The sequence below is a fragment of the Chlorocebus sabaeus genome, chromosome 17, assembly GCF_047675955.1.
Source record: "Chlorocebus sabaeus isolate Y175 chromosome 17, mChlSab1.0.hap1, whole genome shotgun sequence".
In the NCBI taxonomy this organism is placed as follows: Eukaryota; Metazoa; Chordata; class Mammalia; order Primates; family Cercopithecidae; genus Chlorocebus; species Chlorocebus sabaeus.
Genome location: NC_132920.1, coordinates 58,699,325 through 58,987,682, shown reverse-complemented (window position 1 = coordinate 58,987,682; position 288,358 = coordinate 58,699,325). Strand labels below are relative to the sequence as shown.

Here is a 288,358-nt window from a genome sequence, read left to right as displayed (position 1 = left end):
AACCACCAAAGAAATTACATTTAAGATTAACAATCTGTGTTACATTGATTTTCATTTTTGCTGTTAGGATTTATTTACATTCATCCCATCCCATTTAAATGTAATTCGTTCACTTATCCATTCAATTGATTCAATAAATATTTGTTGTGTGATAAATACATGCTAAGTTTAGGATCGAAAGATACATAAATTGTACCATCCTGCTGCAAGGAATTTATAGACCATTGAGACAGTCTTTGAGGAGCTGCTCCCTCTCTTCACCCCTCCTTTTACTTCATAGGAGTAGTAGAGGAAAATAATGATGAAATAGGATTTAATGCTATTTTGAAATTAAAAGATATATATCTAGAGTATGATACACTCATATGATCATATTAGTTAATATTCTCAAAATCATCTAATTTCGTATTTATTAATTTGGGTTGTATACCTCCCATTTGTCCTTCCAAATCCAGTCCTCACATCAAATGGTGTTCTTGACTTCTGGCTTCTTCAAGCTGGGTTTTACCAATGAGAAGCCCTAGTAGATTAGATGGAGGCTGGAGAGTAAGGTCAGGGTATTGATCCCTTCCTCCATATTTGTAAATAAAATTCTCCTAGACTGTTTCTATTTTGAATTTTGGGAACCTGATTATTGCAATGTCCTTTCAGTTATGGTATCATGTTCTATTCATTTATTTGCTTTCTGACTTGTTCTGAAAAGATCTAAGAAAATTCATGTAGTATATTTTTGTTATTAAATATAAAATTTTAATTTTAAACTATATAAATCTAATTAAATATTTAAAAACCAGAAAATATTTTTTCTTAAACCAGTAGATATTTTCTCACCTGTTTTCATATGCTTTATGATGATTATCAGTATAAATTACAAAAATACAGATCAAAATGGGATTAATAAAATTGTGTTCTGAGTAGAAATAATTTACTCTTTAGCTTCTTTGGTACTTCTTGTTCTTGGTTTGGTTGTTTTGTTTTTGTTTTTTGCCATTCATCAAAACAGAAATGAAATATTTTTATTTTTTTATTTCATTATTATCATGGTCTTCTCTTTTAATGGAGCATGTGTAGTCTCACAGCATGACAAATTTGGCAAGATTCCTTAAAAGATGCAGAAGTAACATTGCTTGATCAACAGGTGTTCTGTTATTCTCAGAGGCTCAATCAAGTGACTGACTTAAAAGTTCAAATGAAGTTTAGCAAACTTGCTTTAGACGAAAGAACATTTCTTTTTGTTAAGACGATTCAATGAATATTTCTGAAAGTGAAGAATAATGGTAGATTAAAAAACTTTTTAATTATTATGTATCACAAATGTTTAATATATTCCTTTATATTTAGTCCATGGAATATTTTGATCTGTGTACAAACAGATTATGATTTATAGTCAGCAGGATTATATTCTGGCTTTCTCAAAATACCACCTTTCAATTTCACAAAATATTATTAACACTTGTCTAAAAATTTCTCCAGGTCCGAAACTATAAAACATCAAAACTATTTAATCAGGGGTTCTTAACCTAGAGCCAATTGCCTTTGGCTCTTGGGTAGATTACAGGGGTTTCACAAAGCCCAGGATATTATGTGTGAAATATTTACATTTGTTACGTATTTGGACTTTTCTGAAAAGGGAGTCCAAACCTCCCTAAGAATCCAAAAGAGGGTAAGAAACACTAGTTTAATTTTTACTGAGCATGGTAGATTTTATTATTGTTCTCAATATTCAGAAACCTTACGTATGGGGCCCTCCTTGCAGAAACCTCCCCAGATGACGATAAGTACGTCATTAGTTTTGGTTAATAAAAGATGGGTGAACACGATTTGTTTCCTGTTTGAGCAGAAGCTGTAAGACATTTTGTAGTTTCAGCACTTTCTGATTTATCTCTGCCATCAAACTAGTTATATTCCAGAGAGAGGCCGCTCCATCATCCTGGGTCCTATGATGAAGCAATAAATAAACTTTTGAGGGATTGCTTTGTGTCTGCAGCAAAAAATTACCCTAAGCTTACTGATAAGTAAGGTGGTCAGTTTCCACATATTTTCTAAGTAGGTTAAACCAATCTCCTTGTGTCTGGGTTAAATAATAAATCAGTTAAATTTTCATTCTTATTTTCTGTGCTATATCATAATGACTAGTACGTCATCATGCATGATTTCGTCTCAACGCTTTCCCTCTTTCAAAAACTTTTCATGAATCCCTTCTTGTTAAAATGTGTTTAAATACTTCATCTTCCAGCCTAGAAGTTGTAACAGAGTCTGAAACTACCTCCCCTCCTGGAACAATAGCAAGAAAAAGAAAAATACAGACAGAATTTATGAAACAAATGTTTTCAAGATACTGGACATTAGGCGACAAAGGAGAGTGGGCCCTGAGAGACAGGAAACAAACGATGTGAATCCTACCTAACAAAAATCCGTCAACTTATTTATTAACCTACTAATATTTAAAGTTGAAAATTAGCCCATTAAATAGTAAGTTTAAACCCAGAAACATTTTTTTTCTTTAACATTGAAGGTATTTTCATTGCTTGGCTAGCCTCACCAACAGAAACAAGAATGCCATTTAGACATATGTAGATTTAATGCTAAAATAGCTGAAGTCATCTATTCTGCAGCCAAACAATTTGTGGTTTATTAAACTGTAGGAAAAATTATAGTCAGATGACAATTAAACAGCTTCTGAGTGTGAGTTGTCTTTGAGGGTTTTAAAAAACTATAAATAGAATTGCCATATGATCCAGCAGTCCCACTCCTGGATATACAGTAATGCACTACATAACAATGTTTGGTGTTGTGGACTTACATATATGATGATGGTCTCCTAAGATTATAATACCATATTTTTACTGCACTTTTCCTATGTTTAAATATGTTTAGATATGCAATACTTACCTTTGTCTTACAATTGCTTATAGTATTCAGTACAGTAACTGCTATAAAAGTTTGTAATCTAGGACCATAGGTTATACTATATAACCTAGGTGTGTAGTAGGCTATGCCATCTAGGTTTGTGTAAGTACAGTCTATGGTTGCACAATGGTGAAATGGCCTAACAAAATGTTTCTCAGAATGTATCCCCATTGTTAAGTGATGTACGACTGTTTATTGAAAGGATTTTAAATTAGTATTTTGAAGAGATATCTGCACTCCCATTTTCATTTTAGCTTTATTCACAATAGCCCAGATATGAAAGCCACCAAAGTGTCCATCAGTAGATGAATGGATAGATAAAATTGAATATAAACACACAATGGAATACTATGCAGCCTTAAAAAAGGGAGAAATGTTGTCATCTGGGATATGGATGGAGCTGGAGGACATTATACTAAGAAAAACTAGGCATAGAAAGACAAATACTGTATGATGTCACTTATGTGTGGAATCTAAAAAGTTGATCACATGGAAACAGAGTAGGAAGGTCATTACTAGAGGATGAGGGAAAGGGTTGGGAAAGGGAAAATGTTGATAAAAGGTGCAACATTTAAGTTAGACTACTGAGGAATAAGTTTTAGTGGTGTATTGCACTGCATGGTGACTATAGTTAATAATGCATTTCTTATTTCAAAATTGCTGAGACAGATTTTTAACATTCTTACCATTAAAAAAAATGATAAATTGGTGAAGTGATGGATATGTTAATTAGCTTGAGTCTTTGTATAATGTATACATAGATCAAAACATGACATTGTACCCCATAAATATACATCGTTATTTTTTGTCAATTAAAATTTAAAAATATGTTTAAAAACTTGAGACTTTCTTATCTAAAAGAACTTCCACATGAGTTGGCTTACAAAATTCAACTTGTTTCTTGTTGCTTTTGGAAATTCAAATTTCATCCTAATGTTAAAGTATGACACTTTTGCTATAAAAGATTAAGAACAACTGAAAATTCCTTCATTGAAATTAAAGATTTTATGACCCTGGGATTCCATTAGGAAATAATAGTCATAGCTTTCTGTAGGCATATGTTTGAGGAAATTTTTAGTTGGTAATTTTATTTAGAAAAGTCACAAAGGTAAAAAATACATGACATTGTGAATGTGGAAAGTTGCTCTCAAATATTAATATTATGTATATGAAAGTTTTAAAAAGTAGAATATAAGATGATTTTGAAGCTTTTGAGATTTATTTTGGAATAGTAGGATCTCTCTAATAAGACATAAAGCAGGAGGGAACTGGGAAGCAAGACACGAGATTTTATAGGCAGATCTGACACTAGCAGCTATCTCTACGACTTCGAGCAAGGTAATTAAGCTTTGCCTTTCTTTCTTCATTTTTTTTTAAACTTTTAGGTTCAAGGGTACATGTGCAGGTTTCTTAAATAGGTAAACTGTGTGTCATTAAGGTTTGGTTTACAGGTTATTTCATCACCCAGGTATAAGCATAGTATCGAATAGGATTTTTTTTTTTTTGAGACGCAGTCTCACTCTGTCACCCAGGCTGGAGTGCAGTGGCGCGATCTTGGCTCACTGCAAACTCTGCTTCCCAGGTTAATGCCATTCTCCTGCCTCAGCCTCCCGAGTAGCTGGGACTACAGGCGCCTGCCATCACACCCAGCTAATTGTTTGGGTTTATTAATTGAGACTGGGTTTCACCGTGTTAGCCAGGATGGTCTCAATCTCCTGACCTCATGATCCACCTGCCTTGGCCTCCCAAAGTGCTGGGATTATAGGTGTGAGCCACCACACCTGGCTTCCAATGGGTATTTTCTTTGATCCCCTCCCTCCTCTCACGCTCTTCCCTCAAGTAGGCCCCAGTGTCTGTTCCCCTTTTTGTGTTCTTGTGTTCTTATTGCTTAGCTGTCACTTATAAGTGAGAACGTGTGTTATTTGATTTTTCTGTTCCTATATTAGTTTGCATAGGACAGTAGCTTCTAGCTCCATCCATGTTGTTGGAAAGGACATAATCTCATTCATTTTTATGACTACGTGCATGGTATTCTAAGGGTGTATGTGTACCACATTTTCTTTATCTAGTTTTCTATTGATGGGCATTCAGGTTGATTCCATGTCTTTGATATTGTGAATAGTGCTGCAATAAACTTACGCATGCATGTATTTTTGTGGTAGAACAATTTATACTCTGGGTGTATACTCAATAATGGGACTGCTGGGTCTAACGGTAATTCTGCTTTAAGTTCTTTGAGGAATTGCCACATTGCTTTCCACAATGGCTGACCTAATTTACAGTCCCACCAGCAGTGTATAAGCATTCTGTTTTCTCCTCAACCTTGCCAGCATTTGTTATTTTTTGATTTAGTAACCATTCTGATTGGTGTGAGATGGTATCTCCTTGTTGTTTCCCCATTCTTAAAGTGAAAATTTTGGAAGTCTTGCCCCACTATAAAATTCTCTAATGTTGTGAAACAAAAGATAGCTTTCCAAAGAAATAAAATATAGCTGCCATCAATTTCAAAATGTTACAAAGCTTTCAAACAATTGCCATGATACAGTGAAATGTGAGAAAAACAAAATAAATCTGTAGTTTTCATTTTGAATTCAAACTCTTACTTATCCAGGAACAGATTTTTCTGGAGCTAGTCAATTTAAGCTATTGTAATATATGAAAATGCTACTAAGTTCAGTTTTAAACATTTTGCTTTTTATTAAAAATACATATGTAGACACACATGCACAGACAAACATTAGTTAGAAACATTAGTTGGATAAAGAATTAATCTGTATGCATTTGATGGTATTTGTGTTCTTTCTTCTCTAGAGAATACACAGAGAGGTATCCACACATCTGTGTATCTTGGCCAGCTTGTAATCCAGCTTGGTGCTGGGAATGGGTGAGGATTTACTTCTATGCTTTTTCTGACATCAACTCAAGATTTTTGTCATTTACTTCAGATTCCAAGAAGTCATCAATTTTATTTTAAATCAGTGAAGATATTTTGGATTGCTACTGCACGAATATACAGCTGCTAGAAATGTTGTAATCAATATTTAAGGCAAAAATAAATGGATAAGGGCACTTGAAATTTTGATGTCTTACTTGGAATACACATTCAATAGACAATTATTGATACATAAACTTACAAATGAGATTCTACATAGGCATTTTTAAGTAAAATTATGAACATATCTGACTCCAGATGGGGTCACTTATTTTATTTACCATATATTTGAGCATCTCAGCTTAAAACTATGATTTTCATATAGCTGTAGTAGGAATATTTTCATCTGGATAATTAATGCCAGCAACTCCGAAAATTCAGTGGCTAAGCACAATAAGAATTAATTCATCAATGACATCATACCCAGTTGTAGAATGGGTCAATGTGTTAGTCCATTCTCACAATGCTATAAAGAACTACCTGAGACTGAGTACTTATAAAGAGAAGAGATTAATTGGCACATGATTCCACAGCCTGTGTAGGAAGTACCACTGGGGAGGCCTCAGGAAACTTACAATCATGGTGGAGGGTGAAGGGGAAGTCAGCATGTCCAACATGGCAGGAGCAGAAGAAAAAGAGAGTGAAGGGGGAGGTGCTGCATACGTTTAAAAAACCAGATCTCGTGAGAATTCTATCATGAGACAGCACTAGGGCGATGGTGCTAAGTCATGAGAAACCACCCCCATGATCCAATCACCTTTCACCAGGCCCGACCTCTAACACTGGAGATTACAATTCAACATGCGATTGGGGTGACTATGCAGAGCCAAACTGTATCGGTCAGGCAGCTCCTTTGTTGGCTGCCCTTGGTCAGTAATTCAGGGGTCAAAGCTTCTTCCAAAGAAAGAGTATGGTGGCTGTCACATTTGAGAAAAAGGAGAGAGAGTGTATGGAGGATATCACTGGAGGTTTTTGGGCCAGACCTGAAAGTGCAGCATCCTCCTCCTTTCACACCCCATTGGTTGGAATCAACTCTGATGGCTTCAGCCTAATGGAAAGGATGGCTGGGAAATACCATTTTCCTGACTGCCCAGGAAAAGGAAACCCGATTGGAAGATCTAATCAGTCTCTGTTACAAGGAAAAAATGTTAACATTTTTCATCAATATGTTTTCATTCTTCTCTCTCCAAATTCATGTTTCCCACCAACTATTCTGCCCTTCTCCAGGCAAGGAAAAACAAAACTATGGCCTGAGTAAAAGTGAATAAGACATGAGAAATGCTCTGAACAAATAAAAAGAGGAAGTAGTAATGTGTTTGCAGGGACTCAGTGGATGATAGGAAAAAGGAAAACAGAAATGACAAGGGGGTTTCTTACAAGTTTCTAAATTTAAAAACCCTGATAATCCTTCTGGTAAAACGCGGAAACGCTAGAGACACAGTATTCCTTAAAATAGACAGAAGAGCTCAAAAGAAAGTTAGGGAAATACTTAGCAGCAAGAAAATGAAGTTTTGATGGTCTGCATGGAATGCTCCAAGTACTCCGGCCATGGGTAGTGGTGTGCTGTCTTAATATTCCAGGGACTTGGGTTGTTATATCTATGTGGTGGTAGGAGATTGGGTCCATGTAGATTATGGAGTTGAAACTGAAGTCTCAGTATAAAGTCAGATCCTTTGGAAGGCTAAAAGAAATGCACCTGCTGGGAAAGGAAGATGATAAAGAAGTTTTTCTATATTGGTCTAAATTCTAGGTATCTAATTTAAAAAATAGCTTCCTTTTGAATGTTTGAAGACTTTCTACTGATTTTATCACTTATATTTATTACCCCTGTTTGCTATTACAGGAGGTGAGAAGTGCTATGGTAGCAAAGGGCAGAAAGAAAAAGAGAAAAGCAAATGTTACTAGTAAATGAATATTAGTAAGAAAGTTGTGTTCAAATTTAGTTCCATTTTGTATTAGAAAAATGTGATTTCAGGCAAGCTAAGTCACTCAGTTTCTACTTTTGTAAAATGGGATAATATCTCCTCTGTTTGAGAGTCAAGCAAATGCAAAGTGGTTAGAACTATGGTATAGTGAAAATGTTAGCTACAAATATTAACACACAATGTACTTTATAAACATCTAATGGATGTTATTAAGATAATACATTTAAAATATTGGAATAGTTTAAAGCCAGATTGCCATTTTATTAGATTCAATTATGCATGAATTCATCTAAGATATTCATGTGGTCACAAGTAAACTGAATACTTTTGTTTCTCATTACCCACACATTTCCAGTGCCAGATGCCACAGAACATTTTTGAATCATGACTTTTATGTCTTACGTCATCGTGCCTTGATGCTGGATAAGTTGGCGTAGTATGATAGTTCCTGAACATCATGTGTACACTGAGGTGGTTAACGAGTATTTAACCATACCTGAGAATGACTTTGAACTGCATGAATATATCCCACCAAATCAAAACTAAAGGAATTCACCCACTGAAAATACCCTTAGCCAGATCCCCTGAATGCTCATGGTCACTTCAGCACTACCCAACATGAGGAAAAGTATGATGGAGAAAAGGTCCTTGTGGAAAGAAACGGGAGTTTCACCTGGTTGCAGTTAAATGATCAAAAACATATCACCATGTAAATACACTGCTAGGGGTCCCTTCGAGGGCCTTGAATGAAATCCATACCCATGAAAGATTCTGAAGTTCAAGTTTTGCTAGTGTTACAGTAAATATAATTTGGGTAGAAGACAATAGAATTTGATGATTGCAGTTGCAAAATCCAAATTAACCTGAACTGCCCAGAGTGTAAGCTCCTGAAGAGCAAGGCCAGGACAATTTAATGTGTTTTTCACAGTGCCAGGAATGATACTCATCTTTGTGGATACTAAGCAGTTAATTACTTGATTGTTAATTAGTTCCTTCTACATTTTTATCTTAAATAATTTATTTTTATAAAGTCATACAATTATCCACCGTGTATTTTGTCTAATAGCATATTCTGTTACAGCAGTAGAAGGACAATATGTGATTTCTGACTGCCAGAATAGACTTTTTTTCAGTTTTAATTACCATTTGTACACTGTCATTTGTATTAGGCATCAGAACATCTTCTTGGGCTTCTGCTGAGTGGGTTTCTTAATATTGAATCATGAATGTCAGCTGAGTATTTCTATGTTTAACCACTGGATTAAATGGTTGGATGTTATTGTTAGAATGTTTTGCAGAACATTTAAAAATTACACTTAAGACTTTTTGACTGCTATTGTTCTATGGACCTTGATTCTGGACTGTGTCTTTAAAAAATTTTTTTAAAAAGGCTATGTGTTCTCCAATTCTTGAGATTATAGATTATTAAAAGTTTCACATTGACCAGGCATGGTGGCTCATGCCTGTAATCCCAGCACTTTGGGAGACCAAGGTGGGCGGATCACCTGAGGTCTGGAGTTCAAGACCAGCCTGGCCAACATGAAGAACCCCTGCCTCTACTAAAAATACAAAATTAGCCGGGTGTGGTGGTGCATGCCTGTAATCCCAGCTATTTGGGAGGCTGAGGCAGGAGAATCGCTTGAACCCGGGAGGTGGAGGTTGTGGTGAGCCGAGATCCTGCCAGTGTACTCTAGCTGGGGCAACAGAGTGAGACTCTGCCTCAATTTAAAAAAAAAAAAAAGTTTCACATGTCTGAGAAATTCATAAAAATATTGATAATAAAATTTATAAACAATCTAGTTAATAATTATTTTAATCTACTTATCCCTTATCCCTGATCTTATTTCTAATTACCTTTTTTTTTTTAAATTTATTTATTATTATTAAACTTTAAGTTGTAGGGTACATGTGCACAACGTGCAGGTTTGCTACATATGTATACTTGTGCCATGTTGGTGTGCTGCACCCATCAACTCGTCATTTACATCTGGTATAACTCCCAATGCAATCCCTCCCCCCTCCCCCCTCCCCATGATAGGCCCCAGTGTGTGATGTTCCCCTTCCCGAGTCCAAGTGATCTCATTGTTCAGTTCCCGCCTATGAGTGAGAACATGCGGTGTTTGGTTTTCTGTTCTTGTGATAGTTTGCTAAGAATGATGGTTTCCAGCTGCATCCATGTCCCTACAAAGGACACAAACTCATCCTTTTTTATGGCTGCATAGTATTCCATGGTGTATATGTGCCACATTTTCTTAATCCAATCTGTCACTGATGGACATTTGGGTTGATTCCAAGTCTTTGCTATTGTGAATAGTGCTGCAATAAACATACGTGTGCATGTGTCTTTATAGCAGCATAATTTATAATCCTTTGGGTATATACCCAGTAATGGGATGGCTGGGTCATATGGTACATCTAGTTCTAGATCCTTGAGGAATCGCCATACTGTTTTCCATAATGGTTGAACTAGTTTACAATGCCACCAACAGTGTAAAAGTGTTCCTATTTCTCCACATCCTCTCCAGCACCTGTTGTTTCCTGACTTTTGAATGATCGCCATTCTAACTGGTGTGAGATGGTATCTCATTGTGGTTTTGATTTGCATTTCTCTGATGGCCAGTGATGATGAGCATTTTTTCATGTGTCTGTTGGCTGTATGAATGTCGTCTTTTGAGAAATGTCTGTTCATATCCTTTGCCCACTTTTTGATGGGGTTGTTTGTTTTTTTCTTGTAAATTTGTTTGAGTTCTTTGTAGGTTCTGGATATTAGCCCTTTGTCAGATGAGTAGATTGCAAAAATTTTCTCCCATTCTGTAGGTTGCCTGTTCACTCTGATGGTAGTTTCTTTTGCTGTGCAGAAGCTCTTTAGTTTAATTAGATCCCATTTGTCAATTTTGGCTTTTGTTGCCATTGCTTTTGGTGTTTTAGACATGAAGTCCTTGCCCATACCTGTGTCCTGAATGGTATTACCTAGATTTTCTTCTAGGATTCTTATGGTATTAGGTCTAACATTTAAGTCTCTAATCCATCTTGAATTAATTTTCATATAAGGAGTAAGGAAAGGATCCAGTTTCAGCTTTCTGCTTATGGCTAGCCAATTTTCCCAGCACCATTTATTAAATAGGGAATCCTTTCCCCATTTCTTGTTTCTCTCAGGTTTGTCAAAGATCAGATGGCTGTAGATGTGTGGTATTATTTCTGAGGACTCTGTTCCGTTCCATTGGTCTATATCTCTGTTTTGGTACCAGTACCATGCTGTTTTGGTTACTGTAGCCTTGTAGTATAGTTTGAAGTCAGGTAGCGTGATGCCTCCAGCTTTGTTCTTTTGACTTAGGATTGTCTTGGAGATGCGGGCTCTTTTTTGGTTCCATATGAACTTTAAAGCAGTTTTTTCCAATTCTGTGAAGAAGCTCATTGGTAGCTTGATGGGGATGGCATTGAATCTATAAATTACCTTGGGCAGTATGGCCATTTTCACGATATTGATTCTTCCTATCCATGAGCATGGTATGTTCTTCCATTTGTTTGTGTCCTCTTTGATTTCACTGAGCAGTGGTTTGTAGTTCTCCTTGAAGAGGTCCTTTACATCCCTTGTAAGTTGGATTCCTAGGTATTTTATTCTCTTTGAAGCAATTGTGAATGGAAGTTCATTCATGATTTGACTCTCTGTTTGATTGTTACTGGTGTATAAGAATGCTTGTGATTTTTGCACATTAATTTTGTATCCTGAGACTTTGCTGAAGTTGCTTATCAGCTTAAGGAGATTTTGGGCTGAGACAATGGGGTTTTCTAAATATACAATCATGTCATCTGCAAACAGGGACAATTTGACTTCTTCTTTTCCTAACTGAATCCCCTTGATTTCTTTCTCTTGACTCACGGCCCTAGCCAGAACTTCCAACACTATGTTGAATAGGAGTGGTGAGAGAGGGCATCCCTGTCTTGTGCCAGTTTTCAAAGGGAATTTTTCCAGTTTTTGCCCATTCAGTATGATATTGGCTGTGGGTTTGTCATAAATAGCTCTTATGATTTTGAGGTACGTTCCATCAATACCGAATTTATTGAGCGTTTTTAGCATGAAGGGCTGTTGAATTTTGTCAAAAGCCTTTTCTGCATCTATTGAGATAATGATGTGGTTCTTGTCTTTGGTTCTGTTTATATGCTGGATTATGTTTATTGATTTGCGAATGTTGAACCAGCCTTGCATCCCAGGGATGAAACCCACTTGATCATGGTGGATAAGCTTTTTGATGTGTTGCTGAATCCGGTTTGCCAGTATTTTATTGAGGATTTTTGCATCGATGTTCATCAGGGATATTGGTCTAAAATTCTCTTTTTTTGTTGTGTCTCTGCCAGGCTTTGGTATCAGGATGATGTTGGCCTCATAAAATGAGTTAGGGAGGATTCCCTCTTTTTCTATTGATTGGAATAGTTTCAGAAGGAATGGTACCAGCTCCTCCTTGTACCTCTGGTAGAATTCAGCTGTGAATCCATCTGGTCCTGGACTTTTTTTGGTTGGTAGGCTATTAATTATTGCCTCAATTTCAGAGCCTGCTATTGGTCTATTCAGGGATTCAACTTCTTCCTGGTTTAGTCTTGGAAGAGTGTAAGGGTCCAGGAAATTATCCATTTCTTCTAGATTTTCTAGTTTATTTGCGTAAAGGTGTTTATAGTATTCTCTGATGGTAGTTTGTATTTCTGTGGGGTCGGTGGTGATATCCCCTTTATCATTTTTAATTGCGTCGATTTGATTCTTCTCTCTTTTCTTCTTTATTAGTCTTGCTAGTGGTCTGTCAATTTTGTTGATCTTTTCAAAAAACCAACTCCTGGATTCATTGATTTTTTGGAGGGTTTTTTGTGTCTCTATCTCCTTCAGTTCTGCTCTGATCTTAGTTATTTCTTGCCTCCTGCTAGCTTTCGAATGTGTTTGCTCTTGCTTCTCTAGTTCTTTTAATTGCGATGTTAGAGTGTCAATTTTAGATCTTTCCTGCTTTCTCTTGTGGGCATTTAGTGCTATAAATTTCCCTCTACACACTGCTTTAAATGTGTCCCAGAGATTCTGGTATGTTGTATCTTTGTTCTCATTGGTTTCAAAGAACATCTTTATTTCTGCCTTCATTTCGTTATGTACCCAGTAGTCATTCAGGAGCAGGTTGTTCAGTTTCCATGTAGTTGAGCGGTTTTGATTGAGTTTCTTAGTCCTGAGTTCTAGTTTGATTGCACTGTGGTCTGAGAGACAGTTTGTTATAATTTCTGTTCTTGTACATTTGCTGAGGAGTGCTTTACTTCCAATTACGTGGTCAATTTTGGAGTAAGTACGATGTGGTGCTGAGAAGAATGTATATTCTGTTGATTTGGGGTGGAGAGTTCTATAGATGTCTATTAGGTCTGCTTGCTGCAGAGATGAGTTCAATTCCTGGATATCCTTGTTAACTTTCTGTCTCGTTGATCTGTCTAATGTTGACAGTGGAGTGTTGAAGTCTCCCATTATTATTGTATGGGAGTCTAAGTCTCTTTGTAAGTCTCTAAGGACTTGCTTTATGAATCTGGGTGCTCCTGTATTGGGTGCATATATATTTAGGATAGTTAGCTCTTCCTGTTGAATTGATCCCTTTACCATTATGTAGTGGCCTTCTTTGTCTCTTTTGATCTTTGATGGTTTAAAGTCTGTTTTATCAGAGACTAGTATTGCAACCCCCGCTTTTTTTTGTTCTCCATTTGCTTGGTAAATCTTCCTCCATCCCTTTATTTTGAGCCTATGTATGTCTCTGCGTGTGAGATGGGTCTCCTGAATACAGCAGACTGATGGGTCTTGACTCTTTATCCATTTTGCCAGTCTGTGTCTTTTAATTGGAGCATTTAGTCCATTTACATTTAAGGTTAAGATTGTTATGTGTGAACTTGATCCTGCCATTATGATATTAACTGGTTATTTTGCTCGTTAGTTGATGCAGTTTCTTCCTAGCCTTGATGGTCTTTACATTTTGGCATGTTTTTGCAATGGCTGGTACCGGTTGTTCCTTTCCATGTTTAGTGCTTCCTTCAGGGTCTCTTGTAAGGCAGGCCTAGTGGTGACAAAATCTCTAAGCATTTGCTTATCTGTAAAGGATTTTATTTCTCCTTCACTTATGAAACTTAGTTTGGCTGGATATAAAATTCTGGGTTTAAAATTCTTTTCTTTAAGAATGTTGAATATTGGCCCCCACTCTCTTCTGGCTTGAAGAGTTTCTGCCGAGAGATCTGCTGTTAGTCTGATGGGCTTCCCTTTGTGGGTAACCCGACCTTTCTCTCTGGCTGCCCTTAAGATTTTTTCCTTCATTTCAACTTTGGTGAATCTGGCAATTATGTGTCTTGGAGTTGCTCTTCTCGAGGAGTATCTTTGTGGCGTTCTCTGTATTTCCTGGATTTGAATGTTGGCCTGCCCTACTAGGTTGGGGAAGTTCTCCTGGATGATATCCTGAAGAGTGTTTTCCAACTTGGTTCCATTTTCCCCCTCACTTTCAGGTACCCCAATCAGACGTAGATTTGGTCTTTTTACATAATCCCATACTTCTTGCAGGCTTTGTTCATTTCTTTTTCTTCTTTTTTCTTTTGGTTTCTCTTCTCGCTTCATTTCATTCATTTGATCCTCAATCGCTGACATTCTTTCTTCCAGTTGATCGAGTCGGTTACTGAAGCTTGTGCATTTGTCATGTATTTCTCGTGTCATGGTTTTCGTCTCTTTCATTTCGTTTATGAGCTTCTCTGCATTAATTACTCTAGCCATCAATTCTCCCACTTTTTTTTCAAGATTTTTAGTTTCTTTGCACTGGGTATGTAATTCCTCCTTTAGCTCTGAGAAATTTGATGGACTGAAGCCTCCTTCTCTCATCTCGTCGAAGTCATTCTCCGTCCAGCTTTGATCCGTTGCTGGCGATGAGCTGCGCTCCTTTGCCGGGGGGGATGTGCTCTTATTTTTTGAATTTCCAGCTTTTCTGCCCTGCTTTTTCCCCATCTTTGTGGTTTTATCTGCCTCTGGTCTTTGATGATGGTGATGTACTGATGGGGTTTTGGTGTAGGTGTCCTTCCTGTTTGATAGTTTTCCTTCTAACAGTCAGGACCCTCAGCTGTAGGTCTGTTGGAGATTGCTTGAGGTCCACTCCAGACCCTGTTTGCCTGGGTATCAGCAGCAGAGGCTGCAGAAGATAGAATATTTCTGAACAGCGAGTGTACCTGTCTGATTCTTGCTTTGGAAGCTTCCTCTCAGGGGTGTACTCCACCCTGTGAGGTGTGGGTTGTCAGACTGCCCCTAGTGGGGGATGTCTCCCAGTTAGGCTACTCAGGGGTCAGGGACCCACTTGAGCAGGGAGTCTGTCCCTTCTCAGATCTCAACCTCCGTGTTGGGAGATCCACTGCTCTCTTCAAAGCTGTCAGACAGAGTCGTTTGCGTCTGCAGAGCTGCTGCGTTTGTTATTGTTTACTGTGCCCTGTCCCCAGAGGTGGAGTCTACAGAGACAGGCAGGTTTCTTTGAGCTGCTGTGAGCTCCACCCAGTTCGAGCTTCCCAGCAGCTTTGTTTACCTACTTAAGCCTCAGCAATGGCAGGCGCCCCTCCCCCAGCCTGGCTGCTGCCTTGCCGGTAGATCACAGACTGCTGTGCTAGCAATGAGGGAGGCTCCGTGGGTGTGGGACCCTCCCGGCCAGGTGTGGGATATGATCTCCTGCTGTGCCTGTTTGCTTAAAGCGCAGTATTGGGGTGGGAGTTACCCGATTTTCCAGGTGTTGTATGTCTCAGTTCCCCTGGCTAGGAAAAGGGATTCCCTTCCCCCTTGCGCTTTCCAGGTGAGGCAATGCCTCGCCCTGCTTCAGCTCTCGCTGGTCGGGCTGCAGCAGCTGACCAGCACCGATCATCTGGCACTCCCCAGTGAGATGAACCCAGTACCTCAGTTGAAAATGCAGAAATCGCCGGTCTTCTGTGTTGCTCGCGCTGGGAGTTGGAGACTGGAGCTGTTCCTATTCGGCCATCTTGCTCCGCCCCCGTCTAATTACCTTTTTGCAGAAAAGATCTATTAAGTAGATATGGGCTTGTCATTGGCCTTTGTTACTTCATAGTTTCATACTTCAGAGGAAGTTAAATCTCTTATGGAAAGCCTAGACTGCCTTCATTTGTTTTATAAATGGGTGCTTCACTACTCTGGAAACGATTGTTTCATTCCACATATTTTGAACAGTCCCCCATACTAAATGATTATGGATCTGTTATATAGTGGAAATCTGTTATTACCCAATATCTGCAAACATATTTTGAATTAATACTTGTATAACTTCACTGGGCATCCTGTTCATGAAAATAACTGAGGCACCTGATATTTATTACTGATGAATCAAGATTCTTTAGATGGTGTCCAAAAAATAACCAAAAAAGTGTCAGAAGATCAAGTGAGCCTATTCTTGTTTCTTCCTGGGATAAACCTGAGGCCAGCTTTGCAACAGAATCTTCTGGGAATTAGGAGGGAGTCATTAATCTTTGAAACTAGGATGTCAGAATGTTCAGAAAACACCTCACATGCATAAGACCTTTCTAAATTTTCCAGATTATAAAAGGCTTTCAGAGATTTTTGTTCAATATGTGATGGAATAGAAACTTAGTCGTAATGCTCCTGGGAATAAATATGGAGTCACTCATCACTCATTCAACAAATTCCAAGAATCTTTATGGTCTTATATGACCGATTGTTCAACCCCAAGAGGTCAAAGTTCATCAAATTCAGTTTAATATATAATTTGATCTGTGTATAGGAATTAATTCCACAGGACAAGCTTTCTTTAAAAACTTTAGCCCATACATGCAAAGGAAGTTTTTACCATTGATGATGGTAGTGAGTATTTAACTCAGAAAAGTTTGGTCATTTGAGTGAATGTCTCATTTTTTCATATTATTAAAAGTCAGATGCTTTGTTTTCTCATGGGAAATTTCTTTAAAAAATCTCTACTCTGGGAATGGCTTTGGAATTTACACACCAAGGTTAATACAAAATGTCTTGGACAGTATGAGAATCATTTTTAATCTATGACAGAAGTCATGCTGTGGGAATTCTGTAATATGAAATTATAATTCTGCAATCATGTCTTAGATAATAAAAATAGGTAATGTCCATTCCTTGCATCCAATTTTAGCTTCTCTCAGATCTAAAAATAGCAATTCTCTCATAGAATATAAATTTATCATTTACTAAAATGAATGAGGTTTGATATAAGAAGTGTTTGATTTGAGCAAATTAGGTAGAATTAGTTCTCAGTATAGAATAATAGGATTCAACATCCTCTCTTCTCCCATTTTCCTCACTTAACCCCAAAGTATGTAAGAATGAAAAGAAAAAAAGTAAGCACGTAGCAGGTGTTCTACAAATGGCAAGATATCAGCAGAAGTTAATATGTACTCTTTAAAAAAATAACACACTTGGCTGGGCGCGGTGGCTCATGCCTGTAATCCCAGCACTTTGGGAGGCCGAGGCAGGTGGATCATGAGGTCAGGAGATCGAGACCATCCTAACAGGATGAAACCCCTTCTGTACTAAAAATACAAAAAATTAGCTGGGCGTGGTGGCGGGCACCTGTAGTCCCAGCTACTCTGGAGGCTGAGACAGGAGAATGGCATGAACCTGGGAGACGGAGCTTGCAGTGAGCACAGATAGCGCCACTGCACTCTCCAGCCTGGGCAACGGAGTGAGACTCTGTCTCAAAAAAAAAAACAAAAAACAAAACACTTATTTATTTTCTGATTTAAAAGGAAGTACTGTACATTTTTATGTTAGATAATTTGGAAAATAAAGAACCAAACAGAAAAAACAAATCTCATTTAAAGCACAAGCCAGAGAAAGCTACTCCTAACATTGATGTACAACTTTGTAAATATTTGTGTGTGAAAGCATAATTTGCAGATATTCATGTGTGCATGTGACTGAGAATCTTGTTTTTTTAAAAAAAGTCATGCTCTTTGTAATATTAATTTTTTATTTAAATTCAAGAGAGAAGACATCTTTTTCTCTTGTGTTCATTGATGTATCCCAGTAGACCATCAATACTCACTTGTTGAACTTGCTAGTACAGAATGATCTTTATTTACTAGTAAATAGTCTCTTAAAACATCACATTTACCAGATGCATGATAGTCCATTGAGCAATGCATTATAACTCATGTAACAAACATACTGTAGCTGACCATTTAGTTTATTTCAGAATTTACATGTATAAAATTACCAGAACATCTCCTGTGCATGTTTTCTTTCTTTGTACAGCTTTGATTACTTGAGATAAATGCAAATGCTGGAAATGTTTGAAATTCATGATTTTTAAAAGGCTTCCATAAAAGTTACATTGTATTATAGCATTCCTTCAAGGAACTATTAATAGTGTTCTCCACCTCCTTTATCCTTCAATGGACCTTCCCTCTCATAGTATCATCTAGAGGGTGTTAGAAGGATTGACCCCTGTGAAGTTACCCTTCAGGCCAGAGTGAATGGCTCAGGGATATGGACCCATAACTTAAGCCATTGAGGTGAGAAACGTTTTCTTTTTCAGAACTGTTAGAAAAATCATTCTCTTGGCTTCCTGGTGCAAAGAGGAAAATTACAGCTGTGGGAATTGCTACAGTCCCATGCACATGTGGAGATAACATTAGGGTCAAGCAGTCAGGAGAGACAAAAAGAACCTCAATTTTTATATACCAGGCCAGTTCTTACTTGAAACTTTACTACTTTAAACTTTTCAGATTCTTGAGCCACAGAATTCCTTCCTATTCCAATGTGGGGCAAGTTTTCTATTAGCTTAAATATGAAGATACTGACATGATAAATATCTCCTGCAATGTATAAAGGGATCTTTTCCCCAAACTCTACTCAGTGTTGGTTATCATTATATATTGGGTGATTTTATAAGAAGCACATTCTATCTCATGTTGATTTGTGTTTCTTCCGTTGCTATCAAAGGCGGATATTCTGCATATGATTATCAGCACTATTTAATTCTTCTTTCTTGGTTCTAGTTCCTTGTGAGGTACTTCAACCATTTTGGTTACATGACATATATCAGTATCCTTTTGTTTGTTTTTATATAACCTCTTATTTTGGAAGAATTTTAGATTTGCACAAAAGTTGCAAAGATACGTTACAGAGAGTTCATGTATATCTTTACTCTCCTTTCCTTAATATGAACATCCCGCAGAACCATAATACAGTCATCCAAACTAAGAACATTGGTACAGTAAATACTACTAACTAAACTATAGACTCTATTTGGATTTCAACAGATTTTCAGTAATGTCCTTTTTATGTACTGGAAGCCAATTCAATTATATTTAGAACATTTATCCTTGTTAGTTAACTCCTCTCTGAAGACAAACTCTTAGAATCAAGTTTCACCTAACTAAATCACCCATGAACATAAAAAGTGCTAAGTGATTCTTAAGCAAACTGGAGGAAGATCTCTGTATGGTAACACTTTCATTATTTTTGTTATTACTGTCTATAATAATGCTCAGCAAGGATGCAGAATGATACATACAAGGTTAACTCTGTTTGATCAGTAAGTAGGCTAGTTCTGTGCTGTGAATGCAAGATGAATAAGATAATTTCTGTGGTCCTTTCTAAAGTTGGATTCACTTTGGAATAAGGACTGAACTTTAAATGCTAGAACATGTAATTGTTTTTGGGTTCCTTGTCTGTAAACTTATCACTTTACTAGGCATTCCAAATTTAATATGCTTAACAAGGAACACTTGATTGCTTCTTCCTCCCTCCTCCCTGTGCTCCAAACTGTTTCCCCCCTTTCTTAATAGGTATTATCATCTTCCACCCTATTGGAAGTGTGGTGTAAAACATTGTTGTTACCCCTCATTTGTCTCTTCCTCATCCCCTTCATTGAATCCATCCACAGGTCCTCTCAGCTGACTTCCCAAATTAAATTTAATTCCTCTTCAACTGTTAGAATCCTTGATCAGGCCATAATAACCTCTTATTTAGATTACTGTAATAACTTCCTAATTTTCCTCTCTGTGTCTACTTTGAACAGTATAATCTATTAACCACATTGTAGCTGGAATACTATTTCAAAAAAGTAAATTATGGCTTAATTCCACTTTCTGACTTAAAAATCTCCAATAGTTTTTCGTTTTCATTGGAGTAAAACCTGATCATCATCTTTATTGCTGCCTGAAAACTGCTACAAGTTCTGGGTCCTGACTACCTCCTAGCTTGATCTTTTATTGTCGTTCTCACTCAGGATGCTCCATCTACACTGGGTTTTGGTTTGTTTCTCAAACATACGCAGCTTGCTGCAGTCTTGGGGCCTTGCCCTTGCAAATCTCTCCACCTGGAATACATTTTCTTTACGATGTCTCAAGGCTGAATTTTTCCTTGTTGTTTAACACTCATGTTCAACTTAGTGAGGCCTTTCTCATTTAAACTCCAACTGATGTATACTTGTGTATTTATTTGTCTTCTGCCTCTGTAATTCCATGAGAGCAAGAAATGTGACTGTCCTTGGTGCTGGTATGTGAGCAGGACATAACAGGCATTCAATCAATGTTTGTTGACTGACTAAGGGATAAAAGATAAAATAATGTCAGTTTAGCTAATTGAGAACAATTCTGGTGAACTGGAGAAGAGAACAAAGAAAATAGAACTTTTATTAATGAGTAGAAAAGAGAACTGCTTTGTGAATTTTTCATGACAAATCTGAAATTATCTGAATTGTTACTTTATGGCTAATTTATGGGCTTCCATTCTATAGGTAGAATCACATTTTCCAAGATTATCAGCTGTATACAAAAAAGCAATTGCTAAGTGATTCAGTTCCAGAAACCACTCTTTGTTTTTCTGGGATTAGGGAGATGTGTATGTGTAGGAAACATTGCGTGCTTTTGAGGTAGTGGATTTTCGGTTAACTCAGGCAACTGGAATTAGGTCCGGTGTTTCAAAAATATAATTAGAATATGTAGTCCTTACATTAGCATTTATTCTAGGCAGAAATCATAATGGAATGTATAGTTATAGTGTTTCATCTATAATATATTTTGGAGGATTCCAGTAGAGCAAGATGGCCTAACAGAAGACTTCACCAATCAGCCTCCTTGCAGGAACACCAAAATGATCAACTGTCCACACAGAAAAGTACCTTCATAAGAGCCAAAAAATAAGGTGAGCAATCGCAGAACTTGGTTTTAACTAGCCAGGCAGTGCCTGTGTGGGTCTGAGGCAGTGGTGGCCATAGGAGGAAACACCTCTGTTTGGGAAGAGTAAGAACTTTGCAGAGAGTAGGAAAGATGGTCTTGAATTGCCAATACCACCCCTCCTGCACCCCCTGGCAGCAGCTGCGTGGCATGGAGAAAGAATCTGTATGCTTAGGGGAGGGAGAATGCAGCGTTTGTGGAACTTTATGTTGAACTCAGTGCTTCCTTGACAAGGCAGAAAGTAGCAGTGGACAGAACTCAGCTGGTGCCCATAGAGGGAGCATTTAGACCAGCTCTAGCCAGAGAGGAATCGTCCATTCTAGTAGTTGCAACTTGAGTTTCAGCTACCTCTGCCACCATGGATCAAAGTGCTCTGGGGTCCTAAATAAACTTGAAAGGTAATGTAGGTCACAATGACTGAAGTTCCTGGGCAAGTCCTGGTCCTGTTCTGGGCTCAGAGCCAGTGAACCCTGGGGGCATGCAACCTAGTCAAACACCAGCCAGGGTTGCCAAGGTAGTGCTTACACCAACCCACCCACCTAACCCCAGTCAGCACAACTCATAGCTCCAGGAGAGATTTCCTCTTTCTGCTTGAAAAGAAGAGAGGGAAGATAAAGGAGAGCTTTGTCGGTTGGGCACAGACACTGGTGGCATTTTTCCCCTGCCCAGATCTGTGGAACTTTTAATTTGCAGGAGATGATTAGGGTATCTGGCAGAAGATACTTTTAAGCAGCAAAGCATTCAAGATATAACCTGGCTGTTTCTACAGGCGGTGGCTCATGCCTGTAATCCCAGCACTTAGGGAGGCCAAGGCGGGCAGATCATCTGAGGTCAGGAGTTCGAGATCAGCCTGGCCAACATGGTGAAACCTCATCTCTACTAAAAATACAAAAATTAGCTGGTTGTGGTGGCACTCACCTGTAATCCCAGCTACTTGGGAGGCTGAGGTGGGAGGATTGCTGGAACTCGGGAGGTAGAGGTTGCAGTGAGCCAAGATTGTGCCACTGCACTCCAGCCTGGGCAACAGAGTAAGACTCCGTCTCAAAAAAAAGAAAAGAGCTTTGTTTTGCAACTTGTATACTAGCTTAGTCACAATAGGATAGGGTACCAGGCAGAGTCGTGAGACTCCCATTCTAGGCCCTAGCTACTGGATGACATTTCTAGATACACCATGGGCCAGAAGGAAACATGCTGTCTTAAAGGGAAGGACCCAGTCTTAGGAGGATTCATTATCTCCTGACTAAAGAGCCCTTGGGCCCTGAATAATCGGTAGCATATCCATGCAATACTTATAGTGGGCCTTTGAGGCTCTGAGACATGCTGGCTTCAAGTGTGACCCAGCACATTCCAAGTTGTGGTGGCTACAGGGAGGGACTCCTTATGCTTCAGGAAAGGAGATGAAAGAATAAAGGGAGCCTTGTCTTGCAGCTTAGGTACCAGCTTGGCCGCAGTAGGGTAGAGCAGCAAGCGGGCTCTGGGGGTTCCTGATTCCAGGCCTCGGCTCTTAAATGGAATTTCTGGACCTTTTCTGGGCCAAAGGGGAGCTCACTTTCCTTAAAGGAGAGTCCAAGGCCTGGGGGCATTCATCACAAGCTGATTTAGGAGCCTTTAGACGTTGAATGAACATTGGTAGTAATCAGGCAGTGCTCATTATGGGCCTGGGCTGGTGGGGTCCACAGGGAGAGATGCCTCTCTTTGTAAAAAGGGCAGGGAAGAGTAAGAACTTGTGGCTTGGGTGCCAACTCAGCTGCAGTAGAGGTGAGCACCATGGAGATTCCTAAGGTTTCTGACTTTGCACTCTGGCTTCCAGATGCATCTCTGCACCTCCCTGGCATTGAGGGGAGCTTGTCACCCTGAAGTGAAGGACATAAGCCTGGCTGGCTTTACCACCTGCTGATGATAGAGCCCTAGGGCCTTCAGTGAACATAGGCAGTAGCCAGGCAGTGGTTATCATGGGCCTTCTGTAAGGCCCAGGTCTGACACAGCACAGTCCCAGTGGTGGTGGCCACAGGAGTCCATATGTCACCCCCCTCCCAGCTCCAGCAGCTCAGCACAGAGAGAGAGACTCCATTATTTTGGGGAGAAAGTAAGGGAAGAGAACAAGAGTCTCTGCCAAGTAATACAGATAATTCTTCTGGATCTTATCCAAGACCACCAAGGCAGTACCTCTATGAGTCTGCAAGACCCACAATATTACTAGAGTGAAGTGTCTCATACTGCAGATAACAACTGCAGTGACCAAAAACATGGAGCACAACACTTAAGTATCTTTGAATACCTGTAAAGCCTGCCCTAGAAGGACAAGTAAAAACTAACCCAGACTGTGAAGATGATAATAAATGCCTAACTTTTCTATGCCCAGACCTCCAGAATATCCACAATCATCAAGACCATCCAGAAAAAACATGACCTCACTAAACACACTAAATAAAGCATCAGGATCCACTCCTGGAGAGACAGATATATGTGACCTTTTGGACACAGAATTAAAAAAAAACAAACTGTTTTGAAGAAACTCAATAAAATTCCATAAGGTATTCAGAATCCTATGAGATACATTTGACAAAGAGATTCAAATAATTAAAAAGAATCAGTCAGAAATTCTGGAGTTAATAAATGCAATTAATATACTGAAGAATGCCCAGGAATGTCTTAAGAGCAGAATGAATCAAGCAGAAAAAAGAATTAGTGAGCTTTGAAGCAAGCTGTTTGAAAATATGCAGAGGAGAGAAAAGAAGAAAATGGAAAAGAATGAAACACACCTACAGGATGTAGAAAACAATGTCTCAAAAGGGCAAACGGAAGAGTTACTGGCTTTGAAGAGGAGGTCGAGAGAGAGAGAGGGGTAGAATGTTTATTCAAAAGAAAAATAACAGAGAACTTCCCAAATCTAGAGGAACATATACATTTTCAAATACAAGAAGGTTAAAGAACAGTGACATAGTTTGTCTCTGTGTCTCTACCCAAATCTCATGTTGAATTGTAATTCCCAATGTTGTGGGGGGGACCTGGTGTGAGGTGATTGGATCATGGAGGCAGATCTCTCCCCCTTGCTGTTCTTGTGATAGTGAGTTCTCATGAGATTTGATGGTTTAAAAGTGTGTGACACTTCCCCTTTAGCTCTTTTTCTCTCTCCTGCTGTAACATGGTAAGATGTGATAGCTTCCCCTTCACCTTCTGCCATAATTGTAGCCATACTTCCTGTACAGCCATACTTCCTGTACAGAACTGGGAGCCAATTTAAACCTCTTTTCTTCATAAATCACCCAGTCACAGGTAGTTCTTTATAGCAGTGTAAGAATTAAATAATACAGAAAATTGGTACCAGGAGTGAGGAACTGATATAAAGTTACGTGAAAAATGTGAAAGCAGATTTGGAACTGCATAATGGGTGAGGTTGGAACAGTTTGTAGGGCTCTGAAGAAAACAGGAAGATGAGGAAAAGTTTAGAATATCCTAGAGAATTATTGAACTGTTTTGACTTAAATACTGATCGTAATATGGACAATGAAGTCAAGGCAGAGGGAGGGTCTCAGATGGAAACGAGGAACTTATTGGGAACTAGAGTAAAGATCACTCTTGTTATGCTTTAGCAAAGAGACTCGTGGCCTTTTCCCCCTGCCCTAGAGATCTGTGGAACTGTTAATTTGAGGGAGATGATTTAGGGTATCTTGCAGAAGATATTTTTAAGCAGCAAAGCATTCAAGATTTAACCTGGCTGTTTCTAAAAGTGTATACTCATATGCATGAAAAAGAGATTATCCAAAACTGAAACATATCTAAAAGGGAAGCGGAGCATGAAAGTTCGGAAAATTTGTAGCCTGGTGGTGTAATATAAAAGAAAACCCCATTTTCTGAGGAGAAATTCAAGCCAGCTGCAGAAATTTGCATAAGTAAAGAGGAGCCAAATGTTAATAGCCCAGGCGAAGGGGAAAATGTCTCCAGGGCATTTCAGAGACCTTCACAGCAGCTCCTCCTATCACACGCCCAGATGCTTTGGAGGGAAAAATGATTTTATAGGCCATGCTCAGGTTTCCTCTGCTCTTTTCAGCCTTGGGACATGGTACCTTGTGTCCTAGTCTCTCCAGCTCCAGCTGTGGCTAAAAGGGGCCAAGATATAGCTCAGGTTGTGACTTCAGAGGGTGCAAACTGCAAGTGTCAGTGGCTTCCATGTAGTGTTGGGTCTGCGGGTGCATAGAAGGGAAGAGTTGAGACTTTGGAACCTCTGCCTTGATTTCACAAGATGTATGGAAATGTGTGGATGTTTAGGCAGAAGTCTGCTGCAGGAGTGGAGCCCTCATGGTGTACCTCTAGTAGGGCAGTGTGGAGGAAAAAATGTGGGGCTGGAGCCTACACACAGGGTCTTCACTGGGGCACTGCCTAGTGGGGCTGTGAGAAGAGCCCCATTGTGCTCCAGATTCCAGAATGGTAGATCCACTGACAGCTTGCACCATGTACCTGGAAAAGCCACAGGCACTCAATGCCAGCCTGTGGAAGTCACCATGGGGGCTGTACTCTGTGAGGCAGAACTACCCAAGGCCTTGGGAGCCTACCTTTTACATTGGTGTGCCCTGGATGTGAGATAATGGGGTCAAAGGAGATTTCAGAGCTTTAAGATTTAATGATTGCCCAGTTGGATTTCAGACTTGCATGGGGCCTGCGACTCCTTTGTTTTGGCCAATTTCTCCCTTTTGGAATGGGGGCATTTACCTGATGCCTGTACCTCCATTGTATCTTGGAAGTAATGAGCTTATTTTTTATTTCACCGGCTTTTAGGCAGAAGGGACTTGCCTTGTTTCAGATGAGACTTTGGACTTGGACTTTTGGGTTAATGCTGGAATGAGTTAAGACTTTGAGGGACTGTTGGGAAAGCATGATTGTGTTTTGAAATGTGAGAAAAACATGAGATTTGGGAGGGGCCAGGGGAGAAATGACAGGGTTTGTCTCTGTGTCCCCACCTAAATCTCATGTTGAATTGTAATTCCAAATGTTGGGGGAGGGACCTGGTGGGAGGTGGTTGGATTATGGGGGTGAATTTCCCCTTTGCTGTTCTTATGATAGTCAGTGAATTCTCATGAGATCTGATGGTTTAAAAGTGTGTGGCGCTTCCCTCTTCACTCTCTCTGGCTCTCCCATGGTAAGATGTGATTGCTTCCCTCTCACTTTCCACCATGATTATGTCTCCTGAGGCCTCCCAACCAGGCTTTCTGTATAGCCTGCAGATCTGTAAGTCAATTAAACATCTTTTTCTCACAAGTTACCCAGTCTATGGTAGTTCTTTATAGCAATATGATAATGGACTAATACAAACAGCAAGCAGATTTAACCCAAAGAAGAATACCTCAAGACATTTAATAATCAAGCTGCCAAAGGTCAAGATAAGGAAAGCATCCTAAAAGCAGCAAGATAAAAGAAGCAAATAACAAAAAATGGAGCTTCAACACACTTGGCAGCAGACTTTTCAGTGGAAACCTCAAAGGCCAGGAGAGAGTGGCATGTCATACTCAAAGTGTTGATGAAAAAAGCCCCTTTAATCCTAGAATAGTATATCCAGGGACAGTATCCTTCAAATGTGAAGGAAAAATGAAGACTTCCCAGACAAGCAAAAGCTAAGGGATTTCATGAACACTAGACCAATTCTACAAGAAATGCTAAATGGATTTCTTCAATCTGAACAGAAAGGATATTAACAAAAAGAAATCACATGAGAAACTCAGTTAATAATGTGTACACAGATAAACAGAGTATTATAACCCTGTAATTGTGGTGTGCAAACTACTCATATCTTGAGTAGAAAGACTAAAAGATAAGTTCAAAAATAACTACAACAACTTTTCAAGTCAGTACAAGATACAAATAGAAACAATAAAAAGCTGAAAAGCAGGGGGACAAAGTTAAAGTGTAGTTTTTATTATTTTTCTCCTTGATTGTTAGTTTGTTTATGCCATCAATATTAAGTTGTCCTCAGCTTAAAATAATTGGTCATAATAATTGCTGTTGTTTGCAAGCCTCAATCAATACACAAAAAATAGAAAACATGCCACCAGAGGAAAACACCTTCACTAGAAAGTAGACATGAAGGAAAGAAATAAGAGAGAGAAGACCACGAAACAACCTCCCCACAGAAAAAAACCCACAAAGTGATGGGAGCAAGTCTTTACTTACCAATAATAACATTGAATATAAATGGACTAAACTCTCCCATCAAAAGAAAAAGAGTGGCTGACTGAATAAACAAGACCTAGTGATCTGTTGCCTACAAAAATCACACTTTCTATCCTTTTATTTTCAGCCTAGGTGTACCTACAAAGATACACCTAGGCTGAAAATAAAAGGATAAAAAAAGATATGTCATGTCAATGGAAACCAAAAAAGAGAAGGAACAGTTATACTTATCAGACAAAATAGATTTCAAGAAAAAAAACTATAAGAAGAAACAAAGAATGTCATTATATAGTGAAAAAGGGTCAATTCGTCAACAGAATATAACAATTTTAAAATAGATATGCGCCCAACACTAGGGCATCCTGATATATAAAGTAAATATTATTAGAGCTAATGAGAGAGATGGACTCTAATACAATCATAGTTAGAAACCTCAAGATGCATTTTCGGTGTTAGATCATCTGGATGTAAAATCAACAAAGAAACATCAGACTTAACCTGCACTATAGACCAAATGGACCTAAGACATATTTACAGTACATTCATCCAATGCCTGCAGAATACATCATCTTCTCCCCAGCATGCTGATCATTCTCAAGGTAGACCATATATTAAGCCATAAAATAAATCTTAAAACATTTTTAAAAATTGAAATTATATCAAGTATCTTCTCTGACAACAACAGAATACAACTAGAAATCGATGAAAGAAAAATTTTAGAAACTATACAAACATGGAAATTAAACAGTATCCTCCTAAATGACCAGTGGGTCAATGAAGATATTAAGAAGGAACTTTAAAAATTTTCTGAAACAAATGATAATGGAAACACAACCTACCAAAACCTATGGGAAACATCAAAAGCATTACCAAAGGAAATTGTATAGCTATGAGCACCTACAGCAAAAGAGTAGAAAAACTTCAAATACTTCAAAAAATAGTTTTGAAGTTTTGAAGAAAAACTTCAAAAACTTCTTCTTCTTAAAGGAATAGAAAATCAAGAGCAAACTGAGCCTCAAATTAGTAGAAGAAAATAAATAATAAAGATCAGACCAGAAATAAATGAAATTGAGGAAAACAATACAAATCATCAATGAAATAAAGTTTTTGAAAAGCTAAACAAAGTTACAAACCTTTAGCTAGACTAATTAAGACAAAAAGAGAATACCTAAATAAATAAAATCAGAGATGAAAAAGAAGACATGACAACTCATGCCACAGGAATGCAAAGGATCATTAAAGGCTACTATAAACAACTATATGACAACAACTGGGGAATCTAGAAGAAATAGAAAAATTCCTGGACACATACAACCTGCCACGATTGAATCATGAAGAAATCCAGAAGCTGAACAGACCAATAATACATAATGAGATTAAAGCGATAATAAAAAGTCTCCCTGGGGAGTGGGGGTGAAGCCCAAGACCTGATGTCTTCACTGCTGAATTCTACCAAACATTTGAAGAAGAACTAATACCAATCCTACTCAAACTCTTCTGAAAAATAGAGGAGGGACTACTTTTAAACTCTTTCTATGAAGTCAGTATTATCCTGATGCCAAAACCAGACAAAGACATATCAAAAACAAACAAACAAACCTAGTGTTCTCTGATGAACATTGATGTAGCAACCCTCAACAAAACATTCGCAAACCAAATTCAACAACACATTAAAAAGAACATTCATCATGACCAAGTAGGCTTTATCCCAGGTATTCAAGCATGACTCGACATATGCAAATCAAATAATGCAACACATCCTATCAACGTAATGAAGGACAAAATCCATGTGATCCAATTGATGCTGAGAAATATTTGCTAAAATTCAACATTCCTTTGTGATAAAACCCTCAAAAAAAAAAAAAACAAAAACTGGATATAGAAGGAACATGCCTCAGCATAATAAAAGCCACATATGACAGACCAACAGCTAGTATCATAGTGGACAGAGGAAAATGGAAAGCCTTTCCTCTAAGATTTGAAATATGGGAGGGATGCCCACTTTTAGCAATATTATTCAACACAGTACTGAAGTGTTAGCTAGAGCAGTCAGTCAAGAGAAAGAAATAAAGGGCATCCAAATTGGAAAGGAATAATTCAAATCACCTTTGTAGATGATATAATCTTGTATTTGGAAAAACTTAAAGACTCCATGAAAAAACTATTAGAATCGATAAACAAATTCAGTAAAATTGTCGAATACAAAATCAACATACAAAAATCCATAACATTTCTAAATGCCAACAGCAATCTGAAAAAGAAATCAAGAATATAATTGTTTTTACAACAGCTACAAATAAAATTAAATACCTAGAAATTAACCAAAATTAACCAAATAAGTAAAGGATCTCTACAGTGAATATTATGAAACATTGATTAAAGAAAGTGAAGAGCACATGCAAAAAAATGAAAAGATATTCCATGTTCATGGGTTTGGAAGAATAAATATTGTTAAAATGCTCATACTATCCCAGACGATCTACAGATTCAATGCAATCTCTATCAAAATACCAATGACCTCCTTCACAGAAATAGAAAAAAAGCTATCCCAAAATTTCTATGGAACCACAAAAGGCCCAGAATAGCCAAAGCTATCCTGAGCAAAAAGATGGAAAGTGGAGAAATCACATCGATTGACTTCAAGTTATACTGTAGAGTGAAAGTAACCAAAACAGCATGATACTGTCATAGAAACAGACACATGGACTAAAAAACCAGAACAGAGAACCCAGAAACAAATCCATCTACAATGACCTCATTTTCAAGAATGGTGCCAATAACATACGTCGGGGAAAGAACAGTCTCTTCAAGAAATGGTGCTGGGAAAACCGGATATCCATATCCAGAGGAATGAAACTAGAACCCTGTCTCTTGCCATATACAAGAATTGAAACTAAATGGACTAAGGACTTAAATCTAAGTCCTCAAACTATGAGAGTACTAGAAGATTTTGCGGGGTGCGGGGGCGGGAACTCTCCAGGATATTGGAGTGGGCAAAGATTTCTTGAGTAATATCCCACAAGCATAGGCACTCAAAGAGAAAATAGACAAATGGGATCATGTAAAGCTTAAAATCTTCTGCACAGCAAAAGAAACAATCAACAAAGTTAAGAGACAACCCATGGAATGGGAGATAATATTTGCAGACTGTCCAGCTGACAAGAGATTAATAACCAGATATATAAGAAGCTCAAAAAACCCAATTAAACAAATCCAATCCAATTTAAAAAATGGGCAAAATGTTTGAATAGACATTTCTCAAAAGAAGACATACAGATGCAAAGAGGTATATGAAAAGGTGCTAAACATCATTGATCATCAAAGAAATGTAAATAACAACTACAATGATACATCATCTCACCCCAGTCAAAATGGCTTTTATCCAAAGACAGGCAATAACAAATACTGGTGAGATGTGGAGAAAAGGGGACCCTTGTACACTGTTCAGGGGAAAGTAAATTAGTATAACCACTATAGAGAATAGCTTGGATGTTTCTCAAAAAAACTAAAAGTGTAACTGCCATATGATCTACCAATCCCACTGCTAGGTATGTATCCAAAACTAAGCACATCAGTATATTGAAGACCTAACTGTACTTCCATATTTACTGTTTTGCTATTCACAATAACTAAGATTTGGAAGCAAGCTAAATGTCCATTAGCAGAAAAATGGATAAAGAAAATGTGGTACATACACACAAGGGAGTACTATTCAGCCATAAAGAGAATGCAATCCTGTTATTTGCAACAACATGGAAGGAACTGGAGGTCATTATGTCAAGTGAAATAAGCCAGGCACAGAAAAACAAACATTGCATCTTCTCACTCAGTTACAGGAGCTAAAAATTCAAACAACTGAGTTCACGGAGATAGAAAGTAGAATGATAGTTACCAGAGGCTGGAAAAGACTTGGGGTTTGGGGAAGTGGGGTGATCAACGGGTACAAAAATATGAATGACTAAGGCCTAGTATTTGATAACAGGGTGACTATAGTCAATAATAAAAATATACATTTAAAAATAGAGTATATTTGGAATGTTTCTAACACAAAGAAATGATAAATGTTTGAGGGGATGGATACCCTAATTACCTTGATGTGATTATTAGACAAAGTATTCCTGTGTCAAAATTTCCCATATACCTCATAAATATATATACCTCTTAAGTACCCACAAAATTAAAAACAAAAAACCATTTTGGATGTTATTCATTTCTTTCTGAGTAGTATTGTTTATGTTTTATTACTTGTTGAGCATTTTAATACATAAAAATGATTTATATTCCCCACTATTTAAATATTTACTTTTATCGTTTAAGATTCCAAAAAAGGATTTAATGCTGGTTCCTCTGCTGCTTTATATATATATGTGTGTGTGTGTGTGTGTGTAAATTTGTGACTTTCAGTGGAAGGTCAATTTGGAAGTTACTGGCTATAGGCAGAGTTGTTCTAATGGCCTCTGATAATCAGAACATGTTACTCACCACAATGGACATCTTTAATGTGTTTTAATTTCCATGAATCCTGAGAGGTAACTCCTAGCGTTTGACATAGTTTAAGATATAGAGCTGATGTTAGTGTGAGGATGTCCTGTGTCTCATAAGGTGGAATGGCATGCGCTAATGCAAAAACATTTTCTAATTACTACAGGTGTTATCACCCCATATTTTGTTTCATAGGGTGGTAACTTTGCGCTTGTAAAGCATTCCCTTCATACTCTACCTTGGAATGCTTCTTACCATGCTCACAGAAAACTGAAGTTACACTGCCACAGTCTTCAAGATCCCAGAACGCAGATTAATCAAGTCAGAGAACCAAGCTGGTGTTTTCTATTGTCTTCATCTCTCCTTTCCTCCCCCTAACAGATATGCAGTGCATGTCTAATGGCTGTCAGGCCTTGTGCAAGGCACCGACAATATTGTGTTGGAGAAAATAGATATATTTTCTGCTCTCATTCAGCTTACAAATAATAGGAGAAAGTAGGCATTAATCACAGAATCACATGAGCATCTGATCACAACCTGAGACAAATACTATGAAAATACAGCTCAAGCTTCCCTAGAAGTAGAAGGATCTGACTTTCCAAGAGGCAAGGTGTGGCCAAGGGATAGATGGTCTTCCTCAAGAAGGTGATATTTGTCTGAGACAGGAAGTATGAAAGGGAGGTCAATGGGGTGTAGAATGGAATGGGGTGGCCATTTAGAGGTGTAGGTAATATTCTGGAGAAATTTCTGGGTAGAGAGTAGCATGTGCAATAGCTCTGGGGATTGTGGAAGGCATAATATAGGCTCTTAAGTGAGCTAGTGAGCCCTAATGCAGACAGTGAGGGAAAGGTAGAGGAAGCATTCTTTGGGGAAGAACCTGAGCGGCGTGGAGAAATGGACAAGAGATAGCACTGCGTGTTGGGGGCTGGGGAAGTGGAGAGAAAGTGTGCATGGATGTAGTGGGGAAATGGTTGTCTAGTGGGAACTGTACCCACTTTTCAGTTTTGCCTAAGGAAATTCTTCCCTTACACCCATGCAGTTTTCTGCTTAAGAGTTTATATATCCTCGCACAAGCCCATCACCTCAGTCTAATCATGAGAAAAACATCAGACAAACCCAATCTGTGGCAGATTTTACAAAATAACTGACAACTACTTCTCAAAACTGTCGAGGTCATCAAAACCATGCAAAATCTGAGACAAGAGACCAGAAGCACATGACAAATAAATGTAATGTGGTATCCTGGACAAGATCCTGGAACAGAAAAAGGACCTCAGATAAAAACTAAGGAAATCTGAATAAAGTATGGAGTTTACTTAGTAATATCAATTTGGGATCTTTAATTGTAACAAATGTATGATACTACTGCAAGGTGTTGATAGGGAAAACTGAGTGTAGCATATGTGAGAACTCTCTACAATCTTGCGCTTTTCTGTAAATCTACAACTATTCTAAAAATGTTTATAAAGAAAAGTTTTCATAATTCAGAAAATGTATTTTGAGGGTTTCTGAGTGCCAGTAGCCAAAATCGCCAGACTATATGATACGGTTTGGTTCTGTGTCCCCACCCAAATCTCATCTTGAATTGTAATCTCCATAATCCCCATGTGTTCAGGGAAGGACCTGGTGGGAAATGATTGGATCATAGGAGCGGTTTTCCCCCTGCTGTTCTCATGATAGTGAGTTCTCATGAGATCTGATGGTTTTATAAGTGTTTGACAGTTCCTCCTTGACATTCTCTCTTGCCTGCTGCCATGTAAGATGTGCCTGCTTTCTCTTCCTCCATGATTGTAAGTTTCCTGAGACCTCACCAGCCATGTGGAACTGTGAGTCAACTAAATCTCTTCTCTTTATAAATTACCCAGTCTTGGGTAGTGTCTTTATAGCAGTGTGAAAACAAATACACTATATATGCTAAAATTTCTGAACTTAACAGATCAAATACAATAATTCTATTGAAGATTCCATCACTGACTTTCTTCCTTGAACAAAATAAAAATCTCTGCCACACATTCTGAATTTGTTCGATGAAAGTAAAATTGCTTACGTTAAACTTTGCATTCTAGTCATTATAAGCCTTTTTAAATTCTCTAACCGGGTTATCTGAGGCTTTTATCTTATGTGGCTGATCCCACTACCAGAATATACTTTTGTTTTTTCTGGGCTACAATAATGCTTACTCCTTTTTGTTATGCCTGCCCAGCTTTAGTGATTATTCCTCCTAGAAGCTATCTCTGATTTCTTCAAGTGTGTTTCTTTTCTTTCCCCATCGCTCCTTTTGCCTCATTCCATCACAGCACTAGTCACACTATTTTGGGGCTAATGGTTTACTTTCTGTAAGCTCCTAGGCAGGAACCCATGTCTTATTCAACGTGATATTCCCAATATCAGTCACAATTCCCACAACTACAGCAAGACAGTCAAATAGTTTGGTTAAATGAATAACTGAACAAGTGTTGGTAATCCCTTTAGGATACCTTGAATCATTTCACAGGTGCTGTATAAATGCACAAAGATAACATCTAAAAACTTGCTCACCATAGGATGCTGTGATGAGAAGATTTTGGCTACAACTAAAGCAGATGGCTCATCAAGACTGTCAAATGGGTCATTTGGTATCCTGGGCATCACATGACAATGAATTTTGGATTTTCTTCCTAAATGAAATAAGCAGAAGTCAGTGGAGCATAAACCACCCCCTTCTGCCCCACCCCCCACCGATGGAAATTGAGAACAAGGGCATTTGGCAAAGAAGTTTATTAAGGACTTGGTAGAACAATTATCTCCAAACTTCTTTTTTCTTAAGGGATCCACCCTTGAGAAGTACAATTACTGCTCTATTTAATCTTGTGACTCACTGTATCAGAGGAAGCAGAGGTGCCTCCCAAATTACGAAGCAGCTTGGAGGCAGCTGGGAAACTATATCATGTTTTCTTAAGGGTTCAAGCTATACTGTCTGACCATTTTTATTTGTCCTCTAGAGGTGTGTCCTTTGAGGTCTTCCTGCAGCTGGGCACCCAAAGCCTTCTAAGGGCCCTGCGAGGCTTGTAGTACCCACTTGCCTCTTCCCCAACTCACATAGTATTTCTTTTGAGAAAGGAGGGTCATGTTCCTCATTAGTCATATTGCTGACTGTCCCGTGGTCCCCAGTCCCAGAGTATTAAATGGATGGAATGAATCCGATTTAGGGCACTGTGCTAGAAGGATGGGAGTGGGTAGAGAGGGTGGTTGAATATCATGAGAAGCACATGGAGTTTCAAAAAGTAGGATGGAGAGTCTCACAGAAGAGCTCAGAAGGCATTGTTTTGGAGAGTGCTTGAAACACTTAAGGAGAGAATGGGATTCAATTTCTTAGGGTTCCTTTCTTGGGCTCTAAAATGTATCAGATTTAGTTCACAGTTTCCTGTGCTCATCTACATAAAGACAGCAGTGTCCGCTCAGTGGCAGTATGTAGACTGCTCAATTAGTAATGGCTGATGGTTCAAGCTGGCTGTGAGAGGAGAACAATGAGGAGCAGGGCAGGTGAAGTTTGCAGTATATGCCAGAGGAAAGTGACTCTGGTAAGAGGTAAGAAGTGGTGTATGCATTAGACCAATAATAAATCCATGAAAAGCCATGCTGGCACAAATCAATACTAAATCTTCATTACTTACAAATTTAGTTGTAAGAAGAGAAGTTAAAGCCAAGATGAAAATGCCAAAGGAAACTAAAACACTTTGGTCAGCCTAAATGTTTTTTTGACTTCCTTAAGGATTCTTATACTAGCTTCTGATTCTGCATTAGCAAATTTGCCTATCAATTTACTCCTTACTGCTTAGAACCCTGTTGTCTATTGTCTTGTTAATAGAGATTTCAGTTATCAGAGTTACATTCCAAGAAAATGATCAAAAGATGACGAATAAAAGCCCAACGTTATTGTTAATCTTCATGGAAGAGAAACTCTACCTTGTTGACGGGAAGTAGTTCTTTGATTTAATGTTTGATTTCTAATTGATACCACTTGATGATGGATGTTGGTGGGTGGGAGTCAAGAAGGAACAGAAAAAGAGCAGAGATAGAGGTTGCATTTGTGTTTCCAATGTGAGCAGTTTTTCGGGTGACATTTTTTTGAGATTTGCTTATTATTAACCTACAGCTTCTTCTGAAAGTAGCCTCTCCCATCAAGCTGGAAGGTGTTGCACTCTTTCTCTCCTTATCATCTCCAGGGAAGAAGTCTTGAAAAGGTAGACACTGCCATTAGCTTTATTTCTTTATCTCTCTTTCCTTTTTCTGCCTGCAGCTCTCTGACCTCACTCTGACAGCTTACCAACATGACTGTCTCCAAGGTCACATGTGGCCTCCTGATGATCAAATCCAGACAGTGCTTGAAAGAATGTATTGTGTATGATTTTTCTGTTCCATTTGACATCAAGAAGTCTTTATATTTGTTGAAACTTTTCCTTGGTTTCTGCTTTTCTGATCCTTCTCCTGAGTAATGACTCTCTGTCATTTTCTTCTCTCTTATTCTAACATGTCATTTTCTTCTCTCTGTAAAATGGTACTGACTTTGGTCTTATTCTTTTTGTATGTTCTATACTTTTCCTCAGTAGACTCTTTGCTTGTATTGTTAGCTATGCTTAGACACCTCTCAAAAATGCATGATCTAGTCAAAACCTTCCTCTTGAGATCTCCACACACATTTCTGACTGCTTTCTAGATAGTTGCACATAGATATTACACAAGTCTTCAATACAACTTGTTCTTCACAGAATTTAGTATTCTTATGCCATATGCATAAACCCATTCCTTTTCTAGAATTCCAGATTTCATTTGATGATAGTGCTGTTTAACCAGTCCTCATGCCAGAAAGATATACAAGGTCAGTTGTCCCATTATTCTGTAGATCCAATCTGTCCCCAAGTGAAGTGGGTTTTACTTCCATATCTTTCCCTCTGTGTTTTAAAAACAATACAAGTAATATGTAATTATTGTTAAAAATTATATGACCCAGAAACATAAGGAAGAAAGAGAAAAAAATTCTCCTTGAATCTGTCTGGTCCATAAATCCCAGACTGCACAATAAAATTCTGTCTTCAGTCCAAAGAAATAGCACCCCTTCAGTCACTCTTTGGGTCTTGCACATCCATTACATAATCTGCTCTGGGTAAGATGGGCCTAGAGAAGTAGAGCTACACAGGGCCTTCAGTGAATCTGTGTCTGAGACACCCAGAGTATGATGGGAAAGGTAGCCCTATTGCACTGTCCAGGGGAAGGAGAGTAATCCTGGCCAGAGGGAGAATGGTTGTTTCTGGAAGAGGCCCAGATGAAGTGCAGGGCTCAGGGCAGAGAACCCACTTGCCTAAGGGTAGCAATAGCTCATAGTGCAATGCAGGTTTCATTTGAATTAATGCAAAAATTGAGTAGGGCTGAGACTACAAATCATTTCTTTTGTTTTTTATTCATTAGATATTGAGTTTTTACAATAAACTGAGTTCTGTCTATGTAGAGAAGAAACAACTGGTGAGAAAGCACAATTCCTGTTTTCAAGGAGTTCTCATTCATACAGAACACCTTAAGGTTTTATGTAGATCTTTAGCAATGTGGTTGGGCAGGCAGAGACTATAATATTAATATGGAAAAATTCAGTGGTGACTATATTTCTGTGTATATTCTCTAAGTATTATAAATGTCATATTGCTAATATCAGATTTAAGGATTGTAATTATTTCAGAGTTTAAAATGAACTTAGAGTCTATTGTTAACGTAAATTTTATCTTCAAGAGAAGGGAAACTTTAGGCTTTAGCTCATGATAGCCGATATCCATTATTTTGAGCGCACTGCCCTCTGGTGGTTTAAAAAGCACTGTTTTCATTTGTGTTAGTTTTCCCCAAGGCTCCCTAGAAAGAAAAGACCTAGGGGTCTTTGTTGACAAGATTGTTGACATTGTGAATTTTCTCATTCAGATTTGTTTTTCTACTTATTCCTTTTTGTCTTGCAAAGACTTCCATACTTATTCAAATTACGTTAAAATTGAGCAAAATAACTACCTCATGGAGAATTTTAAACAATATTCTGAGAATTCCAGAAACAATTCTAATAAGATTTGGAGAGAAATACCTTGTTAAAAAATTTTAAGATTTATCAGAATAAATAAACATGAAAGAATGGTCCGGAAACTCTGGAATGCTCACCTGAAAAAGAGGAGGCTTTCAACAAAATACAAATATAAAAGGTATTGTAATACAAAAGATATTATAAAGATAGTGTAATCTGAAAAATGTGGTACTATTGTCAAAATAGACATGATAAATAACATAGAACTAAAAAAACTACAGTTACGATTTTTTTTTTGTCTTACAAATGTAGCATTTCAAGGCTATTAGCCTATTTATCAAATGACATTGGAATAACTGTGCTGCTTGGAAACAAATTTGAATTGATAATCCAAGCTTACATTAAAACACTTGAAATGTTGAAGTTTAAAGAAAAAAATGAAACTAGGAATATTATGGAGAAATAATTGTTATTTTGGATTGTTAATGTCCTTTGAAATGACATCAAAGTCACAAACTAAGAGGAAAATTTTTGTTAGTTTCTTACATAAATAATAAAATATATTGATAATCAGTAACATAGTGTATGGCATTAAAAGCAGATGTACAAAACAGAAAACATTGCAATATATGATGGAAAAGGTACTCTATAATAGTGCTGTATAAAGAACTTACATATTCATGAGAGAAGGTTCAAGAAGAGCCAATTCATAAAGAAGTATTAAAGGAAAATGAACAAAAAATGCTTTCTTTTGTAATCACAGGAATGCAAGTGAAAACAGCAATGCAAGATTATTTGTCACGTATCAGGTTGACCTAAAAGGAAGCATTGACAAAGTTCTGGGTCATTTTGGGGAAATAGGAATTTCATATACTTTTGAATGATGTGTAAAGCAACGTCAGCTTTTTTGAGAGTAGTATTGCAATGCAACATGTAAATATACTTCAAACGTAGCAATTCCAATTACAATAATTTTCTAAGAATGCCATCACAAATCTGAGCAAAACTATGTACTTTTAGATTGTTTACAAAGCTGGTAGAATTTTGTGTCTTTATTTTCTATTTCATGCTTTTATGCATTAGTCTGAATTTTAGAAATTATTTCCACTAATCTTTTAAAATTTTCATCGAATTGACAAATAATAATTTTAGTCATGTGTCACCTAATGACAGGGATTTCTTCTAAGAAAATGTAACCTTAGGTGGTTATGTATCTTTAGGCATAGTATGTAACTAAGTATGGTGTACTAACTACTGTAAACTATAAGTACACGCTGTAGTAGGCTATGTAAGTACAGTGTATTTACATAAACTTTAGGGCACTATGTACTAGGCTGTGCCATCTAGGCTTTATGTAACTACTTTATAAACCTAGATGGCATAGACACAACCAGATTATATGCTATAGCCTGTTACTTCTAGGCTACAAACCTGTTCAGTATGTTACTGAATACTGTAGGCAATTACTACACAATTTGCGTACCTACACATATCTAAACTTAGTAAAGGTCATGCTCTATGATGTTACAATAACTAGCCCACTAGGCGATAATAATTTTTCAGCCTCATTATAATGTCATGAGACCACTGTTGCATATGTGGTTCATTGTTGACCAAAACATTGTTATGTGGTACATTACTGTATATATTTATATATTTATGAGGAAAAGTGAATACTTATTATAACAAGCGTTGTGATAAATGCTGGAGGTACAGTGAACAAGATGGATCCACTTAAGCTCAGTTGGAAGACTTTACTACTTTAAAAATTAAATAAAGCAATGTAATTACTTACACTTTGACAAATAGCTTTAAAGGGTTAATTACAGCTTTATATTGTTTATTGTTTAGATATTTTATTAAATGTATAATGCACGAAAAATCTCTGTAAACAATGATTTGTAGACTTTTATAGGATCTTGTGTTGTATCTATGTATCTGCATGCCTATCTCTCCAACTGTACGATAAACTTCTTTAAGGCAACCATGTATCATTGTTTTGTCCAGAACTCATAATGCAATGGCTTCCATATGGAAATCGTTTAGCAGTTATGTGCTTTGGAGCTGAGATGAAAGCTAAAAACACGTTTTGGATTAAGAACAAAGAAATCTTGACAAATTGTAAGCAATTCAGATTTTACTCTAGTGTTAATTTAGCCCCAAATACATACGTTTCAACTAGAAATCCTGTGCCTTGAATTCTACTTTTAGTTATTTCTCAATAAAAACAAAATCACTGATAAACCTGAATCTGGTGGCGAAGGTTCTAAGTTCTGAGCTAGGATGGTTTGCATTTCTCATTTTCTAGTGTCGTCTTACGTGGGGTTCAGTTCACTTCTTGCTTCTTACTAATAAGGCAGAAAGATCTTAGTTTTTGCTAATATACTTACTCAGCATGTAGTCTTTGTTAAGTAACTCCTATCAAAACATTTTGTTCCCATTCTGTTTTTTTTTTTTTTTTTTTTTTTTTTTTCCCCTGCACAATTCTCTAAAGTATGGGAATTTGGTGAGGCAATGGAGAAGTACTTCAAAACCCTCTTTAGAGGGAGGGGTGTAAACTAACATTTCCTGGTGGGTGACACCATCATACTTTCTTTGGAATATGATTAAAATATACCTCCTTTGGCAGCAGCATGAAGATTTAACCATTTTACGCCAGAATTCACATATATGACGTATGTATCGGTTTGTAGGTATATACAAACTCGAGTAATCGTTTATTTTGAGAAGTCCTTGTTGAGTATACAGCTATACCCAGTTTGCAAGTGTTTCTGAATTCCAAACACGTACTTTATGTTTTGAGACCTAGTGAACCACATTCCCCTAAGAATCTGCTAGCAAAAGTGTCCGAAAGTTTCTCAGCATATTAGTTCCTCTCTGTTATTTCTAGTTAAAAGTGTCTGAAAAGAAAGATGCCTTCCAGCAATACTGAATATCTATACTTAACACTCTAATTTGACTATCACAGGAGAGATCTTGCTGCTTTTTTGGAGAGGACCTTTTAAACCCAGTTAAAGGACAATTATGAGGAATTGCTCCCTGTTTTGATGGTCATTCTTTTGTTTTGAGATGGAGTCGCACTTGGTTGCCCAGGCTGGAGTGCAGTGGCGCAATCTCGGCTCACTGCAAGCTCCGCCTCCCGGGTTCACGCCATTCGCCTGCCTCAGCCTCCCAAGTAGCTGGGACTACAGGTGCCCGCCACCATGCCTGGCTAATTTTTTGCATTTTTTTTTTTTTTTTTTTTTTTTTAGTAGAGACGGGGTTTCTCCATGTTGGCCAGGATGATCTCAATCTCCTGACCTTGTGATCCGCTTGCCTTGGCTTCCCAAAGTGCTGGAATTACAGGCATGAGCCACCGCGCCCGGCCTTGATGTTCATTCTTAATGAATCTATCTTGTCTTTTGATGAGAGAAAAATCTGGACTCTTTTGAGGAACAATTTTGGAATAATTGCTAAAATTTTAGATAAACGTATACTACGACCAGTCAATTCTTTTTTCAGGAGTCTGACCTATAAAACGATAAGACAAGTGAGTAGTTACAGGTATAATTAAAAATGTTTATTTTAGTTTTTTTGTGATAGCAAAATAAAAAATAAGACATCAGTATAAAGGCTTATCAATAGAAGAATGGATAAATATATTTTGTTATAATGCGAAATACCAGACAACTATTAAAATGGAAATTAAAAAGGCATATATGAACTGACTTGTAAAGATAGACATATCCATATATTGTGAAGTGAAAAAAAGGAATTTTGAAAATATATATTAATTAAAAAATTCTAGACATAATGAATTGAGCAACATTGCAGGACACAAAATTAATCAAAAATTAATCACATTTTTATACAGTCACAACTAACAATCTGAAAATAAAATTACCACAGTAATTTCATTCACAATAGCATCAAAAAGAATAAACATACTAGGGAATAAATTTACCAATAAAACTTCAAGACTTATACCATAAAAACTACAAAACACAGTTGAAAAAGAAGATCTAAATAAATGGAAAAGCATTTCAAGTTCATGAATCAGGTCAGAAGACTTAATATTGTTGAAATAGCAACATTTTTCAAATTGATCTATAGGTTCAATATAATCCCTATCAAAATACCACTTGGCTTTTTTCCCCCCAGAAATTGACAAGCTGATGCTAAAATTCATACAGAAATGTAAGGGACCCAGAATAACCAAAAAATTTTTGAAAATGGAAATAAAATTGGAGAACTCACACTTTCTTATTTTATTTTTTTGAGACAGTCTCGCTCTGTCACCCAGGCTGGAGTACAGTGACACCATCTCAGCTCACTGCAACCTCCAACTTCTAGGCTCAAGAGATTCTCCTGCCTCAGCCTCCCAAGAAGCTGGGATTACAGGCACGTGCCACCACACCTGGTTAATTTTTTTTGGTGTATTTAGTAGAGATGGGTGTTTTGTCCTGTTAGCCAGGGTGGTCTTGAACTGCTGACCTCAGGTGATCCACCTGCCTCAGCCTCCCAAAGTGCTAGGATTACAGGCATGAGCCACTGCACCCTGCCATTTAATTTTAAAACTTACTACAAAACTGTAATAAACTAGACAGTGTGGTGATGGCAAAAATATAGACATGTAGATCAACATAATATAGGGTCCAGAAATAAACCTTTACTTTAGTAGTCAATTGATTTTCATCAAGATAATAAAGCACTTCAGTGGGGGAAATATTCTTTTCCACAAATGGTGTTGGGACAACTAGATATCCACATTCAGAAGAATGAATTTGGAGCCTTATACACAAAAATATACTCACAATGAACAAAATGTAAGAGTCAAAACATAAAACTCCTAGGGAGAAAAACCAAAACAAAACATAGGAACAAATCTTCGTGACCTTGGATTAGCTAAGGATGTCTTATATATGAAACCAAAACCACAAATGATAAAAGAAAAATAAGCTGAACTTCATTACAATTAAAAATTTTTGCTTCAGACAACACTATCTACATGAAGTGAAAAGACAACCTACAGACTGGGATAAAATACTTGGAAATCATGTATCTAATATGGAATTTGTATCTGGAATACATAAAGAATTCTATAACTGAATAACTGGAAAGCAAATAATCCAATTAAAAATAGACGATTTGAAATAGATATTTCTTCAAAGAAGATAAAAGAATATTCAATATGCACACTAGTTATTCATCATCATTAGACATAAGGGAAATGCACATCAAAACCATAATGAAATACCTCTTTATAGCCAGTAAAATGGCAGTAATAATAAGTACAGATGAAGGCAAGCATTGATTAGCATATGAAAAAATTAAAACTCTTACATTTGCTGGGAATGTAAAATGGTGTAGCCACTTTAGAAAATAGTTTGGCAGTTTTTCAATGTTAAACATAAAGTTACCATATGGCCCAGCAATTCCACTTCTAGGTATCTATCCAAGAGAAATGAAAACAAATGTCCATGAAAGACTTGTGCACAAATGTTCATAGCAGCGTTATTCATACAAAACAAAAAGTGGAAACTACCCAAATGTCCATTAACTGATGAATGAATAAACAAAATATACCCATGTAATGAAATAATATTGGACAATAAAATGAAAGGAAGTAGTGATACATGCAGCAACATGGATAAACTTCCAAAACATTCTAAGTGAAAGAAGCCAGACACAAAAGACCACATATTGCATGATTCCATTTGTATAAAATGTCCAGACTAGGAAAACCTACAGAGACAGGAAATAGATTAGTGGTTGCCTGTGACTTGGGGGTGGGGGCTGGTGGAAGAGGAAATGACTGCTGAAGTTTCTTTTTCAGTGGACAAAAATGTTCTAAACTTTGAATGTGATAATGGTTGTACAAAACTGTATAATCACTAAGAACCAATGATTTTAAAAATGTGTAAATGTTATGGCATATGGATTAATTCTCAATAAAATTTAAAAAGTATTATGTGTAACAAGGTTCAATTTTTGTTTAAAAGTACATATATGTCTATGTGTTTATATTTTGTTTAAATATATGTATATGTATTTAAATAAGCATAGAAAAAGATGGGACCATATACATTCAGGAAATTGTTAATGACTCTAGGGAGGGAGGAAGAAGGATTGGGAGGGAAGTATTCAAACCCTACTTTATTCAATTCTGATTTATTTTAATATGTTTTAACACACAAATTGATTTAGTATTTCTTGGAAAGAATAAGTCTATCATAAATAAATACTCAATAGATTAGTATAATACATCATGAATGTAGCTCTTGTTAATGATGGGGATCTGTTCATTCATTTGTCAATTATTGACACTACACTACATTGTGGAGATAAAAAGGTGAATGATATAGTTCCTGATTCCAGTGAACCTGCATCTAGTTGATACAGAACTATAAAAACAAATCATATTTAATAAGTTCAACACTTTCTCTTTTAAAAAAGGCACTGTTTCTCATAATACTATTTTATAGCAAGAGGGAAAGTAATCTTTTTTACATATCGCTGTTTAAAAATCACTTTTCCTTTTAACATTAAATAAATAAATCTCAAATCTGCTTTCTCTTTTATATAAGATAAACAACTACAGTGTTTTCTTGGACACATGGACATTACGAAAACAAAACCCTAGCATACTGCGTTTACTTCTACATCCCTGTACTATAAGTATTTCCCTATCCTTTAACATTCCACCAATTTTTAGAATGAATTATGAAAATTATTTTATCTGTATAAGTTATTTTATCTCTTTATTTACCTATAGAATGAACCAATAGTTGGTTGTCAATAGCAACAGCAAGAGTTCTGAAGTAATGAAAATGTACAAACTTCAGTTAAGCTTAATTTGCAATAAATAAAGAGTATTTGTGTATTATTCACGGCTTTTTGCAGTAGCTTCCTGGGAAAATAATTCAATTACAGTTTATAATTCTAATCAGGTTCACTTCAGTCAGATGGTTTCAAATAATTCATGTATCACCCTGTTTCTCTCTTTAGTGATTTTCCATGTATCAAGTTGTTACATTTGAAAATGTAATAGTATTTTACAAAATTAAAAATACCTGATATAGGGAAAATGTGAAATCTTCTGGAATTGAGGTTTGACATATATAGCACTAGACCAAGATTTTTTTATTATGCTTTATATTTTTAAATTTCCATTAGTATAGGCATTTTCCATGCATGCATTTACTTGAGATATATTTATTGCCCTGTTACTAGATTCCACACACTTTTAGGTAATGAGGAAGGGAAAGTGAGTAGGATATAGTCTCTGCCTTAAGGACTCATGGTCTCTCTAAAATAGATAAATAATAATAATGGTAAGAAGCAAAGTGGTAGAAAGTGAAATGAGGTCCTTACAAAGGTGATAGCAAAGAAATCATCAAAGTATCTGAACATAAAAATGTATTTAATTGAAGTACATAAAAAGAAAAGGCACTAAATAATTTTATTAACCTATTAGTACAAAATTGATTATTTATTGCAGCAAGGACCTTGAAATCATTGATAAAAAATTAAAAAATTTAAATGACTTCAACTTGGATCTTAAGATGTTAATGCATTGTAAGAGGGACATCTTATTTAAAAACAACTCAAATTTAAATTATATTTAAAAAATTTAATGCTGTGGCATTGTAAGTCAAAGCAATATTGATACTTTCTATTTTTTTATTCCCCTCATTTAAAAATAATTTAAAAGTGAAAACTGAAGTTGCTTTTGGAAAAAAAATACTTTTTAAAAAGTAGTCCCTCATGTTACACAAGTGTATTAGTTGTCTGATCTCTCCACCCTTTCTACTTTCATTCAAAATAGAAAGATATGTCAGCGTTTTGCTGCTGCCAGAGTCCTTGACTCATGTGTCCTTCGAAACCCTTTATCATTTCAAGTTATAGTTATTTGTAGAGACATTTTAGCTCCTTGTCCAGACTATAAGCCCCTTGATGACAGGAGCTTTGCCTCTTTATTTTTGCATCTGCCACAAATCCAGCGTAGTTCTTGTAGAAATAGGTGCTCAGTATTTATGGCATGCATAAGTAATCTGCTACTAATCTAGAAAACTTGAACTACTGAAATTTACATCTCTCCTAAATGACAAATGTTGACTTAGAAATATTTCTCTAAAGTCCCTGGAAAAAATTCATCAGAATCTAAATCTATCATATCACTTCTTCTGTACAGTCCAGTGCAACTATTCTTCCAGGCCCATAAAAGTGTCTGGGACATTTACCACAATGTATTACTTTAAAATTTAAAGTTTCAGCACTTTTGAAATTGTTTTCCCTTTTAAATACTTTCAGAATAATTAGGATTTCCTGCCACAAGGTAGCACTAACAAGCACATTACCTTGAAAACAACAAGGATTCACTGGGATCTAGACTCTATTTCCAAAATAACCTAAAATAATCAACCAGATCTAAATAACATTAAACAGATCCACAATTAAATATTTGAAGAGACAATGACATGCTTTGGAAATTTGTTAACTTATTACAGTTCATCAAACATAGATGCCTTTCACTGTAACTGGCAATATTCTTTTTTGTATGACTAAGAAGGAAAAAATGCTTTCTTATCGCTTAGAAATTTTATTTTATACTCATTGAAAAAGTTACTTTGGGCCGGGCGCGGTGGCTCACGCCTGTAATCCCAGCACTTTGGGAGGCCGAGACGGGCGGATCACGAGGTCAGGAGATCGAGACCATCCTGGCTAACCCGGTGAAACCCCGTCTCTACCAAAAACACAAAAAAAAACTAGCCGGGCGTGGTGGCGGCGCCTGTAGTCCCAGCTACTCGGGAGGCTGAGGCAGGAGAATGGCGTGAACCCAGGAGGCGGAGCTTGCAGTGAGCTGAGATCCGGCCACTGCACTCCAGCCTGGGCGACAGAGCGAGACTCCGTCTCAAAAAAAAAAAAAAAAAAAAAAAGAAAAAGTTACTTTGTAATTATTAGACATAGATGTTTACCTTACATTACACTAGACTGTTTCCACGTTTTCCTGGGTATGTGGTAACTTTATTCGTTGTTGAATCATACAACAATCTTTTTGAGGGCATTTTGTGGCGATTACACTCAAGATACATGCCCCAAATGCACAAAACTATTAAAATTGTGACCAAAGACATAGCTATTATGAAGTTGGTACATGCTTAGGTGTAACAGTTGTATTGAGAATAACACCAGAATGACAACAAATTTAAGATGGCTGATTAAAATACCAATTTCAGAGGTTATTGACCATTTTATCACAAAACAATTTGAAGTTAGAATGAATAAAATGCAATATGTTTAACTTTTCCTGTGTTAATTCAACTCAAACTTTAGGTGATAACTGAAAGCCCTGTTCCAAGTTTTGAGCTCCTTTTCCCACAGCAATGTCTATTTCTACTGTCCTTTTGAGAAAGCTTGTGTCCAACCTAGTCAAAAAGAGGTCTTTAATTTGCTTTCTCACTGCTACTGAACAGTTAGACACACATTTTAGTGTCCAACTCATGAGACTGAAGATGAAGAGACAAGCTCACAGTCCTCTGAGGTTAAGCGTTCTATGACTAGATTCTTTCCAATCACAGAAGTAATTTTCAACTTTGATTTTTAAAGGAGTAAGATATATGCCCAACCCCAAAATCATCTTTCTAATTGTACTTAGATTTTACTTTCCGTGTCTTACCAGTATCTTAAAAGGAACTTGGCATCTGGGACTTTTCTTGTTTTGGCCAGTGCTAGAACATGGTCTCATAAGGTTGAAGACTCATTGGAATTTCAAAAAACTGTCCATAGGAGACCCCACTTTCCTTAATTCTGTATTTACTGATTTCAATTTAGCACAAACATTAGAATTCAAGAAAGGTTATATATTTTAAATATATATTATATATTTTACATATATTTATATTATATATTTTAAATATATAACATTTTAAAAATATATTTATATAAATTCTGTAAAAATATTAATATAGTTTGTATAAATTATATAAAATATTATATAATATAAAATTATACATTATATATTTAAAAACATATAAATGTATATTTTTTAAAGTTCTAAGAAAGACACTAAAATCTTAATATATTCTAAACTGAACTCTTTTTTCTTCTAGTCTCTTAAAATTCTGTGTGCTCCCTCTTGAGGGTTGATGATAATTGCCATTCACTCTGTTGTCCAAGCCAGAAACCTGAAACATTCAAAGGTTTGTCCCATGAAAGCTCTTATCTCAAGTCTTTAATTAATTGCCTATCTCCCCCTCTAGATTTTAAGCTTCGATAGAATAGAGAGATCATGGTTATCCTGTTTACTTTTGCACCCGCTTTCCCTGGTACATAGTGTATATAGTAAGGTAAAGACTCAAATGAAAATTTACTTACTTCGTGCTTTAAGCAAGTGAACTCAGTTATTTTTAGTCAAGGACTGAGGTTGGAGGGAAACAGGAATTTTAATCTCCTACATTAAAGGTTTTATTTTGTGCTTAGTTTGTACCTTAATAGGGCAAACTCATGTATGGTGTATAATAATTATGTAAGACACTCATAGATATACAATATTTTAGAATTAAAAGAGGACTTAGAGATCAGTTTATTCTAAATACCAGGCCCAAGGATGCTGTATATTATCTGAATTTTTAAAAAGCAGCAGCAATGATGCAGGGGTTGGGCAGTAGCGTTGACTTGAGTTTTCTTTGTGTTTCTCCAGAGTCAAGTGTTGCTAACAGACTGTCTTTATAAAGAAATTAAACATTGTTGGGTTCAACTTACCTTCTGATAAAAAGTTAAAGAATCATTTATATCTGGCTCAGACTTTGGCTGGTAAAGTTAATGTGTTACTGATATTTTGACATTGAAATTTGAAAAATATCTAAATGTGGATTTCTTTTCTGGGGTATAAAAAGCACTTTTAAGTATATTCAAACCTGTTATAAGTGAAATAAGAGGGAAAAGTTATGAAAGTTACGCCTTTCATTTCTTAGTTTTGACAAGCTAAATCCAAGTAGTAAGAGGCAAGGTAGTATTCTAATAAAGCATGCTTCACTGGTTATAGTTGAGTTTATCTGTTCTCATCTCTAGCGCATCCAGCTGCCAAGAATTTTAACAATCATAGGAGGATTAGGGAAGCTGTATATAGTTACGTTGGTTAATGAAGGAAAGTGTTACAAGAAGTAAAGTGTTACGAGATGAGAAAAACATTCAGCAAAAATTGACTTTGGTTTGAATATGTCATCTATTTGCTTCTTATTTTGAAATAAATTATGTAGGAAGAAATGTTATTATCCTCTATACTTTCTATTTTCTGTCTTTGCTGGCATCAATTGTTCCCTAAAAATATACTTATTAATAGAAAATATTTTGGAGAGAAAGGGAGTGAGGACTGTTTTAATACCTATGGAATCCCTTGTAAGTGCCAGATATGTTAGGCGCTTAGAGCTTATAGTAACCTTATTGGATGGTTCTTATGATTTCCATTTTAGAGATGAGGAATGTGAGGCTTATGAATGTTAAGTATCTTGCCCAGAGTAAACTGGAAACCAGGATGCCAGGTGGAAGAGTCTGGATTCAATTGCAGTTCTGTCTCAACACCAAGTTGATTTTCCTTCTACTCCCTTTTGGCCACTTCCCACTCTACTACTGCCCTGTAAAACATTTTGCATATGTTCTAACTCAGATTTTGGCTTAGCGCATGGAAAATTGCATCTACAGGACATCAGAGCATAAAGTTAGTCTTTCTTGCTATTACAAACAATTTCTACTACAATAGTAAATCAGAAAAAGAATTGATCACATTAAAATTATTCTTACTGTTTGCTCCAGAACTACAATCACATTTTATCGTATCGCAAACAAATATACAACATTTTAAAAGTGGTTAAAATAAAAACAATAACTCTCTTTGAAGGTTAAAAATAAATATGATATGCTGGTACAAGTATGCAATTGGGAATCCTAAAGCAATGTAATTTGGATTTAATACATTTTCTCATGTTCTCGTCCCCTACCATTATCCTATTTTACAAGAAAAATAAAGAGTAAAGGTAGTTTACTTTATTTCTCCTTCACCCTGAGTTTTTCCCTATTTCTATTACAACAGCTACTGTGACTGCCAACAAAACTTCCTCTGGTCCTTTGAGTTTATCAACCAGTTTCAGAAGAAGGGATCAGGCGGTGTGTGTGGAATTCTTTTCATTATTAAAGAACTAGCTATTACTTGATCAGAATGGAATTTGTTTTTCCTCTTTTAGGTCAGCAAATGGTTAAAGGATAATACAGTTTAAATCGGGGAAAATCAATAAAAATGTCATCATAAAACTTAAAAGTTAAGGCTTACATACATAATGATAAATTTGAAACCATCTATCTAAGACTGAAGTTATTAATAACATATGCTTAACCGTAATTTGAACAATTTTATTCAAAATAAATAGTTCAAGTATGTAAGGAGGCTATCCATTATAATTGATTTTTATTTTTAAAGTTTAACAACCATATTTCTAATATAGTAATTAGTTTAGAAATGTATACAACTTGGATATTATTTAAATATTCAGAGAACTCATTCTAAATCAAAGTGATATATTTGAAGCCTGTACTTCTTTGGGTCAGCATTCTTATCTGAAATGGGAATAGGAAAACCTATTTTAAAGCCACAAAATGAAATTAACCATGTTAATGGCTTATGCTTAAATAATAATCTTATAACTTGACAACAAATACAATAAATACTCATTTTCTCGCAGGTAATTTTTAACATATGTTCAGTGAGTTTGTTATTTAGTAAAATGAGTTAGAAAATAGCTCTTTCCTTAAAAAGGCAGACTGTAGCACAGGTTTGGTAATTTAATTAAATGTAGCCTTCAGTTTTCAGTCATTCATTTAAACAGTATAGATCTTAACACATCCACATCACAGCACCTTAATCAATTTAATAAAATATTAATCACAAAAACCTACTCCAGGTTCCCAAAATGTTAGGCTAATGCCTTAAAGTGATTATCTTCTAGAGTCCCTGTGAAAAGTATTCTTTTAGTTAGTTGGTTTATTAAACTGTAAGAAAGGAAGATTCTCTATATAACCTACAAAATCACATAAGACTAAAAAAAAACCTTTACAGTTCAATATATATTATGTTGTGTCCTTGATGGTTTGAGAATTGACATATGTTAAATAGAACAAAACTACACTTATATATTCTTAAGAATGGCCTAGATTCTAAGGTTATAAATTTCTCTCATGAAGTTTGTTCCTAATTCCCTACTTTTTTGTTCCACTTAAGAATCCAAGAGTAGGAACAGTTGGGAAGATTTCTATTTCACTACCTGTAAGAAAAATCAAAGGTCTGCTGTGGGCATGATCTTTTCCTTTTAATCAGTAGTGTGGGGTTTTAGAAGAGGTTAACCATGACCACATACCAAAATCTAAATTTGGAACTAACTGAAAGATAGGTATAGAAGTCAGACGTAAGAAGGGGAAAATACCAGCTTCAGAGGAGACCGAACCTGGAGAGACAGATGTGGCGCAGGCATGTGGCCACGCTGGACCTTCTAACCTTGATTGATGAAGTACATAGGCCTGTCCACCCAGTTGCTGGAATTACAGGCCCCCTGACGGGGGCAAAGTGGTTTCTCCTGATAGTGGAGAGGGCATCCGTAACTGGAAGATACGTTGCTCTAACAGAGAGCTCCAAAAGGTGAGCAGGGTGTCATAAACTCCTTTTCCCAAATTCCCCAATCCAAAAAGAAGAGTAAGAGAATGAGCAAAGAATGCACTTACTAGACAGTAGGAATTTCCTTCTCCCTAAGACAAAGATAAGAGTAGGAGATGTGTATTCTCTCTCAACTCTAAATTTGCATGTGAAATTGCTGCCTAGTCTGCCAATGTGGTGGCTCATGCCTGTAATCCTAGCACTTTGGGAGGCCAGGGTGGATGGATCACGAGGTCGGGAGATTGAGACCATTGTGGCTAACATGGTGAAACCCCGTCTCTACTAAAAACACAAAAAATCAGCTGGACATGGTGGCGGACACCTGTAGTCCCAGCTACTCGGGAGGCTGAGGCAGGAGAATGGCATGAATCCGGGAGATGGAGCTTGCAGTGAGCTGAGATCATGCCACTGCACTCCAGACTGGGCGACAGAGAGAGACACTGTCTCAGAGAAAAAAAAAAAAAATTGCTGCCTAGTCATTATGCCTTTACTAGGGCAACAGATAAAAAATGTGATGTTAAGTAATGTTGACCATTAAGAAAAAATTGGATTGTTGCAATCAAGTGGAGGCATGGAAACCAATACTGGGATGGAGGGTGGAGATGGGTGGTGGAGGGAAGGATGCCCGGGGGGTACTTCATTCTACTACTGCAGTCAATAGTAAACATTAACACAGTACTACTGCATCCTACACAGGCTTCCTTAGAACAAACGATAAAGGTTTAAATCATCCCGCCAGAGGAAAATCTTCACCAGCGGAAGGTGGCTGAAGGTGAAGGAAAACAGAGAATCAATGATGAAGGAGACAGTATCAATTACAGTTTAGAATAAGTTGCTGAAAATGAAAACTCTGGTCTCTCTCTATTATCCTTAATGTGTTTCCTCTTCCTTTTCTTTCTCTTTCTAGTGCATCTAGGGTATATTTACTGTTTTGCCCAAAGGTTGTAGAATATTGGGAAGGCACTGGCAAGAAACTGTGAGAACAAATATTTCCCCAGATTCAAGATTCAGGGAACACAGGCCCTACAGCATTACGCAAAAGATTCTCTTACTGATGATCCTTACTCTGTAAAACATTTGATAACTTCAAAGAAATATGAACTTTCTGTGTCACTAAGTATAGAAATACTCTCTTGTTACTAGCTATATCTTGTATAAAAATACAAGATCAAAAAACGAAAAGAGCTCTACATGTTGAAATAATTAATAGGACATAGAGAATTGTGAATCTCAATGATGATTTCCATCTTGTTAATGCCTGCTTGTAACAAACTGAAAAAATAAAATCAGAAACAAGTGAAGGTATGATATTTTCAGGAAATAGCAATGGATCATAGACTTTACTCCACAAAGTCCTGGTGTGTGTGTGTGTGTGTGTGTGCGCGCGTATGTATGTGTGTGTATATGTGTGTGTGTATATATATATTCCTAACCATTACTAAAAATCACATTTTTATTTTCAAAATAATTTTTGTATACAACACTAAAAGATCAGTTTTAGAGGGTGCTTCTGTGAAGCATACTTCTCAATCAGAATGCTTCCTTAATTGGGTGGATTCTCCATTTTTGGTCTTCCTCTTTTGCTGTCATTAAATATTAATTTCTAATATCCAAATACATAACTGGTACAATCCCTATGGAAGTAAGAGATAGATGTAATGCAAATGCCTATGGTAGTATTTAATAAAATATTCCTTCCTGGTATGTTCAAATTATTTTAATCTGGTGTTTTGCCTCTAATGGATCCAGTTAGATTTCATATGAATATTCCTCCCCTATAAAATGCACCTTTAAATATATATTTTTCCTTACTCTCAGCATGTTTATTTTACTATATCATTTTTTCTTTATTTTCAACTTCTCTTTTCCACCCCTTCTTAAGAAAAATCATTATTCGTATGGGGCAACAAAAAAAGCTGGTTGGAAAGAAAAATTTGATGGAGGCTAACCAAACATGAAAATTGAAAATCAAATGGGTGAACCATATTTAGAAGAAGACAAAGAACCTTTTCCTGGTGAGAGTTTCAGGACTGAAGTGGCTTTGTGAAGAAATTGGGAGAGATGGTAGATTGTTTAGAAGTGTGTAGCCCCCTTCCCCTCCTTCCTCTTTTATTGCTCCTGCTCCTACTATGTGAAATGCCTGTGCTCCCCCTTTGCCTTCCACCATGATTGGAAGTTTCCTGAGGCCTCCCCAGAAGCAGAAGCCACTATGCTTCGTCTGCAGCCTGCAGAACTGTGGGCCAATTAAAGCTCTTTTCTTATAGATTACCCAGTCTCAGGTGTTTCTTTGTAGCGATGTGAGAATGAACTAATGCAAAGATTAAGTTATAAAATGAAGGGAAGATTTTACTTTTATGATGGAGTTTTAAATAAAACTGTTCTAGTGACATCTAAAATAATTTGTTACTTACCTGAGATTCATTAACTAATACAGAGCACGAGTTTTTTTGGTGTTGTGCAATGCAGGTAACTGCAGGGTGTTATTTAAATAGTGTTCCTCTTTTAGCTAAAAATCAGTGATCAGAATTGAATGGTTCGGTTTAAAAGTATACAGGGCTAGGGTAGTGAAAAATAAGTTTGTCTGTTTCATTCAGAAGAAAAAGTAGAATTGTTAAAGTGACTTATTTGTTTTGGGGGCCAGAATTTTTACTTTTGGTGTTTTCAGAATAAAAGGGTGTCATAACAAGGGCCTCTCTGGATTTGGGCCCAGAACAGTGTGATTCTGTTCCATCCATGCTGAGAGTTACCTGCATGTGTGTGGCAGCCTATTCACGGTCTCATGTTGGCATCTCTGTAGTTCTTTTTTACACAGAGGGGAAGCTATGTATCTCAGATATCTAGAGTGGCCAACCATACCAGTTTACCTGGGAGTTTCATGGGATTTGGGACCTTCAGTGTTAAAACCAGAGCAATCTCAGATAAATCAGGGTCTCTGTACTCCGTTTTCAATAGAGGATTAGACATTTTACCAGTAACACAGAGCGATTAAAGAAACATTGTGGCCACTGTGTATCAATGAAGTGGCCTTAATGTCCTGATGGGAGCCAGATATTTTTCTTTCTCTCTCAGCTAATCCTTCAGAATCAGAAGGTGGCAGGTCTGAAATCTTCAGATAACTTCTTGCCACACCTCTTTGATCAAGGAGTCATTAGATCTTTCACCACTCTCAGAGAATGAGCAAAAATACCCCAGTTATCTTAGTCACATCTCAACAATGATCTGCAGTGCAGCTCCGATCAGAGGCAGATGTGTTTCCAGAAACCTCAGTTGATGTGCTACAACCAGGTGGGTGATTATCCAGAGGCATATACTTATTTTAGGCATTTCCCGTTGGCAAAGTTTCGGAGAGAAAGTTGTGTTAATCTTCAGGCATAAGTAGTATAATCTGTCAGCTCGGGGATGTCAATCTAAATGACAGAGAGAGACTCTCTAAAAGAAAATGACAGTTATTTGGGTATAGAGCACTGTAATGGGAATGTGCATGCCACAGTGAACTCTGCATATTCAGAGAGGTGAAGACAGGCAAAGGTTTTTAAAGGAAAAATGAGGAGCATTACATAATTATTCTTGGCTACAAGGGTCAATAACAAGAGTGGTGCCAGCTGGAGGTTAGACAGGCAGTTGCAGGGCAGATGTCCTTGCAGAAGTATTTCTTGTGTAAGTTCGTGATGGCCTTTTTGCAAAATTGTGGTTTTTGCAGTCTTTTGTGATAGTTCTTGTTATCAGTCATGTGTGCTCAAGAACTTTCCATTCTTGACCTTTCCTCGTTCTGTTTATTAGAGTTTTTAAAAAATTTTTTTCACCAAAAGTGAGTCTATATAAACTCTTAACAACTTTCACAGGGCAGCAGAACCAAGCTGTCTTTTAGATGTCTTCCTGTGAAAGGCTATAATGACCAGATATTTCTGGAATTATCTTTGCATTTATTAATCCTTGAAGCATTTTGGGGGTTCTGGTTCAGAAGGTAGCCGTTGTATTCTTGTTGCCAAAATCTCTTCAGCAGAAATAGTCATTTGACATGGATTTTCTGATTAATTATAACAATAACTTAGAGTCTCTCTTAATTCTGAAATTTATGGTTCGTTTATTGAATACTTTGTTATCCTTCACTTCCACATCTGTCAGCTTCTTGTTTCCCTCCAGCTCACAATTTTATTGAATAAACTTCTGTTGTAGAAATATAAGTTGTCTGATAGAGCTGTTGAAGGTTCTCAATTTTAAGCTTAGGGTTTTTCTGCGAACATCCATTGGAATTTTGGCCAGTTTTGTTTAAGAAGTGTCATGTTGCATTGTGTTTGTTTGTTTCTCCTTTCATTTCATTCATAGATCATTTCATTGTGAAATTCTCCATACATTTTTGTTTTTTTCTCATTTCTCATCATATATGGCTTAAAAGTAATGCTGTATCTATAAAACTTGATGACTTGACACCTAGCATCTAAACAGGACAACTTGTTTTTCAGTTTGAACTGGAAAATAGTCTCTTTATTGTCAATTTTTGTTAATATATTTCATTTTCCAGAGAGAAGGGAGAAAGGACTGGAAGGGGGTAGGGGGAAGAGAGAGAGAGAGAGAAAAGAAAGAAAATTTAAAAGAGAAGCAAAGAAGTTAAAAAAAAAAAAAAAGAGGCAGGTAGGCAGGAAGGAAGGATACAAAGATAAAAGCGTGCCAAAACATTCTTTATTTCTTTAAAGAACGTGGAAGGTCCTCTAATTAAAGTGTTGCGTGTGTACAGGGCTTTAGTATTTTGTTGAAGAAATGGCTATGTCCAGCCTGATGTTTGATGTGAACTTCCTGGACTGGCTGACAGTTGATGAGTCTCCATAGGATCCATTTCTTGGCCTGGATGACTTAGAATCTAAATTTTATCATTTTACTCAGGTATGATCAAGTTTCTAGTGAATTCAATGAATTCAATTAAAATGTTGATTGAAAGGCATGCCTGCTGTTGTACCATCTAGCTATGAAACAACATTGTAAAAGACAAGGTAATTGGAAAAGTATTAGAAAATAATTAAAATAAACCAAGATCCTACTGTCGCAGGTTCTGCGTTAATTATAATTGTGAAAGGTATCAATTTGAGTAAAATGTTTCAAAAGCAGATGGAAATGTTAAACACAACCAATTAAGTACTATGTATTGTTCTGGAAAAGTCTTTACAAAGATTTATGATACCTATGTTCTTATTAGCATCATGCCAAAAAAGTGACACTTTCACTTTTTGTTCCTAGAAAGTCTGATTTAATTAGGCCTATTAAAAGCATGTTATCAGTGATTTGTTTTCTTCTACTGGCACATTTTACTGCCTTTTTTTTTTTTTTTTTTTTTTTTTTGAGACAAAATTTCACTCTTGTTGCCCAGGCTGGAGTGCAATGGCGGGATCTCAGCTCACTGCAACCTCCACCTCCCGGGTTCAAGTGATTCTCCTGCCTCAGCCTACTGAGCAGCTGGGATTACAGGCATGCATTATCACACCTGGCTAACTTTATATTTTGAGTAGAGATGGGTTTTCTCCATGTTGGTCAGGCTGGTCTTGAACTCCTGACCTCAGATGATCCACCTACCTCGGCCTCCCAAAGTGCTTGGATTATAGGTGTGAGCCGCCGTGCCTGGCCACTGCTTTTTTATTATTTATAATTATAATTGAGGTTTATGATCTTCAAAAATAAAATCTTGAAAATATTAAAAATAAACCATAGCATTTAAAGTATACAAAAGTTCCTAAATATTGAAATTTAATTATTGTTTTCCAGCAGTCTCATGATTTTAATAAGGAGCTGAAAATAATTCCATGTACTAATATTTAGCTCTTTCTAGAAAGGATGTTTTACAACCTAGAAGAACTTATAGAGCCTGTATAAGTATGAATTATAGTAGAGAGGACAAAACCATCTATTTTATATATCATGTGATAAAATCTATTTTTATATATCATATTATAAAAATAGATCATTTCATTATGAAATTCTCTGTACATTTTTGTTTTTTCTCATTTCTCATCATATATGGCTTAAAAGTAACGCTGTATCTCTAAAACTTGATGACTTGACACCTAGCGTCTAAATAGTTATTATGTTGCACAGTAAACAAGGAAAGTCAGTTAACTTCAGCCTTTTCTATTCTTTAGAATGAAAGATAAAACCCCTCTAGCATGTGGAGTTCTTGGATGAAATGTGCTTTGAAGTAAAATGGTTCCTCTGTTTACTTAGTTTGACACTACTCAGCCTTAGGACTGTTGACTTCTGTTTATTGAAAAAGGTGTCTCAGAATGAAGAATATCTCTTACCAGAGATGCAATTCTTGTGTTTGCCTTAGAGCCGTGCTTATTGAGCACGAGGTCTTGTCATAATAGTCACTTGATTTATATTTATATTTACCCCCTTCTGGGATATTGCAAAATGAATACGTGACCTGTCATGGGAAATTTCTGCCTTCAACATCTTTCTTTTCCTAATCTAAATTTATGGGAGAATCTGTGGGATTGAAATTAATGGAAATTACTCATGTTATTAGTCCAAATTCCTGACTTTTGTTTCCCTGTCACTGGTAAAACTTCAAGACCCGTTTCTTCTGGTTATAAATAAGGTATGACTAATGTGCTTGATAAGAATAATATAATCAATTATTTTGTTAAAAAATACTATTTATCATGATATGGAACAAGTCCTGGATTCTTTTGCAGCCTAATTGTAAAAAAGACACAGCTCAATTTCAGAGCTCTGCTCCCTGTTCTCTAAGGAAGCAAGGTTGAGTATTCTTTGGCACAGCGGAACTTAGAGAAATCGAGAGGATAGTAGTGGGTTCTGCATGGTAGTTTTGATTTAGAACTAGAAGTTGACCAATGTATTGTCACTGGTTTGGATCTGGCATTGAATATTTCATAACTTGAAGTTTAAATCCTCATTTTGGTGAGACTCTTGAGATCTATAAAGAAAAAGCATATGAATTTTTTTTTTTTTTTTTTTTTTTTTTTTTGAGACAGGGTCTTGCTGTGTCACCCAGGTCAGAGTCCAGTGGTGTGATCTCAGTTCACTGCAACCTCCACCTCCCAGGTTCAGCTGATCCTCCTGCCTCAGCCTCCTGAATAGCTGGGATTACAAGTATGCATCCCCATGCCCGGCTAATTTTTGTATTTTTGGTAGAGACGGGATTTTGCCATGTTGCTCAGGTTGGTGTCTAACACCTGAGCTCAAGTGACCTGCCTGCCTCAGCTTCCCAAAGTGCTGGAATTACAGGCATGAGCCACTGCACCTGGCCAGAAATTGTTAATAAAAGTCAACAATCTTAACAAAATAGAAGTAGTAATTTAAAATTTGATAGTAAAATTTATGTTTCAAATGAAAAGTCAGCATCTTTCTCTTCAGTTGTAATGAATGGTATAAAAACTGCCATTATTACCATTATTAGTCAGGCTGTTCCAGAAATACAGGCTTATGCAATTAGGAAGGTGCACAAAATAAATGGTAGGAATGCAAACTTCAGCCTTTGCAGATGTTACAATTACACAACTGAAAAACATGAGAACATGTTTTCTGAACTGAAAAAAAAAAAAAATAACGTGATTACAAAAGTAAGTTATTCAGAAAACAAAAAATAGAATTCTTCATCCAAATAATTACTGGATAAAAATATAAATGGAACAATATATTGTAGAAACAAAAATAATTGTGCACTACCACTATCAAGATAACTATAAAAACTTTAATGAAAGGCATGAAAGAGACTGAAGTGAAAGTAAAAATGAAGACATACTTTGCTCCTGGACAAGAAGACTTTGCTCCTGGACAAGAAGACTTTGCTCCTGGATAAGAAGACTCAGTAGTATTAAGTTATTAACACTCTCTTAATTTATACTTCCTTAATAAATTTTTATAATGCAATCTCAATAAAATGAGGTTATTTTTAGTGAAAGCAAAGTGATGTTAATTTGAAATAAACTAACATTAAAATACACAGAACAATTTATTTTTTATTTTTTTTATTTTTTATTTTTTTTATTATACTTTGAGTTCTAGGGTACATGTGCATAACGTGCAGGTTTGTTACATATGTATACTTGTGCCATGTTGGTGTGCTGCAGCCATCAACTCGTCAGCACCCATCAACTCATCATTTACATCAGGTATAACTCCCAGTGCAATCCCTCCCCCCTCCCCGCCCCCCATGATAGGCCCTGGTGTGTGATGTTCCCCTTCCCGAGTCCAAGTGATCTCATTGTTCAGTTCCCACCTATGAGTGAACAGGCAACCTACAGAATGGGAGAAAATTTTTGCAATCTACTCATCTGACAAAGGGCTAATATCCAGAACCTACAAAGAACTCAAACAAATTTACAAGAAAAAAACAAACAACCCCATCAAAAAGTGGGCAAAGGATATGAACAGACATTTCTCAAAAGAAGACATTCATACAGCCAACAGACACATGAAAAAATGCTCATCATCACTGGCCATCGGAGAAATGCAAATCAAAACCACAATGAGATACCATCTCACACCAGTTAGAATGGCGATCATTAAAAAGTCAGGAAACAACAGGTGCTGGAGAGGATGTGGAGAAATACGAACACTTTTACACTGTTGGTGGGATTGTAAACTAGTTCAACCATTATGGAAAACAGTATGGCGATTCCTCAAGGATCTAGAACAATTTCTAAGAAGATGAATAATAAAGGTACAGTAGTCCCAACTCAGTGTTACAATATTTAATAATGTAGGAGACACTAAAACTGTGCTTTACTGGAGTATGAATAAGCAGATGGATCAGGAAAGAGAACAGAGAGTCCAGAAGTATTCATAGGTGTGTTTCTGGCTGAGGAACGACTTAATGAAAATAATCAGAAGAGATCTCATCACTCACTTGATGCAAATTACCATCTTCATTGCAGCAGAATAAACTGGTTCCAGTTTATTTAGGTCACTTAGGTTTGGTGATAAAAGGAAAAGCTACTACCAGACTGCCTTGCATTCCTTTGTGTAGGTATTTTCTCTTTTTCACCAAATCTAAATTTGTTTCCTCTCCCTTTCTCTCTTTTACTCCATTGCTTTCTATTTGGGACTTTTCTACCATTATCGTGGAGTTTTTAAAAAATGTAATCATTTGTGCCCCTTGTCTCCAGGACCAAATATTTATATTAAAATACATCAGATGTACTCAAAGGGTCTTTCTCTAAACTAACATGTAGGTGAAAAATGTATGGTGATAGATCTTTTTGTTTAAAATTTATAGAGAAGCAATGTATTTTCATGAAGCTTGATTTTATAGCGTTTGTCAATTAACCAAGTTACATGAACTGGAATGAAAACATGCAGGTTTCCTATGCTACTCAGCTTAAGAGCTGTGAGAAACAGTGAGACCTTGGCAAAGATTGTCTTCAGAGGACGAGCAATCTGGTTTCAGTAGGATCTCTCCATTTCCTGCAACTCATTTCCTATCTCTTAAATCCTCTGCCTTTAAGTCTGCTCTTCTCTGCACCTTACCGCCTTCCCTCCTTCCCTCCTCTTCCAGTATATAGGCTCCTTGATTTCAGAGTCATGCCTGTTTGCTCATGGATTTTCTTAAGGATCTCCACTTCCTGAGGCAAAGTTGTGCAGATATTTTTCATCAAGCTTTGGTCAACTGAAAGGAAAAAGTGACATTTGCCAAACTATTTATCTGTCTTTTAATTCATCCTTAGGTGACGGGTCATGATTCAGCATGGATTTTCAACAGTCTGTATCTTAAACTCTTTCTATTAAGTTTTTATCTATGAGATAGACATCATTTTCCATTTTCTCACACCAGTGGCTAGTACTCCATTGGTTGAATTTATTCCATCTCCATCAATTTCCTTCCTTATTACACATGCCCCTAGATTCAGAGTCAGTGGCAACCCCTATCATCAGTACACTGCAGTTATTCAGAACTTTAATTTCAATCATTTTGTAAGTGAAAACTTCTATGTCTGAGACTTCTGGGTTAATTTGGTTTGCTCACTGACCTGAGTATTATTATAGGAATTATTAAGAAATTATCTTAGGCAGATAGAAAGAATAAGGGGTCCTTTGGTAAGGTTTTTTTCTTTCAAAGAAGCTCCAGAAACATTTCTTGTCTAGCAGAAAAGCAGCTTGAAGGGCCAGGCCGGCAAGCTTTGATATGCAAATGCAGACCATTAGAAACTGGGTCCATCCAATATGGCAATTCCACCCTCTTCTCCTTGTCACCCCCTGTGCCAAGCATCATGGCTGTCCCCAGATAACCCCACATATGCAGGACATCATGGCACCCTGTATTTGCATATTTAAAGGCTAGGGTGGGAGGGACAGTTTTTTGGCTGGCTATGTGAATGACATACTTGGTCAAACCAATCCCCTGGGCTCTATGCAAATCAGACATCACCTTCTCCAGCCTCCTAATATCCTAATATAGCTGCCTGTTCCCGCTCCCCCCACCCTCCACCACCCCACGCTCGGGGTTTCTTCTCTGGGCTTGGAGCCCCCTCCCTCTGTCTCTGTACGGAGGAGTTTCTTCCTTCTTTATTTCTTGCCTATTTAACTCTCTGCTCCTTAAAACCACTCCATGTGTGTCCCATGTTGTTTTATCTAAATCGGCGTGAGGCAAAGGACCCTGGTGTTCCTCCAGTCATCGGAACCTTATCAGTATGTTGCTCAACCCAGCTGTTGATTTCTCTTCTGTGTTTCGGGGTTTCTTCTCTGGGCTTGGAGCCCCCTCCCTCTGTCTCTGTACGGAGGAGTTTCTTCCTTCTTTATTTCTTGCCTATTTAACTCTCTGCTCCTTAAAACCACTCCATGTGTGTCCCATGTTGTTTTATCTAAATCAGCGTGAGGCAAAGGACCCTGGTGTTCCTCCAGTCATCAGAACCTTATCAGTATGTTGCTCAACCCAGCTGTTGATTTCTCTTCTGTGTTCTTACATCTGATATTTTCTTCTTAAGCAAAGGATTTTTATTTGATTTTCTCTTTGTTAGCTTGGCTTCATTAAAGGAATTTGTTGTCTTTGAAAATTTTACTGACTTCCTTATAAGAGTAGGTGAGCAGAAAAAAAAATGTAATATAATATAATACCAGTTCTGTTATCTGATGTTTAAAAGACAGTCTCTAGAGAGCTAAGAGATGTTTAAAAATATTCTAGCTTCCTTCAAACTTAATGTATGTCAATTACAAATAATTCACTTGTCGATTCCAACTTGTAATTAATATCAAATGTTGTCAGTTGTTACTATGTGGCCGTTTAAGCTTTTTATTTCTTTTATTTCAAATTCCCAGCATTTATTTATTATATAAAGTGTGAATGAGATTCTTAAGAAGTAACTTAGGATGAATTTTTAACTTATTTATAGCCTATGCCAGTGGTTTGCAAACTTTAGTATTTATCGGAATCATCTGAAGGCCTTGTTCTAACCCTGACTGCTGGATCCCATCCACAGAGTTTCTATCTGGTAGATCAGGGGAGGGGTAGAATAATTTACATTTCAAATAGGTTCAGGTGATGCTGATGCTGCTGGCCTGAAGATCAGACTGATCTATGTTAATGTAAGAATTTTACAAACATTTTTGTTTGTATCTTTATTTTACTTAGTTTTAAAAATTTCACCAACATACTCCATTTCCTAAGTTCTAGAATCTGATGTTTTATATATAATGCTATATATTAAAGCTCTTTACAATACATACATACACAAAGACGTGTTCCTGATCCTCTTTACATATTCCAATTCCTTTTCCCAGAAACAAACATTTTCTACCCTCAGAACTCATGATGAACATCAGGCTGGTTTTTAATCATCTAGGGCAACAATTGGTATCTGAAAGAACTGCAATATCAAAAACTCTAATACTTGGGAATAAAAGAGGCCAACAAAGGATAAATACCAAAGTAGATGTTAGAATAAAAATGCCTAAATAGAATAATGGCATGTTTTAAGTTTCTGGGCAATTTGAACATTAGTGCCTAGAAATCCAGGAAGTCACCCAGGAGCTGAGCTGAGGAGGGTTTGGCCATAAATATAAACAAAGATAATCCTACAGATTCAAAGCAATAGCTGTAAACAAATATCTGCTTTAAAAGAGCAAAAGACTTTGGCCTCACCTAGTGAGTCAGTGTCCAACTTGACTCTGACATGTGGATTGTCTTCTCTCTGGAGAAAAATTGGACACAAGCAGCTGTCCTTGCAAGGCTCTACTGGCTCTTTGTCATCCAGGAAGCCTTTAGGCAATGGCTTGACTGTCATTCCTTGTGAAGTCTCAATTGCCGGGTGTATTTTAGTGTCTTGAGTACCTGCTGATACTTTAAAACCATGAATTCCTCCAAGTTCCCATGGTTCTCTTGGGGGAGTTCTATTATCCCAGTTTTTTTCCTGCAAGACAAAGCTCCTTTTCTTTTTAACATGTCTCTCCTCTTTCACATTATTATGAATCTCTTTACCTAAGTACTGAATCTTTTTAAAAGTTACTTTTAATTATTTTATATAATTATTTAAAATGTTCTGCCTTTTAAAAAATGCTCGAGTCTTATTTTTCTATTTCATACTGATTGGTTCTGTTTGTAACTTTTCAAGCTTTTCATTGTAAAGATTATAATAAAAGCAGTATATTTCACAGATCATATGCCTCATGATAATTGAGAAAATCAAAGCCAGCTCAGTAGCAATAGCTGAAAAGAAGAAAGCATAATTAATGTTATATGTTGATATCTAAGGAGGCTAATAATAAGTTATGCTACTTTCTTCACCTCCAAAGTTCAGAATTAATTGAGAACTAAGACACAAGTGTCAGGCCTGTCAAGATATTAGTCTTGTTACAGATAAATTCAATAAGAACTGTGGATGGGAACGGGGATCAAATGAAAATTTCTAATTTTTCCTTCTAAGTTTAAATTGCTATCCAATCATAGACAGATTGGGATGACTACAGCCTCATTCCTCAGCTGCCCGACTTCATCAGAGTGTGTGCTACGAGAAACTTGATGATTAATTCTTAAAACTTGGAGTTGCTAAAACTGTAAGAAAAATGAAAACAGTTACCTAAAAGAACAGAATTTGCTAACAGGATTTTCAAAAACCACAAAGTAGATGGGGTCTTTACTTGAACTCCATAGAATTAGCTTGGAAATAGTAAAATGAATGAGTTCAGATATATAGATGAATAAAGAGGACTTGCAAGCAATGTACATTACTAATATCAGTTGAGCTCTTAGAATGAATTTCATGAGTTTGGGCTTTCCTCCAAAATTATGATCCATAAGGCATTGGAACACTACGGAGAACAATTCCATTTGTAATCTGAAATAGTTCAGATTTATGTATTCTGCTGGTATAGCTGCTCAGAATAAAGATGTCCATAAGGCATGTTCACATTGAGAGCATTTCAGCATTTAAGTTCAGCAGATGGACCACAGAGATCTGCCAAGGGAAAGAACTTGATAAGCCTGGGAATAATGCCATTGCCTATGAGGACACATTTCAAAGGAGGATTTTTGTCTACTTACCTCCAATTAGCCTAATGAACACACATCTATATTTTAGGGCCCTCTGGGCACTTGGACAATATGTCCAGTTCTCTTCTAGGCTTCATGAAGGAAGCTGCATGTTGTGATTGCTTACTTTACATATTATTTCAACTTGAATAAAAATTAGTGAAGCTTCAAACATCTATCAATAATTCAGTTCAATCATTTTAAATCATTCATTTATTAACATTTACTGAAAACCAGTAGATACCATACATCATGAGAGTTATTGGAGATATAAAACTGAATATTACACAGTCCCTTTAATCAAGAAATTCATGAGCCCTTTGCAAAGACAGGCTTGAAAATGAGTATTTTAAATATAGTATAACACTACCATAATACTAGTGACACAGAGGTACGCTAACAGCAAAAAATGAGTGATCACCTTGGGAGAAATCAGGGAAGCTTTTATAGAACTAAGTATCAAGGAAATAAATTTGTACAAGGTACTTCCACAACATTAAAATAATATCTCTAGTGTATCATGTACAATAATTTTTCAGATAATAAATTGTTGATAATATTAAGCAATGCTCATTGGAGGAGAAAGATAATTTGCATAAAGGTATTTTATTACAGAGAAGAAAGTTGCTGACAAGTAAATGTTTTGTTTTTATGTTTTTGTTGTTTTCAATGATAAAAGGAGATGGTATAATGTAAAGGAAACTTGTGAGTTTCCCATGACTTTAAAAATATAAATTTCAAAACAAGCCCAAAGTGAAATGTGCAGTTAAAGCTGATGAACTCTATTATTTCCTCTATGTTTAGGAATTTTGTTTGTAAAATGTCATGAAAGAAGATTTTGCCAATGTATATAATGAGAAAGCATAAAATGAAGGGGTGTGTGTGTGTGTGTGTGTGTTTATTTTAAATTTGGAAGAAGCAATTTACAGGCCTGGTTGTACAAATGATTGTTGTTCACTAGATGGCAGAATACGAAAAGAATACTCTGGCAGAGTGAAATAGTACTCTGGTTTCATAAGTGTGCTAGTTAGTTTGATTTAAGGGATTTCATAGCACTGCTAAATTCCGTGATTCATTAAGTGACATTAAATATATGTGAATATTTTGAAATAGCCTCTGCCACAGATGAAGGTAGTTTCCATAAATAAACTATAGCATCTTAGATTTGTAAGGGACCTTTAAAATCATTCCCGTTTTCTCTGGCATGCTCCCAAATCTTTGCTTTTTTCTGTGTTTCCTAGGACAGTTATTTTCATTATAATCATCCTGGCTTCCCAACTCATAAACCTAGGAGGTATTCTTGAATCTTTCCTCTATCTCGCCCACCCTTAACACAATATTAAGTATCAGGAACAAAGGTCTATTGCTATACCTCCTCAAGAGCTGGATAGGGCCTCTACCATTTCTATTACCCCTAATACGTTCCAGGCACTGCCCTAGTTAAGCTGTCCTCATCTCTTACACAGTCTATTGTAATTGTCTCCTATCCATCTATTCTAATTATCTCCTATCCGTCTCTTCTGCCTTGAGTCTTGGTGTGACCAAGCTAAACTCCATATTATCTCAGCACAAGCTTTCCAAAACCCCTTTTTCATCACATCAGGCTATTTGAAAAATGCTATAAGGATCACTTTTTACTTGTCAGATGGGCAAAACATTTAAAAACAAAATTTGATGAAAACTTGACATTGCCAAGAATGTGCAGGTAATAGACACTCTCATGATGGTGAAGCTATTAAACATTTTTATTTATGATGAGCACTTTTGTGTTATTTTTCAATATTAGAAATGTTTCCTTTGAACAATTCCACTGGTATTGGCTTTGTTGCAGCATTATTTCAAAGACCCAAACCTGAAAATAACCTAAACATTTATCAATATAGAAATATCTCAGTCCAGTTTGGAATGTTCACATAATGGAATACTGTGCAGTCCCTAAGAATAAAGTGGATCAAGTTGTGTTGTTAAGAAAGTATCTTAAAGGTATATTGTTATTTGGAAGAAAAGGGTGCAGAGTAAAATGTAGAGTATGTAATTTGTTTTAGAATATTTGTTTCATATTTTTTTTACACACATAGAAACACATGTAAATATATGTAGCACTGTAGCATAGTTTTCAACAGCATAGGTCATTTTTCCACACACACATACAAAATATGTAGACATATGAAGCATTGTAGCCTAGTTGTTAAGAACATAGATCATGGAGCCATAATTGCTAGGTTGAAAGCCTAACTCCACCAGTTTAACAAACTCTAGGACCCTGTACCAGTTAGTTAGTCTTTCTGAGCTTCCATTTTCTCTTTGTTAAATGAAAACTATAATCATAACTACCTAATAGGGCTGTTGTGAGCATTAAATGTATATAACTAACTTTGAATAGCATTTGGCATATACTAAGATCTGTATTAATGTTTTCTATAAATTTGTACATTAACCAACTTGTTTCTGGAATGTGAATCAAAGAGCTAATTAATCTTTTCATTAAAAACAATGCAAAAATGCCATTTTAATAATAATAAAAAGGGGTAGCTTTTTAAAATCCTTCAGTGGTTCTCCAGTGTTTCAGGAAGAATTTCATATTAATGGGCATGTCGTTAAATGCCTTTCATGACCATAGTTGTCTCCTTGTTCAGCTTCAGCTTGCCACTCCCCCATGCTATATCACAGGACTTACTCAACATTGTTTGAATCTGTGATGTTCTTCAGACATTCTGACAACATGCCCCTCCTCCTTCAGACTTCTGAGTGACGTGCAAGGCTCTCAGGTTAGCCCCGAGGAAAGCCTTCTCTTGCACACCATGCCTCACGTGCACTCACAGCACAGTATTCCTCTGTGTAGTTGCTCCTTTAAATACTTACCTCCTCCACTTACTGTGACATTTGAAGGAACTATGCCTTTTCATCTTTAGATATTTATTGCTTGTTGCAGTAACCAAGTATTTGCCTAATAAGTGTTAAATTAATAAATAAATAGAATGTAAACAAAATTCCACCCAAATCCAGAAATGCCTTCTAAAACAGTTTATCAGATATCAGAAAGCAGAAACCTCACTAGGTATTTCAGAGTAGATTAGGGGAATTGGTGACATAGGTGTGGGAATGCTTAAAGAACGTAAAGACAATACTAAGGTATTTAAGTTGAATGACTACAAGAAGAAGCTAGAACAAAACAGGGAAGAGGCAGGTTACAGAAATGATGAGTTTGCCTGAAGGACTCCGTGAAGCTGGTGCTTCGGAGCTCTGAGGGGAGCTCTATTCAATTTGCAGTGGGATTCTGAAGGAGGAGTGTTGAGGGGGTAGGGGTCCTGGTGGGTGTTAGACCTCTCTCTGAAGGGGTTGAGACCTGGTGGGACTTAGAATGCTGAGGTGGTTTACAAGTGGGTGCTTGGATGGTCCCTGACTAAGACTCAGTTGGTGGGCACATGGCTTAACTGGTTCTTGAACTGCCAAAGTAGTGTTGCTAGTTACTGCTGGTATCTCTGAGGGGGTGTGGAGAAGCTGGTGCTAGGATTGCGGCAGGAAACTGAATGGGACAAGTCCGCAGCTACAGAGGCAATGCTGGCAGGAAGTGGAGAACAGGAAAACAGACCTTTCTCTCTTCCTCAGAGCCTTCCAGTTTTCCCCCATTGCCTACATTGGAAGATCGTAACAGGAAGCTAACTGGCAACGGAGTGTGGGAAAAGTAGTTGGCAGAGTTTTAGCTACAGCATCACAGAGTAGAATACAGAAGGTTTGAATTTTGGTAAAAGACAATAGCAAATTAACTAGCTACTAAAATAATTATACTACAGGTTTAATACCCACCCCAAAGTTGGATTTGTAGACCTCCCATATCATTAACAGCATCTCTCTCTCCTTTAACCTTCTGTCTCAGGATTTCTACAAAATATCTTGTATTTATGTAACACTTTATGATTTTTCAGTGCAGTTTCACATATGTTCTCTCCTTTTTGGCTTCACGACAAAATAATTATTTCTATGTAACCTATTTTTTCAGCTTAGGTCACCCTGTACTTCTTATAGAAATTTGGGGGTTTTATTGTTAATTTTTTTCAATTATTTGACAATATCTTTAGACTCAGAAAATTTTGAAAAAGAGTTCAGAGATGTATTACCCCAGCAATGTATGAATGTGCCTGTTTTCTCCACAGCCTTGCCAACAGGACGTGTCCTCATACTTTTAAAACTTTGCCCTTTAAAAATGGTATCTCCGTTTTTTTTTTATCTACATTTCTCTAATTATAACTGAGTTTAAACTTTTTTCATACATTGAAGGTTATCTTTATGTATCTCATGTAAATTTTCTGTTTATATCTATTTCTCATTTTTCTACCATTTTTTTTGGATCTTTGTCCTTCAATTATTAAGAGTTCTTTATATTTTGGGGATTTTATCCCTTTGTGGTGTAAGTTGCAAGTGTTTTCTACCAGTTTGTTCATTGATTTCCGAATTTATTTATTGTGTTCTTCACCATGAAAACATATATTTTCTTTTAAAATTTTTATATAGTCAAATTTATCAATTTTTTCTTTTATCGTCTCTGAATTTGGAGTTAAGGTTGGATAACCTTTTATTACCCTGAGGTTAAAGAGGAACTCTTCCATATTTTCTTATAGTATTTGTATGATTTCAATTTTCATGTTTAGATTGCTAATCTATTTGGAGTTTATTCTTGTGTATGGTGCAAAGTATGGATGTATTTTTCCCTTTTTCTAAATGACTGCCAAATTGTCCCTGCACAATTTATTAAAATGTTCATATTTTTGCTGGTGATTTAAGATGCCATCTTTATTATCTTCTAGGCTTCCATATGTATTTGGGTCTAGTCTGGGCTTTCTATTGTGTCTCACTGGTCTATTTGTCTTCATGAGCCAATACTAGGTACTGTGTTGTTTTAATTATAGAGACTATATTATGTTTTATTATTTGATTGGGCAGTCTTCTAGTCCCCACTCATAGTGGTTCTTCGTCCATGTTTTCATGAATATTTCTGCATGCTATTTTTCTATATAAATTTTAGTATTATCATCTCTAACTCCATAATATGCTTATTAGTATTTTTATTGCCGTTGCATTACATTTATAAATTAATAACAGGAGAATTACCATCTTTATAATGCTTCATTTTCCTGTCTAAGAATAGGGAATTATATCCCATTTGTACAAATCTTACTTTGTGTCCTTTTGGCATGTTAAATTTTCTTCTTTTAGGTTTTGCACATTTATTTAGTGTTTTCTAAGTATTTAATATTCTCTGTTGCTATTACAAATGTAAGTTTCTCTACCTGTATAGCTCAACTTGGTCATTATTTATTTAATTTTTAACATCAGTTTTATATCCTGCTATCTCAATTATTTTTGTTTTGAGTTAGTTATATGGTTGATTCTTAGATTTTCTAGGTATATTCTTATCTACAAATAGATAGTTTTTCTTCTTTCTAAGCCCATCATATGCCTTTGTTTCTTTTGTCTAATTTCATTAGCTAATATCTCTATTATAATGTAGAATAGTAGTGGAGAGAGTAGGCATATTTGCCTTGTTACTGATATTAGGGAAACATCTCCTATATTTCTCTACTAAACCAGACACTAGCTTTAAGATTAAGATATACATGTTTTACAATATTAAGAAATATCGCTCAACTCCTATTTTTGAGTTTTATTTTTTTTATCATTAATGGGCATTGGATTTTGTCACAGACTTTCTTAGCCTCTGTGATGACAATCATATGATTTTTTCCATAGATTTATTAATATGATGTATGATATTAATGGATTTCCTAATACTGCATTCTTAGAGTAAATCTACTTAGTCATTGTGCATTATTTTCAATATCTGGTGTTGGATTATGTTTGCTAGTATTTTACTTAGTATTTTTTACATATGACTATATGAGAGATATTGATCTGTAATTCTCTTTTTCAGTCTTTATCAGCTTTAGGTATCAGTGTAATATTTGTTTCATAAAAAGACTTTGAAATATTCCCTTCCTTTTCTCTGGAATAATTTGTAGAGCATTGGGCATTTCTGGTCTTTGAAGGTTTGGCAGAATTACCCTCTAAAACCATTTAAAGTTTTTTCGTGTGTGTGTGTGTGTGTGTGTGTGTGTCTATGTGTATGTGTGGAGAAGTTCCTGTTGTCGATTGAATAGTGACCCCCAAAAGGATATATTCAAGTCCTAATTTCTAGAATCTATGAGGATGACCTTATTTGTAAACAGAGTCTTTGGGTCTTTGCAGATATGATTAAGGTAAGGATCTTAGGACAAGATCTTGGATTAGAGTGGACCCTCAATCCAATGGCAGGTGTCCTTATAAGAGACAGAAAATGATAGAAGGCACAGACAGAGGACAAGGTAATGTGAAGATGCAGGTAAAGATTAAAGTTACGCTACCACAACCTAAGGAATGCCCAGAGCCTCCAGAAGCTAGAAGAAGCAAGAAAGCATTCTTGCCTAGAAACTTCAAAAGGAGTGTGGCCCTGCCAACCTTTGATTGTAGATTTCTATCCAGAGTGAGATAAAAAAATTTCCATTGAGGCTAGGAAGAAACTGCATCAACTAATGAGCAAAATAACCAGTTAATATCACAATGGCAGGATCAAGTTCACACATAACAATATTAACCTTAAATGTCAATGGACTAAATGCTCCAATTAAAAGACAAAGACAGGCAAACTGGATAAAGAGTCAAGACCCATCAGTTTGCTGTATTCAGGAGACCCATCTCACATGCAGAGACATACATAGGCTCAAAACAAAGAGATGGAGGAAGATCTACCAAGCAAATGGAGAACAAAAAAAAGCAGGGGTTGCAATCCTAGTCTCTGATAAAACAGACTTTAAACCATCAAAGATCAAAAGAGATAAAGAAGGTCATTACATAATGGTAAAGGGATCAATTCAACAGGGAGAGCTAACTATCCTAAATATATATGCACCCAATACAGAAGCATCCAGATTCATAAAGCCAGTCCTTAGAGACTTACAAAGAGACTTAGACTCCCATATAATAATAATGGGAGACTTCAACACCCCACTGTCAACATTAGACAGATCAACGAGACAGAAAATTAACAAGGATATCGAGGAATTGAACTCATCTCTGCAGCAAGCAGACCTAATAGACATCTACAGAACTTTCCACCCCAAATCAACAGAATATACATTCTACTCAGCACCACATCACACTTATTCCAAAATTGACCACATAATTGGAAGTAAAGCACTCCTCAGCAAATGTACAAGAACAGAAATTATAACAAACTGTCTCTCAGACCACAGTGCAATCAAACTAGAACTCAGGACTAAGAAACACAATCAAAACCACTCAACTACATGGAAACTGAATAACTTGCTCCTGAATGACTACTGGGTACATAACGAAATGAAGGCAGAAATAAAGATGTTCTTTCAAACCAATGAGAACAAAGATACAACATACCAGAATTTCTGGGACACATTTAAAGCAGTGTGTAGAGGGAAATTTATAGCACTAAATGCCCACAAGAGAAAGCTGGAAAGATCTAAAATTGACGCTAACATCACAATTAAAAGAACTAGAGAAGCAAGAGCAAACACATTCAAAAGCTAGCAGGAGGCAAGAAATAACTAAGATCAGAGCAGAACTGAAGGAGATAGAGACACAAAAAACCCTCCAAAAAATCAATGAATCCAGGAGTTGGTTTTTTGAAAAGATCAACAAAAGTGACAGACCGCTAGCAAGACTAATAAAGAAGAAAAGAGAGAAGAATCAAATAGACGCAATAAAAAATGATAAAGGGGATATCACCACCAACCCCACAGAAATACAAACTACCATCAGAGAATACTATAAACACCTCTACGCAAATAAACTAGAAAGTCTAGAAGAAATGGATAATTTCCTGGACACTTACACTTTCCCAAGACTAAACCAGGAAGAAGCTGAATTCCGGAATAGACCAATAGCAGGCTCTGAAATTGAGGCAATAATTAATAGCCTACAAACCAAAAAAAGTCCAGGACCAGATGGATTCACAGCTGAATTCTACCAGAGGTACAAGGAGGAGCTGGTACCATTCCTTCTGAAACTATTCCAATCAATAGAAAAAGAGGGAATCCTCCCTAACTCATTTTATGAGGCCAACATCATCATGATACCAAAGCCTGGCAGAGACACAACAAAAAAAGAGAATTCTAGACCAATATCCCTGATGAACATCAATGCAAAAATCCTCAATAAAATACTGGCAAACCAGATCCAGCAGCACATCAAAAAGCTTATCCACCATGATCAAGTGGGCTTCATCCCTGGAATTCAAGGCTGGTTCAACATTCGCAAATCAATAAACGTAATCCAGCATATAAACAGAACCAAAGACAAGAACCACATGATTATCTCAATAGATGCAGAAAAGGCCTTTGACAAAATTCAACAGCCCTTCATGCTAAAAACGCTCAATAAATTTGGTATTGATGGAACGTATCTCAAAATCATAAGAGCTATTTATGACAAACCCACAGCCAATATCATACTGAATGGGAAAAAACTGGTAAAATTCCCTTTGAAAACTGGCACAAGACAGGGATGCCCTCTCTCACCACTCCTATTCAACATAGTGTTGGAAGTTCTGGCTAGGGCAATCAGGCAAGAGAAAGAAATCAAGGGTATTCAGTTAGGAAAAGAAGAAGTCAAATTGTCCCTCTTTGCAGATGACATGATTGTATATTTAGAAAATCCCATTGTCTCAGCCCAAAATTTCCTTAAGCTGATAAGCAACTTCAGCAAAGTCTCAGGATACAAAATTAATGTGCAAAAATCACAAGCATTCTTATACACCAGTAACAGACAAACAGAGAGCCAAATCAGGAATGAACTTCCATTCACAATTGCTTCAAAGAGAATGAAATACCTAGGAATCCAATTTACAAGGGATGTAAAGGACCTCTTCAAAGAGAACTACAAACCACTGCTCAGTGAAATAAAAGAGGACACAAACAAATAGAAGAACATACCATGTTCATGGATAGGAAGAATCCATATCATGAAAATGGCCATACTGCCCAAGGTAATTTGTAGATTCAATGCCATCCCCATGAAGCTACCAATGACTTTCTTCACATAATTGTAAAAAACTGCTTTAAAGTTCATATGGAACCAAAAAAGAGCCCACATTGCCAAGACAATCCTAAGTCAAAAGAACAAAGCTGGAGGCATCACGCTACCTGACTTCAAACTATACTACAAGGCTACAGTAACCAAAACAGCATGGTACTGGTACCAAAACAGAGATATAGACCAATGGAACAGAACAGAGTCCTCAGAAGTAATAACACACATCTACAGCCATCTGATCTTTGACAAACCTGAGAGAAACAAGAAATGGGGAAAGGATTCCCTATTTAATAAATGGTGCTGGGAAAATTGGCTAGCCATAAGTAGAAAGCTGAAACTGGATCCTTTCCTTACTCCTTATATGAAAATTAATTCAAGATGGATTAGAGACTTAAATGTTAGACCTAATACCATAAGAATCCTAGAAGAAAATCTAGGTAATACCATTCAGGACATAGGTATGGGCAAGGACTTCATGTCTAAAACACCAAAAGCAATGGCAACAAAAGCCAAAATTGACAAATGGGATCTAATTAAACTAAAGAGCTTCCGCACAGCAAAAGAAACTACCATCAGAGTGAACAGGCAACCTACAGAATGGGAGAAAATTTTTGCAATCTACTTATCTGACAAAGGGCTAATATCCAGAACCTACAAAGAACTCAAACAAATATAGAAGAAAAAAATAAACAATCCCATCAAAAAGTGGGCAAAGGATATGAATAGACATTTCTCAAAAGAAGACATTCATACAGCCAACAGACACATGAAAAAATGCTCATCATCACCTGCCATCAGAGAAATGCAAATCAAAACCACAATGAGATGCCATCTCACACCAGTTAGAATGGCAATCATTAAAAAGTCAGGAAACAACAGGTGCTGGAGAGGATGTGGAGAAATACAAACACTTTTACACTGTTGGTGGGATTGTAAACTAGTTCAACCATTATGGAAAACAGTATGGCGAATCCTCAAGGATCTAGCACTAGAAGTACCATATGACCCAGCCATCCCATTACTGGGTATATACCCAAAGGATTATAAATCATGGTGCTATAAAGACACATGCACACGTATGTTTATTGCGGCACTATTCACAATAGCAAAGACTTGGAATCAACCCAAATGTCCATCAGTGACAGACTGGATTAAGAAAATGTGGCACATATACACCATGGAATACTATGCAGCCATAAAAAAGGATAAATTTGTGTTCTTTGTAGGGACATGGATGCAGCTGGAAACCATCCTTCTCAGCACACTATTGCAAGAACAGAAAACCAAACACCGCATATTCTCACTCATAGGTGGGAACTGAATAATGAGATCACTTGGACTTGGGAAGGGGAACATCACACACTGGGGCCTATCATGGGGAAGGAGGAGGGGGGAGGGATTGCATTGGGAGTTATACCTGATGTAAATGATGAGTTGATGGGTGCTGATGAGTTGATGGGTGCAGCACACCAACATGGCACAAATATACATATGTAACAAACCTGCACGTTATGCACATGTACCCTAGAACTTAAAGTATAGTATTAATAATTAAAAAAAAAGAAAATAGAAAAAAAATTTCTGTTTGAAGTTATTAAGTTTGTGAAAATTTCTGACAGCAGCCTTGGAAAACTTAGAGTTTCTTAATAACTGTATTCATTGTTTCGGAGATTGGTCTTTTAAAGATTTCTAATTCGAATGGGGTGAATTGTAGTAGTTGGCATTTCCCTAGAAAATTCTCTGTTTTATCCAAGTTTTAAAATGTATTTGCATAGGTGTCAGTAAGTTATTCTTTTCTGATTAGCAATTTTTTCTTGTTTGTTTTTCCATTGACTTTTCTTGTTTCTTATGATTTCTTTTGTTTCTGTTGATCAATTTAGGTAATGGTATCTATATTTTTAATTTTTTCAAAAAATCCATATTTTTGATTTATTGACTGGGTGTACTATTATTACATACCCTGCCTCATTATTTTCTTTTTTCCTTTATTATTTCCTTAGGTTTTCTTTTGGCTACTTTATTACTCTGCTGTTCATTTTTTAGTTTTTCAAAATGGGAAATACATTTATTTTAGTTATTTTTATGTTTACTGATAAAAGTATTTAGTATTATAAGTTTTTCTTTAATCACCGCTTTATATCCCATGGATTCTGGTATGTACTGTTTTCATTGTCATTGTTGTTATTTTCACTTAATGTTGTTTAACAGAAGTTTTTTTTTGTTGTCATCGTGTGTGTGTGTGTGTTTTAATTTTTGTGTGGAAAGACCTGTACTTCAAAAGGTAAATAAAATTTACCCAAGTCCGTAACCCATATCTTATCAAATGTACAGTGACTTTCCTGTGACCTCTCAGGTTCTAGGAAAGAGCTAGCCCAAGGTATCAGCAACACTCAATCTGAGAAATACAAATATTTAGGATATTTCGGACCCAACAGATGAAATATTAGGGAGTAATATTAAAACTCATCTTAAACTTTGATTTAGGGAGAAATAGAGAAGTAAAATATTAGGGAGTGAGGCAATTGTTCCCATTTCTTCTTCTTTATTTTCAGCTTTATCCAAATACACCTTTTTAATTGCCTTTCTTTTCGTACTGCCCATTGTAAAATATTTTTATTAAAACATGTAAGTAGACTATGTAAAATCTGAAACAGGCTAGACTCAAACTACAAAAACTAGCTCAGAAGCCAATTCTACAGCATAAGTTTATTAAACTGATGAAACTTTTTTTTACATTAGAAATTAGTTTTTCAGGAATCTACAGTTGAATAAAGAGTAAGAGTGTTAGAAGATATTTTGGTACGACATTTTACATATTGAAGTTTCTAACTGAGTAATTAAGTTGTATGACTGTATAGATTCACTAGTTTAGCTTTAATTTTGATATTTAGATGACATAGAATACCAATAATAGATACATTCAAGGATACAGAAGATATCTTAGGAAATTTTCACTTAAACCTGAATTTAAAATCTTTAAGTTATTTGAGAATATCGTCTGGCTTTTCTTTTGTTATCACCGTAAGAGTTACTGTTGATCTTAAATAGCACCTTTCCTGACTCCTAACATACAATATGAATGTTTGAATGTTGGTCTAATTTATTTGAGATTAGTTCTAAATTAAGTAAAAAAATTCAGGCTGATTTATTAAAGTGCTTAAAATATAGTATGAAATACATCAAGTATCTGAATTCTTATGCTTAGATAGAAAAGCAGTGTAAGTAAGAATAATATCGTAGGCCTATTAAATTATCATTACAATATTGTAGGTATTGAATGGACATAGCAAGTGGAATGAAAATAGTTCAAAATCCCCTTTGAATAAAAATAAATCAATTATATATTTAGAGACTGCAAAATTGAAAAGAATAATTAGTAATGTTGAAACTCAAAAGTTTAAGATGAGTTTTAATAGCGAGGTCATCTTTGATGGCTTAATAGGAATTTAACAGGTTAGTAGCATTCTCAGTAGTAATGTACTATTTGATAATATAATTCAAACATAAACTCTCTAAAAACATTGAACAAAATAAAAAAAATTTTATAAGTGAAATCAACTGCTGGATAATTATGCCAGATTTATAATTTAGAACATATAATTGGCCATTAATCAAGTATAGCACAACAATTATTGTGTATTTTAAAAATAAATGCTGAAAGGGAATATTTAAACAAATCATCTAAAGTTTATTTGGATGGTTCATGGGATTTGGAAACTGAGAACTGAAATTTATAATATAGGCTCTTTCAACCTAATTACTGCATTGAATTGTGTTGGTAGAAGCACGTAAGTGCAAGTTTTACTCGGAGAAGTGTGATTAAACTTCCAGTTTCTAGATGAAATTGAGAAAGGAAACAGAATGAAATCTATCTCTACATGAACACATCACACCTCTTATTAACAATACTTCCACTATACAGGATAAACTAGGAAGATTTGTAATACCTCAATCCTATTTTTCAGTAAAAACAAGGAAAATGCAAATCATAATCCAGGATTTTACTAGGATAAATGAGAGATTGTTTGGTTGAAAGGACCATTGTGTAGAAGATGAGGAGGAGAAATAATAGTTCCAAACAGGAACTCCAAGAGACGTGAAGAGGGAGTGGGGATGTTATTTTCACCTTGTCACATTCAACTCTAGGAATATATGGGGAAAATGGGGTGCAGACTAAGTGATGGTATTCTCCTTGGCAATCTGACAGACATCTCATTTACATTTCATTAGGATGAGTTTGCACATTGGTGTTTGGAAGTTTCCCAGTAGTAATTTCACTATCTTAGGGGTGTGTGTGTGTGTATAGATATATATATATTTTCATATTATTTGTGTTTATATACTTTTCTAGAAACTCCTGAAAATTACCAGGCTATCTGATATTTTGAAGAACTGAACTATTTTCTGAAATTTTCTGATGATTTATTCTCTGCTAACACAATTCTGTGACTTGAACATTAGTTCTCAGTGGTGCACAAGAATGTTAGTGAATCACTAAATTGCTCTAGAATCATTCAAGCTTGGAAGATCTTGATTCTATGAGGTCAACACTTCCCAGAACACCTAATTTTATCTAAAGTACAAACCAAATACCTCCCACATAACCATTAAGACTTTTAACAGAGATATTCTAAAATCATATAAATCCTCTCATTCTCCATTCTTTAAACTTCACTAGTCATCCACTTCTTCATCCACTTCAGAAATTGTCCACAAACTGTGCTGTCTGCTGCCAGAGAATTAAAAAAATAAGCGCAGGAGAGTCATGCCTTTAACAAATGTCTACTGGAAAACTACTGTGTGGCAGACTATAGGATGGTGTTTAAATTTTATTTTAATTCTTCATAAAACCTCCAGAATGTATGCTTCAAAGTTTTGTGACAGAGGAAAGAATCCTGTGGAAAACAAAAACAAAAACATTAAATCCATATCCAATCTGGCTAAGTCTGCTTTTGGGAAAACAGTGACAATGCATCTGAAACAAAAGTAAATTTAACAGATGCCCCAAAACAACAACAACAACAACAACAAATTTTAAAAAATCTGTTTTTGTACCTTTTAAATAAATGTGCTGTTTTCCAGTATTCCAATATTGTATTCAAACTTATTCATATTTTATATAAATTTTGAATTGTTACTTATTTTTTAAAAGGCAAAAGGCATGTTCACACTTTAAGGATTTTTATAAAATCCAGCTTCACCATAAAATAGTTCTATTTATGAATGGGATTTTGGCATATTTAATATTTCTTGCATTTTCCCTTGCTAACAACCTTTTCTTTTTACCATATTGAAAATGTTTATTTGTTATATTAGTTGACTATATTAACACTTCACGGCCATCTGACTTACAGAATCAGCAGAGTAATTTATAAATTAGTCCTTTTATATACTCTTGTCTTCTCAGTGCTATTTTAATATTCTGATGCCAGAAAACTACTAATGTGTTTGTTCATTCCTTTATTTATTCATTCTCTCATTTATAATGTAGACTTTAATGGGAATATCTGTTTATTGTTTTCTTCTAAGACTTGCAGCTGTCTCCTCTGCCTAAAACTCACTAGAGAATCTGGACTGGGGACTAATCAAAGCAGGTTTTCTACACACGGTGAAAAACTGCAGCATTTAAAACTTGGTTTTTGCTAGCAGTCATGTATTCTTTTGTACGAACTAGATAAATGGACAGAGAGGGTATAAATGAAAGAAATGTGACAAGAAGAGAGATGGAGGAAGAACCTTGACAGCATTCAGTTCCCAGGTTTCAGTTGAACCTGACACCCCACTGTATTTGTGCTCTTGGAGCTGTGAAAAGTCCCCCATTCTTTTCTATAAATTATCATGTATTGAACCTAGTCTCAATGTGGAGCCTCTTAATTGTGAGTAATTCACTTCTAACCAACATACTTTAATTTTGTTAAATGAATGTTACTGAATTTCTAATGGTAATGGGCTATGTAGTAGGCTCTGGGAAACAAAGATAAATAAGACATTACCCGGATTGCAAGCAGCCTTAACTTAGGCAAATGCTCTCAAGCGCAAGGGAATGCAGACAGTGTATCTTAAACACTGGTGGATTTCTCATACTACCTAAAAAAGTCAATAGGGGTCTCTCAAGATTCACTCAACCACTTTTCACAATGAATTTCCAAAGTAGTAAGTATTTATGAGCTTATACATTTTCTTTTCATAATATTGGTAATAGGTTACACTAAGCAATTATACGGGAGTGAATGAGGTGGATTTTGCTTTATAGTGCCAAAACATTTGTCATCCTCTGAGACGCTGAAAATATCTTCTCCATAATATAAGAGTTGAACTTTCCATTTCAAATACAGAATCATCATTAGAACAATTGTCTTAGTTGTTACTGAGGGGACTGCAGTCTACCCATGCAATACTAGAAGGCTATAAGACAAGAGACTACCACACAAGGCACTTGTGTATATATCAAGACTAAAGGACAGTTGATCTGTAAGAAATAGAGAAACCTAGATTAAAATGAAAATGTTGTCCATATTCCTGTTGACAATAGAGATCAGACATGGGAATGGTGGGGCACAGAAATGCACATATGAAATAAACTCATAATTTTAATAAAGTAAAGCACACACACACACACAGGTTAATGAGACTGGTTGTGTGATGTGTCCTAGGATAGGAATCTTGTCAACCAGACCTGTCATGTTGCTATGTTAAAGGAGGTTTGGACCACTGAGACTGTGGTTGCCCAGACCTGGATTCAGGTGCTTGGAAATACTGGTTTTTTTTTCCTAAAATCTGGTCCCATTTTAGTTCACAGTTTAAAATTTATTTCTTCATTTTTGCATGTATAAAAAAAGTATTGACAAACATAATCAGTGTCATGAATTAAAGTATGTGTGTGTATATATATAGCTATATACTCAATTTAAACATTTTGTGGATGTTCATTAGTAAGAACTCTTCCAACTTCTGCTAATAGGGAGTTGGCTTCTATAATATGAATAGGTAGCTATTGTATTTTTCTTTAAGCATGGTTCTGTAGAGTTGCAGTCCTTGCTAAGCACCAAAAACAGCCCACTCAGTAGAAGAGCTGCTAACCATCAGCTATTAAGTAGTACTGCCTCTAAAAAAGATGAAAATCAAAAGAAGAGAGCCATCTGGGATATAAGAAAACGTTTTTATGAGTCTCCACAGGCTCCTTACAAGAATACATATACAAGGAGGGAAAGAAGTCCAAATCTTTGGAAAACCAAAGGGTAATTTAGAAAAAATAAAAATAGTGTACTGAAAAGAAGGCTAACAAAATTATTTAATGCTTACCATATGACATTTAGAGTTAAAATTGATTTTGTTGTTAATCTGTTTGTATGTTTAATGTTTACTTAAGTGTGTGTTTATTTTTAAATATCTGTTTTCAGCTTTCCAATGTTTTCCCAAATAATTATTCTATGCAATACACTATGTATGATGCTACTAGAATTTTTACAGGGTCAGGGAGTTGGTAGAGTTTATACTGACTGAGCCACTAGGTTGAGTAAGAAGATTCTGGGAAACTAAGTGCTTTATGGTCTCCAAAATCTGTAGCACATCAGCAAATGTTTGAGGAATACAGTATCTTCCATTAACCATAGAAAGACTATTTAAAGGCAACTTATTAATGCAATACAGATTTTATAAATCAGCTATAAAAATGGATCATCTTCCATTTAATCAGTCATTAAATATGGGTCTGGAAAAATTGGATGAGCCTTCTTGTACTCAGAGAGGAAAAAATTGGTCAAGTGCCATTTCTTTGAAATAGTACCTCTTGATCATCTGTAGCAGCACAGAAAGAGACAAACAAGTAAAATTAATGTAGAATCTTAGACGCTGGAGTAGCTGTTAGAAAAAACTGTCTATGGTTGTTGGCTTTCTAAGAGTAATGATGTCTTATGCCTTGGCTCATAACCGGGGAAGAGCAGGGAGGCAAGCATTCTTTGAGTCCAGCTCTTGAGTAGCTCTAAATAACAATGCATATTTAGGATGTTACCTGGTAGGAAAGTAAGAGGCTCAACCCCATCTCTCAGTTGAATGCTTGGGCCATAATTCTGAGACAATCCTTATCTTAACTCCTAGCTGCTCTAAACATTAAAAATGCCTATACTGCCCCCTGAATTCTAAGCTGATTATGTGTGTGTCATTTTTTGTTTCTTCTACAAAGAGTTGCTAAATTCAGTAATGGAAAGTGGTGCAACATGAACGAATGTAATTTTAAAAGAGACATATAGGCAGTGTTGCATAATAGGAGTATGAATTGAAGCGTCAGACTGTTGGCTGGGCGTGGTGGCTCATGCCTGTGTTCCCAGCACTTTGGGACATCAAGGTGGGAGGATATCTTGGGCCCAAGAGTTTGATACCAATCTGGGCAACATAGTGAGACACTATCTCTACTATAAATCCAAATATTAGCTGACTGTGATGGCATATGCCTGTTGATCTCACCAGCTACTCAGGAGGCTAATGCGGGAGGATTGCTTGAGCATGGGAGGTTGAGACTCTAGTGAGTTGTGATAGCACTACTGCACTTCAGCCTGGGCAACAGAGTGAGATCATGTCTCAGAAAAGAAAAAAAAAAGAATCAGACTATCTAGGTTCAAACCCTTGTCCTGTCAGTGTGATCTTGGGTAGGTCATCTTATCTTGCCTCAGCTTTCTCCTCTATAAAATGGGTATAATAATAGTGTGTCTGCCTTGTATGGTTGTAAGAATTAAGTCTGAATAGTATGATATACATAAGAAATCAAATTGGAGTCATATTTATCATATATTGAACCACTTATCTTATGGTAAAAGTGATAGTCTCGTTTACCAGATAAAGTTCCTACCTATAATTAACCATCCTGGTAATTTACCAAAAATATATCAAATTTAAAAACCTACCAAACAATCCTGCTAGATGTTTTTTGTTCTATCCTAATTATTTATGGTGCCCCTTATCTTTCCTGATAATTTTGATCAAGACCTGTATAAGTATGATATGTCTGTAGGAACTATGGGGATTATCTCCATACCTCAGTTGCTCCAGAGAGCCAGCCTCCTTCCCTCCTTTGCCTTCGCCTTCCTTCCCTCCTCCTTCCATTTTCTTCTCTTTTTCCCTTTACTTGTCAAATATTTATGTACCCAATTTAAAGCATTACACTAGGGTTTTAGACATGAGTAAAGCCAAAGCTTCTAACTTCAATTAACTGACAGTTTAGGTTGACTGAGGGGACTGAGTTTGTGGCACAGTTAAGTAAACAATTTCAGTAGAGCCTGGTTACTGCTATCCCAGGATGCAGCACAGAGTTTTAGGTGAGCTATCATGAGGGACATTTAACCCAAACCGGGGCAGTGGTCTAGATAAGGATGTGGAGAGCCTTGGGCAAAGCTTCCTGAGAAGTATAAAAACTGATTCATCCTGCAGACTGAGAGATGAATTGGCCAGATTTGGATGGGAGAGATAGACTGTTAAGGGATGGAGGAGTAGGAAGACATGGTCTAGAGCAATGCCAGTTGGCATGTTGAATAATCTAGAGGTGAGGCACTTGACATATTGGGAAGACATAAACAGATCAGTGAAGCACGTGAGTCTGGTGAGATATGAAGGAGGGCCAGTTAGTAAAGGCCTTTTTAGTCCATGCTAAGGAGCTCACAATTTTCTTGGAAACTTTGAAGAGTCGTTAAAATTTAAGGCAGAAAAGTGGCATGACCTGATTTGAGTTCTAGACTGAATCTTCCTAGCACTGTGGGGAATAGACTTGAAGGATCTAAGATTGGAAGTAAGGAGGCTAGTTGAGAGGACATTGTAGCAATGTTTATGAGAAATTGAAGCCTAGGCTAAGGCAGTGTCAGTGGGGTGAGTGACGTGGACAGAATTGAGAAGTGCAGTTCTCAGAATGTGGTGGCTGTTCAGATTTGGAAAGTGAAGAAAGAGGGAGTCTATCAGGATAACGTTTGCTCATTAGACTGGGGAAACTACAGGTAGTAAACCCAGTCACTGAGATAAGTGGATAAAGGTATGAGGATGGCATCAATTCATATCTGAGACTTTGAATGTGAGCTGCCTGTAGAATATATCTATGGAGTCTGGAGCCCAAACTATGTGGAATATAGAAATAGATTAAGGGTCCATGAGGATGTAGAGTAGAGATGGAGACATGGGATTACATGTAGCATGCAGGTAAAGGGTGGGGAGTGAGATGATAACAAGCTAAAGACAAAGGGCTTTGGAGCATCTACATCTACAGTGTGGCTACACTTTCCATTTGGCAGATGAGGAGGGATACTGTGAGCTTCTGTCAAGACATTCAGTGAATATGGGAATGAACATAGTCAAGTCAGGATAACAGCCATAAAATTCAGAAGAGCAAGTTTGTACATGAACATGAAGGGGCAAAGAACTAGGGTGCCAAAGAGAAGTCACCAACTGAGAAAGCTGTGGCCTCAGCCTCCCTAGTAGCTGGGACTACAGGTGCCTGCCACTATGCCCAGCTATTTTTTTTTTTTTTTTTTTTTTTTGCATTTTTAGTAGAGACAGGGTTTCACTGTGTTAGCCAGGATGGTCTCGATCTCCTGACCTCATGATCTGCCCGCCTTGGCCTCCCAAAGTGCTGGGATTACAGGCGTGAGCCACCGCGCCAGGCCCCTATCCCCAACTCTTTAAAGATGAGTGTGTTTTCATTTATATGGTGCACCTAAAAGAAGGAAATTAACCTTTCTTCAGCATCTACTGTATTTCCAGGATTTTGAGCCTCTTATATTACCTCCATTATTTTACATATAAGGAATTAAATTAATCAGGTGTAAGTAACTTACTCAGAGCCACGTAGGTATGAGGCTACACAGCAATTCTCTCATAAAGTAGCTTTTGTAACTTTCTATCATGTTGTTATGGTTCACGCTTGATTCTTTTAGTTAAAAAATTGGCATTTGGGAAGAAGAGTCCTCTCCACTCCTACCACTGTGGCAAGTTAGTTATCATCAGAAGAAAAATAATCACAGTTATTGTAAAAATAGAAGTAAAAATTCATTGCCTTCCTGTTATGTTCAGGCAATGTGCTAATCACCTTTTATGAATTATTTAGGTTAAATCGAAAAGCAGATGTATTAGATAAGTATATTGCTATCCTAAACTTATAGAAAGAAGAAAATTGAGGCTTAGAGAGGTTACTTAACTCACCCCGTGTTATTTAACAGTAACTGCCAGAGCCAAGAGCTTGAATCACAGGCCTTCAACTTTGAAGCCTGTTCTTTTAAAAAGTGGTCCTGGGCCGGGCGCGGTGGCTCAAGCCTGTAATCCCAGCACTTTGGGAGGCCGAGACGGGCGGATCACGAGGTCAGGAGATCGAGACCATCCTGGCTAACCCGGTGAAACCCCGTCTCTACTAAAAAATACAAAAAAAAAAATCTAGCCGGGCGAGGTGGCGGGCGCCTGTAGTCCCAGCTACTCGGGAGGCTGAGGCAGGAGAATGGCGTGAACCCGGGAGGCGGAGCTTGCAGTGAGCTGAGATCCGGCCACTGCACTCCAGCCTGGGTGACAGAGCGAAACTCCGCCTCAAAAAAAAAAAAAAAAAGTGGTCCTGAATTTGGTACTACATAGAAGTATTTTTATTGAAGTCTAATTTCATGTTTTGTTTGTTGGCTTTTTTAGAGCACTGGCACTTGAAAAAGTTGCATTTGTTAAAGTCTGTTCATTAGGTGGTTCAGTGCTTTGTATGTAAAGACAGGATAGGGGAAGAAAAAAACACTAAGATAACAAATTAGAGATGAGAAAAGACAAGTAATCACTGATAAAGAGGAAATTAAGATAATAATTAAAGAATAGTAAGTAAAATTTCATGCTAACAGATTTGAAAATTTAGAAAAAATGGGTACTCTTCTAGGAAAATACAGAAAACACAGGTAAAACTAAGTTTACCAGAGTAGAAATATAAAATCTAAATAAAGAACCATGGAAGAAACTAGAAATGTTGTTAAATAATCATCACAGAAACTAGTGCCAGGTCTGGATAGTTTTAACAGGAAAACCTAGAAAGCATTTCTATGTGAAATGTAAGACCATGTAAATTCATGTAAAACCATGAAACATTTCTATGTGATTTCAACTGTTCCAGAGCCACCCCCTACAAAATTTGTCAAATATATGTATGTTTTTTTACAAATCCAACATTTGTAACACAGCACAGAAAAATAAAACCCCAGACTAATTGTAATTATCAGTATATATTACATTTATTTCAAACTGTGAAATATTAAGCAAATCAAAACATATAACAATACTAATTATAATTTGCCATAAGTATAATCTGGAGGAGGAAAAAATGATCAAGTTAATAGATATTAAAGGATTATAAAATAAATATACATTCCCAATAAAAAAACTTTTGTTAAAGTATATATACATTATTTATATTATTTTAAAAATATAAATCTTAAAGCAATCAACAGCACTATATGTGATGGTAAAAAACTTGAAGCTGTTCCAAGTACTATCAGGAACAAGATTAAAATGCTCATTTTCACTTCTATCAGTTAATATTACTCAAATGTATTTAAGCAAAAATAGCAGATTATAAATTGCAAATAATATACCAGGTTTCATTATGGGACTATATTCTATAAGAATCATAAAAAATTATTAGAATCACTACTTATTATAGGAACATTTACTGAGCACTTAAAATCACTGTGAAAATTATGCTGCATATTTTATCAAATTTAATCTTCCTAATATCCTTATGAAGTAGATTCCATTAAAATCATAATTTTATAGCTAAGAGAATTGGAACTTGAATATATACTTGAGGCTTCATGGGGAACACAAGACATTCTGTCAGAGCCAGTCTCAAGCCCGTGGTTTCTTGTTTGACTCAGCATCAGTGCTCTACCATTGGAACAAGAGAGTTCTGTAAGATGGTTAGCACGGGACAAATGCAGACGGTCTAGCTCATATATAACATCTACATCTATATCTATACTATCATGGGAAATGTAACAGGAAAAGTATCTCTTTTTACAATAGCAACAACAAAATTATAAAACAAAGTGAAACAAAACAATGACAATAAAAACCCCTTAGGATAATGTACCAAAAAATGTTACATGAAGTAAACAAGCTCCACTAAAGTGTGTAAAGGATGACTTAATAAATGGGAAGATCTATCTTGTGCTTGGCTGGAAAGCCTCTATGATATTAACACTTCCTAAATTAGTCTATAATTCAACATAATTCCATCAAAATGCTAATGTTTCCATTTGATAAAATGTTTCCATATTTTATTTGAAAGAAAAAAAATAAGACTCAAGAAAATTATTGAAAATAAATGTAATAATGGGGTACTTGCCATTCTAAGTAATGTAGGCATATGAATTTTTCACCCCTGCTGGTTTATATAATGGAGTACTATGTAACTCTTAGAAAGTATGATGTATATCTGTATTCATACACACATAACATATTGAATTGAAAAAGCAGAATAAAAATAACCTGTATAAAATAAAATTTATGTAAAATATATATCTATAATTATTTGAACATAGAATTCTGTGTGAATGTCTTTGAATAGTGATACTTTGGTAGGTAGTTGTCATTTCCTTCTACATACTTTCTGTATTGTTTACATTTTGTAAAATGGACATCTATTAACTTCATAAAGACAAAAAATATAAGTAAAAAGGTAAATCAAACATTTAGTGAATAATGTTAGATCCAAATACATGAAATCAAGGTTTGCTGTTTGGCTTGGAGGAAGAGGTTCTGAAGAAGTAGTGGGAAGTGTGCTTTTCCACCAAGTGCGTTTTATCACAGTAATTGGCACTTTGCTAAGCCCATTAAACACCTTGTTGATTAGTCTTATTGTCTCTAACTGGAATACCAGGTATTTGTTATAAAAGTAATGCTAAAAAAAAAAATCACTGTTTAATTTTCAGATCATTGCATAAATTATCTGCCTGTGAGATTGTACTGCTCATTCAACCTTTTGTAGGAACAATCCTGTATCTCTAAGGAACAACAGTCTACTTTTAAGCTTCTTGGCTTTATGGGCTCGAATTCATAGCCATAAATGATACTATAATGAACTTTACAGCTGTTAGTTAAGTATTCCTGGAAGAGGCCAGTGTGTTCAAAAGATAGAAAAACCAGAGAAAGAAAAATATTTATCTAATGTAAAATAAGAAGTGTGAAGGTGATGTGACACTGCAGAAAATTTTAGAAAAGTTATTCAAGCTTTAGGGATAGCTTCTTCCCTGGGTAGCCACATATGAAGCCAAGTAAGGTGTTTTGTCACTCTAATGTATTGTAATATCTGATTTTTTCATCTATTACTTTTTTTCAATGTGCTATAGGTCAATATCATTGCTAATATTTTGAACATTACTTTGTCATTAATTGTAAAGGTATGTTTTTGGTTTTTTTTCTGTTACATATAATCTGAAGAGATTTCTTATATTCTCCAGTGCAATTAAATTTGGAGCTGATAATATTTAGCAAAATTTGTTTCTGGCTTGCTTTCATATATTAAACATATTTTAAAGAAGTAGTTTGGAGAATATATAACCCAGAAAATAATTCAAAAGTTTATCTGACATATTAAGAAACAGAAGAAACTTGGAGGGAAGGAGATGTTAATGAAGCTCGTATCTTAATAAGTAATGCAAAATGAAAGATAATCCAACAGGTAGATAATATGGACTACTCCGAGACCTATCAGTTTAATTTATATCTTTATTATCTTTTAATTATCTTAATACTTCACATTTACCATATGTCCTTAGCCCAAATAACTTTACATTTATGCAGGATCTTCCCTTAATCAAAATCTTTACAACTTACAGAACAATTTCATGTGTATTATTTTATCCTCACAAAACACTTTTGAAGACTGGGAAAATGCCGTTAGTCCTCTAAATTATGATGCATACTATTATCATTATTAATAATTCTAATCTTTATAGTTTAAAAGGTAATGGAGGCCGGGTATGGTGGCTCACATCTGTAATCCCAGCACTTTGGGAGGCCAAGGCGGGCAGATCACAAGGTCAAGAGATCGAGACCATCCTGGCCAACATGGTGAAATCCCGTCTCTACCAATACAAAAATTAACTGGGCGTGGTGGTGCACACCTGTAACCCCAGCTACTCGGGAGGCTGAGGCAGGATAATTACTTGAACCCTGGAGGCGGAGGTTGCAGTGAGCCGAGATCACGCCACTGCCCTCCAGCCTGGGCGACAGAGCGAGACTCTGTCTCAAAAAAAAAAAAAAAAAAAAAAAAACACGAAAAAAACAACCTCAGCTATGACTTCACTTCTTAACCTAGCTCCCCACAAGGCAAATTTCAAATTTCTTGAGGGTAGGTACACAGGGACAAGGGAAGCTTTTACTACCCTAATCATTACTTTCAACTAATAGTGGTCAGGTACACTATAATTTAATCATCTTGGATAAAATATAATGTAGGTCACAGAAATATTAGCCTAATTATCTATACTGATTTTGCTGAGGTAAGAGCAAGTCCTCTTTCTATAAATCAGAGGCTATTTTTAAAAATGTCAGAATGGCGATCATAAAAAAGTCTGGAAAGAACAGATGCGAGGATGTGGAGAGATAGGAACACTTTTATACTGTTGGTGGGAGTGTGAATTAGTTCAACCATTGTGGAAGACAGTGTGGCGATTCCTCAGGGATGTAGAACCAGAAATATCATTTGACCCAGCAATCCCATTACTGGGTATATACCCAATATATTATAAATCATTCTACTATAAAGACACATGCACACATATGTTCACTGCAGCACTATTTACAATATCAAAGACTTGGAACCAACCCAAATGCCCATCAATGACAGACTGGCTAAAGAAAATGTGGCACATATAAACCATGGAATACTCTGCAGCCATAAAAAAGAATGAGTTCATGCCCTTTGCAGGGACGTGGATGAAGCTGGAAACTATCATCTGCCGCAAACTTATACAGGAACAGAAAACCAAACACTGCCTGTTCTCATTCATAAGTGGAAATTGAACAGTGTGAACACAGGACACAGGGAGGGCAACGTCACACACCAGGGCCTCTCAGGGGATAGGGGGAAGGAGAGAGAGAGCATTAGGACAAATACCTAAGGCATGCGGAGCTTAAAACCTAGATGATGGGTTGATAGGTGCAGAAAACCACCATGGCACATGTATACCTATGTAATGAAAGCATGTTCAGCACATGTATCCCAGAACTTAAAGTAAAATTTTAAAAAAAGAATAAAAAATGTCTCCAATGTTACAAAATTTACATTTGACTCAATTTTCACTTTATACACTCACTTTGCTGAATAAAATGATTTTCCTTTGAAGCTGGGTTAGATAATAATATGAATGACAAAATACACCAAGTTCTCTCTTCCTCCCTAACTTGAACCTCTTTTCCTTTACTAAATTGGTACGTCTTCATTATCTCATAAAATTTTCTTTCCTATTAAAGGAATGCAGAATGCAGTTACTCTACATGTTTTCACTTCTCTTTCCTTTCCCTCATTCTATTCAGAAGACGTGAATTATTGAACTGACGGGTAAATTTGGCCAGGAGTAACCTGGGCACGCTCAGTTCAGTTCCTCTCATTTCCCTCTTTGGGAGCAAGTGTCCCTGCAAGAGGACCCATTCATTTTGAGCTTCCCCTTCTCCCAAATTGGGGTTCTATATTACACGCGGAGTGATAGAGCTTTGTCATAGAACCAATATTCGGAGTCTTGAACTTCAGTGTATGAGCACGGCTTTTTTCTTGTTTCATTTGAGACAGAGTCTCACTCTGTCGCCCAGGCTGGATTGCAGTGGCGCAATCTTGGCTCACTACAAGCTCTGCCTCCCGGGTTCACACCATTCTCCTGCCTCAGCCTCCCGACTAGCTGGGACTACAGGCGTCCGCCACCATGCCTGGCTAATTTTTTGGATTTTTAGTAGAGACAGGTTTTCACTGTGTTAGCCAGGATAGTCTCGATCTCCTGACCTCGTGATCTGCCTGCCTCGGCCTCCCAGTGTGCCGGAATTACAGATGTGAGTCACCGTGCCCAGTATAAGCAAGGCTTTTAAAACATTAGTGGTTATAGAGCATTTATTACTCCTAAGCCTTGGGCAAAAGGCTTTAAATCCTAGGTAGCACACAGTTTTACTTTGGTTGGTATCTGTAGATGAGTGGATGTTTATAGCAATGGGATTGTTCAAGCTTCAGAAAAGGCAAAGAATCGTTGGAAGTGCAACAGGAAAGGAACCAGGCTTTTGTGGTTACAAACTAGAGTATCTATAGAAAAGAGAATCCTTACAAGTTTTTGAGGCATGGTGCATTGAGCAAAATTTGTTTTCTTTAAACTAGAAAGATCCTGACACTTGTAAAGCTCTACTTTCAGATATCCTTAATGCAATCATTAAATAGGCAGTGCTAGGTCAAATGTCCCAAATTTAATTAAGAGTCAGGAAGAAAATTTGGAGATATATACCCTGAATTCATATGACTTGTTCACAGACTTAAGAAAAATGTAAGTATTGGAGGTTGACATGCAGGCATTGCCTTCACCAGGAGGAACCAGGCCTAAGAATTGTATGCAGTTCGAAAGTGGAAGGAGAATTTTATGCCGTTTGAAGAACACATGGGTGGGATACTAAAACTCATGAGGCCCCTGGACAAGTCCAGGGTATAAGCATCAATGGTAACTTCAGTTCACATATCTGCTGAGGTTGATTCTCCAGTTGAAACAAAGGTAATGCAATGAATATATTCTTTAATCGTCAAGCTTTCGGGCCTAAGAACATTCCTAACAAGAAGTAGGCGCATTATTTTTGCGGTATGTTCCAAATGGCAATTATCCTTTTCTCCACCCTGAATTCAGTCTTTTTACAATATGACTGTGTAGCTACTCGACTGAAGAGAAGCTCACATTTAAAAATTTAATATAAAATGAAACAAACTACCATGATTAAGAGTAAGCAAAAACAACAATAATTAAGATCCTCAAAGGCTTAATAATCTAAAATGACTATTAATAAATTTTTTGGAGAAATAAAGATACACTAGAAAATCATGCTGAGAAAAAAGATGATAAAATAGCCAGCAGAATTCAAAAAGAATCAAATAAAACATCTAGAAATCAAAAATGAAATGTTGAAGCTGAATAATTAATAGGTTGAACAACACATGAGGCACAGCTAAGGAAATAACTAATAAACTAGAAGATATATTCATTAATTCAACAAATATTCACTGAACACCTACTATGTGCATATTTTAGTCCTTTGGAATATATTAATGAACAAATCCGTTAGGGAGTTTGCAGTCTTATGGGAAGTGAAAGACAAAAGATAGGAGAAATAGATATAATGTATAATATTTTAAAAGGTGGAAAATTGTATAAAAAGAAAAAATAGATCTGTGTAAAAAAGTATTAGGTGTAAAAAAGTAAAAAGGAAGAAAATTTTAAAATAGGATTAACAGGGTGAGTATCATTGGGAGGCCAATAATTTGAGCAAAAATTTGAAGGAGTTGAAGGGGTCTATCTAAGAACAGGGTCCTAATATATGGCAGAATAGTGCCATATGCCCACTAACCTGTAAAATTTCCCCATCAGCACACAGGAAGAATACTTTCCCAGACCTCTTGTATCTAGGCAAAACTGTGTGAGTAATTCTGACCAATAGAATGAATGTAGGAGAAATTGAGTCGTACATAGCATGTTCTCTGATCACAATGCAATTTAGTTTAAATCCAAGAAGCAAAAGGCAAAATTCAAAATGCATGAGTTTGGAAATTAAAACACCTTATAAGTAGCTCATGAGAAATTCTAATAGAAATTTAAAAATATTTTGAACTGAATGATAATGACAAAAGAAACAACATTGAGAGTTCTAAAGCACATGTGAAACTTTGATATATTCCCTAGTGTGACATTTCGAAACAAGGTGAGTAGGGATTCTGGGATTATTTGTATACAGATGGAAAAACAAATAAAATTAGATCCCTGCCTACAACATACTAAAGCATCAAATCCAGATTACTTAAATACTTAAATTTGACACAAAAACCTTAAACTTTTAGAATAAGGTGTAGGAAAACATCTTTCTGGCCTGAGAATAGAAAAGGATTTCCTAAAGAAGATACAAACATTGCTAATCATAAAGAAAATTATTGATATATCTTGATTTATTGAAATTAAAAACTCCACAGGAAATAATATAAGACAAACCACTAACTGGGAAATGATATTTTTAATACATGTTGCTAATAAATTATTAGTATCTGGAACATATAAAATGCTGCTACAAATCAATAAGAAAAAGACAAATGAGTAGAAACCTGGGCTAAAGACAAACATTTCATCAAATACAAAATATGTAAGACTAAGAAACACAAAATATGTGTAAGCTGCTCACTAATCAGAGAAATTAAAATTAATACCACAATAAAAGGTCATTTTTTACGAACTCTTGGTTCTTGTGTTTACTAAGTGGGAGAAGAACTGTTGCAAAGTAAGATGATACAATATATTCCTTTACACTTTATGTCTAGTAGTTACTGTTTTATGAAACCAGTTAAATAAGATTAAACATTGATTCTTTTCATTTATTTATTCAACAAATATTTATTGAATGTCTACTATGTGCCAGGAACGCTGCTAACAATGTACCATTTTGTAACACAAATCATTTATTTGTAGAAATATGATGTTTTACAGAAATACCCCTAAACATTGTCATATTTATTTATTAATTTTAAACTTTAAGTTCAGGCATACAAGTGCAGGTTTGTTATACAGGTAAACTTGTGTCATGGGGATTTGTTGTACAGATTATTTTGTCACCCAGGTATTAAGCCTAGGAACTGTTAGTGATTTTTTCATATCTTCTCCCTCCTCTCACCCTCTACCCTTCACCCTCCGATAGGCCTCAGTGTGTGTTGTTCCCCTCCGTGTGTCCATGTGTTATTATTTAACTCTCACTTTTAAGTGAGAACATATGATATTTGGTTTTCTGTTCCTGCATTGGTTTGCTAAGGAGAATGGCCTCCAGCTCCATTCATCTTCCTGCAAAAGACCTGATCTTGTTCTTTTTAATAGATGCATAGTATTCCATGGTGTATATATATCATATTTTCTTTATCCAGTCTATCACTGATGGGCATTTAGGTTGATTCCATGTTGTTTTTATTGTGAATAGTGCTGCAATGAACATACGTGTGCATGTGTCTTTATAATAGAACAACATACATTCTTTTGTGTATATACCCAGTAATGGGATTGCTAGGTGGGATGGAATCTGTTTTTAGATCTCTGAGGAAATGTTACATTGTCTTCCACAATAGTTGAACTAATTTACACCTCCACCAATAGTGTGTAAGTGTTCCTTTTTCTACACAACCTTGGCAGCATTGATTATTTTTTGACTTGTAAATAATAGTCATTCTGACTGGTGTGAGATGGTATCTCATTGTGGTTTTGATTTGCATTTATCTAGTAATCAGTGATGTTGAGCTTTTTTTCCATATGATTTTTGGCTGTATGTGTGAAAAGTGTCTGGTTGTGTTTTTTGCCCACTTTTTAAAGGGCTTGTTTGTTTTTATTTGTCATTGTCATATTTCAAAGTCACTTTATTGGTTTACATTTATTGTATTATCAAATATGTTTCCAGAATAGTTGTATCAGCTTATAATTTTACCAATAGTAGATGATGCCAGCACTGAATATTACTATTAAACATATTTAATCTATGTAGGGAAAGGATATTGATTTTTAAAAAGAAGAAATACTCATAATCACGTAACAAAGTAAAAAAAATTGCAGTCTCACTTGTATGTAAATAAATGTAAATTACGAATTAAGCAGCAGCATATTTTGTGTATTAGTTTGGCAAAGATTAAAGGATGAAACCAAGTGTTGGCATGAGTGGAGGGAAATGAAGAACTACAGACACAGATCTTAGGAGCAAATATTGGCAGTCTTTCCAGAGGAAAACGGTTTCAAAGGTTTAATGGGTGAAGTCCTTGACTCAGAAGTTTCATTTTGAAGAATTTCCCCTCAGGGAATTAATTATACAAATGCACAAAAATGTCACATAGAAAACTGTTCCATGATGAATCCTTTGCTACAGAAACAAATTGTAAACAAAACATCAAGAAAAAGGTTTGTTTAAATAACTTTTGTTATTTTTATAGTATGGGATGATAAATAGCTATTAATAATTGTGTGGGTATTTATTAACACGAAAAGATATTCATGGAATAGTAAGTGAAATAAGCAAGTTTTAGAACAATATATGTTATATGTATTTCTAAATGCATGTACAAATTTACATATGTACGTACATGGGAAACATCAGAATGCAGATACAAGAAAATTTAAACAGTGAATATCCCTGGATGTTGGTATTTTAAGTGATATTACATTATGTTTTTTTCTTTGGGACATTTTTATTTTTAATCTTTCTTTTATTAGATGAACATATATTGGGTGTATAATAATTTTTACAGAACCCAACTTTATTTTGAATGACAAAATGGTGACATCATTAACTTATATTATTTGAATCCTTTTGAAGTTGAATTTTGCCCAGTACTTATTTCCTTGTTTTTCTTTTGTGATTTGTATCCTCACAATTTTTTTTTTTTACAATTTTTTTATTAGTAGTTTGTTTCTTGTTGAATTTAGAGGTTCTTATATATTTACAGCAGTAAAGTTGGTTTCTTATTACAATCAAATTTAAATTTCATCATCTGACGACCACATGTGCATACATAGCAATACGAATCTAACTTTGTGTAAGTCTTCATAACGTAGAAAGCATTTTCTTGAACTTATCACAAACAGCCCACAACAACTATTCCAAACCATCACAGCCCAACTCGACTCAAAAGTGCCATTCCCTGTTCTCACAGTCAGCAGGTAATCTGACTTATTTCTTCATAGACTGAAACTGTTTCGAATTCCTTCCTATCCCACTTCTATGCCCTCCCCACTCACAGTCAAGCAGACATTTATCTATGTCTATATTTATGTCCCTGTCTCCATCGCATGCACTTTGATGGAGAGAGTTGCCCTTCCACCTGTGTCCTGGATCCCATTCCCTGCCCTCTCTTTAGTGAACTTCAATCCATTGGTAATCACCCTATTTCTTCTGTATGCTCCTCTTGGTTGCTTTTCTTTTCTTTGTATATAAGCAAGTTAAATTTCCATCTGACTAAAATAAAGACAAAACAAACCCACTCCCCAGTGCAAAACCCAAGTCCTTCCTTGAGGTTTCCTAACACAGCTAGTGACACAAAAGATCTGTGATCCTGTTGTGCTCCAAGCATTTATTGAGCACTCAAAAAGAGTCTGGCACTACACCAGTTTCTAGAGCTACATAGATGAATAAGTTACATACCTTTGAGAACTTTACCATTGTCCTTTGTGTACTTAGGACTTTGGGTGCGATTGTCACAACTCTTACAGTGGAGATTCGTTTGGATATGAACAGCTGTAAATTCTACAAGGAAATCCTTGAATAAAAGAGGAAGTGACTAATTAATTAAGTGAAGATACTAGACCTTGTTCAGATATGCAGAGGAGAACCGTGGATGTCAGTTGGCTAACAAACGCCATTGCTCCTTTTTCCTTCTCCATCAAGATTCTGAAAAGAAAATGATTGTTACATCCATGGAGATCCAGCTTCTTCTCTCTTTAGTTCGATAAAAGGATAACAGACAGTTTTCTAAATTTTTTCTTTTTCTTGGCTTCTCTGAGACATCTGACATTTGACTCTCTCTCCCTTTCCTAAAAACCCTTTCTCCCTCCAATTTAAGGTTGCAATGATGTCCCCTGCACCCGACCCTCCCCCACCCCGCCCCCATAATGCTGCCTGTTTCCTGACCTCATTTATGAACTCCTTGTCCTCAGTCTTTCTGTCCTGTTCTTTCTTCATATTTTTCCTGGCCTATTTTTGTCTTAATCTACAACTTCTACTCCCACATGTGTTTTAATAGTATTTAGTGAGGAATGGATTTATAATTGCTTTAATCCACCAGAAATGCTAAGCAAACTTGAGTAAAGGAGAACTTGTATCATTTCCAGTATCTAATGTCCAGTAAGCACTAGAAAAATACTGAGCTCGACCTGGATTTCCTATCCCAAATCTCATCCAGATATTTCTATGCAATTCTTCCAAAAATAATTCTGGAACCATCCTATTCCTTCATGTACTAGAACGTTATGTCAGGAATATCCGAATGGGTGCTTTCATCCTCCTCCAATGACTCTTTGTTTTCTTTTAATGTGATTTTTAAAAATTACCTATAGGAATAAAACTTCCCCTGGATGCTATGATCATTCAAAGATAAAATTATTAATGTAAGTGAGAGTAACAATGCAATGTACAATATAAGGTAACAAATATTTTTAAAAATAAGCTTATATAGTTCAATGGTACAATAAAACTTATGCATGTATATATACAGTCATGCACCACATAAGGATTTTTTGTTCAACAGTGAACTGCATAGAAGATGGTGGTCCCATAAGATTACAAAACCATTTTTCATGGTATGTTTTCCACGTTTAGCTATGTTTTAGGCACACAAGTACTTACCACTGTGTTACTGTTCCCTATTTTATTCAATACAGTAACATGCTGTACAGGTTTGTAACCTAGGAGCAATGTAGCCTAGGTGTGGAATAGGCTAAATTGTCCAAGTTTGTGTGAGTACACAGTGATGAGATTGCCTAAGCGTGATGCATCTCTGAGAACATATCTACTTTAAGTGACGCATGAAGGCGCGCGCGCGCACACACACACACACACACACACACACAGGTATACAGATGTATATCTTTTGCAGAAAGCTTTAGAGACATCACATAGCAGAGTACAGGAAAGGGCAGGTTGCTACAGCCTTGACAGTGTGTTTCAGCTGGTCCGTGTGCTGCAGGTCCGATGTCTGTCTCACAGACCAATTGTCTGCTCAGTTTACTACCGTGCCCTGCTTTTCTGATTTCTTTCTGGTTTGCTGAGGAATCTCCATGGAGCCCATGACTACTGCGTGTGTGCAAAGGGAGGAACAGCCCTTGTTCCCCAATGCCCTGTCCAGGCACTCAGGTTATCTAGGCAGGGAGGGGCTGAGGAACCTCTGATTCTGTGTCCCTTGCAGAAAGGTTGATGGAGAGATGAGGCCAGCTTTGGTCAAGTGGGCACAGCCAGTAGGGTTCTATTAGGGTCTTCCTGGTGGAGGACTCTGATTGTCTGTGATCTTCTTGTCTGCCTGCCAGACAAACCTGGGCATATTTGAACCGTATCAAGTAGGCTTTGTATTATGCATGTGGTGTGCATGTGTGTGTATGAATTTCATTCTTTGGGAATATAACTTGATATATTTACATGCAATATATAAAAATTCAATTACTTTAGGCCTGTAACTTTTAAATACATTTCCAGGAAAACAAACACATGTAAATAGAGGACTTTCTGCACATGAATATAACAAAATACCTTAAAGGAATATAATAAAAATGTAACAGTTTGTTTCTAAGCATTATGCATGCTTATTATTGTCTCTGTTTTGGAGTTTATACTTTTCCAAATTTTAAAAATAATCATCAAATATTACCTACATATTTCCTATCCCAATTCTGTGCCCTCCCCACTCAGTCACATAGGAAACATATCATGACTAAGAAACTTTAGTCTTTCTGTGTTAGGATCAGTGGCCTCTAATCTGCAATACTTAGCGATTAATTGATAGTTTAGTGTAGGTACTTATTATTAGGATTAGATTTTTTAACCCTCACTAAGAATTGTTTTGTTGATCTTCTTTAAATGGTCATTTTACTAAATTTTTGCAGGATTTGTTTTTTAAAAAAAGTTTATAGGCAAATACTTTGGGTATTGCTCAATCAGAACACTTAATTCCACCAAATTCTCAAGTTGTTAACCAAAGAAGGAAATCATGATGAGATCACTCAAAAGGCAACCTGGCACTTTAGAAACCATTCCACACACTATTTAAGAAAGACTATTTTCTATGCCAATGAAATTACGATGATTAATAGTTTTAACATTTATATTATTATGATGCATTAAAGTCCCTGTCTAATTATATCAGCATCTCAGCATGATATATAAATCCTGTTTTGTCAGAGGAGGTATTATCTTCATTTACCAGAATGAAAAATTATAGATAAAAGTTAAATGATTCACCGAAGGACACACACTATTTTAAACACCTGGAAATGGGACTCTAATCTCCAACATCTAATTAAGTGCTCTATTTATTAGAATATATTCCCATTAAGCATGTGATTTTCATTAAATAATCCTTTTAGAATTAATTTATGTAAAATATGCTTGTGATGAGTAATCAAAACTTGACTTTCTTTATACCTGTTAGTTTGGATTCTGAAAATTACTCAGATCTTCATAAAGGAGAAGAGTTAGGGTGTGGAGAGATATCATATAATACTAAGGAATACATCTGAAAATGTTTGAAATACAATTTTTGTGATAAGATTTTTTTTCTTCCAAATTTTAATTATATTTAAATTGATGACTCAAATTTTGAAGCAAGAGAGAAGTATCATGTGGAGAAGCTTATAAATGTTAAACATTTGCTTCCGATTTGAGCACCATTCTGTCAGTGTTGCAGCTTTCTTTCTTACAGTATCTTTGTTCTATTTTGTTTTAGTCCTGTTGAAGCCAGGAAAAAAGTGAAAAAGAGAATATTTTAATATTTTTAAAATCTGGGTGAAGTTTGAGATACATGAAGGTCTTACTTTATTATTTGTTTTTAGTTGCTTTGTTCACTTTTAGTTTTAATAAAATGTGAAACAAGACAAAACTCTCTGGGGTATAAGCCTGTTTATTTTATTGTGCTCTGTTTAGTTATTCAAGGGAAAAAAGTTACAGAAGTGTAATCGTTGCCATCTGTTGTATTTGAGTAAAATCTAGCCCAAAAGTCAGAAAAGTCATGGCAACAACTTATAAAAACAACGCAATAATATCAACTCACTATGGTTACTGGTGGAACTTTATTTTTCTCCCAAATGAAGTAAATTTCCTTAGAGGATTATTTTAACATTTGATTTATATCATTATTAAATTTGCCTCCAAAATCATCAAAATCTCTAATAACACTGCTATTTAACTCTGCCTGATAGGAGATTAGCAGATTTTCCTGTCACTCTGACTCAAACCTCATCAAAACTCCTTGTTTGGAGAGTGTTATTTTTAAGAACTTCTTAGGATATAATTTTAAGGAGAAATGTGTGTGTGGGTGTGTAGGTGTATACATTTTCCCATAGTGTTAAATGGCTACTGCTACTGGCAAATATGAAATGCATGCAAATTTGGTGAAGTATAGGGTTTTTATTGTGACTTAAAACATTGTTAATATAATGGTATTGCCTTAGGCCATATTTTTGTCATGTTTTCCTTTAGAAATTGTAAAACATTATGTTGTCTTTAAGATAGACATGTTTTATACCAGACTGCTGTCTCTAGAGAAAATAAAGGTATAATATGGCATCGCTTGGCTTCTTTTGAAATGAGCAGAATATTTAAAGACACTCATTGGAATTGCCTATGTTTTTACTCATTTGGATTTTTGGAAAGGGAACTCCAGTTGCCTCTACCAAAAGAAAAATGACCTGCTACATCCATATATAAACACTTAAAAATTGCAGATTTAACCCCTTCTAAATGTTTTTTAAAACATAGAGTTATTGTAGACATTCAAAAATATGGCATATTTTAGAGAAATTAGCATAAAACTTACCATGAAGTGGGATGTAATTTTTTTCTCTACTCTTATTTTGAGTGAAATAACTATACAAAGTGAAAAATTAAATTATTGATACTAAATTTTCATTTGAATATACAATTATTGTGACTACTTTTACTATCTACAAAAAGCCTTGTAATTTATAAATAAGAAAAAACATTTGAAAGTAACCTGGGGTTTTTTCAGGACAATATTTTTCTGTATACCTATTATTGTAAATTATACATTAGTGAAATTTGAATTAATATGATTTATAGTGTTTGTCAGGTTTGTGTGTGTATGTATGTGTTTTGCAGTGAAGAAAACTATGTAGAAGAAAAGTGCACTCATTTATCTAACATATAGTTCACTTATGTATGAGGCAACGTGCTAAGTATTGTGTGGGATTCATAAATTAGCTTTAAGAAGTTTACAGTCCAGATTCAGATAAGGAAAATAACATATATACATATCATTGCATACCAAGAAGTAAATGTAGAATCATATTTTTAATAACAAACATTATTTCTATTATAGTCCCCATCACGAAAACTATTTTTCAGCTATTTCTAGGAGTCCATAGATGGTGCTTATAGGTGTTTAGAGTAAGGTGATTTAGCTACAGTAGCCACATGCCATTTTTTCTTTTTCCTCTGAGACAATTTGATTATGCATGCTCAAAAATCCTGGTAGGTGACTCACCTGGGCTACTAGTTGTTATCAAAAGCTTTAATTTTGTGCGTCTCGCTTGTTGTCTCTTTTCATTCTCATAGTCCCTATGGGAATTTTATCTTGTGCCTCCAAACGTATAAGTAGCAAAGTGATTGATAACCACAGGGTTTATCTGAGTCTGCCAAATTTGCTGTTGGACCAACTACTGAAAATGTGGTGTCAGAGAAATATTGTAGCTGAAGCTGCTCTGTGAGCTGTATGAAGACCCTTTGTGAGCTGGGGAAGCTGGTGGTCTTCGGGCTCTATAGCTATGGTATGCAACCTCAAATATGGAAAATTGGTTCTACTTTTGTGGTGTGTACACCAATAATATTCAGAATTTTAGTGAAGCAGTCATTTATTATTGCTTGCCAATAGTAGCTCCCTCTCTCCCTGGGATTTAGACATAAATAAATCCTCAGAAATAGGAACGGAAAACTGTATCAAAATCACCTAGACCCTCTGATAATGACGGCATTGCTATTGAACCAGTTTTGTTTTTCTATATGTATTTATCTTTGATTAAATTCTTTCCAAGTGCTTAGTGTCTTCTTGCAGATATGTTACTTGTGCCCACCTCACCTGTCCTGCCAACCTGATGGAACTTGTCTAAATTTTAAAGTGAGACCACTTTGTACATACCTGAGCCCCGTATAAGAATTCACAGACAAGGAGGTATAGGACTTAAGGAAATAAAAGAAACATTTGTCTAAGAAGGTTTCATAACAACATAATATTTGAGCTGATATTTAAGAGAATTGAGGAGAGGACATGACCAGATATGCAGAAATTAAAAAAAAAAAAAAAAGTTGTAAATGGGTGCCAACAAAGCCAGTTGTGTAGCAAATTTTAAGCAGAAAAGGTTTAAATTAAAGGCTTAAAAAAATGCATGGAGGGCCAAAGGAGGGGATCCTATCCTGGCCCTCCAGGGAAAATTTCTAGAGCATGAAATAATTGATTCACCAAAATTTCCTCATACTTCTGTATGGTTGCTATGGGCACTACTAAGTTTAAGACTTGAAGGGAGCTGGTTTCCTAGGATTAGAAAGCTGAACCTTCCAGTACTCAGGAACCTGAAGAGGGGACAATGGAATGATTTGCAGGAACATCTCACAGCCTCACAACTTTGCCTCCTAGCAGAGGAAGTTGACCTCAGGCTCACTTGTCCCATTGTAAATATTGTGAGATACATCTAACTGTTGGTATTACGTTTGTATTCAGAATTATACCTGAAAGATATGGAAAAATTATACCATGAAATAAATATATTTACATATATTTTAATGATATATAACATATAATTTAATAATATGTTATTAATATATAACATATAACATTTATATGTAATTTATATAATTATATAATGATATTTACACCATGAAAATTGATAAATAATACTCATCAGACTCCCCCCACCACCAAAAGCCAGCCGATTTTTAAACATTTATTAGTACATCCCTGGTACATCGACTCAATCCATATTATCTTCCATATGCTGCACAGTATATATAATATGTAAATAAAATATACAATACAATTAGAATATTATAAGATTAGAATTTTGATGAATTATTTAGTGTTGACAAATATGAAGCTATTCCTTCTGTTATTTTTTGTAAATAATCTTATGAATGAAGGTACTGGACTTAAGCCCCTCTGGTGTGATATATTAAGGAACTAATATATATACATGTTTATATATAAATATACATGTTTATAAATATATGTAAACATATAAATATATGTTCCTATTAAAAAATACCACATTTATTAACAACCTGTGTCTCTGTCTTGACCCGGTTTTCCAGTTTGAAGCTGTCAAGAAATAAATATTTTATACATGGAATGTGATGCAGCAACTAATTTTTTCTACCATCCAAACATCATTGATAGTATGTTCAGTTGAAATTTAAAATATCAGTAATGGTGAGGCAGTTTATTTGCATGAAAATAAACCTTATCAGTTTACATTACAATGAAAATTCTAATATTAGCTTTAAAAGAACTTATATGTAAGCTAGGAGAAAGGATTTCAATTAGCCTTTGACTTTTTCTTTATAATTAGTTAATAATTAAATGCATTTTCATTCGAGCCAAAATCATCTTTTTTTTTCCTCTTAAATTTCAAAATGTTATTAGGTGCCGTATGGAAATAAACTGAAGAAAAGTCAAAATGGCTTGGTTGTTTTCATAGAACCAAGGTTAGACCTTGTATAGAAAGGACATTCTATCTTCTCTTAAACTGTAATTAAGGGCACTGAGGAGATAAAACTTTTAAGAATGGAATTAACTGTGTCACGTAGAAATAATGACAGAAAGCATCTGTCAGCACGTGAGCTCTTGATATTTATTGAGCACTTAGAGTCTGACACTGTACTTGACCCTAGAGATGAAAAAGTCACATAATTTTGAGTAGTTTACAGTTGCCCTTTTGTATTTTTTGGGTTCTAAAATTGATTGACACAACCAATGAAATTGGAGCTTCTCTCAGGTAAGGGCAACTTCTGTGAATTTTGAGGAAAATGTTTGAATGAAAGGAATCATGGATAATTACTCAAGTAAAGAACGAGGATAGTCTCAAGTCTGCAGGAGAGAACATTGGCTGTCAGTTAGTTGTAAGGTCAGCCTACCTGACGGGACTGTAAACAACTCAAGTAAAGCAGAGTGCAGGGTGGTGAGCTGACCCTGTGAGAAGGGGCTTACCCCTGAAAACTTTGTAAAAGGAAGTAAAGTGAGTCCTGTAAGAGGAGAGTCTATAGCCAAGGTCTGTACTTGACTTTGGGGAGGTTACCTCCGTTGTCTCTGTGAAATCAGGGAGTCTTGCCTGTCAACTATTACTACATACTTGCTTGGCTCTTTTTTGTTAGCATCATGACAAACGGGAAAGAGTCAGTTTGTTTAGATAGGCTGATTTCCCACATTTTTTGAGAAAGAACTTGAGCCAAGAGAGGGCTGATAATACTTAAAAATAACCAATTCCTAATGACATTGGCTTTTTTGATGCTAGTGTTACAAGGATGCACAAACCAATGTTAGCACCATGAAATCCCTGAAAAGTTAGCATTCCTTCCTTTCTTTTTATTTTTATTGATTGATTGATTGATTGAGATGCGGGTTTCGCTCTGTCAGGAGTGCAGTGGTGCGACCAAGGCTCACTGCGGCCCGGACTTCCTAGGTTCAAGTGATCCTCCTGCTCAACCTCCTGAGTACCTCTGGGACTACAGGCATGTGCTACCATGTCCAGGTTTTTGTTGTTGTTGTTGTTGTTGTTGTTGTTTCTTTAGAAATAGGGTCTTACTCTGTTTCCCAGACTGGTCTGGAACCCCTGGTCTCAAGTGATCCACCTCTCAAAATGCTGGGATTATAGGTGTGAGACACTATGCCTGACCACTTCCCTGATTTTTTTGTTTTGTTTTGTTTATTATTATTATACTTTAAGTTCCAGGGTACATGTGTACAACGTGCAAGTTTGTTACATATGTATACATGTGCCATGTTGGTGTGCTGTACCCATTAACTTATTATTTACATTAGGTATATCTCCGAATGCTGTCCCTCTCCCTTCCCCCCACCCCACGACAGGCCTCAGTGTGTGATGTTCCCCGCCCTGTGTCCAAGTGTTCTCATTGTTCGATTCCCACCTGTGAGTGAGAACATGCGGTGTTTGGTTTTTTATCCTTGCGATACTTTGCTGAGAATGATGGTTTCCAGCTTCATCCATGTCCCTCCAAAGGACATGAACTCATCCTTTTTTATGGCTGCATAGTATTCCATGGTGTAAATGTGCCACATTTTCTTAATCCAGTCTATCATTGATGGACATTTGGGTTGGTTCCAAGTCTTTGCTATTGTGAATAGTGCCGCAATAAACATACGTGTGCATGTGTCTTTATAGCAGCGTGATTTATAATCCTTTGGGTATATCCTTAGTAATGGATGGCTGGGTCAAATGGTATTTCTAGTTCTAGATCCTTGAGGAATCGCCACACTGTCTTCCACAATGGTTGAACTAGTTTACAGTCCCACCAACAGTGTAAAAGTGTTCCTCTTTCTCCACATCCTCTCCAGCACCTGTTGTTTCCTGACTTTTAATGATCACCATTCTGACTGGTGTGAGATGGTATCTCATTGTGGTTTTGATTTGCATTTCTCTGCTGGCAAGTGATGATGAGCATTTTTTCATGTGTCTGTTGGCTGTATGAATGTCTTCTTTTGAGAAGTGTCTGTTCATATCCTTCACCCACTTTTTGATGGGGTTGTTTGTTTTTTTTCTTGTAAATTTGTTTGAGTTCTTTGTAGATTCTGGATATTAGCCCTTTGTCAGATGAGTAGATTGCATAGTTTTTCTCTCATTCTGTAGGTTGCTTGTTCACTCTGATGGTAGTTTCTTTTGCTGTGCAGAAGCTCTTTAGTTTAATTAGATGCCATTTGTCAATTTTGGCTTTTGTTGCTGTTGCTTTTGGTGTTTTAGACATGAAGTCCTTGCCCATGCCTATGTCCTGAATGGTATTGCCTAGGTTTTCTTCTAGGGTTTTTATGGTTTTAGGGACCTAATAGACATCTACAGAACTCTCCACCCCAAATCAACAGAATATACATTATTCTCAGCACCACATCACACTTATTCTAAAATTGACCACATAGTTGGAAGTAAAGCACTCCTCAGCAAATGTGAAAGAACAGAAATTATAAGAAATTCTCTCTCAGACCACAGTGCAATCAAACTAGAACTCAGAATTAAGAAACTCACTCAAAACCACCCAACTACATGGAAACTGAGCAACCTGCTCCTGAATGACTACTGGGTACTTAACGAAATGAAGGCAGAAATAAAGATGTTCTTTGAAACCAATGAGAAGAAAGACATAACATACCAGAATCTGAGACACATTTAAAACAGTGTGTAGAGGGAAATTTATTGCACTAAGTGCCCGCAAGAGAAAGCAGGAAAGATCTAAAATGGACACCCTAACATGACAATTAAAAGAACTAGAGAAGCAAGAGCAAACACATTCAAAAGCTAGCAGAAGGCAAGAAATAACTAAGATCAGAGAAGAACTGAAGGAGATAGAGATGCAAAAAACCTTTCAAAAAGTTAACGAATCCAGGAGCTGGTTTTTTGAAAAGATCAACAAAATTGATAGACCACTAGCAAGACTAATAAAGAAGAAAAGAGAGAAGAATCAAATAGATGCAATAAAAAATGATAAAGGGGATATCACCACCTATCCCACAGAAATACAAACTACCATCAGAGAGTACTATAAACACCTCTACGCAAATAAACTAGAAAATGTAGAAGAAATGGATAAATTCCTGGACACATACACCCTCCCAAGACTAAACCAGGAAGCAATTGAATCCCTGAATAGACCAATAACAGGCTCTGAAATTGAGGCAATAATTAATAACCTACCAACCAAAAAAAGTCCAGGACCAGACGGATTCACAGCCGAATTCTACCAGAGGTAGAAGGAGGAGCTGGTACCATTCTTTCTGAAAGTATTCCAATCAATAGAAAAAGAGGGAATCCTCCCTAACTCATTTTATGAGGCCAGCATCATCATGATACCAAAGCCTGGCAGAGACACAACAAAAAAAGAGAATTCTAGACCAATATCCCTGATGAACATCAGTGCAAAAATCCTCAATAAAATACTGGCAAACCGAATCCAGCAGCACATCAAAAGGCTTATCCACCATGATCAAGTGGGTTTCATCCCTGGGACGCAAGGCTGGTTTAACATACACAAATCAGTAAGCATAATCCAGCATATAAACAGAACCAAAGACAAAAACCACATGATTATCTCAATAGATGCAGAAAAGGCCTTTGACAAAATTCAACAGCCCTTCATGCTAAAAACTCGGAATAAATTAGGTATTGATGGGACGTATCTCAAAATAATAAGAGCTGTTTATGACAAACACACAGCCAATATCATACTAAATGGGCAAACCTGGAATCATTCCCTTCAAAAACCAGCACAAGACAGGGCTGACCTCTCTCACCACTCCCATTCAACATAGTGTTGGAATTTCTGGCCAGGGCAATCGGGCAGGAGAAAGAAAGAAAGGGTTTTAGGAAAAGAGGAAGTCAAATTTTCCCTGTTTGCAGATGACATGATTGTATATTTAGAAAACCCCATCGTCTCAGCCCAAAATCTCCTTAAGCTGATAAGCAACTTCAGCAAAGTTTCAGGATACAAAATCAATGTGCAAATATCACGAGCATTCTTATACACAATTCACAATTGCTTCAAAGAGAATAAAATACCTAGGAATCCAACTTGCAAGTGATGTGAAGGTCCTCTTCAAGGAGAACTACAAACCACTGCTCAACGAAATAAGAGAGGATACAAACAAATTGAAGAACATTCCATGCTCATGGATAGGCAGAATCAATATTGTGAAAATAGTTATACTGCCCAAAGTAATTTATAGATTCAATGCTATCCCCATCAAGCTACCACTGACTTTCTTCACAGAATTAGGAAAAACTACTTTAAATTTCATATGGAACCAAAAAAGAGCCTGTATAGTCAAGACAATCCTAAGCCAAAAGAACAAAGCTGGAGGCATCACGCTATCTGACTTCAAACTATACTACAAGGCTACAGTAATAAAAACAGTATGGTACTGGTACTAAAACAGACATATAGACCAATGGAACAGAACAGAGCCCTCAGAAATAATAGCACACATCTACAACCATCTGATCTTTGACAGACTTGACAAAAACAAGAAATGGGGAAAGAATTCCTTATTTAATAAATGGTGCTGGGAAAACTGGCTAACCATATGTAGAAAGCTGAAACTGGATCCCTTCCTTACACCTTATACAAAAATTAATTCAAGATGGATTAAAGACTTAAATGTTAGACCTAAAACTTCCCTGGTTTTTAAAATGTTTACTTGAATAATCTATTCGAGGGACCGTCAGAGAAAATGATTACCTAAACAATGACTTCTAGTTCCCCCTCTTACATTGTCATCTGTAATGACAAAAATAATAGAATGAGAGGAAAATACTGTAAATTTGCCATAACATTTCAGGAATTTGTGCTTGATGGTATAGATCGATGAGAACTCTGAGAGCCAAGTTTGAAATTTTCCCTTTTGGTGAAGTAGGTTAGCATAGAGAATTCTGGAAGACTTCCACAGAAGGCAAGAGCGCCATTGGGAGAGGAGAAACCTTCCACTTGGATTCATTTACACTGTTTTAATTCAAGACATTTAAAAGAACCTGCATCCAAGGACCCAACGGCCCCAGATACCTGTCAGTAAGGTAGGAACATTATTTGGCAGTTCCATGCTTAAAAGATCATTCTAAAAGTAATGAAAGATAGAAAGTTAAGAGAACGGATAGAGAATAAATGAGAACCTGATTCAGAAACAGTTAAAAACACAAAAGGATTTAGCTGTGTGAGCTAAGAGAATTAAGCATGCAATAACATAATTAACACCTGCATTATAAGTTATCAAGAATATAATCTGGTATCAATTGCTCTGAGGCAAGAAAGTTAAATTCTCATACAAAGTCTAGAGGTTGAGGATTAATTTAGAAAACCATGAAAAACAGATAGCAGAACATGAATATAGATCATTGCTCTTAAAAAAGAAACAACAACAACAACAACAAAAACAGCTTCAACTATCAACAGAGTAAACAGACAGCCTACAGAATGGGAGAAGATATTCAGAAACTAGGCTGGGCATGGTGGCTTACGTCTGTAATCCTAGCACTTTGGGAGGCTGAAGTGGGAGGATCCCTTGGGCTCAGGAGTTCGAGACCAGCCTGTGTAACACAGTGAAACCTGTGTCTACAAAAAATACAAAAATTAGCTGATCATGGTGGTGTGTACCTGTAGTCCCAGCTACTAGAGAAGTTTAAGTGATCACTGAGCTCGGAAGGTCGAAGCTGCACTGAGCCATGATAGCACCACTGTACTTTAGCCTGTGTGACGGCTTAAAAAAGAGTTTTACCGTTCTTTTATCTAATTCCTTAAGTTACACAATTAGTACATTAGTTATCTACCTTTCTTCTTTAATAAGCATTTATACTGTACATTTCCCTTTAAATTCTCTTTTACTTATATTTAACAACTTTTGTATATAGTATGTATATGTCAATTTTAGATATATGTTTAGTTCCATTGTATTTTTAATTGACTTATCAGCTAACATGTGTCTTAAAATTTTTAAAATGAAAATATACAACATTTTATCTTATCTACAATGATTTCTAATTTACTTACATTCTGATCTGAGGATGTATTCTGTATTAAATTACATATTTTAAAAATTTGTCGAGACTAGATTATATCCTATTACATCATCAATTATCTGCATTTAACTTAATGGCATGTGTATGCCTTAATCCAGTTTAAAGTTCTATATAATCCCATTAGACCAAGCTTGTTAATTGTGCTCTTTAAATGCTCCATGTCCTTTCTGGTTTGATTGACTTATCCATCATTCAGAGATACATGTAAATACTCCTACCATGTTGGTGGTACTATGGTAAGATGCCTACTGTCTTAATGGCATAATAGATAATAAGATAGCCATCTTATTAAGTGCATAAATTTTTAAGTATTTTATTTTTCTTGTTAATAAAAACTTTTATTAGTTTATAAATATCTATGACAAATCATGCTTTTATAATAGCTTTAAGGTTCATTCAATTTTAGGATATATCTTACAAATAATAAATAGCTTGATTTTTAAAGTCCAACCAATATGGCATTTCAAAAATTTGTTTCCACTGTTGAACTCAATCCATTTAAATATATTGTAATTACTGTTGTATTTGAATTTATTTCTACTGTTATATTTTGGGTTTCCATGCTTCTTTTCTTTTTTCTTGCTTTCTTTCAGATAAAGTTTTTCTTTAGTTCACCTTTTTCCTCTCTGGTTTAGAGATGATTTGCCCACAATTATTTTAATTGGTATTCTAGAAATTGAAACATGCAACCTAAATTTAATGCATTTAAAAATGATTCAGTCTATATTTTTACTCTCATTTGGAGACTACTTTAACTGTCTTTAGCATATTCCCAGCTCACATGCTATTAATATGTAGTATTAGTTCAATCTTTTGTATTTTTATTCCTTAAACAATAGGCTTATTTGGATAAACAGGTTGAGTATCCCTTTTCCAAAATGCTTGGGACCAGAAGTGTTTCAGATTAAAATTTTTTTTTTTTGTATTTTGAAATATTTGTATACATATTACAAGCTGTCTTAGAATAGGACTCAAGCCTAAACTTGAAAATTATTTGTTTCATATATACCTTATGCACATAGCCTGAAGATAATTTTATTCAATATTTTCAATAATTTGTGCATGAAACAAAGCTTGTACACATTGAACCCAACAGAAAGCAATGGGTTCACTATCTCAGCCACCCATATGGACAACCTGGTTATTTGGTATCATCATAATGCTGAGCAAATTATTGGAAGTTGGGAACCAGTCAGGTCATTATTGCAATCATCCTGGTAAGATGTAGGGTAGATGAGTACATGATAGTGACTCATTGAGACAATGTGAATTTACAGTTAACAGTGATAGGAACAAAAGGAATATAAAATATCATTGATCAAAGACCCAAATCTCCATAAATGGGTGCATTCACTCACTGCTAGTGGAAATATAAATTAGCCAAATCTCCAGGTAGGGAATTTGGGAATGCATGCCAGAAACCATAAAAATAAAAGTATACAGTATACCTTTCACCAGCAATTCCACCTTCAGAAGTAAGAAATTATTCAGGCAAACGTGAATGTGTATGAACAAAACCTTTTCCTGAAGCTCTGTTTTTAAACTATTACTATTTTTTCTTAGAGACGTGGTCTTTCTACGTCACCCAGGGTGGGGTGCAGTGACATAATCGTAGCTCACTGTACCCTCGAACTCATGGGTTTAAGCAATCCTCCTGCCTCAGCCTCTCAAGGAGCTGGGACTGCAGATACATGCCACCATGCCCAGCTAATATTTTAAATTTTTTGTAGAGGCAAGGTCTGGCTTTGTTGCTCAGATTGGTTTTGACCTGTTCTTAAGTAATCCTCCTGCCTTGGCTTCCCAAAGTGCTGGGATTACAAATGTGAGCCACCACATCTGGCCTTGAATCTTTGTTTTTGACATAGCAAATTAGAACCAATCTATATATTTGTTCAACAAAATAGAATACAGTCATCAAAAATGAAGATATAAATCTATATATTTGGTCATAAAAAATTCACAATCTATTGCTAAGTGATTAGTATATAAAGTATATCACTAAAAATAATATGCAGGCATGTATAGAAAAGGTTTGAAAGTATATCTATAGCTGTAGCTATAATTCTAACAGTGCTTTTATTGCTGTTTTCTATTGTTTTTCCTTGTTTGATAATGTATGTGAATTACTGTGTTTTGGGAAAATGGTGATGCCATTAACAGGTACTTCAAAGAAGCCAGCATAGGATTTTGATTTAGTGTAAAATATAATGAATTTAGATGTCATTTAAAGCTCTGGCCAAAAATCCAATTGGATATGTCTGATTATCAGTTTGGAAGAGACTGATTGTAAAGAATTTGAAATGAAATAGCCGATAATGGTTACCAAAGGCTGGGAAGGACAGGGGGATTGGGTATGATAAGAGGATGGTTAATGGGCACCAAAATTCAGTTAGATAGAAGAAATAAGGTTTAGTGTTTGGTAACACAATAGGGCAACTATAGTTAATAATAATTGTGTACATCAAAATATCTACAATAGTGGAATTAGAAAGTTCCTAACATAAGTAAATGATAAATACTTGAGGTGATGAATATCCTAATTACCTTGATTTGATTTTCATATGCTTGTATCAAAATTTCACATGCACCCCAGATATATGTACAACTGTTATGTATCCATAATAGTTAAAAATTTAAAAATGGCTAATGACAAAATTTTAGAAAATTTAAGATAAAATGACTGACTTTTTTTTTTTTTTTTGAAATGGAGTCTCTGTCACCTAGGCTGCAGTGCAACTGCAGTCTCAGTTCACTGCAACCTCTGCCTCCCAGGTTCAAGCGATTCTTCCCCCTCAGCGTCTCGAGTTGCTACAGTTATAGCCACCCACCATCATGCCTGGCTAATTTTTGTATTTTTATTAGAGCCGGGACTTCACCACGTTAGCCAGGCTTGCCTTGAACTCCTGACCTCAGGTGATCAGCCCGCTTCAGCCTCCCATAGTGCTAGGATTACAGGCGTGAGCCACCATGCCTGGCCGCCAGAACTTTTTAATATTAAAAAAAAAAAACTGGCTTCCAGGAAGTATAGTGCTTATTTTTTAATGCTAAGTTTGAAGAATGATGTAAGCCCATATTTTGGTTGCATTTATCAGCCCCTTTCTTTTACAGAGCTTAACTCTCTTCTCCCTGCGTATTCTCAGTCCTATTATATACAGTTGCCTTTATCAGTTATTTGATATCTTTTATAGATTGATGGTCTATATAGTTTAAAAACATATAGTGTATAATTAAATAATGATTCTAGTGGTCATTATTCGGGACAAGCCAACAGAGAGGGCACTTTAATTAATTTCTACAATTGAATAAAAATCCTGTAGCTATCATTTCTGAGCATCTGACTTTTCCAGGAAATCTTTGAATGACACATTTTTCTATGATTATTTTGTCAATTTCAAGTTTTGATCTTTTAAAATGATAAAGATTTGATCTTTTTTTTAAAGAACAAAAAGTATTTTTATTTATTTATTTGTTTAATATAATTACAAAAGTTTTATTTTTGTAAAACACAAGAAGATATAATAATCCTAAATATACATGCACCCAACCTCAGAACACCCATATTCCCAAAACAAATATTACTACAACAAGAAAGAGATAATATAAAAATACCACAATAGTGGAGGACTTTAACATCCCACTCACAGCATTAGACAGATCACAAAGACCGAAAGTTTAAGCTAGACTTTAAACAAAATGGACTTAACAGACATTTACAGAACAATCTACCCAACATGTACAGAATATACATTCTCTTCATCAGCACACAGAACATTCTCCAAGATAGACTACATATTAGTCCACAAAACAACACTTTTATTTATTATTATTATACTTTAAGTTCTAGGGTACAGGTGCACAACGTGCAGGTTTGTTACATATGTATACATGTGCCATGTTGATGTGCTTCACCTATTAACTCATCATTTACATTAGGTATATCTCCTAATGCTGTCCCTCCCCACTACTCCCTCTCCACAATAGGACCTGGTGTGTGATGATCCCCTTCCTGTGTCCAGGTGATCTCATTGTTCAGTTCCCACCTATGAGTGAGAACATGTGGTGTTTGGTTTTCTGTTCTTGCGATAGTTTGCTGAGAATGATGGTTTCCAGCTGCATCCATGTCCCTACAAAGGACATGAATTCATCCTTTTTTTATGACTGCATAGTATTCCATGGTGTATATGTGCCACATTTTCTTAATGCAGTCTGTCACTGATGGACATTTGGGTTGGTTCCAAGTCTTTGCTATTGTGAATAGTGCCGCAATAAACATACGTGTGCATGTGTCTTTATAGCAGCGTGATTTATAATCCTTTGGGTATATCCCCAGTAATGGGATGGCTGGATCAAATGGTATTTCTAGTTCTAGATCCTTGAGGAATTGCCACACTGTTTTCCACAATGGTTGAACTAGTTTACAGTTCCACCAACAGTGTAAAAGTCTTCATATTTCTTCACATCCTCTCCAGCACCTGTTGTTGCCTGACTTTTTAATGATCGCCATTCTGACTGGTGTGAGATGGTATCTCATTGTGGTTTTGATTTGCATTTCTCTGATGGCCAGTGATGATGAGCATTTTTTCATGTGTCTGTTGGCTGTATGAATGTCTTCTTTTGAGAACTGTCTGTTCATATCCTTTGTCCACTTTTTGATGGAGTTGTTTGTTTTTTTCTTGTAAATTTGTTTGAGTTCTTTGTAGGTTCTGGATATTAGCCCTTTGTCAGATGAGTAGATTGCAAAAATTGTCTCCCATTCTGTAGGTTGTCTGTTCACTCTGATGGTAGTTTCTTTTGCTGTGCAGAAGCTCTTTAGTTAGATCCTATTTGTCAATTTTGGCTTTTGTTGCCGTTGCTTTTGGTGTTTTAGACATGATGTCCTTGTCCGTGCCTATGTCCTGAATGGTATTACCTAGGTTTTCTTCTAGGGTTTTTATTGTTTTAGGTCTAACATTTAAGTCTTTAATCCATCTTGAATTAATTTTCTTATAAGGAGTAAGGAAAGGGTCCATTTTCAGCTTTCTACTTATGGCTAGCCAATTTTCCCAGCACTATTTATTAAATAGGGAATCCTTTCCCCATTTCTTGTTTTTCTGAGGTTTGTCAAAGATCAGATGTGTGGCATTATTTCTGAGGACTCCGTTCTGTTCCATTGGTCTATATCTCTGTTTTGGTACCAGTACCATGCTGTTTTGGTTACTGTAGCCTTGTAGTATAGTTTGAAGTCAGGTAGCTTGATGCCTCCAGCTTTGTTGTTTTGGCTTAGGAATGTCTTGGCAATGCGGGCTCTTTTTTGGTTCCATGTGAACGTTAAAGCAGTTTTTTTCCAATTCTGTGAAGAAAGTCATTGGTAGCTTCATGGGGATGGCATTGAATCTATAAATTACCTTGGGCAGTATGGCCATTTTCACAATATTGATTCTTCCTATCCATGAGCATGGTATGTTCTTCCATTTGTTTGTGTCCTCTTTGATTTCACTGAGCAGTGGTTTGTAGTTCTCCTTGAAGAAGTCCTTTACATTCCTTGTAAGTTGGATTTCTAGGTATTTTATTCTCTTTAAAGCTATTGTGAATGGGAGTTCATTCCTGATTTGGCTCTCTGTCTGTCTGTTACTGGTGTATAAGAATGCTTGTGGTATTTGCACATTGATTTTGTATCCTGAGACTTTGCTGAAGTTGCTTATCAGCTTAAGGAGATTTTGGGCTGAGACAATGGAGTTTTCTAAGCATACAATCATGTCATCTGCAAACAGGGACAATTTGACTTCTTCTTTTCCTAACTGAATACGCTTTATTTCTTTCTCTTGCCTTTTTCTTTTTCTTGCTTCTTTTTTTTTTTCTTGCTTCTTTTTTTTTTTTGAGACAGAGTCTTGCTCTGTTGCCCGCGCTAGAGTGCAGTGGCACTATCTTTGCTCACTGCAAGCTCCGCCTCCCGAGTTCACACCATTCTCCTGCCTCAGCCTCCTGAGTAGCTGGGACCACAGGCTCCCGCCACCACGCCTGGCTAATTTTTTGTATTTTTAGTAGCAACGGGGTTTCATCATGTTAGCTAGGATGGTCTCGATCTCCTGACCTCATGATCTGCCTGCCTTGGCCTCCCAAAGTGCTGGGATTACAGGCATGAGCCACCACGTCCGGCATTTTATTTATTTTGAGAAGTCACTGCATGTCTTTATGGTTCAGGTAAATCTTTATTCACCAAGGTTTTTTAATTTCACTGGATGAAAAATTATTCACAAATCCTAACTTACCAAAATGCAGATAACAAAGTAAAGTTTATTTCTAAAACTGTTTGAATCTATCTGTGTGACACAGTTGAAAATGATCCACTCTCTCCATTTCTTCTGGTTCAAATCCTTTTTGCCCCGTGCATTATTGCCTCCACTTGTTCTCCCTGCTCTTAACATCTCCTCATTTTACGTCTTCTCCACATTACCACTATGGTAGTTAATTGTGTAAAATTCCTGATTGATAAATTTTTCACTCCCCATTCCTGATGGGCTAAAAACTTTCATAAGCAATGTCTGTATTTGGGTTCTGTGCTGTTTTCCTGATTCCATTTTCCTCTGCTCTTCTTCAAAATGCACTCTGCACTGTAGCTGCTCAAAGTTCCTGGGGGCATAATTTGAATTATTTTGTTTTCTGCTTTTATAAAAGTACAGAGAACTTTTTTCCCATACCTTCTGAAAATTCTATTGATCTGTGTTTTCTTTTCAGCTACTATAGATATATTTTGTTTAAAAAAATTAATTGACGTAATTGTACATATTCATGGGGCATATGTGATATGTTGATACATGTATACAAAGTGTCATTATCAAATTACAAAGTAATTATATACAAAGTGTCATTATCAAACTACAAAGTGTAATTATCATCACACTCAAACATCTATCATTTCTTTGTGTTGGTAACATTAAAAATCCTCTCTTCTAACTATTTTGAAATATATAATACATTATTAACCGTAGTCATCCTGCTGTGCTATAGAACCCTAGAACTTATTCTTCCTATCTAAATGCAATTTTTTACCCATTAACCAACCTCTTCCTATTCTTCCCTCCCTACTACCCTTCCTAGATGCTGATAACCACTATTTTACTCTCTTTCTTTGAGATAAACTTTTTTTAACTCCCACATATGAGTGAGAACATGCTGTATTTGTCTTTCTGTGCCTGGCTTATTTCACTTAGCATACAAAAAAATTGTAAAAATAGAAATACCACATGATCCAGTAATCCCACTGCTGGTTATATATACAAAGGAAAGAAATCAATACATTGAAGAGAGATTTGCACTTCCATGTTTATTGCAGCAGTATTCACAATAGCCAAACTATGAAATCAACCTAAGTGCTTAACAATAGATAAGTGGATAAAGAAAATATGGTGTATTGATCCATTTTTGACATGGAGGAAAATCAGTTGCAAAATCTGTTGTGGCAGCTCATTCATCTAATGACTATATAGATTTCTCTGTTTTCCTTCTTGTGCCAGTAAGAAGGCATTATTTATTCTGTAATAAAGAATGGTCTTCCTTGAGGACTCTGATAAAATAGTACCATGTCTGGAATGGTCATGGGTTCATTCCTTTATCCCTTGGCCCCATGAACATTTCTGTTCTTGCCCATGTGTATTTCCTTCCATTCATGTCAATGCCATTATTTGTTTGTACTGTTCATAAATTTCATCCCTACTCTTTGGTCTGGATTCTTTCTGTGCATTTTAGTGCCCATTCAAGGGAGGACAATAACTTTAAAAGTGTAATTAATGAGGAAAAAATAAATGTCTGAGCTCCTTGGGGTGGTGGAGATGAAGATTTTAAGTCAAGAAATAGAAAGTATAGTGATATCTCTTATTTTTACCCCTCTGGCATCCTGAGACTAGAAAATATTCTTAATGACACAGTTGGGTTCTAACAGTTATTGGTATGTTCCATGCACTGAATGTTTGTGTGCCCTCAAAATTCATATGTGGAAGCTTAAATACCCAGTGTGATGGTTTTGCGAGATGGGTCTTTGGGAGGTAATTAAGTCGTGAGAATGGAGCCCCCATTATAATAGAATTAGTGCCCTTAGATGAAACAGGAGAGAGATGATCTCTCTCTACTATATGAGTATGCAAGGAGAAGATGACCCTTTGCAAACCAGGAAGAGCACTCACCAGACACCTCATCTTTAAGTACCTCAGTCTTGGACTTCTAGCTTCCAGAACTGTGAGAACTGTGAGAACTAAATTTCTGTTGTTTAAGTCATCCTATCTATGGTATTCTTTTATGACAACCAAAACTGACTTTGACAGTATGTTATTGGCCTTATTAAATTAACACATGCATAAAAGAAAGTGTCACCCATCCAAATTCCACTGGCTCTCCCCACCTTGAAAAAAGTGCAGAATGGAAAAAAATAGTGCTTAGAGAAAACTTTAAATGAACCTGCTTCCTCATATTAGCTGGCTGTAACCTTGCAGGCTTGAGCTGTACCCAAGATCATTGCCCTTCATTAGTCCATGTAATAACTGGGAGTTTTTTTTTTGTTGTTGTTTTTTTTTTTTTTTTTTTTTTTTTTTTTAAGTGGGAAGGAAATGAATCAATTGTCTTGCATTGGTAAGATGCTTAAATTTTTTTTCAATAGATTGTTTCCAAGTCTGTCGGAAATGTTCTGTTTCAACTTTCAGTTGGAACAAGATTGCACTAAATAAAAGAGCCTCTTTCTTGGGTCCCTTAATAAATTGCTTTAATTAGATGCTTTGTTACATGGTAGTTTCTTACCACTAAATGCTTTAAAATGTAATAATTTTCTTTTGGGTAGAATATTTTCACTGTTTGCATTTTTAATTTTTCTTTTGAATTAGGCATCATAGTAACTTTTCCCAAAATCAGAGGTATGGGTGTTATTTCTTCTTCATTAATTATTCTTATTTTTTTCTTTCTCATTTGCTTGTTTCTCTGCTGATAGACACATAGAGAGCAGGGCCAAGCTATAGCTTTGCTTTTGTCCTTTGTTTTCAAACACTACCTGATAAAACTGCAATAATTTTTATCTTAAATGTTTAGTTTGAGCACCTCCACCTTGATATTATTTGGCAGAATATTGAATACTAAAGTTTGACTGCTATCTGGTGAGGAGGTGAGACCATACGCTTCTCTGCTTGTGTTGCTATCACCAGCTTCCTGACCAATTCTGAGTTATTTCTTGGTGTACAAGTTTTCTCTGCCCTCAAAATCTCTATTTGGCTTATTTGACCTAATAGACATGTCTCTTAAAAAAAGACCCAGCCTGGGCCTCTTCTCTGACTGCCCCAATCCTCAAGGGTGCTCCTTCCCGTTATCTCTTTGGAACTCGAACTCTTTCTCTGAACAAATGAGTCACGTTTAAACCTTACCTTTCAACTCTGTATTTTTTTTTCCTTCTTTTGCTTATGTTTGGGGCCTCTGGAAATCTGAACCTAGCGAAAGAAAAACAAATACTCTAAACTTTTCTTCCTAAGAATGCCTTGGCTCTTACCCTTTTCTGTGTCTCTGCAGCAGACACAAAGCCTCCATATCCATTTCACATAGATCCTTCTCCCCAGAGCTCTTTTATTCCTAAGCAAAGTGAAGAATTTATAGTCATCTGGTGATTCCAGCACAGTAATTCAATTTTTGTACTGGAAATTTTACTGCTTAATATTTTGACTAGACTTATCTTATTAACAAATAGTATTAATTATATTAGCAATAATGACTGTTATTAACTGTTTTTTATATGCCGTGTGCTGAGTTAAGTAGTTTACACAGCTATATAAGAAATCTAGATTTATTAAATAACAATCACCTCTTTCTTCTAGTCAACATTGTATTTTATGATCCATGCTGCAGACAGTCAATAAAACATGTTTTGGAGCATGGTCAATGGATCAGAGACCTGGGTTCAATTCTGTGTCTGCCAAGTAATATGTGTATGACCTTGTATAAGTTATTAAATGTTGTTTTATCTGACAAATATTTTTGAAAAAAAATTATGCCTTTTATTTGTACATTAATATTAAAATTTAAAATGGTGTTGACTGTATACATTTTAGAACCTGGGTTACATTATTAAAAGAAATGATATCTAACTAATGTAATTATAGTGAGGAGAAATAAAGTTATATATGCAAAACACTTAACTTAGTGCTTGGCACATAACAGGAGTCAATAAATTGTAGCTCTCCTACAGTTCTCCGCTCTCAGAATTATCAAGCTGCTGAATTCCTGGGCCAGGACCAGTATCTTATTCTTTATGTATCACAGTATTTTATAACAATTTCTAGCATTAAACTAGCTAGGACAGAACTAATGTAAGGTCATCATAAAGGAACTCCTAGTTAAAATTTTACATTTTTCCATTTTATTTTTTATGTAGGGTGAAAATTTTTATTTCATCCAGGAAATAAGTGATTAACCACAAGCCTGATTCTCTTCTTTCAGATAAATATTTAAAGGCAGAGGTACTCAAGATGTGATTTAACCATTACAAGAACTAGTTTTCTCAGAACACTACAGAATAATTTGTAAACTTAGAAAATGTTGACAAAAGTAAACAAGAAGAGTACAACACATGTTGATTCATAACAATATTAGGCAACTCTAACTAGAGTTGATGGGTGCTGACAAGTTGATGGGTGCAGCACACCAACATGGCACAAGTATACATATGTAACAAACCTGCACGTTGTGCACATGTACCCTAGAACTTAAAGTATAATAATAATAATAATAATAAAACCAATATTAGGCAGCTCTAATCTGTCAATAAAAAAAGACAATGAAACGGTTCCATTGTTTTTGACAACTTATAAATAACTTAAGTTCAGGTCCAAACACCGAAGCACTGAATTCAAGTTCCAGTCTGCTTTTCATTTTCTTCTACTTTCTTTTTATGCATTGCACCCAGACTTGAATATTTGCTCCTCCATGAACATATTACACAGTTTATGCTTTTGAAATTATGCTAATTATGCTCCTGTGATGCGTTGTGTCAGGATTTCCACCTCCTGGTCAGCCCGGGCCTGTTCTCTATCATCTTTCAAATCTTGACTTAGGGCCTACAACCTCTTCTTTTCTGTTTCTTTTTAGCTATCTTAATTTTTATATTTTGACAGCAATTACAACTATATCTGTAGTGTAGCATTTCTTTTAGTCTGTCATTTCTTATGACTTTTTAAAATAGAAAACTTGAGTTGTTAAATAACATTTAAAGACATTGAATCATTAGTCTTTCCACAAAGAAAACATCAGATCTAGGCAATTTTGTAAATGATTTCTACAAACTTTTAAAGGTATAGATGATTTTGGTCATAAAAAAATTCCTAGGCAATAGAAAACCACAGAATGTTTTATTTTGTATTACTAAAGTAACCGTCATATCAAAATTAGATGGATGCAGTAAAATAAAAACAACAGGCCCATCTACTCATGAACATAGAGGCAAAAACACTTAAGCAAAATACTAGCAAACTGAATTTAGATAACATACCAAAAATATTAAATACTTACATTCCAGTTTCAAGTTTGGCTTGATATTAGAAAATATATTAATAAATTTGCTACATTAACAGATTAAGGAATGAAGAAAATTCAGATGTTCTCAATAGAAGTACATACATCATTTGATAATAAAAATCCATTGTTGATGAAAAAACATTACAAGAATAAGATACAGCACATACTGACAATCTAGAGCAAATATTATACTTAATAGAAGAATGTCAGATATACTTTTTTGAGTCAAGCATAAGGAGGATATTCAATATTACTCTTTATATTTGACATTATTTGGGACCTCTAGGTCCAAAAGGTAAGTTTACATGATAATTACCACTGGAAGGGCTCAGAGGGACCACATGTTCCTTCCAGAATCTGGTAACTAGGGTAGCGTAGAGTAGGCAAGGTGGACGTGCCCAGCTGAACTGAGCTGAGTATCTTTTCTTTTCTCAGTCTCCACATGGATGTCAAGTATCTAGAGCTGTGCTGTACATTACGATAGTCTCTGTGTGACAAGCCTGAATTGAAATATGGCTACTCTGGATTGAAATGCACTATAAGCATAAAATACAACACTGGATTTGAAAGACAGTATAAAAATGCAAAATATATAAATTTTTGATAACATGTTAACGTGCTAATATGTTGGATATATGGGCTTAAATATTACTGACATTAAAATTAATTTCACTGGTTTCGTTATACATTTAAAAAATGTGGCTACCAGAAAATTTAAAATTACATTTGTGGCTCTGATGAGTGGAATGATTATTTCTACTGAACAGCTCTGATATGTGGTAAATCTGATTTGAAGAACATTATTAGTTCAGGGTGTAAAGGGTTGAGACAGCATAAATGCTGGCAGGGTGGAGGAGAAGGAGGAGGAGGAGGAGACGACCTGGCTTTTCCTCCGCAGTAGGCTGTAGCCATCACGCTTGGGAGGCTCAAGCTCCATAGGCTGAGGAGCCAGAGCTGAAGACCCTGGAGTTATCCAAGAGAAGATTTCCAACTCTGGTCTGTAGAGGCCGAGGCGGTGCAGACATGGCCCTCCGAGACAACAGTCAGTTCATGATGGCAGTGGGGCCGTGAGTGATTTCTGGTGGCTTCCCTGGACGTGTTAAGCTTAGGCCTGGACCTTTGAGGCTGGGAGATAATCTCAGGCTATCATCAACTTGTCTTCCTCTCCCGTTAGACTTTATGATTCTTGAGGAGGTCCTGTGGCTTACTTTTTTCCTGTCTCATACTATGTAACAACAAACTTTTGAATAGAAAAGCTCCAGACTTACTTGTTAATTCAAACTGGAATTATTTCTTAGTTCAAAAGCTTTCCATGGGACCATTATTCTTAACTTCATTCACTACTACACCCCTTCAGGATAATAAGCATGCAGGACCCATTACCTCCCTAGCACTGGCCAGAGGTAAATAATTCTTTCAAAGTGCATCGCTTCATAGTGTTTTTAATGTATGTTGGAGACTCTACTATGAGTATCATTATCATTTGTGTATAATGAATTCTTTTTTTTTTTTTTTTTTTTTGAGATGGAGTCTCACTGTCACCAGGCTGGAGTGCAGTGGCGTAGTCTCAGCTCACTGCAACCTCCAACTCCCTGGTTCAAGCAATTCTCCTGCCTCAGCCTCCTGAGTAGTTGGGACTACAGGCACGTGCCATGACGCCTGGCTAATTTTTGTATTTTTAGTAGAGATGGGGTTTCACCATGTTGGCCAGGATGGTCTCGATCTCCTGACCTCGTGATCCACCTGCCTCAGCCTCCCAAAGTGCTGGGATTACAGGCGTGAGCCACTGTGCCTGGCCATGAATTCATTTTTAAATGGATTTTTATGGCCCTGATTAAGAAGTCTTAATATGTGATCTGTGACTGTCTCAGTTCACTGAATAGATAGTAAAATAATTGTCTCACTCTTTTGCACCTGTTTTTTTTTTTTTTTTGATCTTTCTTGCACTAACATTACTAACAAACAGATTCACATATTTACTGGTGGTGTTGAACATCTACTGTGTAAAGTTTTGTGATGGCTAAAAGATACACAAGACACATTCTCTATCTTCAAGTTGTTTACTGTCTCACGGAAGATTTAAAGACACCAGTAACTTTAACACAAACAGCATAAGAGGGTGATGGAGCTGTAAAAATTCAGGACTGTCACATTGACCAGGAAAGAGGGATCTCTGTCGCCTGAGGAGATTACAGCAAATATCATTGTTGAGATGACTTCCAGAGTGAGTCTTAGATGATGAGTGGAATTTGGGTAGTGGAAAAAGTGAAGAGGGCATTATCTCTAGGCATAAGGAATAGCATGAACAATGGTAGAGTCCTATGAAAATGAGGTTTATGGCTGTTGAGCTGAGCAACAATTTGAGAATTTTTTGCTTTCTCTCCATAAATAAGAGTAGTGTTTAGTTTATCTGATAGGAAATAGGAAAGAACCAAAAGCAACGTGAAGATGTGTGACATGATCCAAGCAGTACTTTGGTAATTAAGAGTGTTGTGCGAGGTGACTTAAGGAAGTATCAAAAGACATTATACTTCATAGGAGTCATAATAGAAGCATGAAAGAAATGTAAACTTCTATCTGGTGAAAAAATTCAAAGCATTTAGAAACTGATAGGTTATGTACTGAAGAGAAGCGTATAACCAAATATCTGTTTGAGACTAGCAAACTGACTAGTGAAAAACTTATGTTTTTCAATTTTAAATGCAACCAACTATTCAAAATTTCACTCTCATTTTGTCTTTGGTAGCAAACTTATCTCTCCCTTTCCTTTTACTCTTCTAATTTTTATAAAATATTTCTTTATTATTTTCATTATTTTGCTTCCATATCCTTTGAAATCTGGCTTCCATCTACACCCCTCCACCAAAATTTTTTAGGCAAAGGTCTTTGATGATCTCTGTGTGGCTTAATAGGCTAGATAATTTCTATTCCTTATCTTAACTTTACTTCACTGACCATTTGATAATGGTAATTAATTCATCCTTTTGAACTCTCTCCTGTCTTGGTTTCTGTGACACCATTATCTCTTAGTTTCTTTTCCTACATATTTGGTTGTTTAAAGAACAATGCTTCCTTAACCCATTTCATATATGTTGGTGTTTCCTAACTTTCTATTTTCAGACTTTTCATCTTATAATTCTACACATGCATTCCCATAGTTTCAAACTTAATTTCTAATGTTTTTTAAACAAATATTTATTGAGTACCTGTCTTTGCCAGGCATTTTGTTGATGAATCCACAAATCATCATCTCTAGTTCAGCTTTTTCTCCTGAGCTCTAGATTCCAGATGTCCATCTGCCTACTTGAGTTAATCTCCTGACTGTAATGGAAGCCCTGCAAAGATAACATTCTCTGTCCTGACCCCTCCTCAGACTAATTCTTACTCTTCTATCTTTTTTCTTAGTGAACTGTAATAACATTTATCCCATTGACCCAATTAGAATCCCAAGAGCTCTGCCTGACTCTGCATTTCAGTAAATGACAGCATGAACAGTTGCCAATGGCCAGAGACCAGATGTCTTTCTTTCATGAATTACCCCCTGAAGAGAAACAGGAGTAGAAGGACAGAAAATCTTACATAGAAAGCATTTGAATTGGAAATAACTGTTTTTCCATAGGATTGGTTAAAGAATTACAATGGAGATTCAAAATTGAGATTGAAGTGCATTTCAGAAAAAGTAGGTTAAATTTTTGCTCACCTGAATGCATAGCTTAAAAATATGACTTAAATTTGTTCAATTACAGTATACTTCTAAACATTTTTCAGAAGTTCCTTATAACTTTTAGGATAAAGTCTAAAGACTATAGCATTGGATTCAAAGCTCTTTACAATCAGATTCATGCTTGCCTCTCCAGCCTCATCTCTGGCTACAACCGTCCTTGCATTCTACCTTTAAATAAGCATGGTTTTTCTGACTTGTATATTTGCTCTTACATTTTCTTAGCATATTTATTAGCCAATATTCACTTGAGTAATTCTCATTAATTAGTTCATCCATAAACATTCCAGAATGCCTGACAATGTGCCTAGTATTGTCTAGTTCTGAATCCCAAAGATGAAAAAGCCAGAATCCTTGCTCTCAAGGAACTCATTATCTATTGGAAGAGGCAGACACAAGGGATAAGCTTATTGATAGGACATCGATAGAGATGTATCACAGATAGTGTCTCTGGAATTGAGGGAAAGAGCTTGAAAGACTTCACGAAAGAAGTGAACTTATGTGCTGTGGTTTGAATGTTTGTGTCCCCTCCAAAATTTGTATTGAAACGTAATCCCCAATGCTACAATATTAAAAGGTAGGGTCTTTAGGTGATAATTAGGTAATGAGGGCCTTGCCCTCATAAATGAATTAGTGCCTTCTAAAAGGGCATGAGAGGGCAAATTTGTCCCTTCTGTCCCTTTCACCATGTGAGGACACAGTATTCATCCCTGTCTGATAATGCAATAAGGGGTTAAGCTTGGAAACTGAAAACAGCCCTCACCAGACAGAAACTGCCAGCACCTTGATCCTGGACTTCCATCTTCCAGAACTGTGAGAAATAAATCTCTATTATTTGTCAATTACTCAGCTTCAAGTATTTTGTCATAGCAGCACAAATGGACTAAGACTATGAGAGCAACCATGTACTTTCCCAAGTTTTTAATGACTAAGGAGTGCTTTCCTATGTCTAAAAGAAATCTTTCTCTGTAGTTGATTTTAGTTCTTTCCATTAGGGGACCAATCAATGATACCCTAAATCATTGCCAAAGTTTAAAGTGAGGAGCTTTGGAGCAATAAAATGGTTTTGCTCATACCCTAACCCTGCCAAAACAGGTTTTTCAGGTGAAGTCAGGCATTTCATCTTTGAAAAACAGTTCTGAAGATCACTGCAATGCACATGCAAGGTTGAATACTGTTGTTGTTAAATAATAGCTGGCGAGCAAACAAAAACAAACAAGAACTCTGTTGGTGATTTACATTTGTTCAGGACTTAGCTTAGATAGCATCGTCTCAGAAATTTGTTTGGTATTGTCATAAGTCTGGGATAAACACCTGCAGAAATCTGGGTTTAGCTCTTTTAAAATACACTAAATTCTATGTTTCTGTCTTCTCTATTAGACCTGAGGATAGAAACTGTGTTATTTGCAAAGTATAGAAACTATATCTTTTATATTGGCATTAACAAGACATAGTGTAGTACCAGAAACATAGAAAATGCTTAATTGACATTGACTGTAATGTAGGGGATATGCATTATGGAATATAGGGAACTCAGATTTTAAAGGAGAATGGATAAATTCTATTTTGTTCATATTGAGACTAAGGTGCCATTGGTTTATTTAGTTTTGAATACCCAGTGAGCAACTAGAAACGTGGGACTTGAAGTTCAGAAATAAGTCAGGACTAGAGACACTGGTTTGCTAATAATCTTCAACATAGTGTTAGCTGAAGCTATGAAAAGTAGGTATCTATCCAATCATAGTAGGATAAAGAATTAATAAAAAAGACACATCAAAGTCTTTTCTAAATATACAAAGGAAATAAGGAGAATCAGTGTCACATAACTCAAGAGAAGAAAAAAATTCACAGTGAATAATGGGTCAACATTGTTAAATATTATAACTGCCGTGTCAAGTGCTGTGGAGGGTTGGGTGTGGTGGCTTATGCCTGTAATCCCAGGGCTTTGGGAAGGTGAGGCAGGAGGATTGCTTGAGACTAGGAATTTGAGACCAACCTGGACAACATAGTGATACCCTTTCTCTACAAAACATATTTAAAACTATGGTTGGGATATACAAGAAAAGTTAAGGATAGAGAACATCTGTTTTATATTATAACTAGGAGATGAGAGTTGACATATATGGAAATAGTTTCAGCCAAGTTAGGGGCACAATAACTTAATACTAGTAGATGACCAAATACGTTGTGATAAAATGGTGGAAATTTGGACAGGTGAGAAATTGCATGATGATTTTAAGAACTGACAGGTGAACACAAAAGTTTGCATTATATTGAAATACTGGAAAAGAAGGAGCAAATGACTGATAAAGGTGGGATGGTAGAAAATATTGAAAAAGGAATGACTGGTGAAGGATAAACTTTGGCAAGGCAGTATGGTATGGAGTTGCAACCGCAGAGGGACATCATGACAATTCGGGAGGCACCTCTTTGCATGACATAGAAGGGAAAAATAAAATAGATACAGAATCATTTTGAGGTTGAAAGGGAATTAATTTTAGGTTTATTAAAACTTCCCAGGGCCAGGCGTGGTGGCTCACGCCTGTAATCCCAGCACTTTGGGAGGCTGAGGCTGGCAGATCACAAGGTCAGGAGATCGAGACCATCCTGGCTAACATGGTGAAACCCCGTCTCTACTAAAAATACAAAAAAAAAAAAAAAAAAAAAATTAGCTGGACGTGGTGACGGGCATCTGTAGTCCCAGCTACTCAGGAGGCTGAGGCAGGAGAATGGCGTGAACCTGGGAGGCGGAGCTTGCAGTGAGCCGAAATGGCGCCACTGCACTCCAGCCTGGGCAACACAGCGAGACTCTGTCTCAAATAAAACAAACAAAATCTTCTCAAGAAATTATGGCATTAGCTGAAGATATGTAAAGTATAGAATTAGTGTCAAAGTCTGAGGCAACTAAGCAAGCCTGAGGAGCTACTGTGAATTAATACAGAATTAGTACAGATGGGGATGCTAGAAATTTAAGGAGATGAGAAATGCAGAGATCTTAAGAAGAGTGACACTGAGTTAAGTGACCATTTGGAGTGTAGTCGGTTAAGGCTATAGTGAACGAATGGATTGAGAAATATGGTGTAGAGATCCAAGGAAATACAGGAAAAAAAACGGGTTTAGAAGTTCTAAGAGTAACTGAGTCAAAAACCACAGGATAACAGGCACTTATAGTTAGTGAAAGGAAAATTCTTTTTTTCAGTTGGTGGGGATTGTTTTCAAGTTTTTCCTCCTCTACTGGCCCATGTGAAAATCTTATTATTAGAGTCTCTGTGATTCCCAAATACAATTTCAAATTTTGATGACATAAAATTGCCACCTTTAGAATATTAAAATTTATTTTTGACAATTAAGGGCAATAAAAAACTTCCATCTGCTCTATGAAAAAAAGCAAGAAAGGCAATATATAAGAATTTAAAAAATGGATTTTGCAAAAGAGCACATTTTAAAATTATGTTAAAACCTGAGTTTAAATTTATATACTCATATATATGTATGATATAATAATACAGTAAAATATGTTTGTGTGTGTATATATATGTATATGTGTGTGTATGTGTGTGTGTGTGTGTATATATATCCTTATTGTATCATTATTGCCATAACTTATTTTTTGGTTTATTTGGTCATGAAAGCTTTGCTATGATCTGGTAAGAGACTGATTACTAGAATTGGGGTCCTGAAGAAGTGATATTTCTTTTGAATGCTGAAGGAATAGGCATTAGGCAAGTAGATGTTACATAGAAGAGTATTCCAGATGGAAGGAACAGCAGTGTAAAAGCCTTATAGCAAGGGAGATAGTGGCAAGTTTGAGGAACTTAAATGTGAATGTAACTGAAAGGTGGAGGATGCCATAAAATGAAGATGTATAATGTAGCTGGAAAGAGGAAAGGGTGGGGGCTGAAGGTGAAATGGTAAGTTTTTTGTTTTGTTTTGTTTTGTTTTGTTTCCCCTCACTGACTGCTCACCTCCTGCACCACTTGCTTCCTTTTCTGAGCACTTTGGGAATTTGAACTATGGGGAGGTAGGGAACTGTACTGAGTTGAATAGAGTCCTCAAAAATGCATGTCCATACAAAACCACAGTATCATTCTCATTTGGGAATGGGCCATTTCCAGATGTTATTAATTAGGATGAGGTCATACTGACGTAAGGCGAGTCCTAACTCCAGTATAACTGGTGTCATTATAAGAAGAGGAGAGATAGACACATAGGGAAGGTCATGTGAAGAGGGAGGCAGAGATTACAGTGATGCATCTGTAAATCAAGGAACACCAAAGATTCTAGCCAGCCACCAGCAGCTAAAAGAGGCAAAGGAGGAGCCCTTCCCTAGAGCCCTCGAAGAGAGCACGCCTTGTTCACACCTTGTTCATGCCTTGTTCACACCTTGATTTTGGACTTATAGTCCCCACAACTGTGAGATAATACATTTCTGTTGTTATAAACCACTGAGTTTGTAGTAATTTGTTATGGAAGCCATAGGAAACTAAAACAGAAAGATGAAAGCAGCAGATTATTTCTTATTTGCAAAATTTCCCATGCTTGTTTTATATTCTCTGGGCCTACAGGTATTCAACATTGACTCCTTTCTTTTGTAAAGTACTTATGTGAATTATTTTTTTATTTTAAAAATATTTAACAAATAAAAATTTTATATGTTCAATGTATAGAATGTGATGATTCAGTGTATATATGTGTATAATGCCTTGTATTATAATGTAATGATTATCACAAATTAATACATTCATCATTACTCATGCTATACATTAGATCCCCAGAACTTGTCATCTTATAACTGAAAGTTTTTACTCTTTGATCAATATCTTTCCCTTTCCCCCACCCCCGAGCCCTTGGCAACCACTGTTCTACTCTGATTCTGTGAGTGCAACATTTTTAGACTCCACATATGAATGAGATTATGTAATATTTGTCTTTCTGAATCTGGTTTAATTCACTCAGCATAATGTCCTCTGAGTTTATCCATGTTGTCACAATAGCAAGATTTCTTTCTTTCTTGACTGAATAATATTCCACACACATATATCATTTTCTTTATCCATTCATCCACTGATGGGCACAGGTTGTTTTCATATCTCAGTCATTATGAATAACGCACACTCAACAGGGTGGTGCAAATATGTCTTTGAGATACTGTTTTATTTTCTTTCGATATATCCTGAGAAATGGGATTACTGGATTTTATGATAGTTCTATTTTAATTTTTTGAGGAATCTCCATACTGTTTTCCATATGACTGTTTACATCCCCAGCAACAGTGTACAAGGGTTCCTTTTCCTGTATATCTTCACCAACACTTACCACCTATCTTTTTGATAATAGCCATCCAGCAGGTATGGAGTGATAGCTCATTTTGTCTTTGACCTGCATTTCTCTGATGATTAATGATGTTGGACACATTTTCATATACTTGTTGGCCATTTTTATGTCAATACAATCCACATCAAAATTCCAATGGCATTTTCACAGAAGTAGAAAAAAAAAAACCGCGTAAAATTTATATGGAACCACAAAAGACCTCAAATATCCAAAGCAATCTTGAAAAAGAAACACAAAGTTGGATGCACTGCTCTGCCTTATTTCAAACAATATTTCAAAGCTGTAGTAATCAAAACAGTATAGTACTGTCACTGAAACAGACACATAGACCAATGGAGGACAGAGTAGAGTACAGAAAAAAAAAAAAAACTATACATATATGGTCAAGGAGTCTTTGACAAGAGCTTTACAAATACACAATGAGAAAGGAAAATGTCTTCAATAAATGGTGTCAGGAAAACAATATCTCATGCTTTTGTACCTTTGTCTTACACTATATTAAAAAATTAACTCAATATAGATTAAAGAAAAACATAAGACCTGAAATTGTAAAAGTTTTAGAAGAAAAGCTAGGGAAAAAGCCCCTTGACATTGATCTTGGCAATTTTTTTTTTTTTAGAATATTACATCAAAAGCACAGGCGACAAAAGTAAAATTGAATAAGAGATACCTACATAAAACTGAAAAGCTTTTGCACAGCAAAGAAACAATCAATTACATGAAAAGGCAACCTATGGAATAAGAGAAAATAATTGCAAACTATATATCTGATAAGGGGTTACTATAGAAAATCTATGAGGAACTTGCATAATTTAATGGCAAAAAAATCACAAATAGTAAAAATTGGTCAAAGGACCTGAATAGGCATTTTTCTAAAGAAAGCATACAAATAGCTGGTGGATTTACAAAAAGTTGCTTATGTGTTTTTGTTTGTTTGTTTGTTTGTTTTGAGATGGAGTCTCGCTCTATAGCCCAGGCTGGAGTGCGGTGGCATGATCTCGGCTCACTGCAAGCTCTGCCTCCCGGGTTCATGCCATTCTCCTACCTCACCCTCCCGAGTAGCTGGGACTACAGGCGCCCACCACCATGCCTGGCTAATTTTTTGTATTTTTAGTAGAGACAGGGTTTCACTGTGTTAGGCTTATGTGGATTCTTAAGACCCACTGCTGCCCTCCAGCAGGAGAGATTTCTCACTGCCTCTTTCTTGATTTAAGTGATGTTTTGACCTGTAGTTCTTTTTTTTTTTTTGTAGTCTCTAGAAATCCAGGGTGGCTTTTAACTTCTCTCTGCTGTAACCAGTTCACTCTTTAGGTAGCCTTCATGGGATGGACCCTAATATAACTAAACACACTGAGTCACCCCTACCTGTGGCCCACATCTGGTCCATAGAAACCTTTAAGTTTGTTTTGCTTTATTGAATTCTGGGAATACAGGCTCATTCCAACTCAGCTCCCGCCCTTTGCTTCACCATCAGAGTGATTCGCCCATTGTTTACTGTCTGAACACTTCCCAGATGTGAGGCATGGCAACTTCCAACTTTAAGGTGCACATATCAAGTTCTCTGAGGAGACTCCTTGAAGCTTCTGTAATTAAGTTTGGAGTTAGAGGCAGATACCCATCCTCAGCTGTTTCCCCTGAAAAAGTAGAGGAATTCACAACCCACCAGTTTTCTACTTCTGACCCCTTTCTGCTCTGGAAGGGAGGAACTTACTGGTTGTTTAGCTGGTTTTTATATAAACCTCCTTTGAAAATACTTACTTTTGTCTTGCACCTCTCCTTGATTTCTGAATCTGCCATTTTAAGGTATTGGATAAAACTCCTACTTTATCATCTTTTTATATGTAGTCAGTTGTTTATTGTTTGCTTCTTCCTTAGAAGAATAAAGGTACTTCCATGAAAGCCGAGATATTTTATTTCTAACAAATGGATTCCTGGTACCATCTTAAATGCCTAACTTATGGTAAGACAATAAAGTATGTATTCAATAAATGTGTAAGTGAATGATAAAATTACAAAAGAAACACGTTTCCCAGGTACTAAATTTTAAAAGAAAAATTCATGTGATGCTTGCATAGGAGTTTATGTAAAGATGAACAATGTTCTCAGCATCAGTGTTATAGATGTACTAAACTAATATGGCTTATATTATACTTTATCCCTAAAATCAAATTTTCCCAAGGGGTGTATTAATGGCATGCTCATTAAGTTATCTTTTCTAAGTAACTTGTTTTCTTAGCTCACGTTAAAGAAAGTCATAAAGCAGGTTTTTATATTTATTTTATTTGATGAATATAAACATGTTAATGTCTATAAGACTGATTTATGACAGGTTCATAATCTGTAGAAAGTGGATTATCAGGTGATATTGTTTAACATTTCATTATACATATTGAGATATTAATGTTAATAATTTTTCTAAATCAAAGGATATCTTAGGTAAAGAAACTACTAGTGCTGTATAACAAATTACTCTCTGCTATGGTTTGAATGTGTTTATTGCCTCCAAAATTCATGTTGAAAACTTAATCTCCGTTGTGGTGGTATAAAGACATGGGGCCTTGGGGGAAGTAATGAGCTTATGAATGGATTAATGTCTTATAAAAGGGCCTGAGAGAACTAAGTTAGACCTTTTTTGCCCTTCTTTCTTCTGCCACGTGAGGAAATAATATGTCCCTTCTGCCATGTTAAGTACTCAGCAAGAAGGCCCTCACCAGACACAGACTGGTGGCATCTTGATCTTGAACTTCCCAGCTTCCAGAACTATAAGAAATAAATGTCTGCTCTTTATAAATGACTCAATCTCAGGCGTTTTGTTATAGCAGCAAAACAGACTAAGGCATTCCTGTACATAGAAGGTGAAAGCAATGAACATCTATCATTTTACATTTTCTGTGCATTAAGAATCTGATGAGAACATAAATAGATACCTCTGGCTTAAGGTCTCTTTTGAGACTGTGGTTAAGTCGTTAAATGTAGCTGTGGTATCCTCTAATGGTTTCATGGGGGTGGGTGGGTGGAGGGATTTGCTTCCGAGTTTATTCATGTGGCTTTTGGCAGGCCTCAGATCTGTTTCAAAGCTCATGCATGTCGTTGCTAGTAGGCCTTAGCTCCTCACCATGTGGGCCTCTTCAGAGGCTCCCTGAAAGTCTTCACCACAGGACAGCTGGTGATCCAAGAGACAGAAAACCTGAGAGTGAGAAAGAGGGGACACTCAAGTTGGAAGTTAGTCATTTTATAATCTAATAGTAGAAGTAACATTCCATTACTTCTTATATATTTTATTCATTAGAAGCAGTCAATAAGTTCAGCCCACACTTCAGGGGAGCAGTGTGTATATACTAGGGCAGGAGGACCAGGGGCCATTTTAGAGGCTGCCATTATCTGTATCAGGACCTAAACCAAAACATTTTCTTGAGGTATTCACAGTTTTACACTGAAGAACATATGAATATTCTTTAACAGTTTTGAAGACATTCTTACTATTTGGCTACTGGCACCATGGAAACTTTTTAAATGATTGTTTCAAGCAATATTTGAGAGTATTAATAGTGGTGACTATTAGGATAGTTGTTATTGAAATATCTTTGTAAATATTACATTGAGAGAAAGACACTGTTTAAGAGAAACCTGCCATGTATTGAAAAGATAGATATCCAACTCTCATTTTTATGTTTATTTCTCTATCTTTTTGCAATATATATGGGGTACATTTCCCAGATCTATCTTCATTAATTTTTTTCCCTTCAGCTGTGTGAAATCTGTTTGACCATATGTTGATTGATTTTTAAAAAAATTGGTGTTCGTAATTTTATTTCTATTAGATTTTTATTAGTTTTCAAACCCTCCTGTTCTTTTCTCAGTGTCCTCCTTTAAAAACTAATGATTTCTATTTCTTCTGTTGTGTCTTTACCATTCTAAGCATAGTTTTAAAAGTTTACTTTGGATGAGTTTTTTCCCTTCAACCTGGGGATGTGGAGTACTTCCTACTGTCTTGACAGCTTCTGCTCAGGTTAGATTGCTTCCTTATATGGTGTGTAGTTGTTGGTTTTAAACTTTTCTTTAATAAGTATTTTCTCCCTGTGCAGAATACTGTGGACTCTAGGTACCTAAAGCGAAGCTATTAATATGTATCTATGCTATGTTTGTTCTGTTGTTTTAAAACAAGTTTTTAATATTGAGGCTTGGGAATTCTACCACTGTCCTTAAGGACAGCATAGTGCCATGAACTATTTTGTTTATTATTTTATTTTATTTTATTTTAATTTTTGGAGACAGAGTCTTGCTCTGTCACCCAGGCTGGAATGCAGTGGCGCAATCTCGGCTCACTGCAACCTCTGCCTCCTGGGTGCAAGCAATTCTCTGCCTCAGCCTCCTGAGTAATTGGGATTACAGGTGCCCATCATCCCGCTCAGCTAACTTTTGTACGTTTAGTAGAGATGGTTTCACTGTCTTGCCTAGGCTGGTCTTGAACTCCTGACCTCATGATTCACCTGCCTTGGCCTCCCAAAGTGCTGGGATTACAGTTGTGAGCCACCATGCCCGGCCTTGTTTTAATTTTTAAAGGGGAATTTTATTTTATTTTTTCACTTAGATCCTTAGGCCAAATTAAATATCACTTCCCTAGGGGTTATTATTTTATCTCTCTCTTCAATTGCTCAGAGGTCCCCCTTTTATTTTCCTAGCTGTCTATAAGGATCTCAGGTTCAGCATCTATCCTCATGTAAGTCCAAGGTAATATTCATGTCTCTATATGGACAGTTAATCTGCATCCCCTAGAAATGTGGCTTTTCCTGAGCCTGATAACCCCTCTTAAACATCTATTGAGCCATTTTGCAAATTATCTGGTTTTACATTTCTTCTTTGTCGTTGGCGCCTAGGAATTTCTCTTATTTTCCTTTAAGCTCATCTGTATATTTCACTTCATTATTTTGATTACATGTTATTTACTGTTTACTTATGTAGCAAGAGGTGTGCTTTGTTGCTACAGTCAGGTTGTAAGAAGTGTACTGAAAAATAATAATATAATTTGTTGTTGAACCAATTCCTTTATTTTCTTTATTTATCAATGTTTCTCTTCCTTCCCATTCTTGATTTCCTTTATTTTGCATTGACCCCATGTAGAGACAACCTCATAATTTCAGATCCTGTCCTAAGTGAAATCTATGTCTATGTAGAGTCTTTCATTTCTTTTCACCCACCAAATTAGTCTCTAGATGTGCCTAGGTACTTACTGTATAATTTTTTACCCTATAATTTAAAACTGTATACATAAAATACTTATGGGGTGAGAAGGTATAAATTCTTCTAGCTGAAAGAAATGTAATTAGTGTTTTGGCAAATTTGAGTGTGTCATTGCAAAATTCTGTTCTGTAGGTTAGTGGTGTGGTTTGGTATAAAGAGAAGTAATAGAAATATTCACAACAGAGACCCAGGATATAAAAGTCTCTTTGTGTTTTTCATTACAAGGTCGTTACTTGCCATTCTTTACAAAATAAATGTGAAGAATTGTTTCCAGGTTCTAAAGTTCAAGAGTTTTTGGACAAGCTTAGCAAAATGGTAAGTGAAATACTTAAAGAACGGTAACTGAAAAGCAAAAATTTAAAGGTGTATATTTTCATAGCAATAGAGATAGGATTATTATTTCTAAAAGCTTAAAGTGTGTCTAAACATTTCCATTCAAAAAGACTACATTAAACTTCTGCAACTTTACAATTTATATAACCAAGAGGTGGCAGTATTCCATTTAGTTTCCTTTGGAAACTCATTCTCTAGGGGTAAAATTTTCAGATATATTCTAATTAACTTTTAAAACAAGTATTAATAAATACTATTATTATCACATGTACTTAATTATAATTGAGTAGCACTTTTTGAGAATAAGAACATTAAAGCATTACTGTATAGAATAGTTTGATCTGAACAGCCAAAAATTAGACATTTTCAACATCAGCATATGGGTGTTTTACATCTAAAATGCTTTGTTACTAGATTGTCTCTTTGGTGTTCTACTCTGTCTTAAATATTGATTAATTTATTTTATAACACTATGAAAACAGTGATTTATCTTCAGGCCTAACTAGTTAATAAGGGGAATAGTTTGGATTGAGAGTTCATAACATCATCATTATCCTTCAACATTTTCTTCAAGAAGAAAATAATAAATGTTTATGAACATTTTCATCTATTGAAAATACATACAAATACAATCTTCAGCTATTAGTATTACAATGAAAACAGCTAACATAAATAATTGAAACAGATTTCAATCCCAAATTCTAAATATGTTCCAAAAAATCTTAAATGAAAGCTTACTGGAGGCACAAATTCTCTTTTACAAGTATATCCTGGCAAGAATTGACTTAACGGTCAATTATTACAAACAAAATCCAGGTTTCTTAATTAAAATACAAAATATTGGCTCTCCTACTTAGCCTGAAATAAGTTATGGAGGAGGCTGCAATTATGCTGGCGCCTTCTAATGCCACTGATGGTCAGAGCCTGTCAGTGTTTGTATAAAAACCAGTTTCTTTAGAGCTTTGCAACAGTGCTGTGGATTGTTACTTCCTTAGCAAAAGCTTGGCATCAAAATTCTAAAACAGAAGTTTAGGGATTTTTTTTGAGTTTGGTCTGAACACCAAAAGACTTTCATTTTTACTCTCATTAACGTGGAAAAAGTAAATTCTACCATTGATTATAATTAAGTTTTTGAACTTGAGAATTTTATATTTAAATATGTATGTAAAAGTTATGAATTGGGTATATTTGGCAAATAATACTAAATATAGATTAATGAACCACTCATAGAAATTTTGAAACAAGTTTTAAACAAAATCTTTATATATTTGAATGATAGTTATTTTTATTTGGTAAGCCCAAGTAAGTTTTTATAATTGATTTTATCAAAATGAATAAAATGCATTTATTTTTCAGTTATCAGTGTTAGTGGCAAAGTCTTTTTAAATGACTTATTTATTCATGTAAGGCTCCTTAACCTTATTACTTAAGAAGGACTTCTAGGACAAAATAGGTTACACTAGTTGTAATTTTATCTTTCTTCTACTCACTTGCTTCTCAATTGGAAGAATGGAAATCACAGTCAAATTGTCTACGGCTGGTCAGTGAGACTTGGGAAGAGAAAGAGCAAAAACCATGTACTGATTTTTATACCTTGGATTCATACTATGTTTGCTTACTTCTATGTAGTGTTTCTCAAGGAATTTAGTGTTGTTATAGGTCTTATTGGCATAAGAAAATATCCTTTAGTAGATAATCTTTTTGACTGCTATGTATTAAACTGGAGAATGCATTTTTTTGAGCTGCATTATCATATAAACTGTGTAAAAGTTTATATGGACCAGTCACAATTGTGACATACATTTCTTAAACTTTGATACAGTATTAGTAAAGTAATAAACGACATGAATAATTATTAATGTTAATTTAATAGTTGTCATTGCTTATAGATGGTTTGTAAATCTTTTTAAGCAAATTTGTAAATTTCACTCTATGAATATTCATTCTATTGTACATCTATATGTCAAACACTGTTTCTACAACACTGAGCTACAATAATGCATAGGAAGAAATTTCCATCCTTCAAGAAGTAATAAAATATTATAACACTTGACACTTATTATTTATTTTGTGTCAGGCCCCATGCCAAGTCTTTTTATGTTTATTAACTTACTTAAACTTCATAAAACCCTAAGTGGTAGCACCTGCCATTATCTCCATTTGACAGATCAGGAAACTGAGGCAGAAAGTGGTTACACAATTATGAAATGGTGGAGTCGGAATACAAATTTAGTCTAGTTCCTGAGCAGAGGCTTTTAATTGTGTTATTTTGCTTCTCCTTTTATATCAAGACAGATGTACTCTTTTCCAGATGTTCTGGTTGAAAATCAGTCTTACGATATGTTTTGCATGATGGCAATCAGCTCCTTAGATAATCACCTTCTTAGCTCCTTAGATAATGTGATTCCATAGTAAAATTTGTTTGGAAAATGCTATATACTATACCTCCCTTTCACTACCATATTTTTAAAAATCTAAATGTGCAGTAGCATGCTAAATGCTTTGGGCTATCTCTTTGTAAAGGTATGAAAATTATACACTTCTCCACTGTGATCTGAATAATACATGTGACAAATGCTATGATAATGATTACATTTATGAAAGAATATTCACATGCTGCATCCTTTGACAATTATAAAAATCTTCTGAAATATAATTAATATCCCTTTTTAAGGTGAAGAAACTGAGGCAGAGGTGTTAAGTGACATTTCTTACATGTAACAAAGCAGGCAGTAGCAAAACCAGTGCTTGAAGGCTTATAGGCAATTATCTATATGTTTTAGATGATTCTTATACCAAGCTATTAGTTGGTTGTGTATTGCTTACTTCAAAGATGAACAAGCTAACTTTTTCTCTCTTCACTCATCATATTCAGAAGTTGACAGCCTCCCTTAACACTAATGGAAAACCTCAGGGTAGATGTGCATTTTAATTTTATTTCTTTGTGCAGTGGAAGAACAATTAGTCAATCAAGCCTATTTTTCTCTATTGCTACTGCACTGGGATACCATAGGAAAAGATTTGAGATGTGCTGTTAAAACAATGAGGAAATGTCACTAAGGAGAGAAATGCTGTATGTCCTCCAGGATATTAGGAGATTGTACAGTACGATAACAGAATGAAATCCCTGGCTTTGTCTAACTTTGTCTATCCATAGACATAACAATTTTATTTGGGGAAATGATCTTTTCATAGTAATTCTTAAGTCTTTTTCTCTTCATCAAGTGATGAAACAGAAATACAAGCTTTGAGTACCAGGTTGTCAGTGTGAAGTAACCAATGGAAAAGCTCACAAGAATCTCAGTTTTACTGGGCGAAGTGCCTATGATAATAAGTTATGAAACATGTTGACTTTTATGAAGCATTTTCTCATACATGTTCTCATTTAATGGGTTCAACAGCCTCATGATAAGGAGCTCTTTTTTCCTCCATTTCACAGATGAAGAAACTAAGATTCAGAAATGTGACTCTTTGCTGTTACTCTGTAGTTGTGTGATTCCACTGTGACTTTTCCAAGGTCATTCAGACAGTAAGTGACAAAACCAAGATATAAATCTTGTTTCCTGGCTTTAAGCCCTATGCACTTTCCTTGGCAAGCACCATGCTTCTTAAATATCCCTGGCATCAGTCATAGAAGTGGAAAAACTATAAGCAATGAGAACTGAAAAATTTTTACAACATTCTTTGATCACATGATAAGTGATAAGGAATAGAAACTTTCTACTAAAAAGTTTCAAGCATCCAAATGACATTTGGATAATTGCAAAGATATAGTATTCATATCATAGAATAATGAGTTTTAAGTTTATGCCCTGTAGTTACTGATTTTATCCTTCCAAGAGATTGTGATTTTATCATATATGGATGGTTTATATTTCAATTTAGTAGGAAGATCCTGCTAGCCTGTTCTTGGACTTGTAATTGTAGAGGCAAGCGCCCACTGAAATCTGTATATTTAGATTTATAGAGAAAGCTGAGAGTATTTGAACTGCTCTAGATTTCTATGGAAATAACTGGGCATCTAGAGAGCTCTTGAAAAGCTGACTAGTTGTGAGTATTGACACTTGTCTGACTCTGTTTAAGAGATGTTATTAGATTGACCTTTTTCTAATGTGCCTTTATCACTGATTTAAGAAGCATGCTTAAAATATATATATAGGTGTGTAGTATATTTACATATGTGGAGTGTCTGGATTATTGTAGAAATTGTAGATAATTTGGCTTAACTTTATTTCCGTAGAAGTGGTTGGAGGAAAACATACAAATCTTAGAAGACTTTTTAGAAGACACAGTATTAAGTGGGATTGCATATTGGATTAGAGCCTACTATTAAGAGAAAATATCTCATGCCAGAATATAAAGTTATTGGATGGTAAGAAGGTAATTTCTTAGACTCAGAGATAATTATTCATTATAAGTGTGAGCTGACAGGATATAATCTCAACAGCTACTTAGGTTATTTTCTTATATTTTTACTATAAGGCTGCATATCTCATTAAAATTCAGAGTTATTGCTAGATTCAGTGGCACATGCTTATAAGTGTTAGCTACTCAAGAGGAAAAGGTAGGAGCATTGCCTGAGCCTAGGAGTTATAGTTCATAGTGTGCTGTGATCACGCCTGTGAATAACTGTTGCACTCCAGGATGGGACACATAGTGAGACGTGTCTCTAAAAAACAAATTTAGAGTTATTATTACTGTTATTGTTATTATTATCATGGTTTGTTTTGGCCAGAAATAGTGAAAAAGTTGTGAATATTTCAAAAGAATTTCTATCTACATCTGAAAACACTGAGCTTCTTGGGTTGGGTAAATAGGGTACAATATTTGCATCTGTTTCCACAAAAGCAGTTTAAAAGTCAAATGAAGTTGTAAGATGGGGAGAATATTATTATATTGCAGATTGATGTCATCACTGCCTTGCTGATGAATGTGCAGCTATAAAAATACAACTGTTCTAGAAGAAAGAAGAACTGGAGATTAGGAGAAGAGATGGTAGGATTAAATCCCTCTCTGTAGGAAGAAAGGGGTGGTGAAAGGTGAGAGATAAAGAAAACAGTTACACACTTGAAAGAGAGTTCTAGATAAGAAAACTAGGTGGGATAAGCCTTTTAAAAATGGAGACACAAGATAAAGAGTTTCTTGTAAAATAGAGGAACAAAAGATATAAACAGAATGCAAAGTATAAGAAAATAAAATCAATACATTTTAAATGTAGGAAGTAACTGGGAAATGAAGATGGAAAGGAGATCCAGTGTAAGAGGAAACTTCAGAAACAAACATTCGCCTCTGAGGAAGATGCATGTGCATGCACACACGTGCACATGGCTCTCTCTAAAAACCAAGAAAATGGGAAAGAAGGCTCTTTTTATGTGAGTTCAAATAATGACTGAATTTTTTAAAATTAGATTTTAAAGCCTTGTAATGGAGGAGGCTTTATAATTCACTTGATGCTATAATCTAAGAAAAAAACTGTAAATAAGAGCAGAGGACTATGTAACAATTAGATACCATTTTGAAAAATATATTCTTATTCCCTCTGTGAAACAGTAGCACTTTGTGTCTAAGAAACTGCATTTTAAGCTCAGTATTCGAAAGACAAACACTTAAGGAAATTGTTCTAGAAACAACTGACCTCTAATTTGGGGAAGAGTAGGAACTGTTTTAATTACTGCCATAGTAAGTACAGAATAGCCTAGTATTTAGTCTGTAAATGGATGGAAAAGGTTTTCTTGATGCAAGCAAGCATTGTGTATCTGTTTAAAGAATAATTTATTACACATCATAGAAACTTAGCAGCAATCAGGGAAAAAATAAAAAATCTTTCTCTAATTTGAAGTTGTTATATTACTGAAATATATAGCTTATTATATGTGATTTATATGTTGCCAAGATTATTTGTTAGGCGTTCTCAACTTTGGCTACATATTAATCAGTATTGAAAAATACTAATGCTTGGGATCATTTTCAAGAGTTGTGGTATAATTGGTCTTGGGTGTGGTCCCACCCTTAGTATTTCTTAAAATGTCCTCCTGTCCCCATTTGTGATTCTAATGTGCAGCCTGGCTTGAGAACCTTTGTGTTAGAGGGATATTTACACGTACAGCTTGAATATTAATAATTATTGTTATGTTCCCCACTATTATATTTCTTTAGTGTATTATATCTTAGGAAGCAGATAGTCCATATCCTCTCCTATCACGGAATATTAATGGATCTTGGATGATATACACACAAGTTCTTTATATTCCTGATGGACGATTTCTGTCATGTATCTTGGGCCAATTTGTTAGGCTGTAAATTTATCTTAAAGGTTTTGAAGAAGACCCTATAAAATATTGTCTGATTCCTAGAAAAAAATAATGCTATAGAATAGTAGGGCCATTTAATTAAAACATTACAGATAATAGTAAGTCTGCCATCAAGTCCATTTTGCATTAGGTAATTTTTAAGTTTTCTCCAAATTGTCTCATTGTGAACATATCATGACTGTGACATTTATAGATTTTACTTTCTACTCAGGATCAAGGTGCTGTTAATGGGAATTTTGGGGTAAATTGGCAGCTGTGTCTTTCATGAACTGTCACACTACTACAGGTTTTGAATTGGTCAACTTACTGGTAAGATACTTGTAGTTAGAGTCAGCCATCTAGAAAAGTATAAATAGTGTGGGCTTATAAGCATTTACTTTGATACTCACAGACATGCCTTTAGTGCATTCTTTCATGCTCCAGATTCCACTTCATCTCAGGTCTACTGTGTGTTTCATGTCTGCATGTACCTACTGAGGCTTAGCAGGTGTGCTCTTAATTGCTAATGTTCCTTAAACAAAAATGGTCATTTTCAGTGCTTCTTACATTGTAATATGGGTCATAAAAACAGCACCAGCAAAACAAAACAAAACACATACAATAAGCAATTACAGTGCAAAGGAATGAGGTGTTAATTGACAGGAATAGAAGTTGCTCATTTGGGTCAAGGGCTACTTCAATTCAGTAGGCTGTTCTTGTAATGATAGACCAAGGTATTTTGCAAGTTATAATGTAATTCTTTACATAATGCTTTCACTTCTGAGTTATTACAATTGCCTAGTATTGACAGAAGTTTGTAGTTAGATTCATAACTCTGGGGTAAGATGTGTAATTGGCAAGTTTCTTTATGAAAGGAAACTTCAGAAGGTTAGGGGAGCCTACATACTAAGTGATGCAGCAATTCATCAACTCATCAACTTAATGAATCCTTATAACTATTACTCAGCGAGAACTGCCCTTAAAAAATTGCCTGGAATATTGTTCATCTTTGTTAAGAAGTTGGACTGTTATGCAAGTATTAACTGAACCACTAATATGTACTGCTTTATACCAGTGACCAAAATAAACTCAGCCCTTCTTTTCATGCAGTTTGCTTTACAGTTAAAGTCTCAAGAAAAAACTAGAAATCTCCCTTGATTAATAAGTACATTGAAATAATAATTTTATGTCCTTAAATATATTCATAGGATAACATTTACTCTCGAGAAATAATATAAAAACAATCTTAGGAACATGTAATAATACAAAGCATACTGAAAAATCTTCTGTTCATTTAAAAATAGTCAGTAATGTCACCATCCATGAAAAATAATACCCAACATTTCAAAAGTTTTTGGTGACTGTATTTTATTATGCATTTTCAAGTCTTCCTTAACAACTAGTAATCAAGATGGACAAAAAGCCTATGCTGCCCATGATTACAATCCCTTTCAGGTTATAACAAGCAAATCTAAGTCAGATGGTGGTGGTGTGGCACTGCTCTGCCTTCCTTTGGACCACACCATATTCTCTATTTATATGTTTTTCACTCAAAGAGAGTGAACTGAAGTAATTTAATACCATAGATGCTGCTTTGTTATGCATTTGTGCATGTAGTCACCAAAAAGGGTCTAGAAGGTGATATCTTCCGTAAATTTCCCCACTGCTTCCAGCCTCTTCAACATTCTAAGTGGCCTTATCTCCACCCTTTCCCCTTACTCCCTCCAACACAATCTAAGATAGCTTTTGCTTAAGATTTTATAATTACATTCAAAGGATTTTGAATTTTGTTTTAATTTGAGAGACAATTTAGAAAGTAAATAAGTAGATGCCATTTACATTGGGTATTTGTCTTTCACTGCAGTCATATCTTTGTATTAAGAGATTTTTCTCCTAATAGAGAGAAAGGAAAAATGTTTTCAAGGAGAAAACAACACAAAACAAAAAGCCAAAAGTGAAAAAGAAAGGTCCTTCTAGAGCAACACAGACTTAAATGCTTCAAATTTTTTTGGAGCAAGTTTCTTTTAAAAAGCTAAAAAAAAAAAAATTGGTTGATTGGACATAGTTGGTTTATATATCAATGGATGAAATATGTCAGATTTTAATGACAGAAAGTAAAAAATGAATAGAAAGAATGACAGTGGAGAAATACTTCTTACATGAATTCCATTGTCTCTATTCCTCACCAGAAATTTCCCAACATTAGGATATATCTGGGGAAATACTACATTGTGAAAAGTAGATTTTTACAAGGCTCCTTTTTTTTTTTTTTTTTTTTTTTTTGAAGTGTGCTTATCTTTAGACACAATTATTGTGATGCCCTGGTTGTTTTTCCTGTCCCCATGTCTTCTTTCTCAGCATATGCTTATTTCGTATGTTCAATGCCTTATACAACTTTAAATACTTACTCTGAAATTTGGAATGTTTATACTTTGAAGTTGCAAAATACTTTATCCTTCAAATTGCTCTCACTACAAATCTACCTGAGAATTCAAATGATGGAGTAAAATACATGTACTTTTAATTGAAAATGAATCTGATTTTTTGTTTGGTGGTTACTATTTCCTCTTTATTCCTGGAAGGCTTTTTCTTTATTTTCTTTCCCTCACTGCACAAGTTGATCTTTTTGAAAAATAAGTGTTTGCCAAATCTAGTCTGAGTTGGAAGGGAAAGTCGGCGGGGAGGGTGATTACTTAATATTCTGACTAAGAATGCTAGCAACTGATTTCCAATATAGAGGTAGGCTATATGCCTGGTGAAACAATTAAACTATAATTACACTGATTGATATTATAAATCATGCTTTGGGAAAATGAGTTTTTAGACTTGTGATGCCTAGTCTGATTTTTATTTTTCGCATGTATCTTAGAAAAAAAATCAGCACATATGGAAGATAATAAGAGTTGTTTCTTCCTCTAGTGTGGTAAATTTTTACTTTGTAATTCTGTGCTGTGCTCTAGAGACAAATGAAGCAAAATCATAACTTTGATGATTTATTTTAAAATATTGAGAACTGTAGCCTACTTTAGGATGTTTTATAAATGCAGAGAAACTTTTTGTCTTAAAGCAATTGATTTGACTTTGTTTCTTAGTTTGGTTTGGATATTAAATAAGCACTGTCAAGAATTTTAGCCATTTAAACTATTTCTGTTTGAAGTGGTGTTTCTTAACTTACTTTCAACCTGCTCTATTGCTATTCTTTGTGATACCTATTTTACAAGGGTGTTCCATGTATGTCAGCATTTGGGTCTGCTACTGTGGCATCCTACATGACTATTCATAATTAAATTTCAGTAAAGCAAATATTAAATAGCAACATCAAGTTTTTGTGCAACAACTTTGTATAAAAAAATGATGCATACAATAAGATTCTGCAAGCCCTCTCAGTATTCTGCATTCACCAATAACTGAAGACTTCTGAGAAATATGACTTTTCTTTATACACTCAGAGGAAATATTTAAAAAGAAATTAAACAAGAAACCAGGCGCCTGTAGGTAGAGTAAAGGAAAAACATTAAAATTTCATAACAGCTCTAGAATTTGCTCGATAAATTTACGTTGGTATCAGAATACTATCCCAGACAATGAAAGTAGTGTAAGCCCTAAGGTTAAGTGAGAGCCTGTAAGGAAAATTAGAGCTGCACAAAAACATTGTAGACTTCCAAATTTTAAAGGCATTAAACATTAAGGATAAACACATACTTTGCTCATTTCCTTGGATTAAATATGGTATTTTAGAAAGGTGTGCACTTTCCCCATTTTACCCATCAAATTTTAAAAACTCAAATTTCAATCTGCATGTAGCCATGAATATTTGATTTGTGTTTATTTGCATGGGTTAAAACAAATCAAAGTATTGAGTACAATTTATGGGAAATATCTAATTTGTAGGTCTGTGTATATTTCAACTGAAATAACTTAAAAGTTATGAATCATGACACTACATCTTAGGATATTTGTATTTCAACTTTCTGCTTAAAATTTTAATACTTAAAGACACTTAAAGCTAGGTTATCTAATCACTGTTATTGAATTATTACAACTACCATTTTGGCAGCTAGAATATATTTATTAGTGATTAATTCTCTGCTGTATTTTATTTTAAAAGGATTTTCTGTCATTAAGAAACAGTGAATTAACCTCAATTTACAACTCATCCTTTTATTTTTTAAGAAGTGCATTTTAATGACATACAAAAGCTAGAAATAATCTCAAATATAGAACTGAGATTCATCAAGCTAACTTAGGCACAACCTGAGACTTAATACAGAAGTGTATTAAGTACATGTCATTGAAAAAAAAGATCTAAAGAAGTACTACGTAAAATGGATGGCAAAATTTTCAGTGTACTACTTGAAAACTGCCTTTTATTTCCCCTAGAATTTGTATGCCCCATGCATCACCGTTCTATGTTAGATGTGTGGTTATAAAATTGTGAAAATGGAGACTTTTCTGGTAGCAAAAGGGTTAAGTTCTTTTTGCTTTACCAGTTTCAAATTACAATGAGAAGCCTCTTCTTTCCCAGCAGGGTTGTGCTTACATTACTCTTTAGATCTCTCTTGAAGAGGGCTGGTATATTTGTGCCTGCTGGAGGTGGAATTAACAGTAAGAAGGAGAAAGGGATTGAATGGACTTACAGGAAGGATTTCAAGTAAATTCAGGGAAACACATTTACTTGAATAGTACAACCTAGAGTATTATTTTACACTAAGACGACACAAAAGATGTTAAAGTTATCACCAAGCTGCCGGACAGATATATATTCCAACACCAAGGTGCAGATCAGCATAGATCTGTGATTGAGAAATCAGGATTTGTTTTGGAAAGAGCTCAAGGGTTGAGAAGAACTCAAGAGCAAGTGAAGATGACTTTGGGAACTACAGTTTATCAGAAGATCAACTTTTGTTAATTCAAATACCAAAGGCCTGATTATCATAAATTCATATAGGAATGCATAGGTCATCTGATCAAATAATATTAGCCGTCTTCTGCTACATCAATGCAGCAAAAACCCTTAACAACTGTGGATAATTGGAAATCTGAGTTTCAGCTTTCTTAGAAATAACTACTCTTGACACTTTCCAAAATATTTAAAATAGGAAAGGAAAATCAGTGAGGATGTTGTGCTCAGAAATGTCACTGTCATGAAAAATAGGTAAATTTGTTTTTTCAGCTACTGGGAAAGTGTACCTCCTAGAAACTTAGATTTTTTTTTTTTTTTTTTTTTAAGAGGACAAGAAGGACTAAAAATATCAACTTTTGCTTTTGGACAAAAATGCATCTGACTGTATTTTTACTTAAGGGTATTGTGGGTTTCCTCTGGAGCTGCTGGGTTCTGGTGGGTTATGCAAAAGGAGGTTTGGGAGACAATCATGTTCACTCCAGTTTTATTTATAGAAGACTACGGAACCACGAAAGACGGGAAATACAAAGGGAAATTCTCTCTATCTTGGGTTTGCCTCACAGACCCAGACCATTTTCTCCTGGAAAACAAGCGTCCTCTGCACCTCTCTTTATGCTGGACCTCTACAATGCCATGACCAATGAAGAAAATCCTGAAGAGTCGGAGTACTCAGTAAGGGCATCCCTGGCAGAAGAGACCAGAGGGGCAAGAAAGGGATACCCAGCCTCTCCCAATGGGTATCCTCGTCGCATACAGTTATCTCGGACGACTCCTCTGACCACCCAGAGTCCTCCTCTAGCCAGCCTCCATGATACCAACTTTCTGAATGATGCTGACATGGTCATGAGCTTTGTCAACTTAGGTATGTTGTTCATTTGTTTGTTAATCTATGTTATTACAAAGTGGAAGTTTTTCCTAATAGTAAAGGAGCTGCTTGGTAGGTGGTCATGTTTATATAAAGTCATTTTCTCTAACTCTCCTCTTTAGCTTCTGTTTTGTTTCTTTCATTCATGCTATGTAAGATTTTGCCTTCGGCAAAAAGTCATATATATGTATATATATTTAATATGAATAGTTAAATTTAAACACTGATAGTGTGGGTCTTTTTAGATCTTGTTAAAATTTCAGCCTCGCTTAAAGATATGAATGCAAAGACAATAGTCTAAAAACAGGGACATTTATGAGGATAGCTATGCTCTGGGTAAAAATAAAAAAAACGAGCACTTACAGATGGGAAAGTAAAAGTGACATTCTGAACCACTTTTTTTTTTAAGTGATTTAAAGCACTTATCAGTATATATTCACATACTACTTAAAAATCTCTCATCTAGGGGAAGCAACTACTGTAAAAATATAGATGTAAAATTAACCAAGATCGAATAGCACCATAAAAGATTACTATCAAGGAATCAAGGAAGGGATTCTGAAATTCTATAATAAATATTTCAGAAATAAAGTTTCAATCTAACAGTTCTTAACTGTAATGTGTAAAGTATGTTCTACCTACTTGATTTTTTTCACAGGCAAGAAAAATGTAAAACATGCTTTAGGGGTCTTTATCTATACAAAATTTTCCTTCTACATGAGATAAAATATTTAATTGTAATTTTCTGTAAACCACAACAATATCAGTGAGAACATTTTAAAATTATGTCTTAGTCATAGCTGGTATTTCATGATGGTTTTTAAATACTGATAATGTCAAATGATAATTTAGTTCCCAGTATTCCCTCTCACAATAATATTATGGATTACCAATTTCAAATGATCTTATAAGGGCTGTTGTTTTCTTTAAATGTTTTAGTAAAAGTCGAAGGTGAAATTTACTATCTTCTGGCAGGCAAAGGAAAATAACATCGAATGTATTTTATTTTTGAAGATTAAAAATTCTATCAACAAATTTAATCCACTGGGAAGAATTGAGAACTTTATGATGTTATAGCTTTTAGAACTTTGTTTTACAAATGCAATCTGCTTTGACTTAAAATTAACATGTTTTATAAAACACTTAAAAACTTCCTCATGTAACATCTCAAAGGAAATATTCTTTGAAAAGTCAGATTATCAACAAATCTTAATAACATATGAATGCCTTTATAATATGTGTTGCTTAATATACTCTGCTCATTTGCTCTTAGCAATCCTAGCATGAAGGATAAGGTACTTAATAAATCATATGTTTTATGTTACTAGAGACAAAGCTCTCATTATTAAGTGAGTAAGTCATCATTTGTTGCACTAATCAGGTGTCCTGGAGGCCTTTTCTTCTACATATAATTAACAGACTTCACATGGAACTTTTTAGCCTTTAAAATATAGCTTAATGTCAAATTAATTTGATTGCTTTTACCTAGTATAAGGGACATGCAAACGTAGCTTGTGGTACGTTTTGCTTTGTAACATTTCTAAAGTATTATTCAAGAATTTAAAGTAGTGTAAATACTTTAGTAGAAAAATTTCAATCTAGCAAAATTTATATATTCATAAACCATTGAGAAAATCAGGTCATATCATCTAAAATCTGACAAAGAAGCATATATATGTTACATATTTTAATAAAAAATAGCTCAGTCATGAATGTCATATTTTATTAGAATTGTTCTGATCATTTACAAGATAAGCGTAAGCATGATTTTTTAATTTACGTGTTTATTTTTTATAAATCTACGTAGAGTAAGAAAGTCAAAACAAATAATAGTTTTATTCATTGATTCCTAGAACTTTTTTATTATTGAGAAACACATTTAAAAATAAATGACATTTTAGTTACATTGTTCAGATTATAATAACATAGCAGTTTATTAGCTTATTGCTTATATGAAGAAATACAATTATTCATTAGACTCTAGAGAAACAATGTTAGTTATAAGCTTTAGAGAAATTGTGTATTTATTTTTATCATGCTTGAACTGCTGAGTAGTACTTTATACTCAATAACAAGCTATTGTTTCTTCTTTATTTAATAATTCCAAACTGTCTTACATGAAATTACTGACAAACTGATTCTGACACTAGGTGAGTTTTTCTTGGTAGACTTTAAGGAAAATTAAACAACAGTTTAATTATCCTTTGATCATGCCTTCTAATAAATCCAAAACTTATAGTCGATCACTACTTAGTAAAAAGCTTTAACTTTTGCATTTCTTTTATAATCAAATAAGTAAGCATACTCAGAAAAGGTGAAAGTGTAATAACATTATTAGCTGCAATAAGAGTGTCAGTGCTTTTTAAATGTAATATGCATTAGCAAATATTACCTGTAGTTTATTTCATGTTCTTATAAGACTAAAAAGGATTAGATTTTATTTTTTCAGTATCTTAAAATATATGCATATAGCTGAGACTAAGTACAAATGAGTCACGTTAGTAATAGTCAAGGGATTTGTATTGAGGAAGTCACCTGGATATTTAAATATGTGAAAAGAATCTGTTGACATTTCCCATAATTAGAAGAATTATATGAAAAGGATCTAGTAGCATCCTTTTCAAAAATGCTTGTGTGTTGTCCTTCTCAAGTCAAATGACGGATTTTCTACAGTTACCTTGTCATTCAGAAATTCTTTTTTCAACATAGTTTTGGTCATGAAGAACAATTAAACTTAACCCAAACTCAGAATCATGTTTAACAAAATACCCACTGTTTAAAATTCAGATGAGATTAGCTTTATGTTCATAAGTGAAAAATAGATTTGAATTTACTAAAAGAAAAATAAAATGTAAATAAATTGCCTAAGGCATGCAAACATCTGAATGTGAAACCAAAAACATCATTTTAACCTTCATTTTACTGACTTGTTTATTTTGAAGAAATAAATATAAATTATTAGTTGTGTGAAGAGAAATATTCCTTCTATCATATTCATTATTCTTAGGCCACTTTTATCAGTCTCATAGTATTAAATTTTACAGGTTAAATTATTTGCTTTTTCCATAAAACTGTTGAATGTCAGTGGAATTTTTGCTTAGTCAATATAACATTATTTTGTTAATAATAATGTTTTTCTGTTTAGTTTTCTTTTTTAACCATCTCTTTGTCAAAAGTGCTAAGTGTTAGTATATGTATTAAATACCAACACAAGTTAAAGACATGATTAGATAACTTGCTTACAATATTTATCTCTTGTTTGCACAAAGAAAACATGTAGTATATTTCTAAGATCTTTTAGTTAGAAGCCAATTTTGATTACTTGATGACATTGTCCCCACAATGACATAACACTAGATGTTTTAGAGGAAGTAAAAAACAGTAAAAACAGGAAAATTACTTTTATATTATTCTTTGTATCTACATATTCCTCTGGAAAAAGTTGAACTTTGAGTTTATTAATGGTTTTTCTCTTAGATATATTTCAAGAAGATGTTTTAATTCCAAGCATAAAAATATTTAAATGTGCTGTTAAATTTTTTAAATATGAGAACATACTTAGTATGTTATCATGAAAGAAAAAACGCTTTCAAAAACTTTAAACCTTTTTTGCCTACTTACCCTAATCATTAAGTTCTCTTGGTACTGGAAGGAAAAAATGCTTATGTTCTCAGCTGACAGATTTGAAAGGCATCATTGATAATTTTTTGTTGTTTTTGGCTGAATCAAGTGCCCAGTGGAAAGGAATTTATATACAAATCTGCCTAAAGATGCCTATCGATGTAGTTTCTCCAACAGTTATTAACACTTGTGCAACATAAACACACCCATAAACACATGGAAGTTTTTTTTGAAGGGGGATGGGTTGGAAGTAAAGATAATCTAAAGCCATTATAGTACATATTCATAAATTATGCCTGGAGTAACTAATGCTAATAATGGGTAAAGCAACAATCATTCTGTGAAAGTTTTAACTTTTGAAGAGAAAAATATTGCTGAGTGTGGAGACCTTTTTCTCTCTTCTTCAACAACCCTTCACATAATCGTGACCAACAGGATTCTTTTTCTCCTTTAAAGATGATTGATTATCAAGTGACTGGCATGACAGACACATGCAGGGTTGCCAGAGATAGTTATAATCATAGTTTAATTAAATGCTTTTTTTTTTTTGCAAATTGTAATGGTTACTTACAAATATCAAATTTTAAAGATTAATGAGACGTATTAGCTGGAACTAAGGGGGACTTGGGACTGCCTCAGCCGCCACTTCTGACTCCTTCCCTTTCATTCTTCCATTTTCTGTAATATCACCACTCTCCCTCCTCCCTTCTCATCCCAGCAATTTTTGGCCTTTCCTCCTTGTTCTGTGTCTCTGTAGCCCCAGGCACTCTTGGCACCCCTCTCCTTACCACTCCCACCCTTCCTGGGGTCTGCCTTTGGTCCTGGTTTGCTAGAGGCTTAAATTAGTTGAAAATCAATTAGTTACAGTTTGAGAATTGAGGTACACTCTCCTGTTTTCTCTCCAGTTGAGGAGGAAAAGGTTATGACGTGCCAATTGCAGCCTCCACCCACTGGGAGAAAAGCTCCCCAGGGCACCAGAGCTGCCCTGGCTCTTGCCATCCCCTGTAATTGTTTCTTCATCATCCCATTCTTCTTTGCCTCTTCATCTCTCCCTAAGGATCCCATTGACAGAATTTAATTGTGTTTTGCCTTTATTTTATAAAATAACATTTAAAAGGGAAAATTTCAAGAAAAGTAAAAGAAAAAGAAATCAACATCGAACAAAAATAACACTCATCAAACATGCCAGTCCTATTTAGTTTATAAAAAACTTTTGCTTATATTATCCTTAATATTCTGTCACTTCCATGAAGAAATTAATTTTGTTTTGAGAAGAGATAATGAGAAAGAATAAAGAGACAAAGAGTAGGATTTAGAGGCATATAGGAATAAGGATGAGACGGAGAAAGAAATAAAATATTTTGGAAAAAGAGCCTGAAAGAAAGAAAAGGAATGAAATGAGTCATTAAAGGCTGGTTTTTGAGTTGTACAGGTGGAGGAGGTGCTGGGAAATCCTCAGTCTACCTCATACTGAACAGCAGCTAATTCAACATCCCCAACCACATCAGCTCGAGGGGAAAACCCTTTCATCCTTACACACTAAAATACCGAAGTAGGGAAGGAGGGGGGTTGTCTCAGTATGTGTGTACAAGGAGCATACAGTCAGGCTACTCACATTTACAGTCATAAATAATGTAGTAGCTCAGCTTTAAAAAACCACAGGTTAAAGGAAGAGGCTTCCCTGACGCACAAGAGAGGGGCTGAGATCAGAGGAACCCCTGAAAGGGTTGGAGAGAAACAATGAATCCCTTGTTCTAAGTAATATTTATGAGTGCTTCTTTGCACCTTAAGTTCATATTTTATTGGCTGGGCTGTGGGGTTTCCCATTTGCTCATCTCTTAAAATAATACCCTTGGCTAAGATATCCTTTAAAACACACTAGTCAGCCCTGACAAACAGCTCATTTATTTAGGGGGAAAAGGGATCTGTTTTGGTTTTGATGTCAGATTGGGATGTTTAAGATTCAGCTCACAAAGTCTGAGAGTAAGATAAAAATAATGGTGGAGTATTCACCTGACTTTTTCAGAGATGTTTAAAACAATCTGCACAACCAAGTAGTAGTAACCCCTAGTTTGTATGAGTCTTGCCCAAGAAGTTGTGGATAAATGATAATTTTAAAAGGCAGAAACAAAATCTATTAAAATATACAGTGTTTAAAAAGAGAAAAAAGAAAGACTATTTGTAGATTAGTAAGAAAGGTCTTTAGTGGTTTGGGGAGTAAAACAACAACAATAACAAAACAAAAACCCATAAATCAAAAAGAATGCATTAACCTCAACTTGGAAGGCAGTGAATTAAATACATATTACATAACTCTTAGAAACCAAAACCTTGTACAATTCTGAATATTTGGATGTTGAAATTAAACTGGAGATTGTGCTGTTTTATGACTTCTAAGACAATGAAGATCCTTGTCTTCGATATTGTGTTTGTTCAATTTCTTTCTAGAAAATAATTTTAGCAACTTTTATTGTTCTTGTTAAACAGGTTTCCTGGAGTTGTTAGGAATAAAGAAAATAGTTTTAAAAAGTCAGGATCAACAGATGTAAATCCTGCTTAGATTTTATGCAGGACTATAAGACATGTCTAAACTAAGAAAAGATTTATTAACATGTACACAATCCTTCAGCTATTTTAATGCTCTAATGAGATGAGAAGTTCCGTGTTATTTGTTGGGCAGATTTTCTGTCTCTGTTCTGACTCTGTGATTACCCTTTCTATATAGGAGACACAGCCATCTCCAGAATCTTAAGTTCATGGCATATTACTGCTCACATGACTTTAAACTTTAATTATAAATTAAATTTAATTGCTTTCTTTTCTGTGATTCCATCGCAGAAGTAGAGTAGTATACAGGAAGCCAGAATGCTTGGATTGGAATCCCATATTACATGCTTACTAGCAGCATGAACTTGAGCAAATTATTTAAATTATTTGTGCCTCTGGTTCCTTATCTAAAGATGAAGTGTAGATAATAAGATAATAAGTGCAAATCTCAACTCGATGAATGTTGAGAGAATTTGCAGGAGCAGCTGCATAATCTGTGGACCCTGATGAAAATGAAAATGCAAGCCCCTTGTTCAAAAATTATTAAGAATTTCAAGATGGTGGCAGCAGAGCATTATACCAAGAACAGGGACCTTCTAAGCCCAGGGCCCTGTGCAACTGCACCGGTCACTTGCCCGTGAGGCTAGTCCTACATGTTTGATTACATGTTGTGGCAACAGAAACCATGTCCCATTCATCACTCCCCGCCTGCCCCACCCACTGAGATGTATCAGCGTTTCCAAAAGAAAAGAGACAGAATGTGCAAACTGAATGATTTAGGAGAGTTTAAGTAATGTTATAATGTTTATAGTGTTGTGGGCAGAGGTTTTGTTTTGTTTTGTTGTGGCAAAACAAGGGATCATATAGTATCTTGGGATGGCAGGGTAGCCTTCACTACTCCTGGGTAGGGGGCATAGTTACCAGAAAGCTCAGAGGGGAGATATGTGGGGAAGGTGCCCTGATAGAAACTGTGGCATTGGGAGAAAGATGCCATGCATCTAATCCCTAGATACTCAGCAGGGAGGGGTACAGATACCAGGGGATAAATACCCAGACCATATGTTTTGGTCTTCCCTTGGTTCACCCTCACTGAAAGCCAGAGAGCCACAGAACCCATTGGTGCGGTTCCTAAAAGTTAGTCTCTTGGTGAGAATAGCAGAATAGGGAAATGTGAAGAGTGGATCTTGAGGTACAAATGGAAGATATTCAGCACAAGTAGATAGATAAACATTGGTTGTTTAGTCAGCAAGGGTTCTAGAATTACTTCAATTTCAGTGCAAGTTACTGATATATATGTTAATCTTTGTCTTAGTTAATTTAGAATAAAATTCAAGAGAATAATAATTTAGTGTGAGAGATAACTACTTCAGGAGTTGGTGAAATAAAGTGGTAAATATAAGCATGGCATGCTGAAAAAAATCCTTCAATTGTGTTTGGGTCAATAATTTCAGCGATATATTAAAACCATTTTAGAGAAAATTGAAATTAAAAAACAAAAATTACCCAGAAAATAAAACCCCCTAAAACAAGGAAAAGTAGTGCTTTCAGATCACAATATGAACTGTGGACTGCAATTGCCAATGAAAAAATTCAGTAGGGGAATGAGCAGAATATATGCAAGTATGTAGAGCAAAATGAAGAGCAATATATTTTTCAAATCCCTGTTTATTCTCGATTGTATGTTATACCTCCTGAAATGATCCATGACTGTGTGTTAGAGCTTTTTTGAATTCTGAGTGGAATCATATGATATTCTCACATGCAGTGTTTGTATTCCATAGTTAATGTTGCAGGCAAAAATAATGTTAGAATGAGGTAGATAGGGATTATTGTCTTTCTTCTTTGCTACCTTTATTCTCCTCTGGCAGAGCTCCTGTGACTCAGAGAGGCAGAGTTTAGTAGTGGAGCAGGTATGTCAGCTATTTAGTTCTCAGAAATAATCAAGCACTAAACCTTGAGGCCAGAGCCACTCCCTGCCCTTCAATCACAGAGAAATACTGAATAGAACAACTCCTTTCCAGTACCAGTTTGTGTTTTCCATCAAAGTTGCTACAGTTGGCAATTTCACTTATGTAATTATTAAAAGAGGAAGAGAGGGTGCAACTCGGAAATTGTGTAGCCTCTTCTGCAAATAACCTTGATGCAGACACAAAATACTTATCTAGTGGGGAAGAAATGAAGGTTATTAATTAAATATGCTTTATATCAGAATTTGTGTAGATGTATTCTTCGTTCTGGTGAAGGAGGGTCACTTGGTTCTCCCTTAACTGTTTTAGTAGGGTTTCAGTGTTAGGGCTTTGGAGCCAGACTGGTTTGAATTCCAGCTGTGTATCCTTGAGCAAACCATTTCACTTTGTTGAAACTATTTCCGCATCTAAGTGGAGCTCATGATACAGAATTGGAGTTAAGATTGTGTAAGGTGAGGTCCTAGACCCTTGAGTCTACATGAGACAAATAATTAATGGTCTCACCTGCTATTACAACTATTTCTACTAGAATATACTATGGAGATCTAATGTTAGAGGAAATCTACGTTCAGCCTACCAGACTTCGTCAAATAAATGCCTTGCTGAAATTCTGAAACATTATGCACATAATTTTTCCTCTGTCTGAAAGAAAAACTTTGAATTTCATTGACCCTTTCTTCAAGTTGGACAGCTGATGGACTCTGTTCCCCCACCAGGGTGCTTTGGAAAAGGTCAGTCTGTGGCAGAGCCTTCATGAGACGGATTGTGGTGCTTTCCTCTGAGGACCCAAAAGCAACATTTTCTGTGATTAGCTGCTGAAAGGTGCTTTTCATATTACCTTTGGTCAGAGTCCTAGAACTACTCCATGGTTTTACTTTAATTTTAGATATTACCTGTTCCATTTCCTTGCTTGTTAAGGAGAAGGGGAAACTGATTAGAAGCCAAGGCAGTAATATACAATTAGAAGATATTTGGTTGTAAAGACATGGACACTCTATAAAGAACCCTTTGAAAGAATGTTAAAAAAAAGTTTTTAATGCTTATTTTCATAAGTCAACTCATTTTGAGGGTTTTAATTTTTAAGAAGTTGATTCATGATGAAAATTTAGGTGTATAAACTTTTAAACTCTAAGCAGGAAGGTCACTCTGTTCAAATAATCTTTCAATCTTGGAGCTTTTAGTATTGTCTGTAACTCAAATCATGTCTGAATTTATGATTTATAACTTGCAGCTATTCTCATTACTATTTAAATCATTATTATAATTTTGTTTCTACTTAATACCATTCAGCCTTAAGTATCGTGACTTTCCTCGACTATTTGTTTGGGGTTTTTTTATTTTCCAGATGAGGCTGTTAAATATTTTTGTTAATTTTCTTGAGTTGTTATAATAACTTAAAATGTTTTAAATGTGATGAAAATGTATTTGTTTGGTCTCCAAAGTCACACAAAAGGCCATACATAAACTGTGGACATCTTCTATTACAGGATGCACATTGTAAAATCATCACATTGATTTTTGATATTTCATAATATATTGAGTGGGAAAGCATAGATTTACTGTTTTCTCATTATTTAATAAAATGCTGAAAGATAAGCCATTAATATGATGTCTCAGTCTGTTTGTGTTGATGTAACACAATACCTGATACTGAATAATTTATAAGGACAAGTTTGTTTGGCTTATGATTCAGGAGGCTGAGGAATCTAAGATCAGGCAGCCCATCCGATGAGGGTCTCGTGCTGCTTCAACTCTTGGTGGAAAGTGGAAGGGAATGTGAGTCTGTGCAGAGACACGCAGGAGAGACTGGGCTTATAACAACCTGCTCTCAAGGGAACTAATCCATTCCCAGGTGAGCAAAAACTCACTCCCTCCCACAAGATGACATTTATCTATTCATAATGGCAGTGCCTTCATAATCCAAGCACCTTTCATGAGGTTCCAGTTCCCAACACTGCCGTATTGGGAATCAGCTTTCAACATGAGCTTAGGAGAGGACATACTCAAATCGTACTGATAATCACTGCTAGATTTTTAATTGTGATGGGTAAAGTTATTAAAATAAGTACACATTCTACCTACATATTTATTGATATATTCAAATCACAATTTAAGGTTTTTCTCTTTACACTTTACATTAAAAGTTATCATTCTTCCATAATTTACATTGAGGAATAATTTTATTTATCATAATTAAGAGAGCCCTTTTTTTGTATGTGTGATACATTTACAGTTATGCATCATTTAAAAATGGGGATGTACATTCTGAGAAACCTTTCTTTAGATGATTTCATCACTGTACCAATATCAGAGAGTGTACTTACACAGACCTAGATGGCATAGCCTACTACACACCCCAGCTAGATGGTAAAGCCTATTGCTCCTAGGCTACACACTTCTGTAGCATGTTACTGCACGGGATACTGTAGGATGTTATAACACCATGGTAAGCATTTATGGAAACATATCTGAAAAAACGTAATTGGTTGTGCTACATTATGATGGCTATGATGTCACTAGATGATAGGAATTTTTCAGCTCCGTTATAATCTTATGAGACCAGTGTTGTAAATACGATCTGTGTTGATCTAAACATTGTCATTATGTGGCTTCTTATAGTATATAAAATTTCATAGCATAATTGTAGCAGTGATAATTAAAGGAACGATAACAACAATAAATGTAGTTCCCATGACGGAGACTGGACTCTGTGATTTTTATGCATTATTTCAGTGTATCCACATCTTAATTCCATGGGTAAATATTTTTCTGTCAATGTATTGATGTAAAAATTGAGGGTATTCAGAGGGTAAATAACTTACAAAAGTCACCCAGCTAGTAAATGGTGGAATCATTACTGGAGCCATGCTCTGGTGACAGATTTTATATTCTTTGCCATTATTCTTTGCTTTGTAACCAACTTTTGGAGAAATTAAAAAGTATACAATTTTTAACAACAATAGTAATAACGGCTTACATTTTTTAAAAGCGCCTTTATGTACATTATGTGGTTTGATCTAAATTACTGCAGTATATAGCACTCAAGGAAGTAGATATGATCCCACAACACACATCTATGGAAACTGGAGTTCTGAAAGGTCATTCATTCAGTCATTTAACAAATAAAAGCTGACTACCTACTATTGGGCCAGACACTGTGCGAAAGACTGTGCCTGTTTTACTGCCAAGATCACAGGGCAAAGGAGCCAGGTCCAGGCCCAAAATCCTTCATTCTTGTGCCAGGATTTTTTTTTCCTTTGCTCAATGTCACATACTTTAAATAAATCACACCAAAAATCTAGCACCAAGTAAAATTAAAAACACTAACAAAAAATCCCTTTAAAGAATTTTTTTTTTAAAGCCTGTTACCAGCTGACAGAACCTATGGAAGCCTTTTAGTCCAAAAAGACTGGAGCAAAGGTAAAACCAAATTGCAGCAAAACTTGAAGAGTCTGTTAGAAGCCTGTTCGTATAGCTCTGGGAAATTATTAGTATGGAGGCTGCAGTGACTTTTAAGGAAATATCCGAAAAGAAGGTTTTATGTTTTACACTGGATGCTAATTGTACATTCCAAAATATAAGTGTGGCTCAAACATTCATTATTTGTGTTGTATTCAGGAAATAAGGATACAAGAGCATACAAGTTTTCAAAATTAGGTTGTTGGAGCTGTCTAAATCTTGACCCCTAGCCCTATCTTACTTCTTCAATTGTGATGGATAAAGATTTTCCTCCAGGTTTTACTGCTAACAAGAGTGTATAAAGTGTTTACTTTGTTACTTTATACATTGAACATAATGTAGTTTCAGGATATAATGAGAGTCAATGGAGATACAATTATACATTGAAATGGTATTCTGAGAATTGGTATAAGGACCACTTTCATACATTTCCTTGAATCTACTTACAGTATTGGGGATTGGGCAATGATTACTTCAAGTTGATTGTCGAGAAAAATTGACCGATATTCTGTGACTTCCTTACTCTTTCCTGACAGTTTACTGTGATTGTGAAGTAAAAATTACATCAAATTATGGGTATAAGTGTACTGGTACACCATCACAGTTGTTAGTGTTCATCTATCAATTCACATCAACAAAGCATTCTATCATAAAAGTGAAATAATAGAAGTGGAAGAAGTTAAGACTGTAATGATTTCTTCTCTAGTGGATATTCTGTTTGCTGCAGCTAGCATAGTGCTTATGATGTGCAAGAGAGCATGCAAATAGCATTTCAAGTGCTAACATTTTAAATTTTCATAAAGTCACTCAATTTTATAGATGAGGAAATAGAGACCCTGAAGTCCTTTGTCCAAAGTCCTACTTCCTGTAAGAGGAGGAACTGGATTCAGAGCTCAAGCTATTCACTGATATGCTATGCTGCCTTTGTGAGTGCTATTGAGAAGACTGCTGTTGTGGGGATATTGCTTGAATTCTTTGTAAAGTTCTATATATGTTCCAACATGTTATATATTGAATTTGCACTGTTTTCACTTCATCAGTAATGGACATAAAATGTCACAAAATGAAATAAAAATATTTTAGAAGAAAGTCTCTAATAATGAATTTACCAAGAGTCTTCTCCCTGGAGTTCAACTGTTACGGGTTTTTGATAGATGAGTTGTGTTGCTGGCCTTCCACAGGAGGCAAATACTCATGAAACAGGAAGAGAAGCACTTTGCAGACACCAAGGATACTGACCTTTGTGACGTGCAATCTAACTGGTCAGTACTAAGGAGTGGAAAGGTTGATCTGTGTTATTGATTCCCACTTTTAAAACACAGATTTGGCATAAACAAGATAAACATTTGGCAAAATAGAAAAGAGGTAAAAAATCAAAGTTGCAAACAGTAATAGGCCTTAAAAGAAGTGGTTGGAGATTGGAATAAGGTAATAGTGAGTTTATTTGGGTGCTGGATGATTTCCAACCTGCTAGCCAGTCTAGAAGGCCATATAAGCAGGGCTGCCATGCCTCTAAGTATGCCTTGCCTCCGCTTCTCTGACCCAATTGGGATTGACCAGCGAATTAGTAGAAACCTACTAAAGTGGAAGTTTGGGCTTCAGGAACATCTACAGCTTACAAGTTAGGAATCTCCTACTGCTTGCTGCAGCTAGAAACTGACAGATAACTTCTGCTTCATCCTGCTAGTCATGACTGAAACTCCTTTGTGTTATAGATAATATTTGATAACAACCTGTATTTAATACACATCCTTTGATTTGTAGCAGTTACAGCCCTAATCTCTTGCATGTGTAAAGTGAGTTTTTTTCCATAGCTCACTCACCATACCCCTGTATCACACAAAAGCTAAATATATTATTTCTGCTCCTTTTGTATCTTATGAATTAAAGGGTAAGGACTTGGGATTTTTTTTTCCAAAAGAAAATATTTCTGGGGCTACAAAATTTCTCAAAGCAAAATGCGAAGTACATGAGGACATTTCAGACCCGGCTATCCTCAGCTCTCAATACCAAACAGAGGGAACCACACAACGAATTATAAAAAGCAGGTACAGTTGTTAACATACTGACTTTTAGTTATAACACTGAAAACTAATCTCTGCTTTGAAAAGCAAGACAAGAGGTAGCTAAGAGTAAAAATGAGCATTTAAGACATCACCTGCTGCTTCTTAAAAATTCTATTTTATCTCTCTCTCTCTCTCTTTACCTTTAGCCACTCGTACCCAATCTACCAATGGCCCTATTGTAATGCTAGAAGTGTGAAGGATCTTAATATCTGATTTCTAATTATTCAGTCTGAGACATACTTAGGAAGTCAGATGAACTTATGAATAGGTCAAACATTTTATTTAATTTATATTAGACTAATTTCATTGACATATGATAAAGCAGGTGCTTAACTATAATTATATTCCACTCTCTTGTCCACTTTCAATCATTTACTCTTTTTAATCAGAGTTCTTTGTCAGGGTTTCCTAAAATGAATTTCATTGAAAACATTACTTAAAAAAATTTTTTTTTGAGATAGGATCTTCCTCTGTTACCCAGACTGGAGTTCAGTGGTGTGATCTTGGCTCACTGCAGCCTCCACCTCCTGGCCTCAAGCAATCCTCCCACCTCATTCTCCCAAGCACCTGGTACTACAGGTCCATGCCACCACGCCTGGCTAATTTTTAAAATATTTTTTAGAGATGAAGTCTCCCTGTATTGCCCAGACTGGTCTCAAATCCTGTGCTTATGCGATTTGCCTAACTCAGCTGCCCAAAGTGCTGGGATTATAGGCATGAGCCACCAAAACATTTCTCTGTCCTTTTAAGACGGGTTGTCTGAAATTATGTGGCCAAATCAATTTGAACTATGCAAAGAAACTAATTCAATAGGTTTTTATGTTTCCAGGACAGGATTCCTCAGTGTGTTCATTATGCTAATGAGCATTATGAATCTCTGCAAGGAGGATATAGGTTATAGGGTTTCACATGATTGATCATTGGTATTTGGGAGAAACATTCTTTTATGGAGAAACACTGTTTATAAAAGCCATTCTGGCAATACAGCAAACAGAAAGTTACTATACTTTAATTCGTTGACATTGTAGTCACTTTTATGTCAAATTAAAAAGGAGCAGGAAAAAGCTGCAGTTCCAATATCTAGGGCCGATTATTGTTGATGTTTTTGTACATTTCCTTTTATACTTTATACCTTTTTGTAGAGTTGACCTGTTTATGTAAGGTTGTACCCTTACTTAATTCTTGATTTTTAAGCTTTTGGGTTTTCTCATTTGTTCATTTTCTCCTTATGAATATATTTTTGATGACTGAATAATATCAGCCAGACAATTCATTGTCATTTGCATAAACAGTATTTTATTATTGGGCATGCAATCTTTTAGCTTTTACCATTGTTTGCTGTGTTGCAATAGATATCTTTACTCATGTGTTTATAAACATTCCTGACCAGTTTTTTAGAGTCTGTTCTTAGAAAACGAATTATTAGAGCAAAAGGTGTGATTTTTTTGATGCAATTACACAGAATTACATTGAGGAGTTCCTGAGGAAAATGAACCCAGAAACACTGATTATTGAAACTAAACAGTGTTTCAGTATCACTGCTAAATCACTTGCCATCCTATACCTTTTTAAATTTTTTTTTTTAATTTTACTTTAAGTTGTGGGGTACATGTGCAGAACGTGCAGGTTTGTTACATAGATATACATGTGCCATGGTGGTTTGCTGCACCTATCAACTCATCATCTAGGTTTTAAGCCCCGCATGCATTAGGCATTTGTCCTAATGCTCTCCCTCCCTTTGTCCCCCACCCCCTGACAGGCCCCAGTGTGTGATGTGCCCCTCCCTGTGTCTATGTGTTCTCATTGTTCAGTTCCCACTTCTGAGTGAGAACATGCAGTGTTTAGTTTTCTATTCCTGTGTTAGTTTCCAGCTTCATCCATGTCCCTGCAAAGGACATGAACTCATTCTTTTTTATGGTTTTATAGTATTCCATGGTGTACATGTGCCACATTTTCTTTATCCAGTCTATCAGTGATGGGCATTTAGGTTGGTTCCAAGTCTTTGCTATTGTAAATAGTGCTGCAATAAATACACATTTAAGCCTCCTGAAAAATACACTAAATTGCTTTTCAGTAAATTTGATTCAATTTCTATTTGTACTAGTAGAAACGTTAGTATTATTTTACCAGAATGAAACCTGAATTAATTTATGTATTTACATTATTGATAGTCTAAAACATATGTCTTTTATTTGCATTTCTTCCGAGATTTGTTAATCTTTTATATTTTCTCTTTGGGGAGTTTAGAGTTTACAGCTTATGCTTAGAAATTCCTCCTGTTACTAGGTATTAATAATTATTTACTCCCCCCCGATCTCTTTTCAGTCAACTCATTATTTGTAAATAACAATTATGTGAAGACATTTCCAGAAATTTAAGAATTTTAAAAACATACCATCAACATTCTATTTTGAAAATAATTGCTCAAAGTCATCCTGTAGGGAATTGCTGGAAAAAAAATGGAGAGGAATGAGGTGTTTATAATATTCAATGAATTAGAGTTTTAGAATTAAAATGAGGTAAGCAAATAGATTTGGTCTAAATAACTTTATGTTCAAATAACCTTCTATAATTTAATTATAAAATGCTCAAGTATACATGAGCAAAGAATAATTTGGATGGCAGAGATGTAATACCTCATTTATAGCACTATTTAAAGGTATTGGCCAAGTGTGGTGGCTCACGCCTGTAATCCCAGCACTTTGGGAGGCTGAGGAAGGTGGATCACCTGAGGTCAGGAGTTCAAAACTAGCCTGGCCAGCATGGTGAAACCCCGTCTCTACTGAAAATACAAAAATTAGCCAGGTGTGGTGGCGCATGCCTGTAATCCCAGCTCTTGGGAAGCTGAGGCAGGAGAATCGCTTGAGCCTGGGAGGTGGAGGTTGCAGTGAGCCAAGATTGCACCATTGTACTCCAGCCTGGACAAGAAAAGTAAAACTCTGTCTCAAAAAAATAAATAATTAAATAAATAAATAAATAAATAAATAAATAAATAAAGTTGTCATTTTGGGATTGCAGAGGACTACTAAATAAATGTATGCATTATTTTTTAATTGAGCTGTAATTGCATGCATTTACCCACAAATTATATACTTTATAGTTTAGTATCAAGTTTGACTTTTGAGCCAAAACATTTCTTTTCACAGAATCTCAAGATGTTTTGAAACTTTTTGCCATCAGCAATTATGTAAGTGATCACAGTGATATAGGATATTCATAACCCACTTTTAGCACCTTGATCTCTTTAGTATCTTCTAGATTGATAGTTACTTCTAAGGGATATGAAAGAGTACCAAAGTATGGCTGCATTTTTGTTTTGGCTAAACCTGGTCTCTAAATGATAGGTTTTCATCATACATGTTTATCATCTTACCAACCTTTCTTAGCTTTAAGCATTTTATAATCATACGTAATAACTTTTTGAGTCTCAATACTGTATAATAGCATAGTTTTTAAAATGTCATTTAAGCAACAATTAGTAATGTAAATTCAAATAACATATTGTGTTAACTGCAAAAATAATGCAACGTAAGCAGCAGTTGAGTGATTTGATAAACTGTAAATCGAAGAAGGTATATCAGAACAGCATGAGCAGAAGAAAACAGGGTTCAAAATTTTATATTAGAAAGTATAGGATTCAAAAATTGAATGACGTTGAACAAAACAAGTCACTATGATCATGAACTACATAAAACTTTACAAAGCTCCAGCAGTGCCAACTCTGTATATGGAAAGTAATAAATTAAAATGTATAAGGTCAAGATGATTAGAAATGTAACTAAAAATTGGTAGAAGCAAAATTGTAGTATGAAATCTTTCCATAAAGTTAATACTGCATAATAGCGCGCGTGCACACACACACACAAATGTAAAAATGTAAAATAATGTACTTAAATAATACAATTAATAAGATTAAATTAAATGGTACATAATGAGGATTATACTTTGAAGTATATTGATATGTATGAAATCATGTAGAGAATATAACTTTTGAGATTCCATGGAACAGTTAAACCTGATTAGGTGGTATATGAGCTTAAAAGTATAAAAAGTATAGATAATAAACACGTAAGAAAATGTTCAACACTATCAATTATTAGATAATTGCTCATTAAAACTGAGATATTCCACTACACATCATAAAAATGGCTAAAATAGAAAAAGAAATAAAAAACTCTGAATTCAGAGAACCAAGTGCGTCGATGATGCAGACCAACTAAAATGCATATAAATTGCTGGTAGGTATGCAAAATAATACAACCACGTAGAAACATCTTACAATTCTTTAAATAGTATTAAACATATGCTTGCCGTTATGACACAAATCTCACTTCTAGGTATTTACCTAGAGAAATGGAACCTTGGGTTCACACAAAAACCTGTACATGAATGTTTATAGTGATTGTATTCATAATTCTCCCAAACTGGAAACAACTTAAACATCCTTCAGTGGCTGAATAAACAGTGACACATCCATTGAATTAGACTTCTTGGCAACAATAAAAGGAGAGAACTATTGATAATGCTAAAACATAAACCTACAATACCTCTAGCTAAGTGAAAAATACCAGGCCCAAAGGGCTATATATTGTATAATTTCATTTGTATGGAATTGTGGAATAAGCAAAATTGTAGCTATAGGAACAGATCAGTGTTTGCCAGGGATTAAAGGTAGGGTGAAAGATTGACTATAAAGGAGCCATGAGCAGGTAATAGAACTATTCTGTGTCTTGACTGTGGTGGTGATCACCGATTCTGCATTTGTCAAAGGCATAGAGCTAATGGTAGATTTTATTGGTAAAAGCAAATTACAGAGGCAGATATATGCCGTATTTACAATCAAGTATTCATAAACTATATAAAATAGCTATTTAAAATAAATAGCTATATTAAGAGAGGAAATTAAATGTTTAAGGAATAACGTTTAAAAAATACATAAAAATTTATCAAAACATAAAAGTAGCAGCTAAGGCAGAACTGTATGATAAATTAATGTGTTTGGAAGCTTGGCACCAAAATAAAAAGATTAGAATACATGTATATTGATAAATTAAGCATCTGATTAAACATACTCCATGAAATCCTAGAAGGACTACATGCAGGAGTGAAAGCAAAATGTACTGAGTTAGAAAACAAAAACAATAGGATTAATTTGTGTAAGGGTTGTTACTTTGCAAGACCAAGTAATCAACAAACTTCTGGTAAGCTTAATAAAAATAGAAAAATCCCAAACAAACGAAAAGAGAAATAACATATTATATTCTCTAGTACTTTAATGATTACTACATTAATGCTATGCTAATATCTAATATTTTAAAAATCCACCTTTTTTTTTTTCTTTTGAGAGGGGGGTCTCACTCTGACAGCTAGACTGGAATGCAGTGGCACCATCCTAGCTCACTGCAGCCTTGACTACCTGGGCTCAAGTGATGCTTCTACCTTGACCTTCCACATTCTCACCCAAAATAAATAAATACAAATAAATAAATGAATACAAATAAAAATAATAAAAATTAAAAAGAAAGTGTTGAAATTACAGGTATGAGCCAGCGTGCCCCACCCACCTTATTAAAAATCTTTTTGAGATACCCCAGGAATGAGAAACATAAATAGGTACACAATATTGGTAGTTGCTGAAAATTTGATCAAAAGTTTTTTTCTGTTTTCTAAAGGAGATGAGGAAATTTGTCATTTTAGGGGAGAGAGAAAAAAAGAAACACATCAAATGCTACATCAATTGGTCCAGAATATTTTTAAAATATGAAAAACTGCATGGTAATTTTTAATAAATTAGCATAACATGCATATGAAAATATTAAGAGTATTTTTGCATGGCAGAAATCTTAAAATTATTTGCAAATCAAAATCAAAAGTACTGTGGAAAAATCTTAATTAAAATACTTGCAAATTGAAATTGAGTGCTTTTGAAAGAGTCATTTACCTTTACCAATTGATTTTAATTCTAGAAATGAAAGGATGATTTAATTTTAAGGAATCTGTCAATTCAATGAAGCATATAAGGTAAAATTGGGAAACTGGTCTGAATTTATGGCATACCTAAAACATTTGGCATTTAGAGCCAATCATTTCAACACCTTGCTCCTCTATGTGACAAAATTATCTTCAATAATAATTGTGAAATGAATCTAGTAAAATAAGGCTAAATTAAATTATTTTTATTGAATGATAAATATATATGCATATATACACACATATACATATATGTGTATGAATGCCAATAAAATAAGAAAATACAGTATAAAAAAGAGACATTAGATTAACACTTAAATTGCATTAATTTTTTTGAAATGAAAAAATATTGATCAATATCAACATCTTGGTCAATTATATAAGAAATAGTTTTCATTTCCAAGGTTTCTGCAAATTTGTCAATGACTTTATCAAAATGATCTTTATATATCTGTGTTTAGTATCAGAATGTCCAGATTTGCCTAATCTGTCTTCACTCCTACTTGATAGAATAATAATTTATATAAATCTTATTTTTGAGGTTTTTCTCATGCACACAACAATATATATAAAAGTAGAAAATGTCTTAAACACAAAGAAATTTGTTAGAAATTCATAAAAACCTTTTTCTCCATCAATTTCAGAAATTATAATGCAGTCTGTCATTGTTTCTTTGGATTTTTTATGGTTTTCTAGAGTTTTCACATTTGAAAATGTTTGCTAAAATTTCCTTACAAAAAATTAAAGGTATATTATATTTGGTAAAAACTTCTGAAGTATATAGTGGTTTTGAAATTGGTTGAACTTACTTAGGGTGCTATTTGTGTCTCTGAGTCATGTGGTACTACATATTCCTGCAAGCAAACAGTAGATTTGATATAAACAGTGATGGCCCCGTGATCATAAAGAAAAAATATAACCATACTTCAATTCTTACCCCGTGTGTATTAGGTTTGACTGTATAACCAACAGTTCTCTACATTAGCTTCCATAGAATACAGTGTTTATTAAAGGATAAATAATAAAAATGTGCTAATTGGAAACTTACATGCATATTATGAAAATACAGCAGTTACAACAGCATTTTTTTACAACTTTGCTCAACACATATTTTTTTCTGGGAGGAGTATTTTGACACTCTTTAGAATTGCTGGAGGCATGGTGATAATAAAAAGCAGAATGACTAATAGTTGGTTATATTATTGTTTTCAAATCCTCTACAGAAAGTGAATCTTTTTCTTTCCTGAACCCATAGTGGCTTGCTCTAACCACCTAATCTTGGTACACCAATGATGTTAATAGGAGATTAATGGCATATAATAAAACTTGATTCTGTTTCCCATTAAAGAAAGAGAGTCAGAGAGAGAGAGAGAGAAGGGGTCGGGTGAGAGAGAGAGAGAGAGAGAGCTAGGAATAGAAAGATAGTTTACTCATATGATAAATAATATCTATCACAAATTAACAGCAAATTAATTTAATTAATTTATTTATTTGAGATGTAGTCTCCCTCTGTAACCCAGGCTGGAGTGCAGTAGTGCGATCTCGGCTCACTGCAACCTCCACTTCCCAAGTTCAAATAATTCTCCTGCCTCAGCCTCCTGAGTAGCTGGGACTACAGGCAGGCACCACCACGCCTGGCTAATTTTTGTGTTTTTAGTAGAGACGGGGCTTCACCGTGTAAGCCAGGATGGTCTCGATCTCCTGACCTCGTGATCCGCCTGCCTCAGCCTCCCAAAGTGCTGGAATTCCAGGCGTGAGCCACCGCGCCCGGCCAGCAACACATATTTTAATAATAAAATTATGTCTAATGAAATTCCACATTAAGGCAAAACAAACAACAGAAGCATGATGGCAAAACAAACTAGTGTGCTGGTTATCACTATCAATAATTAACAGAGGTCTGGAGGTTTGAAAAATGCTACAAGTTTTCACTGTATACAGTTGATAATATTGCTTTCTTTAGGAATCAACTGAAAATATACTAAAATTAATTGGTATGACTAAGAGAGCAGAAATAAGACTAAAAAAAAAACCACAATGGATTTCTTCTATATAAAGAGCACTCAGTTAGAGACTATGATGAAAATATTACATAACAATGACAGTAGAAGTAGAAAAAAAACACCAAAATAATAATGTGAAAAGTTTAATTGGAACCCTTAACAAGAACATGTAAGATTGTCAGGACTAAATTTTATATAAATAAAAACTGGTGTAAATAAATAGTGACACACAATTTTCTGAATGAGAAAAGAGAGATGAAATATTGTCTTTCTATCTGCATATAGATTTACTATCAGTCTAAAACTCTTAACTGAATCTTTCCTGGATCTGGACAGAAATATACAAAGAAAACCCTCATCTTAAAATAAAAATCAGCTAAGAACTAGTGGGACAGCAAGTTTAGTAATCTTCCTACCAAATTTTAATGTACATTGTAAAGCCCTACTAAGTATTTTAATGTCTTATATATTGCTATAATAGAAACAGTATAGTATTTGTATACAACATATTATATATAGCATGCTTCCTGAATTGAATAGATTTTAATATTATGAGAGTAGATAGATATACTAACAGAAATAAATTAAATTCATTTTACTAGTAAGTGCTTAGCATATAAAAATATTTTGCGGGGATAGAATGGGAGGCATGAAAATTTGAGCTAATACAATTTCCTTCTGAATTTACTGAAAAATTAGTAGAATCTTCAACTTTCTTGCAGAGTCACTCACTCAAGATACCTTTGCAATAAAATAAACTTCCTAACATCTGACATGGCCCATACTTAAAAGGAGGCTTTTCATACCTTTTAAGTAATCTTTTCTGTGATTTACTAGAGGGAATTTAGATTTTTTATTATCAGATGCTTTCTATGACATGTAATCATATTATTAACACTGTGTCCATGATAAGTGTTTAAAATTTAAAAGTACTTTTGTAATACTCAATCCTCTTAAGTTGATTTTTATGTTTACCAAAGTTATACTTGCACATGGTCTAAATCATGCTATAAAGTTTTGTTAAGAAAACAGAAGTTCACTTTGTTTTCCAAGTCCACAGATTCCTTTGCAGTTCAGTGGTTCTACTGCCTCTTCTTCTCTCCAGAAATGTTCTAGTAATATTCCCTGGGGTGGAAGCCAGCTTTCCATGCTTCTTCCGGAGGTACTACCACCTGCCTTCATGGGAGAACTGGCTCTGGACGCCCGCTCTAGTCTTGCTTTGTCTACGGCTCCTGCCTATCTCCCTTAAAAGCATTAGTGTCTCTCCCTTCTCCTGTGACATACATAACATATCCCTCACTCCATGACATTGTCATAGGACTGAAAGAAGCCAGTAAGGAAGTTGTATACAAGTAAGCTGTTTTTTGTTTTAAAGCACAATCATCTACTGAAAGAAAAAGTAGCACAGAGACTTGTCTAGCTGCTTAGAATGGGGAGAAGAAAATTAAGAGGAAAAAAAAGATAAATAACTTTTCCTTATTCTATTAAAGTAACAACAACAACAACAACAAAAAAGCAAAAAAAAAAAAAAAAAAAAACCCACAACACTATTATTTTGTGCCACTATACTCTTTGCTCTAAGGAATATAAAGAAGGATACGCAAAACTACTTTTAAGAAATTCAGTCTGTTAGATCAAAGCAATAACTTTGGTAATAGCTATCTTACCATTCAACTGCTATGCAGTGCAGAAAATGCTAGGTAGTATACAAACATTTCATCATTTGAAGCATTCTACATCTTGTAAGGTAAACTGTTTATTATCTCCTGTTTTCAATGAGGAAATTGAGGTTTGGAGAGTCCCACATTTACACAACTAATGAGTTAAGAAGATGGGACTGGAACCTACTTTCCTAATCACTATGCTAAACAGCCTCCAGATATACATTTAGTGGATACTAAATAAATATTTGATGAAAGAATTTGTAATATAAGACAGACATGGCTTATGATGAATGGCAGTGCCTTTATCAAATAAGCATTACTGTGAATGCTTTGTCGGAAGAGGAAACGATTACTGTGAGGAGACAGAAGGTAGAAAATGTGCACAAAATAAGGCTTACACTGGATACAATTTGTGACAGAGAAACTTTGTGGGATAAAGTAATAACTTGAGCAGTGGTATGAATATATAAGGTCTGTGTATGTCACTGGGGACCAGCATCACTGATTAGGGATATTAAATATATCCTGGGTAGGGATCTATCTATCTACCTGTTTATCTATCTCCATCCATCTATCTATCTATCTATCTATCTATCTATCTATCTATCTATCTATCAATCAATCATCTACCTACCTACCTACCTACTTACGTAACTATGTATCTATAAATACACACATAAGCTTTTCTATCAGGTAAATATTTATGTTCTACTTGACATTTCCCAGGTACGTCTAAGCAATTTATATGTATTAGCTCAAAGAATCCTCAACAACAAAATTATAATATAAATACTATGATTAATCCCCATTTTATAGATGAATAAAAGCTAAAAGTCAAGTAACTTGGTAAAGGTTGTGCAACTTGTAGATGACACCTGAGATTTGAATCCAGATTATTCAAGGAAAGGTGATGTATTAGAGATAAACTTGAAGTGCTGTTCTTGGTCAAAAACTAAAAATGTATAGCACTGACAGACCTTGACAAATACTATGTATGCAAAGGACTTAAAAATGTTGTTTAACCACAAGTTTCAGAGGAAACAAATTGATGGGTTCATCAGAAAATATACTGTAAGTTTAGGTCTTAGTAGTAGAATAGATGATCAAGGGTAGGATGGAAATAGTCTTTGTCTACATGTTGATCAGAGAAATCTAGGATGATTTTCATTCACTTCTGGTCTCCGTGATTTAATAAATACACAGAGAAAGTTTAACATGTTCATAGGAGGTGAATGCAGGGTGTGAGGGTGTTCTAAATCATATATTAGGAATGCTTGAAGGAAATCTTTTAAAAGCTTTTCTTCTTACATAGAATAAAATTCAAACTCCTTACTCTGTTCTACAAATCCCTAAATAACATCTATTTTGACTCTCCCTTTTGTGTTTTTCCTAACTCTTCCTGTAGCTCACTCAGCTTTAGTCTTCTCCTCTTGCTCTTCCTTAAGTAAGACAGTGTCCTTCCAGGGCCTTTGCACCTGCCATTCACACTGCCTAAATATTCCTCTCCAATCTATGTATGTTGCTTATTCTCATGTTAGTAAATTTCCAGTTTTTCAGAGATTTCTTCCTCACTCATTTTATCTAAAATAGCATTCATATTAATCTCTATTCACTTATCCTGGTATATATGTGCACATGTCTGTGTATATGTATGTTCATGTGTAGGTATATACATACATAAGGCCTTTATCAGCACTTGATATTATTTATATGTTCATCGATTCTTAGCTCTTGCTATTACAGTTTCCTCCGGTAGAATATGAACTCTATAAGGACACGGACTTTGCCACTTTTCTTCACTCTTGTAGCCCCAGACCCCAGCAGTGTGCCTGAAACACAGAAGGGTCACAACAAATATTGATTGAAAGAATAAATGATGGACCATTTAGCTTCAAGAAGAAAAAAATGCAATGAGGCTGATTGTTATCTTCAAATATTTGAATTGCTTTTGCATGGAAGTGTGATTAGACATAATCTAAAATAGAGCTAAATTAATGGCAATCCCATTTTTTATAACAGTCACAGTGGTTATAAGATGAAGTGTGTTTATTCTCTGTTACTGAAGATGTTCAAGCAGTGACAGTCTAATTTCTTAGGTAAGATTTAGAGAGAATCATATTTTGACTTAATGAATTGTAAGAGCTGGTCTAATCCTGCAGTCTTTGATTTTATGACTGGGGATAAGGGAGAAATGATTCCTGCTGCATCCTTTGTCCCACCTGATACCTGGCTTGTATTTAGAATTATAGCATTTTAGGGTTGACAGAGATTAAAGTCACATAGAGAAGGAAGTTAAAAACCAGGAGATGATATTAGCTTTCTTCAACAAAACCAACTATGATCATCCACGGACCACAGCATAAACTCCCAACTCCTCAGTCATCAATAAATATTTATTAACCTCTAACTACTTGCTAGGCAATGTTTTCATCCCTGAGGTTACAGCAGGAAATGAGATAAACAAGAACTTTATTTTCATTGTGATACCATTTATCATATTGTAGCTAGACTTACATGGATGTGCATAAATGTATGTATATATTGAATATATGAACAATATGAATATATTGAATTACAAGTAATGTATCACTCACCTAGATTTTGTGTGGTATTACTAAATGGAGAAGATAGAGAATCAAGTGTAGTGACTGGGATACAGTGTTCTCTTTGTTTACAAATTTGCATTCTTTTGGCTTTTGAATGATTATACCAAAGTGACAGCTGTTGGTCAACCAGAAACCAGGAGTCGACTGAATTTTTGCAGGATATTTATTCGTACATTAGGGTGGTCTTCCAGGAAACAGAACAACAAACAGAATATTTTACAAGCAGTGATATAGAAATATACACAAAGCAGCATTCTGGTTGAAAATAGAAACTGTTGACCTCACACAGGGAAGTCTAAATGTAACTTAGGCTACACCAGCAGTTTTGACTAGGAAAGTAAATACAAGTTTTTAAAAAGTTGTTTTAAAATAATGGATTAAAGATTAACTATACAAATTAAAATCCAATTAATTATCCTTCTAAAGAAAATTAACTGAAGTGAATTAAAAGCATCGTTAACAATACTGGTGATCTGTATGAAAAAGCTATAGGAGTAGACGTGATGCTATTTTCCCTAGGAGTCCTTTTAAAAATTTTAGAGTACAATTTCTATTTTTACAATATTGAGCTATATCACTGATATTTTGATGGCTAAGATACGCTACAGTAATGGATATTCTACACAGTGAAGAATTGACTGCATTTTATAAAATTTCTGATCTCCTTCTGGACATCCCTGTAGATGAAAAAATCAAAATCTAGATTCTAAACTCACTTAACATAAAAGTAAAAAATATTACTGCATTTTTATATACATTGACTTTTTCCCATTAATGTATTTGTCTTTGAAGTCAATGAATAATAACATGTTTTTTGGGTCCAAGAATTTAATAAGCAGCATTTTCAGTTTTGATAAATAATATGACTAATGGTAATGCAATGGTATAAGTCTGCTTTTAAGGCTGTTGTATTCCTGATGATGTAAACCTATGATCACTTCTGTTGTATGCCCACATTACTTTGTAAAATTCATTTTGTATTGATGTTTTCAAGACAATGAGGGTAAATAGGACACATTATGTAAAAGTTTTGTCTCAGGATAGAAAAGGACACATTACAAACAGCATAAAATGAAGTACTGGGACAGCCCAGGTTGAGAATGACAGGACAAGACGAGAAGTCATGGATGTTTATCCTGGGTCTGGCGAAGATGACCACAGGGGCTCTACTGTATTATGGAATGCAATGACTTTGAATTTCAGCTCCACCACTTTCTAAGCTGTGCTGCCTTGGGCAAGCAAATCTTTTGGAATATTACATTTTACATCGATAAAATAGGAACTGCAATGTCTAGTCTATGAGGTAATGGAATAGAGGGTATACAATGTTTGGGACTGGTCTCAGCCCCTTGCGGTTACCCTTGCTGGTTATTTTCTTTTTTAAAAAATTTTAGAGCACTAATTTCATATTGAAGTTACTGTTTAATTATAAATATTTACTTCCCTGAAATGAAAATCATTGAAAAATATAATTTACCTATATGTGATTATAAAATATCAGCTAAGGCATATACATAAAAATAAAAAGAATAAAAATTATTAAATATTATATATTTGAATATATAAAAACTTGAGTATTACTTTGGTAGATAAAACAATAAAAATGTCAGATGTTTGCACCTACCAGTAATGAAGATATTCAAATTTAAGAGACATGATGTTAGAACCCGTCCATTCAAGAAATACATTAAAATGAAAGAGCAGATGTTCAGGGAGATTTGAGCATATAAATTAATGTCTGGATAAATAAGAAACTGGGTCTCTTGCACATGAAAGAGGATACTAGTTTGTGTGTGAATATGAGTGCAAGTTTAATTGAAGAAGAAATATATGACAAGAGAAATGATCTACTATAGAAGTTGAGAAAATGAGAGACTATTACAGTTTTTCAAATGAGGTATAAGTGATGTTACCATGAACACTTCAGGTTGCCATCTTTTCTAAACTACTTTGGGTGGTATTTCTCTCTAATAATGTAAGTGAGAACCACGCTGAACAACTACCATGTGTCTTCAATAACACCAAATAAAATATTAACCAAATGAAAATTACCAAATCAATATATTTCCCTTTTTATTTTATTTCCTATCTGGATGTAGTATTTGAGTTGTATATTTCAAGGCAGTGTCTTGGCTCCACTTACGCTTTGCTCTCCAAGTTGAACATTCACTGAATTACTGGTATTTTCATGTACATTCTTGTAAAAACTCTTCATTATTAGTGACTAAAGAATGAACAATTTATATTCATGGGAGTTTAGTCTAGTGGGCCATTCAAAGACTGTGTGGGGCCCAAGAAAATAAATTTTTCCTTATGAGGAACTTGTGTTAGAAAATAGCACTTGCTCCTCCGGCTAAATTCCAAGTCTCTACATAGTTCCAAACTCTCTCCAGGAGACAGCATTGCTGCCTCCAAGGTTTTTTGTGCCTTAGAGAGAGGAGCAGGGGTAGGAGTAGCATCAGGAGGGACAAGAAATTGGATTTGGTGTTCTTAGTCCCAAATACCTTCTCCTATAAAAGTATGGGAATAAGGAGTTAAGAATAGCTGCCTAATTGGCCAATGTATGTTTTTCAAGAAGACTGACATGAAGGAATTTGATAAACTTGAGTACAGGGGGTTCATGGTGTAACCTCCAAATCATAGAAGGGGAGAAGCATCACAACCTCTCTCCCTGTGTAAGAGGAACCAATTCTCGATTCACTGTGTTTTCCTTCAAAGGCTTCTTGCAGTGGTTTTATGGTGGTTCAACTTCATATTTTAATCAAGGTGCATATATTGGATATTAAAGTAATTTTAAATTGTCAGTACAATATTGCTATCACCCAGAGATCTGCATGGTAATTAAGAAACATCTTAAGGTAGTAGGAGACACTTAACAGTAAGTGAAGTGTTACATATTCACACAATCCTTGGAAATCCCATCACCTTCTGGTTATGTCACTACATCAAAGCATCCAGATCATTTTTTTTTCAAGAGTTGCTCCACAGACTCATTGTAGGTTCCAGGTGAATTTGCTGCAGAGTGATTTAGTTCCTTCAGGTGGCAAGTAATTTGTGTGGTAAAATCGTATCTCAGGATAATTCAGAATAAAGTTCCATGTTTATTTTTCATTGTCTCAGCATAACTGATTAGTTGTGAAACTGAAACTTTTTGGCAAAAAATATAAATCTCTTTATAAATGTCCATTGAAGTAAATATGACAGCTCTGTTTCTTATTATGCACATGTGCCATGTAAAGATATTAGCCATAAAATTCGCTGAATGTCCTTTAGGGGATTTCAAATTTTAATGTTTCAAGTAACTTGAAGAACAGCATTTGTTTATGGTTCTTCATATGTATAGACAATAATAAATATAACTGATAAGTCATGTACATGGCGAATTAAACTAAAGCTATATGATATAAACAGGGTGTCTTGTTTTGAAAATGAACTTAAAATGAATTGAACATGTCAAAGTCAATATTTCAAAATATAAAGTTTTAGCCAGACACTTAGATCTTTTGGAAAACATTTTGGTTGGTTCTAAAAAACATTATTACTTTTTTTCTAGATGTTTTATTTATTGTATATTTCATTTATATGAAATTATAAGTGTTCTTTAGAATTTCAAAACTACTTATGGCAAGAGTTAAACTGTATACTTACTATATTTTAAAGGTCAAGAAAAAAATTTTCAGAAGATAATGTAATTTATAAAAATTTTAATAAAAAGCGTTGATATTCCTATTATTGAATTCACATTGAATTTTAACAATCAGCTGTGAACTATTTTGGCATCTCAAGTTTGGAAAAGAAAGTAATCTGTTAATTTGTAGAACTCATAAAATCACTCTCAAGAAAAAAATCCATTATAAAAAGGAAATTACTTCTAAGTTAAATATATAACATTAAAAATGAGTTCACAAATATGCATAATCTGTTGTAGCTATAAAATTGTATAACTTTATGATACTATATCTTCCCTATATTGATAATTTTTGGTTTTAATTTAAAAAACTTGCTATCTTTAGATTGATGTGTTAGGAAAGAGAATCTGCCAGTGTTTTTATTTGACTATCCAAATCAAAATTAGATTAATGAGGCATGATGACAGCAGCACAGTTAAAAGAACAGATAAATCATCAGTGGACCAACTTCAAACTTCACTTGCTTTTGCTCTTCTGAATATAAAATCTTAGCAGGGGAAGTGGCTTAATCTAGAAGACAGAATAATCAACTCTTAGGCTCATGCTGTGTTAGGATAAATAATATCATAGTTTGTTGAAAGGGTGGGTGGAAAGTTTATTAAACCGAAAACAACCCTTCCTGTATTATAAATACAGATTTGTATTCAAGCTTCTCTCTAGTTCATTCACCCTTAGTGTACATGTTCATAGAGATGTGAATTGAGCTAAGTTTGACTTTTCATGAAAAACCATGACTGATACCTAGTAAAATTTCAGGACAATTTCTGTTTGAAAAAACAAGAATGTCATAATTTGTATTTTAAAATTATTTAGATAAATCATCTTTCTTTGTTCAAGGCAGGATAATAAAAGTATGAATTTTGAAGTCAGGCAAACCTGCATTTAAATCTTGGCTCATGCACTATTAAAAAACCTTGTTTACTTATTCAGCACAAATTTATTAATTCAATATTGTGTGTCAAAGATTGCATTTGATATGATATTATACCAGATAAAAGTTTCTCCTATTTCAGATTAATTTTCCCCCTTAATCTCAGATTACTCCACTGTAAAACTGGAATATTAATAGATCTATAGTTGATTTTTTGTATTGCTAAATAAATGTGCTTATAGAAAAACCGTTTGGTTCTTTAGCGATAAAGACAGCTTAATCTATATGAAACACAGCCTCAATGTGTTACATTACAGCAGAAAACAACATAACTATGAATTTGAGAAAAAAATACTACAATAAGTATGACCAAATGGCTAAGACGGTATGCAAGTATTTGAAAATTGAAACCCCAAATGTCATTATGGAGATGTATTCTTAATCTTAAATTAGTTTTTATTGACTTCAGAAATGTCTTAATTATCTAGTTTATAAAATGCTTCAATATTTAAAGGAAACTTCTAAAAATTGTATGCCTCTATGAAACAATTTAATGAAATAGCCAGGCTGCTTTAACAGCTAATTACTTATCAGTAAGTCTACAAATATATATATCCTAACTTATGATATTAGAGAAAAAGGTGTTTTACAGGGTGTGATATAGCCGTGAAAATTACTGTTATAAAAAAATTAGGCAAACTAGAAAAAAAATCTTAATGTTTTATTTTATTTACTTTTTTTTTGCTTTAAAGTTTTCATAAGAATCTGTTTCAATTATAAGGAAAAGATTTAATGTTTATACTTAGGAGGCTGCATCTGGTGTAAACAAGCAATCAGATTCTTTTCAGTCTCACAGCAAAGATGAAGCAATTAAATGGGTGAAGCAAAATAATATTTTACAGTTGATATATGTAATTTTAGCTAAACTAAGAAACGTATAAATGTGATTTGCTCTTTTGTCTATGGTAGATTAATTTTAGACTTGTACCTTCAAAGCTAAGAAATATAACACAACAAAACAAATAATTCCAATGAAATTGTGAAAAAAAATATATAAGGCAACTTTTCTAGGTATCAGACAGCAGACAATGGAGGATTATAATCTTCAACAGAATGGGTACTCACAAAAGAAGCCCCAAATTTGCCCAGGTTTTCTGTGTTGGGGCAGTTTTTTTTGAGGGGCTAGTGTAATGCAAGAAGGTGAAACCGTAGCTGAGAGCAGCAGCCAGTGAATTGAGGAGGCAGTGATTGGAGTCTGGGGTTCCTGAGGCAGTTGGAATTTTCTAGGAAAGACACTATAAATAACGGTACTATGTGGAGGCACTGAGCTTTCCTTGTAAACCTGGGGAGAATGTTGCATTCTGCATGTGTAGGCTGAGACTCTGCAGGGCCTAGCAGAGAGTAGCTGCTACAGAGATGACTTGAACAGGCACACCAGAAGCCAAGTCACGTAAACATGGACATTCTTGTCCAATCAGGGTGGAGAGAACTTGCTGACTTCTTGGACGTTCGGTTAGGACCCCAGAAAGGCCACATCTTAGGAGTAAAGATACCAAGATAGGGCCATGCCATAGAACTAAGAACAAACTGAAATAGATCTACTCTAAGAAATCACAAAATGAATTTTGACAGGACCAAGAGGATTCACCGGACAACTAAATGTCTGGTGAATCCAGACAGCAAACCTCAACAGACTAGAAAATGAAAACATACAAACTCTCTGCAACATATCATTCATAATGTCCAACTAAAATTTTAAAAAGTGTTGTAAACTCACGATCAATAGCAGTTAATAGAAATGGACTGCAAGATGATATAGATATTTGAATTGGCAGACAAGGATTTGGAAATATATAAATATGCTTAAGTATGGAAAAATCTCTCTCTCTCTTTCTCTCTCTGTTTTTCTCTCTGTTATGGGCTGAACTTTGTTCTCTCCAAATTCATATATTGAAGTTATAACTCCCAATACCTCAGGATGTGACCATATTTGGATATAAGGGCATTTAAGATGAGACTAAGTTAACACAAAGCCTTCAGGGTGAAACATAATTCAACTGAGCTAATGTCAATATAGAAAGAGGACATTTGGACCCACAGAAAGACACCAGGGGGTGTGTGTGCACAGAGAGACAGCCATCTGAAGAGGCAGCAAGAGGGTGACCATCTGCATGCTAAGAAAATGCCTACAAACAAACAACACCGCCAGACCTGTGACACCTTGAGTTTGGTCTTCTAGCCTTCAGTACTATGAAAAAATACATTTGTGTGGTTTAAGCTAACCAGTCTATGGCACTTTGTTGTGGCAGCCTTAGCAAAATAACACAATATATAGGGCCTCTGGGCCATTATACTTGAAGACAAATCAATAGAAACAATTTAAACTGAAGAAAAGAGAATCAGAGTTTTTTGGAGGAAAACGTTGTTTCAGTGACCAGTGAGATTCTGTTGAGCATATTAAAATAACTTTTAAGAAGTTCTGGAAGGAGAGAAGAGAAAATAAATGAGTAGAAAAAAATAACTGAAAATTTGGTGAAAAACATCAACACCAACCTAATGATCTAAAACAGCAGCCCCCAACCTTTTTGGCACCAGGGATTGGTTTTGAGGAGGACAATTTTTCCATGGATGCAGCGTGGGGGATGGTTTCACGATGAAGCTGTTGTTCCATCTCAGACCATCAGCCATTAGATTCTCATAAGGAACATGCAACCAAGATCCCTTGCATGTGCAGTTGACAATAGAGTTCACACTCATGTGAGAATCTAATGTCTCTGCTGATCTGACAGGAGGCAGAACTCAGGCCATAATGCTCCCTCACCCACTACTTACCTCCTCCTGCTGTGCGGCCCGGTTCCTACAGACCACCAGCCAGTAGCAGTCTGTGGCCTGGGGGTTGGATACCCCTGATCTAAAAAGCTTTAGTGAAGCCTAAGGAGAACTATACTATGAAATGTACAGCTAGTTACATCATCTTTAAGCAGCTGAAAATCAGGAAAAAATTCTTAAATGCAGCCAGAGGAAAAAAGACACATTACATGGAGTAAATCAATGATACTAATGATGTCTCATTTCTCATTTGAAACATTGGAAATCAGATGACAAAGCAATAATGCTTTAAAAAGATAAAAATCCATACTTTTACAGGAAAGCATGACTAAAGTAGGTAAAGATGTATTTTAAATGAATGAAAGTACAAATATTTCAAAGCAACGCAATCTACATTATAACAAATGCTGGAAGAAAAATGTCAGAGTACCAGACAAATAGTATCAGTATCATAAAGGAAATCTATACAAAATTTACAGTTAACATTATATTGGAAAGTAAAATACTGAGTGGATTCCCTCTCAGATAAAGAATAAAGTAAGATTATCTATGCTCACTATGTCTATTCAACATTGAATTGGAGGTCTTCACTAGGAAAATAAATCAGGAGAAATAGAAGGCATAAAGATTTAAAAAGAAGAAATAAAATCCTCTTTATTTACTGACAGCATAAGTATTTTTAAAGTCCTAAGAAAAACCTACACAGTTAATAAAAGAAAAAAAGTTAGTGGATTCAGCAAGGTCACAGAAAACAAAGTTAATATAAAATATTGTATTTTATATTATTTTAATATATATTGTATTATATTGATGTATACTGACATCAAACAATTAGAAAATAAAATTAAGAAATATTTACTATAGCATCAAAATAAATTTAACAAAAGGTGTGTAAGATTTCTATATTAAAAACTGTAAAACACAGCTGAAATAGACAAACTGTGATTTTATCAAAATAAAAAATTTCTGTTTAAAGACACCATTAAGAAAAGGAAAGTCAGAGCTTCAGACAAAATATTATCAGTATACATACCGAACCAAGGACGTGTCTAAATTATATATTGATTTCTACAAATAAGTAATTATAAATAACCTAATAGTATATAGACAAAAAATTGAACAGACACTTAACAGGAGGCAGAGCTCCTCTTATAGGTATATGAATGGCAAAAAATGTCTGAAAAGATATTTAATTATTCACTAGGGAAATGTAAGTTAAAATACTGTCTACAATAGCAAAATTTAAAAAGGATGACAGCAGCAATATTGGTAAGGAAAATTTACATATAGCCTATGGCACAACAATTGTGTTCCTATGTATTAATGTATTCAAGAGACATTAAACATCTTTGTTCACAGACCAAGCGTGGTGGCTCATGCCTATAATTCCAGCACTTTGGGAAACCAACGTGGGAGGATAGCTTGAGACCAGGAGTTCAAGACTAGCCTGAGCAACATATTGAGACCTTGTCTTTACAAAAAATTTAAAAATTAGCCTGGTGGTGGTGCATGCCTATAGTCCTCCCTGCTTGGGAGGCTGAGGTGAGATTATTCCTTGAGCTCAGGAGGCTGCAGTGAGCTATGATTGTACCACTGTACTCCAACCTGCGTGACAGAGTGAGAGCCTGCCTCGAAATAAAATAATAAATAAATGATGAATAAATAAAAACCTTATAAATAAAAGTAAATAAATAAAAGCTCTAAATAAATGAAAATGAAATAAATAAGTAGATTATTTATTGCAGATATATTCATATATAACTAAATTTGAAATGACACAATAATTCATCAATAGATTTATGCAATCTAGATATGTTATGGCATACTCACAAGATGATATAATATTAATACTTAGCACTAAAAAAATGAACATTGATAGATCTGAGAACATGAATGAATCTGCAAAATATTTTCTAGGGAGATGCAAATTATATCTTGATTGGGAATTCAGTTAGGTAAATGTATTCATTTGTTCAAACTCATCAAATTATACAATTGTACCCTTAAGATCTGTGCCTTTCACTATGTCTCAAGAAAGAGTTCTGTTAAAAAACTTAGATATATAAATTTGAGCAATTACTTCACATTTTCTTTAACACGAAAGTGAAAATAACTCTAATGCAAAAAGATTTAGCATAGACAAAATATGACAGAGAATACTTTGTGTGTATTGTGTGAGTGTTTGTGTATATCATGTGTATGTATACATATATGAACATACACGAATGCATATATACAGGTAGTCCATGCTTTTTGGACCAGTGCCTTGTTAAATTGCTCCATATCAGAATGATGTCCTTGCTTTGCATGGTCCATGGCAACTGCAATCACCACAGAGTACTGCAAAAGGAAGACACAATTTCCTTATACAAAAGTTTAAGTTAACATTCTACCATGCAAAGTGAGCCTGCATGTTAGTGTGTGCCTGTGCATGTGTGCGTGTATGTGTGTGTGAAGATTTTGTGGCTGGGAATGGCCTATAGTAGCTACTGTTGTGTTGTCATTTTGCTATATTCTGATTTTTTTTATTTCAAAAAAGCCTAATATAACAGCACTGTAACTGAAGTGAAGAATTTATTCAATTGTTTAAAATATACAGTTAAAAGACTTGTCGTCTCTGCAATTTCTGTACAACTGTTTGCTCAAGCTGTTTTTGAGGTGGATTAAATTCCAAACCAGAATTAGAATGAAAAAACCATGTGGAACATGTTATTTACATTTATAATTGTTCTAGATAAGGATGGCAGCAAAAGCATCACGAAAATAAATGATTATATAAATGATTCCAAGAGGGAGTAATAGGATAGATTTTTTTAAAGATAAAGTTTTTTTAAATGATATAAATAACCTGGAGAAGGTCCAGATCTCAGAAATATCCCCAGGGGTTTGGGATCACATCAAATTAAAAAGCTTCTGCACAGTAAAGGAAAAAATCAACAAAGTGAAGAGACATCACATGGAGTGGGAGAAAATATTTGCAAACTACCCACCTGGCAAGGGATTAAGGAGCTCAAACAACTCTACAGGAAAAAAATCTAATAATTTAATCAAAAAGTAGCCAAAAGATTTGGATAGGTATTTCTCAAAAGAAGACATACAGATGGCAAACAGGCATATGAAAAGGTGCTCAACATCATTGATCATCAGAGAAGTGCAAATCAAAACTACAATGAGATATCAGCTCACCCCAGTTAATATGGCTAATATCCAAAAGACAGGCAGTAACAAATGCTGGTGAGGATGTGGAGAAAAGGGAACCCTTGTACACTGTTGCTGGAGATCTAAATTAGTATAACCACTGTGGAGAACAGTTTGGAGGTTCCTTGAAAAACTGCAAATTGAGCTACCCAGTGATTCGGCAATCCCATTGCTGGGTATATACAAAAAAAAAAAAAAAGAAAAAAGAAAAATAAGGGAAATCAGTATGTCAAAGAGATATCTGCACTCCTGTGTTCGTTAAAGCACTGTTTACAATAGCTAAGATTTGGAAGCAGCCTAAGTGTCTACCATCAATAGATGAATGGATGAAGAAATTGTGAAACATGTACACAATGGAGTATTATTCAGTCATGAAAAAGAATGAGACCCAGTCATTTGCAACAACATGGATGAAACTAGATATCATTAGGTTAAGTAAAATGAGCCAGGCACAGAAAGGCAAACAACTCATGTTCTCACATTTGTGGGATCTAAAATTCAGAACAATTGAGCTCATGGATATAGAGAGTAGAAAGATGGTTACCAAAGACTGGGAAGGGTAGTGGGAGGCTGGCAGGGAGATGGGGATGGTTTGGTTAATGGGTACAAAAACAATAGAAAGAATGAATAAAACCTACTCTTTGGTAGCACAACAGAATGACTACAGTCAATAATAACTTAATTGTACATTTTAAAATAACTGAAAGAGTAAAATTGGACTACTTGTAACTTGGATAAATTCTTGAGGGGATGGATACCTTATTCTTCATGATGGACTTATTTCACGTTGCCCGTCTGTATTGAAACATCTCATGTATCCCATAAGTATGTACACCTACTATGTATCCACAAAACTTCAAACTAAAAAAATTTAAAAAATAAAGGAGTACTTAATGAAACACATTTAAAAGACTTGGCTGATTTAGCCCAAAGTAAACCAAAGTAAATTCCTTCTGTCCATCCATCCATCTGTCTGTCTGTCTGTCTATCTATCTAAATTAGTTATGTTTTATAAGGATATAAAGAGTCATTTTAATTAGTAGTTCCAGCTACTCAGGAAGCTGAGCGGGAAGGATGGCTTGAACCCTTGAACCGGGGAGGCAGAGGTTGCAGTGGACAGTGATCACGCCACTGCACTCCAGCCTAGAAAACAGAAGCAGACTCTTTCTCAAAAAAAAAAAAAAAAAAAAAAGAAAAAAAAGTTACTTTTTAACGTAATTTTTAGCAATTCTTCCCATACTTTCAATACCAAAAAAACACACATTTGACAGCATTACTTCTTACAAATTTGAAGAAGTTTGCTTACAATTATTTTATTTTTCTACATATTTTGCCGGATTTTAAATTTTTATATCCCTGTAGTTCAGTTTAAGAAGTGTTTTAGGTTTTAGTGTGAAACAACATTTGAGATAGATTCAAGGAACTTCCTAACACTGATTCTTTGCACTGGAATAAAAAATCACAAAAGTACAGCTGTGTGAACATAGAGTTGACAGCACTCTCTGGAATATGTTAGTTGGCACCGGTCTAAAGGCTGGGAGGGTAAACAAGATAACCTGGGAGGTCTTCCAGTAATGCCTACGTGCCTGTATGTGTTGGTAGGGTGAGGTTAGGCAGTTAAGATCTTTACAGCCTAGATGTTGTCAACTGGCAATCTACAAAGTCAGTAGACAAAAATCTCATTCTGACTATTGATTTATCACGTAACTCGGTTAACCAAGTCTTGTCGATTTAGATTTTTCATGCTAGACTTCTAGATTTAAACCTCTCTAGAGTAATAGAAAAAGGTTTCTGTTTGTTTTTACTTTTAAAATATGCTCTCTAGGCTTTGCAAAATAGTTACATACGTACATAGTATATAATTTGGTTAATATTTGCTACTTAATGTTAACAATTTTGTTGCAAAAATTCAATAATAATCACTTTCAAGATTAGTTTGAACTGTAGTTACTGATTTTTGTATAGTACTTAATAAAACAATGTGTTTTTAGTCCTCAATTTATTTCATGAAATACTTTAAGCACTCAATAAACATCATCTATAATTGAAAGAATTGTTCATCCTCTGATATTTTGTGAGTCTTTTGGATATCTTAATCAACTTTACAAATTTTTTGTTTTGTTTTGGTTGGGAAAATTGAGCCAGGTAGCTTACATTTAAATAAAACTATAGATGATGTTATAATTTTATTTAATATTTAAGAAAGAAATAAAATACTGTATTGTGTTAAATCAAAATGTATTGCAAGCATACCTTCAGTGGTATACATTACATCCCTATTCTTTAGTTCCAGTCTAATGCTGTTTAACCTTAAATTCATCTCTTAGTTTAGTTTCATGTTTAAATTGAAAACTGTTTGTAACTCTTTTCCCCAAATTGTTTCTGACAGAAAAGTCTTTTGTTAGTCTCTTGCCACTGAAGCGATTTTCAAGTGTTGCAAATTTGCTCTATTGTCTTTCCCTCTTGAACACAATGTAGGCTATAGTTGGCATTCTAGAAAGGAAAAATGGATTTCTAAAAATTGGACATAATCCAAGCCTCAGACAGAGGGAGAAGGAGAAATAGGACCATATACTCCTGAGCAATGAACGACGTAGCGTTAAACACAAAAGTACTGTCTATAATATGCTATAATATGCACTGTTAACAATGAAAGCTGCTTTTCATTCACAACTTCAAGCTGAGCAGCTTGTACCTAACAGTTGCTCAGTAAATATGAATAGAGCTAGATTTGCAGTTTGAGTTGATTTGCAAGTTAGTATGTAATGCTAAATATTAAACAGTATTGTTTAACTAAGTCAGAGTTTTCCTGTACATATGCATTTGAAATCCAAGAAATAATTTCTGCTCAGGAAGTTTTGCCCCACCCATGTTACACATTTGCATTTGTTTTCATATGCTTTTGATGTAATCTTGGGTTTTCTTATTTTTTCATTGTTGAGAATTTGATGGGAAAAATTGGGGACAAGGTCTTGGTTCTCATAAAAGTATTTTTAGAAAATATCTTGAAAAATAATGTAGATATTTTTCTGCTAATGAGGTTGTGTCAAAAGACCAATTAAGAATTGCTATTCACAATGAATTTTTCTCAAACTAACTCCACATAGAAGTTTTTTTTTTTGTTTTTTTTGTTTTTTTTGTTTTTTTTTTTTTGAGATGGAGCGCTTCACTCTTGTTGCTCAGGCTGGAGTGTAATTTCACAACCTCGGCTCTCTTCAACTTCCGCCTCCTGGGTTCAGACGATTCTCCTGCCTCAGTCTCCCAACTAGCTGGGATTACAGGCACCCGCCACCAGGCCCAGCTATTTTTTTTTTTTTTTTTTTTTTTTTAGTAGAGACATGGATTCACTGTGTTGGCCAGGCTGGTCTCAATCCCCTGACCTCAGGTGGTCCACCCGCCTCAGCTTCCCAAAGTGCTGGAATTACAGGCATGAGCCACGACACCTGGCCTCCATATGGGATTTTATGTTATTTGTTTGTTATGTAAGCACATATAGAATCTGTTTCTGTCCATTTAAACATGTTATTTTATTTATTTTTATAAATAAGTCAATGAGGGTTTGTAAATTATGAGTTTTACTTTTTTTGGGGAAAGGATGGTGTATTCCCTTGACAGCCAGTATAGTATCTGCCATATGAAAAAGTTTAATAAAATGATAGTTAAATTTTTATAGCCATAATCTAAGTGAATGTATATTAGCCTGAGAAAAACAAAACAAAAACAAAACATGAAAGCAGCTGAGTGCAAGGTTCCCTTTGAGGCAGTTCAGAATCCTCAGAAACAATGAAGATGGCCTTCTGTGTCAGAGATAAGAAGCAAGGCACGTTACATACATGAATATCTAGTTTTACTTATCAATTGAATGCAGATAATGTTAGTAACATTTACTTTTATTTTTGAATTCTTTTTTCAGAATATAACTAGGGATAATGAAAAGCAGGATTAAAGAAGCAAGGAAAGGAAGTTTCTGTTAGTAAAGTCTACCCTAAAGTGACTTCAATAGAACAAGACAATTTAAAATTTCAACAAGCAACACATTAATCACAGATGAAAAAATGCTCAATTTAACTAACACTAATTCCATGACCTATATTTCATGTAGAATCAAGTCACCTCAGAGGGTGATTAGATGATTGCTTGCAGGAAGATACCCTTCGTTCCCCAATCATGTGCCCAAAATCATAATCATTCAATAAATGAGAAAACTGTTTTCTTCTTTTTTCTTTTACTAAATACATATTGTATTAAATGGAATTATAGATTTTTGCATAATGTCTCATAACTGTATTAAAATTGTCATAGTCATCATTATTGTTAGTGGTTCTCTCTGGACATTGTGGGACTTCTGAGTATATACCAAAGCTTTATAAATTCATTAGGATTCCATGATTGAATATGGGATATCCTGCATGATTTTGGGTAAGAAGAACAGAGACACTATATCCTTTAGTTTCTGTGCCATTATTAACATAGTTAACGACACAGACTTTTATCCTTCAGAGATTGCTGTCCTGTTAACATATTGCTTGAATTTACTAGGTAATAAATATTAATGAACTCTTTTAGCCCCTCATTCTTTCAGATGCATTCAGTTTCTCTTTCAAATGAATTCACCTAATCCTTTCCATTACCCTTGTCAGGTCAGCTCTGTTCTGTGTAATGATTATTTACATGGCTTCCTAGAGTTATTTTAAGTTTTGCTGGTTTCCTTCAAAAGCAGAAAAAGAATAAAGCCTGTTATAACTGGAAATATGTAAAGCACGACTTAGGTTTGAGATAATTTTTGTTTTCACTATGTATTAAAACCAATGTGGCATAGGCTGGTTAGTGATGTTGATATGTTTTCAAAGTCATGCCTTATTTGAGGCTGTGAACACACATCAAGGGGCGAGAAAATGAAGCAGAACTTTCAGTACATTTGCCGTTTCTATACAAGAGCAATTTTTGTTGTACTTAGATGTGATTGTAGGAATAACACTTGCATTTTGCAGTCTAAACATCCTGTACTGTGGTCAATGCCATGCAGATTACTGAAAATGCTCCCTAGTGTTGGATATTCCTAATATCTCTGATTTATTTTTTATTTCTTAGAGACAGGATCTTGCTCTGTTGCACAGGCTGGAGTGCAGTGGCATGATCATAGCTCACTTTAACCTTGAACTCCTGGGCTCAAGTCATCTTCCTGCTTGAGTCTCCTGAGTAGCTAGAACTACAGGCATGTGCCACCATGCCCAACTAATTGTTTCTTTTAATTTTTGTAGAGACAGGGTCTTGCTATGTTGCACAAGCTGGTCTCAAACTCCTGGCCTCAAGCGATCCTCTTGCCTTAGTCTCTGAAAGTGCTGTGATTATAGGCATGAACCACTGCACCTGGATTATGAATTATTTTTAAAGGAACAAAACCCAAATGAAAAGTGAGACACAGAATTTTGGAATTTGCATTAACACTGTGACAGAGCAAAAAGATAAAACTCAAAAGGAAATTTAGTAACCTCCTGTAACGTTTCGTAGGAGGCATTGGTGTGGTCAGGTACAGATTTGAATGCATGCTCCATAGATTACTATACATATGAACTTGGATAAGTTAATTTTTCTTCAATTAGATATGTCATGTTTTATGAAATATATTTCACATATAAGTACACGTAAAACCAATTACTATTAAAACAGATGAGAAGCACAAAGCTTGATATTTAAATAAAGGTGCTTAGTGAATTCTTTCAGAAGACGAGATAAACCCAGCCTCTGAGTAAAATCCTGGCTTAATTTGCTTAACAGTTTTTAAAGACTCTTTTCTGGGGAGCTATTGTCCTGGGGTTTTGGGGGATCTGCCATGTGGCAAGCCCAGATACAGTCCAGCCAACTGAAACATGGTGAGGGGAGGTGAGCTTTTCTGCATTCTCAGTTTCCAGGCTCATTGTGATCAATAGACAGCTCTCAGTAGTAGGGAAAAAAAGAAAACAAAAATTCTCTAGGGAGAAGTGAGTGTTCTCAAATGACCCAAGAGGCAGCCTGTCTTTGAGGAGAGAGCAAGAACTTCATGAAGACATGTCAGGAGAGCTACTTGTGGGTACAATTCAAGTCTTGACTCACCTAGACTTTGTCAGGTCCAAAAGATGGTACAAATGGTAAATGGAATCTTTGTGATGTTAGCCCTTAATTCTGTTGAATCACACTGTTCCAATAGGGACTATTTGCCTCCTATACCTGGAGCACAGCTGTTGTCCTGAGATCTCCCTTCATAAGCATTATTTTTGTCTCTCTCTGTGCTAGACCTTCTCTTTCCTGTAACGCATGTCTTCGTCTTTTTTCTGGTTTACTTATTTCTTATATGCATGTGATTTGTATTTTGTCTCTGGAAGCCTGTAAAATCTTCTGTTTGCTTCCAGTGTTCTAAACGTTCACAATGATGTGCGTCCACTGAGCTGGGAACACTGGTTTTAAATCTTGAAATTTTTTGTACTTCAGATAAGTAAATTGAACCATTTCTTTGATGATTTCCTTTTTCTTTTTTTCTTTATCTCTCTTTCCAGAAACTATTAACTGGCTAATTCTTTACTTTAAAAAAAATTTTTTTAAGTCTTTTCTAATTTTCCACTTCTAATTGCTCTCTTTTTTTCAGAATTTCCTTGATTCAATCTTTCAAAGCAGAAAATAACTTTCTGCTTTACTTCCAATGTTTTAGCATTGACTATTTCTATTTCTATGTTACAGGATTTATATTAATACTTGTTCCATGGATGCAACAGTTTCTTTTAGCCCTCAAAGGATAATATGGTAGTTTTTTAGTAGGTTCCTTCAAGTTCCTTTCTTTAAAAAAATCAATTTTTGTGTTTATATCTCATGGTGGTGAATTTTCTCACCTATCTGGTAGTCATTGGTTGTCTGTGAGATATTAAAATGCTGATTAGAAACTTAGCATATGGGTGGAACCTGTCAGTATTATTTTCCCTTTAGGATACTGTTTCTTTGCTGTTTTGTGGAAACTTAGTCTTTTCCCTTTGGATTCATCAGATTTCAAAAAGAGGATTCCCATTCTCTTGCCTGCAAGGTATAACCCTGGCTGTCGACATCCTGGCAACCAAGTGGGAAAAGAAACCTGGGAATTTAGCATTCAGGGTGAATGTTCTTGTCTAGTTCCTCTGTCTTGAGTATGCTAACACACTTTAACTGTGCCTGGTGTTGCCAGTCAAGAACCCTCCGCTTTCCCGTCTTTAGGAAAAAGGAAATGTCTAAACTTCTCATGTAGGAAAGAACAGTCACTCAAAAGCACAGAATGTGAAGAGAGACCTAAGACTCTACCTGCTTTGTAAACATCTAATACTCAAACATGCTTATTTTAACCTCAAACTTATATCTGCCTTACACAATCATTTCTGGAAGTAGTAGATATCATCAATTCCTGACCATTTTGGAGACTATGTGGCTTACATTGTTTTAGTTCAGCCTTTTCTATTGTAAATTTAGGTTTTATGTAACAGTACATATGAGTTAGTTAGATGGATTACTAAATAACATTAAGAACAAGTCAGACTTACCAGCATAAGCATCAGAAAACAGACCATCTGATAACTAACATGACATTGGATTGGAGACTCAGGAAATTATTAAATTTGAACCTAAAATAAGATGGTCTAACATAAATCTCAAAAGACTTATTGTTGTTTCCAGGTGTGCATCTTAAGAAACTTGAAGGGTTTGTATATTTGAACTCAAAACCAGATACTGCTCAAAGATATGTAGCTGAATTTTGCTCTGAGTTTTGTGGTTGACCTGAAATCCCAATACAAAGGAAAAGCCCAAGAGTGTGAAACCAGATCAACCCAAATATGAGACTGTTCATATGAAAACTCTGTGAACTGAGACCACTAAGGATCCCTTGACTCTAATTACAGTGTGGTCTCATTCAATAAAATGTAGGAAGATCATGTGATTTCTTTATTGATTCTGGCACCTGTTACATCTTTATTAAATATACATATGTTCTGAAGTAACTCTCCAATTATACAATACATCTTTAAATACAATAAATTGATTCATGTAATTCACAGTTTTAATAATGTGCTATAAAGAGGTGTTAAGCAAGTCATGTATTATGTATTCCAGTTTCTAACTGTAAACGTAAAGACTGATAAAGTTTAATTTGTAAGGATGATGTTAGGGAAACTTAACGACATATAATAGCAGTTGTAACAATCAAATATAAAAGAAACACACAAAACAACCATACTTTTGAAGGGACCAAATGTTCGTAATACCTTAAAAAGAAGCTTACAAATTATGAATATGTTAACAAAGATTTGCTTATATTACATATACACAGTTGGGTGGAATATTTTTATATGCATAAGCAAAAAATCAATGAGAATATAAAAATTATGTTCAAAAACATCATATATTGTCTTTGCAATGCATAATTCATTCTGTGGATGACTTTAATACAATTCTGATAATAACTGTAAGATAAATGTTTGGTTTTTTTGCATTGTTATGTATTTTTTGAATTACCTTTTTTCTTCCTCAAGAGTAATATATTCATTAAAGAATTATAGAGATTCTATTACATTAGCATATGTTTTTAAGTACCAACACAGGTAGCGTGAAACTGAAAATAAATGTGTGACATTAGGATTCTGTCTAGCTATCACTATATTTTTGAATTTCTTTTGAAGAAGAAAGTAACAAATATATATATATTATTAGAACTAACATTAATACTATTTTGTGGCATGGCAGGGCTGTGCCACAGTAGATGATTGAGGGGTTCTGCTTTTGAATTCGCTGGAATGGCAAAGTCTGGATTTAACCTCCTTTATGAAACAGTAAAACAAAAAACAAAACAAAAGCTGAAAAAAAAAAACAAGAAAACCAGCATATATTCCTATATTTATTTATTATACATGTATATGAATACCTACTGTGTACTAGGGATTGAGGTAAGGAAGAGTGTACGGTAGTAAGCCAAACAAAAGTGCTGCTGTTACCAAGCTTACAATCTACTGGGGGAGACAGAAAGCAAATAATCACTTCTTAGGAAACAAACATGGGCCACTTGCAGTTCTTGCCTAAACAGATACATCAGCTACTCCTATATTAATTTTAGAGTGTATAGGTAATATATTCTTACAGTTTTATTCCTAATCTTAGAAACCTGTAAAATTAAATAATGTGTCTCTATTAATTTTATATTATTCAATATGACAATCACATTTCTTTGTGATTATACCTCCATGTACCAAACTTCACTGATGCAATCCATTTGGCAGAAAAATTTATAGTTTGTCTTTTTGCAAAATAACAGATTGAACCACAAATTGAGCTTGAGTGAACTCTATGAAAGTTATCATACCAATTTAAAATTTAAAGTGGTTGATTTGAGATATTTGTTCAGTTACAAAAATCCTCATATCCTTTAAAGTGTACCAACTGTGTCTTAAACCCACTCCATTTCCCCATAGAGAAATATTAAGCAAATGTAATATACTTGTCAACTTCTTTATTTTTTCAAGTGTTCTTTTCATTGAGTATAATTATTTTTTTCTAAATAAAATGTTCCTAAAATATACCAAGATGAACATTGAATACACTAATAATGTGATTTTTAAAAAAATCTTTCTTTATTATGTAAATAAAATATGTAAACTCCAACTATTGATATACTTAGGGTGAGTGGCTTCACTTTGACATCATATGTAAAATGACATGGAGATTACTTCTATATTATAACCTAAAGAAGTGAGAATGGATTTCAAGCTAGGCTAGGAGCTACTAAAGGGAATAATAGACTTTTGATGTCTGTCTTTTCACAGTAGCACAATAGCTAATTCATGTGACTTCTGACCTTTTAGTGTCTTGTAACCAAGTATTGGCATTAATCTACTACTTATCTGTCACCCACTACATTTGATAGTCCCAATCTCTGTTTTCAATTATCAGTCATTAGAGAAGGCACTAAGCAATTTCAGAAGAAAACTCACAAAACCTTTGACCTGTTTTTGTCATGTAACCACAAATATTCACTGTAGATAAACTATCAACTCATTGATTTCAAGATGGAAAGTCTTTTCTGTACATGGACTTACTGTAACCTCTATCACCTAAAGGTGGTTAAAAACTGTTTTATTTTACTGATAGAGCAGAAGAATTCACAAGATCATTTAGTGAAATCTGGTGAGATTAGAATGGTTGACCTCTAGCTGCCAGACAATCTATAAAAGGAACAGATTTTTCCACTAAAGAAAATGTAAGAGCTAAATATTGACCAAAAGATGACTATCACACCGTTATGCCTTTATCTTAACTCCTTACAGGTAAACACAAAACATTCTCAAATATTTGTACACAGTGTCATTGAGATACATTATTTGTATAGTAAATATACTCATTCATCATTAACCATTTTTCATTATACAGAATGAATCAGTCAAGTACCACCATTTATGGGTATTCTAATTTTTGACGTTTAATATTAACATTTCACCCACAAAAGATGCATATTTGCTTCTAACGTTCAATTAATAATTTTTCCTTCCTAAAATGCTCATAATAAAAACAATAGTAAACTATGTGTGTACTTCGGAATGCATTGTTATTCTCAGTGATAAAAATAACTAAATGACTTTAAGACTTTAAAAAAATTGTAAGAACCAGTAAATTTGATTAGACTGATATTTCTTGGCAATTTGTGAATGTTCAAATATGTGTTATGTGTTCCACCAATATATAAACAAGATGTCAAGTAAATACAATTATTTTTATCTATCCACAGTTGTAGAAACCTAGCCTGCAGTTTTTTTTAACTCCAAAATAACAAACTTTTTTTTTAAACCACAATGACATCTACCTTCTAGAAAATTTTATTAAGATACCAAATGACTAATTTACCTCTGCTTCCTAAGAGCATTCAAGCCAGAGGAAAACCCTTCCTCTTAGAACTTTCTACTATATTACTTAACACAATTCTAATGAGTCCTTTCTAACAGCCTTTTACTGAGATTTGCTGTGGCATCCATCCCATAACACAAGTTGAAACAAGTCAATACACCCAGCTTTGTTCATCTGCAAGTGTGTTCCCAGTGTTCTGTTGTCTCCACAACACTGACTTAAGGTAGAGGAAAAAGGAAGAAACTAAACGGACAAGAGGAGAGAGCATCCTAAGAATGAGCATAGGAGCTTGGGAGTAAGGCTCAAGCAGAAACATTGTTCTGGAATGGAACAGGAAAACTTTGCCCTGAGACAGAAGTGGCAGTTATTATTAGTTGAAATGTTCATGCAAAGAATATTAGGAGTAATAAGATCTAAATATTGTCTCTGGCTTTGTGATAACTAACTCTGTGACAGTGAGGAAGTTAATATTGTTTATCTGTACCATGAGGGAGATAATGGAAGTGCCACCTTGTTGGATCCAATTAGGGGGAAGAAACAAAAAATTAAAATTTATTAATTTTATTAACTCCCATTAATTTATGGCTACCATTGTTTATTTGTTATTAATTTAATTATTAAATATATAATTTTCATACTAATGCTTGGTATGTATAGCTGTTGTCATTATGGTATTCTAAATAATCACTGGAAGCTCATTGCTAGGCCTAATTTAAAGAAAACAGGAATACCTTGAGACCAACTTCATTCTAATTTTAGAACTTCCTTTATGTAAGACTTAATTCTTTCTGTTTCTAAACTATTATATTTTTAAAGTATAAAATATAAATATTTGCTCAACAATTAAATTTCTTAAATTTCAAAATTATATGCATATTTTAAATTGATTTGGAAAATCAATTTGTTCAGTTATAGTAGAGTATTACAATTATTTAACTATCTAGTAATTCTTTGAGATTTTACTTCTTTATAAAACTGTATTCATGAAGTGTTTATGAGTATGAGGATCATAATCATAGAAAATTTGAAAGTCAATTGAAATTATTCTTCGAAACAAAACATTCAGGGGGACAATTTTCTTTCATTCAAGTCACGTATTACTGTGTATTAAAAGGCTCTTAAGACTTCTGGAATCTAGAGTTTTCCACACTCTTTGGAATGGTTATCCATTCATGGAAAACATGTACATACTCTTTCACTGACCAATAAATAAGTCATTATAGAACCAGGTTTGTTTTTTGGTAGACTAGTTAGTGAAGGATATCGTGGAAAGTGATGCATCTTGGTAGTCACATGATATCTTTGCTTTTTTTTTTTTCACTTTTACAATGCAACACAGATTAGTAATAATTCTATGAGTAATCTCTTAATGATTTTTTGCACTCAGCAGCAAACAATGATCTGTATTCTTTCAACAGCTGGCTAGGCTCCTGGGAGAATGCTATCTTTGCCTTAACAGCTACTGCTGCTATTTGTGTCTTCCAAGTTACAGCTCTTGTGTGGGAGATTAAGACTGATTGCCCATGAATGCATCTCCTTAAAACTGCAGATAAATCACTACAGAGATAAAACTGTAATCCTCTGTTAATTAATTCTACCCTTCAGATAATGTAGACATGAAAATATTTAGCCCAGGACAATTTCCTCCAGTTTCTATTAGTGATAAAGTCATTCAGAGAGATATCTGCTTGGGAAGAAAAAAATAAAAACAAAACAAAACAAAAAAACCAACTTCTATCAGTCATTAACTTCTGTTAAGTTATATCTCAACAATAAAAGTCTTCAGTGTGTTTCTTAAACAGAGTTTAACCTTTGCAGAACTTTGACAATTCAGAGCACTTAGGACATAGTTTGGTGCTTATATAAAGGCAATTCTGCTTCTTTTCACTATCAGTCCATTAATCATGGGATGTGAATGATTTGATTCATATTTTACATCTTGTATGCTTTGATGTTACCACTTTTTAAACCAAAATATAATAAATTATTTCTCTTCTCCTACTAGCGTAGTTGAGTTTTCTGTTTCTCTAGATAGCTCTGTAGTTTCACATAGTTTGGAGTAGACACAAAAAAACCTGCTCCCTAGAAGCAGAAGGAAGTGTATTCACCATCATTGTTGTGTTTGTGATTTGGGTGATAAAATGTATTAAGTTTTGCTGAAGTTTTAATGGTTTATTTTCTGTGAGTTTGTGTGTGTGTATAGGAAAGCAACTTATATTAGTTTTTTAGAGAGGACTGTTGGCAACCATCAGCTCAAGTAAATAACCCTATGTTGATGGACTTATTTGAATTGAATAATTTTACATGATATTATTTGGGATGATCTACACCTCCATCCATAAAGTGTATCATTGTAAAGTTTCCTTTTTTCATTTTTATGGTGATATTAAATGGCTTACACCTGGAAATCTTCAAAACTTCTGTGTATTATAAATGACAAAGAGAGAAGAGTCTGGGATTAGTGAAGTCTATGTACGGCTGTTTGGCAAAATGCACCCCCTCTTGATCTTGTTAGATAGGTCAGCACATAGAAGAATTTGGACAGGCTGCTGTGGTCTCCTTTTAAATACAATTATTAGAAGCAAATTCATTGACGAAAGTGTTTGTTACTAAACACTCTTTCTATTCTCACATGAGACAAATGTCATTTTTGGTCTGAGATAAGGGGAGGGTACTAGGAAAAAAAGCATTAACCCCTGATCTCAGTATGTCTTTACTCTGTGTCCTTCTATACCCTTTAACAAGTCTGGGTCTGGCTTAAAGGAGCCAAACCTTCTGCTTTTTTGTCTTATTTGTTTTTATATGGTAATTAAGAGATGCTTTTTCACCACCAAAGACGGAATATGTTTAGGGCTTTTATGGAGTCTTGTATATCTATATCTGATAAAACAGATTTTGCTAGAAATACTGGTAAAGATTCTGGAAATTAATGGTATTTGGTTGATGTAAAATATACATTAAAGAGTGAATTAAAAGGGTCAAATACACGAATCTCAAAGGCAATAATAGTATACACTTCTCTGCTGTTTTTCTTCTCATTTACTTGTGTATCTTTTAACTTTCCCAAGTCATTCATCACTGCAGTAGGTTATAGCATACTGTAATATACAGAAAATCAGAGTGCTTAATATTTACCAAATTTGTCAATGTAAATAAGACAAAGATCTTTCCTATAAAAAGCTGACATTTAAGGAGTATTAAATGTATGTGTTTGTTCTTTTTCATCTACTTTGGGAGTTTTGATTTTGGTAGCAGCTCTGGTGAATAAAAGGTATGAAGGAATTCTGCCAGTGAATCACAATTATGTCAAAATTAAAAGCTATAATTACATTTCACCATATGGAAAAGCATGTTGTTACATTAACATATATAGTATATAATATTCAAATTATATAATCATTTGTTTATTCATAAAAAATCCTTAGATAAGAAATGTAATCAATATTAAATAAGTGAATAAAAACACATTTGCTAAGATAAAGATAGGAAAAGGTGTGTTCTAAAAGAATGAACTCAGTCCAGAAAAAATGGCATGTCTATATTAATAGGATCCATCATAAACGGAGGGGGAAGGGTTCCTTGGAGAGAGGATAATGAAAGCACTGAAACAAGGTCAACTTTCCCAAGAAATAATTAGATTGAAAACATAACAAAACAATATTCAGAAAAACACACTCAGGCTGTGTTCATGAGGGCTTGGAAACTGAAATACTGGGATGAAATCTGTTATCTTCCAATTACAAGTTTTGGGCTCTTTGACAAGTTATAAAACTGATAGACATAAGTAGGGTCACAAGGATTAAATGAAACTTTTTGGTGATCAAATCCCTTATTCTATAGCCTGTTCTTCACTTTTCTGTGAACTACTGAAAGACAGTGTTTAAACAAACTAACAATGAACTAGCCTCTAAGTGTAGAACAGTAGGATGTCATTATGTAGGTGGTATAGGTATTGAACGAAGATTTATAATAAACTTTAGGAGACAGACATCTGTTACCATGTAACTGTCATCACCCAATTTCTTATTCTTAAGTCAGGGATATTAATATTTGCCACCTCCCTAGCGTTACTGTTTGAGGTAACTGAGATTACCTTGTTGAATATTTGTGGGCATCATTAGGCTGTAAGTCTTATACCATTACTCACTCCAACATGTCCCATGGAATTTATTGTTGCAATTATGATTCAAAGCAGTAGGATATAAGAATTTGAGTCAGCAGACAAGTCTGTAATGCAACTTCGTTCTGTGTGGTATATTTAATACAAAATTTTATTAAACTCTTTGAAAATGAGTCCCCTTAAGGGTTTAAGTTAAATAGCCTGGATTAGAAAACTGAAATTTTATAATAATGGCTGAAATTCTAGCTTTCTACTTTATTACACTAACATCTCACAGGGGATTCCAGAACGGTAGATGACTTTACATAACATGAATTCAATACTCACCTGCATTAAGCAGGTGCACACTTTAGATTGGATCCTAACAAACTCATGTCTTAACCTTTATTTTTAGGACTATGCTTGTTGCTTTTTGGTTAAAATTTTAAATATACAACTTAGTGTTAATGAAAAAATGAATAATGGTTGTTATCACTTAGAATTATGAATATCGTCTTTCAGAATGGAGAAAATATATTTTTACATGGCTGGTTGGTGCATATATCATGAAGTATAGTATTTGTCAAGCAGGGTCTGGGACAGTGCCACCTAGGCAAACACATGACGATTTCTACAGCAAAGCACTAAATATTTATAGAAACTGGGATAAAAAGAGACTTTAAATCACTTCATATCAGTTAACTTCTGGTTCTTCTGTCAAAGGAGCTTGAAAACAAACTCGTAGTTTTCAGAATGTTTTGGATTTGGGACTTGTAAATACAAAGTTTTAGATCTGTGTTAATAAAATAGTACAAAACAATAGTGTGTAAGCAGACACAGCATATCCTGACATTTAACAACCATGGATTGGTGACACCAAATGTCTGGGTTCAAAGATTTTGGTAAGGTATTTATTTCCTATGCTTCCACAGTTGCTTCATTTCTAAAATGAGGATAATAAGAGAACGTACCTTGTATGCTGTTATGAGGCAGAATATGTTAATGTTAATAAGATGATAAAATACTGAGAATATAGTCTGGCATACAAATGCTATTTAGATATGGTCACATGATGTCATCTACTTCATTTAAATTTAAGATAAGAAAATAACAATACAGTGAGTTAGATTTAGTTCTCTGAAAGAAGAAGTTGTTGCCAGTTTTAGCATTCTTACATGCACATCAGCTACTAGCTACTTAGGTAGTAGGCATTTTCTCCCCCTAGACTTCCACTCTCACACAGCCCAGTCAAATGGACAAAAGGGAGAGGAAGGAGGTGTGTGCAGTCTGCACTATCATGGCTGTCTGCACTATCACCAGAGAAGAGTTTTAAATTATGGACCAAAATAACATCTTACAAATGGGTTTTTTGTCCTTATTTAGGAAAAGTTGATTCATAATCTCTCCAGAAATGGACCTCTCTTAGGACCAAGATAATGATATTTTAAGAAAACAATTTTATGAATCATGCGAGGTGGTGTTAGTGTAGTCAGACAGCCAAAGAGCATCATCTTTGCCAAGCTCCACAGGACAAAAATTCTTCCAACTGGGTGCGGTGGGGAACACCTATGGTAGTCCCAGCTACTCTGGAGGCTAAGGCAGGAGGATGGCTTGAGTCCAGGGTTTGAGTCCAGCCTAGCTAACATAGAGAGACCTCATCTGTAAAATAAAATTTTAAAAAATATGCCCCCAAGTGTAGCTACATTTTTCTGTATGTCTGCTTTAGAGTCTGCGATGGAGGTGAGGATCAGCTTCTTGTTCTCTCCTGAACCACCTTCTACTCTTCTGGGGAAAATAAACCAGAGATTATTTTGGAGGATGAAGGCAAAGAATTGTGGGTTCCCTTGTCAGAAGCTTCAGATGTGGCCACCCATCTGGCCTTGGAACATGATGGTCTAGTAGCCTGGGCTCCACAGTGTCGTTCCTGATGGTCATTATCGTCTTCTCGCTTCCATAATCTTAATGCTTCTAACGTAGGATCCTAAGTTACATATATGTATAGCAGTGTTGTAAATTTATTTAGTCTTCTAAAGATTTCCAATTTTTGAGCTTTGTGAATCAATTTATACCACTTGTACAATACACTATCTTACACAGTCAGATTATGTAATAATATGTCTGATACTGTCCTAAATTCTTCAGCATTTCTTAATATTCCCAAAAGGAACAGTTCTTTGACTTCATTTGTTTGGAAGGTTACTAAAGAGCGAAAATATGTTCCCGTCTCAATTCTGAATAATGACAGAGGTCTTTGGGAGACTTTATACTGTACCAGGGGTAAGAATTTATAAAAAATGCTTTAAAAACAAACAGACAACACAAGGCAGGGTAGCTCATGCAAGTAATCCCAGCACTTTGGGATGCCAGATTGGGAGGATTGCTTGAGCCCAGGATTTCGAGACCAGTCTAGATAACATAGTGAGACCCTACCTCTACAAAAAATAAAAAAAAATTAGCTGGGTGTGGTGGTGCACACCTGTAGTCCTAGCTACTCTAGAGGCTGAGGTGGGAGGATCACGTGAGCCGAGGAGGGCAAAGCGTCAGTGAGCAATGATCACACCACTGCACTTCAGTTTGGGAACAGAGTGAGACCTTTTCTCAAGAAAAAAAAAAAGTTTTTGAGAAAAAGAATATTTTATTTGCTGAAGAGAGAAAAACTTTCCCAGGGAAGACATTTTAGAAACAATCTTTCTTGTAAAAATTAGTTTGCTTTATTTACTTGAACTCTGAAAGGTCATAAACACAGTCCTTGTATACTTGGAACTCCTTAGTCCTCTTTCCCATTTCTCTCCCATGGCTGCGCTCTCTCTCCACTCATTTCACCTGGAACTCTAAAGGTTACCATAACATATTCAGAATTTCTGTGTAAAATTTTCTGTGTTCTGATACTTGATACATACTAGCAATCATTTTACAACCTTCACTTTTAAAAACATTTTTGGATAACCTTTCCATTTAGGATCCAGGAATTCGTATAAAATCATAGAGATTATATTGCCTTTGAACTAAAGGCTGTTGGTTTGTGGAATTTCCTTTAACTGGAAACACATTTCAGTTTGTGGTTTAGTGTTTTTCCAGTTTTATACTATCCTGCTTATTTGTTTTCATTTTCAAAGCTGGAGAATTTATCATTAATTTCCATATTTTATAAAGGACTAACTTTTTTCCTCCCCAACCTCCCCCTTTTTTTTCAGTTGAAAGAGACAAGGATTTTTCTCACCAGCGAAGACATTACAAAGAATTTCGATTTGATCTTACCCAAATTCCTCATGGAGAGGCAGTGACAGCAGCTGAATTCCGGATATACAAGGACCGGAGCAACAACCGATTTGAAAATGAAACAATTAAGATTAGCATATATCAAATCATCAAGGAATACACAAATAGGTATAATCTTTTTATTTAACTTATTATCCTGGCAAATATTTGTAAAATTTTAGTAAAAGCTATTGATAATTCATGTGATGTAGCAAACAAATTATCTTTTTCTGTGCAGTTTATTAACGTTTATAGTAAGTGTAGTAACATTTAGAGCCAGGTAGAGATATTGAAAGGTAACAGTAATCGATCTGAAAATTTTATCCTACATTCCATAGCTGCTACCTATTCCTGACACCAATTCGTATACTAAATAGTCACATGCTTCTCAAAATGTGCTTTCTAGGTCTGTTGTCTCATTTCATAAAATTGTCCTTCATCCCAGAAAACTTCCACTTTGTTCTACCCACATGAAATTTATAACTAAGATAATGAAATTACTTGGTGTTCTGGAAGTTAGAGAAGCACTGCTTTACTTTTCATTGACATGAGTGTAAGAATCGTGTGTTCATTTTTACGTTTATTTTGATATCCTCTGTCTGTAAGATGGTTAATTCAGAATGGTACAAAAATGGACAGATAGTCTGAAATACTAAATGCATAAAAACTTCAGTTGATAACGACTGCAAAGGAACCATTGAAAATAAATGTTAAAAAGGGACCTTAGTCATTTTCTCTGACATTTAACACAATGCAGAAATCACTTGGATGACACATTTTTTTGGGTGATGAATCACCTTTGTTGGACAGCTCAGATCTGTCTTCAGACAGACCCATCTGTCTATCTATCAATTTCAAACAGATCCATCTGTCAGTCTATTTCAAAAAGATCCATCTATCTTTATCTATCTATGCTTGTATGTATGTATGTATGTATGTATCTATCTATCTATCTATCTATCTATCTATCTATCTATCTATCATGTATATGAATCTGTTTGAAATCCTATGTTGAGGTGATACATCTCTCTCAGTAGCTTTCATTCCTCAGATCTAGATCTTCCTTTTGATGAAATAATATGTCCTTTTTTGATGAGACAAATATTTAAAGATTGTTATCCTGTCTGCTGTAAGGCCCTGTTCTCTCCTTGTTGACTATTTGTAGTTCTTGATGTTTAGATTTGTCTTGGTCTTCCAGTTTGGCAGAAATTCGCAATAGTGCCTTGCAATACTCAATGAAGAAAAAAATTAAAAAGCTTCTGAGGTCATGTATATTGGTAAAGTCTTCCTGTTAGACTATCCTCTAAGAGATTCACAATGCATATCAGAATATTAAAGTCTTAAAAAGGCTTTACAGTGACCACACACACACACACACACACACACACACACACACACGTGCGCATGCCCTATCAATTTTATTTTAGCTAGTCTTCCTCAAAATTATCTGGCTATGGATTCATTGGGTGTGTAGTACTTACTAATATCCTGTGAAACACTAGTTCAGCAGAACTCACTTTAATACATACCAACTGATATGCATTGTTATTTTTAACAGCAGTAATTTCTCTGTGGATAAGTTATGTTGTTAAAAAATCTCAATCCAATGGTTTCATTTATAAAATTAATATGCTAATATTATTTTCTCATAGGGCCAGGCATATATGGTGAATACTATAATAGGTTATTTTTATGTTAAATAATAATAATCTTTCAAAATTAGTGAGAAGAGTTGAAAATAATATTCTGAATGTTAGTTAATAATATTGCCAAAACTAACAAATTGTTTTATTATAGTTATCTTTTTCTATGTCTGTTTTCACACTTGGATTATGAGTTTTTTAAAGAAGAGATAAGGATAAGTCATTTATTTTTATCCTCAGCACTACCATTTTCCTCAACATGATTCAATGCTTTGACATCATTATTACTCAAAATTGGAATACTACTTCCATATACATATCCTAAAATGTTTGAATTATGTTTATTTTCGGTCAGTTATATATATTTTTATGTATGTTGAGTTTGTAGTTGGTTATCTATATCCTAAGTATTTTTTTCGGGAATGATTGGCATACCAGTTTTCCATCTTCTAGAATATATTTATTAGTTGTGTCTAATTGCAGAATTTTACATTGATCACAATTAAAATTCCTATCTTTTCTGTATGCCCACTATTCTGTCTGCTCAGTATATTTCTGAATGTCATGTAATGAAGCTCCCTTTGAGCTTATTTTACCTTTCTATTTTCTAAGGATGTGAATGGTATAATTTAACACATGACAAAAATGATAAAAATGAAGAACTAAGAGTCTATTAATAATTTATAGTTTATTTCTAAATAAACTCATGCTTATTTTTATTAGCAGTCCATTTTGGAATATTTATGGATATTGATGCTTAGTTCACTTGACTTTATAGTTTTGGGAAATTTTAATTCTCTTTAAAAAAATGAGACATTTGTTTATCTTGCACCTCTGGTATTTTTCTAATTATACCTAATTTAAAAAATATTACTCTTAATGTTTCTGCTACTATAGCTACATGTTCTTTCAGTATTCTTTGGTATACTTTGGCTAAGACTTTATTGTAACGTGTTTAAATCTACTCTCAGAATTAGGATTTCACTGATAGTTTTCCTAATTCCTTTGACTTAATTTGTAAAATCTAAAGTGCATGTATATCTTTGCCTGGCATTCTCTTCCATTGCCATTTGAAACTCTGGAATGATATGGATTGGATAGGCTTCTATTTAATTTACCAAATAGTATTTTAAAAATTCATTTCAATCTTAATTCCGTTCTACCAAGTTCACATTTTTGACATCTATTGAATAGTGTTACTGAATTATGATTGTTACTTTATGTTCTAGGGTTATGGTATATTTATTGTCTTCTATGATATTTGTTTTTGCTAATGTATTTGGATTTTTTTTACTAATTATTTCAATCCTGAAATATTCACACTCAGAGACTCATACTTCATATTTCAATTTTTTTTTTTTTTTTTTTTTTTTTTTGAGACGGAGTTTCGCTCTTGTTGCCAAACTGGAGGGCAATGGCACTATCTTGGCCCATGGCAACCTCTGCCTCCCGGGTTCAAGCAATTCTCCCACCTCAGCTTCCCGAGTAGCTGGGACTACCGGCACCCACCACCACAGCTGGCTAATTTTTGTGTTTTTAGTATAGAGGGGGTTTCACTATGTTGATCAGGCTGGTGGTCTTGAACTCCTGACCTCAGGTGATCCCCCTGCCTCAACCTCCCAAAATGTTGGGATTACAGGTGTGAGTCACTGCACCTGGCCATATTTCACTTTTATATACTGTTGATAAGGTAGGACAATCTCTAGCAAAACCCTTTTTTTATTTTAAAACAAGCATTTGTTCACTGTCAGGAGTTCATTATTCTGCATTGTAAGAAAATGCAATCCTGTGCCTTGTTATCACCTATAGATGCAGGATTCACTTTTTGTACTCCCCCTTTTCTTCCAAAGAAAGATGTTTAAGGGAAAGAACATATAGAAATAGCAATATGTCTTATAGAATATTTCAGGTTTCTATGAAGGACTTCAAAGTCACCATAGAAAATAATAATATAGTGCCATAAGAGCGTAGACTTTGAAATTCCCAAATAGGGAAATGTCGGTATATCTTGGAGTCCCAGTTTACAAATCTGAAAAAATAAAAAAACAAATGAAAAAGTATTTCAGATCAAGAAAAATAATTTCAGATGATGTGGGAAGGGCTAATGCATATCCCAATGCAAAGACCATAGTTGATAATAAATACATTGGTCAATATATTTTCATATAACTTCATGTGAGTGTCTCTTTTAGTTTACAGAACTATATACATAATGGGAAAAATTGGTTTTTATTATAGTAACAGTTGGTACTGTTTTCTGACACCTATCTTTTTGTAAAGATAAAGTAAGTAAAAAAAGTGTTCTAGGTGTCTTTAATAAATAATTGGTGTTATTACGTAATTTAATATATGCAAAATAAATAGGTAGGTTTTGGAGTGTAATAATAAATGCCACCCACTTTAATAGCAATATCATTGAATCTTTCTGTGAACTTAATAGCTAAAAACGCAAGTTTTAGATAAATAGTAAAACTCTTTGAAATACACTTGAAGAAATATGGGGATAGGGTAGTGTGGGATGAGAGAGCTCTTATTTATTAATGTATCTTACAGGAACATTGCAGATACAGACAGATGTAGACAAAGATTCATTTAAAAGTGTTTATCACTGTATTATTGTTTACAATTCACAAATTGAACATAATTAAACAAGAAAAAAGTTAAGGTATAATTTTTGGAAGAATAGTACAGAGCAAATACAAATTACATTTTTGAAAACTACTAACGCTGAAAAATACTCAAATAATAATGTTAATTGACTAAAACCAAGAAACATTATCATCTACATTATTCTACTATTTTAAATACATTTATATACAAAACAGATTGAAGGAACCCATCAAATATTCATTGCAGGATGTGGGTAATTTACAATTTAATTCTTCATCACTTTCAGTGTTTTTTTAAATTTTTATGATGAACATTATTTGTATAAACAGAAATGTGAATAATTATAGTTGAAAGAAAAAAGGTAATGAAATAATTTTATGCTACACACATCTTTGCAAAATAGCATTCCCAACTTCTGCCAGGTAGAGAGTAAAATATCAAAACAAAGCAAAACAAAAAACACTTATGATTTAAAAATTAGTTACTCTCATTTTTCTTAAGCTATGGAAGGTATTTTTTCCCATAGGAAATGAAGATAAATAGTATCTTTTTTATTTTTTGAAAAAATTTACCACTACTTTGGAACTTTGACTTTAATTCTCTGAGGATTCTCTGAGAAGAGTAAATATCTTGTGAAAAAAATTGCCACTACTTTGGAACTTTGACTTTAATTCTCTAGAAGAGTATTGTATTGAAAATACTTTATTTACACATCACGTGATCACGGTTAAAATGTAAAGAATTTCAATTTGAAAAGTAATTTTAAAATCCTATTAATTTTTTGAAGTATTGACTGTTTGTGGCTTCATATACTTCTTAAAGAACTAAAATGGAAGTAGATAAAGGAACTAGTACCTCTGGCTATTTTTAAAGCAGAGTCACCTCTCAAAACTTCTGTGTCAAAGTTGTGGATTTTATCTACTGCATATTTTCAATTAAACTCAGAAACAATTGAAAAGTCAGGGCAGATGGTACTCTTTAATGTAATTTATTTGACAATGCATATGTTTTCACATATGTAAAGTTTCCTTTCCCTAAGGTACTGCCTAGGAGTGGCTGGGTGAGGGAGATCTGTACAGTAATTTTGACTGATGTTTTATGGATATGTTTTATATTCAAGACACAGTCTGACCTATTAACCATCTAGTCTGTGAATTACTTGACAGTGTTATGCATTCAAATTTAAAATATGGCAGATCCATTATGTCACCTCTTTCCTTATTTATTTATCTTAGTGAGATGTATAGCTCTTAAAATTATATATTTTATTCCTACCATTTCTCCCACCTTCCCAATTTATCCCTACTCATATTTAAATGTGTGTAATTTAAAGGAGTGTTCTGATATTTATCCAAATCTATATTTTACTTGGTAAAAAGTTAACACACTTTGCATCATTTCACTTATTTAATCTTTTCATATAAGGCTGACAGCCCCAAATTCTATATAGAAGGCATTGCTCTTCAGTCACACCTCATATATCTGGCATTATTGGGAAATGAGGTTTCCACATGATTGAATTTTCCAGATAATTCAGCTGAGTTTGGCGTGCTTTTGTTGAGCGCCTACCATGTGGCAAGCACAGAGGACACATGGCCGAGTAAATAAGGCCTCAAAAGCTCATAGCCTGGAGGCCAGGGACTGTGGTGGGGCTGCCACACACAGATTTTAATAACTATAATACAATGTGCTAAGAACGATGATGTAAATATGCACTAAGTGTTGTGGAAATAGAAATGAAGAGAAAGTTAATTTTTTACTTGGAAGAGTAAGGGACCTTAGAGAAAGCCTCTGAGAGAAGTTCACTTTTGAGTTGAACTTTTCAAGAAGAGTAGGAATTTTCTACAGGCAAAACAACAAATAGGGAAAGAATAGGGAGAGAGAGAGAGAAAGGAGGGAGAGAGGGAGGGAGGGAGGAAGCGGGGGGAAGAGAAAGAGAGAAAGAGAGAGAGAGAGAGAATGAATAGAGGTGTATCGCAGAAGAAATGTTCCTAAGCACTAAAATGTTTAAGTGTATAATGAATTAAATTAATACAATAAAATGATCAATGCCAGTGTTACTACTAATAAGAATAGCAGCCAGCACTTATGCATTTAATGGACACTCACCATGTGTCTGGCACTGTGCTAAGTGCTTTACTTGAATTAATTTTTTCACAGATATATATATTTATGTATTCCCTAAAGAAAATGTGCTATATAGAATCAACCTTTTTCTAATGCTCTGCTGTGAATATAAATTTCTGTACTTCATTGTGAAAACATTTTAAGCTAGCCTGCTCGATGTCATTAGCCACCTTCAGTACTTGGATATATTTAGTTAAGCTGTCATCATTCCAGTTCACAGTCAGCTTCATATTTACATCATCTCCCCCTGCCTCCTTCTCTAAGATTTGTGATTCTTCTGTGGACATACTTCAGAAGGTACTTTGACATTTTCCACTCAGGAAGATTTGCTGGGTTCTTGAGAGCAGCGTGCCAGAGCAGGACACTCAGATGGGAGATGATGTTGTCTCTAAAGTGTCTAGAACGGTACACAAGCATAGCTTGAGTATCTTCAGTGTGCAGGGATCATGCTCTATTTTAGAGGTTCTTACCTGGGGTGATTTTGGTCCCTAGGAGACATTTAGCAACGTATGGAAACACTTTTTTTGTCATCCACAATTGGTAGGGGACAGGTATGTGTGTGTATTGTTACTAGTATTTAGTGAGTAGATATGCTGGGGTAGTAATGTAGATAGGAATGCTGCTAAACCTTCTAAAATGGACAGGACAGCTCCTCTACCTCACAAAGAGTGGTTCGATCCAAAATGTCCTTAGTACCAAGGTTGAGAAATCTTGCTCCATTTGGGGATTTAAGATATAAACCTAAAGTGGAAATAGTTTGTGCCATAAACTAATATATCAGTGAATTTTGCTTTGACTATGCAATATTTAGGATCATAAGATTCATAAGATGAAAGAGCTCTTAGGAGTTTGTACTGGGTACATTGCTCATTCACTGCATGAAAAACGGTTGGACTGTCTGTGTAATAGTCTTATGTCTTTTTTGCTTGTTGAATGAGGAGACCTCCTGGGTGTGTATACCTGGTAGCACATGTTTAAATTTCTCTGCAGGGGAAAAACAGGGGATGATGTAATGCCAGGAAATCTGCTAAATATTAAAAATGTCTTGGTAATTAAAAAAATTCTGCTCAGTGAAAAGTGATTGAATTTTCTTAGTGACAATCCAACTTGGTTTTTTCATTTCTGCCATGCTTTTCATTCAATTGCATCTAATATTACTATTTTACCAGTTTTCATCTGTACCTTTTAAATGCAGCATGGAATCAGATATTCTAAAAAGTACTGATTAGCAGCATGGAATCAGATATTCTGAAAATTAATGATTAGTAAGATTTATATAATTGTATAATTCCACATTTATTTTGGGGGAAAAAAGCGATTTACCATTTGAAAACATCAGACCCAATTCAAATTCTAGTCCATATAAGCTAAAAGCTGCTCATGAGAGAACCTTTGAACCTTTATATAAACTCTAGAATTTACCATTAATTTGTAGTATCTTGAATAATATGATGGTATTTACGACAAATACCCAGAGAGAGATGTATGCTTTCTCTTTGGGTGGCCATCATTATATTTTTACTGGACTTAATAAGCTATTCAAGGAAAAAAGGAAATGGAAGGAAGTGAAATAGTTATAATAATAGAAGCTTTGGGAAAAGTGGAGATGTCACTGTGATGAAAATAAAGTAGTGTGGCATCCTTTCCTCTAAAATTTGTCTGTGTAGCTTCTAGATAATTTCTTAAAGCTTTTCTGGACCAGGTATAAGTGCTTCATGATTAGATAGTAGAGTGGCTATCCTATTGGTGTCTCCTTTTTTTTCCTCTTTGTGTATTAAAAAAAACATGTGGTTATCCTCTTGATTAAGGATAACCTTAACCTTTTTCTCTCTCTCCCTCCATATATATATATGGATATAATATATGCATGCATACACACATATACATATATTCAAATAATTGAAACCACAACCAGGGTTAATATTTCTTTTCTTATCTCTTCTTCTTGATTATATAAATGATTTTCCTTCTTTTTGATAAGTTTTGAACCCATTTTTTTCTCCAACAGAACTGAGGGGTGAAGTTTTTTTTATGGATTATGTATTAAAAATGTTCCTAAAGTTACAGAAAATGAATAAATTTCTATTTCCAAAGTTTATAAGTACAGGTTGTTAAATAACTTTTACATTAGTAATTGTACAAATCACTTCTGACTATAATGAGTTGGATGCAAATATTTTGTTAAGAAAGTAGCAATTACAGTAATTTGTATATCATTTTTATTTGTGTATTCTTTTATCCTTGCAATAGATTTATGAGGTAGAAATTAATTTTCATTTAGAGAATATTCATTTAATCTTCTTTTAATCTTTATTTAAAGAAGAAGAAAGATAACTTTAGAAAGGTGACTTTAAAGAACATAATTATTTTTTTTCTAATATTAAGCAAAGCCTGAGTATAGCAAGTCAGTGTTGAAATTAAGCAGGCACCAATTCCATCTATGATCACGGTTCCTGGATTCATGAAGGTACATGGATAGTGTGGCTCTTTAAAGTATCTGTGGGGCGGGTCAAGATGGTTGACTAGAAGCAGTAGCGATAGGAGGCTCCCACTGAGAAGAATGATAACAGCGTGCGAATCCTACACCAGCAACTGAGGTATCCAGGTTCTGTCATCAGAACCAACTAGGCAGCTGGCATGACCCATGGAGAGGAAGGAAGAGAAATGTGGTGCAATGGTCCACCTGAGGGCCTCATGGAGCAGAGGGGCTGCCGCCCCCCAGCCAAGGGAGGTGGTGAGTGAGCGTGCTATCCAGCCTGGGAAAACATGCTTTTTCCACGGAACTGTGCAACCCACAGATTGGAAGATCCCACGCGTGAACCCACGCCACCAGTGCCTAGGGTCCCAACCATGGAACTGCGCAGGTTGTCAACAGTCAGTAAGCTAGAATCCAGTTAAGTCTGCTGAGCTCACGGAGGGAAGGGTGACCAGAACCACAGCTGTGGCTGACTGCTGTCTAAGCCATTTGAACTCCTTAGGGGAGGGTGAGAGCCAACACTGGGACCGATAACTGCCTAACACAAATTAACCTCCCAGGGCAGGAGAAGGGCATGTCTATAGCTCCAGGTTGTGTTTTTCCTTGGCTGGACCCAGGGAGGCTGGATGGCTTGGTCCCAAGAAGTATCCCTCATAGCCCAACACATCGGCTGTGACATACTGCGGACAGAGTGCCTCTTCAGGCCTGACCTTGACCCATCCCTCCTCACTGGGCAGGGCCTTCCTGCAGGAGCTTCTAAAACTCCAACCAGGTGCTCAGGGACAGAACTCTGATCTCCCTGGGCCTGAGCCCCTAGTGGGAGGGGTTGTCACAGTCTCCGAAGACCAGCAGACTTAGTCTTTCCTCCTGCTAGTTCTGAGGAAGCCAGGCAGCCCAGATGAGTGGGTCCCCTGCACCGAAGTACACCTCCTCCATTAAGGGACAGTCAAAATGCTTTGTTAAACTGGTCCTGCTCCCTGTGCCACCCAACTGGGTGAAACCCTCCAACAGGGATCGTCAGACACCCTATACAGGAGTGTTCCTACTGGCATCATATCGGTGCCCCTTGAGGTCAGAAGTTCCAGAAGAAGGAGCAGGCACCCATCTTTGCTATTTTCCAGTCTCTTTGAGTGACATCTCCAGTGGGTGATGGAGTGAACCAGATAAATAGGGCCTGAAGTGAACGCCCAGCAAACCACAGCAGCCCCACAGAAGAGGGACCTGACCATTGCAAGAAAAACAAATGAACAGAAAGCTACAATAGCATCAACAACAAAAAAAGTCCCCACAAGAACCCCATCAAAAGGTTAGAAGCCTCAAATATCGATACTAGACAAATTCATGAAGATGAGAAATAAGCAACCAAAAATCACTGAAAACCGAAAGGCCAGAGTGCCTCTTCACCTCCAAATGATTGCAGTGCCTTTCCAGCAAGGGTGCAGAACTGGACGGAGGATGAGATGGACAAATTGACGGAAGTAGGCTTCAGAAGAAGGTGGCTAGTAACAAACACCACTGAGCTAAAGGAGCATGTTGTAACCCAATGCAAAGAGGTTAAGAACCTTGATAAAAGGTTACAGGAGTTGCTAACTAGAATAACCAGTTTAGAGAGAAACATAAAGGACCTGATGGAACTAAAAAACACAGCACAAGAACTTCATGAAGCACATACAAGTATCGATAGACAAATTAACCAAGCGAAAGGAAGGATATCAGAGTTCAAAGACCATATTGCTGAAATAAGGCATGCAAACAAGATTAGAGAAAAAAGAATGAAAATGAATGAATAAAACCTCTGAGAAATAGGGGACTATGTAAAAAGACCAAACCTAGGACTGATTGGAGTACCTGAAAGAGATGGGGAGAATGGAACCAAGTTGGAAAACACACTTCAGGATATTATCCAGAACTTCCTCAACCTAGCAAGACAGGCCAACATTCAAATTCAGGAAATACAGAGACCACCACTAAGATACACCATGAAAAGATCGACCCCAAGACATAATAATCAAAATTGCCAAGGTTGAAATGGAGGAATAAATGGTAAGGACAGCCAGAGAAAGGCCAGGTAACCTACAAAGGGAAGCCCATCAGACTAACAGTGAACCTTTCAGTAGAAACCCTACAACCTAGGAGAGAGTGGGGGCCAATATTCAACATTCTTAAAGAAAAGAATTTTCAACCCAGAATTTCATGTCAAACCAAACAAAGCTTCATAAGTCAGGGGACAAGCAAATGCTGAGGCATTTCATCATCACCAGGCCTGCCTCATGAAGGAAGCACTAAATATGGAAAGGAGAAACTGGTACTGGCTACTGCAAAAACAATCCAAAATATAAAGACCAATGACACTATGAAGACACTGCATCAACTAGTGTGCAAAATAACCAGATAGCATCATGATGGCAGTATCGAATTCACACATAACAATATTAACCTTAAATGTAAATGGTTTAAATGCCCCAATTAAAAGACACAGACTGGCAAATTGGATAAAGAGTCAAGACCCATTGGTGTGCTGTATTCAGGAGACCCATCTTATGTGCAAAGACACACATAAGCTCAAAATAAAGGGATGGAGGAAAATTTACCAAGCAAATGGAAAGAAAAAAAAATGCAAGGGTTGCAATCCTAGTCTCTGACAAAACAGATTTTAAACCAACAGAGATAAAAAAAGACAAAGGATGGTATTACATAATGGTAAAGGAATCAATTCAACAAGAAGAGTTAACTATCCTAAATATATATACACCCAATACAGGAGCATTCCAATTTATAAAACAAGTTCTTAGAGACCTACAAAGAGACTTAGACTCCCACACAATAATAGTGACCCCACTGTCAATATTAGGCAGATCAGCAAGTCAGAAAATTAACAAGGATATTCAGAACTTAAACTCAGCTCTGGATCAAGTGAACCAAATAGACATTTACAGAACTCTCCACACCAAGTCAACAGAATATACATTCTTCTCAGTGCCACATGGCACTTATTCTAAAATCAACCACATAATTGGAAGTAAAACACTCCTCAGCAGCAAATGCAAAAGAAAGTGAAATCATAATAAACAGTCTCTCAGAACACAGTGCAATGAAATTAGAACTCAGGATTAAGAAACTCACTCAAAACCACACAACTACATGGAAATTGAACAACCTTCTCCTGAATGTTTCCTAGGTAAATAATGAAATTAAGGCAGAATTCAAGAAATTCCTTGAAATCGTTGAGAAAAAAACAGACAATATACCAGAATCTTGGGGAACACAGCTGAAGCAGTGTTGAGAGAAATTTATAGCACTGAATGCATATGTCAGAAAGCTAGAAAGATCTCACATTGACACCCTAATATCAAATTTAAAAGAGCTAGAGAAGCAAGAGCAAACAAATCCAAAAAACTAGCAGAATACAAAAAGTAACTAAGAGCAGAAATGAAGGAGAGGGAGACACGAAAAACCCTTCAAAAAATCAATGAATCCAGGATCTGGTTTATTCAAAAAATTAACAAACTAGATAAACAATTAGCTAGACAAAGAATAAAAAAGAGGACTCAAATAGGCACAATAAAAAATGATAAAGAGGATATCACCACTGGACCACAGAAATACAAACCACCATCAGAAAATACTATAAGCACCTCTATGCAAATAAACTGTAAAATCTAGAAGAAATGGATAAATTCCTAGACACATACACCCTCCCGAGACTTAACCAGGAAGAAGTCGAATCCTTGAATAGACCAATAACAAGTTCTGAAATTGAGCCAGTGATAAATAGCCTACCAACCAAAAAATAAATAAATAAATAAATAAATAAATAAATACAAATAAACAGAACCTGATGGATTCACAGCCAAATTCTACCAGAGGTACAAAGAGGAGCTGGTACCATTCCTTTAGATACTATTTCAAACAATTAATAAGGAAGGACTCCTCCCTAACTCATTTTATGAGGCCAGCATCATCCTGATACCAAAACCTGCCAGAGACACAACAAAAAAGAAAACTTCAGGCCAATATCCCTGATGAACATCAACGTGAAAATCCTCAATAAAATACTGGCAAACCGAATCCAGCAGCACATCAAAAGCTTATCCACCACGATCAAGTTGGCTTCATCCCTGGGATGCAAGGCTGGTTCAGCATACACAAATCAATAAATGTAATCCATCACATAAAACAGAACCAATGACAAAAATCACATGGGCATCTCAATAGATGCAGGCCTTTGATAAAGTTCAACATCCCTTCATGTTAAAAACTCTCAATAAACTAGGTATCGATGAAAAAATATCTGAAAATAATAAGAGCTATTTATGACAAACCCACAGACAATATCATACTGAATGGGCAAAAGCTGGAAGCATTCCCTTTAAAAACCGACACAAGACAAGGATGCCCCCTATCACCACTCCTATTCAACATAGTATTGGAAGTTCTGGCCAGGGCAATCAGTCAAGAGAAAGAAATAAAGGGTATTCAAATAGGAAGAGAGGAAGTCAAATTGTCTCTGTTAGCAGATGGCATGATTCTACATTTAGAAAACCCATCGTCTCAGCCCCCAAACTCCTTAAGCTGATAAGCAGCTTCCTCAAAGTCTCAGAATAGAAAATCAATGTGCAAAAATCAAATCACAAGCATTTCTATACACCAACAATAGACAAGCAGAGAGCCAAATCATGAATGAACTCCCATTCACAATTGCTACAAATAGAGTAAAATACCTAGGAATACAACTAACAAGGGTTGTGAAGGACCTCTTCAAGCAAAACTACAAATCACTACTCAAGGAAATAAGACAGAACACAAACAAATGGAAAAACATTCTATTCTTGTGGATAGGAAGAATCAGTATCATGAAAATGGCCATACTGCCCAAAGTAACTTATAGATTCGGTGCTATTCCCATCAAACTACCATTGACATTCTTCACAGAACTAGAAAAAACAACTTTAAATTTCATATGGAATCAAAAAGGAGCCTGTATAGCCAAGCAAAAAAACAAAGCTGGATGCATCATGCTACCTAACTTCAAACTATACATCAAGGATACAGTAACCAAAACAGCATGGTACTGGTACCAAAACAGACAGATAGACCAATGAAACAGAACAGAGACCTCAGAAATAACACCACACATTTACAACCATCTGATCATCAACAAACTGTACAAAAACAAGCAATGGGGAAAGGATTCCCTATTTAATAAATGGTGTTGGGAAAACTGGCTAGCCATATGCAGAAAGTTGAAACTGGACCCCTTCCTTACACCTTATACAAACATTAACTCAAGATGGACTAAAGACTTAAATGTAAAACCCTAAAAACCTAGGCATCGTAAAAATCGTAAAAACCCTAGAAGAAAACCTAGGCAACACCATTCAGGACATAGGTGTGGGCAAATACTTTATGATGAAAATGCCAAAAGCAATTGCAACAGAAGCCAAAATTAATAAATGGGATCTAATTAAACTAGAGAGCTTCTGCACAGCAAAAGAAACTACCATTAGAGTTAACAGACAACCTACAGAAGAGGGGAAATGTTTGTATTCTACTCATCTGACGACGGTCTGATACCCAGAATCTACAAGGAACTTAAACAAGTTTACAAGAAAAAAAAAAAAAAAAATCAAAAAGTGGGCAAAGGATATGAATAGACACTTGTCAAAAGAAGATATTTATACAGCCAACAAACATGAAAAAAAGCTCAACATCACTGATCGTTAGAGAAATGCAAATCAAAACAACGATGAGCTACCATCTCACACAAGTCAGAATGGTGATTATTAAAAAGTCAAGAAACAATAGATGCTGGTGAGGATGTGGAGAAATAGGAACACTTTTACACTGTTGGTGGGAATGTAAATTAGTTCAACCATTGTGGAAGACAATGTGGCGATTTCTCAAGGATCTAGAACCAGGTATACCACCTGACCCTGTAATCCCATTACTGGATATATATACCCAAGGGACTATAAGTCATTCTACTATAAAGCAAAGACATGGAACTAACCCAAATGCCCATCAATGATAGACTGGTTAAATAAAATGTGCTACATACACACCATGGAATACTATACAGTCATGAAAAGGAATGAGATCATGTCCTTTGCAGGGACATGGATGGATCTGGTCAAGGGAAGGGAGAGCATAAGAACAAATAGCTAATCATGTGGGGCTTAAAACTATGATGACGGGTTTATAGGTGCAGCAAACTACCATGGCACATGTATACCTATGTAACAAACCTATATGTTATGCACTTGTATCCCAGAACATAAAGTAAAATAAATAAATAAATAAAATCAAGTATCTGTGAGTCTTACAGCTTATTGGCACATGATACCAATGAGAAATGTTCAATTATATTTTTAAAACAAGCAAATATTTTTGTCATGTGTCTATAATATAGTACTCTTGATAAAAGAGATTTCAGCAAAAGATGAATGGGCATCCCACCCCAGTGCATATTAGTTTACAACAATGACTCTTGCTAAGAGGCAATTTCATTTATAATGAAAGTTTGCATTTGAACTCTAAGGATAATGTTGTAGAAAGGTAAATACGCATTTGCTGATTCCAGAAGATTTTCTGCACTGTCTACATACATCTCTTCTTACATTGAAATAGTGTGAGATATTCTATCTTCCACATACAAACTTAAATGCATCCTATAAGTAGCCTCATGATTCTCACATTAAAAATTCCTTTACATGACTGTTTGCACCTATTCTCCCAAATTCCACGCTAATTGTCCTATCCACATCGTAACCATATTCACAGATACAAAACTTTACTTTCAGTTCCTTCTCTTTCTCGTATTTAATTCACCCCTCAATGCACTGTAATTTGATTTTCATAACTCCACTCAACTAGTCATCTACCAACAGCCTCTCCTTTACCAGATCTTATGGATACTTTGTCTTTCTTCTTATTCTCCTCAGTATTTGATATTGTTGATCATTCCCTATGTAATATGTGAAATATCCTAACCAGGGGAATATATTAGTTTCCTAGAATTGCCATAACAGATGACTGAAAATTATGATGGCTTAATACAACAGGAAGTTGTTTTCTTACAGTTCTGAAGGCTAGGTTTCTCAAATCAAGGTATTGGTAAGGCCATGCACCCTCCAAAACCTCTAGAGGATGGTGCTTCCTTGCCTTTTTCAGCTTCTGGTAGCCCCAGAAGTTCCTTGGCTGTGTGAAGATACTGTAAATCCAATCTCCTCCTCTATCTTCATGTGGCCCTCTTCCTTCTGTGTTTCTCTATCTTTGTGTCTCTCCTCTTCTTATAAGGAGATTGTATTGTAATATGGCTTACCTCATATTAACTTTGATTACATTTGTAAGAGATATTTCCAAATAAGATCACATTCACAAGTACGAGGGACTAGTACTTCAACATATGTTTTTGAAAGACACAATTTAACCCATAACAGGGAGTAAGCTAGATAGTGATTGATAAGATAAATAAAATCATTGTGAGTCATAAGAAATAAGAGATTTATTATACGGATTTGACTTTCTGCAATCATGGGACCTGGTTAAATAGTTCATGTAAGGCTGTTGCTTCTCCATCTTGTGATAGGTCTAAAGTTTGCTTCCCATAGGCAGCTGGGAAGAAAAACAGATACAGAATTGAAGAGAACAAGGAGAACTAGAACTTTCCAGGATATGCTGGAGTCCCAGAGACAAATTGGAACCCATGTCTTTCTCATGCCTTTGGAGTTCTAACTTTAATGATGTGTGTGGCCTGCAGGGGAGATTGGTATGCTTCACCATGAATTCCACAAACTCCTTTGCTTAGGATGTAGAGAAGCTGAAGGAGGTGATCTTGCAGAAGGAATTGTGGGCCAGAATTTGGAGAAGCTGATGGAGCTGTTTTTCAGTGGAAGCTAAAAGAGCCCAGGTGCTCCCATCAGTAAGGTGAACTAGCAGATCAGTGACAATGTATGCGAGCAGCAGAAAAGCCTGGCAGTTTACCAATTATCCAATCATAAACTTGGGTGCTGCTTTCGTTCCACTACCCAATTCCTGTTCAGATTTCTCTGATGGCTACCTTCAAAGCAGCCCCAAGCAAATTCCTGAGGGAATTCTGGGACTTGTCACCTCTATTTAGGTAATATGACAATGACAATGTACATAGCCACAACAGTCCATCCTTGTCAATTTGGCACTAATATACATCCTTTATAACCATTCATAACTTCCTTTTTTTTTTTTTTTTGAGGCGGGGATTCGCTCTTGTCACATAGGCTGGATTGCAATGGCGCGATCTCAGTTCACTGCAACCTCTGCCTCCTGGGTTCAAGTGATTCTCCTGCCTCAGCCTCCCAAGTAGCTGGGATTACAGGTGCCTGCCACCATCCCAAGCTAATTTTTGCATTTTTAGTGGAGACAGGGTTTTGCCATGTTAGCCAGGCCGGTCTTGAACTCCTGACCTCGGGTAATTGACTCACCTCGGCCTCCCAAAGTGCTGGGATTACAGGCGTGAGCCACTGCGCCCAGCACTATTCATAACTTATAAAAAATGTAATAGCAAAGTAATTCTGCCTTTTAATCCATCTTTGGATGTTCATTCCTTTTCTAGCTGAGCCGTGCTCCCCCTTTGAAGTATTGTAACTTCAATACTGAAATATGTGATTAGCTACTATCAACACTACTTAGATGGGAGGTAGATAGGGAAGAAAAGGGGAAAAAAAGAATTGTTTAATATATATTAGGTAGGTGCAAACGTACTTGTGGTTTTTGCTGTTAAAAGTACTGGCAAAGATACACATATATTTAATACAAAAACCAAATATATTAATTTCAAAATAAGAAATACCATAATATCACAATACTCATTTCTGCAGTTCGTCAATGGTTGCAGTTGGTATTTATAATTTCCTTCTTTTACTATGCAATCAATTTTCTGTTTATTTTGACAAGCACCATGACTGGTCACTTTTCCTTACCGAGTAGGTAAATCACACATTTATCATTGAAGTGTCTGGGCCATTAGCAATAATGCCTGCAATGAACCGTGATTTTCCATTGAGTTTTGTCATATGACAAGGGGAGTACTAAGTGGTGTTCCAGGTGATCTCTTGTACTCAATGCATACTCCTCATTACCCATATTGTGGTAGTAGTAGTCCAATTTCCCTTTGATATTTAGAATAATTAATTCACATGGTATAGTAACCTCTTACTGGCTTCTTGATTCACTGGCATGAGGAGTCAAAGTGGCCAGGTAGCTGTTTCAAGTTCCAGTTTAATAGAACCATTGCTACAGACACTAGAGTCAGCATTGTACCATTGGGAACTAAGAGCTCTGGACCAACATAGCCCAATGTCTTGGGAGTCGGAAGCACAGATTTTGCTAGTTGAATCATGTATACTGAGTTGAGAGGAACCACTTCCATTTCCACCCATGAGACATCCGGCTATGAGAGAAACAGTCATCCTAGCTATATTAGTTACTGATTTAGATCATATAAAGCTTCCCTGAAGGATATCAGTTCATTCTTTTAAAATATTGGTGCTCAACTGGTGGCATAACTGAGTCTTCAAAAGACCATCCTTTTGATGGGCAGCATGGGAAGACTGGTGACTTCCGTAAGCATGAGCCCATTTTTTTTTTTTTTATTTATCAGAAGCTATGCAATATGGAATTCCATGAATAAGTGAATAAGGCATTCTGGAAGTTCATGTGTGTTAATTTTGGGGAGAAGCATCATGGACAAAGAAAGCAGATTCATGTCCAGAGCACCCTTTCCAGAGACAACAAAGTAGTGCCCTTCCAGTACTGAAGTAAGTGTTCCAGTATAATTAGCCAAGCGCAAAGTGGAGATTTATGCCCCTGGGAAGTGCTTCTGCAAGGATTTATGGTAGAGATTTGACCTTATGCATTCCTAGAGCTAACCAGTCTTTTTAAGTCTGTTGCTCTGCCTCTGAAGCTGGGCTTAAGGTTCACAGGTCAGAGAGTCAGAAAGGAAAGATGCACTGCCGGAAACAAGGACAAAACAGAACCTGTGAAGATAATCTGGAACCCATGAGGATAAGGTGGAACCTACCTCCAGGTCTCCAACTTCAATGATGCAGTTGACTTTCTAGCCACCAAGTCCTTCCTTTTAGGAGTGGATGCCTTGCCCTAGATTCAGAGGAACTAAATAAGGAGAATTAGTGGGATCTGAAGGAGCTGTACACCCAACACCAATAAGATGAACCAGCAGATCTCCCCAATATGTCTAAGTTGCAGTAACACTTGATCACACGGTAGTCTTCTAAGTATAAATATGGCTATTGCTTCACTGCCACCTTCTAAATGTTACCCAAATTTCCTTTGTAGCCAACCCTAATCCCAAACTATACACTGTAGTTCCAGCTTAGTTGAATTGATATAATATAAAACCACCATGGAGTGTGAAAATATGTTAAATTGAAAAAGTGAATAAATGAATTAATAGATATATGGATTTGTGAAATGACAGCCAAAGTCACTTCTTAGCTGTTTCTACCCGTCTTATTTTAGACTTGGCTCAGATCAGTCTTTTAGTGGTCCAGTCCATATTTCAGTGCTTTTGTTCATGATAAGGAAAGCAAGTGAGTTATGGTTTGGGAGTAAAGGGAGTTAATATATTAGTGTTCTGAAAGTGGAAAATCAGGTTCTGGTTCCCCTATTGGCTAAGTGAACATGGAAAATTATTTGATTTCTCTTTAAATTTCATTATGAAAAAATAGTTTGGCTAAGTAATTTATATCTCACTCAGTTCTAATATTCTGTGATTTATTTTGGTTACTTTCAGAGTTAAAATCCCAGATGCACTGATTTCACATCAGACATTCTTGGTCAATTATTTTTTCTGTCTTATAATGAGAATGCTCCATTTATTCAGCTGACTCGAAAATAGAGGACGTTAACATTTCCAATACTACATGCCTGGTGTGCTACTAGGCCTGTTCACATCCCTTATATGTCTAATTATAAGGAGAACACATTATCATGATATAATGATATAGAATGATATTCCCTTTACTCAAGTAAAATCAAACAAATTAGAGGAAGAAGTAGAATGTTTATACACTTGAATTTTTGTGTAAACATAGGTAGATAATGAATACACTTAGACAAGACTATAATAGCTTAATATTTTGCATACATATTTTAATTCCATTATATGAAATTATTAATATAGTATTCCTTGTTTCACTCTCAAAACATATATGATGACTTTTTCTTCAAACTTGTCTCATGCATCTTTGACATTATGTCTTTATCACTAGAATCACATTTTTAATTATATATCACAGTGTTAATAAGTATGTCATCTGCAGCTCCATCTATGTTGTTTGAAAAGTAGAATTTTTTTGTGTATTTGTATATGATAATGTCATTGGAAATACTATGCTATCAAAAGTGCAGGAATCCACAGGTTGTGTGTGTGTGTGTGTGTGTGTGTGTGTATGTTTGTTGTTCTTTGCTTTTTAGCATTTATTTAACTGGATAAATGTTACATCCACAGTGCAGCCTCTGACTCTATTCTTATGTAAGGAAAGGGTACTTTGATTTAGAAAGTGCTTTCTAAAGTGCTTTTTAAAAAGGTGAAGTTTCACTGTGGGGAGGTGTGTGCAAACCTACCCCAAAGTCCCAGGAATCTGACAGGCTGAAGAGAGAGGCTGACAAAACCAGTTTCCTTGGAAGAAATATTTAATAGGGACTTAGGAACAGAAGCCATGTCTGTGTCTTGGGCAGCAGCAAGTTGAGATGGTGGATTCCCACACCATTACCCCCAGAACTTGGGTTTATATATCACAGGGGAGAAGGGATGGTTCAGAAGTGAACTGTAGGACAATTGAAGCATGATATCATAAAGGTTGTTTGACCTAAAGGCAGAATTTGTGGTAAGTACCTGCTCTTACACAAGGAAAATAGATAGACAGAAAATATTAGAAGCCTTCCCAGAACAGAAATTAATCAGAAGCCAATAGAGTGAATTCGCTTTCAAGATGGAGTTGCTTTGGCCTCCACAGGTAAACTTGTAAAGACAGTCAGTAGTTGAATTTTTGAAACAGCACTCCCAGAAATACTTTCTAATTTTTTTATGCCTCTTTACCTCCTTCGTCTCCTTTTCTCCTCCTTCTGCTCCTCTCTTTTTCTTCTCTTCCCTTCTTGTAAATACCAAATTAACACTGATTGAGGTCATTTGAAGGTAATGTGCTTCCCTAAATAATACTTTCCCAAACCTCACAGGTCAAAGTGCAGCAATTTAGAGGCATTTGTATTAGGCAGACCCTATAAAAGATTGCAGATTTAAGTGTAAAAGATTTAAGATTATGGCAGACCCTATAAAAGATTGCAGATTTAAGTGTAATTTACCTCTTAACCAGATAGATATTCAAAGTATTGCACTTTGTCTTGATCAAACCTTTTCAGGCAGGGATTATCATACCATTTTTAATATACAGGGAAACTGAGGCTGAGGAATTCCTTAATTGTTCAAGATCTGTCTGATCTCCAAATCTTTATAGCACTACATTGATATTGATAAAAAGATGATAAATATTAATTTCTTAGCCACATAGCTTCAATTTTCTCATTCCACCAATTAGCATTTTTGGTTGAGTTATGCTAATGATAGTAACTTAAATTCTGCTGAATTTTGGTTTCTGCTGCTTAGTCTTTAGTGTAGTGTCCTTCCGGTATTTTAAGATTCTCAAGGTTTGTTTGCAAAACTCTTTCTTCTTTCACTAAAATAAAAGGCACTCATGCAAGTAAATATACACAAACACACCAATAGCCCATGTTTAACTAGACATGTTTAAACTTCCGGTCATGATGAGTCAGACCTGCTCAAATGTATTTGTATCGACTATAAATGTATGTATATATTAAATATTATTATTCACTTTTGAGTAGCTAAACTTAATATTCCTAAATATTTCATATCTGATAAGTTTATCTGATACTACAAATCTAACTTTATCTGTTAAACATGACTTTGTGTTTAACAATGACATGACTTTATTAACTATATAGGAAGTTATTATACTGATCTATATCATACTCAAGATGAACAATGAAATTTTACCTGAAAAAGAGAAATGCAAATTTTAGTCATGATGATTTCTATTAATATAAATTTACTTTCACATATTTGTTTTTGAAAACCTCTCAATCTTCATAAGTGCTATGTTGTCAATACAGACAGACTATTCACCTCCAGGAATATTTACATCCCTGCCTTAAAACCCACTTTATTAGTGTTATGTATTAGTATTAGTGTTATGGCTTGAATTGTGCCCTCTCCCCCATATGCTGAAATCCTAGCCTCCAGTAACTCAGCATGTGACTTTATTTGGACATAGGGTCTTTGCAAAGGCAGTTGACCTAAAGTGAGGTCAGTAGAATGAATCCTAACCCAATATGACTGGTGTCCTTATGAAAAGAGGAAATTTAGACACAAAGACATGCATAGGAGGAAAGATGATGAGAAGGGATACAATCAAGGGATACAAGGGATGATGAGAAGACAACAATCTACCAGCCAAGGAGAGAGCCTGGAATAGATCTTTTCCTCTGGTTTCAGAAAGAACCGACCCTGCTGATACCTTGATTTTGGAATTCTAGCCTCCAGAAATGGGAGAAAATCAATTGCAAACTCTAGCCTGGTATTTTGTTATAACAGCCTTAGAAAACAATCACAAACACCATTCTGAAATATTTGCTTATGTACATTCATGTAATTTGTAGGCTTTGCTACAATGTAGGCTTTAATTTTAAGTATTGTAACTGCACCTTAAAGGATTTATGGAATTATTTTTGCTATAAATAAATATGTTTTTTCTATATACATGTATTCTGTCTATTGCGCTGTTCTTAAATGCATTACTATTTAAAATGTTCTTTTATTGGATATTGTAAGAAGCTCTTTAAAAAAGTCAAGTAAAACTGGTGAGGCAGGCAACTTTAACAAGTTTATTTTATACTGTTCATGGGAAATACTTAGGATATTTTACTATTCCCGGCAGTATAACTGCCATATTTTAGTGGAGAAATTTTATACTTCAAAAGAAATCCTCTCTAACATTCTACAGAATGGGGTTAGGGGGAACTTGTTTTTAAGAAACTGCTATGAAAGGGGCTGTATGAGTAAAAATTACAGAATTATTACTGCTGCGTTTATTAGTCATAGTCTTGATTCTTGTCAAGCATATTCTGTTGTCTATAGGTAATGCAGAAGAGCTTCGTATATGTAAAGGAGAAATTAAATTGTCAGTCACAAGTAAAATACTTTTGACCATTAATATAAAACTGCACTTATGAAATCAATTGAACTTTCATAACTTTTCAGAGGTGAACTAGAAATATGTGACTCTTTTTAGACCATACCACTTCATCTTGCTAGATTTACTTTCCAATTAATTTGCAATTTGCATCACTGAAATTTAGATATTTAGGCCATACGGGATGCTTTTTCTAAATATATACATTAAAACTGGAACTGTTTCCTTCATAGACATGCTGGAAAGTTTTGGGATTTGAACATGGAGAGTTTGGGGAATTTTTTCTTTTCCTGAAGAGATAGCACAATTTAAAAATAATAGAAAATATCATTGAAATGACTACCAAAAGAAATTTGTTAATTTTGTTTCTGAAAATTTACCTCCTTGTTCTTTTTTGTTTTCAATGTTTTTATTAATATCATGCCAAGGGATGACATTATGAGCCTTGCAGAATTGATTAGGACATGTTTGCCATACTTCAAATGAAAGCAGACCTGAAATCAGTGTAGCACTCAAGTATTTCCCAAGGTACAGGGTGACTCCTCCTGTTTAAGAAGTGAACAGGGTAAATGAGTTAATTCCAAGATTAAGGTCTCAAGAGATATTTACCAAATATCTCAAAACTTTAAGATAATTCTTATTTTCTTATCTGCTTATTTGGAGGATTTTTCAATTTAGGAGGAAGAGGAAGAATTTAACTGACATGCTATCACACTGGGACTATAAAGGGTTGTACACATTCTAGTGAGAACTAAAGGAATCATTTTATTGCTTTGTACGACATGCTTGTCACATATCTGCAGTATCTAAAACTGAGTCCTATATGAAAAAAGTGTTTCAAACCTTCCTTTGGTAAACACTATGACTGTAATTGTGAAAAGATGATAAAACATTAGATTATTTAGATGATTTCATTATCATATTACATTTACCTGAATTTCTCTAGATTAACAGAAAAAAAGTAAAATCTAGTTAGGAAACAAAGATGTAGTTTCTAAGAGACTGACACATTTTTTAACTTTGTTTTTGTTAAAACAGTTCAATTTTAATTTTAGAGTTTTTTTTTTAAAGTATGATTTATTAAAAATGTGTTTTCACATTTTGTAAGCCACTCTTAAAATGACTTCTATGATGTATGTGTTTTCACATTTTGTAAGCCACCCTTAAAGTGACTTCTATGATGTATACAGACAGAAAATGCAGTGAAATAGTATTTAACGTGGCTTATTATGAATAGCTCTGTTGTTTTCTATATAAATAATATGCTCTTAAATAGATTCAATACAATATCAAAGCTCATAAAATGCCTAAGGGTGTTATTTCTACTCTACCTTGAGGGAGATACAGTGTTTTACAGTTAACCTATTTGAGCCTGAATTTTATCAATACGAAGGAGCTGTTGTAAAGATTAAATGTCACAAATAGATAATTTTAGCTCAGAGACTGCCTGTAGTAAGAGAATAATAAATTATTCATTATAATTCAACAAATGTTTATACATTTGTAAATATAGTGCTAAAATTAAGATTCAAAAATACAAGTATAAATGTTAATAACAGTAACACTGTGCAGATTATTCTAAAGTACGTAAGTTCATATTCATAGCCATTACTGTCCCAAGGGGACTTAAGCTTGCAGAAGATATTAACAAAAGTTCTCATAGATTGTACCATTCAACTCATGGGATTTATCCTTAAACCAGTGGTGCACTCTAATCCTATCTTGGTGTTTGGTATCCATAAAATAATTATATAATAAAAATAGAAAAACTATTAGAAAACTCTTTCTAAAACAGATGATTACATTACATCCTGCCTGTGTTCCATTCATTTGAGAATTCACATTCATACAAACTGGAACAGCTACTTTCATTTGTCTCTATTCAGTTTAATCCTTTGTTTTGAGGACTACTTACAGATGGTGGTTACCAGGAACACTGATGACCAGAGATCAAATTAAGAGCACTAAGTCAGTTTATAAAGGCCAGTGAAAAGCAGGAAAATGGAAATTACTTTCAGATAGAGATTATTAATCTGTATCAGGTTTGGCTGGGAGCCTAGTAACAAAGGGTTTTGTGTCTTATTACTCATCATTTGAGTCACTTGTTCTCCTTGTTCTTTAACTCGTGTTATTTTACAGACTGCTTTTGTAATGTTTTCACTTAAGTCTAGGAAATAGTGATCTTCATTTAAACCTTTAACTTTTTTTGTTGTTCTTTTTCTTTTTAGGGATGCAGATCTGTTCTTATTAGACACAAGAAAGGCCCAAGCTTTAGATGTGGGTTGGCTTGTCTTTGATATCACTGTGACCAGCAATCATTGGGTGATTAATCCACAGAACAATTTGGGCTTACAGCTCTGTGCAGAAACAGGGGATGGTAAGCACTGAATTTTATATATTTTTTGTGAAGCTTGTTTGACACATCGAGTGTTATTGTTTTTTATGTGATGTAACCAATATATGTTTTATATTTATGATGTCCAAGACAGCACATTCCATAGCGTAGTGCAAAACTATATTAGTTAGTTAATCAATTTAGAACACATTTATCCAGTACATTTATTGTCAGGCTCTGGGGTGGGAGGTAAAGAAGATGTAGGTACTGCTACTGCTCTCCAGGGATTTTTAGTCTAGTGTTGAAGACCTGTATATGTAAGTTAAGTAGCACTACTCTAATGCAACAATACCAAAAGAAAGATATATATAAAGTGATATCGATCTTTATCTTGATTGTAGTGGTGGTTACACAACTATGTAATTTGTAAAAATTTATAGAACTGTACATCAAATAAGAATAAATATTACTATATGAAAATTGTGTCTTAAAGCTTGACTAAAACAAGGATAAACATGTATCAAAAGAGACATTAGGGAAGTAAAGGAGCTACCAATAATATGAAGTGGGAGAGAGAATGGGGATGGAATGAGTCACAAAAAACTGCAGAAAAATAATACCAAGTTAGTTCCTTACCTATTGCAATGTTTGATCAAAGACTACTGCTCCAGAATTACCTGTGGAAGGGTCTGTAGGAAATCTTCACTTTTGAGAAGGTCCAGAAGTAATTCTTATGCTCACAAGTGTTTATTGGGCACCTACTATATGCTGTGCACTTGTCGAGATTCTGGAGATATAAAAGTGAGCCAATGCAGATGGCTTTATGAGACTTGCATTTGAGTGATGTACGAGTTAGTAATAACACAGTAGTATTACTGAATGCATATCACAGCACACTGAGGAGTTCAATGGATCTGTGAACATAGGATGGTGACTAGATTTGAGCTATAATCTGAAATACAAAGATATGATTGGGGAAGAAGTTGGGGGGCAGGCAATTCAGACACATGGAACAGAATTTGCAGATTGTGGCGATGGTGACACTGGCATATTTGCTCAGAAGACTCAGAAAGCCTAGGCCAATATATTCAGAACTTTGTTGCCCTTTGATCACGCAAAGTTCAAATACTCTAAACTCAAATCTAGCCTTGCAGGTCATTTAAAATTATATTTGTCATGATGGGAGGATAATACATAATTTAATGGTGTCCTATCTTTAAATACTTAATGTTTAATTTTAAATATTTATAAAAAACATCATGGAGACCTACATTGAGCTGTTATTCTCTACCCCAAAAATATTATCAACAGGGACAGGGAGGATAATTTTTAAAAAGATCATTAATAAGAGAACGTATCGTATTTAAAGTTCACTGCTTCTAGTTGTCACAGAATCAGGCAAGAAAAACATTAGGCCTACAGTCTGCCTCCCTCATTTTTCCTTGCTGTGTTACACAAAAGCCTTGTTTAATAAACCACGGAGGTAAGTAAAAGTTGTGCCTGTCTTGGACCTTTTTCAAGTAGATTTGTTGCTATAAATACTGAAGACTTCATTATGGCATTGTTTTACCTGCAGCCAGTTTCACACCTATGGGTAATACCATGGCCGATGCTGTGATTGCAAAGATTATGTATATGGAATGAAGTTCATACACAAATGGAATATATTAAAGGGTTAGTCTAGTGAATGTGTTATGGGTCTCAAATCTTGATCTAGAAAAAGAAAGTTCTTACTGAAAGTGTCATAGGCAAAGTTTCAGACCTTTCCTCTGCTGTCAAATCCAGATTTTTCCGTAGCTTTTAATTACAATGGCTGAATTTTCATAAACAATTCAAATATTCTGGATTATAGGTTAGAGTCCAATTATGGCATTAAGATTATCATTAAAGGATCCTCAGAGTTCAAGCATTATAAATGTAGACTGAGTAAAGCATAAATTTAAATAATCTTCTAAGAATTCTTCGTGTTAAGCTACTGTACATTTTTGGTTCGAAATGTGACTGGGAAATTGGCAGTGGGGAGGTAAGCCATCGTTCCTTCCCTGGTATGTGGCCCTAACAAGAAAAATGAAATTAGTGGTATGTGCTTCTCCCACTCTCCTCTTTGGAGATATGCTTGAAATGTCTAACTAAACAAATCAAGAAATCTATGAAATATGATCAGCCTGTTTCCTTTTAATTTCCATCTTCCCTCATGCCCCATATGGATTTTCAAAAGTTTCTCTTTTTTATTTTTTTTGTTATCCCCACTCTTACATTGTATTGGTTCTCTCTTTCACTATTTCCATTATTTAATGTTGTTTTCAGTTTATCTTTTTCTCTTTGAGAACTAGTTGGTATTTTGACTTTCCCTTTCTCTCTGATTAATTTTCTCTTATATTGCATGGGTAATTTGACTTTAAATTACTAGTGTGTTAGTTTTTAGCCTAGAGTAAACTAATGTTTTACTCCTTTAAAAGGTTTCCAAATTCTATATTTAAGAGTTAGGTTTGAGACATACAGCCTTTTGTTGTTGCTTTTCTTTATCTCTCTGAGATTGTCTAACTTGAAGAATTTTCAGATGGTTAAACATGCTAGGCTAGCTGGCTTTTTGCTTTTAGGCAATACTTAACACAGATTTTAACCAGAAGTGGAGCAGATAGGGCCTTGGGAAAGTAACTGATTCTCCTGGCACCTTAGTTTTGTTAACTGCAACCTCATGGAGAATATACATGTGACATTTCCTTGTAAATATGAATAACCAGATGCTTCAGCTTATTACAGCTTCACTCATTACCATGGCTGGTGTTCTCAATGTTACATTGCTTCAGAGCAGACAGACCATCTTTCATTTTCAATAATATATTCCGAATGTTTTCTTCTAAGCAAAAGGAGTTGAAAATCATGAAAGGATGATACTCACGATAGTCTGCTTTCAAATTCATTTGTAAACTGTTATTCATTTATCCATTTGTCCAACACACAATTATTGAGTATCTGTGCATGCAAGGCAGCAGGTTACAAATCATATCACCTAAGAGACAGATATAGGTAGCTAATTTTAGAAAGAACAAAGTGCCCTAATACTGAAAAACATTGATACAACAAAGACACCATGGAAAAGCAGAACATACATGGCTAAAGACATCTGGGATGGAGCCAAAGGAGCTATGGTAGAGGTGGCCTTGAAACTGGGTCAGCAGTTAGGATCCTAAGAAATACAGATGAAGAGGAAGGGAAGTCATGGAAGTATGGGAAGCGATGGTGAGGACAGGATAATTCATTCCTGGATGAAGAAACAGTAAGTAGATGCACACCATGTCAAAATGGCATGGTATATTCTGGAAAAATTTTACAGTCCAGGATTGGCTAGAACAACTTTCGTGTATAAAATGTAATTGCAGATGCTATTAGGCAAGTGATCTGTAAACAAATCATGTAAGGAATATGAAATCTAAATTAAATGTAATATCCTCTTGTAGCTTGATCGTGAACCATAAAAAAGAACTAAACTTATTACTTTAATCAATCACAGTAACACCACCATGATTACAGGTTTGAATGAATGTCAGTTTCATGAGGTCATGGGACATGTATCACTCATTCGCACTTGTACTCTCAGTGCGTGGCACAAGAGTGGCGGGTCATATATATTCAAGATGTCTTGAATGGTAATTGTGTGAGTTCGTAATTAAAAGGCTCTTGTAGTTCATTTGCCACTGAATATGTTCCTTTTAAGAAAACATTCCAAACTGAGTTTTGGATTATTAGTAACTAAACCAGTTTAATGCAACATAGGAGCAGAATTTTGTAGAGCAAACCACAGTACAGAAGTTAAATAGTTTAAATCATAAGGAAAGGAAAGTCAGTGATGTGTATTATTAAATTTTGTTTAGCCTGCCCCTGTGAAAAAAAATACCAAAAAGGTCTAAATATATTTTGGGAATCAAAAGGCTGCTGAAACCAAAAGTAGCATTTTGATTCCTCAGAGAGCCTGTGGAAATTATGTCAGTTTATGAAATACTCTTTTTAGAAATTTGACAAATGAACTGCAATGGATTTGGCAAGAGCGTTCAAGAATATTTTATTATTTTTTCATGCTGATAATTATCAGAGCTCCATATGTTTGTTTCAGCAAAATAATACAAACATACGAGTAAGCAAATGAAAAAAATATATTGCTGCTTCTTAATGGCAAAATTTAGAGATTCCAGACAAGATGTTATATCCAGTTTTACAAAATTGGTTTTAAAGTTCTCAAGCACTTTCTCATGGTGGTTAATAAACCTCTATGATAAAATAAATTCTATTTTTGTTTTTAATAGCAAATGAATAGACTTAAATCTGTCCTAAATTATTGTAAGATTTCCAGTTCTCTACATTATAATGATACATTAATTAACTGACATACTAGGTCTTTATTGACATTGCTAATAAATCTACAGTAATGATTTTTCCTACACACATATGCACATAGTTTATTACACAGATAGCAATTTAGTCTAACTTTAAAGACTTGAGTTTTCCCCCCAACCACTATAATTTTCCATTGTTTGATGCTTTATATAGTTTAAGCCTTCCAAGTAGATTAATTCTTTTTTTCAAACTTGGGTTTATAGAATAATTTAGAGATGGAAAAACAAAGATAGTATTTTTGGGTTCATTAGAATGTCTTAAAAAGCCCTATGTTTTCAGACATTTTCAGTTTGGCAATACTCGGAATGAATTTTGCCAGTGACTTTTTTTCTTTCTATTCAAACTTGCTTATATATCAAGAAAAATTCAATCCATATGTTTCTGATTCATTTGTATTCAAGTCATCAAAATGTTGTTTTGTCAGAGAGTTGTTTAATGTCCAAGAAACATTATAAGGTTATTTTTTAGAAGTAGGACTCTAAAAGCCATTTTGAAAACAGAGTCATAGCGTAATTTTCAACCACATCAAGGTAAAACTTTAGGTTTAAAGTCAGAAAGTTTAAAGTTTCACTAAATTCTGTACCCAAATCAAGAAAAAAGATTTCAGAGGTATTAAACTGTCAAATTATATTATAACTGATACTTAAATGTAAAATAAAGAAACTTACTGCTTATAGTAACTTAGAATTTAAAGTTTTGATATTTAATTTAAATGAGGATAAATGAACAGATAGCTACATTCTGGAAATAAACATTTTAAAAAGAAATCATTAGGAAAACTAGATTAAAATCTGGGCTCTGACAAAATATTTACCATTTTAGCTATTGCATCAATAAAATGAGTGTGATAGTAATTACCTTACAAGGAATGTGAAGTTGTATTAAATGATAGTAGCTGGCACATGATAGGGCACAAATAAAGGTCTGTATGATAAACTGGACTAGAGATTGTAGAGACTTTTCACTTACATTAGCTCTGGTTATCACTCCTTTAACTTGGGACTAGTTCTTTTATTGTGGAGGTTTTACAGATGATTTAAATAAATTTTAGATAAATTCACAAGTGATAGTCCACAGGAAAAAGGTCAGATTGATATATATTCTGAAACTTTGAGTTGACAGCAGAGTATATAGGCAGTAATGTTATTAAGCTCATGTTTAATAATATTGGTTGATAAAATAATTACTGGTAAGAAACTTTTAACCTGTTTCAATCTAGGGTATGAAGTCAATAGAAATGAACACTCAGACATATGTATCATGATCAATTGATGCTTATATTAGTTGGCATCAACCAATGATTGATGCTTATATTCATAGACATCACAGAATATTAAATTATTAGTACTTAATATGGTAGTTTTTTGAGACCCATTTTGTTCTTAGAAAAATAACATATTTTTGGAGATTACTAATTTCATCAATGAAAATAAGGGAAACAAGCTTCTTGTAACCCAATAGGATTATATATGGGGCTAATTTATTAAAGGCTAGCCAACATTAGCATAAAAAACTCCTGTTTAAAAATGCCTCAGGACAAATTACTAGTATTTGAGTTAGTAAACCTATTAGTAAGCATTAAACAGTAGAATGGATTCTAACAAAGATAATTGAATTTATAAGCAGGATTTTAATGTTCGTAGAACACAAGATCAAATAAATATCAGTAGTCTTTGATAAAGAGTACAGTCCAATGGTCCCTAATACCTGTTGTGCTGATGTTTATAGCAAACCACATAAAATCTCCACCATATAAATGGTATTTCCCAGAAAATGATTGGAAAGCTGAGATTTGAGATTTTGAAATTTAGACTTTAGAAAATCAGAGATTTTCTAAAAGTATCAACAGTTTAATCCTCTTTCATTTTCGCCAATATTATTCTGCAAACTTCAAATGACGTATTTTGTTATCAGGACAATTAACTTGAAAGTGGGTAATTTTACATTTCATTATGCAGGATGTTGCTGTGTTCTCTCCTTTTCAACCTGTGATAATTTTGGTTGTAGTTGTTCATTCCCAGTAATTGACAACTGTTACAGCTGTCTTAACAAAGAACAGGATTCATCTTTTAGTACAACCTTGGGTTGTTTTTCATTCCTACCTGCACAGTAATTTGACATACTGATAACATTTCTTTTCCAAATTAAAATATCCAGTAATATCTCCTAAATGTATTCTGTTAAAATAAGTTTTTCCAAAATTGCCACATCTTTTGAATTGCAGTATATTCCTAATTAGAAACGTATATTCCAGTATCTAAAGTCCACATGTGATTATATATTAAACAAAGGTATAATTTGCAACTGAATATTCTTTTATGTTTATAAAATTTAAGTGTATTTGTGGGAGAAATGCAGAGTTCTTAATATAATATCTACTTAAATTTAATAAGTCCTAGAATCTGCTATTTTTAAGTGGAAGTATCTGGCTAAGTTTGTTGTGTTATTCTTCGTATCCCTAAGAGAATTGTTTTTACCTCAGGGAAAGAACTCAAAATTAAGCCTCTGTGTTGTCAGAGGTTTAATTTATCTGTGTCAAAGGTTAGATGATCTATATGGCTGGGTAATCTGAATATCAGCTGACAGTGCTAATAAGTAGCAGAAGAAATTCCGAGACCAAGGGTGATATTTTTCTTTTTCTCCTGCTGTTTTGACTACAGTTTCTCATTATTATTTATCTAAGTTCAAAAAGTTGAATTATGTCCACTTATCTGAGGATCTTTTAAACATTCTAAGATTTGATAATATTTCCTTCTCTTATCTGAATCTTATCTTTTGAAGTAATTAAGTCATTTTTGTTCATAAAACCATATGGCTCCCCTTTTGCTGAATTTATGGTGATGACAATTGGTTTTAAATAAATAAATGAGAGAGTATCTATATCCAAGAAACTGAAAGAATCACATATCTTGCTAGAGGTTCTGAAAGGAAAAAAGAACATATACACTTATGATTTGCTCTAGATAAATATTGTTATAAATAAGTAGTTCTTTGTGTACTGTCTAATGTTTAAGGATAATTAGATATTGACTTCTGGATTAATATTTAAGAATAAATTAGGAGGACAGCAGAAGAATAGTTATCTTCCAGTACCTGAAGAAATAAAATTAATAAATAAAATTGAACTTTTACTCTACAGTCCACAAGTTAAATCAATGTGCATGAAAGGCAAACTGAGGACTCTTTACAAAAGACAAAAATCCCTGAATAATGGAAGCCAATGGCCATAGAATTGTTCGTTCCGTGAGGAATAAGCTCTATGTGACTTGAAGAATTCACTATTTAGTTGACTTCTTGTCTAGGAATTACACTGCATAATATACATTTTTAGGTAATTTCTACAGTCACTTACAACCTTGCTGCATCATATAATGGTAAACCAATTGTAATCTTTAAGCATATATTTATACTTTAAGCATTATATTCATGTATATAAAAATACTATATGTAGAGAGGGTACAGTGAATCGAAATGCATTGTCTTAGAGGAGGCTGGTATTAAATAATTATATTCAAACCCCAACTTAAGATATTGTATAAAACCAGTGATGGAGAAACTGGTAAAGAGAAACAAGAAAGCTAGGCATGTTTTTCTGTGCGCATGCGTGTGTGTGTAGACATGGAATACCCAGGCATATACACAATCTCAAGTAATTGTGTTAGGGATCAAATATAAATTCATAGTTGAAAATCTATAATTATGAAAATTTCTAGATAGTTCTTCTTACAGCATTTAGCAGGATTGTATTTTCTTTTTAAGTGCCATACTAAATGTTTTAGTATCATAGCAAAACATAGAACTCAATCTAAAGTTTTCCATAACATTTTAGAGTGGCTTCTACTTCTATCAGATTTTTTCGTGAAATTTCGAAAACATCAGAACATAAATTATCTATGGCCATGTGTTACTTTCTGAAAATCTTTTTTTTTTTTTTTTTATAAGAAATTAAGCCTTGGAGAAATATTTAAAAGATGTGGCTAAGAGAAACAACTATGTTGATCATTTTAATCTGAATGTTTAGCAAAAGTGTCCATTGAGAATTCCTGTATATTTATGGTAAAAATGACTAGATTTCTACTGAAAATAAATATGACATAGATATCCCTTGGGGTTTGAAATCAGTGTTTGTTAATTTTCCAAACCCATGTAAGCTGTGACCCATGGGTTTTCTAACTCGCGTAATGTCTTAAAGCACATTGGAGAACATAAATCTTCCCTGTATGCTTTAGTTTTTTGTCATTTTCCCACTGCATACAAATGAGCAAAATCTTTAATATGTCTTTCATGGCAGGAGAAACTGAACGTAAATAATGGATCACTGTTAAATTTCTACTTGGTTCAACCAAATATCTCGTTAATTCTCTTATTAGCCGTATAGCATTTTCATAAAATATACTCCATGTATTTCAAACTCATTCTCACAGATATCCTCTTTTTTATACGCTGATTTCAGCAATACCTTTTGCCAATATCAATTTGTTCTTTTATGCTAATATTTAGTATTTTTGAATTCTACATGGTTAATCCAGGTTTGACTTTCTAGGTATATCTTTAATTCATTTTCAGTAAGAATTTAAACCATGCATTTCCTGTGATGGACAACTGAAATCAAATAAATAACATTAGTGGAAACTAACATTGCTGAGAGCTTACTCAGTGTTAAGCATTTTGCTAAGCTCTTTAAGTGAAATATCTACTTCTTCTTAACCCATTTTATACATGAGTAAATGTAGCTTAGGAATAAATCTAAAAATGATTTGATTTCAGGGCCAGCCTCTTACAAGTTATGTTATTCTTTTATAAATTCTGAACTGAAAAATAATTGTATTGTTATAATTTCCAAATAAAACAATGTCATTAAAATGATTATTATGGGACAGATTTGAATTTTATGCTGTATCTGTTGGGAATTATTTTTGAGTTTTTATATTTTCTCTCTGGAGTTTAATTGTGATGTGGCCGACAATACGTAACAGTAATTCTGTCATATTTTTTATTTTCTAAATCAATCTCTTCAATTTTTTTGTCTCTTTATGTAATTATAGTTAATTTGATAAATTAATAAATCAGAAAGGAGAAAAAGAAACTTTTCTTCTGCCGATGATTCCCTTCAACATGTAATTTAGTCAAATTTAATCTCTTTATTTAGAACTTGATAATGAACCCTCTCTTCTTAATTTAGTCTTGTATGATGATTCGTAGGCAGAAAAGAATTTTTCTTTATAAATAGATACTGATTATAGAATATATTCAATAATAAATTGAAAGACTAAATTTTGCTGTTTAATCATGTCCATTATATAAACAATATTTTAAAACTAGTCTTTTTTTCTCTTGAAGACTTGCATCTCTTTATTATGTCCTCTTAGGATAATAACATAGTAGTAAACATTTTAAAAAGAATATTATGGGAAACATTTGGCATAGTCTAGTTAGTTCTCTTCTTCAAGTCCCAAAGAAGGTAACATTTGTAAATTGAGACTTGCAGGTTTGAGCATACTTAAGAATATCTTAACATAATTGGCAGATCACAATAACTTAATTCAGAAGTGTTAGCTTTTAGTTTAGTTTATACATATTTGAATGAGAGCCACATGGTTAACATAGTTTGCTTATCCAAAGTTTAGCATCACAACTAAAAATCATCTCTGAAAAAAGGTTTTAAAATTATTGACTTAAAGTAAGTAGTGACAAACAGGGAGTTAGTTGTGGTTCATTATCTGGCAAAATATATATTTTACTAATTTTTAAGAGTTCTTTTAATGAAAAGGGGTTCAGAAGTGCTTGGCTATGTCTGTATTTCTGTTTTTGATTTTTCCCTAATTCAGAACAGTAACTCTGGAGTACCAGTCTTACCAAACAAATGCCAAAGTCAGAAACCTATTTCAGTTTTTGTTGTTTGTTACATTTTCTCTTCTAGACTCTGTAGCTAAACTAATCATCTATGGGGTATGTTCATGTTAATATCAATTTAGGGTCATGAAAAATATAAAATATTACTTATTGTCATCATACACTGGAGTTGACCCTTTCTCTTCTTTTCTTTCTACTTAAGTTTTACTTATTGTTGACACATCTCTCTCAAAGATATATTGCAAAACTAACAGTAGTGCTGGTATTTGTATCCTGAGCAGAGAGCACAAGTGGGAAGAGGAGAGAATCTTTAATCATTACAAGGCATGAGCAACCACTGTGGCTCTATGCTGCTGAGAGTTAAAGATTGGCATGCCCTCTCTCACCACTCCTATTCAACATAGTGTTGGAAGTTCTGGCTAGCGCAATCAGGCAAGAGAAAGAAATCAAGGGGATACAGTTAGGAAAAGAAGAAGTCAAATTGTCCCTGTTTGCAGATGACATGATTGTATATTTACAAAATCCCATTGTCTTAGCCCAAAATCTCCTTAAGCTGATAAGCAACTTCAGCAAAGTCTCAGGATACAAAATTAATGTGCAAAAATCACAAGCATTCATATACACCAGTAACAGACAAACAGAGAGCCAAATCAGGAATGAACTTCCATTCACAGTTGCTTCAAAGAGAATAAAATACCTAGGAATCCAACTTACAAGGGATGTAAAGGACCTCTTCAAGGAGAACTACAAACCACTGCTCAGTGAAATAAAAGAGGACACAAACAAATGGAAGAACATACCATGCTCATGGATAGGAAGAATCAATATCGTGAAAATGGCCATACTGCCCAAGGTTATTTATAGATTCAATGCCATCCCCATCAAGCTACCAACGAGTTTCTTCACAGAATTGGAAAAAACTGCTTTAAAGTTCATATGGAACCAAAAAAGAGCCCGCACCTCCAAGACAATCCTAAGTCAAAAGAACAAAGCTGGAGGCATCACGTTACCTGACTTCAAACTATACTACAAGGCTACAGTAACCAAAACAGCATGGTACTGGTACCAAAACAGAGATATAGACCAATGGAACAGAACAGAGTCCTCAGAAATAATACCACACATCTACAGCCATCTGATCTTTGACAAACCTGAGAGAAACAAGAAATGGGGAAAGGATTCCCTATTTAATAAATGGTGCTGGGAAAATTGGCTAGCCATAAGCAGAAAGCTGAAACTGGATCCTTTCCTTACTCCTGATACGAAAATTAATTCAAGATGGATTAGAGACTTAAATGTTAGACCTAATACCATAAAAACCCTAGAGGAAAACCTAGGTAGTACCATTCAGGACATAGGCATGGGCAAAGACTTCATGTCTAAAACACCAAAAGCAACGGCAGCAAAAGCCAAAATTGACAAATGGGATCTCATTAAACTAAAGAACTTCTGCACAGCAAAAGAAACTACCATCAGAGTGAACAGGCAACCTACAGAATGGGAGAAAATTTTTGCAATCTACTCATCTGACAAAGGGCTAATATCCAGAACCTACAAAGAACTCAAACAAATTTACAAGAAAAAAACAACCCCATTAAAAAGTGGGCAAAGGATATGAACAGACATTTCTCAAGAGAAGACATTTATACAGCCAACAGACACATGAAAAAATGCTCATCATCACTGGCCATCAGAGAAATGCAAATCAAAACCACAATGAGATACCATCTCACACCAGTTAGAATGGCAATCATTAAAAAGTCAGGAAACAACAGGTGCTGGAGAGGATGTGGAGAAATAGGAACACTTTTACACTGTTGGTGGGATTATAAACTAGTTCAACCATTATGGAAAACAGTATGGCGATTCCTCAAGGATCTAGAACTAGATGTACCATATGACCCAGCCATCCCATTACTGGGGATATACCCAAAGGATTATAAATCATGCTGCTATAAAGACACATGCACACGTATGTTTATTGCAGCACTATTCACAATAGCAAAGACTTGGAATCAACCCAAATGTCCATCAGTGACAGACTGGATTAAGAAAATGTGGCACATATACACCATAGAATACTATGCAGCCATAAAAAAGGATGAGTTTGTGTCCTTTGTAGGGACATGGATGCAGCTGGAAACCATCATTCTTAGCAAACTATCACAAGAACAGAAAACCAAATACCGCATGTTCTCACTCATAGGTGGGAACTGAACAATGAGATCACTTGGACTCGGGACGGGGAACAGCACACACCGGGGCCTATCATGGGGAGGGGGGAGGAGGGAGAGATTGCATTGGGAGTTATACCAGATGTAAATGACGAGTGGATGGGTGCTGATGAGTTGATGGGTGCAGCACAGCAACATGGCACAAGTATACATATGTAACAAACCTGCACGTTATGCACATGTACCCTAGAACTTAAAGTATAATAATAAAAAAAAATAAAAATTAAAAAAAAAAAACAAAAAACAAAACAAAACAAAAAAGATTGGCATGCCGGTAATAAGATTATAAGAGAGAGAGGAAAACCAAAACAGAAACAAGCAAAAAACAAAGGCATCTAACCATCAAATCCAGTAGCATATGTTGGAAGTGGCAATCAAAATTTGGATTAGACTAAGAATACTTTGATAATTAAATTATATATCGCCACTCCTTGAAAATGTATGCTAATGTCTCTTTTTGGGGCATGTAACTGAATCTAATCTTTTTGTTACAGTAATTTGAATCTAAGTTTCAGTTAGAGTAGAATAGCAACTGGGGAAGCCACCTGCCGCCTTATGGCTGGTAAGAAGTACCGAGTCTTCATCTTCCTACTTACTTACTAAGGAAAGTCTGATCCTGAACTTAACGAAAGCAGCAGCTATAACATTGTTCTTGAAAACTATGATATGTATGCCACTGACAGGCTGTTTTTCCTCTATTCTTCTCAAGGTGAAAATATACAGAAACCCAAGATGAAAGTATCCACCAATCTCTAAAAAGTGGACTACCATGTACTTAGAGGGAAAAGCACACTACTTTAGTAGTGTGACAAGGCTGAGTCAAAAATCCGACTCTTTTTTGAGTCTTATTTTAAGAGTATAACAGTTGCTTTGCTGTGAGGACTAAATAAGATGTATACAAATCAACTGGTAAAATACTTGTCTTCAGTAGATGGCAGCTGTTGCTTCTCTCTTCATTTCAGAAATGTTGAATTGGCTTTTTCAATTCTTAATGTCCCTGATTCTTTGAGACATGCTTCTTATTACTCTCAGGTACCAGTTATGTTCATATGTAGAAGTGTTCTTCACATTATTTTTCTCTGAAGTAACACAACTGATAGAAATATGAAAGTTCTACTTATGCTATGAGGTCAGATGACACTGCTGACCTCGATTGAGCACAAAGAGAACACTCTTGGAAACCAGCTATTATTTTGCATGCAAATGGTTCAGTATGCTTTTGCTCTGGGGGCCAGCAAGGAATCATGGTGGTGTGAGATTTCACCTTGTAACTGGTCCCTTATGTGAGGCAGGCTAGATGGCATTCTGGCCGTAGCCAGATACTTGAAAAAATAGTGAAGAAAAATTCTGCTTCTTTTTACTCAGAAAAATGCTTTATGATCAGCCTTCATATGTGAAGAAAATAAGCCCCAAATACTAAAACTCCACATTTTTAAATTTATTATTTATAATTGAAACAATCATTGCACATATTTATGTGGTACAATGTGATGTTTCAAAGCATGTGTACAAAGTATAATGATCAAATCAAAGTGATTATCACATCCATCATTTTAAACATTTATTACTTCTTTGTGGTAGCAGCATTCAAAATGTGTTCCTGCAGAAGTAGTTACTATGGCATATTACATTAGGTATCTCAGTATCAGTTCTCTAGTGCATATTTTAGAAAATATATTTTACTTTTTTTTCACTTTCTTTTTTCTGGAGTACAGAATAATTTATTTTTCTTCTATGTTGCTGGTACTAGACTGAGCCAAAGATCCTGGAAGTAGCCTATGATCATTTGATAGGTTCATGTACAAATCAAAAGGGAAGGTCAAATATTTAACAAATATGATTTTCTGTATGATAGGTCAAGGTGGGAGAATCACCTGTGGTCAGGAGTTCGAGACCAGCCTGGTCAACATGGTGAAACCCTGTCTCTATTAAAAAAATACAAAAACTTCACCAGGCATGGTGGCACATGCCTCTTGTCCTAGCTACTTGGGAGACTGAAGGAGGAGAATCACTTGCACCTGGGAGGCTGAAGTTGCAGTGAGCCAAAATCACATCACTACACTGCAGCCTGGGTGACAGAATAAGACTCCATCTCAAAAAATAAAAAAAAATAAAAAAAAAATTGGAATAATATAGTAGCTGGTAAAAGAGTATCTCCTTTAGATACTCATAAGTTTCCCAAGTAACTACTCTAAGTTTCAAAGACCTCTTTAATCACTATAGGTAAAATGCAGAATACTAAAATTTCACTGCTGTGAAGCAAACTAAAATGTGTTTGACATCTAAAAGCGTTTTGTCATTGATGTTGTAACACAAAGAGTTTCATTATAGTCTTATTAAAATCCCCCAGGCTTCCGAAGGAAAAGATTCTTTCATTTAAGATATGTACAATTTTTATTTTAAAAAGTCACATACTAACTGGAGAACAAAACAAAAAATAATTCACTGTTCTCATGGTTTTGTGAAAAGAATGTTTCTGCTGTCTTAAAATCAATGAGGGCTATAAGACCAACTGCTAACCAATCTTTTTGGGGCATGTGACAGATGATGTCTGTAAAGTTCATAGGACCTCAGGGGAAAGGTGCTATATATAAAGACAAGAGCTATTAAAAAGTAAGTGCTTTTGTGGAGGTAAACTACAGTTCCTAGCGTGAGCTTCATATTTCCAGCAGCTGAAAATAGGGACCAAGTAAAACACATTTGTTGGGCTTGTCATGCCCAAGACAGTAAGCCCCTCATTTCAGAGTGATGTCCCATGGAAGGAAACTAATCATTTTCCATCACCTCAGTCCTGCCCTCCATGCAATAAAACATTTCAGCATACTGGACAGCTTCCACAACTGGGCACAGATCTCTGGCCATGCTGCTTTATGGTTCTCGGCTTCTTTGTCCTCAGGCCCTACTTTCTGGAGCCTCATGAGCTTGGGTTCTCAAGGGTTTGTGTTTCTCCCCCTGCATGACTTTAGTTACCATGCCAGTGTTTCTGACCAAATATCCTGTTTCTTTTCTAAGCCCCATCACTTTATCAAACTGTGAGGCATGACAGTATCTTCTGCAAAATTTTTAGAATGTCAACACTTCAAAAAATCTTGATCTCCTTTAAACTTCTTTATCCCTAACACACCCTGATCATATAGAAAAATGGATTTCTTCTACTGTTATATGTTACCAGGAGTTGTAACCACTTTTTTTTTTTTTTTTTTTTGAGACGGAGTCTCGCTCTGTTGCCCAGGCTGGACTGCAGTGGCACGATAGCTCACTGCAAGCTCTGCCTCCCGGGTTCACACCATTCTCCTGCCTCAGCCTCCCAAGTAGCTGGGACTACAGGTGCCCGCCACCATGCCGGGCCAATTTTTTTTTTTTTTTTAGTAGAGACGGGGTTTCACCATGTTAGGCAGAATGGTCTCGATCTCCTGACCTCGTGATCGGCCTGCCTCAGCCTCCCAAAGTGCTGGGATTACAGGCGTGAGCCACCACGCCTGGCCGTAACCACATTTCTTACCCACAGAAAACTCTCAACTCATAGTTCATATCAGTGTGTCAGGGTACTGCTACCAATAGCCTTTCCTGGATTTTATTTTTCCAGCATGTCTTTTTTTTCCCCCCTTTACTTATGAGCCACAGAATCCTATGCTTGTTTGTACATATTATTACATTTGTCCCTTCCTTTGATTTTCACACATTACCAATAATATATAATTATCAATATATAATATTGGTAAAGTGGCTTTTTTTAAAGATTACTCTTTTAAATGTCAGTAAAAAGAAGAGATGAGAAAAGTCCCGCAAAGGTATTATACACCAAACAATATTCCGGGGTTAAACAGAACCCCAGAATTACTGTGAAAAATCACTCAAAAATCTTATCCTGTTCTCTACAAAGAAAATTTTAATACTTAAAAAAGTTTAAAATCCCAACTTTTCCTCATTTTTGTTTGAATTTATAAAGCAATGTAAACCATTTGAAACCATTTGAAAAACAAGAATGTAATAAGGAGGAAGGCTGAATTTCCATTTGTGATACTTCAAGTCTATGTACTTAAGTCTGGCAACAGGTCTGCGCTTTTACAGTGAAACTAAAAAAGACGCAAAATTTTCATCAAAGTATAACAAAATTGAAATTCGTAGCTAGATTACGATATACTTAAGATTATAGAAAATTTAAGTACATATTGAATTTAAGTAGACAAATTCTATCTTCCCCACGTTCCTTAAAATCTGATATAAAAATGATCTATTCTGTATTCTGGGTGGTGAATTCTATACTTTTTAAATGATCAGTTTGTAAACAGGGTACAATTCTAGTATAATGTAGAGTCACAGAATCCATAATTTCACAGTACCAGAATCAAATTTAATCACAGGTTGAAAATAAGTAAAGATAAGATAGATGTGTGGATGTGAGACAATGCACTGATTTGACTACTGCTAAGGAGTCCATAATGGATACTGCAAGAGTCTTTTTGAAATGAAGAAAAGATAATTTGTGCACCAGTTCCATCACAGGTGTTTTGGGTTAAGCAGTCAATTACTGTGGGTTTAGAGGAGAAAAAAACAAACTGGAATGTATGCTAACATCTCAAAATGATATCAACGTTTAGACTCTGATAAATCCTCAAATGAATGTTTTTCGAACTGTGTATCCTAGAGGGAAACTCAATGATCATATTTGGAACCACTTATCCTTATAACATCAACATGTGTCTGAAGAGCTGTTTTATGTCAGAATCTCCTTTAATAACTGTGTTTAAAGAAATAAACATCTTGAAAGTCACATTTTCCAAAAGGAGTGGTCTGAAATACAAAACCAGTGAGTTTGGGATAGAGCTTTGGTTTGCCAACCTACCTTCCCTGTGACTATAAATGTGAAATAGTTTCAGTTGTGTTCTTAGGCAAATGTGACCACAATAGCCTGACCTCAGTACTTATATGAAGTCATTTGGGTTAGAGTAGCAGATCTAGAAGGACTGAATCTCCAGCCTCAATTATGGCAAAATTTAGTAGTTCAGAACTCCAGCCTCATCTACATCCTTTTTGATCTCTGTATGAATATAATAATAATTTCTTAGAAGATATAAGTCCAATCCTATCTTTGTTCACTGAGTTAATAAAACTGTAAAATAATATGCCCACATATTTGCTGCTTAAATTGTTTCACACTGAGATTTCTGTACAATAATTTTGAGAAAATAAGATGAACAAGGTATAAATAGTTCTTAAACTTTTCATGAGCAAAGATTTACTTTGTTTTGTTTTGTTTTCTTTTTTGTTTGTTTTGTTTTTGTAAATCAAAAAAGACAATATCTATGCCAATAACAAACTCTGGATGCCTACAATTATAGTCATTACCACTTTCATTTCATAATCCAAGTATTATATGACACCCAAACCTGAAATAATTGGTAATAAACAATGTTTCTTTGTGTCTAACTGCCACCAGCAAGATGACTGAAATGTTGGCACATCCTTCAAGAGCCTTTTCAGTCTCCTCTCTGCTGTCTCTTCTTCCCTCCCATTTGTGTGTTTAAGCTTGAACAGCTCTCAGCAACCAAGCTTTTTACCTCCTATTACCACCCCATCCATTTGGCAGATCACATCCCTACCCTCTTTCCAGTGTCCACATCAAGGCGTGGATATCACACAAGGGAATTTTTCTCTTGCAATTGGAGCCACTTTATCCCATCACTGGCATTTTCTCTTGCTTTGGTATAGTTATTGATGCACATTGGAACTCCCAGTGTTGTCAGATTGCTGCTCCACTCAGCTTTGAGCTGGTACTACTTTCCAAAGTCAAAGCTGATGACTAATATGGAAGATCGTTTTGGAGCTCATTCTGTTGCTGCCATCCTAACCCAATGTGGAACTGCTCAGAAGCCATTCTTCTTATATAGAGAGAATCTTTGTTCACCACTTGTGTCACAGTCTGTTAATGAAGTTCCAAAGTAGTGCTACCTTGTCTTCCCAGTATTTTAGAGACTTTGGGTACAAAGGATGTATTAGATTTTCTTTGATTCCCTTTCTTTCTAGGAGTTACACATGCATCTATTGGAGCTGTGCCAGAAGTAACTCTGAGATACAGACTTTAAAAAATCACTGTGGCTCATCTTTTTCTTAAGATGACTTCTTGCCCACGAAATTGCTCAATATTCTTTAAATATATGCTTGGTGAATCAAATCTATCACTGTTCTAGCTATGCCTGAATGTGTCTGAATCCTAAGGTGACTAAGCTTGGGCTCAAGCTGGTATCCTTACCATCCTTTATTTTAATGTTCTTTTTGTTACCTCACCCCCATTTTCATTTCAACTGTATATTCAATGCTTAATCTTTATGTATATTTTTAAAGTAGAAATTACTCTAAAACAAGAATCAGCTTTGAAAATTAAATCCATGGTGATACACACACGTAAAGGTAATGTGTTTCTAAATCAAAATGCTTTAGGTAGGCTTCTTCAGTTATATATTTGCAATATCTAAAGCATACCGTATGTTTAATCATACCATTTTAAAAGTTCAAATAAAGTTTTATAAAGAATTTACCATTTTTTAATACATGCAGTGTAGTCTAGGTTTCTATCAGTACTTTTACTAAAACAATTATTCAGTCTTTGAAAAGGTTTAGTCAGCATAATCAATATAAGTGTATTGTGTCTGAAAGACTAGGTCAAATAGTTAATGCTTCTATGGTATAGCTCAAGACCAAGGGTAACTGAGCAAGCATTAACTTATGGAATGTTAATAGTCACCCCATTGCTGAAGTAAAAAGGAAACCAAGAGGAAACTTAATAATATTAAAAGTTATTTTAAAGGGAGTTCACATTGGTTTGAAGGGTACTTTGCTTCACATACAATATCCACCTTTGTAAAACCCAAGAAACCCGTATTTGTAACATACACACATCTTTACAGTTTTTAGAACATAAATCTTCAGAGCAGTATTATTTCTCCACAGATAAAAATTAAAATATTGAAAGTCTCTGGAATAATAACAAAAGAAACCCCTTTGCAACCCAAAGGAAACTTGGAACTTCTTGTTAAGTGCTTATTTAACTATAAAAGAGTCAGTGTGTGTTGTAATGAATGGAAAATTGATTTTATTGTATTCCATTTATGAACATCTCACAGCAACCTATTTCAGTATTAGAAAGATCATATATTAAAAATGATTTCTGCAGTCATCAATGTATACAAGTTAAAATTTAGTTCCTGTTAAATTAACACTTCATTAAAATATCAAAATAAAAGCTTCGACAAATACTTTTTTATGTTGTACTCCAAGACAGAAAAAAAAATGAAAAAATTTAAAGAACAGATTGCCAGTTATTCTATTCTATAACAGTTAAGTTTCTCAGTTCTTTTTTTATTTTTTATTTTTTTTCTTTTGCTGAGCTCTCTGTCACTGGAAACATCTTAAACCAATTTCAAGTGCTACACCTGAATAAACATGTTGTAAAAGTGTTTATGTATTGAAGTGGGTCAGTTCAAGGTATGGTATTTGGCTGGAACTTCTAATTTCTCTTTTTACAGTGAAAGGGCTGCCAGAAGGAGGAAGTCTGAGCTGAATTAATACATTTGTTACAGTGGAAGTAGAATGGAAACTGCTCTGACCACAAATCAAACTGCCTCTTTCATTTATGCCAGTGATAGAGTTTTTCTAAGAAATATAGACTCTGGCATAGAGCCACTGTAAGTTTGCATTTAAAAGAGAAATCTATGTGCTTATTTGTTTAAGGTTTACTGCTTTGATTATTTGTAAGTCCCTTCTCTGGTAGGACTGAGTATAGTGACATTTGTGAGGGAGATAGCCATTTTAATACTTGTAGGAATTGAACAACTTTTCCCAGTAGGTCATAAGACAATTGTGGAGGATACCTATGCTGTCTGAATTGATGCAGCCTTTTTTTTTTAACCAATACCTCCACATTTAAAGGACCCCTGTGTCCCTCTCAACAGCTGCACAGCCTCATGCGACACAGTCTCATTTTCTGACAGTAGAAGGTCTCTGCACAATAGAAGTACACACAAAAGTTTTTATGCTGCCAAAATAAATTTCGTTAAGAGTGAGGGCTTATTTGCTAAAATGCCATCGATGTCATTTCGGGGACTTGCTTTCCTTTTCTTTCTTCTAAGGTGGGTCAGGTTTTATAATGGACTCAGGTTGCTCCATAGTCTTTACTGAATACATATTTTAAGAAAACATGCACATCTCTCATGGGGCAAGCCAGAGTCAATCATGCACATATTTCAAACCACATTATATATTATTCTTAAAAGATTGCTAACTTCTGTATCTAGAGTAGCAACTTTGCATAAGATACAAGTAATTCTTAACTAAATTTACAATTTAAGGTTTATCATCTTTGAATGATTTTCATTGAACCAGATATCAATGGTTTTCTTTTCCACATATATAGAAAATATAATTTTCAGTGATTATTTTAAATTAGAAGAGCCTAATAAAAACTATTAAAAGAGGATACTGTTAATACCTAACTCTAAGGCATTTGTGGAATCAAATTAAATAATGCATGGAAACTACTTAGAAAAATGCCTAACACAGCAACCACTCCAAAGTGATTTGACATAGTTGTATTATTATTACTACTGACCACATGGGAGAGGTACTTTATCAACTTTATCAACTTTTAACTCACTTCTATATAGGTACTGGTTGTGTCCCTTTTCATTGATATATAACCACATCAAAGAACTCATAAGGGTCTGAGGCACAGGCTAGTTTATAGGCAAATTTGAGTCTCGAAGCTCATTTGGATTGTTTTTTCTTCTTTCTGAGAGTCTCCAGGCTTGGTTTGCCTCTTCTGAATTCCTTTCAGTAAACATTTAGGTGTGTCAAAACTCAGAAGGGGAGAATTCCAAAGTCTCTGTGTTTATTTCACAATACTTCATATTGATAATTATCAGGTTGGTGCAAAGGTAATTGCAGTTTTTGCCACTACTTTTAATAGCTGCGGCTGAAAGCAGACCTCCATCCCCAGACTAGGCTTCCAGAATGACTTGTGAAGAGCTTTAAGTATAGTGCAGCTTAGTAAATGTTGCTGGGCACTGGCCAGAGGTGAAGGTGGAAAGGCTATCAGCACTAATTAACACTTGAAAGGTTTCGAATAGACTGGAGAAAGTAGAAACACCCTGCCAAGTATTTGGCTTTTATAACTTGAAGGAAAATTATAGGGCATTTAGTGCAGAAGAGCCCATAGCTAATATTTTTTAAATTGCTATTTAATGTGGACATTTCCAGGCGAATGAGTAGTCAAATCTTCCAATTTATAATATTCCTAACTTCAAGGTCTCAGAAGCTATCAGTGAGTAAAAGCAGCTGGAGGGTGTTCTGTGGTGGAAGAATGATGCAAGATGAAAAACCATGCATGGATAATGGTCTGTAATAGTAAGCCTCAATATTTATAAGAATCTTGGCCTGCAAGGAAGGCATTCTGATAATGTTTTAAAACTTTTCCCCTTTTCAAAGTACCCTTGGAATTCATTCACATCAGGTAATTGTTCTTTCTTTTTCATAAACAAAGTGCTTTTGTATTACATTCTAGGACGCAGTATCAACGTAAAATCTGCTGGACTTGTGGGAAGACAGGGACCTCAGTCAAAACAACCTTTCATGGTGGCCTTCTTCAAGGCGAGTGAGGTACTTCTTCGATCTGTGAGAGCAGCCAACAAACGAAAAACTCAAAACCGCAATAAATCCAGCTCTCATCAGGACTCCTCCAGAATGTCCAGTGTTGGAGGTAAGAATAAACCCAAGCAGCAGTTATGCACAGAGAGTTATGGGGTCGTATGTTGCAAATCAAGTAGCCACAATAAATTTACCCTCTGTATATACCTTCAGATGGTATATTAAATCTTCCAGTGATGTTTCTAGCATCCCAGAATGTTTCATCAGTGAATCACTCAGTAATTCATTTTAAAATACGTATGAGTTGCTTTCATATGTTGAAAGATTCAGTTCAAATTCAAATCAAGATGGCAGTAATAGAAATATGAAATGGCTAGATCAACAAAATCTCGCCAGAACTGAGCTACACAACTTGCTGAGCTAACTTCCTCAGGGCCTCTCAAAAATGGATGGGCAACCAGGTAAATTAAACATAAAATCCTTTCTTTAGTACTTAAGGCAATACATTTGAATTATGCCACTCAGTTTTATTTTCTGAAATTAGCAGGAGAATGACATGGAGAAGACAATGATTAAAGCGATATTTATCTTTTGATTTGGAGGACTGTTATCTAGATAATTTTCTTCAGGTGTGTCTACACACACACACACACACACAATCTTTCAACAAAATATTACAAATGCACAATTGATGTCAAAGTCCTTGCAAATTAATCTGTTAATTATAGGGGGATCAAATTTCAATTGATCAGAAAGCATCTAACTGCCAAAATTTGTAGTGGCTTAATCGTATTATTTATACCAAGAAGTACCTTGTTTAGTCCAGGATGCAAACAGTAAGCTGTTAGATGAAAATGGTGGCTATTTTAGTCCAAAAAATTGATTTTGTTTATAAAAATAAATTTGAAGGGGGAACTCATCCTGGAACATCTCCATTTAGCACCACATACTTATCTATTTGTCAAATATGCATTATTCTGTGTTAATGGCCAATTTATGCATAGTACTCTGCCAGGAACAATGGATGAACTGATAAACAAAAGAGTCATGATTCCTATATATATTATTTTAGCAAATTGAAATTCTAACTTCAAACAGTCTTTGCCATTATTCCTAAAATCTTCATTTTTTCCAGGTTACTTGAAAATGACAGATCATATAGCAGCTATTTATTACTCAAACATGCATGAGTGTTTAGATAAGAAATAGATGAAGACTTTTGTTTGTTTTTATTTGCTCAGAGATGCTCCATAAAATTACTAAGTGGAATTCACTGTACTCTTCCTAAAGGAAAGGCACTAGGAGAATCATGTTAGAAAGAAGTCCTATTTGTGTGTCAAGCAACAGAAGCAGGAAGGAAGATTTCTGTATGGAATTGTATTATACTGAATTAAATGCTACTTATAAAGTGATGTTTTAAAATAATTTTCCAACAAAGAAATTTAACCACTTTTAGTAAAGCATGACACTAGTGCCTTATTACGAAGCTATTTTTTAAAGATCTTCACAAGATATTTAGTTTGGCAAAAAGTTGTAATTACTTAATATGAAAGGTGGAGAAAAATAACTTTCTAAGACCTTTTCTTCCTGGTAAATACTAGGCTGTCAAACTTGTATATTTTTCTTTTCATGTAGAATGGTTCTAAGTTCGGTTGAAATGTTTTTAATTTAATGTAGCAGACTGTATTAAAAAAGTTTTGCTAAACCTTGAATAGAATAGTAAATAATTTTGGAGGAAATTACAAAGGGAAAAGTAGAAGTCACATACTTATTATTAGAGCTCATAATGACTCTGGCAGAGGTGTTCCAGTGACTGAAATCATCAAAGTCCTTTTCCCTATTGGTTAACTCTATTTATCTTCTCTTCCTGACCACAAGAAACAAATGTACGTCTATAACCAGAGATGAATAAAACACATGGAGCAGAAATCATGTAACTTTTCACCAGTTTCCTAACACCATTTAGAGTACAAAATTATTCTAATATAGACCAATATTTTCTTTCTGAAATTTTGTCATTGGCAACCATTTCTGTGAAATATGTGGTAGATGGTTTTGGAGTGTGTTCATATTTTGATAATAAGAAGAAAGAAAGTAGCTGGTTTGTGTCTATAAGACTTAACCTTTCAATAGGTAGTAATCAAGCAGTCTGGGAAAATCCTCATAGGATTTGGCCTAAAAGACAGGGCTTTAAGGAAAGGGAATGCTAATATAAACAGAGCATTTGACACTTTGGAGACTTGAAATGCCAGTGAAATTTAAAAATTATCCAAATATAAATAACAAGTTGTAATAGTAACAAGATTTTACAATAAAATATTGTGCAAAGGCTCTATGGATAAGAAGGGGTGGGGTGGGGATGGAGTTAGGGAGGAAAGTTGTATTGCAGGTTTGCTTGATTGCAAGTTTTTTTGCAAAGCATATTGTCAAATGTCGAAAATCTCCATTATTAGAGAAGAATTAAAACTCAAGTCATTTCTGCTATCTTTATCTCATTTCTTTTCTACTTCAACGATTCTTGCCTTCTGACTTCCCAATGTTCTTTTTTTCTTCCGTATTCCTGTGGGAGAGCATAGAACATTAACCAGAACAAAATAGGAGTTCCCAAAATACTTGTTGAGTAAATTAATGTGTTGACAACATAGGAACAACTAACTTCCTTTTTCAGGTAAAGGTATATAGAACCATTACTTCCAGGTTTCCTGCAGAAACTGCCCGGCACTGCTTGTTCCTCTTCAGGTTTTTGCAAGATGGTTGAGCAGACACATTGTGGAAGATATTTCCTGTTTCATGTTGAGGCAGCGCAAAGGGTATTTCTTTGAATTTGTGTATGAGAGGAAGAAAAATGGAGCCAATAGCTAAATTCTAAGCTAGCTATTCTTGAAGATCTAAAGGCACTAGGTTGATACGACTTTTTAAAAATACCTCCAGAACATGATGCTGTTTGAAGGAGTATATTCAGTGTTGAAAAGAATAGAGTACAGGCATACAATGTTTTATTGCATTTTGCTTTGTTGTGTTTCAAAGATAATGTTTTTTTTTTTACAAACTGAAGTTTTGTGGCAGTCCTGCATTAAGCAAGTCTATTGGTGACATTTTTTTCCAAAAGCATTTGCTCTCTCAATTTCTCTGTGTCATATTTTGGTAATACTTGCAATATTTCAAAATTTTACTATTATTATATTTGTTATGGTTTATGTTATCAGTGATCTTTGATATTTATTGGTAATTGTTTTGTGGCACCACAAACTTTACCCATACAAGATGGGAAGTAAACGTTATGTGTGTTCTGGTTCCTCCAACAATCGGTCATTACCCCATCTCTCTCCCTTTTCTTGGGTTGCCTATTCCCTGAGACACAACAATATTGAAATAAGTTCAGTTAGTACCCCACAATGGCCTAAAGGTGTTCAAAGGAAAGGAAGATTTGCATATCTCTCACTTTAAATCAAAAGCTAGTAATGATTATGCTTATTGATGAACACATGTTGAAAGTCCAGATAGACCGAAAGCTAGGCCTCTTGTGCCAAGCAGTTAGTCAAGCTGTGACTGCAAAGGAAAATTACTTGAAGAAAATTAAAAGTGTGACTTCGTCAACATAATAATGATAAGAAAGTGAAATCGTTTTCTTGCTGATGTGGAGAAAGTTTGAGTGGCCTGGATGGAAGATCCAACCAGCCACAACATTCCCTTATACTAAAGCCTAATACAGAGCAAAGCCTTGACTCGCTTCAATTCTGTGAAGGCTGAGAGAGGTAAGGAAGCTGCAGAAGAAAAGTCTGAAAGTAGCAGATGTTGGTTCATGAGGTTTAAGGAAAGAAGCTATCTCCATAGCAAAAAAGTGCAACGTGAAACAGCAAGCATTGATGAAGAAGCTATATCAAGTTATCCAGGAGATATATCTAAGTAATCACTGATGAAGATAGCTACACTGAACCACAGATTTTTAATGTAGATTAAGAAGCCTTATTGAAAGAAGATGTTATGTAGGACTTTCATAGTTAGAGAGGGGTCAATGGCTGGCTTCAAAGCTTCTGACAATCTGACTCTCTTGTTATGGGCTAATATACCTGGTGAGATTAAGTTGAAGACAATGCTTATTTACCATTCTGAAAATCCATGGACCCCTAAGTATCATGCTTAATCTACTCTTCCTGGGCTCTGCAAATGGAACAACAAAACCTGGATGAACAGTGCATCTGTTGATAGCATGGTTTACTAAATATTTTAGGCACACTGTTGAAACCTATTGTCCAGAAAAAAGATTCCTCTCAAAATATTACTGCCCATTGACAATGTGCTTGATCACCCAAGAGCTCTGATGGAGATATACGAGTAGATTAACGGTTTATATCATGCTTGCTAGCACAACATCCATTCTGCTGCCCATGGATGAAGGAGTAGTTTTGACTTTCAAGTTCTATTATTTTAAAAATTTATTGTGTAATACTGTAGCTTCCATAAATAGTGATTCCCCTTCAGGATCTAGGCAACCTTCTGGAAAGGATTCACCATTCTAGATGCCATTAAGAACATCCATGATTTATGAGGGGTTGAAATATCAACATTAACAAGGGTTTGGAAGAAGTTGATTCCTACACCTCTTGGATGAGTTTGAGGGATTCAAGACTTCAGTGGAGGAAGTCATTGCAGATGTGGTAGAAATAGCAAGAGAACTTGAATTACAAGTGGAACCTGAAGATGTGACTGGATTGCTGCAATCTCATAATAAAACTTGAATGAATGAGGCATTGCTTCTTATGGTTAAACAAAAAAAAAGTGGTTTCTGGGGATAGAATCTTCTCCTGGTGAAGATACTGTGAATACAGTTGTAATGACAACAAAGGAATTAGCATTTTAAATAAGTTTATTTACTAGAGTAGAGGCAACATTTGAGAAGATCAACTCCAATTTTAAAAGAAGACCTACACAAAGTAAAGTGCTATCAAACAGCCTTGCACACTACAAAGAATCTTTTGTGAAAGGAAGAGTCAATCAATGTGACAAATTTTATTGTTGTCTTTTAAGAAATTGCCACAGCCACATCAACCTTCAGCAATCACTAACCTCATCAGTCAGCAAGTATCAACATTGAGGCAAGACCCTTTATTAGCAAAAAGATTACAACTTGCTGAAGACTCAGATGATCACCAGCATTTTTTAATCAATAGATTATTTTTAACCAAGGAATGTACATTTTTAAACATATAATCCAATTGCACACTTAATAGACTGCAGTATAATGTAGCCATAACTTTTACATGCTCTGGGAAACCAAAAAAACTGATACTCGCTTTATTGTGATGTTCACTTCACTGCAGTGGTCTGGAACTAAATTCACAGTATCTCCCCAGTAAGTGTCTCTGACATATGCCTGTATGAAGAACCCAAAAGAACTAACAGAGCAAATGGCAAGTCCTGGATCATTACAGAACTGCTAAGAAAGGTTGCTTATTGTATGCTGGATACTGAGAATCTTTGAAAAAGAATCCAATCATGTAGTGGCCCTGCCTACATCCACGGTGATTTCGCATGGCAAGTCTTTGGCATAGAGGTGCTCTTCAACTTACCATGGGGTTATATCCCAATAAACCCAACAAAAGTTTACAGTACTATAAGCTCAAATGCCACAGCTTAGCCTAGCCTCCCTTACACATGTCCAGAACATTTACATTAGCCTACAGTTGGGCAAACTCATCTAACAAAAGGCCTATTTTACAATTAAGTTTTGAATATCTTATGTAATTTATTGGACACTCTACTGAAAGTGAAAAACAGAATGGTTGTATGGGTGCTCTCAGTATGATTTCTACTGAATGTGTATTGCTTTCAAACCCTCATCGATTTAAAAAATCGTAAGTCAAAGCATTCTAAATCAGATACAATGCATAGTTACTAAAATTGAAACATTCTCCTCTCATTCTCAACTTTGATAGGCACTATCTCTTGCCTAATGAATAAAATGTAAATGTATGCCTCTTGGAACAACAGATATTAGTCAAAACAAGAAGACAATTAATTGAAGTTATTTCCATAGAATATTTTATATAATATACATTTTTAGTATTTAGAAATAATAAAATCAAAAAGCTAAATTTCTCCCTTGTTTACCTAATCCATACATAATAGATTCCCTTAATATGCTGATATCAACAAGGTACAAACCTCTCTCTCATCTGAGAGAATACATTTTTGTTATATGCTTTTAATTACATGAGTTATATATTTTAAAGGTTTTAATAAACAATGATTAGCCATATTTCAAATAAGGTGAGCTAATTGTTTTTAACTGTTGTCACATAGTATTAGCATCAGTTTATTTAATCATGTCACTCCAAAAAGACATTTTGCTTTTTTCCAAGTTGGACTCTCAAAATAAATGCTGTACTGAAAATCCTGCAATGCTGCACAAATGAGAATATTTCTAATTCACATAATTGTGACAGTAACTAATATTAAAAATTGCTATCTGTGACCTGAATCGTGAAAAATTTTGGAAACCCCTCCTGAAACAAGTATTTTGATGCATATAATATGTTGTTAGCTAGCTCTATCTATACATTTATCTATCATCTATCCATCATTTAATATGACTTCACTACTTACTAGTTGCATACTCTTGCACAAGATATGTTACCTCTCTCTGACTGTTTCTTCATGTTTAAAGTGGGAATGTTAATTATGCCTGCCTTGCAGAGCAGGATTACGTGAGTTGTGAGGATTAAATGAGTTATTACATATAACTAATATAAAATAGTGGTACATGGTAAATACTCATTAAGAGTTGAACATTATAATGGCTTTTATAGAACTGGTATGCAAAGAGTTCAGACTTTTTTTTTTTTTTTTTTTTTTAAGTTCTAGGGTACATATGCATAACGTGCAGGTTTGTTACATATGTATACTTGTGCCATGTTGCTGTGCTGCACCCATCAACTCATCAGCACCCATCAACTCGTCATTTACATCAGGTATAACTCCCAATGCAATCCCTCCCCCCCTCCCCCCTCCCCATGATAGGCCCCGGTGTGTGCTGTTCCCCGTCCCGAGTCCAAGTGATCTCATTGTTCAGTTCCCACCTATGAGTGAGAACATGCGGTGTTTGGTTTTCTGTTCTTGTGATAGTTTGCTAAGAATGATGGTTTCCAGCTGCATCCATGTCCCTACAAAGGACACAAACTCATCCTTTTTTATGGCTGCATAGTATTCCATGGTGTATATGTGCCACATTTTCTTAATCCAGTCTGTCACTGATGGACATTTGGGTTGATTCCAAGTCTTTGCTATTGTGAATAGTGCCGCAATAAACATATGTGTGCATGTGTCTTTATAGCAGCATGATTTAGAATCCTTTGGGTATATCCCCAGTAATGGGATGGCTGGGTCATATGGTACGTCTAGTTCTAGATCCTTGAGGAATCGCCATACTGTTTTCCATAATGGTTGAACTAGTTTACAATCCCACCAACAGTGTAAAAGTGTTCCTATTTCTCCACATCCTCTCCAGCACCTGTTGTTTCCTGACTTTTTAATGATTGCCATTCTAACTGGTGTGAGATGGTATCTCATTGTGGTTTTGATTTGCATTTCTCTGATGGCCAGTGATGATGAGCATTTTTTCATGTGTCTGTTGGCTGTATGAATGTCTTCTTTTGAGAACTATCTGTTCATATCCTTTGCCCACTTTTTAATGGGGTTGTTTGTTTTTTTCTTGTAAATTTGTTTGAGTTCTTTGTAGGTTCTGGATATTAGCCCTTTGTCAGATGAGTAGATTGCAAAAATTTTCCCCCATTCTGTAGGTTGTCTGTTCACTCTGATGGTAGTTTCTTTTGCTGTGCAGAAGCTCTTTAGTTTAATGAGATCCCATTTGTCAATTTTGGCTTTTGCTGCCGTTGCTTTTGATGTTTTAGACATGAAGTCTTTGCCCATGCCTATGTCCTGAATGGTACTACCTAGGTTTTCCTCTAGGGTTTTTATGGTATTAGGTCTAACATTTAAGTCTCTAATCCATCTTGAATTAATTTTCGTATCAGGAGTAAGGAAAGGATCCAGTTTCAGCTTTCTGCTTATGGCTAGCCAATTTTCCCAGCACCATTATTAAATAGGGAATCCTTTCCCCATTTCTTGTTTCTCTCAGGTTTGTCAAAGATCAGATGGCTGTAGATGTGTGGTATTATTTCTGAGGACTCTGTTCTGTTCCATTGGTCTATATCTCTGTTTTGGTACCAGTACCATGCTGTTTTGGTTACTGTAGCCTTGTAGTATAGTTTGAAGTCAGGTAACGTGATGCCTCCAGCTTTGTTCTTTTGACTTAGGATTGTCTTGGAGATGCGGGCTCTTTTTTGGTTCCATATGAACTTTAAAGCAGTTTTTTCCAATTCTGTGAAGAAACTCCTTGGTAGCTTGATGGGGATGGCATTGAATCTATAAATAACCTTGGGCAGTATGGCCATTTTCACGATATTGATTCTTCCTATCCATGAGCATGGTATGTTCTTCCATTTGTTTGTGTCCTCTTTGATTTCACTGAGCAGTGGTTTGTAGTTCTCCTTGAAGAGGTCCTTTACATCCCTTGTAAGTTGGATTCCTAGGTATTTTATTCTCTTTGAAGCAATTGTGAATGGAAGTTCATTCATGATTTGGCTCTCTGTTTGTCTGTTACTGGTGTATACGAATGCTTGTGATTTTTGCACATTAATTTTGTATCCTGAGACTTTGCTGAAGTTGCTTATCAGCTTAAGGAGATTTTCGGCTGAGACAATGGGATTTTCTAAATATACAATCATGTCATCTGCAAACAGGGACAATTTGACTTCTTCTTTTCCTAACTGTATCCCCTTGATTTCTTTCTCTTGCCTGATTGCCCTAGCCAGAACTTCCAACACTATGTTGAATAGGAGTGGTGAGAGAGGGCATCCCTGTCTTGTGCCAGTTTTCAAAGGGAATTTTTCCAGTTTTTGCCCATTCAGTATGATATTGGCTGTGGGTTTGTCATAAATAGCTCTTATGATTTTTAGGTACGTTCCATCAATACCGAATTTATTGAGCGTTTTTAGCATGAAGGGCTGTTGAATTTTGTCAAAAGCCTTTTCTGCATCTATTGAGATAATCATGTGGTTCTTGTCTTTGGTTCTGTTTATATGCTGGATTATGTTTATTGATTTGCGAATGTTGAACCAGTCTTGCATCCCAGGGATAAAGCCCACTTGATCATGGTGGATAAGCTTTTTGATGTGTTGCTGAATCCGGTTTGCCAGTATTTTATTGAGGATTTTTGCATCAATGTTCATCAGGGATATTGGTCTAAAATTCTCTTTTTTTGTTGTCTCTCTGCCAGGCTTTAGTATCAGGATGATTTTGGCCTCATAAAATGAGTTAGGGAGGATTCCCTCTTTTTCTATTGATTGGAATAGTTTCAGAAGGAATGGTACCAGCTCCTCCTTGTACCTCTGGTAGAATTCAGCTGTGAATCCATCTGGTCCTGAACTTTTTATCGTTGGTAGGCTATTAATTATTGCCTCAATTTCAGAGCCTGCTATTGGTCTATTCAGGGATTCAACTTCTTCCTGGTTTAGTCTTGGAAGAGTGTAAGTGTCCAGGAAATTATCCATTTCTTCTAGATTTTCTAGTTTATTTGCGTAGAGGTGTTTATAGTATTCTCTGATGGTAGTTTGTATTTCTGTGGGGTCAGTGGTGATATCCCTTTATCATTTTTTATTGCGTCTATTTGATTCTTCTCTCTTTTCTTCTTTATTAGTCTTGCTAGCGGTGTATCAATTTTGTTGATCTTTTCAAAAAACCAACTCCTGGATTCATTGATTTTTTGGAGGGTTTTTTGTGTCTCTATCTCCTTCAGTTCTGCTCTGATCTTAGTTATTTCTTGCCTTCTGCTAGCTTTTGAATGCGTTTGCTCTTGCTTCTCTAGTTCTTTTAATTGTGATGTTAGAGTGTCAATTTGAGATCTTTCCTGCTTTCTCTTATGGGCATTTAGTGCTATAAATTTCCCTCTACACACTGCTTTAAATGTGTCCCAGAGATTCTGGTATGTTGTATCTTTGTTCTCATTGGTTTCAAAGAACATCTTTATTTCTGCCTTCACTTCATTTCGTTATGTACCCAGTAGTCATTCAGGAGCAGGTTGTTCAGTTTCCATGTAGTTGAGTGGTTTTGATTGAGTTTCTTAGTCCTGAGTTCTAGTTTGATTGCACTGTGGTCTGAGGGACAGTTTGTTACAATTTCTGTTCTTGTACATTTACTGAGGAGTGCTTTACTTCCAATTATGTGGTCAATTTTGGAATAAGTGCGATGTGGTGCTGAGAAGAATGTATATTCTGTTGATTTGGGGTGGAGAGTTCTGTATATTAGGTCTGCTTGCTGCAGAGATGAGTTCAATTCCTGGATATTCTTGTTAACTTTCTGTCTCGTTGATCTGTCTAATGTTGACAGTGGAGTGTTGAAGTCTCCCGTTATTATTGTATGGGAGTCTAAGTCTCTTTGTAAGTCTCTAAGGACTTGCTTTATGAATCTGGGTGCTCCTGTATTGGGTGCATATATATTTAGGATAGTTAGCTCTTCCTGTTGAATTGACCCCTTTACCATTATGTAATGGCCTTCTTTGTCTCTTTTGATCTTTGATGGTTTAAAGTCTGTTTTATCAGAGACTAGGATTGCAACCCCTGTTTTTTTTTGTTCTCCATTTGCTTGGTAAATGTTCCTCCATCCCTTTATTTTGAGCCTATGTATGTCTCTGCGTGTGAGATGGGTCTCCTGAATACAGCAGACTGATGGGTCTTGACTCTTTATCCAGTTTGCCAGTCTGTGTCTTTTAATTGGAGCATTTAGTCCATTTACATTTAAGGTTAATATTGTTATGTGTGAACTTGATCCTGCCGTTATGATATTAACTGGTTATTTTGCTCATTAGTTGACGCAGTTTCTTCCTAGCCTAAATGGTCTTTACATTTTGGTGTGTTTTTGCAATGGCTGGTACCAGTTGTTCCTTTCCATGTTTAGTGCTTCCTTCAGGGTCTCTTGTAAGGCAGGCCTAGTGGTGACAAAATCTCTAAGCATTTGCTTATCTGTAAAGGATTTTATTTCTCCTTCACTTATGAAACTTAGTTTGGCTGGATATGAAATTCTGGGTTGAAAATTCTTTTCTTTAAGAATGTTGAATATTGGCCCCCACTCTCTTCTGGCTTGTAGAGTTTCTGCCGAGAGATCTGCTGTTAGTCTGATGGGCTTCCCTTTGTGGGTAACCCAACCTTTCTCTCTGGCTGCCCTTAAGATATTTTCCTTCTTTTCAACTTTGGTGAATCTGGCAATTATGTGTCTTGGAGTTGCTCTTCTTGAGGAGTATCTTTGTGGCGTTCTTTGTATTTCCTGAATTTGAATGTTGGCCTGCCCTACTAGGTTGGGGAAGTTCTCCTGGATGATATCCTGAAGAGTGTTTTCCAACTTGGTTCCATTTTCCCCCTCACTTTCAGGCACCCCAATAAGACGTAGATTTGGTCTTTTTACATAATCCTATACTTCTTGCAGGCTTTGTTCATTTCTTTTTCTTCTTTTTTCTTTTGGTTTCTCTTCTCGCTTCATTTCATTCATTTGATCCTCAATCGCTGATACTCTTTCTTCCAGTTGATCGAGTCAGTTACTGAAGCTTGTGCATTTGTCACGTATTTCTCGTGTCATGGTTTTCATCTCTTTCATTTCGTTTATGACCTTCTCTGCATTAATTACTTTAGCCATCAATTCTTCCACTTTTTTTCCAAGATTTTTAGTTTCTTTGCGCTGGGTACGTAATTCCTCCTTTAGCTCTGAGAAGTTTGATGGACTGAAGCCTTCTTCTCTCATCTCGTCAAAGTCATTCTCCGTCAAGCTTTGATCCGTTGCTGGTGATGAGCTGCGCTCCTTTGCCGGGGGAGATGCGCTCTTATTTTTTGAATTTCCAGCTTTTCTGCCCTGCTTTTTCCCCATCTTTGTGGTTTTATCTGCCTCTGGTCTTTGATGATGATGGTGATGTACTGATGGGGTTTTGGTGTAGGTGTCCTTCCTGTTTGATAATTTTCCTTCTAACAGTCAGGACCCTCAGCTGTAGGTCTGTTGGAGATTGCTTGAGGTCCACTCCAGACCCTGTTTGCTTGGGTGTCAGCAGCAGAGGCTGCAGAAGATAGAATATTGCTGAATCGCGAGTGTACCTGTCTGATTCTTGCTTTGGAGGCTTCCTTTCAGGGGTGTACTCCACCCTGTGAGGTGTGGGGTGTCAGACTGCCGCTAGTGGGGGATGTCTCCCAGTTAGGCTACTCACGGGTCAGGGACCCACTTGAGCAGGCAGTCTGTCCCTTCTCAGATCTCAACCTCTGTGCTGGGAGATCCACTGCTCTCTTCAAAGCTGTCAGACAGAGTCGTTTGCATCTGCAGAGGTTTCTGCTGCTTTTGTTTACTGTGCCCTGTCCCCAGAGGTGGAGTCTACAGAGACAGGCAGGTTTCCTTGAGCTGCTGTGAGGTCCACCCAGTTCGAGCTTCCCAGCAGCTTTGTTTACCTACCTAAGCCTCAGCAATGGCGGGCGCCCCTCCCCCAGCCTCGCTGCTGCCTTGCCGGTAGATCACAGACTGCTGTGCTAGCAATGAGGGAGGCTCCGTGGGTGTGGGACACTCCCGGCCAGGTGTGGGATATGATCTCCTGGTGTGCCTGTTTGCTTAAAGTGCAGTATTGGGGTGGGAGTTACCCGATTTTCCAGGTGTTGTGTGTCTCAGTTCCCCTGGCTAGGAAAAGGGATTCCCTTTCCCCTTGCGCTTCCCAGGTGAGGCGATGCCTCCCCCTGCTTCAGCTCTAGCTGGTCGGGCTGCAGCAGCTGACCAGCACCAATTGTCCGGCACTCCCTAGTGAGATGAACCCAGTACCTCAGTTGAAAATGCAGAAATCACCGGCCTTCTGTGTTGCTCGCGCTGGGAGTTGGAGACTGGAGCTGTTCCTATTCGGCCATCTTGCTCCGCCCCCTGAGTTCAGACTCTTACATCAGAGAAAACTACAAGTTCACACTCTCTCTCTTATAAGTACCGATACCTGTGGTCACGGGATTTCTTATCTTTGGATACTCTAGAAACAAGAGAAATTTTAGAGTCTTTCACCTAATTTGGCTAATCTATATTAGCAATTAACTACACACCTTAAAAAAGACTTGCCAATAGACATTAAGGCATTGTGTCTGTTGTCAAGTTTCTCTCTAGGAAAAATTCACAGGGAGAATATATCTGGGTAAAATTTCTTATAAGTAATATTTATTCAGTATTAAATAAACTCCCATTATATGCCAGGCACAGCATTATAAAACTATATGCTATGTACTATATTAACTATATGGCCCAAAATACTACACGAGGGACTTATCTGAGAACAAATAGACATTTTCCAGAAATACAGACATGGATGAAAGCATTTCAGATTGTAGAAAGGAAAGGGCTCTACAGTTGTGGAGCCATGAACCATTTTCAAATGGCTGGGGGATGCATGTATTTTTATGGGAGAGGACTGTGATATCAGTTAGGAAATTATTCAGGGGCTAAATCATAAAGAGTAGGGTATGTGATGATAAGGAGCAGTGATGTCTTTGCATAGGCAATTGGACAAAGAAGAGCCGTAATCAGATATGCATGTTAAAAAGTTAATTTTGGCCACAAAGTGCAGAGTGGAATGCCAAGGGTGGAGACAGAAAACTCAAATAATGATTAGGAGTCTAGTATAATACTCCAAGCAATGAAGATCATAGATTGGAGAGAGAGATGTAGGAACCAAAACACATGGGATAGGGCCAGCAGGGGTTTGAAGAGGATGGATAACCCAGCACTCTGGAGAGGGGAGTGTTGAGAATAAGTGGAATGTGTAGGGAAAAGATGTAGCTATAAACCAAATTGTTAGATGTAGGATGAGGCTGACCAAATGCCACAGGAAACAAAGAAAGCAAAAATAATAAAATGGAGCCTCCTTGGGGAACATGAATACTGTAAGTATAGGCAAAGGAGAAAAAGGAATTCCATAAAATAAGCCAAAAGTATATCATCAGAGACGTCAAAGAGGAGCAGGGGTAAAGTGTTATTTTAGACTCTAAGGTTACCAGAAGAAGACATTGAGGAAGGATGAGGCAAGCAAGAGTGCAAAGGGCTTCCAACAGGACACCTAGATTAAGCAGTGAAATTGATCAACTAATGGGGCTTTGTGGATCCATTTAATACAGGATCTGAGGGGAAAAAAATGAAAATCAAGAAGCTTACTAAATTTTCTGTCCTGGCCACTAGGTGACTGATGGTCCTATTAACAAAAATAGTGAATACTGAGTGTGAGGTCAGAAGTAGAAATAGTGAGCAGGAGGCATCAGGAAACTGTCCTTTAGAGGTGTCTGGCAAATTCAGGTTTGTGGATAGATTTTTATATGAAGGAGCTCTAAAGTGAGGACGTTAATTACATGATCCACATGGATACTTTGCTGAGCAGAGTTATGCAAACACATTAGAGAGTTATTTTGTGGTGTTTTGTGTCACACGTTGGTACCTACAGAAACACAAAATTGTGTTAATATATCTACAAAATAAACAACAGTAATTACTACTGGCTTGTGTGTAAATTCAAGTGAATAATTCACTGGGTATAGAAGATAATGATTAAGCTAGAGCAACAATAGCATTTTAAAGCCCCTTATCTTTGGGTAGGATTGTTATTTATTTTTGGGTTTATCATGAATTTTTCTACCCCCAAGGTCATATAAAAATTCGCATTATGATAGTACCATTCCTGCTTTTTCAACTCTTGTACTTCATTCATTTGTCATTTTAAATTTTTATAAATAAATTAAGGTGTTCTGTCCTGATGCTTTAGGTGTCAACTTCCTTTTTCCCTTTTTCTCTCTGGGAAATAAGAGTGAAAAAACTAACATTTCCTCTTTTGCTTTGAAGCAGCAGCATATCATATTTGGCTCATTTAAGCTGTTGTCGTGGTTAAATGTTAAATTTTATTTCTAATTTTTATTTGCTTTTATAGCTATATCTGTGTTTCATCCCCTTAAGAAACTAATACTATGTTCTGAAGAAAAAAATGGTATATGAAGGTTTTTGGACTTGATTGTCTCTTGTCCAGTTCACAGCAAGTGTATCCCATGTTTATTTGTTTGTTTTTTTCAGTAACTATTATGCAGAGCTTTGAAAGTCCATGCAGATTTCAGGAATTTGTTTTCATTGATACATAATAATTATACATATTCATGGGGTACATGTGATATTTTGATAGATGTATACAATGTGTAATGATCAAATCAAGGTAATTAAGATATCCATCACATCAAATATTTATCATTTCTTTGCATTGGGAACATTCCTAATCTTGTCTTCTAGTTATTTTGAAATGTAGAATTAATTATTGTTAACCATTGTCACTATACTGTGCTATTGAACACCACAACTGATTTCTTCTGTACATTTTTTAAAAAGCTGTATTTTTTTATCCATTAGCCAGTTCTTGTTCCCCTCTTTCTGCTACCATCCCCAGCTTTTGGTAACCACCATTCTACTCTCTTATCTTCATGAGATCAATTTTTTTTAGCTTACACATATAACTAAGAACATGGGATATTTGTCTCTCTGTGACTGGCTTACCTCACTTAACATCTTCCAGTTTCATCCATGTTGCTCTAATTGACAGAATTTCATTCTTTTTATGGCTGAATAATAAGCCATTGTGTATATGTACCACATTTTCTTTATCCATTCATCCATTGATGGACACTTAGTTGCTTCTGTATCTTGTGAACAGTGCTGCAATCAATATGGGAGTGCAGATATATCTTCAACATATTGATTTCCTTTGTTTTGGATATATACCCAGTGGTGAGATTGCTTGATGATATGGTAGCTCTACTTTCACTTTTGGGAGGAACCTCAAATAAATGGTTGTATTAATTTACATTTCCACCAATAGTGTACTAGTGTTCTTCTTATCACATTTAGGATTTTTTGTGTGTTTTACCAATTTTTACCTCCACATATTTATTTTGTTTTTCATGATTTTATTGTAAGACAAAAAAATTAAAGAAAATCAAACTAAAGATTAAATTTATACACTATCTAGAAATTGACCATAAAGAAATTTGCACAAAGTATTTAACGATATTTTTACTATTTTGGCATTGGCTTCCTAACATTATTACCATTAAGAGACAAAACAGAAGTATTATTGATAACACCTGCACTATGGATAAGACGTGTTGGTTTACTTTTTCTAATGTTGATTGTAGAACATTTTAATGATTTATGCCATGACTTTTCATCTGTAGGCAGGTTCATTAACAACAGAATTATATCCATTTTATATTAATCTCCTAAAGGCTGCCCATCAGTATTTTAAAAGACATAAATCTAATTTCCTTGCCCTTCCGCCCACAGCTTGTTCTGCCAAGCATTTAGAGTAAACCTAACTGCAGACTTTTCTAGTTTGGGTACAACATTTACTTCACTCACTATCCATTAATTTTTATTTCTGACAGAATAAGCATATGGTCCTAATGCTCTATGAAATCAGACTCTTGGAACCAGATTCTGTTATAAATTTCATTGCTTGTTACATTTATGTGATGTTATATTATAAACATCACTTAGCCTGCATAAAAAGACATATATATGGAACAGATATATTTTGACTTTTAAGTTTTATTTTCTTCATTTTTTATAAACATCGAATTCAAATAACTATATTTGTAGTTTATGGCTTTTCATATAAACATGTATGTGTTATTGGCTACAATGTTGTTATTCATATTTAATATTTTCAATTAAGACAAAGATGAATAAATATTCCCATTATTATCTAATGCAGAGTTGGAAAAAGTAAGGCCCAATAACCAAATTAAGCCTATCATTTGTTTTGGTATGACCTACTAAGAGTGGTCTTTCCATTTTTAAATGTTTGCTTGGAAAAGAAGGACAATATTTTGTAGCATGTGGAAATCATATGAAATTCAAATTTCAGTATCCGTACGTAAATTTTTACTGGAATATAGCCACACTCATTCATTTACATATTGTCTATGGTTGCTTTTATACTACAGCAGCAAAACTGAATAGTTGAAAGGGGGACCACTTAGCCTAAAATATTTGCTATTTGTCTCTTTTTTTTAAAAAATATTTTAAGTTCTACGGTACATGTGCACAGCGTGCAGGCTTGTTACATATGTATACATGTGCCACGTTGGTGTGCTGCACCCATTAAATCGTCATTTACATTAGGTATATCTCCTAATGCTATCCCTCCCCCATCCCCCCTCCCCACCATAGGACCCAGTGTGTGATGTTCCCCTTCCTGTGTCCAAGTGATCTCATTGTTCAGTTCCGACCTGTGAGTGAGAACATGCGATATTTGGTTTTCTGTTCTTGCGATAGTTTGCTGAGAATAATGGTTTCCAGCTGCATCCATGTCCCTACAAAGGACACAAACTCATCCTTTTTTATGACTGCATAGTATTCCATGGTGTATATGTGCCACATTTTCTTAATCCAGTCTGTCACTGATGGACATTTGGGTTGATTCCAAGTCTTTGCTATTGTGAATAGTGCCGCAATAAACGTGTGTGCATGTGTCTTTATAGCAGCATGACTTATAATCCTTTGGGTATATCCCCAGTAATGGGGTGGCTGGGTCAATCTGTCTCTTTAAAGAAAAAGTTTGCTGACCCCTTTGGTCCAAGGCATAGCTAACGTTTTTTTTTTTTTTTTTCCTATTTGGTATACCAAGGAGTTTATGAAATCAAACCAATAGTAGAATCAATTATTTCTTTTCTCTAAAAAGGATCGAGGAAATTTATCCATGTCATGTTTAGTGCTAAAGTGCATTTGTCCATTACCTGAACAAAGTTAGCTCCAAGGGAGATATTTCCCTAAAGAACCAGAATGTAGAGTCTGAAATAAATCTTCTCTCCTCCATTTCCCATTATCTACTTATTTAATCTATTTTAATGAAGTTAATTGCATAGTAGGAATAAACTTAGAAGAAAAATACCTTGATTTCAAAATTTAATCATTAGCTTGTTTTCTAGATTAACATTAAACAAATAATTACTTGAAGTAACCATGAGAAGTAAGCCCCTCTGTGGTGGGCTCCTTTGATCTCTAATGTGCCTACACTTCTGTTAGAGGTTAAAGGTAATTCAACTGGAAGGTGACACTTTAACAAAAACTGTGAAACAAATTATTTTTAAATTTTATTTATTTAATATTTTATATTAGAAATAAAGTGGACTAGTTTTTCGAATGTTTGTACAAAATGTGAGCAAACTCAGATAAGACAACAATGAAAAATGTTCCATAAATCTCTGTTTCTTCAGTCTTTTACTTTATTCCAGGTGCAAGATTGAAATTCTGCATTTATATTTAATCATTTAAAACAATTATAAAAAGTTATGGGTATTTCAGATTACATTCCAAAATATGTAATGATAGTATTTCACTCGCCTCAAATCCCTTGTGGAACACTCTGAGAAATTTGTCCATTAACTCCTCAGATACTTTTTTGAATGTTTATTGTATGCCAGGCACTGTTCCTGGCACTAGGGATACATCAGTGAGCAAAACAGAGCTAAACAAGATTCTTGCCCTTGTGAAGCTTATATTTTAGTAGGAGGAAACAGACAAGAAGCCATGCATAAATTAATGAAGAAATGGCATAGTGAAAATTGAGATGGGAAAACATCAGAACAAAGTGAGAGAAATCAGGTGTATCAGGGTGAGAGTTGTAATATTAAAAGGGTAGTGCAGGCCTTGTTGAGATGTTGCTTAAGCAAGGACATGAAGATGCAGGAATTAGCCATGTAGCTATCCAGGGAGAGGGACTAGTGAGAGAAAAGCCTCTAAAGTGGGAGTAAGGCTGACTGTGAGTGAAACAGCAAGAAGGTGTGGTGGCTGGAGCAAGGTGAAGGAGAAGAAGAGTGACAGGAAATGAGTCAGAGGGATAGTGGAACCAAAATGTAGAGAGCCTTGTAACCACTCTGAGAATATTTCACTCTTAGTGATATGAGGACCATAGAGGGACTGGCAGGGAAGTGATGTAATTAGGTTTACTTGTTAAAAGGTCCACTTGACTAGTTTGCTGTAGAGGAGCAAGAGCAGAAGCCGGGAGACTAGCAATGAGGATATTGCAGTAATTCATGCTGGAGATGATGGTGGCTTGGACCAAGACCAATTATGAAGGCCGTGAGAGGAGGTGCATTTTGGACTTAGTGAAGATAGTGAGATTTCCTGACGGATTAGATGTATAAATGAAAGAAAAAAGAAACAGAAATATTTTGATTCTTGTTTTATTTTGGTTTTTACTTTTTAACCCAGGCAACTACCATCAGTCAAGAATGAAGTCTACAGGTGGACAGGATTTTGGGGGGTGATTAGAAGCTCAACTTGTGGTATCCTGAGGTTAAGATATTTATTAAAATAAAATCAGCTAAGATCCCAGTATCTGCCTCATGGAAGATGTTAAAAATTATTGCACAAATATATATGTGTGTGTGTCTGTGTGTGTGTATGTGTGTGTGTGTATATATATATGAATATATTAAGTACCCCTAGAGTATGAATGAATTAATAAGTATTCGTTGAGCAGATGGTACTCAGTGAACGACAGACACCACACTCTGCCCTGTGAAGTAGATGGCCTAACAGAATCCTTGTTAGAGCTTCATAAGGTAAATGGTATTGTCTACATCTCACAGAAGAAGAAACCCAGGACAAGTAACTTGACTGAAGTTCACATGGTTAGTAAGTAGTTCTAGCTTTAAGATTGAAATTCATGTTCCACAACTTCAAATAAAACCCCTTTAAAAAATCCTACCAGTGATCTCACTAAAGAAATATTAGTATATCTTTAAGCAACCATTTATTAAAAATGTGGTTTTTATCTTCAGATTATAACACAAGTGAGCAAAAACAAGCCTGTAAGAAGCACGAGCTCTATGTGAGCTTCCGGGATCTGGGATGGCAGGTAAGAATTTTCAGTCAACTTAGGTCCTTTTTTTCTGAATTGTCATAAATCCTTAGTAAGTCATAGTCTTTGGCAGTAAATTTCCAATATAACACCCAATGATTTTTGACATGACCAGTTAGAATATGGCTTATTCACTGTATTTTCATTTCTCAATTAACCTTTTACCATTGAAACATGATTAGTAGGTTTCACAAACAAAAAAACTATGTTGAATAAAACATAGAACACTAAGATATTTAGGAAGAAAAAAAAAAGAGTGCTGTTGTTTAAGTATTACAAACTTTTAATTTTATGATAAATAGAAGATTTGTTCATATTAGTATAAGTAACTCCACTAAGCCTCTGAGGGTCTCTAACTATTGGGCTAGGAAATAGAGCCCTCAACTATAATGTCCCTGTCATGGGGAAGATGACAGACTTTTTTTTTCTTGCACTTAAAAATGTATTGCTATCTTTAGATGGCATTTTGAAACAGGATGAGGAGGAAAATTTCACCAAAGTAATTTTTGAATGGCTCTATGTGGTGACAGTTTAAAAAGAAATTTTAAGGTTTCCCCTAATATTTTATTAAAATGGATTCTCATATATGAGTTCTTGTATTGAGAAATACTATTAAAATGTAAATACATTCAAAATTTATGATAAACTTTCAACGTGAATAACTCAAGAATTCTTACATTTGTGCCCAATTTTATTTCTCTGTGGGAAAAATATCAAGGCAACCATACATGTACCAATTATTTCGCTTCCCGAAATTTATGTTCAGTTTTTAGGAATTTGCTCCAATTCATTTTTTTCTAAAGAGACTATAAAGTTAATGCATGAATGGAAAGAAAAACAGCATGCAGAAAAGATATTAAGGCTTTAGGATGTTGTCAGACTTATAAAACTAAGAATGATTCCTTAAGAAGTAATGAGAATAATCTCAATTAACTTGATTCTCCTTTTTCTTTTGGGTTCACTTGAACTTTCCAGAGTTCATCATTTCCTGTTTAAACAATATTTAGAATGCTATTTTCTTATAATAGTTTTATTCATGCGTACATGTTTAATACATACTATGAATATCTTACATAACTACCTCTTGGGAGTAATTAGAGAGGACAATTTCTTGTGAAAATATTTATACTTTTGTCCTAAACTTCAGCTTAAAATTAAATTAAAGGGTATGGGGAAAGTCATTCCATTGGAATAATTGTTGGACCAGGAATGTAAAGCTATTCAGATACAATATATTTCAATAATTTTTAATATATTTTTTTTAATTTTTACTTTGGTGATACTATTTTTTCTTGTTTTGTGTGTGTGTCAGGACTGGATTATAGCACCAGAAGGATACGCTGCATTTTATTGTGATGGAGAATGTTCTTTTCCACTTAACGCTCATATGAATGCCACAAATCATGCTATAGTTCAGACTCTGGTAAGCTTTGTTTTGAAGGATTAAAAGTAGCTTAGAATGCAAGCATATTAAAAAGTTGTTTTAGAGGGAAGCATCTATTTACAATTTTTAATGCATTATTTTATCTTCTCAAACTCATTTGTTTCTTTTTAGAGCTGAAGTAACAACTGTGGGTATAGTCAGGAAACTCAGGCTGGTTTAGAGTAATCCCAATTACACAATGGAGAAGGATTCAGCTAGGAAAATTGGAGTAATAACATGAAATGGTCATCTTGAACTGTTTCTTCATTAACTGTATGACTAAGCACACAGGTTCCCCGGGGCTGTTTCTAACCTAGCAATTCATTGGTAATCATTGCAAAAACACTGAGTAATAGCTGTACTAAATTTCATCTGAGGGTTTTTAATTATTTAAGAATGTTCTGTAACACACTTTGGTATTATAAAAGTTCTTCAGTGTAGTACACAAATGGGAAACTAATTGACATTTCTTATTGTTCTTCTCCTTCTTCTCCTGTAATCTTTAAAGTAGAAATTGTACTTCCTTTTCTTTATTCCTTACTCTCAGAAACTTAACAGTGATTAAATCTCTAATAATCTAGGCTTACTTTTATGAATAAGGTTCTGAAGGGTTGACTTGATTAACTGATTGCATTCTACCTAATGAGCTCGTGAAACCTTTTGAGAGTCTGATGTACCTCATAGTATCTGACCTATTGATTTGGCAGAGGAACACTCTCCAGAAGACTAAATGAGAGGCTCCTAGAAGACATACCAGACTATGTGATATAATTTTAAATCAATGTTTGGGCTAATATAAAAATTTTAAATTTTGTATTTAAGAAGAATGGTAGAGAACACATTAGTTTAGAATCAAGGCTTGATGGGAGTGGAATTAATTGGTGGATGCCAGTAAGAGAAAAGTAGATAGTAGAAAAACCTATCTTTGTGGCTGAGGCATATTTATGGAAAAAGAAAGAATTACTCTTAGGATTTGTGAAGATTTAACTCTCTATAAGCTTGCTAATTTCCCCCACAATTAATTTAAAATTTAAAGCTGAATTAAGGAGTAGCCTAGTTTCCTTCTTAATAAACAATCAGCTATATGAACTGGCAAAATCAAATACTTGAATGACTTGATATTTACTGGCATCTTTATTGACTTCATAAAATACTACAGAATAGCTAGACACCAAAAAATGTAATCTATAACAACTAGAGCATGAACATTATCAAAGACTGGAAATAACCTTGGGCTAGAGGGCAACAGAAAGATAAAGCAAATATTTTTAAAGCGATTTATAAAAATTCTTCTTTTTATTGATTCATGACCAGTGAGAATGCCTACTTTAGTGCCATATACAAGGTATAGAGTAAATTTCTGGGAGGATTTTAAAGTCTGATATGACTTCACCTTTGCTATCTGTAAATATAAGCTCTCTTTATATGGAATACTGTTTCTGGGAGTATGGAGAGTAGGTCGGCTTTGCAGGGATGGATGTTTTGCATTCAAACTTCTACCACTAAAATGATTTCTAAGAAGTTAACTTTTCTCTTTGTATATGAGAATTCATGTTGACATGAAAGCATATCAGATAAAGAATGCTGTTGTTTCATCCTAGGAAGAGAACTTCAAGATCACTGTCTTTCCGTAAGGTCGTAGAATAACTCCTATCAGTTGAAGTAATGCTACTTAATTTCTCAGAAAGTTCTTTGCCTCTTTTTATCATCATTTCAATGACTATGAAAGCAGACTTTTGTTTCCTTAGATATGGATCTAATGTATCAAAGATTCACTCAGGCTATGCAGTGCCTACTTACTGAAAAATACCCTTTGTCCAATACCCCCCCTTCTCTCATTTTTTCTTTTTTAAAATAAATAAATACATATGTTCAGCTCTTATGGCTGTAGTAAAGTATCGAAAAACAAACTTAAAAAAAAGTGACACAAACTTGGAACAAGAGTCTGCTCTGTATCTCCACCCTGGGATGTAGGACATAAGTCATAGCAAAACTGGAGCATACTGGGAAGTTTGATTTTTTTTTTTCTCCTGGTGTTGTGCACACTTTATGTTTGTTCTGTGAAGGACATGAAACAAAAAGAGAGAGGAAAGTATGTCTGTGACTAATATATTGAGAAACCGTTCAAGAACAATCCATTTTTTTTTCCCGGTAGACTGCCAAGGCCATTGAAACAGCGGAATTATCAATCATGTATGCGTGGGTTATGGAAGATAAAGCTGATGAAGGACATAAGCTGCATCAGAAATTTGTAGAAAATATCCAACATTTAGTTTTGTGAGGTCTTAGGAAATTTCAATGTCAGGTCACCTCATTTTTCCTGCTGTTTCTGTCCACATGCAAGGCTCCTATATCATTTCAGCCAGGACGTTGTACAGCCAAAACCGTAAGAGGTTGTATTTGCTTTTTGTGGATCCCATAAGACTCATCAGTGGGATTTCCCATAAACTCCTCTGGGGGAAGGGCCCAGAATAGGTGGGTGGGAAAGCGGAGAACTGTGTTCTGGCTCTTTGCTCAATTATTTCAAACCATAGGCAGACTGCCAGTCTGATCAAAATTATTATCAACCTTTAAGCATTTCACTTTCCATATATACAGACACCTTTTTAGGCTTCTGGGGAGGTGGATGTTCATTTGTAAAGCATCTAGGCCCTTTGCTTCTGATTTAGCTTAGCCTGCTTTTTGGCAGTTGTCTAGGGGGCAGGCAAGGGAGAAAAAAGTAAATGGATATTAAACTCCAGCCAATGTGATAAAAAAAATTCTACAAAGAGCTGAAATCATTGCTTAAAGGCAAGTATTGGATTATATGTGGATTTTATTTTATTATGATTTTTATGCTTCTTTTACCATGGAAAATTAAGAGTTGGCATAAAATGTATGATTTATTGTTTAATTTTCCTTTTAAAAGGTAATTCTTAGATCCAAATCTTTCTGCAACTATGTGTTTTCATTGATTTGTTCTTATAACTTCCATATTCCTCAAGATAAGTATAGAAATAGTCATTTCAACTAAAACCAACAGAGTGCTAGTTGCTGTGTTCTTTCCCTAGGAAAACTTCCACTGAATATTCTATAGAGGAAGTTTTCTTTATTTGGTGAGATATTTTTCAAGGTTCAAACACATAATTGAAATGGGTGGGTTGATTCCAGGTGTTAATGCTTAAGAATACATCTTTCAGTCCCTCACCCCAGTCATGGAACATAAATGGGAGAAGGGCGATGAGCTTAATGGTGTGCCTGATTTTGAGTGATAAAACAAGCATATAATTTTGATTGTAAGAAAATGTGTATTTTATTTCTTAATAAAACAAAACTTTTTTTCCTTTCCCAGGTTCATCTGATGTTTCCTGATCACGTACCAAAGCCTTGTTGTGCTCCAACCAAATTAAACGCCATCTCTGTTCTGTACTTTGATGACAGCTCCAATGTCATTTTGAAAAAATATAGAAATATGGTAGTACGCTCATGTGGCTGCCACTAATATTAAATATTGATAATAACAAAAGATCTGTATTAAGATTTATGGCTGCAATAAAAAGCATACTTTCAGACAAACGGGGAATTTCCTAAAATTAGTCTGGCTCATTTTGACTCTTTTCCTATGTACAATATCATGTATATAGTCATTTTTATTTATTTAAAGGTATATATTCTCTTTTGTGGATGCTTTATCAGTAAAATTTATAGGCCACTACATTATACAATAGATCATCTAGTCTAATTTTCAATGGGTTATGCTGAGTCCATTCAATTCCATTTCAACATTTTTTTCAAATACAATTTTATATAATTTTCTGAGATTAGACAGAACTCCTTTGACTGTTTAATATTGTGGAAGGAAATTGAATAATTTATTTATATTGTGCCAATGAAAACCACGATAGGATATTTATTTAGAAATAAGACTTAAAAAAATAACAACCCAAACAAAAATGCTTGGATAAACACAATTTCTCTTTCAGAGTTCCTGCTTCATTAGATAAAGTGAAATGTTGAACTGGATTTGAATAAATAAACAGTAGGCAGAACATAGAAGCTGAAAGATTGCACATAATTGTTTTAACTGTTTGCTTTAATAGAACTGGTGTAACTGTAGGAGCATGTTCCTTTTTGGCTTGTGGATTGTAGATTTTGCAAAGAGCTCAAAGCTTCAGAAGACAGGCTTGAGCCTGTGTCCATAGCTTTCCAAGTTAACAGTAACTGTAGTACAACCTTCTTACCTCAAATAAATCATATCTGCCTATTATCTAGAACACTACTGCTGCAGAATTTTTTTTTTTTTTTTTTTTTTTTAGATTTAAAAACCTAGTCCAAAATAAATAAACATTTACATGGGCTCCACTTTCCTCCCCACAGGCAGGAGTCACTGCATGCATAAAATGTACAAGAGCAGAAGATGCCGACAGAACCATTTTCTTTAACTCTCCTTTATTACTGAGTTTGCTGATTGATGTGATGCAAGGGATTTTTATTTAGAAGTAAAAGCACTGAAACTAAACTGGAGGAAATTACCAAAAGTTCCAGAATGGCTTTGACAGAATTGCCATTTCTGAAGAACAGCTGAAATTCATTTTTCATATCTTTGAGAGTGAGCTCAATGAAAACCTTATTTTGTAAAGGGATTCTGTAAACCTTCTTCCAAGCACAAATAATTCCAAACAGGAAGGTTCTGGGGCGGGGGGGGTATGTGGGTGTGTGCATGTGTGTTCTTCCCTCTAAAATTAATTTATTTTCTCTATCTATTGGAATGCCCTGTAAGGCCTTTCTTTAACACACACTGACTTTTTGAAGAATGATCTTCAGAATGATAACTTGCTATTTTATGGTGACTCTGTGGTTAGGCTTATTTACAGTTAGTTAATCTAAAATATTCATAAAGCACCACTTATTAATCATCCTTTTGGATCTTTCAAACAAAACTTAAAAGTGTCTTCAAAAATGTTATGGCTTTGTTTGTAATTCAGGTATATTAAAATGTTGTTTTGAAATACAGTTTATCTTAAAGAAAATTTGACAGTAACTATATTAACGGGGACGTTAAGTAATATATTTTTGATTAATGGTGTACCATTGAGAGAATAAGAAATGGAAGTCTATTATTTTATTCTTTAAATGTGCTGTTTAAATATATTTCCATATTTTAAAATAAAACAGATGCTAATTTCTGCTGTTCTTGATTTGGTTCTTTATTTAAAAGGAATACAAAATGTAAGTATGTCATAAATTGAGACTATAAGAATATTTATCAAATACAAAGTGTTTGTGGATCACATGATTCTTTGTTGTTAATTGCTAAAATTGTTTTTTGTGTTGTTAATAATTATCTCACTATTAAATGTGCAAAGCAACAATCCATGAATTAAAGATTTTCTTAATCTGTTCAAACAACAAATTTTAAAAATAGCAAAAAAACAATTAGGATGGGGAAATACCTCATTTGTTCTTTTTCATATGAGAAGGGAGATAATTGGCATCAGTGTTTTTGCATTTTCTAGAATTACCTATGTGTATAATATGCACATATACTCAGTCACATTATTTTCTAATAACTATTACAGTAAACTCTTAGTATTAACTTGGTGATACTCAAGCTATTACCAGAAACCAGAATAATTTGGCCTATTTTAACAGATCTTCATTCAGATCTTTTTAGTTTGTTAATGATGTACTTGTTTTTTTGATTATTTTTAATTTTTCTGCTTTATACTTGTTTTTATTCTGTAAAGTGGCCATAATCCTTTTTGGAAATAGAATGGCATAAATCATAAATATTCAAATTCTTTAAAACTAAGGCAAAAATAAATAGTCTACATTAAACTAAAGAAATTAAGAAAACACAGGCAGAAAATCCAAAATTATTTTTTTCTCAACTAAGGACTGTCATTTTATAATCCTTGTATCATCATCATCAAACCCAAGCCAGAGTCTACTGGGTAGTTCACAAGCTGGCAGATACCATCTCCCAAGACATTTACGATGAATAATTAGCTTATGTTGCAGTTCCATTCAAGTCAGAAGAAATCCTCATTCCCAAACACAAGTAACCATCTCATAACTGTTCAGTCCAGTGCTCACTATTATCTAATTTCCATCTCAGATTACCTATTTTTCCTTTCACAATTTTTTTTTTTTTTTTTGGTCTGGAAGTTTATAAAGTTAGAAGTGAAGATGCCTTTGCTGATAAAGCATAAAAATTGTTGGTATACAGGTATACATCTGTGTTTTATCAAGTTTGTTTAAGATTATAATTGAAGAGAAAGTACAAAAAGTAACAATCAATGTCAATGCTTATTTAAGTAGAAAATGATGCTGTAACCAAGTTAGCAATTTTAAATAGCAAAGGCTCTGCCAGATTTTAAAAGTCTATTGTGATATTTGTTAAAGGCTGTTTTAAAGACAGATTTCAAAGGCAGGAAAAGTCACATCAGATATAGCCTTTAAAAATTACAAAGAAATTTCAAAAATCAAAAGCATGTATGTTAACTTTTGCATCCTTGTTTCAACTTCACTAAGTCAGCTAGCCTAAAATCAATTCTGGTCCAGGTGTGGTAGCTCACATTTGTAACCCCAGCACTTTGGGAGGCTGAGGTGGGTGGATCACCTGAGGTCAGGAGTTTGAGACCAGCCTGACCAACATGGTGAAACCCCATCTCCACTAAAAATAAAAAATTAGCTGATTGTGGTGGCACATGCCTGTAATCCCAGCTAGTTGGGAAGTTGACACAGGAGAATTGCTTGAAACTGGGAGGCAGAGGTTTCAGTGAGCTGAGATTGTGCCATTGCACTCCAACCTGGGCAACAGGAGCGAAACTCCGTCTCAAAAATCAAATCAAATCAAATCTGAAAGGTCAAGGTAGGGGATGGGTAGATACATTAGATCCTCAGCTTCTGCAAATTATAGAGAAGAAAATAAAGTAGATAATACTGCATAAAGAGCCTCAAGAATCAGTCAGTCTGGAAACAGGACCTAACTCAAGAGTTTAATGAGACATAAGATATATATATATATGTGTGTGTGTGTATATATATATAAACTTCATTGCGGATAATACTATATAGTTAAATATAGAACTTACTTAAAAAGCTGGACTATATTTTCTTTCAGGTATCTGCAGAAAAAAGTAGGAGAAAAATTCTCAAACTTGAGCATAAGCCCAATAAGAGAGCTTAGACTACGTATCACTTTCTCTAGCAACACACACACACGTACAGGGGAGAAATGAGTACTGCATTAGTAGCATTTTCTGATTTCTATTTGCCCGGAGCTTTGGTTTCAATTACCTTTCCATGCGGCAAGAGACAGACTAGAAGTCACACTATGTATGGCATCTACACATACACATATATTCGTGTGCAGTTATGGCATAAATGTAAGTCTTAAAAGTCTCTGATCTGATTAGTGAAGCTGAAAAAGCATTTGAGAGAAGCAAATGCAAAATTTCTCTTTTGGAACTTGACATTTAACCTGGGACCCAAGGAACTCCCACTGAAAATACACTAAGGAATACAAGCTCACACCAAAACAACCAAAGGAACAAACAAACAAAACAAAAAGTATCACAATAAATGTATAAATAAGGCACTATAAGAGGTATAAGAAAAAATGCTAACACCAAACTCATAACTGTCTTGTTTACTGAATTATTGGATATAGAATATAAGTAAGTATATTTTATGTGATTTTTTCAAAAAGAATAAAAACATAAGTATAAGAAGATTTTAAATGAATAAATAAAACGTCTATTAAGAAGAAAAATCTTTAAGCTTTATTGGATGTGATAATTAGTGGTTTTAATATCAAGAACAAAAGAGATAGTGAGCTGGCTGACAGATCTGAAGAAACTATCCAGAAGGCAGCATTGAGCCAGATAGAGATGGAAAATCTAACAGAGAACTAAAAGTACATGGGGACTAAAGGGAGATCTAACATCCATCTAATCAGTCTTCCAGAAAATTGGGGACAATTTTTGGGCTAACAGTTGGCTTCTCAATCAAACTCTTCTCAACTTCAAAGTCAGTCAACTTATAATTACTGTCTTTAAATTGATAAGGAAAAATAACTTATTTAGAATTCTATGTCCTGCAAAACTATCTTCAATAGGGCAAATTAAAACATTTTTGAGACAATAAAACGGAAACTGAAAAAGAATTTATCATTAACAGCAAAGCCACTGCTAATGGCTATACCTCAGGAAGAAAGAAAATAAAGTTCAAAAGGAAATATATGCAAAAATGATAAGTAAAAAATAGTAAACATGGGAGATAGATTAAAATAAATATCGTTTAACAACCATAGTTTAAAAAGCAGAGTAGAGTTAGAATAGTGTTAAAAGAGTTAACATAGAATTTAAAATACAGTGAAACTATGGACTGTATGCTAGAAGGTAGATGACTAAAAATACATGTTTTGCATTTTACTCGATAATGATGATTAAATTTGATTTGGCCTCAGAATTCATGGAAAAGTTTTAAGTGCAAAGATAAAAGACCAGAAAAATAATATATATCTTCTGAATAAAGGCAGCACACTTTTTCTGTAGAGACCTGACAGTAAATAGTTTAGGCTTTGTAGTTTTATTCCAACTACTCCACTCCGTGTCTGTAGTGTGAAAGTAAGATAAATAATACCTAAACGAGCGAGTGTAAGTATATTACAATAAAACTTTATTTACAAAGATGTGTTGGATTGGATCTGGGTCCTTGAATTGTAGATTTTTGACCCCTGTTCTAAACCAGTAATTGCAATGTGATAAAATGCAATTATTTCAACAAAATAAAAAAAAGGGGCCGGGCGCGGTGGCTCAAGCCTGTAATCCCAGCACTTTGGGAGGCCGAGATGGGCGGATCACGAGGTCAGGAGATCGAGACCGTCCTGGCTAACCCGGTGAAACCCCGTCTCTACTAAAAAAATACAAAAAACTAGCCGGGCGAGGTGGCGGGTGCCTGTAGTCCCAGCAGCAGGAGAATGGCGTGAACCCAGGAGGCGGAGCTTGCAGTGAGCTGAGATCCGGCCACTGCACTCCAGCCTGGGCGACTGAGCGAGACTCCATCTCAAAAAAAAAAAGGAGGAAAAGATAACAAGAGACACATTAAAAGGGAGAAATGTTGCATAGAGTAATATGATAGAAATCCAGGCCGAGTGTGGTGGCTCACATCTGTAATTCCAGCATTTGGGAGACCAAAGAGAGAGGATTATTTGGGCTCAGGAGTTTGACCAGCCTGGGCAACATAGTGAGATCTCATCTCTACTTAAAAAATGTAAAATTGCCCTGGCATTGTGGCATGTGCCTGTAGTCCCAGATACATAGGAGGCTAAGGTGGGAGAATGTCATGAGCCTAGGAGATGGAGACTGCAGTGCACTCTGATCATGCCACTCCTCCCTGGGTGACAGAGTAAGACCCTGACCCCACCACTGCCTCCCCCTACCCCCGGCCCAAAACACATCCAGATAATCTCATAAAATGTTAAATGTAAGTGGATTGAAAAGTCACTATTACCATATTAGATTTAAAAATAGTAACTTCAACCAGTAGCTACATGTTATTTAAAGACCCAAAACCACAGAAAAGTTTAAAGTAAAATGAAGGGAAATACATATCAGGACAGCAATAGTCAACAACAAACAAAAACTCTGACTTAATCATATGTATAAAGTGTGTTTACACTTTAACACAAAACAATCATTACTAGAGAACAATGAAGATCAACACATATTGATAAGGTTTTCAATCATTCTTATTTTAAGTTTAATAAGCTTAAGTGTACCTAATATTATGTTTTAGAAGTGAATAAATTATAAATTGTTACAACTATAAGGATAAATCAAAAGTGTACAATTTTAGTGAAGGATTTTTAGCAAACATTGATAGATTAACAGGAAAAAAAGATTACTAAGAATACAGCAGATGCCTTATTAACGAATATGACTTAATGGACATATATAGAACACTGCAGAATATACATTATTTTCAAGCAAATATGACAGGTGTATTAGTCCGTTCTCACTTTGCTATAAGCACATACCCAGGAGTGGGTAATTTATAAAGGAAAGAAGTTGAAGGGACTCACAGTTCTACATGGCTGGGGAGGTTTCACTATCATGGAGGAAGACGGAGGAGCAAAGACACGTGTTACATAGTGGCTGGTTATTTGACCATTACTTGTTTTAAAGGTCAAAGTCAACAATATTGTGCCAAACAATACATCTTGAGGTCAATAAGCCTTTCTAAGGTGTTCTACTTAGGACTTTAAATAGTTTGAGATGGCAAACATTTCTCCAAGGATGTCATGATAGAAAGAGGAAATAATTGAAAAATATTGACTATTGAACATAGGGGCCCAATGGATCTGATCTCACACTAACCTTCTATTATTGAGGGCTGTTATTCAGTGAAAATAAGTTTAACTACTCCGTATCCCCCAACGCACCTTGAAAACTTTTTTTTAAATTCACCAGTAATGTCCTAAGTTTTGCCTGCTGATATTCTGTTGATTCCTAGAGACTTTTCTCATTTGTGAATTCCTTCAAAATGACCAAATACACCAAACCATGTGTATTTAATCCCTCTAATAAATAACTATAGCACTCTTATTTTGATACATGCTTCACATCATCCCATCAGTTACTACAGTTATTTGGAAATATACTCCATCTACATTGAAAGATAAGGAAATCTTAGCATGTTCATTAATTTATCAATTCCTCAAAAAGTTATCACAAAGATATTCTCTGAGTTGATGCTCAATAAATGGTTTAGAAATAATTGGAAAATGGCCTAATTTATGGTTTAATGGGAAATAAATAGCACATCTAATAGAAACATCACCAAAATTGAGAAAGTGAGGGGATTTAATTTCCTTATTTTCAAACCAATAGACCCCAAGCATCTCTCACTTTTAGAGTATGCTGATCTAGATAAAACAAGAAACGCAATATAAAACCCACAGGATGATTTCATTTTTCCAAATTATAAGATGGAAAAAAAGCCTCCCATCAAGGTAGAAAGTCTTGCCTAATTCACATAGTGGTGATACAGAATTGGGCATAGAGACAAAATGAATGATTTATGTAGATATCCATGAGAAGGGCATTTCAGGCAAAGATAGCAACGATTGCAGAAATATGGTTGGCATATTAGAAACACAGCAAGGAGACCATTGTGGTCATGCAGAGCGACTGATGGGAAAAGAGGAAGAACACAAGTGTAGGCTGATAGCAGGAAGCCAGGTTGTATAGGATCTTGAAGGCCACTGGAAGGACTTTGAATTTTTACTCAGAGATGCATAGCCATTTGGAGGTTTTGAGCAGAAGAGGCCATGACTTGTATTTTAAAAGGAATCTGGCCATGTGAGGAGAATACTGGGTGTTACAGTAAAGGCAGAAAGAAAGGAGGGCAGGTTAGAAGACACTGAAATAAGCCAGGCCTAGAAAATAGGATAACTTGGACTAGCATGGTAATGGCAGAGGTGATGAGAGGTGATTGGAATCTGGAAATATTTCACAGGCAGAGTTGATAAGGTATGTTAATGGGGTGTGAGAAGAGAGTGAATGTATTATTCTACTCTGCATTGCTCTAAAGAAGTACGTGAGACTGGGTGAATTCTAAAGAAAAGAAGTTTATTTGGCTCATGGTTATTTAGGCTATACAAACATGGCACCATCTGCTTGGCTTATGGAGAAGGCTTGGGAAGCTTTTACTTATGGCAGAAGGCAAAAAGGGGAGCCAGTGTGTTACCTGGCAAGAGAGGGAGCAAGAGAGAGGAGAGAGAGGTCCCAGACTATTTCATACAGCCAGATCTTGCTTGAACTCAGAACCACCAGGAGGACATCATGCCATTCATGAGGCATCTGCCCTCATGGCACAAACACCTCCTGCTAGGCTTCACCTCTAACACTGGGGATCACATTTCAACATGAGATTTGGGGGGACAAACATCTAAAGTGAGTTAAGAATTCCTGTTAAAATGACTCAAGTAACTGGAAAGAAGGAGGAATCATTTATTAGGTTCAGTCTAGGACAGAAAGGAATTGTTCCAAAGAGTTGAGACCTTGGTTGTGGGCATGTTAATGTCAGAGTGAGATGCCCAGAAAGCAGTTAGAAATATAAGTCCTGATGTTGCAGGAGACAAACTGGCCAGAGATATAAATCTGTAAGTCATCAACATGTAATGGCATTTAAAGCCATATAATCAGTGAGATTACTACTGTAGGTGCGAAGTACTGGAAGTAAATAAGAACCCTCCTCCAACTTTTACTGCTCAGCTAAATCACACCAGGGTCTACCTGTGGAAAACAGGTATTGAGGTGAAGTCCATCAGCATAGTGCTGGGGATGTTTCTTATGCCACAGGTTTTAGGAATGAAGTTCTCTCTGTTTAATGAGAAAGGTCATTTGGAAATCTCTCTATGTTTTTCAGAAAATAAAATCTAGGTACTAGTTACTAAATGTCTTCACTTGCTGAAACTTTCAGATAGTCCAAGGAGCTTTTGGGAAAATGAATACAGCAGTGAGGGAAAAAAATATAAAAGAATGAAGCTAAACATCTGGGAACATTCGTTTAACATTTCATCGATGTAAATGCTACATGAATATGCATTTTTAATGAAAAACAAAAAAGTAATACATATTTTTCACCAATACTGTATATGTGGTGAGAAAAAAAAGAGCTTAAATTGTAGCATAAAAGGTTTAGGAGAGACATAAAGAAGGTGTCTCTGATTTAAAATACCACTGAACATTAAGATGGCTCTCCAAGAAAAGACTTTGAAAAACCCTTTGCAGAAGCGATATTCGTATTTGATCATCCTCATCTCTCACCTTTGACAAGATAGTTCTGCCTTACTTTTGATTAAGGTCCTTTATATATTCTTAAGATTTACTTGGTTTACATAGCTTTATTTTGTGCTAAAATTACATCTACTTTCTTTTTGTAAACTTGCTATATTTTTTGCATTAAGACCTAGTTATCAAGAAAGTTTGTTTTCCAAAGAATACTAAGTACTAGTCCAGAAGAATTTGTGTCATGGGGAAACAATGTTAATATTAATCCAAACACTTCTAGATGTTGCAGTATTAGTGTGATCATTCTGTAAGTGGAACATATTATTGGGATAAGATATGTTATTATTAGACATAATAATGTATTCTGTGACAATACTAATAAAATATGTAGAATTTTTGGATGCATTTTTAAAACCTGTGCTGGTTTATCTTATTTCAGCTTTACTAGTTTTAAACATCAGTACCTCAAGCCTTGTCTCTAGAGCCTGAAGAAGTCTTCTAAAATGCTTCATATTTTATCTGTTTTATTATTCAAGGTTTCTAACAGCTCTCATAGGAAATGCTACATCCTAGATAATGTTGTAGGAGCTGATTTGAAAGAGCTTATCCAAGTTGGCTGTGTGTTAAACTAGAATGAACACATTGCAGAAGTCTGTTTTCTTACTTTTGCTTTCAAGCATCTCCTCATAAGGATATAAAGAGTGCCAAACAATCAATTAGAAAGAAAAATACTTTACCTGTTTTTGAAATAATTGTTTTCAAGCCAGTTATGGCCAAGGGCTATGTAAAACAATGTTCAACTCCACTAACATTTATGAAAAGACAAAGACCAAAGTAATGTCACAATACACACTGGATTGGCAAATAATTTTTAAAGAATGTTTTAACATGGTTGAAGAGAATATTATTGTGTATTATGTTGCTGGTGGGAATATAAATTGGTAAAATAATTTTGAAAGTCATAAATATAAAAATGTTAAGAAGAACATTCACATACCTACCACCTAAGGATTCTTCTCCTAAATTTTTGCCTTGGAACACTTCTGGAGATCTGAACCTGGAAATTATGCAAGAAGGTTTATGGCAAAACTCTTTATGTTGGAGAATAAAAAATATATGTGCGTATGTTATAACTAAAAATATGGATGTCACACAGATATTTATCTGTAGAAAATGGACAAATATATCACATTATATAGCAGTGAAAATAAATTCATCACAATTCTATAGATGAATACCACAAACATAATGTTTTAGAAATAAAGTATATGATAGAAGATTACATATAGTATGATGTAATTTTTATAAATCTCAAAATACAGCAAAACTCAATATTTTAGGCAAATATGTATGTACATTAAGGAATAGCAAGGAAATGGTTTAAAAATATTAAAATTCATGATAATGGCTATCCTAAAATTCTGGCACAGTATTTAATAGGTGAGGTAGATGTTTATAATGCTACTTCTTAGTATAAATGATAGTTAAAAATCTAATCTTATAAATTTTTAAAAGTGTATATGTGATTTTTACCTCAGAGGGAGATAATTACACAAAAACACAGCTACAAGAGGCACAAACAAATTGAGGGTTATTACTGCAACAATCTATCACATTTATTTTTATATGTTACTTTGCATATGTGCAATATTCAATAATAAAAGTGCTTAAATTTTTAAAAAATCAAATGATTAACACCTATAATGTGATATATGTCAAGATCTCAAGATGCTCAATGGAAGAAGAGTTATTCTCGTTGGTGGGATCAAGTCAGACTCTGTAGCAGAGGAAACATTAAATATGGGACTAGAAGATATGCAGGCTTAGGGTTTTTGGAGATCAGAATGCATTGCAATCTAGCAGAAAATATAAGCATAAAGCAAAAAAGGGAAAGGAGGAAGGAGGGATTTGTTTATTTATTTATATATATTTACTAAAACAATAAGGTTTAAATGACAACAACAGGAAATGATACCTTGTATGTAGGAAAGAGTCAGATAAAACAGGACTTGAATAATAGGAGAAAGGGTTTAAAGTTTATTTGGGTGGCAATTAAAATAATTGAAGAATTGTATTTATGAGAATGATATAGAAAAATGTAAGGAAGACTTTTGTTATACAATTTCAGTTGCCATTTCAAATCCCTTTTTTCTCTTCATTATAGACATATAACTGCCCTATTGGAAACTAACTGCTTACCTTGCAGCTAGTTCTGGTGCCATAACTAAGTTCTCGCTAAAGAATGGGAGTGGAAGTGTTGTGTGCCACATTTTTTTTCATTTGGATAAAAAAAAAGTTGCTTGTTTCTCTTTCCCTACCCTCCTGCTGAAATGTGGCATATTTCAGTTAGTGGAGAGAGAGAAAGAAAGAAACAGAGAGGGAGAGGGGGAGAGGGGGAGATGAGGAGATGGGGATATGGGGAGAGGGAGAGAGAGGGAGGGAGGGAGAGAGAGAGAGAGGGAGGGAAGGAGGGAGGGAGGGGAGAGAGAGAAATACATAGAGTGAGAGAGATTTTTTCTGACTTTGGCTTCTCTTCATTAGAGCATTAGCCATTATAGTAGCGAATATAAGCAATCAGGCTGCAGTGTGAAAACGTGTGTATAGTAGGGAACCACAAATCTTGGCAAGAATAACAAAGATGATTTAAATGCATGTCAATTATATATTTGTAAAGGCTGCATGAAAGACCGTTGAGAAAGGTCTTATGGTAAGTTTACACATTAAAAAAATTTAAAAAGCTGAAGTTCATTAACGATGTCACTACCTTAATTCTAACCTGTATTGTTTTTCATCACCCTTACTACAGTATGATGACCTCCTAACAAGCATCCATTTTCATTCTTGCCTGTGGCAGATCACCCAAGGATTAGGTAAGTTCTGCCACCAGAATAATGTATCCAAAATGTAACTCTGATTATGTCATTCTCTTGCTTAAAATTCTTCAGTTACTTCCTAACTCCTATTTAAAAAAAAAAAAAAAAATCCTAGATCTCTAACATATCATGCAAGACTCAGCGTCTTGGAGTGTGTTTTCTCATTTTTAACTAAGGATAATAACAAAAAACTACCTGATTGTTCCTGTGAATATTTGTAATAATATTTTCAAATATAGTTCTTGGCACAAAGAGGAAAATTACTGAGTGGTAGCTATAATTCTTATAGCATGAGAATCTTGAGCAAACTCCATTAAAATTTAGCATGGGTATGACTATAAGAAGCAGAAGTATTATAGAAGTTATTAAGGCAAACATTGGCTAACAGAGTTCACTGCATACAAACCAGCCTTGAAGAAAGCCATTTTAATAATGGAATTAATAGTATAATATCTTTGAGATGATTTTTTGAATAACTAATCAAATTTCCTGATTTTCTGAATTTATCAGGGTATAATGATATTCTGAAGATAAGTCTTTCTGTAGCGTCCTGAACATGTTTGTACAACTTTCCTCCTGAATTCCTGACAGCTCAAGTTCATATTAATGAGGCCTGTGAAAAGAACATGAAGATGGTCCTTTATTACCTTCAAATAAAGCTACTTGATTCTTGAAAAATATAGATTACTTATTTTAAAGAAACTGAACATTTTCTTAGCCAAACTTTGGTTATTTGCTATTTGGTAATGGACGAGATGGGAAGTCAGAAAGCCTAATACTGTAAGATTATTCTTGATTCTTACTAGGATCCTTGTGAAAGTAATAAGCTCATTATAGAAACTCTGGAATTGGAATCTAAACAATTTCAGGGAGGAGAGATAGTTTAGATAATTGTGGATAAACATCTAAATTTGTTCAAAGTAATTGCTAAAACTATTGCGATTTGTTCATCTTCATTGTTTACCTTCTGTCACATTGCATGTATATAACCTGTAAGGAAGAATTTTAAACATGAAGTGATGTAATAAAGCCGAAAATGTAGAAAGAAAGAAAGAATGTAAATATTATCCTAGCTTTAATTAGAG

General features: G+C 35.2%; 1 protein-coding gene across 1 annotated transcript; it reads left to right on the top strand.

The window, feature by feature from the left end:
- Positions 1 to 146,646: 146,646 nt before the first annotated feature.
- BMP5 (bone morphogenetic protein 5) lies at positions 146,647 to 276,781 on the top strand. Its single transcript, XM_008013664.3, has 7 exons — positions 146,647 to 147,868; positions 202,539 to 202,731; positions 227,954 to 228,102; positions 250,102 to 250,296; positions 270,116 to 270,192; positions 271,508 to 271,618; positions 274,950 to 276,781. The coding sequence occupies exons 1-7, from the start codon at positions 147,379 to 147,381 to the stop codon at positions 275,097 to 275,099; spliced, it is 1,365 nt and encodes a 454-aa protein (XP_008011855.3). The 5' UTR covers positions 146,647 to 147,378; the 3' UTR covers positions 275,100 to 276,781.
- The last annotated feature ends 11,577 nt before the right edge of the window (positions 276,782 to 288,358 follow it).

Excerpts from the sequence above, each read along its gene's own strand:
- BMP5 (XM_008013664.3), top strand. The coding sequence starts at position 147,379 with ATGCATCTGACTGTATTTTTACTTAAGGGTATTGTGGGTTTCCTCTGG. Across the intron at positions 202,732-227,953 it reads ATCAAGGAATACACAAATAG|GGATGCAGATCTGTTCTTAT; the intron begins GTATAATCTTTT and ends TTTTCTTTTTAG. Across the intron at positions 250,297-270,115 it reads CAGAATGTCCAGTGTTGGAG|ATTATAACACAAGTGAGCAA; the intron begins GTAAGAATAAAC and ends TTTTATCTTCAG.